This window comes from Ptychodera flava, chromosome 1 (genome assembly GCF_041260155.1).
Source record: "Ptychodera flava strain L36383 chromosome 1, AS_Pfla_20210202, whole genome shotgun sequence".
In the NCBI taxonomy this organism is placed as follows: Eukaryota; Metazoa; Hemichordata; class Enteropneusta; family Ptychoderidae; genus Ptychodera; species Ptychodera flava.
This window is the reverse complement of record NC_091928.1, coordinates 46,779,212-47,024,894: the sequence shown is the minus strand read 5'-3', so window position 1 is coordinate 47,024,894 and position 245,683 is coordinate 46,779,212. Positions and strand designations below refer to the sequence as shown.

Sequence of the window (245,683 nt, the reverse complement as noted above, 5' to 3'; positions counted from 1 at the left end):
ATTTACGCGTTCAATGAACGGTGGTCTTTTCACCATTTCGACGTCCTCCGTCCACTGTTGAAGGTCACTAACATTAAGTAGAACGCACCTCGGGGACAGAAATTCGGGCCTTGAAATTTTATCAATTTTCTTCTGACCTACCACTTGTGGGGGCTCATTTTGAAGCTCTTGACGAAAGAAAAGTTTTCACCGTCTTAGTTTTTCAAAAATCAAAATTTTATTTTTTTCCATAGAGTTAACACAGGGATGGCGGCCATTTTGTATTTCAAATATCGAGAAATCGCAAGTTATTTGTCTCTCTGGTACCAAAGTTTGCACGGTGACCCCTGATTTTTATTCTTGCTTTGGTAAGAGAATGGTCGAAAGTTTCATTTAGGAAAGTTTGAGCAAAAGTTTAAGTCTTTCACTTTCGAGGTGCATATTACCTTAAGGTAAAATGGTGTCCTAAAGTCAATGCTTCGTCTGGGTGTTTCTGTGATTTTCTTGTAAAATACGAAATTTGAATACGTCATAGACACAGGCGCTTGGCATATTGCTGGGATAATAATCTTATTTAATATGTAGAATGACTATATACGACTTGATTATTCAATAAAAGAATCACCGTACGTGATATTAGTGTAGGCCTATCGGCCTACATGTTTTCTGGCATTATACCGAGTGGCTATTGCTGCGCGCCTGGCTCGGGCCCGGCGAACGCACTGCATAATCATCAATGTGTAGAATGTCTATATGACTTGATTATTTAATAAAGAATAACGGTATGTGATATTACTGTACATGTCGGCTAGCTTAATTGAGCGGCTGTATCACTTCTTGATATTATTCCGCTGTTGGGCCACTCCACTCCAAAGGAGGGTTTGTGGCACACTTTTAAAGCGAACAATTTAAATATTAAGATGTCGAAACAGCATTTCACACTTTGAAGAAGATTAATTTTAGCTTAAAATGGCGGTGGATGTAAAATGAGTGTGTCCGTGTTTTGAAACATATACTCATCCCTTCGCGAAAGTTATAAAGCCGGCCAAAATCGGGTCAAAATACTCGCGCCGCGCCAACGTTCGATTTGAACCTCGATCGAGCAGCTGAGAGCATAAAGGAAGCAGCTCTGCGACATCTATGAATGCACAGTGCAGTGACAGTGGATATAATAGCCATACCAAGAATTATACTTGTCCTCAGTCGTCAAATATGCCGAATTTACCATCTTAGATAGAAATTTGTGAGCGGATTAGGGAAAACGTGAAGTGATTACACTGTAAGCTGTAGGCTACGTCGTAACTCGTTCGGGATTTGTTGCTGTACAAATAAAACATTTCAATGGTATTTTCATCGTCTGCTCGTATATTTTCGTTACTGGCTTGCCTAAATAGAACTAAATTTCTTTCACAACAACCTAAACGAAAGTTTTACTTTCCCTATAAATAGTATCTTACATCGTCTCCGAAACCCGCACCGGTGCCACGTACCGGACAACTATCATGACCAATCTCACTGACAGGTACAAATCGGAAATATAATATGTGCACCTTGTCTGCCGCGAGTATTTTCAGTGCGGTTGGATTTTTGTGGCTCATTTATGGCTGTAAACGCTGTAATTCACTACTCACAAACTTAAACTCGTCAACAGGGAACTTTTCATATAGCGGTTCTGTCAACCGAGATCGTAATCTTCGGCAGCGCAGAGGACGACATGAAAACACCACCGTATGGACTGGCCGTGAACGATGACAGATGTCGGATCGGCAAAACATACACATTTTCAATGTTTTTGGTACAACTGTACTTGTACCTAAGTGCAATGCCAATGAACTGACTGCAAAGAAACAAATTTGGACCATAATAACATTCACAATGACATTTCGGAGTGTCACAAGTCTATTCGCTCAGCAGTTTCACATGTACATGATGTATGTGAACATCCCATCGAAGCTTGTCATGCGTACGCGTAGCAGTAAGTAGTTCGGTTACAGTGAAAATATAATTCGTATTTTCACTAGTTAAAATACAGATTCATATTAGTACCGTCTAACCAATAGGAGAATGGAAATACAGGCATAGCATGTATGATATATATATATATATATATATATATATATATATATATATATATATATATATATATATATATATATATATATATATATAAATAAATTGACAGAGAGATAGACAAAGATGGCTAAACAGGGAATGGTTAAGCTGAATCCTCTTACACCAGTCCTTTGTTACGCCGATGGTTAAAGGGATACAATCGTCGGAACTGCGCCTGTGCAAGTTTCTTGTTTACAAACAATGTATTTTGTGCACGATATCAAGATGCACCTCATCATTATAGCTGCAACATTTAAATTATACTATGACAGATTATGACAGACATGTTTTAACTGTCATCAATCACAATTGTGCCTTGGATACATTGTTGCCATGGGTCGTATGGATCCCATACGACCTTTGAGCGCACTTCCGACGACTATATCCCTTAAGAAATACAAAAAGCCACTCATACAAATACACCATTGATTTCATGTTGTAAAGTATGTGAATACTGGAGCCATCGTCTTTGCTGTATGTTGACATTTTATTATTTTCTCATTATAGTAAATATTAGCTACACATTACACCTTATCCCTGCCTATCTATCAACTATTCCTTTTCTGTATCAATATGATTCCACTATAATCATCTATATGTCATGTAGTTTTACTGACTTTAGGGGGCGCTGCACAAAAACTAGTGCATTTTGCTCAAAAATCACTTTTTGAGGCAAATATTCATTAAACTAAAATTAATTTTTTAACCAAAGATTAAAATATTGGTTGGGTTCACCTTTTAGCTTGTCAAACAGTCATAAGTTGTGTGATAAAGAAGTGTTAATTTATGCAAATGTATGCAAATCGCCCGATTTGCTGGCTTCTCATTTCTCTCAATTTCAAAATTTCCAAAGATTTAACTCCACTCTGGCTTGGTCAAATTTTCTGATATTTTCACATTATGTTCTATAAATGCTTTTTTTCAAAACGTCTATTTCGTTTGCAATAGTGTTCTTACATTTTGAATAACAGGCATTTCAATTTTGCTTATCATATGATTTAATCAATTTTTTAAGTGTCAGTCTTTCAACCCTTGTCATATTAGAATGAGGATAAATAATGCAAAACAAAATAGTCGTTTTATATACATATACTCTTCTTTTAAGTGAAATTTCAGAATTTAGTGTCAAATATTTTACTTAAATTAATTTTATCATTTATACCAAAACTGAGGTTTTTACCCCAGATATACACCCTTCATGCTTCGAGTAAACTGTTGCTATTATAATAAACTTTCGATTTTCTACTTTTTGAAAATGTATAGTATGAGGGGGTTGCCTTGTCATCTTTGATGAGAAATATAGCTTTGAAAAAACTGTGTTGGCAACATGCAAGTCCCACTTCATTCAAATAAGAAAAAGCATTGGTCAACGAGTGCGTGGTATCTATCGCCGTCTACTCCATCTTGAAATCATTTCAATGTTTGACGGGTCATTATCAACTGGTGGGTTTTCAGCATCTGCAGAGAAAATAGGAAATTCAACTATAGAACGTGCACTCATGAGATGGAATCATTTTGTACTTAGCAAACTGTGACATGTATATGGCGAAGTACAGCGATATATATGTAACCCTTTGAGAGCTGTAATTTTCTCCCGCAAAAATTTTAATGCAAATTTTACCAATTTTTATGAATTTTACTGTATTTGTTTTTGATAATTTTGAACCAAATGGAAATCACACTTTATTTACTACAGTTGTTTCTCAAAATTTTGGCAAAAATCCGAGAAAAATTGTGTGGGGTTTATTTTATAAAGGGGACAAAAATAGACTTTGGCGCTCACAGGATTAATGAAAATCATGTTATCAGTGAACGACAGTTCGTAAAGCATAAACAAACAATACCACTGTGTTATTACTATTTTGTAGTTTAGCAGCAGAAAAAAGTCAAGTAGTGTAGTGCTCATTACGATACTAAAAACAGAAACGCGTTTGTCATTTTGTGTCGATTGTAGCCTTGCAACAGAATTTCCCTGTTCTGTTCCCACTGTACCAAGACAGGAATGCTATAAGAAGCTAGACCATGCAGACATTATTCGAAAACGACAAAACAAAATGACGTCTCAATATTATTTTCTGCTGGCATTTATTCTCGCCTATTCAATCAAACGCTACCACTGCACCAACGCATTAGCCATTAGTTTATTTAAATGAACTTAGGAAAAAATGCCGTATGAATGTCCGTATGATTTTCGTCAGATCGCTATGGGATTGAGGAAGCTACAGGAGGCAGGGCTAATAGTAATAAATGTTAACTTTAATTTGATTTATTGATTTATTGATTTATTGATTTTTTAATTTTGTTTATTTTTAATCACTCGTCCAATAGGCGAAACCAATTACAAGATGAGGTACTCATAACCCACTACCCAATAGAGCAATGAGGAGTAAAGTACCTTGCGCAGTTGAACAGACCGTGCTGGAGTCTCGAACTCACAATCATCTGATAGTGAGTCAGGTACCTTAACCACTGCCACCTTTAACAATCCAATATAAATACAAGCAAATTAAAACTGACATTGCAGAGGACATTTAGGACAGAACTTACTCAGTCTTCCATGCTTTCACGAACTCTTCAACTTCAATATCTATATCGGATTGGCCGTTTCCAGACACCGTCTATCAAGTACATCAGTCGTCGTCGACTATGTCGTTGAAATTGCCAAGAAGACCGCACAAGTTGCTGCTTAGACTTTCATCTAGAATCCCGACGACCAGGTTACCTTTTCCATTGTAGAAGATGGTCAACACGTCACCAACGTCTACCCTGATGCGTCTTTGAGAAATATTGAGCAAGTCCCATCTTAATCTAAAGGCGCCGTTAGCAAAGTCCTTGAATATGCCGAGCTGTATCAGGTCTGTTACATCTCTATTGCCAACCTATAGAAAATTGAGATGCATAATTATGGCCAGGATTGAAACATTAAATCTTAGGAGCGGTAATCAACAATCTAGATTTCAATTGACAGCGTTCTAATACTTGACGCTCTATTGGACAATGCCTGCTTACTGCCACTTGAATCCGCTCTTTAATGTTCGGTTAATTAATGTTGGTGTTTATTTTGGGAAAGGAGGCAGGACGATTCGAATCATTTGCTTTAACATTTGTCTTCTCGCAGATTTTTATAAACCTTTTGACAACCTGATCTCGTCAGATTTGATAAAGATCAGGAGAGGAAGAGAAAAATGTCATATAATGGATTGTTTACTTTCGTAATGACGCATCGACTGAGACAATGAACAAATCCTGTATCTCCGCTGTCACCAAGTAAGGTATATGAAGCAGAGTTTCTTGAAAACTTAGAATGACAAACCTTAATTATGCCGTCTTCCAGGAGGGATAAATGAGAGCCCTTGTAAACATATCAAGAGATCCTAAAGTTGCTTTGATTTTTGCATTCTCGCTCCCAAGAACAACCTTCGCGGTAATGGAGAAATCGGAGTTGCCATCGCATATCTTTGACAGCATGTAGGTGCAGGCTTCGCCCTCAAATTGAACTTGAGGCCGTCAAATGTTTGAAGGTCACCTATTTGTCCCAGCGCTGAAGAGGAAGTTAACGAATACTAATTTATTATTTTCCCGTAAGGAAGTGTTGGTATTATTTACCTACAAAAAACAGTTGTACAGTCAATGCATTGAATTGAACTTATAAGAATGTTGTTCTAATGTCGAGACAGATTTTCTCTGTGATCTACAGATGAATTTTCGAATGACCTTGGTAGCGGTTAAGCTAGACTGGCCCCTGTCGCTTGGCTTTTCACTGCAACAGCAGTTACTGGCTTGCTGGTGGCTGTCACGCTCATCCCACACGATCTATACAACACCTTACCACTAACGCGACTGTCTACTGAAGTTTACTCTGCAAATTTACGGATAGTTTGATATTTCCACGCCCACTGACTTGAAATGACCTTGGTAGCGGTTAGGCTAGACGCCAAACTCATTCTGATAATGCAAAAGGCAAAGAAAACAACGCATCTCATATTCCGTAGGGAAAGGAAAACTTACCGGGAAGAATAGCTGGGGAGTGAAAGAGAAAGAAATCTCGTTAGTTATTGTTTATTCACGTATTTCCGCAGCAACTGAACAGAACAGAAGATATTGCTCACAGGATTTGATGAATTTCCAATAAAATCAAGGCAAAGCATGAATATTGATTTGGAGGAATGACGAAATGAAAAGAAAACTGTACCAGAGACCGTAGTTTAAATGTATAATTTTGACGCAATACGTACCAGATGTTATTGGGCTGATGGTTTCGTCCAGATCCAAGATGTTTAGTCCTGGTAGTGCTCTACGTTGATTTCCATATGGGTTGAACTGCGACAAAATATAAAACCTCAACATGGTAACCGTTAAGTTAATCTTATCGATTTACAGCGTTGCGAGATATTCACATACTGTAAGTCCAAAGCTCATGATTGCATCCTTGTAAGTGAACAGTCATTCTTACTACCAATATTCATAGTATCGATGTCTAATACTAACCACTACTTTGGTACTAGCTATCACATATATCATCTGGAGCGCCGAGTTAATACATGCAATGGGTAGTTTTAGCAATCGCACCCAGCTTTTCACATTTATAACGTTAATTGGGTTTAAAATAAATATTACAGTGTAAAATTCTGCATATCCAGCTGACATAAGACACTCGAGGCAGTATATTAATATACTACAAGGTGAGGTGATAAGAAAAGCTACCTTGTAGATTATCTGGCAAACTTAATTCTAACCATTCTGTGCCGAAATGTACATTGATAAATCTTAATTGTCAATGAAGTATACGTTCGAAAAGTTGCTCGTTTGAGAAGAGACCTTGGTCGTTGCTACTACTTTGTTCTTAGTGGGGGGGAGGGGGACATTATATCATTACTTCAGATGAAATCCATCAGTAATATTAAACGAGTTACGATCACAAGATTGAGAAGGTTTATATTCAATCATTTCCTCCAAATATGAGTCTAGGCATATTGCATTTTACATGTATCCCATTCGTAAGAGGCTCTTTAGTAACACGAGGATTCAGTTCCCTATGTTTGTCCGTGCGTGCGTGCGTTCGTCCGGAGTCATTTCTCAGCCATTGACATCAACTGATTTCTTTGAAACCTGACGCATCAATAATGAGTTATGCCATGCATATGAAGGTGAATTCGTTTCGCGCAACAGTCAATAATGGTCGCCTTGCTGTCACTTTTACAGAATTTCTCATGTCAGGAACGATTAAACAGACTCACCACATCTGAGACTCACTATATGGTATATCTTCAATGTATTATTCTACGGGGAAAGTCGATGGCTATTTTGTAACTATTCATTCATGTCTTTCGCCCAGTTTAAGCGATGTATTCATTACTTCGATAAAGTTTGTGAATGTACGAGCGTAAGAGCTTCTAAACTCTACAACGTGTGGAGTGGCCGCAGTCAGACAATGTAATAATTTAGCTCAGTTAACGAACCACTCTTTTTGAGAGTAGGGATTTGGCTGATCGGTACTGTCTGTTGCTTGTCCGCTAGGTGACTTGACACCGTAGATTGTGACACAGAGAAACAACGGGTATTGTTTAAGGCGTGAAGCGGTTACGTAACCCATCCATGTTCGCCTCGCCTCAGGTTGCTCTCGCCTCCCTTTTCCGAAGAGTGCCGACCATGCATCCTTCGGTAACTTTCGGATTTTCGCGGACTGTTAAGCGAAAGTATGTTCGGCAAAGTTTGTGTTGTTGTTGTTGTCGTGTGGTGCTGAGCGGAATTGACGTGCTGGCGAAAACGGGAGTGTTTTGAGCTTCAGGAAAGTGAGTTTTACCGTTTTAAAAATTCCTCTCATGTTTTTATGAATATATAATGAGTGTGTTTGAACCAAATTTGAAAGTCTTATATCGATACTGTCTGGTTTTACTCAATGGTTTACGGTCAGTTATACCGTCTTGTACACGTGCGTCAAGGAAGGACATGTTTATGAAACTGCTGGCGTGTTATGTTTTGATAAGCGTGAAGCAGTGTTTCTGGCCTGAGAGCTCACAAAGTAACTATGGTTGCTACGCGACTGGAAGTACGATGCCATCTTGTCGTATTTTTCGCATAATGTCGCGCAATTATCAACATCAAACAAAACCTCCAAAAAGTTTAACACCTTTGAAGCTCATTTTAATATGAAAAGCCAATAGTCTACCGAGACGCCCATGGAACAAAAGGCATGCCGCGTTTCAAGTCTGTCTATACTATTTGTCTGTGAGTTCGAATCCTATTGCAAGCACCGTATTTATCTCATCTTGATATGCTTGTAACTTTCTATAACAACCCTTTCATGATTAGACAGGCTTGGTTCAAATATGGCTTAAGAAAACTGACCGTGCGACACATCTGCAATTCAGTTTGTTTCGCGATGTAATTCCATACGGCCAAATAGTTGTCATTTTATCAAGAACATCAAATAGATATACCTATTTGTTCGCACTTTGCGGCAAATAGAATGTATAAAACTCACTCGGCAAATAGTTTCGCGATGCTCTCCGATGTAGGAACGTATCTGTCATTATTCTATCCAGAAATGTTCCATGGCAAAAACCACTACATACCACATCTAATTTAGTTCAAACTATCAAAAGGAATAATACATTTTTTCGGAATACAATCGATTATTGCTACACGACAACCATTTTGTTTCAATGTATTTTTAGGACCAGCCAAACTTTATTAGATCTCTGCTAATGGATAATAACTGTGTACTTGATGTTGATTTGTTTTATCCTCTCAGTGTAAACGAACTGTTTTTTACTCGTCACAGACAGGGCATTGCCTACACAAATGTTGACACTTTGATCTTGACTAATGTTCCTCAGTCAATGCCAGTATGGGTAGAATGTAACTGCACCCGTTTATCCAATATGAAACTGCTTTGCATTTTAGCCAATATCTCTCGTCATCAACCGCAGGGGGCGCAAAATTGCAAAATACGGAAAGCCATAATCACCTGAACTTTTGAAGAGACACCTCTGAATTTCGTTCTTGTATGGCAGAGAAGGATACAGACGTGACGCCCTATTAATTAGTTGTACTGATCACATGCTGCTATAGCATAAAGCTTAAGAATGATTCTTAAAATTTTAGAGATTGAATGTAACATGAAGTTTAGATTTATTTGCACCATATAAACTAGCTGAAAGTTCTTTTGTCATTAGTAATCATTGCCGTAAAAAATACTGCCGTTTATTGTTAAAGTGTTCTACCTGCTCAGTGTGTGACAACAGGTCCCGGGACGACCTGACTCAGATTTGTTCAAACTGTGTTGAAATGTGCAAGTTTGTCAACCACTGAATTAATGAAATGGCAAAAGTGGAGATTTGTGGAAACGGTGTTACTCATTAATTTCCAGCGGCTGAGGCAAGGGTCAGTTTTATGACAGAGTACTGAGCTAGAGACTCCCAAGGAAACCGTTACAGGTCATACTCGTAGATTTTTCAGCTCATGCATCTCCGTTTGTGTCTGTGATGTTGATAAAGATACTTCAAGAGTCACAATATACAATCCTACACGATCAACTTACCCCGGCATCGGTAAAGCTAATTGCCACCACCAACAGCACAACAGCTACTGTTTTCAGCCACATTTTGAACTCTCAACTGTTAGAAAAATAAAAATAAGAGAACATTGAACAAGGACAGAAATACTGTTAATTATTGGGTGAAGCATTCGGAAGCACTGTGATTTGGTACAAGATTAAGTTTGGAGACAGATTCTGCTTCTCTGAAATAAAAGTGACAATTCCTAGAAACGAAGTGTCTTTCGTAAGTCTGATAAGCTTGATAATTCCTTTCTTTTTCCAACTTTGTTTATTTTTAATATCAACTACATATATATCCTACTCCTAAAAACTGTTACATTAGAAAGCGCTCAGGTCGTCAACTCAGGCAGAACAATGTGTAAACTGCATTAGTATGTTGTCAAGTGAATCATCTGTAACAAGAGATAGTAACCGGCATTAAAAGCAACAGTAATGGAAAAAATCAAGAAATCTTTCAGCTATTGGCCTTTTAAAATACGGACAATACAAAATTATTTTATCCTGCTAATGTGTTGTCCCTACCAGTGATTGTAAATAAAAACAAACAAACAAACAAACAAGAAAACAACCAAAAAACACAAATTAACTGCCAGTGTTTTTTTCTTTGTGTTGGAGAATTTTACGCCAGTTATGGCTGCTTCTATGTTGTCTTGGATGTTGAAGCATACTGCACTGATTGCAACAGACCGACTACTAAATATACTACTCGATAGGGTCCTCTCTGTGTCTTTTAATCATTCGTCGGTCTGCCTGACAACCATGAAGTGGGGGAGATGGCTAAGTCTTTGGCAACTGTGTTCAGCTTCATGACATTTGTATACTCTATGCAAACATATGCATCCCAATATAAAATACATAATAATAAATATAAAATAAGACATGTTAAATATAACCGAGAACAACTGTCAGCTCCCTTGAACACGATGGGAACTAATTTTGGACAATTGGATTTTCATGTTTTTCAAATTTCTCAAAAGTGTTAGGTGCCGTATAATTGAATGTTGCGATATTGCAAAATACTCATAAAAACTAGTGTGTAGCTGAAAAAGAATAGTAGTTGAGGTTACATTTGAAGATGGAATCGATATTACTCCATCATCCAATTATCCCAAATTCGTTCAAATCGTGTTCTTTACACAATTCAAATCAAGGCAGTGTAAGTTTTGCTATACTAACTGCAACTTGACATAGTGAGAAAGTGAAATTATTTCATACAGCAGCATAGAAATTGGAAGGTTGAACAGCAAATGCGTCGCATTTGTAACGGGAAATCTAGAGTAAAATGCGCCTTGGCATAGATGTCGAATCGCTCGATTTTTTACAATTCTCTGATGATCCATCATTAGTTTCGGGCTCATTTCAAAGCTCTTTGAGTGAGAAAAATTCACCGTCTTACTTTTTCCAAAATCAAAAATTCTATTCCCCAATAAAGCTACACAGTGATGGTGGCGAGTTTGAATTGCAAACATCAGTAAGTGTCAAATATTGTATCGTTATATTCTGAATTCGATAAGAGAATAGATCTACGTTCCGTATACAGGACGTTTGAGTTTAAGTCTTTCACTTTCGAGGCGCATACTATCTTAAATTGCCAAGTCAAACGATGCTTTCAAACATAACACATGCATCATCACAATCGCTGGGAAAAGTAACGAATATACCACAAAGAAAGACAGAATCCATTCTCTGACGGTCTCATCGACCGTTTTTTAATCTTGGGAGGGTATGTTCTCTTACTATTTGCACATCGAACAAAGACAAAATTCTAACAACAAGCATAATAGGCTTCTTCACCACAACTCAGTTTCAGGGCTAATATTTTCTCTCTTTAACCCTTTGAGCGCCAAAGTCAGTTTTTGTCCCTGTATAAAATAAACCCCGGTCAATTTTTCTCAGACTTGTGCCAAAATGTTGAGAAAAACTTTAGCCAATGAAATGTGATATCCATTTGGTCCAAAATTATCAAAACATTACAGAAAATTCATAAAAATTGGTAACATTAAAATTTTGGTGGGAGAAAATTACAGCGCTAAAAGGGTTCAAGTTATCAGGGTAAATTCACCTCTCGTTAGAAACTGTGAAGTTTGCAATTAATCATCAGGAAAAAATATCAACCTAGACGCAAAATATGGTTAGTTTTTAAAAAAGCAGTTAGTTCTAGGAAGTGTGAAATTAGTACCACTTACCTCTTGTCAACCAGCTGTATTCTGTAGCTAGACGATAACTGACTGCTCTATATATTTAGGACTAATTTGCCTATATTTGCATAAAGCTTAAACGGCGTCAACGCGAAACAGCGATTGGCTCAAGCGAAAGCGAGGCTTTATGATTTGGATCAACGGCTTCGTCACAGAATACAGACGTGAATAAACATACTTTTAGCGCAGAATCCACGAACTATTGCTCTTTTACTCCACCAATTGCAGGGTAGGAATTGTTACGAATGTCCATGAAAGTATTATGAATACGAAGGCAGCCAGTAAAAAGTAACGTCATCCACGATTTCGAGTTAAATGGTTGGGCCATTCTATCGTGCGCATGCAAGCATCGACTCTTTGTCTCCGGGTCCCAATAAACATTGTTCATTTCTAGAAATGGCAAAATATGGCTGGAAAAAATGAAGTCTTACTGTAGACAAGAAAAACAGTCCATTAAAATCTGTCTTCAAGTCTGAAAACATTTTTCGTCCCGAGCAGAAAGGAAAAGGATAGCGCATTACTTTTTTCTTTCTTTCTTTCTTTCTTTCTATTTATTTTTTCGAACTCTAAAACAGATATGATACAGTGTAATACATATTCATCAGAAGGAGTTTAGTAAAAATATAACATGTGGTTACAGACAAGAAAACTAATTACAATAAAGGACCCAAAACGAAGACAAAGAAGGTTGGTGGGTATTATTTTACCAAAATGTTACTGGAGAAATGGCCACCGCGACCACAAGTCTAGGAGATAGTTTTACTATCGTTCAACTTGAGCTACGAGTGCCCGAGCTGAAGCTGCTGAAAAGGATATCGCTGCAGTACAATTGAAAATCGCAAATGACTTCAACCTGAACTGCAATTTTTCGGGAGAGAGCAATCAGCATTCCGGTATCCAATTGTGCCTCCAAAATTCTCCACATTTTGATACTTTACCTCCGAACTAGTCATGATTACCTGAAATTTTCGGGCTCCGAAGAAAACTTCATGGAGTATGAAAAAGTGTTTGCAAAATGCACGTACTCTTAAAATCATCGTTTTAGCAAATTCACGACATGACAGGGTTTTCACATGTTTGTGGAGTAGTATAAACCTTCAAAGTCGTTGCTTATCCGAGGTCAGGAGCCTCCTGTGGAACAATGTGCGACCAGAACTAATCAAAAAAGTCACACTTTTCGTCCCTGTGGGCAAGGTTACCATTAATAAGAAAGGTGCAATGCCAACTATGACTATCAAAAACTTCCAAGGTTGAAAAATAAAATTTAGGGAGCACCTGTTTGTGATTTTGCTTATTCTGTTGGCGTTTCATCAATTGTTGTCATCTCGGATGAACACTTCCTACACAAAAGTCGTCTACTGATGGTAACCCTGGCCGACGTGCAGCTGCTGGTTGCTCATGATCCAAGCATTAATTTCATGAAAATCCTCTTATACTTAAAGTATAAGCATGGATTATTGCCGGTATTTTAACTGGATAGTGCATAAACAGATGAATATAGCATAGAATTCATTGCTTGTATACAGCACACCCGTATTCATGTGAATTCATGTGAATTCACATGTATTTTTCTATAATATTGACAACATATTAGTGTAAATTTATATTTTGATGCAGTGGTGACATTTACTTTCATAAGAGAGTGGCGTTGAACTAGTCGTATAAACGTGACTCCTTGCCGAAGTCAATTAATGTTCATTCGTAACAGGGACCACGTTAAAGGCATTTTAGTTCATTTGGATGAAGACAAGCTGGCGGGGAAACAGAATATGCGAAGGTACTATTTTAACATGTCTTGTATTCGCGATAAGTAGAGGCGATGAAGAATGCAAAGCACCATTTTGAAAGGAGATGATTGTGATCAAAATTTGTGATTTGCTCGTAAAAGAGGAAACTTTCGGAAGCTCTTTCTTGCAATGTCATGTACATGCGATATCATGAGTTTGAATTGTTGACAAGGCAACAAATTTTTGACGATGTAGTCATTTTTAGCTCACATTTGGTGTACCAATTGTGAGGTTATCGTATAAGCTGAATAAGTTCATTTGCATCTGATTTGCATGTCTGTATGTCTGTATATTTGTTTGTATGTGCGGATGTATGTCCGTCACACACAAAGGCTCCCATACCGCCAAAGCTACCATCTCAGTATTTGGTGTACAGGTAGATGCAGGGGTTGAGATGTGAATGTGTTCAAATGAACACATCAGTGTCAAAATGTGCAAATGAGGTAAGAAAAAGTGAAATCCTGCAAATGTGCAGGAGGCATACCTGCCAGTGAGAAGCAGGCAAACTCCACTGATCTTGACTCATTTCCTGTCATTGTTTATGAACTGTTACATATTAACAGACCAGCTGCAACCATAGACAGTAGATGGGGGAAGACCGTTTATACTAAACTAAGAGGGGCGTGTTTCTGCTATGCATGTTGCTAAAGTTGACCTCCAGTACCTAAAGTTAGACCTTAATTACTTTTGTCATTCTTGTTTTTCTGGTTTAAATATTTCTTGTTGTTTTTCTGGTTGTACTGTGCAGAAATCATTGCCATAACATCAACGTAGAATTTTCCTCCACTGAACAGATAGAAACAACATTTATTGTTGATCATTGGTAACCCATACTGGTATATACCAATTCTGATCAAATTTGAGCGACACCGTATAATTGCGGTATTTTTATTATTCAGAATTCAACATTCACCCATACTTTCGAAATGTAATACGAAGCTAAGGAAACAAAAAGTTAGGAAGATGAATGAATATACCAAGAGAAACGTTAGTACATTCTGATCTGTCTGACATCCATGTTAAAATTTACCAAAAGCACAAAAAATAATACCATAAACATAACGGTCTATTCGGTCAAACAATGAATAAACCAGTATCTCTCTCTCTCTCTCTCTCTCTCTCTCTCTCTCTCTCTCTCTCTCTCTCTCTCCTCTCTCTCTCTCTCTCTCTCTCTCTCTCTCTCTCTCTCTCTCTCTCAGTTTTTTTCAACACCAACAATTTTAAAATAAGCCCCCATCAGAGGTGGATCAGAAAAGAATGGTAAAAGATTGACAGCCCGAAAAATCGGTTCATCAGGCGCAATCTACCTTGAGCAATTACAAGAGAATAGTTTTTATGAGTTTATAGCAAAATAAACAGTTCTTACAGAGTATGTATGTATGTATGTATGTATGTATATATGTATGTATGTATGTATGTATGTATGTATGTATGTATGTATGTATGTATGTATGTATGTATGTATGTATGTATGTATGTATGTATGTATGTATGTATGTATGTATGTATGTATGTATGTATGTACGTATGAATGTATGTATGTATGTATGTATGTATGTATGCATGTATGTATCTGTGTATGTATCTATGTATGTATCTATGTATCTATGTACGTGTGTCATGATATCTGTTTTGTTAAGTGAGAGAAAAAACGGTGTACTGAGCAATTTCTTTAAAACAATTTTTTTTTGAAAAAAAACTAATCACTATGTCAAGGGATAAATTACAAACTGTACAAGTTTACAGGCTACTTATCTCAGCTTGGAAGCCACAAAGCTCCAGAGTCAGACACTGAGACAAAGAGCACAGCCCTTTGGCTTGCTTGCAGGCTTGAGGTTGCGCAAAGTTCACAAAATAAATCAAACTTTGCTGTGAAGGTCTTGAAAAGTCTTTGAATTGACACTGTTTGAGTTCCAAAGTCTTGAAGTAACTCTTCAGAGACACAATCTCAAAATGTGAGAATTTTGAGGTCAATAAATCTGACTTTGTATTGGTATACATGTATGATTAGTTTTTTAAGCGTTCCTCTCTATAAGGTTTATTTTGATTTGTGTAGATGCGGTTACACATCTGTCAGTTGATGTGATCGGCTGTTCCCATCACCCACTGTCACTTCCTAATTTATATCTTGGGTTCATGTTTGAACCTTTCAAATGATTTGTGTTTTGCTTTCACCTGTCCACAAGGCTTGGTCAAGTCAGCTTAATTTAGTGTTTCCTCAAACCAACATTACCATGTTGTGAATGGTGTGAACACTTTAAGATTTTGATGTCAGTGATTTCACAAAAGGCTTCAAATTGTACAGAACAATCGCAGCCTTGTTCCAATTTTGTAAAAATACCCAAAATCCAATATTGGGACGTCCAGTTGCAATGTCATCCTTGCCCAATCCTTCCAAAAGAGCACGTACAGATCACATTTAAAGATGTTTTTAGGGGCAAACTAAAATGAGTGTTGGCTTGAGGTATCTCTGAAGGCCACCTGCTCCTCAAAAATGGAGAGTTTTAAATTGGAAATTCAGTAAATTGAATGCAGGATTGAGAAGTCAGAGGTCATTTCTAACTCCGTAATGGCACGGAGAATAGTATTATTTCATCAAGCCTGATATGGGTGGGACACTTCAAGATTGAACCGAAGGCAAGCTTCATCTGAGGTATGAACCATATCTTCAAAGACAAGCCGGAAGCTACATGATACTGTCTGAATGTGAGCCTGTTTGCATTTCAGTTTACAGATTTATGATACAGGGTTGTACAAACACTCAATTGTTTAAATTATATTGCAATTATTTTGATAGACAATTCGTGCAAGCCAGAGCTGTACGTGTTTATGTAGACTGAAAGGTCCGTCGCTCGAGGGCGCTCTCTACGCTCCGTAGAGAGCGCCCTCGAGCGAGGGATTTTTCAGTCTGGTGTGTATAGTATAGAGAAGAAAACCGTCAATATCAGCAAAATGCCCATCTGATTTTCTTAGATTATACAGATTACCACATTATTGCCTCAACTCAATTCCTTGATGCTCATAAGTGTTATCAGTCATGCTGTCTGTGAGTGGTAGCAACAACTTATAGGGATAGGAGTTGTCCTGTTGCTTTAAAATGCTTTACATAGATTGCAAATGAGGTAATAGACACAGAGTAACAATTCAGGCACTTGTCATAAACAATATGTATAATACCTGTTTACCATAATTAATAATCAAATAGGCTTGACACTCTGCATAGTCTTCATAGTCTGCTCGGACGGGCCCCGTTGAGCATCCAGCTGTCCGGACAAGAGACCTTTGCACGCGAAGATTTTTGGAATAGGGAAACCTCATGCATATGACATATAATTCAATAAGTGCATGTGTATGCGTAATTTATAGATGAATACGATACGTGTAAAATAAATTTGTGTCGATATGCTTATACGAACTCGCCTATAATGATCGAAATGTCGAGTGCGTCATTTATGTGTTGTATACGAATTCAATTAAATGCCTTTAAGAATTAAAGCGAAGTTCAACAATAATCGAAGTTCTCAATGAAGTGTTGAAGCGCTGAATTTTTTCTTGTATGCCGACTAGACGTAATTCCTGGTTTGATCAGAATTTTGTACTATAGTGAAACCTATCAAGGACCCCCAAGAAGATTTATTCTAAAGATGAAACTGAGAGGCTAGGGTGTAAGGGAAGGCCAACGGGGCTATTGAAAATGTCATCGCAAAACTGCCATTACTTTCTTCACTTTCAAAAGAGTAAACTTTTCGTACAATTATTAATTCTTCCATCTGTCCATAATCCCAATTTCAGCAAGCGAATTAAAACTGTCCATCAGCCAGAACACTTGGCCTTAAATATCCCTTCATATTACGGCTATATGGACACTTGCTAAGGAGGTCAAAAGTTTGTGACCGGCCCAAGCATGATGGTATTTCAGATCGCTGATGTATTACAGAAATTCTGATGTATTAATAGTGAGCTGTATTAAGGAAACCAAGCATTAGTGTCCTATCTTTAAGTTTATTTTGAAATCGTCCGAGGCCAATTAAACGGTAAGAAGCTGTAATTTTAGATGTTATTTTTTTGCTTTGTCTTGTCTTAATGTCAATCTACTGGCATGCACTATACTGTATCACTTTGACACTTTCAGCGTTTTGTGGCGCAGTACCGTTTGGTGACGAACATATACGCCCAAAAGAGTTTAAAAATACTAGATAAGATTTCCTACTTCGGTCCAATCATAGACGCACGACAATTTTTGAGTGTCCTTTCATCGCATCTGCCAGTGTAAAATCTTCAAAATATGACCTGTCACACCACTCATGATTACGTTCTTCATTTACGCGTCCAGTGAACCATTGTCTTTTCACCGTTTCTGCGTTCTCGTCCACGGTTAAGGGTCACCAACATTGAGGTAAAATAGTGTCCAAAGGTCAAAGCATCGTCTTGGCGTTTGTGTGATTTTCTTGTAAAATACGAAATATGAATACGTCGGCGTGCTTCATTTCAAATGACAAGAGGTTTTCTTTCATTAGAAAAGTATCCTTTCAGAGAAAATGCTGACTTAGGTGCTTTAGAGTGTGTTTACATAGATACATACATAGATACATCAACAGATACATAATTTCATGGATATATATACATACATATAGATAGATAGATACATTGATAGATAGAGATAGATAGAGACACATACACCCATACATACGTACATACATACATACATCATACATACAAATAGACAGACAGATAGACAGACAGACATACATGCATACATACATGCATACATACATACCTACGTACATACATACACACACAACACACACACATTATATATATATATATATATATATATATATATATATATATATATATATATATATATATATATACTGCTAGTTATATTGCTAGAAAAATATATAAATAAATTGACAGAGAGATAGAGAAAGATGGCTAAACAGGGAATGGTTAAGCTGAATCCTCTTACACCAGTCTTTTGTTACGCGGATGGTTAAGAAATACCACAAGCCACTCAAAGACGTACTTTACAAGATAGCAATTGCAATACACCATTGAGCTGATTTTGTTAAGTACGTGAATACCAGAGCCATCGTCTTTGCTGTGTATGAACATTTTATTGTTTTCTCAATCTAACTAAATATAAGCTACACATTTACTGACTCAGGGGGCGCTCAAAAATCACTTTGTGTTTTCAAATATTCATTAAACTTTAATTTATTTGTTAACCAAAGATTAAAATACTGGTCTGGTTTAGCTTGTCAAGCAGTTGATCGTAAGTTGCGTGATGAAACAGTGTTAATTTATGCAGATCTATGCAAATCATCCGAATTTTCTGGCTTCTCATTTCTGCCAATTTCAAGAGTTCCAGATAATTTAGCTCCATTTTGGGTGGGTCAAATGTTCTGAAATTTTCACATTATGTTCTTTAAGTACTAAATACAAAACGGCTGTTTTGTTATTTACCACTGTTTTTGTCGTTTTGTTTTGTTTTGCAATAAAAATCTTACATTTTGATTAAGAGGCATTTTTCAATAGTACTTATCTTGATTTTAATCACATTTTTAGTGTCAGTCTTTCAAGTCATGCCATTTTCGAATGGGATAGATAATGCAAATCAAAATAGTCGTTTTTTTCCACACAGTGAAATATTGCATTTCAGAAAAAAGTGTTCATTTGTTTACTTAAATTAATAGTTATCATTTCTACCAAAACTGAGGATTTTACCCCAAATATACACCCCTTCATGCATGCTTCGAGTAAACTGTTGCTACCATAGCAAACTTTCGATATTCTACTTTCTGAATTTATGTAATATGAGGGGGTTTCCTTGTCATCTTTGATGAGAAATATAGCTTTGAATAAACTCTATTGGCAACATGCAACTCCATCTTAATTCCCATGAAAATAAAGTATTGTTCAACGAGTTCGTGGTGTCTATCGCCGTCTACTCCATCTTGAATCATTTCAATGTTTGACGGGTCATTATCAACTGGTGGGTTTTCAGCATCTGCAGAGAAAATAGGAAATTCAACTATAGAACGTGCACTCATTAGATACAACCATTTTGTACTTAGCATACTGTGACATGTATATGGCGAAGTACAGCGATATGTAACCCTTTGAGCGCTGTAAATTTCTCCCGCAAAAAATTTTAGTGCAAAATTTTACCAATTTTTATGAATTTTATTGTAATTTTTTTTGGTAATTTTGAACCAAATGGAAATCACATTTTATTTGCTACAGTTGTTTCTCAAAATTTTGACAAAAATCCGAGAAAAATTATGTGGGGTTTATTTTAGAATAAGGACAAAAATAGACTTTGGCGCTCACAGGGTTAGTGAACATCAATTTTATTAGTGAACGAGAGTTCGTAAAAGCATAAACAAACAATATCACTGTGTTATTTTGTGTTTTGTAGTTTAGCAGCAGAAAAAAATCAAGGAGTGTACGTGCTCATTACGATACTAAAAACAGAAACGCGATTGTTATTTTGTGTCGATTGTAGCCTTGCAACAGAATTTCCCCGTTCTGTTCCCACTGTACCAAGACAGGAATGCTATAAGAAGCTAAACCATGCAGACATTATTGGAAAACGACAAAACAAAATGACGTCTCAATATTATTTTCTGCTGGCATTTATTCTCGCTTATTCAATCAAACGCTACCACTGCACCTACGCATTAGCCATTATTTTATTTAAATGGATTTAGGAAAAAATGCCGTATGAATGCCCGTATGATTTTCGTCAGATCGCTATGGCAGCGAGGAAGCTACAGGAGGCAGGGCTAATAGTAATAATACTAACTTTAAATTTATTAATTGATTAATTGATTTTTTTATTTTGTTTATTATTAATCACTCGTCCAATAGATGAAACCAATTACAAGATGAGGTACTCATAACCCACTACCCAATAGAGCAATGAGGAGTAAAGTACCTTGCGCAGTTGAACAGACCGTGCTGGAGTCTCGAACTCACCATCATCCGATAGTGAGTCAGGTACCCTAACCACTGCTACCTTTAACAAATCCAATATTAATACAAGCAAATTAAAACTGACAATGCAGAGGACATCTAGGACAGAAACTTACTCAGTCTTCCATGCTTTCACGAACTCTTCAACTTCAATATCTATATCAGGATTGGCCGTTTTCCAGACACCGTCTATCAAGTACATCAGGTCGTCGTCGACTTTGCCGTTGAAATTGCCAAGAAGACCGCACAAGTTGCTGCGGAGACTTTCGTCTAGAATCCCGACGACCAGATTACCATTTCCATTGTAGAAGATGCTCAATACGTCACCAACGTCTACCCTGATGCGTCTTTGAGAAATGTTGAGCAAGTCCCATCTTAATCTAAAGGCGCCGTTAGCAAAGTCCTTGAATATGCCGAGCTGTATCAGGTCTGTTACATCTCTATTGCCAACCTATAGAAATTGAGATGCATAATTATGGCCAGCATTGAAACACTAAATCTTAGGAGCGGTAATCAACAATCTAAATTTCAATTGACAGCGTTCTAATAGTTGACACTCTATTGGACAATGCCTGCTTACTGCCACTTGAATTCGCTCTTTAATGTTCGGTTAATTAATGTTGGTGTTTATTTTGGGAAAGAAGGCAGGACGATTCGAATCATTTGCTTCAACATTTGTCTTCTCGCAGATTTCTATTTACCTTTTGACAACCTCATCTCGTCAGATTTGATAAAGATCCGGAGAGGAAGAGAAAAATGTCATATAATGGATTGTTTACTTTCGTAATGACGCATCGACTGAGACAATGAACAAATCCTGTATCTCCGCTGTCACCAAGTAAGGTATATGAAGCAGAGTTTCTTGAAAACTTAGAATGACAAACCTTTATTATGCCGTCTTCCAGGAGGGATAAATGAGAGCCCTTGTAAACAATATTAAGAGATCCTAAAGTTGCTTTGATTTTTGCATTCTTGCTCCCAAGAACAACCTTCGCGGTAATGGAGAAATCGGAGTTGCCATCGCATATCTTTGACAGCATGTAGGTGCAGGCTTCGCCTTCAATTTGAATTTGAGGCCATCAAATGTTTGAAGGTCACCTATTTGTCCCAGCGCTGAAGAGGAAGTTAACGAATACTAAGTTATTATTTTCCCGTAAGGAAGTGTTGGTATTGTTTACCTACAAAAAACTGTTGTAGTGTATGCATTGAATTGAACTTATAAGAATGTTGTTCTAATGTCGAGACAGATATTCTCTGTGATCTACAGATGAATTTTCGAATGACCTTGGTAGCGGTTAAGCTAGACTGGCCCCTGTCGCTTTGCTTTTCACGGCAACAGCAGTTACTGGCTTGCTTGTGGCTGTCATGCTCATCCCACGCGATCTATGCAACACGTGACCATTAACACGACTGTCTGCTGAAGTTTACTCTGCAAATTTACGGATAGTTTGATATTTCCACGCCCACTGACTTGGAATGACCTTGGTAGCGGTTAGGCTAGACGCCACACTCATTCTGATAATGTAAAAGGCAAAGAAAACAACGCATCTCATATTCCTTAGGTAAAGGAAAACTTACCGGGAAGGATAGCTGGGGAGTGAAAGAGAAAGAAATCTGGTTAGTTATTGTTTATTCATGTATTTCCCCAGCAACTGAAGAGAACAGAAGATATTGCTCACAGGATTTGATGAATTTCCAATAAAATCAAGGCAAAGTATGAATATTGATTTGGAGGAACGGCGAAATGAAAAAAAACTGTACCAGGGACCGTAGTTTAAATGTATAATTTTGACGCAATACGTACCAGATGTTATTGGGCTGATGGCTTCGTCCAGATCCAAGATGTTTAGTCCAGGTAGTGCTCTTCGTTGATTTCCATATCGCTTGAACTGAGACAAAATATAAAAACCTCAACATGGTAATCGTTAAGTTAATCTTATCGATTTACAGCGTTGCGAGATATTCACATACTGTAAAGTACAAAGCTCATGATTGCATCCTTGTAAGTGAACAGTCATTCTTACTACCAATATTCATAGTATCGCTATCAAATGTCTAATACTCACCACTACTTTGGTAATAGTTATCATACATATCATCTGGAGCGCCGAGTTAATACATGCAATGGGTAGTTTTAGCAATCGCACCCCGCTTATCACATTTATAACGTGGATTTGGTTTTAAATAAATATTACAGTGTAAAATTCTGCATATCCAGCTGACATAAGACACTTGAGGCAGTATATTAATATACTACAAGGTGAGGTGATAAGAAAGCTACCTTGTAGATTATCTGGCAAACTTAATTCTAACCATTCTGTGCCGAAATTTACATTGATAAATCTTAATTTTTCAATGAAAGTATACGTTCGAAAAGTTGCTCGTTTGAGAAGAGACCTTGGTCGTTCCTACTACTTTGTTCTTAGTGGGGGGAGGGGGACATTATGTTATTACTTTAGATGAACTCCATCAGTAATATAAACGAGTTACGATCACAAGATTGAGAAGGTTTATATTCAATCATTTCCTCCAAATATGAGTCTAGGCATATTGCATTTACATGTATCCCATTCGTAAGAGGCTCTTTAGTAACACGAGGATTCAGTTCCCTATGTTTGTCCGTGCGTGCGTGCGTGCGTGCGTTCGTCCGGAGTCATTTCTCAGCCATTGCCACAAACTGATTTCTTTCAAACCTGACGCATCAATAATGAGTTATGCCATGCATATGAAGGTGAATTCGTTTCGCGCAACAGTCAAATATGGTCGCCTTGCTGTCACTTTTACAGGAATTTCTCATGTCAGGAACGATTAAACAGACTCATCACATCTGAGACTAACTATATAGTATATCTTCAATGTATTATTCTACGGGGAAAGTCGATGGCTATTTTGTAACAATTCATTCATGTCGTTCGCCCAGTTTAAGCGATAACGTTTGTGAATGTACGAGCGTAAGAGCTTCTAAACTCTACAACGTGTTGAGTGGCCTCAGTCAGAAAATGTAATAATTTAGCTCAGTTAACGAACCACTCTTTTTGAGAGTAGGGATTTGGCTGATCGGTACTGTCTGTTGCTTGTCCGCTAGGTGACTTGACACCGTAGGTTGTGACACAGAGAAACATATAGAGAGGCGCAACGGGTATTGTTTAAGGCGTGAAGCGGTTACGTAACCCATCCATGTTCGCCTCGCCTCATGTTGCTCTCGCCTCTCTTTTCCGAAGAGTGCCGACCATGCACCCATTTTCGGATTTTCGCCGACTGTTAAGCGAAAGTATGTTCGGCAAAGTTTGTGTTGTTGTTGTTATCGTGTGGTGCTGAGCGAAATTGACGTGCTGGCGAAAACGGGAGTGTTTTGAGCTCCAGGAAAGTGAGTTTTACCTTTTAAAAATTCCTCTCATATTTTTATAAATATATAATGAGTGTGTTTGGACCAAATTTGAAAGTCTTTTATCGATACTGTCTGGTTTTACTCAATGGTTTACGGTCAGTCATACCGTCTTGTACACTTGCGTCAAGGAAGGACATGTTTATGAAACTGCTGGCGTGTTATGTTTTGATAAGCGTGAAGCAGTGTTTCTGGCCTGGGAGCTCACAAAGTAACTATGGTTTCTACGCGCCTGGAAGGACGATGCCATCTTGTCGTATTTTTCGCATAATCTCGTGCAATTATCAACAACAAACAAAACCTCCAAAAAGTTTAACACCTTTGAAGCTCATTTTAATATGTAAAGCCAAAAGTCTACCGAGACGACCATGGAACAAAAGGCATGCCGCGTTTCCAGTCTGTCTGTGGTTGTGAGTTCGAATCCTATTGCAAGCACCGTCTTTATCTCATCTTGATATACTTGTAACTTTCTATAACACCCTTTCATGATAGACAGGCTTGGTTCAAATATGGCTTAAGAAAACTGACCGTGCGACACATCTGCAATTCAGTTTGTTTCGCGATGTAATTCCATACGGCCAAATAGTTGTCATTTTATCAAGAACATCAAATAGACATACCTATTTGTTCGCACTTTGCGGCAAATAGATATAAACTCACTCGATGAGTGATGCTCTCCGATGTAGGAACGTATCTGTCATTATTCTATCCAGAAATGTTCCATGGCAAAAACCACTACATACCACATCTAATTTGGTTCAAACTATCAAAAGAATAATACATTTTTTCGGAATACAATCGATTATTGCTACACGACAACCATTTTGTTTCAATGTATTTTTAGGACCAGCCAAACTTTATTAGATCTCTGCTAATGGATAATAACTGTGTACTTGATGTTGATTTGTTTTATCCTCTCAGTGTAAACGAACTGTTTTCGACTTGTCACAGACAGGGCATTGCCTACACAAATGTTGACACTTTGATCTTGATTCACGTTCCGCAGTCAATGCCAGTATGGCTAGAATGTAACTGCATCCTTTATCCAATATGAAACTGCTTTGCATTTTAGCCAATATCTCTCGTCATCAACCGCAGGGGGCGCAAAATTGCAAAATACGGAAAGCCATAATCACCTGAACTTTTGAAGAGACACCTCTGAATTTCGTTCTTGTATGGCAGAGAAGGATACAGACGTGACGCCCTATTAATTAGTTGTAATGATCACATGCTGCTATAGCATGAATGATTCTTAAAATTTTAGAGATTGAATGTAACATGAAGTTTAGATTTATTTGCACCATATAAACTCGCTGAAAAATCTTTTGTCATTAGTAATCATTGCTGTAAAAGATTCTACCGTTTATTATTAAAGTGTCTACCTGCTCAGTGTGTGACCACATGTCCCGGGGACCACCTGATTCAGATTTGTTCAAACTGTGTTGAAATACTCAAGTTTGTCAACCACTAAATCAGTGAAATGGCAAAAGTGGAGATTTGTGAAGACGGTGTTACTCATTAATTTCCAGCGGCTGGGGCAAGGGTCAGTTTTATGACAGAGTACTGAGCTAGAGACTCCCAAGGAAACTGTTAAAGGTCATATTCGTAGATTTTTCAGCTCATGCATCTCCGTTTGTGTCTGTGATGTAGATAAAGATACTTCAAGAGTCACAATATACAATCCTACACGATCAACTTACCCCGGCGTCGGCAAAGCTAATTGCCACCACCAACAGCACAACAGCTACTGTTTTCATCCACATTTTGAAGTCTCAACTGTTAGAAAATATAGAAATAAGAGGATGTTGAACAAGGGACTGAAAAAGTACTTTTTATTATTGAGTGAAGGACTCGGAAGCATCATAATTTGGTACAAGATTAAGTTTTGAGACATATTCTGCTTCTCTAAAAAAGTGACAATTCCTAGAAACGAAGTGTCTTTCGTAAGTCTGATAAGCTTGATAGTTCCTTTCTTTTCCATACTTTGTTTGTTTTAATGATAACTACATAATTATATGTCCTACTCCAAAACATATAACATTACAAAGTGCCCAGCTCGTCAACTCAGGCAGAACAATGTGTAAACTGCATTGGTATTGTTGACAAATGAATTATCTGTAACAAGAAACAGTAACCGGCATTAAAAGCAGCAGTAATGGAAAAAATCAAGAAATCTTTCAGCTATTGGCCTTTTAAAATACGGACAATACAAATTTATTTTATCCTGCTAATGTTCTGTCCCTATCAGTGATTGTAAAAATAAAAACAAACAAACAAACCAAAAAAACCCTCAAAAACACAAATTAACTGTCAGTGTTTTTTTCTTTGTGTTGGAGAATTTTACGCCAGTTATGGCTGCTTCTATGTTGTCTTGGATGTTGAAGCATACTACGGGTCCTCTCTGAGTCTTTTAATCATTCGTCGGTCTACTTGACAACCATGAAGTGGGGAGATGGCTAAGTCTTTGCCAACTGTGTTCAGCTTCATGACATTTGTATAATCTATGCAAACATATGCATCCCAACGGTATTATAATAATAAATATAAAATAAGACATGTTAAATATAACCAAGAACAACTGTCAGCTCCCTTGAACACGATGGGAACTAATTTGGGACAATTGGATTTTCATATTTTGCAAATTTCTCAAAAGTGTTAGGTGCCGTATAATTGAATGTTGCGATATTACAAAATACTCATAAAAACAAGTGTGTAGCTGAAAAAGAATAGTAGTTATGGTTACATTTGAAGATGGAATCGATATTACTCAGTCATCCAATTATCCCAAATTCGTTCCAATCGTGTTCTTTAAACAATTCAAATCAAGGCAGTGTAAGTTTTGCTATACTAACTACAACTTGACATAGTGAGAAAGTGAAATTATTTCATACAGCAGCATAGAAATAGGAAGGTTGACAGCAAATGCCTCGCATTTGTAACGGGAAATCTAGGGTAAAATGCGCCTTGGCATAGATGTCGGATCGCTCGATTTTTTATAATTCTTTGATGATCCATCATTAGTTTCATTTCTCATTCTCATTTTAAAGCTACACAGGGATGGTGGTGAGTTTAAATTGCAAACATCAGTAAATGTCAAATATTGCATCTTTATATTCTTAATTTGATAAGAGAATAGATATACGTTCCGTAGACAGGAAATTTGAGTTTAAGTCTTTCACTTTCGAGGCGCATACTACCTTAAATTGCCAAGTCAAACGATGCTTTCAAACATAACACATGCATCATCACAGTCGCAGGGAAAAATAACCAACATACCACAAAGAAAGACAAACTCCATCCTCTGACGGTCTCATCGACAGGTTTTTAATCTTGGAGGGTATGTTCTCTTACTATTTGCACATCGAGGCAAAGATAACTTTCTAACAACAAACATGATAGGCTTCTTCACCAAAACTCAGTTTCAGGGCTAATTTTTTCTCACTTTAACCCTTCGAGCGCCAAAGTCAGTTTTTGTTCCTTTATAAAATAAACCCCAGTCAATTTGTCTCAGCTTTGTTCCAAAATGTTGAGAAAAAACTGTACCTTATGAAATGTGATATCCATTTGGTCCAAAATTATCAAAACATTACAGAAAATTCAAAAAAATTGGTAACATTTTGCACTAAAATTTTGGTGGGAGAAAATTACAGCCCTCAAAGGGTTAAAGTTATCAGGGGTAAAAAGACCTCGCGCTAGAACTGTGAAGTTTGCAATTAATCATCAGGAAAAAATATCAACCTTGACACAAAGTATGATTAGTTTAAAAAAGCAATTAGTTCTAGGAAGGGTGAAATAAGTACTACTTACCTCTTATCAACCAGCTGTATTCTGTAGCTAGACGATAACTGACTGCTCTATATATTTAGGACTAATTTGCCTATATTTGCATAAAGCTTAAACGGCGTCAACGCGAAAGAGCGATTGGCTCAAGCGAAAGCGAGGCTTTATGATTTGGATCAACGGCTTCGTCACAGAATACAGACGTGAATAAAACATACTTTTAGCGCAGAATCCACGAACTATTGCTCTTTTACTCCACCAATTGCAGGGTAGGAATTGTTACGAATGTCCATGAAAGTATTATGAATACGTTGGCAGCCGGTAAAAAGTAACGTCATCCACGATTTCGAGTTAAATGGTGGGGCCATGCTATCGTGCGCATGCAAGCATCGACTCTTTGTCTCCGGGTCCCATAAACATTGTTCATTTCTAGAAATGGCAAAATATGGCTGGAAAAAATGAAGTCTTACTGTAGACAAGAAAAACAGTCCATTAAAATCTGTCTTCAAGTCTGAAAACATTTTTCGTCCCGAGCAGAAAGGAAAAGGATAGCGCATTACTTTTTTCTTTCTTTCTTTCTTTCTTTCTATTTATTTATTTCGAACTCTAAAACAGATATGATACAGTGTAATACATATTCATCAGAAGGAGTTTAGTAAAAATATAACATGTTGTTACAGACAAGAAAACTAATTACAATAAAGGACCCAAAACGAGGACAAAGAAGGTTGGTGTGTATTATTTTACCAAATGTTACTGGAGAAATGGCCACCGCGACCACAAGTCTAGGAGATAGTTTTACTATCGTTCAACTTGAGCTACGAGTGCCCGAGCTGAAGCTGCTGAAAAGGATGTCGCTGCAGTACAATTTGAAAATCGCAAATGACTTCAACCTGAACTGCAATTTTTCGGGAGAGAGCAATCAGCATTCAGGTATCCAAATTGTGCCTCCAAAATTCTCCACATTTTGATACTTTACCTCCGAACTAGTCATGATTACCTGAAATTTTCGGGCTCCGAAGAAAACTTCATGGAGTATGAAAAGTGTTTGCAAAATGCACGTACTCTTAAAATCATCGTTTTAGCAAATTCACGACATGACAGGGTTTTCATATGTTTGTGGAGTAGTATAAACCTTCAAAGTCGTTGCTTATCCGAGGTCAGGAGCCTCCTGTGGGACAATGTGCGACCAGAACTAATCTAAAAAAGTCACACTTTTCGTCCCTGTGGGCAAGGTTACTATTAATAAGAAAGGTGCAATGCCCTTTATGACTTCAAAACTTCCAAGGTTGAAAAATAAAATTTAGGGAGCACCTGTTTGTGATTTTGCTTATTCTGTCGGCGTTTCATCAATTGCTGTCATCTCAGATGAAAATTTCCTACACAAAAGTCATCTACTGATAGTGACCCTGGTCGACGTGCAGCTGCTGGTTCCCCCTGATCCAGGCATTAACTGCATGAAAATCCTCTTATACTTAAAGTATAAATAAACATGGATTATTGCCGGTATTTTAACTTGATAGTGCATAAACAGATGAACATAGCATAGAATTCATTGCTTGTATTCAGCACGCCTGTATTCATGGGGACTTATGTGAATTCACATGTATTATTCTATAATATAGACAACACATTAGTGTAAATTTATATTTTGATGCAGTGGTGACATTTACTTTCATAAGAGAGTGGTGTTGAACTAGTCGTATAAAGGTGACTCCTTGCCGAAGTCAATTAATGTTCATTCGTAACAGGGACCACGTTAAAGGCATTTTAGTTCATTTGGATGAAGACAAGCTGGCGGTGAAACAGAATATGCGAAGGTACTATTTTAACATTGTCTTGTATTCGCGATTAGAAGAGGCGATGAAGAATGCAAAGCACCATTTTGAAAGGAGATGATTGTGATCAAAATTTGTGATTTGCTCGTAAAAGAGGAAACTTTCGGAAGCCCTTTCTTGCAATGGCATGTACATGCGATATCATGAGTTTGAATTGTTGACAAGGCAACAAATTTTTGACGATGTAGTCATTTTTAGCTCACATTTGGTGTACCAATTGTAAGGTTATCGTATAAGCTGAATCAGTTCATTTGCATCTGATTTGCATGTCTGTATGTCTGTATATTTGTGGGTACCGTATGTGCGGATGTATGTCCGTCACACACAAAGGCTCCCATACCGCCAAAGCTACCATCTCAGTATTTGGTGTACAGGTAGATGCAGGGGTTGAGATGTGAATTTGTTCAAATGAACACATCAGTGTCAAAAATGTGCAAATGAGGTAAGAAAAAGTGAAATCCTGCAAATGTGCAGGAGGCATACCTGCCAGTGAGAAACAGGCAAACTCCACTGATCTTGACTCATTTCCTGTCATTGTTTATGAACTGTTACATATTAACAGACCAGCTGCAACCATAGACAGTAGATGGGAAGACCGTTTATACTAAACTAAGAGGGGCGTACGCGTGTTTCTGCTATGCATGTTGCTAAAGTTGACCTCCAGTACCTAAAGTTAGACCTTAATTACTTTTGTCATTCTTGTTTTTCTGGTTTAAATATTTCTTGTTGTTTTTCTGGTTGTACTGTGCAGAAATCATTGCCAAAACATCAACGTAGAATTTTCCTCCACTGAACAGATAGAAACAACATTTATTGTTGATCATTGGTAACCCATACTGGTATATACCAATTCTGATCAAATTTGAGCGACACCGTATAATTGCGGTATTTTTATTATTCAGAATTCAACATTCACCCATACTTTCGAAATCTAATACAAAGCTAAGGAAACAAAAAGTTAGGAAGATGAATAAATATACCAAGAGAAACGTTAGTACATTCTGATCTGTCTGACATCCATGTTAAAATTTACCAAAAGCACAATAAAATAATACCATAAATATAACGGTCTATTCGGTCCAAACAATGAATAAACCAGTATCTCTCTCTCTCTCTCTCTCTCTCTCTCTCTCTCTCTCTCTCTCTCTCTCTCTCTCTCTCTCTCTCTCTCTCTCAGGTTTTTTCAACACCAACAATTTTAAAATAAGCCCCCATCAGAGGTGGATCAGAAAAGAATGGTAAAAGATTGACAGCCCGAAAAATCGGTTCATCAGGCGCAATCTACCTTGAGCAATTACAAGAGAATAGTTTTTATGAGTTTATAGCAAAATAAACAGTTCTTACAGAGTATGTATGTATGTATGTATGTATGTATGTATGTATGTATGTATGTATGTATGTATGTATGTATGTATGTATGTATGTATGTATGTATGTATGTATGTATGCATGTATTTATGTATGTATGTATGTACGTATGAATGTATGTATGTATGTATGTATGCATGTATGTATCTGTGTATGTATCTATGTATGTATCTATGTATCTATGTACGTGTGTCATGAAATCTGTTTTGTTAAGTGAGAGAAAAAACGGTGTACTGAGCAATTTCTTTTAAAACAATTTTTTTTGAAAAAATAACTAATCAGAATGTCTAGGGATAAATTACAAACTGTACAAGTTTACAGGCTACTTATCTCAGCTTGGAAGGCACAAAGCTCCAGAGTCAGACACTGAGACAAAGAGAACAGCCCTTTGGCTTGCTTGCAGGCTTGAGGTTGCGCAAAGTTCACAGAATAAATCAAACTTTGCTGTGAAGGTCTTGAAAAGTCTTTGAATTGACACTGTTTGAGTTCCAAAGTCTTGAAGTAACACTTCAGCGACACAATCTCAAAATGTGAGAATTTTGAGGTCAATAAATCTGACTTTGTATTGGTATACATGTATGATTAGTTTTTTTAAGCGTTCCTCTCTATAAGGTTTATTTTGATTTGTGTAGATGCGGTTACACATCTGTCAGTTGATGTGATTGGCTGTTCCCATCACCCACTGTCACCTTCCTAATTTACATCTGGGTTCATGTTTGAACCTTTCAAATGTTTTGTGTTATGCTTTCACCTGTCCACAAGGCTTGGTCAAGTCAGCTTAATTTAGTGTTTCCTCAAACCAACATTACCATGTTGTGAATGATGTGAACACTTTAAGATTTTGATGTCAGTGATTTCACAAATGGCTTCAAATTGTACAGAACAATAGCAGCCTTGTTCCAATTTTGTAAAAATACCCCAAAATCCAATATTGGGACGTCCAGTTGCAATGTCATCCTTGCCCAATCCTTCCAAAAGAGCACGTACAGATCACATTTAAAGATGTTTTTAGGGGCAAACTAAATGAGTGTTGGCTTGAGGTATCTCTGAAGGCCACCTGCTCCTCAAAAATGGAGGGTTTTAAATTGGAAATTCAGTAAATTGAATGCAGGATTGAGAAGTCAGAGGTCATTTCTAACTCCGTAATGGCACGGAGAATGGTATTATTTCATCAAGCCCGATATGGGTGGGACACTTCAAGATTGAACCGAAGGCAAGCTTCATATGGCTTCCATATCTTCAAAGACAAGCCGGAAGCTACATGATACTGTCTGAATGTGAGCCTGTTTGCATTTCAGTTTACAGATTTATGATACAGGGTTGTACAAAACACTCAATTGTTTAAATTATATTGCAATTATTTTGATAGACAATTCGTGCAAGCCAGAGCTGTACGTGTTTATGTAGACTGAAAGGTCCGTCGCTCGAGGGCGCTCTCTACGCTCCGTAGAGAGCGCCCTCGAGCGAGGGATTTTTCAGTCTGGTGTGTATAGTATAGAGAAGAAAACCGTCAATATCAGCAAAATGCCCATCTGACTTTCTTAGATTATACAGATTACCACATTAACTCAACTCAACTCCTTGATGCTCATAAGTGTTATCAGTCATGCAATAATACTGTGTCTGTGAGTGGGTAGCAACAACTTATAGAGATAGGAGTTGTCCTTTTGCTTTAAAATGCTTTACATAGATTGCAAATGAGGTAATAGACACAGAGTAACAATTCAGGCACTTGTCATAAAACAATATGTATAATACCTGTTTACCATAATCAATAATCAAATATGCTTGACACTCTGCATAGTCTTCATAGTCTGCTCGGACGGCCCCGTTGAGCATCCAGCTGCCCGGACAAGAGACCTTTGCACGCGAAGATTTTTGGAATAGGGAAACCTCATGCATATGACATATAATTCAATGAGTGCATGTGTATGCGTAATTTATAGATCAATACGATACGTGTAAAATAAATTTGTGTCGATATGCTTATACGAACTCGCCTATAATTATCGAAATGTCGAGTGCGTCATTTATGTGTTGTAAACGAATTCAATTAAATGCCTTTAAGAATTGAAGCGGAGTCCAACAATCGAAGTTCTCAATGAAGTGTTGAAGCGCTGAATTTTTCCTTGTATGCCGTCTAGACGTAATTCCTGGTTTGATCATAATGTTTTACTATAGTGAAACCTATCAAGGACCTCCAAGAAGATTTATACTAAAGATGAAACTGAGAGGCTAGGGTGTAAGGGAAGGCCAACGGGCTATTGAAAATGTCATCGCAAAACTGCCATTACTTTCTTCACTTTCAAAAGAGTAAACTTTTCGTACAATTATAATTCTTCCACCTGTCCAAATCCCAATTTCAGCAAGCGAAATTAAAACTGTTCATCAGCCAGAACACTTGGCCTTAAATATCCCTTCATCTTACGGCTATATGAAACTTGCTAAGGAGGTCAAAAGTTTGTGACCGGTCCAAGACATGATGGTATTTCAGATCGCTAATGTATTACTGAAATTCTGATGTATTGATAGTGAGCTGTATTAAGGAAACCAAGCATTAGTGTCCTATCTTTAAGTTTATTTTGAAATCGTCCGAGGCCAATTAAACGGTCAGAAGCTGTAATTTTAGATGTTATTTCTTTTGCTTTGTCTTGTCTTAATGTCAACCTACTGGCATGCACTATACTATCACTTTGAAACTTTCAGCGTTGGTGGCGCGGTACCGTCTGGTGACGAACATATACACCCAAATGAGCGTAAAAATACTAGATAAGATTTCCTACTTCGGTCCAATCATAGACGCACGACAATTTTTGAGTGTCTTTTAATCGCATCTGCCAGGTTAAATCTTCAAAATATGACCTGTCAAAACACTAATGATAACGTTCTTCATGGGGCGTTCAATGAACGGTTGTCTTTTCACCATTTCGACGTCCTCGTCCACGGTTGAAAGTCACAAACATAAAGAAAATGGTGTCCAAAAGTCAATGGTCGTCTAGGCGTTTCTGATTTTCTTGTAAAATACGGAATATGAATAGGTCAGCGTGCTTAATTTCAAACGACCAGAGGTTTTCTTTCATTAGAAAAGTATCCTTTCAGAGAAAATGCTGACTTAGGTGCTTTAGAGTGTGTTTACATAGATACATACATAGATACATATACAGATACATAATTTCATAGATATATATGTACATATAGATAGATAGATACATTGATAGATAGAGATAGATAGAGACACATACATACATGCAAATATGCATACATACATACATACATACATACATACATACATACATACATACATACAACATACATACATACATACATACATACATACAAACATGCATACATACATACATACATACAGACATACATACATACACACATACCTACATACATACATACATACATACATACATGCATGCATGCATGCATGCATATATACATACATATAATCATACATACATACATACATGTATATATATTATATATATGTATACATACATATATATATATATATATATATATATATATATATATATATATTATATATATATATATATACTGCTAGAAAATATATATTGCTAGAAAAATATATAAATAAATCGACAGAGAGATAGACAAAGATGGCTAAACAAGGAATGGTTAAGCTGAATCCTCTTACACCAGTCCCTTGTTACGCGGATGGTTTAGAAATACCACAAGCCACTCAAAGAAGTACTTGACAAGATAGCAATACATCATTGAGCTCATTTTGTAAAGTACGTAAATAATGGAGCCATCGTCTTTGCTGTGTATGAACATTTTATTGTTTTCTCAATCTAACTAAATATAAGCTACACATTTACTGACTTAAGGGGCGCTCAAAAATCACTTTGTTTTTTCAAATATTCATTAAACTTATATAATTTCACCTTTTAGCTTGTCAAGCAGTTGATCGTAAGTTGCGTGATAAAGAAGTATTAATTTATGCAGATCTATGCAAATCATTCCAATTTTCTGGTTTCTCATTTCTGCCAATTTCAAGAGTTCCAGATAATTTAACTCCATTTTGGTGGGTCAAATGTTCTGAAATTTTCACATTATGTTCTTTAAGTGCTGTTTTGTTTTGCAATAAAAATCTTACATTTTGATTAAGAGGCATTTCAATGTTACTTATCTTGATTTTAAAGAGGCTCTCCCACTTTCTAACATTTTTAAAACACATTTTTTAATGCAAACGGTCGATATTTGACTTGGCGACTGCGCGCGGATCGCGAGATATCGATAAAAACATGTCATTTCCCGAGCGTATTTTTCACATCCCGAAGTTTTACGATCGTTCTAATTTTGACTCGAAATCCCCCGAAGGTTTGTTGTTGTGCTGATTGACGATATTCTAGGGAGTCTACAATAAGTTCGAACGACGCAATTAATTTACTTCCCACTGCAAAGACTTTATATACAGCATTATGCCTTTACCTCAGGTAAGTTTTTAAAAACTTCTCCATAGTTTTTGTCGTCTTCATTATTCTAAATCGGTTGTATTATATTTTTAAACAATACTACATAAAAATCAGTTTTTACATGTCAAATATTAGCCGCCTCCGATGACTACATTTTGTCGTCTGCCACACAGTACGCCGCGCGCGTGGTATGCGCGCGTGGCATGCGTCTATGCATATCACGCGGCGGCCGCTATGTATCAACCGCACGTAACTGTGCTAGTCACCTTTGCCAATTCTGTTGGAATCAGCAAAAATTGTTTTTCGTTTGTACGCCAAGTCAGTAAGACTCAGCTTTCTCCCACAGGCCATGACCGATCACCGACGCCAGTGGTACTGTGGCGTACAGCAGCGTCAGCGTAGACTCGTACTCCATAGCTTAGTTGACAATGGCCCCAGTGCCGAACGTTCGATGTTCGGAAGCTGAATTTAGGTGGGCCGCCGGAATTCAAACTTTTACTTTTTTGAAGACATGTTTTTATCGATATCTCGCGATCCGCGCGCAGTCGCCTCGTCAAATATCGACCGTTGGCATTAAAAAAATGTGCTTTAAAAATGTTACCAAGTGTGAGTGCCACTTTAATGACATTGTTAGTGTCAGTCTTTCAAGTCATGCCATTTTAGAATGGGATAGATAATGCAAAACAAAATAGTCGTTTTTTCCACACATAATCTTCTTTAAGTGAAATATTACATTTCAGTAAATAGTGTCAATTTTTGTACTTAAATTAATAGTTATCATTTCTACCAAAACTGAGGATTTTACCCCAAATATACACCCCTTCATGCATGCTTGAGTAAACTGTCGCTAACATAGTAAACTATGTAATATGAGGGTTTCCTTGTCATCTTTGATGAGAAATATAGCTATGAATAAACTGTATTGGCAACATGCAACTCCACCTTAATTCACATGAGAATAAAGTATTGTTCAACGAGTTCGTGGTATCTATCGCCGTCTACTCCATCTTGAAATCATTTCAATGTTTGACGGGTCATTATCAACTCGAAGATTTTCAGCATCTGCAGAGAAAATAGGAAATTTAACTATAGAACGTGTATATGGCGAAGAACAGCGATATTTAACCCTTTGAGCGCTATTATTTTCTCCCACAAATATTTTAGTGCAAAATTTAACCAATTTTTATGAATTTCACTGTAATTTTTTTTGATAATTTTGAACCAAATGGAAATCACATTTTATTTGCTACAGTTGTTTCTCAAAATTTTGGCAAAAAAATCCGAGAAAACTTGTGTGGGGTTTATTTTATAAAGGGAGAAAATAGACTTTGGCGCTCACAGGGTTAATAAACATCAATTTTATTAGTGAACGACAGTTCCTAAGAGCATAAACAAACAATATCACTGTGTTATTTTGTGTTTTGTAGTTTAGCAGCAGAAAAAAAATCAAGGAGTGTACGTGCTCATTACGATACTAAAAACAGAAACGCGTTTGTCATTTTTGTCGATTGTAGCCTTGCAACAGAATTTCCCTGTTCTGTTCCCACTGTACCAAGACAGCAATACTATAAGAAGCTAGACCATGCAGACATTATTCGAAACGAACAAAACAAAATGACGTCTCAATATTATTTTCTGCTGGCATTTATTCTCGCTTATTCAATCAAACACTACCACTGCACCAACGCATTAGCCATTAGTTTATTTAAATGAACTTAGGAAAAAATGCCGTATGAATGTCCGTATGATTTTCGTCAGATCGCTATGGGAGCGAGGAAGCTACAGGAGGCAGGGTTAATAGTAATAAATGCTAACTTTAAATTTATTAATTGATTTATTGATTTCTTTGATTCTTTTAATTTTGTTTATTTTTAATCACTCGTCCAATAGGCGAAACCACAGAGTAACATATAGACAGAGTCGCAACACTTGCATGTCTTTTGTTCCATGGTCGTCTCGGTAGACTATTGGCTTTTCATATTAAAATGAGCTCCAAAGTTGTTAAACTTTTTGGAGGCTTTGTTTGTGGTTGATAATTACACGAGATTATGCGAAAAATACGACGAGATGGCATCGTACTGCCAGTCGCGTAGCAACCATAGTTACTTCGTGAGCTCTCAGGCCAGAAACACTGCTTCACGCCAATCAAAACATAACACGCCAGCAGTTTCATAAACATGTCCTTCCTTGACGCACGTGTAAAAGAGGGTATGACTGACCGTAAACCATTGAGTAAAACCAGTCAGTATCGATAAAAGACTTTCAAATTTGGTTCAAACACACTCATTATATATTCATAAAAATATGAGAGGAATTTTTAAAACGGTAAAACTCATTTTCCTGAAGCTCAAAACACTCCCGTTTTCGCCAGCACGTCAATTCTGCTCAGCACCACACGACAACAACAACACAAACTTTGCCGAACATACTTTCGCTTAACAATTGGCGAAAATCCGAAAATTACCGAAGGATTCATGGTCGGCACTCTTCGGAAAAGAGAGGCGAGAGCAACCTGAGGCGAGGCGAACATAGATGGGTTACGTAACCGCTTCACGCCTTAAACAATACCCGTTGCCACTCTATCTATCTTTCTCTATGGCGAAACCAATTACAAGATGAGGTACTCATAACTCACTACCCAATAGAGCAATGAGGAATAAAGTACCTTGCGCAGTTGAACAGACCGTGCTGGAGTCTCGAACTCACCATCATCCGATAGTGAGTCAGGTACCCTAACCACTGCTACCTTTAACAAATCCAATATAAATACAAGCAAATTAAAACTGACATTGCAGAGGACATCTAGGACAGAAACTTACTCAGTCTTCCATGCTTTCACGAACTCTTCAACTTCAATATCTATATCAGGATTGGCCGTTTTCCAGACACCGTCTATCAAGTACATCAGGTCGTCGTCGACTTTGCCGTTGAAATTGCCAAGAAGACCGCACAAGTTGCTGCGGAGACTTTCGTCTAGAATCCCGATGACCAGATTACCATTTCCATTGTAGAAGATGGTCAACACGTCACCAACGTCTACCCTGATGCGTCTTTGAGAAATGTTGAGCAAGTCCCATCTTAATCTAAAGGCGCCGTTAGCAAAGTCCTTGAATATGCCGAGCTGTATCAGGTCTGTTACATCTCTATTACCAACCTATAGAAAATTGAGATGCATAGTTATGGCCAGGATTGAAACATTAAATCTTAGGAGCGGTAATCAACAATCTAGATTTCAATTGACACCGTTCTAATACTTGACGCTCTATTGGACAGTGCCTGCTTACTGCCACTTGAATCCGCTCTTTAATGTTCGGTTAATTAATGTTGGTGTTTATTTTGGGAAAGGAGGCAGGACGATTCAAATCATTCGCTTCAACGTTTGTCTTCTCGCAGATTTTTATAAACCTTTTGACAACCTGATCTAGTCAGATTTGATAAAGATCCTTAGAGGAAGAGAAAAATGTCATATAATGGATTGTTTACTTTCGTAATGACGCATCGACGGAGACAATGAACAAATCCTGTATCTCCGCTGTCACCAAGTAAGGTATATGAAGCAGAGTTTCTTGAAAACTTAGAATGACAAACCTTAATTATGCCGTCTTCCAGGAGGGATAAATGAGAGCCCTTGTAAACAATATTAAGAGATCCTAAAGTTGCTTTGATTTTTGCATTCTTGCTCCCAAGAACAACCTTCGCGGTAATGGAGAAATCGGAGTTGCCATCGCATATCTTTGACAGCATGTAGGTGCAGGCTTCGCCCTCAAATTTGAATTTGAGGCCGTCAAATGTTTGAAGGTCACCTAATTGTCCCAGTGCTGAAGAGGAAGTTAACGAATACTAAGTTATCATTTTCCCGTAAGGAAGTGTTGGTATTGTTTATCTACAAAAAACAGTTGTAGTCTATGCATTGAATTGAACTTACAAGAATGTTGTTCTTTGTCGAGACAAATTTTCTCTGTGATCTACAGATAAATTTTCGAATGACCTTGGTAGCGGTTAAGCTAGACTGGTCCCTGTCGCTTGGCTTTTCACGGCAACAGCAGTTACTGGCTTGCTGGTGGCTGTCACGCTCATCCCACACGATCTATGCAACACCTTACCACTAACGCGACTGTCTACTGAAGTTAACTCAGGTGCAGCCAACGAACAATGCACTTTTAAAGGGGTCCTTACTATGATAAGATATATTGTACATGACAAGTAATGTGAACTGACTAATTTCAAGTCAAGAGGGTAATTAATTAGCTGTTCATAATTTGCCCTCCCACAGAAAATTTTTCGACTTACCCTGCCGCACTCAAACTTCATTTTTACCCGCTCCCCACATATTTTTGCCTGTTTCCCCTCCCCACTGTGAATGTTTGAAGCTCCCCTGCCCTGTGGCGAAAAAAACTTGCCGATTTCCCCTGCCCTGGAAAAAATTCCCCTCAAAATTTTGTCATTCCATTTCCCCTGCAGACACGAAGCTACCCTACCCTGTGATGAAAAAACATGTCGATTTTCCCCTGCCCTGTGAAAAAATTTCCCCTGAAAATTAACATTCCCATGCAGACACATACTGCAGTGGCCTTGTATTTGGTTTCCATCTCACAGAATATAGAGTGAATGTGGGGTCAATCGATAGGCTAAGTAGTCTGGGTAGCCTTTAAAAGGTATAAGTACTTGCACTGTGTCCCCATCCCCGGAACCACCACCAAGGCTGAAATTCCCCTGTCCCCGTTTTAAAAGAAGCTTCCCCTCTCCTCGCTTTTTGCCAAGCCCTGTCCCCAGGACAATCAACCGATATCTGCCCTGCCCGACAAAAACACTAAAATTTGCTCCCCTGCCACCTAAAAATATGTCCCCTGCCCGAGCAAAATTAAAATTTCCCCTGCCCTCAAAAATTGCTTCCGGAATAGCTTTTTCGATGAATAGCTCCGTTGGCTGCACCTGTTAACTCTCCAAATTTATGGATATAGTTTGATATTTCCACGCCCACTGACTTGGAATGACCTTGGTAGCGGTTAGGCTAGACGCCACACTCATTCTGATAATGCAAAAGGCAAAGAAAACAACGCATCTCATATTCCGTAGGTAAAGGAAAACTTACCGGGAAGAATGCTGGGGAGTGAAAGAGAAAGAAATCTCGTTAGTTATTGTTTATTCATGTATTTCCGCAGCAACTGAACAGAACAGAAGATATTGCTCACAGGATTTGATGAATTTCCAATAAAATCAAGGCAAAGTATGAATATTGATTTGGACATAGACCCTCGAGTTTTTCTCGAGGGTCTATGATTTGGAGGAATGACGAAATGAAAAAAAACACTATACCAGACACCGTAGTTTGAATGTATAATTTTGACGCAATACGTACCAGATGTTATTGGGCTGATGGTTTCGTCCAGATCCAAGATGTTTAGTCCCGGTAGTGCTCTACGTTGATTTCCATATGGGTTGAACTGAGACGAAATATAAAACCTCAACATGTTAATCGTTAAGGTAATCATATCGATTTACAGCGTTGCGAGATATTCACATACTGTAAAATACAAAGCTCATGTTGCATCCTTGTAAGTGAACAGTCATTCTTACTCCCAATTTATAGTATCGTCGCTAAATGTCTGATACTCACCACTACTTTGGTAATAGCTATCATACATATCATCTGGAGCGCCGAGTTAATACATGCAATGGGTAGTTTTAGCAATCGCACCCCGCTTTTCACATTTATAACGTTAATTGGGTTTAAAACTAATATCACAGTGTAAAATTCTGCATATCCAGCTAACATAAGACACTCGAGGCAGTATATTAATATACTAAAAGGTGAGGTGATAAGAAAAGCTACCTTGTAGATTATCTGGCAAACTTAAATCTTACCATTCTCTGCCAATATTTACATTGATATATCTTAATTGTCAATGAAAGTATACGTTCGAAAAGTTGCTCGTTTGAGAAGAGAGCTTTGTCGTTTCTACTACTTTGTTCTTATGGGGGGACATTATGTCATTACTTCAGATGAAATTCATCAGTAATATTAAACGAGTTATGATCACAAGATTGAGAAGGTTTACATCCAATCATTTCCTCCAAATATGAGTCTAAGCATGTTGCATTTTACATGTATCCAATTCGTAAGAGGCTCTTTAGTCACACGAGGATTCAGCTCCCGTTGTGTGTTCGTGCGTGCGCGCGTCCGAAGTCATTTCTCAGCCATTGACATAAATTGATGTCTTTCAAACTTGACGCATTAATAATGAGTTATGCCATGCATATGAAGGTGAATTTGTTTCGCGCAAAAGTCAAATGTGGTCGCCTTGCTGTCAGTTTTACAGGAATTTTTCATGTCAGGAACGATTAAACAGGCTGACCATATCTGAGACTCACTGTATAGAATATTTTCAATGTCTTATTTTACGTTGAAAGTCGATGACAATTCTTTCATGTCTTTCGCCCAGTTGAAGTGATCGATACATTACTTTCATAAAGTTTGTGAATGTACGAGCGCAAGTGCTTCTGAACTCTACAGCGAGTGGAGGGGTCGCAGTCACAAAAATGTAACACCTTAGCTGGGTTAACGAACCACTCTTTTGAGAGGAGGGATTTGGCTGATCGGTACTGTCCGTTGCTTGACCCCTAGGTGACTTGATACGTAGGTTGTGAGTTCGAATCCTATTGCAAATACCGTAATTATCTCATCTTGATATACTGGGTAAGTTTCTATAACAACTCTTTCAAGATTAGACAGACTTGGTTCAAATATGGCTCAAGAAAACTAAAAATAATCGTGCGACACATATGCAATTCAGTTGTTTCGCGATGTAATTCCATACTGCCAAATAGCGGTCATTTTATCAAGAACATCAAATAGACATACCTGTTTGATTAAATTTGTTCGAACTTCGCGGCACAATAGAATACATAAAACTTACTCATCAAATATTTTCACGATGCTCTCCAATGTAGGAACTTATCTGTCATTACTCTATCCAGAAATGTTCCATGGCAAAAAAACTACGTGCCACATCTAATTCGGTTCAAACTCTCAAAAGGTATAATACATTTTTTCGGAATACAATCAATTATGGCTACACTACAACCATTTTGTAGCATTGTATTTTTATGACTAGCCAAACTTCATTAGATCTCTGCTAATGGATAATAATTTTGTATTTGATTTTGATTTGTTTATCCTCCCAGTGTGAATAAACTCTTTTCGAATCGTCATAGACATGGCATGGCCTACGGAAATGTTGACACTTTGATCTTGATTGACGTTCCGCAGTCAATGCCAGAATGCCTAGTATGTAACTGCATCCGTTTACCCTACATGAAACTGCTGTGCATTTTAGTCAATATCCGCCGTCATTACGTGTTGCCAGATTTCAACGTGAATTTTGCCTTTAACAACTGCAGAGGGCGCATAATTGCAAATACGGAAAGCCCTAATCACTGAACTTATCCAGAGACACCTCTAAATTTCGATCTTGTAAGGCACAAAATTTGCCATATTGTTCATGAAAACGGCGAAATCAATGCCCCTGGTTTTAATGGGTGTAATGTGGGAGTACGGAATAGATTATCAGTGCGCTAAACAGACAATTTGACTTCATTATTCGAAAGAGTAACCTCCTATTTATTAACAACGGTTTTAGCAGACATAAGAAACACTAACTAGCGTCTCGATAGAGTTTGGATCAAATTTCTTGCAGTGATAAAATGCCACACACGCGCAGGACTCCTCGAGGTATTTTGAATAAAAGCTATTGGTTTGCAAAGTTGTTCCCCACCAGGTAAAAAGGATACAGACGTGATGCCCTATTAATTAGTTTTTACTGATCACGTGCTGCTATAGTATAAAGCTAAAGAATGATTCTTAAATTTTAGAGCGTGAATAACATAAAATTTAGATTTATTTGCACCATATAAACTAGCTGAAAACTCTTTTGTCATTAGTAATCATTGCCGTAAAAGAATCTGCCATTTTATATTAACGTTTTCTACCTGCTCAGTGTGTGACAACAGGTCCCGGGACGACCTGACTCAGATTTGCTCAAACTGTGTTAAAATGTGCAAGTTTGTCAACCACTGAATTAGTGAAATGGCAAAAAAGGAGATTTGTGGAAACGGTGTTAATAATTAATTCCCAGTATCTTACGCACACAAAGATCAGTTTAATGAAAGAGTACTGAGCTAGAGACTCCAAGAAAACCGTTATAGGCACATTCGTAGATTTTTCTACACATCTCCGTTTGTGTCTGTGATGTAGATAAAGATACTTAAAAAGTCACAATATACAATCCTATACGATCAACTTACCCCGGGTTTGGCAAAGCTAATTGCCACCACCAACAGCACAACAGCTACGGTTTTCAGCCACATTTTGAAGTCTCAACTGTTAGAAAATATAAAAATAAGAGAACATTGAACAAGGGGGACAGAAGAAAAGTAATTAATTTTATTTTTGGGTGAAGGATTCGGAAGCATCGTGATTTGGTACCAGATTAAGTTTGGAGACATATTCTGCTTCCTTGAAAAAGTGACAATTCCCAGAAAGCGACAGTTCCTTTCTTTTTCCACTTTTTTGTTTTTAATATCAACTACATATATGTCCTACTCCTAAAACATGTTGCGTTACAAAGTACTAAATTCGTCAACTCAGCGAGAACAATATGTAAACTGCATTGGTATTGTTGACAAGTGAATTCTGTGTAACAAGAAACAGTAACCGGCATTAGAAGCAAACGTAACGGGAAAAAAATCAAGAAAATGCTTCAACTATTGGCCTTGTGAAATACGGACAATACAAAATTATTTCAGTCTGCTAATGTCCTGTCCCTGCCAGTGATTGTGAAAACAAACAAAAACCACACTAACTGCTAGACACATGGTTGCTTCTATGTCGCCTTGAACGTTGAAGCATACTACGCTGACAACGTGGTTGCAACAGGCCGACTACTAAATATAAACACGATTTGAACTACTTTGCGATAACTGGATGGTGAAGTTATGTCTTTAAAATCTACAAATGTAAGCTCATCTGCTTTTCTTTTTACATTACACACTTGTTTTTATGAGTAATTTGTAATATTGCAACATCCAGCTATAGGGCGCCTAACATTTTTGAGAAATTATGAAATTATGAAGATCCAATTATCCCAAATTAGTTCCAATCGTGTTTACACTGCTCGATACGGGTCCGCTCTGTTTCTTTTAATCCTTTGTCTGTCTGCTTGACCACTATGAAGCGGGGACATGGCCAAGTCGTTGTTTTTAATATTTATTTAATTAAAATAATGACACAAGACAAAACAACAAGTGACGTCAGTAAAAAATTATATCGTACAATAATAGAAAAAATCAGTCGGTTACAACTCACAATGCAAAGGTTTTGACTCATTTTGTTTCATATTTGTTTATAGTTTTCCTGTATTTTGCAATTTTACACTTAACAGAACGGTTTTCTGCTATCTTATCTGTGAATAAACGAAAGTTTAAAGGATGAGAATTAAATCTAGCTGTATAAATGATGTAATTTCCCAATGAAAGTAAATGACTCAAAAGATTTTTTGAATTGTCCAAATCTTAGCCAAGGACTACTGTTTGTTAATCCAAATGCAGTGTTTTTTTAGAATTGTTTGATCAAAATATCTTGGATAACTTCCAAAACTTGTTTACTTTTGTACCCTCCCAGAGTAAGTGCTCCAGCATTTCAGTAATCTTATAACGATCACATAGATCATCAGGGCGTAATTTTATGGTATGGAGGAATTTATTAGTTGAAATAATTCTATGCAAAATTTTATACCGAAAATTACGTAATTTCTCATCTATTGTTGAAGTATTAATCCTGCTCCAAATTACTTTCCAGTCAGGAGATACCTTGTACAATCTTTCAATGTAAAGCTGACTTGTGGGAGGTACAAGTTTGTTTCTGACTATCTTTTCATAAATCCTTTTAACAGATCCATCGCCAAGTGGGCAAGTTTGATCCTGCACAGATACACGTCTGGTTCTATAGTAATTTTTACATGATTCTGGTAAAGCATGGATGAGACTATGGTATTTAGGAAACTGATTCTTGCCAAAGTCATATTTTGTCCAAGGTGTCCCAGGTAAGATATTTTCCATCCTGAGAAAGTAGATCTCAAATGTATATAATACCATCGTCATACCAATACTTAAAAAATACAGAATGTCCATCAAATAAAATATTCTTATCAGTCCAATAATTTCATTTTCATAATAGCTAATATCATCAGTTACAGTTCTCGAATCTTAATAATATTTCAACATATCGATGTAATATTAAGACATAGTGAAGGGAAAACGTTGACATCATAATTACACTGTAGTATTAAATCTAACCCTCCAGTTTTCCTAAAGAAATATTTCGGAATCTTTGTCATTTGACGATTACAATTTTTCAACGTGAAAGCATAGACGACGTAAACGCTTTATCAAGTAGCTCAAAGTAAACTATTCCAAAGCCACCTTCATTAGGCTTTCCAATCAAAGTACTGCGTTTTGTCTTATGGGGTTTTCTATTCCAGATAAACTCAACCAAAAATGTTTGGCTTGTAATTAAACATTCCTCGGGACGGAAACTGCACTCTGTAAGTAAGCTTTGAGGCTCCGTGATATCTTGCAACAGAGCCTTCCCTCGCAGAGTAAAGTTACGAGAATTCCAAACATTCAAATTGCTCTTCATTTTCTGAAGCTCATGAGGGACGTTTATTTCTTCCATATAATTTTTGTTGTGGCCTAAATAGATCCCTAAAAATCTGACAGGAAAGCTTGTTGGCTTGACACCGTAGCCCCGGAAAGAATCTGACTTGTATTTTCTAAGGAATATAATTTCTGTCTTATCACGACTTATACTCAAACCTGAACAATTTTTAAATGTATCTACTATAGTTGCATGGCGTTATCAAGATGACTAAGTACGGTGGTTTCAATCGGGTTCGAACTCACAACGTACGGTACCCAGTCACCTAGCGGAGAAGCCACAGACAAAACCGCTCGGCCAAATCCCCAATCTCAAAAAGATTGGTTCAATAATCGAGCTAAAGTTGTTACAATTTCTGACTGCCACCTCTCCTCACGCTCGTACGCTTACTTTCACACATCGCACACAAACTTTATCGAAGCGAAGCAATGAATACATCGCTTAAACTGGGCGAAAGACAGCCTCGGGGACAAATCTGTCCACCAGCAGAGCTATCAACCAAGGGTAGAAAATACGGTGGTTTCAATCGGGTTCACTTTAGGGGTCGCGAAGTACTAACGCTCGTACGCTCACTTTCACACATCGCACATAAAAAATGAAATAAAAAAATAAAAATAAAAATAAATAAAATAAGACATAAGTAAAATATAAGCGAGAACAACTGTCAGCTCCCTTCATATAATTCAAATCAAGGCAGTGTAAGTTTTACTATACTGACTGAAACTTGAAATGGCGAGAAAGTGAAATTATTTCATAGAGTAGCATAGAAATTGAAAGGTTGACAGCAAGTGCCTCAAATTTGTAACATTAAATCTAGGGTAGAATGCATAGATGACGACTTTTTACAATTATTTGATGATCTATCATTAGTTTGGGGCTCATTTTAAAGCCCTTTGAGTAAAAAAAAATTACCGTCCTACTTTTTCCAAAATCAAAAATTCTATTCCCCCATAAAGCTACACTGGGATGGTGGTGACTTCGAATTGCAAATATCAGTAAATGTTAAATTGTTTATATATTATTAATTTGATAAGAGAATGGTTCAAAGTTCCGTATACAGAGCAGTTTGAGTTTAAGTCTTTCACTTTTGATGCGCGTACTACCTTAAATTGCCAAGTCAAACGGTGCTTTCAAACATAACACATGCATCGTCACAGTCGCTGGGACAAATAACCAATATACCACAAAGAAAGACAAACTCCATCCTCTGACGGTCTCATCGACCGTTTTTTAATCTTCGGCGGGTATGTGCTCTTACTCTTTGCACGGCGAAAAACAGATAACTTTCTAACAACAAACAAGATAGGCTGTTTCACCAAAACTCAGTTTCAGGGCTAATTGTTTCTCACTTTAACTCTTTGAATAAACCCCTTTCAATTTTTCTCAGATTTGTGCCAAAATTTTGAGAAAAAACTGTAGCCAATGAAATGTGATATCTATTTGGTCAAAAATTATCAAAACATTACAGAAAATTAAATTGGTAACATTTTGCACTAAAATTTTGGTGGGAGAAAATTATAACGCTAAAATGGTTAAAGTTTTCAGGGGTAAAAAGACCTCGCGCTAGAAACTGTATAGTTTGCAATTAATCATCAGGAAAAATATCAACCTAGACACAAAATAAGGTTAGTTTTAAAAAGGCAAAAAGTTCTAGGAAGGGTGAATTTAGTACCACTTACCTCTTGTCAACCAGCTGTATTCTGTAGCTAGACGATAACTGACTGCTCTATATATTTAGGACTAATTTGCCTATATTTGCATAAAGCTTAAACGGCGTCAACGCTAAAGAGCGATTGGCTCAAGCGAAAGCGAGGCTTTTTTTATTTGGATCAACGGTTTCTCCACATAATACAGACGTGAATAAAACATACTTTTAGCGCAGAATCCACGAACTATTGCTCTTTTACTCCACCAATTTCACAGTAGTAATTGTTTAGGAATGTCCATGAAAGTATTATGAATACGTTGGCAGCCAGTAAAAAGTAACGTCATCCACTATTTCGAGTTAAATGGTTGGGCCATTCTATCGTTTGCATACAAGGAGCGACTTTTTGTCTCCGGGTCCCAATGAACACTGTTCATTTCTAGAAATGGCAACATATGGCTGGAAAAAATGAAGTCTTACTGTTGGGGAGAAAAACAGCCCATTAACATTTGTCTTTAAGTCTGAAAACGTTTTTCGTCCTGAGCAGAAAGGAAATAGCTAGCGCATTAGTTTTGTTTCTTTCTTTCTTTCTTTCTTTCTATTTATTTATTTCGAACTCTAACACAGATATGATGCAGTTTAAAACCATATTCATCGGCGCTTACAGTTGGGTTTTATTAAAAACTTATAACATGTTGTTACAGACAAGAAAACTAATTACAATAAAGGACCCACAAAGAGGACAAAGAATAAAATCAAACACACGCTCTTTCCTTTCTTTTGTTCACGTTATCAACGTGTAAACTAAGTAAAATTGAGGAGCCATCGAAAGTTGGTGTGTATTATTTTAACAAACTCTATTACCGGAGAAATGGCAGCCGCGACAACAAGTCGAGGAGGTAGTTTGACTATCGTTAACTACTATTAGTACTAATGACCGAGCTGAAGCTGCTGAAAAGAATGTCACTGCAGTACAATTTGCAATCGCAAGTAACTTCAACATGAACTGCAATTCTTCTGGAGAGAGCAATCAGCATTCCAGTATCCTAATTGTGCCTCCAAAGTTCTCCACATTTTGATACTTTATCTCTGAACTGGTCATGATTACCTGAAATTTTCGGGCTCCGACGAAAACTTCATTGAGTATGAAAAGTGTTCGCAGAACAGAGATAAAAGGTTAATGTGTTTTGATTAGCAAACATGCACGTACTCTTAAAGCCATTGTTTTAGCAAATTCATGACATGGTGAGGTTTTCACATGTTTGGGGAGTCGTATAAACCTTCAAATAGTTGCTTATCCGAGGTCAGGAGCCCCCTGTGGAACAATGGGCGACCAGAACTAATCCAAAAAATCACACTTTTCGTCCCTGTTGGCAAGGTTACCATTAATAAGAAAGGTGCAATGCCATCTATGACTATCAAAAACTTCCAAGGTTGAAAAATAAAATTTGGGGAGCACCTGTTTGTGATTTTGCTTATTCTGTCGGCGTTTCATCAATTGTTGTCATCACGGATGAAAATTTCCTACACAAAAGTCATCTACTGATGGTAACCCTGGTCGACGTGCAGCTGCTGGTTGCTCATGATCCTGGCATTAACTACATGACAATCCTCTTATACTTAAAGTATAAGCATGGATTATTGTCAGTATTTTAACTTGATAGTGCATAAACAGATGAATATAGCATAGAATTTATTGCTTGTATTCAGCACGCCCGTATTCATGTGAATTCATGTGAATTCACATGTATTTTTCTATTATATTGACAACACATTAGTGTAAATTTATATTTTGATGCAGTGGTGACATTAACCTTCATAAGAGACTGGCATTGAACTAGTCGTATAAACGTGACTCCTTGCCGAAGTCAATTAATGTTCATTCATAACAGCACCACGTTAAAGGCATTTTAGTTCATTTGGATGAAGACAAGCTGGCGGTGAAACAGAATATGCGAAGGTACTCTTTCAACATTGCCTTGTATTTGCGATAAGTAGAGGCGATGAAGAACATTAAAGTGCCATTTTGAAAGGAGATGATTGCGATCAAAATTTGTGATTTGCTCGTAAAAGAGAAAACTTTCGGAAGCCCTTTCTTGCAATGGAACGTACATGCGATATGGTGAGTTTAAATTGTTGACAAGGCAACAAATTTTGACGATGTAGTCATTTTTATTATTCAGAATTCAACAGTTAGCAAAGAGCGCGGATTCGGAATGTAATACGAAGCTAAGGAAACAAAACTTGAGAAAATAAATAAATCTAACAAGAAAAAATAGTACATTCAGATCGGGCTGACATCTATATTATATACCAACAACACAATAAAATAATACCATATAATTATATAACTGTTAATGCTATCCAAACAATTAATACGCAATCTCTCTCTCTCTCTCTCTCTCTCTCTCTCTCTCTCTCTCTCTCTCTCTCTCGCTTGCTCGCTCTCTCTCAGTTTTTTCAACACCATGAGCTTAAAAAAACACCCCGCTAGTTGTGGATCAGAAGACAATGGTAAAAGTTTGAGAGCCCGAATATCGGTCAACCAGGCGCACTCTATACCTTCATCAATTAAAAGAGAATGTTTTTTATTATGGCAAAATAAATAATTCTCAGAGCGTATGTATGTATGTATGTATGTATGTATGTATGTAGTATGTATGTATGTATGTATGTATGTAGGTAGGTAGGTAGGTAGGTAGGTAGGTAGGTAGGTAGGTAGGTAGGTAGGTAGGTAGGTAGGTATGCATGTATGTATTGTATGTATGTTTGTCAAGAGCCTCGAGTGAAACAAAGTGCGGGCGGGAATAATTTCAAAGAAGCCACTTTTCGGCCCATAAGGCAAGGTTACCATTTATAAGAAAGGTGCAATGCCCTCTATGACTGTCAAAAACTTCCAAGGTTGAAAAACAAAATTTAGGGAGCACCTGTTTGTGATTTTGCTTATTCTGTCGACGTTTCATCAATTGTAATCATGTCGGATGAAATTTTCAACACAAAGTCATATACTGATGGTAACCCTGGTCGATTTGCAGCTGCTGGTTCCTCATGGATCAGAGATTAATGTTTTGACAAGTTGACATTTACTTTCATAAGAGACTGGCACTGAACTAGTGTAAACGTGACTCCTTGTCGCAGTCAATCGATGTTCGTTCGTACCAGGGACCGAGGTAAACGCATTTTAGTTAATTTGGATGAAGACATGCTGGCGGTGAAATGGAATATCCGAAGGTTCCATTTCAACATTTTCTTGGATGTGAGACTAGTTGAGGCGCTGAAGAATATTAAAGCACCAGTTTGAAAGGAGATGATAGAGATGAAAAGTTTTGATTTGAGATAATTTAATGTGGCCTTTTTTTGCAATGGCAGGTACGCGCAATATGGTGAGTTTAAAATGTCGACCAGGCAACATATTTTTGACGATGTAATCATTTTTATTATTCGGAATTTAACATTTTAGCAAAAAGTGAGGCTTCGGAAAGTAATACCTGGGTTAGGAAACAAAAGTAATAAAGATAATGAAATTCACAATCAGCAATAATGCATTAAGACCAGTCTGACATCAATAATAAAATCTACTATCAACGCAGTAAATATTCACATAAATGTCACGGTTTATTCCAAACCAGCAACAAACCAATCATTTAATCAAACAAACAATCAAACAAACAAACAACAAAAAAACAAACAACAAACAACAAACAAACAATCAATCAATATCTCTACTTCTGACTGTCTGTCAGTCGGTCTGTCTGCCTGTATCTGACTCTATCTATTTATCTGTCTATCTATATCTATCTATCTATCTATCTATCTATCTATCTATCTATCTATCTATCTATCTATCTATCATCTATCTATCTATCTATCTATCTATCTATCTATCTATCTATCTATCTATCTATCTATCTATCTATCATCTATCTATCTATCTATCTACCTTTAGTGCAGCAATGCATATTTTTGACAGCTGAATATAACAGTGACATATATGTTTACAGTTCTGAATGGTATGTTAGTGTCCTCTTTTGTTTACAGTTCTGTTCTATACAGCACTGTGTTTCATTTTATTTCCTCATGAGCACGAAAAAAGTTGACGAGCATGAGAAACAAACTTTTTATTTTGCTTGACCTTATCGTATCTTTGTACAAGCGCATATCAGGCAAGTAACGTTGTCAGCACAATTTTATCAACCACACCAAAACTTTGCCAGTATGCTTATTTCCTGATGTATACACAGAGGATGATAAACGTATTCCGCACAATCTGAAGGTAGACCATGTCAGATGCATTGACGTTGCACATGTGCTCTTTTTGCTTGCCTGTACCATTACATTTTTTAAAATTTTGCACTTCAAAATGGACAACACTGCACTCTCTTCAGCTTATTCTTTCAAGTGTTGACAATTGTGTCAAGAGCTTTACTACCCTGCGGGACGATTCAATTGCAAACTTATTGATCAAAATACGTTTTGATGCGGTAATCGACGTGTATTGGTACATGTATGATATTTGTTTCATGTATGCACCTACATACGTTATAAATATATACATGTTTCATAAACTTGAACTGTAATGTCTTCGCTAGATGACTCATTTGTTCGATGATAATCGACAATGAAATAAAATATCGAATGAAAACTGCGACGGTTTTCTATGGGAAACTTACAAGTAGTCACGTCGCGCGTCGATGAAAGCATACAAATGAGCATGCGGTGTTTGCACCGTGTTAACTTGGTGCATTCGAGCTATATCTTTCACCGATTGCAGCAGTTTGTCGCTTAGTGCCGGACAGTGTCCGAGACCTACATGTGCCACTCTAATACCACTACAAACTGATATATCGGTTTGCAAAAACACGATCCACATCCGCACTGATCGAATCTGACACATTCTTTGAAATATTATCCAGTATATTTATTCAATTTTGAATCATCTATATTGAAATAACATGAAGTTGGAAAAAGTTCTTAGAAAAACAACACCGGATATTGTGTATTTATTTTCCGATTCGTGTTGCGAGACTTTATTCGGTTTAAAAAAAGAAGTGGAAACGTCAGATGCATTGCCAAAACCCATACTAGATATTGCGTAAATTGCTGCTGTAATCTGTGGCAGACATGCAGTTGTTTATGCAGTTGTTGATTACGTACGTAAGTTCTACCCATGGAAGAGACTTGCGCTGTGTTGGAAAAAAGAGTTCCATCGCTTATACGATTGTAATTCCAGAATGTATCGGGTGAATTTTCCGTAGAAAGAGATCGAATGGCACAATTAGTACAAACAGGAAGATAGTGACTTTTTGTGACAATGATGCAAATGACTGGTCTACTTAGTTAAAAGCTACCATTTGACAGGTCATTACACACAGATAATTATATTACAGCAGTGTGCCGAGTCAGAAACATTAACCACTACAGATAGCGACCAGGCTGCCAAGGTGTTCGTCAGACTACGATTCCCTCACTATGCAGAAAGGTAGAGGACTGTGACAAAATAAAATGCGATGCCAAACGTATCGATTTTGCGTCTATCTACCAACAGACAGATTTAGTGGTAGTGGCAACTCATACAGGCCGATGAAGTAGTTGTTGCAACAAGAAGAGAAGTGCTGCCATTATGCGTGACTTCTCTCGTCCGATCATTGTATCCAAATTTGCAAGGCGTACCATCGTCGTTGATCATTGTTATGTATGTCGGGTAGGATTTACTAAAAAAACCAAACAGCCAATTTCAGGGCAACCAAATTTTCCAAAAATACTAGTAGAATACCACTAATAATACATGTTATTCTTCAAAGTTGCCGACATCTTATCATCTTGAATGTAGTCTGATTGCTTTTTTATCCTAGAAATGCGACGTGTAGGTACAAATATTGGTGTATCGATTGATTACAAACAAACTATTGCGCACGCCTTCCGACACAAGATATCGTGATACATATTTCACCGTTAGCTGATAAACAGTAATGGACACTAGGTACACATCGAGCTGACTGATGTCTTACTTTGCACGAGGTTTGATTGAAAACTGACTTGATATTCAAATTACCATCGGTGTCCCCCTTGGTCGACCTACTCAATGTGAGGGGGCAAAGTGAAAAACCCAGGGCTAGTCGGGCCTAGTCGGCCCTCTAGGTTGGCGATCTAAAATTTAAAGCGAATTCAAACACGTTGGAAATTCCCGCAGAGACTGAGTTTCGCGAAGCTACATTGTGCCTCAGCTGGCCCTGTCGCGACGCCAGGGATCGCTGCCAAAATCAAGCATTTTGCGTACCCTCGATTGATGATTACTTTTTTGCCACCGAACACAGAATATAGTTTGTGCAGGTTCGATTTTGCTTTTTGCTATTATTTGTTTTATTGAAATTCGTGCGGCGAAATAGCCACTTGCAATTTGCATCGATCGCAGCCTGCCATGCCTCCGCGAGCGCGGGGTTGATTAATTCTCTTCCGGGTACAAGCAGACTTCGCATCGCGACGATTCACGTGTGCTCGACATGCTCTATGTCCCGGGACCGTTTTCTCGAACGTACGTAGCGTGGGGCCGTTCTCACTTGTTACCGTCTTCATATCGTGTTGTGTGCCGAACATGGAAGTATTTACGCATACAAACTAGTTTTCTGTCAAAAAAAAAGATATTTCTGAGAATTAACCGCACATGTTGGGTTAATGTCTTTCCCTGCCATTCTCCGCCCATTTTTAGACAGTACAACTGTAAACTCGGACATGCCTAAAAGCATATGGGATACGTTCAGATAGGCGCATTCATATGTATACATGATTGTGTAACTGTGTAGCCGGGCGATCTACTAGCGAGGGCGCACACATGAATTCGCTTTAAATTTTAGATCGCCAGCCTAGAGGGCCCGACTAGGCCCAACTAGGCCTGGGTTTTTCACTTGACATGTGCGGGCGTGTGTCAATTGCAAGTATGCAAAATGGCCTGCCAATGTACGTACATGTACATAACACAGGCCAATGTAGCTTGAAGATATATTTTGACTGTATGAGGAAAGGACGGATTTATAACTTACTGTCATTATCCTTACTCGGAGAAATAAATCTTGATTTCAAATTATCCAAGTGTTCCTTTGATTTTTTTTAATGTCCACATATGATATATACAGCCGGAGAAAAGATAATATTGCAGTATACCTGTAGTCCCTATTTAACGTTACAAAGAACAGACGTCAGTATCTTCGATAACTCTGTTGTTGAAATTTTGAAGACCCTGCGATAAACCTAGCTTTGTATGGTGTTTTGTGGATTTTGGGTGTCCAGGATAAGCTAGGCAACTTATTTGGGTCATCCTTGGTTGCAATATTAAAATTATCCATGAATGCTTACGGTTAGCTAAATTTCATTTTTGTTGAACATTAATTGCCTATAAGTGGAGTTGGTTGAGGGCTTACTTACACTAAGTTCGTCTATAAGACGTTCAAAATAATACTTCTTACAGACAGCTTTATCAACAGGGACGACATCATATTTGTCATGGATATCACTCAAACACTTAATAGCATCCAGATCTTAAATACAGAATAGCGACTTTTTAAAATATGTGATTTAAAGTCAACCGACAGAGTCCGAAATGATCTTAAAATTAAAGTTCCAGGTGATCCTGAGAGTTTCTCTGAACTTGGGTAGACAAGATAATATCTTACCATGGTGGTGATGTTCATCAGAGTTCATCTCGACATGCACATTTGAAACTTGTACTTTCTTCATATTTCGCCGGCCGTACGCGTGTTTGAGCTTTGAGGGCATTTTAGAATATGTCTATATTCCGTATCTTTTATTCTTTCATGCAGGTTTGCCCACTCCAAAACACCATGTCGAAACGGTCTGGTTTTAACTTTTCGATATAGCTTTGATGTGTATACTGTTCAATGTTATTATGGACATCAGACTTGATTGTTTCCTTGCTTGCATGTATGCAGTATATTTTGCTGCGTACAGATGAGACTTCAAATTGTTAGATTTTTGGTATTTTCATTTTGCAATCATGAAAGTTCCCGCATGAAACCAGAAAACATCTGCAGGGTCTTTTAGTCCTTTTATAGTACGCCATAAAGGCCTGAATGTAGCTGTCGGCGTCAGCTCTCAGGGAACGATACCAATCGGCACTGTCCATTTCTCGACTTCAAGTTAGCAGCACAAGGTGATACTGTGAGCAGGGATGGAGCTAAGGACTTGGGCGATGAAAGAAACGACGACAAACTGAAAGAAACACAAAAAATGAGTATAGTCAGTTTTTAGATTAATTATTGTTTTCAATTAGTCTTCTTATTGAAGTCATTTCTACATGTCATCAGGCATCAGCTTATTTTGCGGCCTGCGATAATCAGAAATCCACTGAACAGGTTAGACTGAATTTGATAGAATCGTCGTTGTCGTGTTAAGTCGCGGTCCCTCCCTCAAGTATATGCGTATAGAAAAGTAAGGTGGCCCACTCCCATTGCTTGTCCTCCTTACATATATTTGAAAACCTGTTTCCATCACTTTAACAATCTTTTTCGTAGTATCTCCTCTTCCTGATTGGTGATCAATAAACGTCAAATCTGTCTTGTTTTGCCCCTTTCGAATGTCCCACTGTGAAGCTCTATTAGCCTAATACAGTACCATGTCACCGTGATGACTCTTATTGACCTTATCGTCCATCTGCTTTCTGCATTTGTCGCTATCATCGTCCATCTATAATTATACATGCTGTGCAGAGTACACAGACAACAAACTATAAAAGTAGTTTGAAATGTCGAAGCTACATATTAGTAAATGGATTTTATGAGTAGAATGAAGTGCAATGTAACGGACTTGGTTTCAGTTAAATAAGTGAAACGTGCTCACATCTTGAGTTTTATATCAGCGTACACTAGAGATACGTTTCATCTTATCTTAGGCTTGTCGCATTTGTTTGCTTTAATTGTTTTGTCTTCGCGAACACGTAATGTGTAGAATGGATATGCAATGCAGGACATGCCATTTTTTGCCTCATTTTGATTTTAATTAGTCACTTTTGAAGCGACATTTCTTCTAGAAAAGCGAAGATGCAGTGAAAGACAATGATAGTGAAGTTGGTGAAAATTATTTGTCACAATATTAGACTTGTTTGTTTGCTTTAATTTGTCTTAGCGCACACGGTAATGTGTAAAGCGGATATGTCCTGCAGGACATACCATATTTGTACGTCATGTTGATTTTCATTAGTTCAGCCACTTTTGAAGCAACAGTGCTGCTATAAAAGCGAAGATAAAGTGAAAAAAATAGACAGTGAAGTTAGTTAAAATATTCTTTTCTCATTTAACATATATCGGCTCTTGTAAAGTGTTTCTCATTACTGTGACGAACAAAAGAAGAATTTGTATTCATCCTAAAATAAGCAACTGCGACATATTACCCTCCCAAAGGACAGTTTTTAAATATCCCTCATTATGAATGTAAGCTTCCTTACCCTTATAATTAGTGAAAACGAAACTCATCCCTGATGCAATACCAAAAAGACTATATTAATAATATTCCTATTTCATAATCATGATATTCATTAATGTCATTTTTAATAGGACCGTGTACATACCTAATGAGCCTTCGATGGATGGTTGGCTATAACTTATGACCTGCAACATTTTTATAAGGGCAAGGCTACCATGTTGTTCAAGCAAGTAAAGGGCAATGTATCTGTGAGATACGCTGCTGCGGAGTTCTGAACTTGACAGTGGCAGTTCTAGATCAGTGACTGCAGTGGATCCAATGAAGAAGAAGGGCTTAGTCCCCGCGAAATATCTGGGATATATAAGCTCAGAGTGGAACATTGATTTACACTGGTACATTATTGATGATTGAGACTACATTTTTCATTGTATAAGAAAGGTCATTTGAACGGACGCACAAGCAGAATGTGCCCAGCCAAGGGTAGAAAGACTGAATATATCTATAGTCATTCTTCCGTCTAAAATCTGTGTAATTCTTTCTGCGTTTGATCAAGGAAGTCATTTGAACAGATAGAAGGTCTGAAAATGCGTGTGAAACATACACAGGAACCAGGAAAAGGACATGAGAGGCTGAATGCGAAAGTTATAAGATTTATTTCCGTCGAGAAAAAGGGTCCTGGGTTTGGTCCAAGACCGACCATTAGAAACCAGTGGAATTCAAGCTGAAATATGAAGCAGGAAAAGAAACTGTGTATACCCGTTTGTTCATTGATTGGTATTTGTTGGTGCCTTTGAATACTAGATCAGGAACGCCAGGGGCATCATTTTACAAGTGGTATAGCCACAACCTGATGACGTCAAATCGCCGTACGCAATACACAATGCCATAATTACAAGGCGTTTGTGTTTTGTGTACGGTGATTTGACGTCGTCAGTATGTGGCTATACCACTTGTAAAATGTTGCCTGCCAGGGTTTCTGTTTATGAAGCCTCATTTTTGAAGACCAACGGCTGCCGTTTCTAATTATGTCTTGTAAGCTCTTACACGTCCTTTTAACGTGTTCAAAGCCGAGTGTGTGCAAAACGTTCTTTCCAAAGACTACATTAATTAAAGGATGACAATTGTTTTGCCAAATTGAAGAACAACCGCAATGGTATAACTTAAAATGCAAGACGTTAGTAAAATGGTCCTCTTGTCTAAAGTGCGAGACTTTTCGAAATAGCCCTACCGTGTTTCTTGAAAGTGACAGTGACCTTGCCGAACTAACCCGTGGGTACTCAATATAAAGAGCTTGCTCGAACGACAAACCTTCAAGTGTATACTCTATACTATAGATACCGTTCAACGAAACGAGAAAATTCTCTCCTCTCTTGGGTAACAAAGTCTTGATCGACCTCTTTATGTTGACAAAGTGAAAAACAGACTAATGCATACTTCGCCTTTTCACAGCTCCTAGTATGGTAGTTGTTACATAGATAGACGGACCAAGGTCCGAGGTTAAATAAGGTCAAATTACTTCGGGTTGCTTATTGTAATTTAAAGATAATACCTGTGTAGAGCATATTACCTACAGTTTAGCTAGATGAGCTTGTGTAGTCTCTGCATGAAATAGTACGGAAGAAGGTCAATCCGGGGAACAGTGCAAATGTCCTCCTCTATTTTTGTTCAGCTGTGACGGTATTTCCAACCCGTCCCTGTTATTCAAGTCCGTGTCAGTCACCAGCGGCTTTTTCGTATGGTTTTGTAAGGGCGCAGCAAAGTGTTGACGCTCGTATCTTCGACTCTCGGCAAAAAGCATATTATGATTCTTACCTGATCTACGACACTTGCAACACTGGCTACGTCGGTATTTTGGGCAATGAAGACATGAAGAACTGTCGACAGTATATCAACACACCGATCTCACTTGTATGTCCTTTCTGGACTACGCATGCTCACAAAAGCGCACTGCACTGAATTGGACTCAAATAAAAACAGAGTTTGCCAATAGACACGTGATGGCTTTACGAACATTGTCAATGTGAGTGACCCACTACACCTATATTCAACACTACTTTTCCTTGGTTAGGGAGAAGAACTTTGAATCAGGGGTTAAGAAAGACACAAGGAACTGTCGACAGTATATCAGCACACCGGTCTCACTTTTATGTCCTGTTTCGGATACGCATGCTCACAATAGTACTGCACTAAATAGGACTGAAATAAACACTGGGTTTCCCAATGGACACGTGATCGCTTTATGAACATTGTCAATGTGAGTGACGCATTACACCTGTATTCAACACTACTTTTCCTTGATTAGGGAGAAGAACTTTGGACCATGTACACTTTCTCTCACGGGGCTTATGCTGAAGATAGTCCTTCTACGAGTATGTTACCTGCAGGCAGGCGCGTCGTATCTATATGTTGGCTTGTAAGATTGCTCTATGTTGGTAAGTACATAGACACACTGGAAAGTCTCTCTGTATTGCTATAACGATTTATCTGAAGTCCTGAACTACGTTGACGTGCTAAGGTGTAAATTTGTCATGCTTATATCCTAGTGGAAGCCGTCGAATATTTTCAGCTATGCAACAAAAGACGTTGTGCGCAAATTCTGTCGTTATTTAAAACTAATCAAGGACGATGTCATCATCGAAGAAAAAGGAGACAAATTCTTATACTCTTAAAGTTCGGCATCTGAGCAGCTTGCTATATTTGCGTTCATTTGCGGCATTTGAACTTGTCCCCCTTCCTGATGTCAATCAGTTTCCCAGGCAAGGTGTGCAGTTGTGATGAGGGTGGTCAACAACGTTACGAAAGATGCAATGCCCTTGACTGTAAGAATAGCAACGGCTGAAAAAAACTCACAAATTGGTTAAATAAAATACAATTAACCACAAACAACCTATCACGACCGCTTCGGTCAGGTCTCGTAATACTGAATTATGATAAATATGTGATCAGTAGGTTTATATACAGTTATAATAAAAACACGATTGGAATTATATGAAAGAATTAGATCGTTTTATATCAGTCCATTATCCAACATGCGTTAGCTCAATTACAGGATGAGGTATGCATAACCCACTAACCCCGATGGAACACTGTTTAAAATTGTTTAAAATTAGTAAAAAGTGTTAGGTGCCCTGTTGCTGAAAGTTGCAATATTACAAATTACTCAAGTTAATTTCACAAAAGGATAAAATAGATGAGTTTACATTTGCAGATTAAATCGACATTACTGCACTATCTAATTGTCCAAAAATAGTTCCAATGGTGTTAAAAGCAAACAATGAAAACATATTTATCGTTACTTTGATATAGTAACTTAATATAGTAATATATTATATGTTATCTATTAATGGAATTTCGATTTAGTCTCTTCACGTCCAGTTGAACTCCAAGACAAACTCAACTTTACGATTAGCATATCGGAGGTAAGTAAAACTTCAATAAGGAATCTGCGTTCTTTTATTATAAGTATCCTGTACCATACTTTAACGAGAGATATTCTGTAATTACGGTTTACGTGCACGAAACGGCTAACCGTACAGGGAAAGCAGACTGCTGCTTCAAAGCCATCGAGCGGGTGCGATTTTCGGGAGAATGTAAATTTCCCCGATGCGATTTTCCTGCCAGTTAATTCTAATTCTAAAGCTATATATCAGCTAATTTTCCATGGAAACATTTCAGTGCCCTTGCAGACACATTTGTATCAAATGTACATCAGTTTCGTATCGCTGTCCTTTGTGATACCCTTTATCTACCCCGTTTGATAGTGTGAACCATTTTCGCAACCAACTGAAAAACTATGGGCGAACTCACTGATTCTGTGCTGGTTTTATTGCTCCGGTCACTTTGAGCAAATATAGGATAACATACGAATTGAACAAACTAAAAATCAACCTATCCTATCATTTGGAACTATGTCGCAAGAAACGAGCCATTTGTACAGTAGCACGATTTTAAAGTCTAAGTATTTCCGGCATACAGGGAACGTTGATGGTTATACGCATTTCCTCGTGTAATGCCTGAATTCCCCTCTGACTCAAAGACACGAGTAAGATTGTTCACATAAATCAGAACGTTGCCGTCTTTTCCTCTTAAGACAATTGTTTCGTCTTTTGCTGTTTCAATCAAATTAACGCTTCAGGATAAAGTTCCCAGCTTGAAGGTAAACAAGTGTTTATCGGGGCATTACATGTGCTGAACTATTTTCTTCCGCTTGACTTGTAGAGCCTGAAGCCTGACACAAAGGTGTTCAATCTACATGATTATATTGCAAGTACAGTAACCTCGTTCCAGATTCGGTCAGGAAACAAGGTAAGTAACTGTAAACAGGCGCAATTGCTGGAAAATGTCGTAGATATTTGGCATATTATGATTATGTCACCTTGGAGTCACTGAAATAGATTAGCGGGGGTCATTGGAAAGTACATGTATAATGACTTAGGCCCATACGGTCATAATGCCATAAGTTAGACAAAGCTTAGCAGGAAAAAGCGGATCGTACACCATGCTTCAGATACTCACACATTTTAAATATTGAACTTGGCATTATTGAAATAATAAACGAATAATTTTAGGAAAGACCAGACACAGCGACTTGGTAATAAAAACCCAGACGCAAAAGTAGAGTCGTCAATCATGCCAAAGCTCCTATGGGCAAAAGGGAAGGAGCGCCCGTTAGCATAAGACCATGTGAGCATCTTCTTTGATAAATGGCACTGGAGGGATTATGATATTGTACCTAAGGGACCGAGCACAATTAACGGCAGGGGGGGGCCGGAAGAGAAAATGGGGGGGGGGGCCACGAAAAAAATGAGTGTTCTTGGGGTGGGCCATGAAAATTCCAGGGAAGGTAAGGGGTGGGCCACCAAAATTTTTACACCATGACAGACAGAGAATATTTTTCAGCATTTTTGTTCCTTGTTGAAGCTGGAGTTCCTTGTTAAACTTCTTGTAGCATGATGAAATACCAAGTCTTAAACCTCACAATGCAGTTGTTATGTGTAAAATGAGCAATATTATTATTGAAAATTGACTTCATTTGTCAACAGTAATAATGGTTGGTAATGATACAGAGGCTCGGTTGAAACTGGTTATTTCATCATGCTATAGGAATCCCTTATAGAACAGGAATGCCTGTCAGTACCATGTGAAATTAGCATTCACATGGCTAGTTGGCATGGCTTAATGCATGTGCATAGGGAATAGGCAGTCAGGCAGTCCACATTCATTTCAGAAGCACGTGGGTAACATGTGTATAGGCCAAAATATTTAAATGAGCTAGCCATTCACATACATGTGAACGAATGGTTATTCTGAATCCACTCACACGTATGTGAACGAATGGTTATTTTGAATGCACATATGAATGACAGGGTCATCCTGGCAGAAAAAGAGCACCATGAAAAGTACTGATTTGACACCCGATTTTACTTATTTTGATGTTGCCGTTATGAATTTGGTAAACATTGTTACATTTGCAGGTTTGCAAGGTGTAAGCAAACATCAAATAAGTGAAATCAAATTCCAGTAAAATCAAGTACTTTTTACACAGCCTCTTTCGGTGAATTATATGATACAATTGGTTGGAGATGTAATTTAACCATATTTGGCCTAAAACTAAGACAGGCCAAACAGAGTTAAAAGCAACTCTGACTCACCTGAACACAGCAAACACAAGCAGACTCATGCACCTTTCCAAACGTTCAAAATAAAAAGCACATAACATATCTGTAAGTCTGATGACCAATTTAATAAATTTTTGGCTTCAACAAATTTCATAGACACAGTGAAAAGTGATTTAGTCAAAGATTAGTTTTTAAAAGAGTTCATTTAACTCTGGCCAAGTCTCGTCTTTCATGTCCTATTTTGTTTTGAAATTTGACATTGAAGACTTCTTTACGTAAGTCATGATTATTCTTGCCAAATTTCTCTTGGGCCTTGGCTGACATGCACACTGAAATGAAACAGAAAGAAGAGAATATATGAACTTAGCAACATTTATTAAGACAACAACTTTACAATAAAGTTTCAGAACATGTGTATGATTTGTTACATACACATAGAGGAATTTTTACATACATCTTTGCGAGTGCAAAATTAATACATTGAAAGTGTATCATATATATGTCTAGAAATGTATTGGGTTTGTGTATGTTGTATTGACTTGACTGGTTGCCACAGCCACTATACCGATTAATTTATGTACATGTTTACAAAGTGAGGGTATCACAATTCATAATTTGAATCAATACAAGAAAGTATGTTTATACATGAGGCAAACAAATTATTGAACTCATTAAAAATTACAGCTGCTGTCCCTTGAAAATTAAGATGTATCACATTTCTAAATATTTTCACCGTCTTTCAATACAAGGCTTCTTACCTGGCAATATCATATTAACAATGGATTTTAAAACTAACCATGTATAAAATAAGTAAAAATGCAAGTAAGACCGGGTGGTACAAACAATAATAAGTTTACATAGCCATGTTCATCCTACGATCTACCGGTAGTTTTGTTTTTTTTTAACATTTTCATTTCGCCTATTTTTTTTATAGCAGTGTTTTTGCACTGGGTGAGACCATGGACGCAAACTAAGCTTAGGCGTTGTTCAAGCCCAGCTTTGTTTTGCGTTAATGGCCACACTGTACACCTCCCTCCGCCCTGTCCAGGTATACAGATACGTACTTTCTTTTCACCCCTGAAGCTCAGGTTAAAAATGCCGGGCCATATACAAAACCAAGCTTCCCAGGAAAAGATCAATGTGCAGAGAAAAGCCTCTCTATAAGGCATACTAATTTCGTAATTGCCCTTTATAAACATGCATTTCAAATACTTACCGGATGAATGGAAATTATCGTCCACGACGACTTGCTATATCGGTCACTGCATCCAACACTGTCGCGGGGAAATACACTTTACCTTCATGCCAACTGAAACATTACCACTTAGACCTAACTCACTTGCTGTCTTGACTAAAAATGTGTCGTCACTGGGGGAAGAAATGACCGAGAAATCAGCCATAATTCGTAAGATTCAGCTGGTCTGAACAGCCATTACTTCAAAAAAAATCTGCGCAATCTCATTTGAGAGATGCAATGTTATATCCGATAACGATCGTGTGGGAACACAAAGCATTGGTCAAATTCGAAAGGTCAAGGGTCGTGATCGTCGCAAAATTTTGACATTTCAAGTACGCGTAAACTGTTCTTTTAGATTTTTCTAATAAGCAAAAATTGACTTTATATGAAGAGATCAGTTAAAATACGAACGTCCAACACACTAAGTGAACCCTGTTGCAATTCTGATCAGCCTCGTTAAATCCCAGCTTACTCATTTACGGGACCCTTACGTTCATACCCTGTTGCGTCCCGTCCACTCTTCCAACACAACTCTTTCCAAAGTCACGACATCATACATCGTCAGAACCGTTAGTCCATCCGGCTCGACTTTTGAACGGTTTGGGGATGAACAGTACCTGTACTGCGTTTCCATTAAGTTTTATGTAAGTTGTAATCGCGAAAGTTTTACAATGGCAGATGCAGAACCGTCGCAAGTGTGTTCGTCGTTGTGTGATCTCTACTACCTCCATGATCTGACGTACATGTACATGACTGCATAGCCAGTTGCTGACAGACGTACGCGAAAACGTGGACCGTATGAGAAAAATTTAATGACAGATCCAACCATATTACGTCTGGAAATGTGAGTACCTTTCAATAGATTGCAGGTTCCGATCATATGGAATATTTAGCGGTGAACATGTGTTTATTATTGCACATTTTGAAAATAAAAATAAACGATGTTTAAAATTTGATCTGTGCTGATTTAATTTAGAGGCTGCTCACAGACGTTTGCAGCCATCTGCATGACTTCCCTCTTGTCATATTCATTGGTTTATACTGAAAATCCCTGGTCTCGATTTTTTGAATGGAGATGAATGAAACCAATGCTAATTATATTTAAGGGATAGGCTGTAACTTCATAATTTGGCAGAAATTGTGTTCTTCGTACATCGACTACAGGTTTTTCTCTCTTTTTAAAATCATGTTAGCCAGTATTGCTAATGTTATTCTATTTTCTAAAACACGTTCAAATGTCCAGTCTTCACGACCTGTATTATGTACAGTCAGCATTGTTATTGTTGGTAAACACACTTTGGTCTGGATTAAACTTCAATTGAACACAAAAACAGTGAACTTTTATAATATACATGCACACAAAGTGTATGTTGGTTGTATTGATAATATCAACGAGCTAATTCAACTTAAATTTGTGAACCAATGAAGTAAGTGCAGTTGATACATAACAAAAATATTAACAAATCAAAAACTTACAGCTTTATACTGTCACTTTAAAATGGCAAACCGTTGCTTCTGTAGCCACTAAATATTTAAGTCTGATAACAATTTAACTGGTAAATGTGACCCATGTGCCATTTCTATAGTGCAAACATGAGTAATTTCACCTGAAAAACTTAACCCAAGTAAAATCAACTCTACACTTGAGTGCCGCCTAATTTATTTAAATTAAATAGACAATGGGGATGTGAAAACATGAGAATTGACAACAAGTCAGTCCTTGGAGTTTATTAATAAATGCATGTCTAAATTTTTACCGCCACATGTGTAAGCTACCATTCAATCCATTGACAATCTTCCCTTCTATCATGAATTCAATAGGACTGCTAATGAATGGTTACTTCACATGGCTGAGTCTGATTTCACATTCATAGCCAGTGATGAATGTTCAAATTTTAACATGTCATATTTCCAATACTGGCATGTGGCAGGTTGGACTGCTATGGACTGCCTATTTTTCCTCAAAATAACCATTCAACCTGTTCCACACAGGAATGTGGACTGGCGGACTGGCTAATAGGCAGTTCAGAAAACTAGAATACGTAGTGGACACACAGGAAAAAAATACTGAAAAAAAGGAGGAAAAATGGCATTAATGGGTCTTTTATAGTTAGCCCATGAAGGACTATTCCAATGGCAGACTGTCATTACAGTGGAGTAACATTGAATATCTTGGGTAGTCATAGAAAGGCAGACACTGGGTTGTGGAAAGTGCATTGAAATCACAATGGTCATGTTATACATTTTCCCCCAACATCTGAAAACATCATACAGATACTCAGTTGAAGTAAACTTATTTATTTGTTTATTATTTATATATTTATTTGTTTATTATTTATTTCAAGAATGCAAGAATGTTGTTTTCACTAAAGCATATATTAAACGTTATAAGGATTATATATATGTGTACAACTTTGTACCTATGTAATCTTTCTTTTTTGGGGAGGGGGGGGGCACAAAAATTTTGTCGCCGGTGATGGGGGGGGGGCACTAAAATTTTTGCTGGTGTTAGGGGGGGGCTGTAAAAAATATACGCACCACATATTTTCTCTTCCGGCCCCCCCTGCCGTTAATTGTGCTCGTTCCCTAAGCACAAGTAGAGAGAAACAAAGAGGTATGAAGTTTAGCAGGTAAGGTAAACAGTGTGAATCCACACGCTGTTAGACTAACAGCTTCGTTGTATCATAAGCTCGTCAGTAAAGGCAGTATGCAAACCCATTTACAGAGAATAATACACAACATCCTTAAAGGTATGGCGGGAATATAGGAATATGACATTAAACTGGTCCAATAATCATTTTCATTCAAGGTAATACATTACCAGATCCATGGGACATTTGAGATTTACAAATTTAAGTAGGACCATCCTGAACCACTGATAGTTAGTGGTGGTACCAGGTGTCCGGAATGGGTAAGCGTACCCTGCTAGCATGCTACACCCGTCAGGATTGGTCCCAAAATTGTCTAAATATTGTATGAAGTGATACAGTATATGAATCACTGTAATAAGTCAAAGCCGGGAATGCTGTCGCTAATCATTTGAGTGACCGAGGTGTCATATTTGGCCACAATGTCGTCATATCGACCGTAGAACTTTTTGAAAGTCCTCACGAGTCTTTTGGATGTGTATCCCTGTCTCACTAGTTTTGATACAAATAAGCTGTCTCATTTGAAAATAAGCGTAGGAATCACAAGCGCTTAAGCCCTACAATATCTGAGAAGTTGAGACACGTACACACCATAAGCAGGTGCAGATGGAATATTATTTGATAAGTGGGGATAATTTATGATTTCAAAATCGAAATCATCCCTTTTGTCATACAGCTTAGTGTGTAGCCCATTAGTACCCACTTGTAGGAACAGATCAAGATATGAAGCTGAGTTCTTACTCTCAGTTGTTTCTTTGATATCCAACTCATAAGGGTAGATATGATGTAAGTAATTTGATATGTCTGGATTGTCTAGACTAATCAGATCATCAATATATCTGTGCGTTTTGTTAAAACGCCTTGCAAGTTTTTTAGACCCTGCTTTGTAGAGAGATTGTAGGAACTCTGACTTCTATGAATACAGAAATAAGTCAGCAAGAAGTGGTGCACAATTTGTACCCATTGGTATGCCGATAGATTATTGAAAAGTCATACCACCAAACTTAACAAATATGTTGTCGATTGAGAAATTAAGCATGTTAATAATTTCTTCATCTGTGTATTTGTGCTGGGCATCCATGTTGAAGAAAACACATTGAAATATTCGATCGATGAAAATCATGCAATTTCTTCAAAGCCAACGAGCCTTTTTTTGTAAGCGTCCATATCGATTTTTACATATTGAACTTCGATAGCAAAGCTTTTGATCCCGTATCAATGGTTAATTATGTATATAACGTTTGATTCTGAAAGGAATGCCTGCACGTACCTTGATGTCTGTTCAACAACGTTGTTTCCCAATACAATTATTCTTGGGAATTGTGAACAGCTATCTATATCTACTCAGAGTTTCACTCGAATTTCGAAGTGTTTGGCATACTACGTTTTTCTTTCTCTTGTAGGATAATAGGTTCAAGATGTGGCGTAATGGTACTCTTATGACCAATGGCTTCTTAGACTCGGATATCGACGATCGCTACAATCTAATCATTTCATTCACAGTAAGTTTCAAGTTATTTTTGTGCATTACCAATAGTAAGTAAGGGGTAGGTAGGGGTCTAGCTATAGTGTATACATACTATTAGGTAATTAATATTAGGTAGGTGGATATGATGGATGGATCAATAAGTAGGTAAGGGAAGGTAGTAATTGCTTCTATGAATGCAAAATGTTTGGACTAAGGACATTGGAGGGACACGTATACAACGGGACACTAATCTATAGAGGCTGATAGCTTGTACACCAAAATACTCTAGTTTCCATCTCCTGGATTGATCTTCGCTACATCAAATATAAATATACTAAAGCATCGCAAATAGCTTCATTCACATCGGTTGGGTGGATATATCAACGCCACGAATCACGGCAATGAATCTGTCACCATGTTTAATGAAGAATGGGTCAGGCATTAATGGGCTCTTACAGTGCCAGTGGACCTGGGTGTGTGAGGAGAATTACGAATCTCGTTACTTTCTATTGTCTTTAATAGCACAGTTCACAGGAAAATGACGCGATACTGCTAGTTAATATTCTAGATGACAGCGACTGGCCACCGTTTTACAACTCAACGTGCGAAACACCAGTTTACACAGGCCCTCCAACTTACCTTGTAAGTGAATACTTTATTGTGTATCACTCGAACTGGCTAGAAGAACACCAACTTCGCCCTCCTCTTGTCAAAAGGATAACGTTTGCTTGAACAGAGTCTGAGCAGCACAAATGTTAACTTCAGATTGTGTCTAGAGTGCTGCAATGCTAGCAGATCCTAAGGTTGCAAAACTAAACCGTGCAGACTTTGGTGTGAGCACCTTTTATCGCACATGGTTTAACTTTAAGTAGTTGCACAACAAACCACCTTAAATGGTAAAAGGCCACAAATACATGTATTTCGGCCTAAGCGAACACCACGAGTGACATACGTGACCGGTGGACGGAAGTAAGTCTCGCTTTTCTAAATGAAATCATCGTTTCCTGGTACTCATCTTCCATTTTAGTATTTAATCAGAGAAAGTAAATTGACGATTTATTACTACCTTGCTTTTGTAGAACGATTATCTCATGGCAGACATTTTCCTTGGCGAAGAACAGGTAATTGGATCCAACATCGTATCTCGAAACCTGGTCTTGAAAGCCGACACTGAAAATTCGCCATGTAAGTGTTCGTACTGAAAACTGAACCTCCTTCGATAAGGATCTCGAATACTCTTTTCCTCCACTAACTATTCATAGTTTTCAACAATTGATCTGTTAGAGTCCAGGAAGCCCGTCTATTATAACAGGGAGATTATATATCTTACAACCTCTCTGCTATAAATATTTGTCAGCAAGTTTGTTTAGGTATTTGTTTACCCCTTTGTTTATTTACATATTTCCTCGTTGTCTTTTCTCTTTTGTTTTGTTGATATGTTGTTTTTCAGCTTGATATACCTGTGGTTAAAAGTGATTATTTGTAAGTGAAATGACGTATAGTTACGTGTGAGAGAATGTCCATGTGACTTAGATTTCTGTTTTCGATTAACTTAGCCACACAATTCTAGGATCACAAGACATCATGTCGATGAATATTTATGATTTTGTTTGATTTACCATGACCTTAGAGCTTTAGGCGGTTTTAATAATATTCCAGCAATAGTGAACGAGGAAAATTGCAAAAATTTTCTCTCCTTTCAATCAAAATTGCATTTCTATCTGTTCTCGGGAATTTACATACTTAATTTGGGGAACTATTTTCAGTATAATTGCCTTGTCTCGCTTCTGTGTTCTGTTTGGGTTGGTCTTGAATGGATGATAATGTTTTCGCTGATGTGCTTGAAAAAGGGATTTAACTAATATTCACCTGCTAAGTGGCCTCATGATGTTGATCTGCAAAATCCTATGTAACCTACTTCCTCAAATATTTAGGTAGCATCGACATAGTCATTCAGATATTTGACTCACACACGAGCGTTCACGATTACGTCGTGAAATTTGATCAGCTAGCAGGACCAGCAGTTCCGGTACCAAAAATAAGTCTCTTCGAAGACGGAGTGAGTACATTTTGCAAAAGCAAAATTTCCTTGATAAAATGTTTATCCCAAATAATTTTATGCCCAGTTTTCTTTTGGGACAACAGTGCCCTTTACTTCAGTAGGAAAATTACTTTGTTTCAGAAAAAGTTCACATATCCTGAAGTTTCAAGATAGTATAAAGTGTAATGAGATTGCCCAGTGCTATACATTATGGGCCTCGCCAAATGAATCTGTTTTTGGTGCATTGCAGCCCCAGTATGATTTGAGGTATAGTGCCACCTGTTCCAATTTTGCCACAGTTACCATGGAAAGAGAAAATCTAACCAATCACAGATTTTAAGCGGGTGGCCGCTTTTTAAAAAACAGCGCCCTCACATTGACATTTTGAATACCAAGGAACGCCCCTCTGACAGATACATGGGCATATTTAGATTACAGGTGACTGTATACCTTTAATGGACATTTGGAATAAATTCATTACAATCTCGATTTGCTCCAGGACACCTTTCCAAAGAAGCTTTCGAAGTATTCGAAACTGTCAGATCCTATAGCTGAGTTCATCTTCGATCGGCTTTCCACTGTCGCCCCCCTCGTTTGGCTAATATCTGTCACTCGTTTATCTGAGGACAAAATCGTTTACAAATTGAGGTCAGAGTTTGTCATTCAAGGTAAGCTAATGAATATGGATTTAACAAAGAAAAGACTCACTCAGTTCATTACTCTTGTAATACAAATGACTTTGCTTACCCTTTTCTATCGTGCTTTTCCTTTTTCGTAAACGTTTGGGCATGGGTTTACAGTTAATCGATATATATATATATATATTCGATATATATATATATATATATATATATATATATATATATGTGTGTGTGTGTGTGTGTGTGTGTGTGTGTGTGTGTGTGTGTGTGTGTTTGTATATATGGACATTTGGAATAAATTCATTACCAACTGGATTTGTTCCATGACACCTTTCCAAAAAATCTTTAGAAGTATTCGAAACTGTCGGATCCTTTAGTAAAGATGGAATATGAAAAACGTCAATTTGGATTCCGAGTTGGTAATTAATTTATTCCAAATTAACTGGATGATTTATGATAATAATGGATGATTCACGCCACAACTTTAAGATACTGTTCTGATATATAGCAATATAACCACCTCAACAACGGGTATACCACTCGGTTTTGACCAGTTCACTGCATAACACAATGAAGTGGTCAAAATGTCTCGCTATACCGTCGCTTAAATGGTGAGTCTCACTGCCTGTTGCTGAAAAATCATTGCGTCATGAGGTATATTAAAATGGCCCTCATTTACAAACCTGCACGGCATCCCAACTATAGTACCCCTTTCCATACGTAAACCATGCTCTGTGTAATTTTACAATTTAGCTGAAGCGCGTGCCAAAAATTACAAGAAATTCAGCAAAATTAACATAAGAAAGTAATCAAATATTTGCAACACCATCAAAGAATCAAGACATCCCAAACAGCTAGATTCTTCATTCGCTTCCTAATTTCCATGCATGTTGGCGACATCATAGGTAAACAGTGGACTTTGCAAGTCGCAAGTGTAGTTCCGCAACAGCCGAAAACTGATGAGGTTTCACCCGTACATATCCCAGCGTTTACCATTAAATATCAATGCTGATATTTTACGGTAATTTAACGTTACCATGATTGAGCAATACGGGAATGGATTATGACAATGACTTGTAACCTGTAATAAAGGGCCGGGAAGTTCTGGATGCTTGCTATCTTTCAAGCTTGGTCACTTTACGTTGATCATACATCAACATTGCAGTCTGTGCACTGCAATGTTTGTGCCCAAAGAAATTAAATGTCCCATATGAAACGTATGTTTGTATATTTAGGAATGAATCCTACTTTCCGTACACTTTTGTGCTCAATACAGTTAGGTGTTATCAGTTCAATATGGCATGACACTTTCCTTTTTAAATCATAAGCCCCGAAAGAGAGCTCAGATTCGGACTGCCTTTAATCACAGAGACAATGTTTCAAAGAAACGTTACAGGTTTCCTTAATGACACCTCAGGAATTAGGAAATACGTAGAATAGACAAACAAAACAACTGCCATCTCGCCATTGGGGGCCTGGGTGTAAGTATTGGTAACTTTTCCATGTCAAAACATTGTAATGAAGAATACAATCAATATACTTGGTGATGATAGATATCTCGAAAAAAAAAACTTTCATAGAAACCATTCTATGGGTTCGTGTATTTACGTCTGTAGAATGGAACTGATCCTGGCACCATCCTAAAGCCATCAAACTGTTGGAAGGCTATACAAACTCCTTCACCTGTTGGGCCAAGGGTATTTTTCATACTTTGCACATGCTTAGTAAATCTGTTTGTCAACAATTTTGGACGTTGTGTTCTGCAGGCTGCCCATCTGGTCGGTATGGATTTTTATGTGATAAAGACTGCATATGCCAGAATGGCGGAATCTGCCATGGGTTCAATGGAGCATGTAAATGTTCTAAAGGATGGACGGGACCTGCCTGCGATATAGGTAGGAGTATTTGATAAATCTAGTTTGGTGTAATCGCGTTTTGGCTTTTACTTTACATTTAGGAGTATTTGAAGAGTGCACATTGCAACATTATATTAGGGAGTCCTGTACACAAATATAGGGGCAATATACAAACTGCAGGTAGCAAACACAAACAGGAATATCGTCGTTTACAGGCCAACCGGTGTTCATAGTATTAAGTGGAAAGTGACAGGCTTTCATGCAACTGTATATTTACAATTTTATGGTAAAGTGTGGTATTACGTTCCTGGTTAGCACCGATGCTTGGGCAAGCGTCTACCCCATCCTCCCATTCCAATGCAAGTTACAAATCGTGGTATTTTCGGGCAAGCGCCTCCTACGACTTAATTTTCACGTGTTTCAGGGAAAATTGCAAATAAACGTTTCGAAATTATTGAGTGTGGATCTCATTCAGTGTGCATTGTTGCTGAGTTGAAAAGGGCTTCACGGTGACACTTTACTGAATGTAGTTCAAAGGATGTAAAATAAGGCATGGCTTCACTTCACAGGCGTTCGGCTCACGTAGTGTATGGCCCCATGATTGCATTCCCGTTTGTTATAGAAATATGTCTTATTGATACATAGTGGCTGAATATTTTAAAGTCGTTCATTTTTCATAATGTTCAAAAAGAAAAATACATAAAACACGATTGGAACTAATTTGGGATAATTGGATATTCATATTTTTCAAATTTCTCAAAAGTGTTAGGGGCCATATAGCCGATTGTTGCGATATTACAAATTACTCATCAAAACAAGCGTATAACTTAAAAAGGAAAGCAGATGAGCTTGCATTTGCAGGTGAAAACGACCTTACTTCACCATCCAATTATCCCAAATTACATCCAATCGTGTTATAAAAGGAAGATGCGGAAAGGAACTTGCTAGTCCGTTAGTGTCAATAGACTAAGACCACAGTTTATTCGCATAAATAGTAAAAGATAGCTGCGGTCAACTCTGCACATTTTGAGGTTTCACGTGGATAAAGCCCACCACAATTTCTAAAGAAATTACATGCTAGAGACCGTGGGCCAGAAAACACGGCAAGCGTATTAATGGACTACTTCTTACCAAATGCTAGCGTGAAAAAGTTATGAATTTGAGTGGCTAACATAAGTTGTGTCATAACCATTATGCAATGTCGCGGACCCTTTAGTGCACACTTTTTCGTGATTGAACTATTAATGTAGAACACGCCTCGGGAACAGATATTCGAACTGTGTTACTTTTACAAATCTTTTCTGATCTACCACATGTGAGGGCTCATTTAAAAGCTTTTGCAGTATGAAAAAACTTTCACCGTCTTAGTTTTTCGCAAATCCAAAATTTAATTTTTCTTCCATAGAGTTGACAAAGGAATGGCAGCCATTATGAATTTCAAATGTCGCAAAATTTTGGGTAATTCGTTTCGCTAGTTCCAAACTTTGCACGGTGACCCCGATTTCTATTTTTGATTTGGTAAGAGAATGGTTGAATGTTTCATTCAAAAAAGCTGAGCAAAACTTTAAGTCTTTCACTTTCGAGGTGCATACTACCTAAAAAGGCCTGCTTTATTGCAGTTTCTAAAGTTATATCGGTGGTACCACGAAACATCGACGCTAATTATGGTCAAGTGGTCTATCTTTTCTGTACGTACAACAACGTCAAAATAAACTCTATATATGGGGTGACATGGACTTTTACCAATGGTTCGTCTGCTACAACATCGCAGAATCCAACGTTTGGTATTACATATGAAGAGGACAACAGGTCAGAGTCTTTTCTTTAATGTGTGTTGGTTGAGCGAGCAGAACAGTTCCCAATTGGATAAGCCCTGTATAGCATTCATCGCTTTGATTGAGTTTGTGTGTTAACATGGGTGTATGAGTGCTTCACTGTTACACCTATCTGAAGGGGTCAGGCCTATTGACAACATCATAATTCGGCTATTAAACCGTCTTTTCAGAAGTTGGGGTGTATCGGTCGGTTATGATGGCCGGCATCTTTAATATGTGAAATTGTATCTCACGTTGCAAATTCGAATTTTACAAAACACGTACAGATCAGTTTGAACATTCCAGGCAACCTACACAGCAGGAAAACTATATGCAGATTTCAATATATGCCTGTAACAGGGTCTGATCGGTACCTGTAACAGTCCTTAAGAAATACCCTCTGTTACAGAACCTATAAAATTGGTCAGATATCAGGGGTTTATGAATAGGTCTGTATCAGGCCTGGTATTAAAGGAATGTATACAGTGATGTAATTTCTGAGTGTATCCAGTGCTGTGACCACATGACTGAAATACTGGTATACAAACAGTGATGTGTCAGTGTTGAATTTACAGGGTCTGTTACAGGGTCTGAAATTTGTCCGTTTTCAGGGGAGTATATTTTCAGAAGGGCTAATTTTGATGACAGAAATGAATACAGGCATTATTATGTGCACATTAAAAATATTGACCCTGTTACAGGTCTGTATTCACATTACTGTGTACAGTCCTTTTAATGCAATGCTTAGACAGGCAGAATTTTCAGACCCTGTCACAGGTCCATGTCCACAACACTGTATACAGTCCTGTCCCCACAGCCCTGGATACGGACGTGTACATCAGCCCCTGCCACAGCAATGGCACGTCTTTGCTGACACAGACCTGTACCACAAGGTTGTGTCAGGGTCTGTACAGTGCCTATCACAGGGGCATTTTTGTTGTGTAGAAAACAAACTACAAACAATTTGGAAAGTGATAATTATAGTTTCAATGTTCACTCAAGGGAGATGTTGCGGTGTCGATATCTGTCTGTATGTCTGTACATGTGTGTGTGTGCTGTGAATGTGTTCATGTCTGTCTTTTGGTTCGATATCTCATGGACGATTTATCAAACTGAAATGACAGGTAATAGGCAACTGTATTTTGTAATGACTACATGTGATTATAACTTTGCATCTTGCATCATTTTAAAGGCATGGAAGGCGAAAGTTTGTCTTGATAATGGTAGCCCGTGGGATCAGCATTGTGGACAATTTCAATTACAATTCTGCGAGCCTAATGCACAGGGCAAATCGGACTAGTCTTGCGTTCAAACACTAATACTACCAGAAGGCCAAAGCAATTATTAAGACGTGTCTGTACCAGCTTCATTCAAATTTGGCACAAGAGGTACACATGCAACGCATGCTTCGTTCTAAATTCTATGTTCAATTAAACGAAAGTACCAATACCTTGATTAAGGTGGAGCTGCATGTTGCCAACAGTTTTTTTCAAAGCAATATTTCTCATCAAAGATGACAAGGAAACCCCCTCATACTATATATTTTCAAAATGCAGAGACTCTAAAGTTTAGTATGGTAGCAGTAGTTTACTCGAAAGATGAAGTAGGTGTATAATTGGGGTTAAAAACTTCATTTTTGGTATTAATGATAAAAATTAATTTAAATAAAAAACTTGACATTATTTTTCTGAAATGTAATATTTTACTTGAAAGAAGAGTATATATAGGAAAAACGACTATTTTATTTTACATTATCTATCCTCATTCAAAAATGGCAAGGGTTGAAAGACTGACATTCAAAAAGTGAACAAAATCATGATTAGCAAAATTCAAATGCCTCTTATTCAAAATGTAATAATTTTATTGCCAAACAAAATTGTCGTTTTTATAGAGCATTGAAAGATCATAATGTGAAAATTTCAGAGAATTTGACCCAGCCAGAGTGGAGTTAAATTCTTGGAAATTTGGAAATTGGAAAGAAAAAGAACTCAGGAAATCGGGTGATTTGGATACATTTGCACAAATTAACACTTCTTTATCACGCAATTTATAACTGCTTGACAAGCTAAACGGTAAACCCAACCTAAACGGTAATAATTTGCAAAAACGTGATTTTTGAGCAAAATATGCTGTGTTGGGTGCAGCGCACCTTAAAGCAGCTCTATCTATGGATGTTGTAAGGAAAAGTGTCTTTTGGAGCAAGACTATTTCATACTGTTTTTTTAAATGTTTTAGAATGTGTTTTTCTTTCTTGTTTTGTGATGTCGACATTTGATTTTACTGTTTCATGTTTTTTAATTTGAGCAAGGTTTCAAAATAAAAATTATTATATATTATACATGCTTGTGAATTTCTTCAGCAGTATGATTTGTTATTGTTGAAAAGTGGTCATATTGTTACATTCTCTATGTTTTGACGTGGTTTACCAAACTTGTTACCAAGCATTATGCATATTAATTTTAGCGATAACATGTTTAATTATGGCTGCCCGACTGCCCTTGGTCACGTAATGTTTCAGGCGATCTAATATGGATAACAACCAATTTTTTGTTCGTAGTAGGTATTAAGACAATACGGTACGAATATGTCGAATTAAACTTAATTTGGTTTCCAATACGCTCTATTATTGCGTCAAGGCGGTCATGTTTCTTACAAATTTTTGAGCAAGACCATAGCTTCGACTTTTTTTTCTTTCAGTCGACTTGGAATTAACGACTTCAACGAAGGGCAAGTCGGTGTTTATGAATGTTCAATAACCGATAAAGAAGGGATCGAATACACCGCTACAGCTACAGTTACATTTGCAGGTAATTTGTGTCTCCTCGATCATCATGAGAAAAACCGCCTGTACATTTTATCTTGTCTTCTCGATTAAACAACATAATGCCACGTATTTGTTGTCAACAATACCCCCCGCCCCAGGGGACAAGGTGATCTGTTAAAGAAGACTTTTAACAGGGTATTAATGGGTATAAAACATTTGCAAAATGGTATATTACTTGTCACCAAACGAGCTTTATATCCAGATGTATTACCGGCCAAGCTTGGTATATGTATGTGTTTCCATCAAAATGTTACGATATTAGGAATTGAAATATGCGGTAATATTTACTCAATCTACTCACAATCGAGTAACACTCTGTACATATCGATGTTAGTAAAGGGAAAGCAACTCCACACATCGTTCATATATTGGTGATTTGCGTTTAATGTATAGTAGTGTGTATTTTTTTTTGTTTCACTGTATAGCGTCAAAGAATCGTAGTGTCTTACACAGTCTCTCCACTCTGGAGTACAGTATGCACTGACACGCAGATTACAGCCGCTGTGTCTCTCCGTGCCTAATCGGCTCTATACACAAGACAGTGAAACAGAAAATACACACTACTACACATTAAACGCAAAATCACCAATATATGAACGATGTGTGGAGTTGCTTTCCCTTTACTAACTATGACTCTTACTTATTCCTGCTCTGCAGGTTTAAGTCGAAAGCTTACATACACGAGAATACCTTTTTAGGTATCCATCGTCATATACATACAAGCGTAACACTAACTGTCCCAACAATCATGTACGGATTAGGCAATACACAGCTCGATCCACAGAAAATAATAACATCAATTTCTGCAGATCAAAACCCAATAACGCTAATCTAAAACACTAGATTCTGAAATCACAAAAAATACACTGATCAGAATACACAAATAACAGCCAATTACAGTGCTCATTTAACAGCCAATAAAATGCGACTCGAAAGAAAACTAACCAATCAACATGAAGGCGGAAACAAGAGCAAACAACACCCTCCATACAAACAAGATAACAAAAACGTAACGGTTAGTATTTCATGTTAAGATACACCAACGGTAACCCCAGTCTCCCTCCCACAACGAATAGAACATATGACTACACGAAGACGAACAGCAAAAGACCTGCACTGGAGATGGAAGACATCCTGAACATAGGTGAGTGCACGGTCACCGGTGGTCTGTTCCGCTCTGCCATGGACATGTGTACATGTGCCTGAGAAGAAGACGGACATATGTGCACACATCTATGAGGCGCATAGACGCGGAGCGGAGTAGACCTCATGTGACTGTAGTGAGCAGAAATCAGCAAGACAAGATCCTAGGCCGTACAATGAATCGACAAGAAACCACACAACATTCCAGCAACAGTAAACGTTGTGAACAACGTACATAACTGGATACAGCACGGGCCAAACAAGGATCGCAATACCAAACGACCTTTTTAAAGGCCAACACAAACTCAACAGGGAGAGTTACCGTATCAACACTGTGCCATGCCTCAACACCAAAAATGTACACTAAAATTACACATAAAATTACAAAATAAAGACGGGCAGTAACAGTATAAGCCGGCACAGAAACAGAGAACAAAATAGTGCACATAACATCAACAAATATGTCGCATTACATGGGCACAAACCAAAATGAACATCGATACACATAGCAGCCTCGAATTCATCTCAATATTCCCTTCCGAAACACAGAATAGAACACATCTCATGTCGAAGGCATGTCATGAAGAACACTATCAGAAAACGGTGAGATACCAATCAAACCGTTAGATAGAGGAAGCGGATTGACATTGTATACACTAATGATTACATAATAAGGAAGCGTCAAAAATAACTCGTCAACCAACGATTTCAAACAAAGTTTACAACTGACAACTTATAACGCAGAAAATATACAACATTTTGACAGCACAACATTAAACATGTTGACGACCACATATATCTATCTATTTCTCAATCTGGTAAACACGATACGAACACGACCTTGAACACAACTGAACAAAATGAGATATCCTAGCTTCCAGAATAAAAAGAACATACTTCCAGTGGGACAATATAGGAATACATACAATCTTCCAATATACCACACATTTTATCCACTGAAGATGAACTTGAGGCGACTGATGAAGAAAGTCTGGCAAACTTTCGAAACATAGCGTTAAAGGATCGCAGTGTCGTACGCAGTCTCTCCACTCTGGAGTACATTCTGCACTGACACGCAGATTACAGCTGTGTCTCGCCGTGCCTAATCGGTTCTATACACAAGACAGTGAAACAAAAAAATACACACTACTATACATTAAACGCAAATCACCAATATATGAACGATGTGTGGAGTTGCTTTCCCTTAAGTTACTAACTATGACTCTTACTTATTCCTGCTCTGCAGGTTTAAGTCGAAAGCTTACATACACGAGAATACCTTTTTAGGTATCCATCGTCATATACATAAGCGTAACACTAGCTGTCCCAACAATCATGCACGGATTAGGCAATACACAGCTCAATCCACAGAAAATACAAACATCAATTTCTGCAGAACAAAACTCAATAACGCTATTCTAAAACACAAGATTCTGAAATCACAAAAATTGCACTTATCAGAATACACAAAAACAGCCAATTACAGTGCTCAGTTAACAGCCATTCAAATGCGACTTGAAAGAAAACTAACCAATCAACATTAAGGCGGGAACAAGAGCCAACACCACCCTCCATACAAACAAGATAACGGTTAGTATTTCGTGTTAAGAGACAACAATGGTAACCCAACTCTCTCCGACAACGAATATAACATAAGCTTACACGAAGACGAACAGAAAAAGACCTGCACTATAGATGGAAGACGTCCCTGAACATAGGTGAGTGAAAAACAGCAAGACAAGATCCTAGGCCGTACAATGAATCGACAAGAAACCACACAACATTCCAGCAACAGTAAACGTTGTGAACAACGTACATAACTGGATACAGCACGGGCCAAAATAAGGATCACAATACTAAACGGCCTTTTTAAGGCCAACACATGTTCAAAAGGGAGAGTTACCATATCAATACTGTGCCATGCCTCGACACTAAAAATGTACACTAAAATTACACATAAAATTACAAAATAAATAGAAGGGGGTCAACATCATAAGAGGGCACAGAAATAGAGAACAAAATAAACATATTACGCCAACAAAAATGTCGCATTACAAGAGCACAAACCAAAATGAAAATCAATACACATAGCAGCCTCAAATTCATCTGAATTTCACCTTCCAAAACACAGGATAAAATACATTCTATGTCTAAGGCATGTCAAGAACACTATCAGAAAACGGTGAGATACCAATCAAACCGTTAGATAAAGGAAGTTTAATGAAATTCTACACACTAATAAGGAAGCGTCAAAAATAACTCGTCAACCACCGACTTCATACAAAGATTACAACAGACAACATATAAACACAGAAACAATTCCTGCATCTTGACAGAAACGAACAACATTAAACATGTTGACGATCACATATATCTTTCTCTCAATCTAGTAAACACAAACGAACACGACCTTGAACACAGTAGAACAAAATGAGATATCCTAGCTTCCAGAATGAAAGAACAAACTTCCAGTGGGACAACATAGGAAAACATACAATCTGCAAATATACCACACAAGTTATCCACTGAAGTTGAACTTGAGGCAATTGACGAAGAAAGTCTGGCAAACTTCCAAAATATAGCGTTAAAGAATCGTAGTGTCTTACACAGTCTTTCCACTCTGGAGTACAGTATGCACTGACACCCAGATTACAGCCGCTGTGTCTCTCCGTGCCTAATCGGCTCTATACACAAGACAGTGAAACAGAAAATACACACTACTACACATTAAACGCAAAATCACCAATATATGAACGATGTGTGGAGTTGCTTTCCCTTTACTAAGTAATATTTACTAAATATTCTCACTATCGAGAAACACTTTGTACATATCGAGAGCATCTTATCGGTGCACTTTATTTTCATGATAGGTTGCGTGGACAATTTGTACGGTGCTTTCTGCAACAAGACGTGCGATTGCAAGCAGTCAAGTGAATGCGATCGATTAAATGGCTGTATTTGCCTGGCAGGGTGGACTGGAGAAACGTGCGAACTCGGTGAGCATTTTCATTTTTTTCTTTACATTGCGGTTATCATCATCATCATCAACATCATTATCATTATCATCATTATCATTGAATACTAATTTCATTTTAAGAATGATTTATTGAGGTAAGTGCTAAGTAATTTTTTTCGTCTGTGTTGTATTTTAACTGTACAATGATATTCATACCAGCCCTGAACAATTTTTCGCAGTTGTGCTTGAAGACGTACGCCAGCTGATTCTTTCCTTTTCCCTTAGATGTCCAAGCACCGAATATCACTGACTGTCCAGTGGATCAAACTGTGCTTGCAGAAGGTGATGGTGGCTCCGCCACAATCAGTTGGATGAATCCGACAATAACTGACAACTCCGGTCAGCCAGTTATTTTTGGATCAAGTCGAGAATCGGGGGAGAGATTTAGTGTTGGAAAGCACGACATCATCATGTGGGCTTCGGACCAATCAAATAATACTGCATTTTGCAATTTTTCTGTAATGGTTATAAGGCAGCCAGAACATGGTAGGTTCTATATTGTTAACTTTTTCGCATAGCGCCAAATTATTGTTCTATATCTCTTCTAATTAATCAGGATAGCAGGTCTGGTTGATGAAACTGACAATTTAACACGAACGACCAACCGCTCCTACTTTGTGGTGTCCAAAACCTTTTTCTTTTAAGCTTTCAATATAGGAGGTTTCTTCTGTATACCACCGCAGCCGTCTTCATGTTCTATCTTAATCATGCACTTCGCGTTAAACATAAAATGACAAGCAACAGGTGGACGTTTACATAATGTATTGAAATGAAATTAGCAAAATATTACACGAAGGTACCAATAGCATAATTATATTTGTGATGAACAAATAAACTCATGTTTTCCCGTCTTATTATCGACAGTTGGCATCGAAGTTATACCAGTCTACATGTGGGTCATAATAGCGGCAGCAGTTGTCACTATTCTGACCCTGAGTATTTTAATCTCAAAGAAAGAAAGGCGTTACAAACTTCTGGATGGAAAAGACCGAGAATTTGATGATTTCCTGCAGGCAAGAACCAGACTTTTAATTGCACAAAACTTATATTGATATACCTAGTTTGTGTATATAAGGTTTTGACCGAATATTCCCTGACATATGCGTATTGTTCTGTCCACGTTTCATCGGAGATTTCAGCTATAAGAGGGCGCAAGGAGTTAAACGCAGTGATGGTTTCTGTAGTTTAATTAGACCTTCTGAAGTGGATTAGTTAAATTGCATTTTTTACGACATGGCAACAACGACTTTCAGAGCCAAAATAAAGTGGGTCTGTTATTGCGTATGATTTTGTAAGTCTCTTGCCTACATTCAACAGGAACATTTGCCGAAAGCAGCATTTGCCTGGAACGTTGACAGGAAAGCATTGAAGATTCTAAACGAAGAACCAATCGGTGTTGGCGAATATGGTAGAGTATACAAAGCTAGATTGAGCGTTCGTGGAAACGAAGATATAGTTGCTGCTAAAACGCTCTGTGAAAGTGAGTACTGAAGGAACCATCAGCAATACAGCTTTCTTCTTCTCGCATGCATTGTGATTTTGCAAAGTTTTTAAAAAAATATTAATTTTATCAAGGTAACTGTAAGGAATTACAAATTTGCATGGACTCCAAAGTATCTGTAACTTCTAGAGGACTGATCCAGTAGCTACCGAGTTAAGAGTAACACAAGTTGAAAATTACGCATGTTCCTGTTCGAAAATGCCAGTTCTCTTTTGACCAAACTCAGGCTATTACAGCTCTATAGCAGATACAAAATACTGTAAGTATACAGCTGTGTAGAAGAAAACATAGAGGGAAATCCGTTTAATTTAAACACGTTTTGTTAAACTGTGAAATACAAGTTCATTCTTGACGGACCTCTATTACAGGGATTACTGTTTCCCGCCACAAACAACTGAGACGGAATTCGTTGTTTTCGCTTGAGTAAAGATATCACCAACTCTTTAGCAAAAGTTCGTCGCTGTTTTTTTAAACCATGCGTAATCACAATAATAGAATCATATCAAATGTGAATTCTCGAGCTGGAATTTCCATCGCATAGCACACAGATTTATGCCATCATTCGATGAGAGACGCGTATTTTTACAACAACCCACTTCCTGATACTATCCGGGTGAAGCAACAAAGTCATTATGAAAGGCAAATTGAGACACGAGGAGTTCGATTAACACTGGGAAGGAATCAAACAATTTTGCAAATCAAAGCACTCCTATGGGTCCCCTTGTTTCACAGACTTATGGGAGGACCATTCGAAAACCCTTTTGCCTCCATGTGTAATTTCCAACTTGTGTTGCTATTGTATCAGTGTTCTTCTGGTGTTCCTAGGAGATGTTATGTATAACCTTGAGAAAAAACCTGATTCAAAGTGTGCTTTGTTGAACCATATTCGAACTCTTGAATTGTAATGTTGTAATTGTAATGTAACTTGTATGGCCTGGCTTACTGACCAAGATGTTCTCATTCAGCTCGTTCAGACGCCTTAAGCCAGAAGAATTTTGTGCGTGAGGTTCAGTGTCTTCTGGAACTGGCATGCCATCCAAATATCATTCCCTTTCTTGGCATTGTGATCAGTGGAGGTAAGAGTTCCTACATAATCATCAATCAAGTTGACAGGAATTTTGTACGGCGAAAATAAGGTTAAACTTCCAATAAAAAATTGCTGAGATAATTAAGTTATCGTTATGTGCATATTATCTGAGGGTGCTTCGTAATTTCGTTGTTTTATAAATTTTCGTTGACCTATTTACTTTCAAATAGTAATCTATATCCAGCTGCGTTTATGTGTAATTTCAGACAAGTGTTTCTGATATTTGTGTTGGATGGTATTTAGCGCGTGATACATCACCCATGTCATCCGCCAAGACTCCACTTCTCTGTTGCGACTATCAATATGTTTCCTTTACCCCAAAGAGCCAAAGTATATATTGACAGAATACGCGTGCCAAGGTGATCTGAAGAACTACCTCATATCATTGAGATTACTCCGCACAGAAACAGAAACACTGTTGATAAAAGTTGCCAGAGACATCGCCAATGCACTGTCATTCATGTCCATGAAAGGTGTGATGCACAAAGACATTGCTGCTCGCAATGTGTTCCTAACTTCAGATTTCACAGCCAAGATCGGAGATTTTGGACTTGGACGAGACGTTTACGAAAGACTTGGGAGTGATTATCATTCGCCCACATGGGTAAGTTCTTTATGTATGAATAACTGATTCCTGCGTTAAGTCACTGAGAGTTATAATTATTGTACTCTGTGAAGAAGTGATTTTGAACGTCGATCAAAAGTTCAGAATACGCTGTATACTTGGGCGATTTGTGCATGTTTAACTATTAAGGTAGTGTGCGCCTCGAAACTTTTGAAATATTGATTTTTGCTTAAACTTTTCTCAAGGAAACTTAAACAATTCTCAGGGTTGACCATGCAAAATTTGGTACAAAATTACCCAACATCACCAGACGTATGAAATTCAAAATAGCCACCATTCAAATGTTAAGTCAGTGAGGAAAATTAAATTTTCGAAACTAAGCCGGTGAAAATCTTCCCGACGAGCTTCAAAATGAGCCCCCACAAGTGATTGATAAGAAATATTTCGGCAAATATTGAGAGCTCAAACATCTGCGTCTACAAGGCGCATTCTAACTTAAAAGCCTTTTTAAAATTTTTTGGTTTTGTCTTCTCTAAACATCTGTAAGTCTTCTTTACACACTTTTCCCGCTTTCTATCCACTTCATCGCGTCAAATACTTCGTCTGGTAAACCATGATTATTTGTTTTTTTCGTGAACGTATCTCTCTATTTGACTCATCATATTAAATGTGGAACACACATAATCGTAAGGACCCATTGTTTTGGAACATCCATCCCAGTCTTGTTTTTTACTGTGCTTAAGGCTGCTTATTCGCGGCTGACCTCGCGATACATCTCTTCCCAGGCAAATATTCAGTATCGATTCCCATTAAGATGGATGCCTCTGGAGTATCTAATGGATGGAACCTTCACACTTGAAAGCGACACGTAAGTTGACAGGTCGAGGGATGAACGATTGGAAGTTTTGTGTTTCAGAATGTATGTGCAATAAACAATTATGCAGTGGGCGAAAGTCTCCGTGAAGAGATAAACATTCAGCAAGGCTTTGTTGAAATAACATATCTCTGTCTTGTCACACGAAATATGGTAACGAACAACATGTGTGCAATGACTTCATTTTAGATTATTTTCTGTCCTTAAAAAGTAAAAAAACTATTGTCGTGTGGTTAACATTCGTTGATATCTTACTAAAAAGGAATGTCGTAACTTGGTTTTCGGTTTTACAGATGGTCATATGGAATATTGTTGTGGGAAATAGGAACGCTTGGTAAGTACTGATAATAACATTTTGCCCTGGAATATAGTTTTCGTCCGAGAAAAAACGGCAATTTTTATATTACAAATGAATTATTCCTCTCTGTTTAATTGTGTTGCATTGGATGCTTGTCTTTTGTCAAGGTGGTTCTCCCATGATGGATGTTCCAATGGAAAATTTACTTGAGTATCTACGAAGTGGCAGAAGACCGGTTAAACCAGAAGGATGCACACCCAGGGCGTGAGTGATCATTTGGAATATCCTCTCCCTAAAGACTGGTATAACCAACATGACAAATTTTCCATAGGCTGATCATTTCATTTATCTATCAAGTCACAACATTGTTTTTACAATAAAATGTGTCTTGAGTTCATAAAAATGAGAATTTGGTCTTCTCTATTTAATTTACCGTATTATGATATTCCTTATCAGATTCTGTCATAAAGCGTAACTATACTTTGTCATAATATTGCTATGCAGTTATACCTGCTGCAAAAAAGTCTTCCGACCTCGCTTTGCTATTGATATTACCCAACTAAGGAAACCAAATAGCATAATACTTACCGTGAAAACTTGAACTTTGACCCTGATACATTGCGTTTCATTTTGATTCGATCGTTCTTCTAAATACATGCGTATACCAACACCATACTCACAGCACATCGTGTTTAAGCACTCTTAACTCTAATTGCCTGACGAGAACCAAGATATCGATTATGTCTCACTTAACAATCATAGACTTGTGCGTTTCACCTTGTTGTAGATACCGTATTATGCAGCGGTGTTGGAAATCAGACAAGTACAAGCGGCCATCTCCCGACCAACTCAACACTGACTTTGAACATATATTAAGAATGCCAGCTAACAGATCTGAGGTATGTATTCATTCTTTCCCATTGAGGTTGCGTAGTATAGCGCATCGAAAGTGAAAGACAATCATTTGCTCTGACTTTTCTCAGGGCAACTTTCAACAATAGGATTCAAAATTGACGATAACAATCAGTGGCTGCCGCGCAATGTTTGGTAAAGCAGAAGAAATTACAGTAAATTTGCCTAAGTCTGAAATTCTAAGTGATCTGAAATTTGAAAAACCAAATTTCCTCCCGGTGATGACTTAAAGGGAAAAAAACTTCAATTTTCGATCTTTCACAAAATAAGACATTAGAACCCTTATTCTCTCCAGGGCCTAGAGGCTTCAAAGAGCCCAATACCAAATGAGGCTAGGAATCGTTAATGTTGGGAAGTTCGAGGTTCTTTTTCAGGGGTACATTCTACCTAGAAGGCACAAAGTTGCACTTTTTAACCTTTTTGTGATATCAGAAAACATGAAATACTTACATAAAGTTACTCAGTGTACAGAACGATGACAAGATATAACTGCAGAAGTGTCAAACATTACCCCTTTCCTGAATGCAAATAGATGATTTCGTTTGTATAACGTAAGGGAAAGCTGCTCTACTTATCTATATGAAATGCACCATCAATTAAGATATCATTACGAACGCTAGAATGAGGTCCACGCTCTATGGAACAATGCATCTTAAGCCAATCATGGTGAAATGTGTGCAAAGAACGTGATTTTTAGGTACATAACATAGAATGCTTCACCGAAATTTAATCTTGTTTGGTTGTAAGCCGAGCTGAGACACTGCACAGTTGACCAGTATGCCAGTATGTTTATAAGGTCGAACAACACAAATACTTATGTATCAATCACAATTAATGAAAAAAGCTAAAAAGAGAGACTTTATGCCTCTAAGAATGTAAATTCACTCATATAGTTTTATCAACCGTACTTCAGTTGTATATACAAGAAACACAATTGCTCAACTATTTTATTTTAATAAGTCCTCCTTATATCTATTTTTGTTAAAATGGATTCCCCTCTACATTATTAGCATTCAAACTTCAAATATGTCATACATTTGCAGAGATTTTTCACTGCAGCATTCAAAGAGAGACACAACAACAGACACGATCACGAACTGACAGGATGACCTCTTTCATCGAAGTATCGGAAAGGACTCTGAAAATCGAAGGCAGCTTGGTCAATCTACACCGGATGAAATAATGAAATTACTCAGATGCACGGCCAATTTAATCTTCATGGCATCCAAAAATATTTTGTATAGTATTGTCGTGTACAGTATCAATTTGAATTCAAGTTCTATCGGAAGACAAGTCTGCACTTTTTTCCTAAGTTTTTGCTACCTCTGGAATATTTTTTGAAAGATGCATGTCAGACATCGTCTACATTCAAGGAAAACTATGTTAACTAGACTCATAAGGAAGCATGGAAAACTATTCTGTATATATTTGTCTATGACACTTGCCGTGAAACAATTAAAGGTGGTCTCCATTGCTCATCTATGTATTATTAAGTAGATGTCAACACATTAATAAAACACACATATTTAAATGACATTTGGAATTGGTGCTTTCCGACATTCACTCAAATATTTTGCATATATACATCATTGCCGTCATGTGCATGAGCTTTGACAACCTTGTTATAATTTAGTGGCGTCTCTGCGTAACATGTCGCAAAAACCGTCTTATTATGCAATGATGCAGACTCATCTGTGCAGACATACTATATTCTTGTAGCTAAATACTTTGTACTGCACGGGAGAATTATTTCTCTATCCAGAGCTTTCGACAACTATCCAGCCGTCTTTATCAATGGTGTTGATTAGCACCACTGCGCATGCGTGATCTTAAAATACCAGAAAGAAGGCCCACACTAACTCAGTACAGAGGAATGGAAATCAAAAGAAGGTGCACGTAACTGCTCCATACATCAAAAACCTAACAGAAATATTGCAGCACACTTTCAGAACATATGGTGTGCAGTTACACGCTAGGCCCTTTAACACCATCAGACAACTACTGGTATGCCCGAAGGATCCCACACCATCGAAAGACGTATGTGGTCCTATTTATCACATCCAATGTGAGGGTTGTGGAGATAATGAATGCAAAATGGACTATATCGGAGAAACAGAACGATCCTTGCAAGCCCGAGTGAAAGAACATCGGCGTCCAAGCTGCGTCACTTCAGAGGTTTCTAAACATATTCACAATGATTCCCCGGGTCATAATTTCATGACATTATTACATGCCTCGTATATGGAACGTCACGAGCCCCATAGGATTCAATGGTAACTGGTTTGTGACGTGGCGGGCCGCATAGTCATCACCCGACCGAAAGTGAACCGGAACTATTTTTAGCACAGACGACAAGCCAGGGATTGAAATGATCAAAACACACAAATTTTTCATGAAAGATTAAATCAATTCTTTAATAAATACGCAAGTTTCAAATATTTAAACACCGCTTAATACTGGAAAAATGAAATAAACGGTGAAAATGCGAATAACACTCAACTTTCATGTGCACGTATTCGTTGCTCGAACTATAGGAACCAGGCTCAAGCGAACGCATAGAAACGAGAACAACTTCCATGTCCGTTTAGCTCAGATACGTCGAACAATTCAATCAATCGGTGAAGTTAACACGAGAAAAATAGGCAACTATAAATGTCAAAAACGAAGATACAAATTGTCCAATATTTTGATTTAATTGTCTTCATCGCTGGAATCTGATTCGATGACACGAATTCGGCGACGTTTAGACTTGCAATCGCACACTGCCGGTGTTGACGTGATATTGAAAATGCAGTTTGTCATGACCGCGCCTGCAAACAGTTGTTTGAACTTGTCCGTATTTCCAGAAAGAGACGGGATGGCCGAAATTTGCGGCTGACAAAGCGAATTACTTGTAGTGACATTCGTATTTTCTGAGTTGGTTTCGCTGAGTATATGTGACATTCGTCTTTGCTCACTCAGTTCAAGTTCGTCGTAATGTTGCAGGCTGCCCGCGTTCTTATGGCCGGTTATTTTGATGATTTTGTGTGGGGGCACTCCGGCTGAAGACAGTCGCCGAACGCAGGTTTTCCGTAGAGAATGGTTGGTAATCTTACCCTGGATATTAGCTTTCAAGGCCGCTTTCTTCATGAGTTGGCCGAGTTGATTTTTACCGAGCGGGCGATCGTAAAACCAAACAGCGTCGGACTTCAAGTGATCGATGAATTTAGGCTGTAGCGGCTGTAGGTAAAATGGCGAGTCTGGGTCACACGCTGATCGCGGACGATGTTTTATGTACTCGCGATACAAATCAAGCGGATTTCTGGAATCATCAGTAGCAGTGGCATACATTCTCGGTGAGAATGCTCGGGTGTCAAGTCCGGTACCATCACGAGTCTTAGTCTGCCGTTCGTGGAACTCGCCGTCGGAGTCTCTGCCGGTCACAATATCGCCAAATTTCAATTGTCGATGTTCATCCCGTCCGCGAAGACCGAAATGTTTACCAAACAGGTAAAACATCGTAAAATTCGCCGACTCGGCATCAAAAATGCCAAGAATACGCTCTTTCCACATCTTCTCTTCTTCTTCAACAGTAACTGCATCAGATTTCTTTTCTTTTCGTCCCTTTCCCTGTCTCTTCAGATCGACTTGCTTCGCACGTAGTGCCTGGTTCATTTTGTGGAACTGCCGATCATTTAAGCTTACTTCATATCCCTTGTCGCGAAGATACCGCTCGAGACTACACTTGATATTAGTAAGAGTGGATGGCTCATACTCTTCGCCGTCGATTTTTCGAACACCGATGAAAAATTTGCTGAGAAGAATACTCAGTTCGGCTGGCGGTATTACTTCGATTGGTCGAACTTCGCCGGTGTTCGTCGCTAACCATTCGGTACATTTTCGTATGTCGCGCGATGTTGTTTTCACGGTATTTTCTTTCTGGTGGCTTTGTATGAAGTCATCTACTTCATCTTGATAATTTTCTTCTGGCGGTGCACCTAGTAACTGGTCGATCTCTTCCTCCTTCAATGACAACAGCCATTGCGTAATGTCATCCGCCATGATTGACAAGGGAATTCCGTGTTTACAAAATTATGCAAGAAAAATCGATAAACCGCATAACAGTGATTCTAATATATTCATGCGCCGTCAAACGATGAAACATTATCGTTTTTTTCGACGAATGTAATTATTTCGTGGAAATTAAACAATGAATGTCATTTAAAGATCAAAACAAAACTTCAGTAGGAAAATTATGAGGGGGAGGCATGTAATAAAATATTATAGCCCCAACATGGGACTATGTGCCCTCGAGGCAGGAGACCATTTGCCCTCCTCACGTCGGGCAAATGGTCACCTACCCTCGGGCACATAGTCCCATGTTGGGGCTATAATATATAGTAGAAAATGTGAAAATCTTGGATCGGGAGCCAGATTGGTTCAAGAGAGGTATTAAGGAAGCGATATACATAAGAACACATAAACCAACGCTGAATCGGGATGGCGGACGGTATCAACTTCCCCGAATCTGGGATAATATTTTAAGATCACGCATGCGCAGTGGTGCTAATCAACACCATTGATAAAGACGGCTGGATAGTTGTCGAAAGCTCTGGATAGAGAAATAATTCTCCCGTGGTGTACAAAGTATTTAGCTACAAGAATACGTCTAATTATGGTTTATTTTGACAGTCTGGATGGTTTAGCTTATACCCCTTAAAGACAATTATAATTCCGAACGACTGGACTTAATTATAGGTATCCTTTAAGGTCCATTTAGGTTCCTCTTTTAAGTATGATAATGATAATTTGGTTATAATAAATGTTGTTGAGAAGTGATCAGAAACTACACTTTATCTGTTACTTTTTCTGCTCTACATGCGTACGCAGATGACCAAACTCTGCTGTCAAAAATTGGAACAAATGTTATTAAATGCTTCAAAGGTTGGCATTCCACCAATGTCTAATGAGATCACGTTAAATTCAATACAAATGCTCATAAGACAAGTGTTTATAACTGCTACACATAGTTTAAATAATATGTGATTTGTTCTCAGCCACTATTTTTGATACTGTAATTTACTATGCACTTACTATTTTCGACACCGGACATCACTTCTTAGTCTTTGCAAGAGGTCCATATATCTTTCACGAATTTGAATTTGTTGTGAGTGGCAGTGGTTTGCTGTCTGTTCTGTGTTACCGTGTTTAAACAATTGACTAAGTATTACTGACTTTGACATAGTATTATTTGATTGTATACGTGATTATTTTTCTTAAGTTAGAGTGGCAGTATACAAGGTAGTTCTTCTGATGAAACCTATGTTGAAACAATTATGGTGGTCCGTATGTTGAAACAATTATGTTGGTCGGTTTTGCAAGACTTTTAGGTTCAATGGCTGTTCTTATTAGCAAACTTCCTCAGTTTATCCCAGGGATATTACGCAATATCATGTCTTCGCTCATTTTAGATTTTTAGCACTGTTTAGAGTAATAAGACTTAAAAACGATCTTTATAAAACTCTAATTTATTTTGTAAAAGGAGGTTACAACTTTCACACATACTTTACGACATGCCATATAACCCAATATGTAATAATACTTAACCAAAGATATACGTTAGAATTAGGGTCCATACACAGCTTGCTAGAATGTGTAACGTTGATACTATCGCATTTATAGTGAGACACGTCTTGCCTCTCTTCAAACTCGGGCTAAGGCTGATAGGATAGCATCGACGGCTATATGTATATGCCTCCTAGTATACTCGTTTCAGTCCGTTTCGCCCAGGCTCCATCATCAATTCAGATGCCTTCAATATCGGTGTTTTTTCACAGCTACAACGGGTTCTTAAAAGTCTCCTGGTTGGACCCAATCATTATTAATTACTCCGTTGCTCATTACCGAACCAATGACTGTTAGTTTCACAAATCGCTTAGAAAGGTAAGGAGTAATACACACAGTCTGTTCTGTCGTCCCAGTTATCCCATTACAAACCATATCATCGATGATGCAGACGCGATGCAGACACGTGTCACGGTTTCGGAAGCTAGTAAATGTTAAAGAGTCTATGTTAACTATTCTTCAGTTTGCTGTCACTGTGTCCTATATCTTGTCAGAAAGAGCGCCAAAATCCGCGATATCTATTGTTTGTTGAGTTTGAGGAAATTGACCATATGCTTGTTACTCCCGAGATCTCTATCACTTTTGAAAGTTGTGTCCAATCTATCCATTTGTTCTCAGACTTGGCTCATATCTAATAATGAGAAGGGTTTCAACTGACTACATTCACCTCATAAAGTAGAGAGAAGTAATTCTTATCAACAAAGGTGTAAAACATTAATATATCATGAAATTCTGTATGTCTTCTAGACATTCAATGAAAAACAATTATGTCCTCAACAGTAAATTGGAAAACAAAAGCAAATGTTTCAAAAACTCAGCAAAGTTGATATCTTTATAGGTAAGGCAAAATGCATTACAGCCTTAATAACAATTTGGTGTTTTACATAATTTAGGAAAAACTCGATTTTACAATTAGTGAAACCAGATTGATCTTTGCTCCCCTACTGTCTATAGTAAAGCTGACGTATGCAAGGTACAACAAGCGACCTAGCGACTGATATAGCTCGCTGTGTTATTAGAGAATAACGTTTTTTGACATATGTGTTGATGAAAAAGGGGCTGTTAGCTCATCTCAGTGGCCAGACAAAAATGGCAAAAAAGCTGCAAAAATACAAAAATACACAATTGGAGATTTTATCATAATTTGAACATATCATATCAAGATCATCCTCAAGAACATGTCAACCATAGCTATATCAGATGAGTAGTTTTTGAGAATCAAATTTTTTGACCAAATTGGAAAATACTGTGTCAAAATACAAAATTTCATAGAACATTTTAGCCTTAGGGTATACAGGCAGGGTATGTTACTCATAGAACTGTATGGCAGATTATACCCTGACCTATATTTTTGTCGCTGGTGGTTAGAAAATACACGGCGCATTATGTGGCATTGCAAATTTGTGTCATTCTTCTATAACAATCCGTTGTGCAACACAAATCAGTGTGTTTTCGGTGATTATATAGCTAATGAATTGCATTTTTGGATAACCGCGAAAATTCTAATACAGCCTAATGCTGAGAAGTCATCTAATAGAATAAGCTGTTCAAACTGTTAAAGATAGACCTTTTGATTGTGTGAAGTCCATTTTTGGTCCAGATTATTTGGTTATAACGTTGGTTTGTCTCACTCCAAAAATTGTAAAAATTTGGTTGACTGATTCTTAAAGATTCCAGGCAAAGGTGACGAGATATATGTGTGCTATCAACTGCTAGTAAAAAAGCAAGAATATCTTCCATGGGTCGATATAATCATCATTAACACAACGCTATATCAATGAGACCTTGAGCTCTTTCTATAAAATGTCAATCATACCTAATCTACCTCTCTGATATCACCGATTAATGAAATTCTGCTAAATCCAATCAGGGTCATTTAATACAAAAGAATGAATGATACCGTATTTATTAGCTATCTTGAAATTTACCCGTTGTTCTCTTTTAACTAACACATTAAAACACCTTCAGCGCCGAAAGTCTGAGAACTCGATCTTCCTAGCTGGTTTATCTGACTGCAGAGCATAGATAGCGCCGTTCTCCTTGTCACATTCTCTGATTAGGTTGATAACCGTGTCGATGATCTTGTCCATCCTTTGTAAAACAAGCAAGAAGGTGAAGACTAAGATTTGTTGTTCTGCCATTGTGAAGGCATAATGTGCCTTGGGGACAGATTGTCGTGGTCAAAAAATTCTCACATCGTGTTTCTTGTCGTCTACACGAGCTGAGTTATTTAACTTTTTAACGACAAAGATATACGAACTAGTTTGCTTTTGGATTATCAAAACTGTAGTTTTTACAGGCTTATTTTTGTGAAAATCAATTAATTTCAATGCCCTTATTGAATTAACACAATGATGACGGCATTTTCACTTTAAAATATCGGTAAATATTTTAGGTAATTTGTTCGTCTTGTACCAAATATTGCACTGTGATTCTTACTTTTTAATCTCAATTTCGAAGGGGTCTGGTTTCAAGTTATTTTACAATAAGCTTGAACTAAAGTTTAAGCCAAGTCCCTGCAACTGTGGTTTAAGTACTTCAATTTCGAGGCGCGAAGTACCTTATAGTATGGAGTATCATTAGCCTCGCAAGCACAGTGCAATTTGTAAAATATGATGCACTGTATTTTTGGCAAACAAAACGAATTCTAGTCCTGAATAACTTAGTTGTCAACAATTGCTCTGTTAATATAATACAGGCTGTCTTTCCCAATTGGACAATTGGCACTGCAATGTAATTTTGTGAGTACAACAGAAGACGTACAAAATATCAAAAATAATGGAAAATGTATCAAAACTTACAAATAACGGAGCTTTAGGATAAACCTTTTTACCATATTATTGAAAATGTTTGCCAACGCAACTCCGTATGCTGTTTGCAACTCTGATGTCTGGAAAGAGCTTATTATAAAAAAATATACGTACGGCATAAATTCCAGTGAGGCTTTAGAGGCGTTCAAGTGTTCCATATATCGACAGTTCATTTTCTGATGAATCGGTGTGTCAACTAAATCTGGACAAAATGCCATGACACGCACTTTGTTCTCCCGAAATCTAGGCTCGTTCTAGTAAAAAAATATTAAGACTTCTAGTCAGAGGGCGTCAATGAAGCTTGATTTAACAATGCTTTCTATAGAAGATTGATTAGGTTATGACAAGACATTTTGTAAACATTAACAATTAGAGCTCAATAATTAATGAGCAGCTGAACCTCAATTCGACATCAAGAAACTTTTTTTTCAAAACAACAACTCGGAATACATTAAGATTTAATGCAAAATGGCAATACTTCCTTGTTGTCTCAAGATTCCAATTCTAGCCGTCGTTTACTGAACTACGTTTTGTAGAATTTGTGAGAAAAATGCACGGTCCTCAATCCATGTTCACACTTCGAACAAATGTATCCACCGAGAGATGAAGATGGGGCATTCAATTTGCAAGTTTGTCCGATAAAGGCATAATATCATGGAAAAAAAACACGGTTACATAAAATGGCTCCTTACCGCTACAGTCCTTGAAAAATGGACAATGCTGGCTTTCGTTGTAGAGTAGACAGGCATGAACGGGAAGGCACTCAATCCTATCAGAAAGAGTTCGTAAGGAAACAATAATAAACTTTAGAGATCGATGAATGACTTCATTTTGACACAGTAGACACCTTTTTCTGCCAGTATGAAGTACATATATACAGGATATTTCTGATCTCTACCTTTGCCTCTGAATGACTGTATGATTCTATGACACTATGAATCTACATTATATGTACATAGAGTGTGTATATTTATATGTATGTATGTATGTATGTATGTATGTATGTATGTATGTATGTATGTATGTATGTATGTATGTATGTATGTATGTATGTATGTATGTATGTATGTATGTATGTATGTATGTATGTATGTATGTATGTTTGTATGTATGTATGTATGTATGTATGTATGTATGTGTGTGTGTATGTATGTTTGTTTGTATGTATGTATGTATGTATGTATGTATGTATGTATGTATGTATGTATGTATGTATGTATGTATGTATGTATGTATGTATGTATGTATGTATGTATGTATGTATGTATGTATGTATGTATGTATGTATGTATGTATGTATGTATGTATGTATGTATGTATGTATGTATGTATGTATGTATGTATGTATGTATGTATGTATGCATGCCAATCTGTCGTCTGTCCATCCCTCTCTTTGTCTATCTGTCTTCTGTCTGTCTATCGTTCTGTCTGTCTGTTTGTAATCTAAACATGAGGTATAATGATTCTGCTAAGAACATAATATTGTCCTAGAAAGATGACGAAGAAAGCATTATCACCTGTTAGTGAGGATGTATTTACAACGACTCCACCAGTGCCGCCAGTTTTAGCTCCAATAAAATCCAACGCCAAGGTCGTACCCATAATGACTCCTTTCTGAGGGGGGCAGAGATAACATATTTGACACAGCATCACATCACCGATAGGTGTCCCGTGTCAAAGAATATCTAAGCTACAAGATTTGATTTATTTACCATTTATTTTGTAACATACATGTAAAAAAATAGGTTCTTGTTATTCTCGTTAATATTTAGAATCGGCTAGTATTCAACGTGCCAACACAGTCTGCGTTCATTATGCTAAATGTTAATGTCAACAAAGGAATTTTGTAGTCCTGATGAGAATTTACATTTATCAAGATGAGCATTTGCATACTGCAATGCGCCTCGGGGACAGATATTTTGACACTAGAATTTTTTCAATACATTTCGGGTTTACCACTTTTGGAGGTCCATTTTTAAGCCTATAGAGTAGGAAAAAATTAAAAAAATTCACCGTCTTATTTTTTCGAAATTCGAAAATGTTGTTTTCCCCAAGGACTTAATACAGGGATCACGGCCATTTTGAATTTCAAATATCTGTAAATGTTGGGTTATTTGGTCCTGTAGTTCCAAAATTTGCTCGGTGACCCCTGACTTTTATTCTTGGTTTGGTGAGAGAATAGTTAAAAGTTTCATTGAAGAAAGTCTGAGCAACATTTAAATCTTACGCTTTCGAGGCGCATACCAGACTAATTTTGATATATCGTTGTCTATAAAATGTTCAAAGTGATGTGATGGGTTTATATGTGTAGTTTCAAATTTGACGGGATGACATTCGTATCTCACGACTGCGACACAGGATACGCAGTGCCGATCTCTATAACGTACTACCGATAATTGAACCGTGAAATGATCCTCAACGTTGTAGGATATAAGGTAGCTTTACTTATGAAAGAAAGTTATGTAGGTCATTTCCCCCCACACTCATCATGACCTGAGTTCAATTAGTCTAGAACATTCTCAAGGTCACGCCCTTAATGACCTCACAACCTTGAATTCAATTAGTCATGTTCAGAATGTTCTGGAAATTTAGTTAGCTGTGTAAGAGAGATAATTTAGAACAGTAATTAGCATGTCAATAAAAGTTCTAGATTGTTCTTATATGCTTATGTAAACACATGAGTATAAATACTGGGACAGCAGGCTTGCAGTCAGACTTTTGGGATCGTGTCTCTTGTGTGTTACTAAACTCCAGCCGTAGTAATTTTCAAGACTTCTCAAGACCTTCACTGCCAACGCTGGATTTACACTGTGGACTTTGTGCAACTGCAAGCCTGCAAGCCAAAGGACTGTTCATTCGTCCGACAGACTGTTACAACTCTGAGACTGGAGCTTTGCCGTCCCAGCTGAGATAAGTAATCTGTACACTTTTAAAGCTTGTACTCTATCCCTGACTTAGCAATTAGTTTTATTTTTGTAATAAATTTTGTTTAAACATTAACTGCTGAGTTCACCCTTTTGTTCGTTTTCTCTGCACGTAACAAAATTGGGGGCTCGTCCGGGAGACGAATATTTTGAGCCGTTTGACAACATTTTGCCAGCCTTTTCAAAACTACTGTACACCGTGAACTCAGCGAAATCCAATCATGGCGGAATTTAAACCAGACGAATTTATGGATGACCTTGATCAGGACACATTTAATTCCTCAGAAAAGACAACCTCATTACACTGGCAAATTTCCTTAAAGTAGAAGTTAAAAGATCTATCCGCAAGAGGGAAATACAGTACTGTATTGCCAAACATCTAGTTGATTTAGGCCAATTTGAGGAATCCACCCTGAAAGATTATGAGCCCGAGTCTACCTCTGAACTCAGAAAATTAGAATTAGAAATGCAGACAAATTTGGAGATCAAGAAACTAGAATTACAAATGACAGAGAAAGAATTACAAATGGAAAAAGAGAGACAGGCAGATTTGGAGCTTAAGAAATTGAATTAGAAAAGGAAAAATTACAAATGGAAAAAGAGAGACAGGCATTAGAAAAGGAAAGATTGTAAATGGAAGAAAGACAGAAAGAAAAGGAAGGCAGGAAAGATTAGAAATGGAAGAAAGACAGAGAGAAAAAGAATTGCGATTAGAAGAACAGCGATTACAGGTAGAAATAAAACGTTTAGAGCTTGGACAGTCAGGAAAATTCTTCCCTTCAGACAAGTTTGACATCACTAAGCATTTCAGGTTAGTTCCCCCTTTCCAAGAAAAGGATGTTGACAAATATTTCCTCCATTTTGAGAAAATTGCTCAGAGCCTGAATTGGCCTAAGGAGTCCTGGTCTATGCTCTTGCAGAGTGCTTTGGTGGGTAAAGCCAGAGAAATTACATTCAGTTGTCAGTAGAGCAGGCTTCAGATTATGATTCTGTGAAGGAATTAATTCTCAAGGGCAATGAGTTGGTGCCTGAAGCTTACCGTCAGAAATTTAGGGATTGTGAGAAGGCGAAAGATCAAACTTATGTTGAATTTGCTCGAACAAAAGAACAACTGTTTGACCGTTGGTGCTCTTCTGAAAAGGTCAGTCAGAATTATGACAAATTACGACAGCTTGTTTTGATTGAAGAATTTAAGAGGTGCATTCGGAGTGACATCAAGACGTTTATCAATGAACAAAAGGCAGATACATTGGAGGTTGCTGCACGTTTGGCCGATGATTATTCATTGACCCACAAATCTTCATTTCTCAGCAAACCATCCCAGTCCTTTTCCTACAGAAACAATGCAGGTAAATTTAACTCCTCCTTTTCATCCAAGAATTTTTCAAAGGACAGTAGGAAATCAAATGACAACAGTTCACAGAGTTCAAGTAACACTCCCACATCATCAGATCCCAAGTCTCAATCTCCTTCTGACAAACAGTTCGGTACACTTTCTTGTAATTATTGTAAGAAAGACGGCCATTTAATGTCAGATTGTTTCAAATTGAAAAGAAAACGTGAAGGTCAAAGTGGTCAAAGTGGATCTAAGCCCACCTGCTTTATTTCTTCATCAACTCAATTAGAGTCTAATAATGTGTGCAACACATTTTCTGAGGTTAAACCCCTCTTATCCCCAATTAATGAGGTCAAGGTCAATTCTTCTCAAGATAGCATTATGGGTATTTTCGAACCATTTATTCATGATGGTTTTATATCACTTTCTAGTGATTTTTCTTCCGCTACCCCTGTCAAAATTTTAAGAGATACCGGGGCTTCCCAGTCTCTTTTGTTGGCAGATATCCTGCCGTTTTCTGAAAAGTCATTTTCAGGTTCTAAAGTTCTTATTAAGGGGGTAGATTGCAATGACTACATTCCTGTTCCTCTCCATAATGTCTATTTGTCTTCGGACTTTGTTTCTGGACCTGTGACTTTAGGTATTAGGCCTTTTTTGTCTTTTGAAGGGATTCACCTTCTTCTTGGAAACGACCTTGCTGGGGACAAGGTCATTACTAATCCACTTGTGACTGATAATCCTAGTTTAGATCAGGATCCAGAGCCAATTGAACAAGAGATACCTGATTTATTTCCTTCATGTGCTATTACTCGAGCCATGTCAAAGAAAACTTCTGAGAATCAAAATACTCTCAAAAATAATGTCACAGGTGTTGACTTAAATGACACCTTTCTCAGTCAGGTGTTTGACACGGATCATTCCGTTATCCCTCGTGGATTTGAAACTTCCAGTAAAACTTCTGCTGACCAAAGTCAGACATTTTCTAGATCAAATCTCATTGCAGAACAACACAAAGACCCAGATATTTTGTCTTTGTTGACAGGGTAGATGATGAAGGTAAAAATTCAGATAGCTCTGTTTCCTATTATACAAAATCTGGTATTCTCATGCGTAAATGAAGACCTCCAGATGTTTGGTTGATGACGATTGGGCTATAAAACATCAAATTGTGGTTCCAAAGCCCTACCGTGCTGAAATATTGCGCCTAGCCCATGAAACCCCCTGGGCTGGTCACTTAGGAGTCAGGAAAACTTATCATAAAATTCTCAGTCACTTTTATTGGCCTAATCTCAGGCAGGATGTAGCACATTTCTGTAAAACTTGTCACACATGTCAAATGGTAGGAAAGCCAAATCAGACCATTCCAACGGCCCCTTTACAGCCAATTCCTGCATTTCAAGAACCATTTAGTAGGATACTAATAGACTGTGTTGGGCCCCTACCAAAAACAAGATCAGGAAATGAGTACATATTGACAATTATGTGTACATCAACTCGGTTCCCAGAAGCCATACCACTGAGAAATATAAAGACAAAGACTATAGTGAGAGCTTTAGTCAAATTTTTCACTTTATTTGGCCTCCCTAAATGTGTCCAGTCCGATCAAGGCTCCAACTTTATGTCTGGTATTTTTAAACAAGTAATGGATCAGCTAGGCATTAAACAGTATACATCATCCGCCTATCATTCAGAAAGTCAGGGTGCTCTTGAGCGATTTCATCAAACTTTGAAAACCATGATTAGGACCTACTTTTCGATACAGAGAAGCAGTGGGATGAAGGAATTCATTTTTTGCTCTTTGCTGTTAGAGAGTCAATTCAGGAGTCTCTTGGCTTTAGCCCATTTGAGCTTGTATTTGGACATACAGTCCGTGGCCCACTTAAGCTCGTTAAAGAGAAATTCCTATCAGACGATGATGATTGTCTGAATATTTTGCAATATGTGTCAGATTTTCGTACAAAACTCTCTAAAGCATGTGAATTAGCCAGAGAAAATCTTGAGTCATCTCAGCAGTCAATGAAAATCAAATATGATAAAAGCACCTCAAAACGGAAGTTTGAACCAGGTCAAAAGTTCTTGTTCTACTTCCAATTCCTGGCAAACCACTCCATGCTCGTTACTTTGGGCCATATCTAATTGATAAGAAATTGAGTGATTTAAATTACATCATAATAACACCTGACAGGCGAAAACAAAAACAGCTATGTCACATAAATATGCTTAAGCCATATTTGGATAGGGATAATCCTACTAAAACAAAGCCTGTCAGTACAGTCCGTTCTGGCCATTATGAAGATAGTGATACTGAAACTGACTTGAGTGAAAATACTCTAAACTCAAAGCTGGGCTCGGTCAAGCTTCAGAACTCAGAAATCCTGGAGAAGCTGGAGTCTACAAAGTTGGCACACCTCCAGCCAGAACAACAACAACAGGTGAAATAACTGCTCCATGAATATAAACACCTGTTTCAAGATGTTCCAACGAGGACAAACGTCATCTATCACGACGTTGATGTTGGGGACAGTAAGCCTGTAAAACAACATCCATACAGCCTGAATCCAACAAAAGCGAAATATCTCCAGGAAGAAGTCAAATACCTGCTGGACAATGACTTTATTGAACCCAGTAAAAGTAACTGGAGTTCGCTGTGCATACTTGTTCCCAAATCAGATCACAGTTATCGTATGTGCACGGACTTTAGGAAGGTCAACACTTTAACAAAGACAGACACTTTCCCAATCCCGAGGATTGATGACTGCATCGACCGAGTGGGAAAAGCCAAGTATGTGACGAAATTTGACCTACTGAAAGGATTTTGGCAAGTCCCTCTGACGGATCGTGCTCGTGAAATATCCGCCTTTGTTACACCAGACGGATTATTCCAGTACAAGGTGATGCCATTCAGAATGAAGAACTCTCCGGCAACGTTCCAACGGATGATCAACGACGTCATATCCGGGCTAGACGGATGTGCAGCTTACATTGACGACGTCGTCCTGTATACTGACACCTGGGAGGAACACATCAAGCTCATGCAGAAGTTCTTTGAGAGACTGAGCAAAGCAATGTTGACTGTCAACCTTGCCAAATCTGAGTTTGGTTGGGCTAGGGTAACTTACCTCGGACATACTGTAGGACAGGGTGAGGTAAAACCTGTTGATGCCAAAATCAGTGCCATTTCAAGTTTTCCCATACCAAACTGCAAACGACAACTGATGCGCTTTCTCGGTATGGCTGGTTACTACAGAAAATTCTGTCCAAATTTCTCCACAATTACTGAGCCTTTGACTAACTTACTTAAAAAGAAAGTAAAGTTTGTTTGGTCAGAGCAATGCCAACAGGCATTTGATACACTTAAAGCCATACTGCAAAGTGCCCCAGTGTTGTCTGCACCAGATTTCACTTTGCCATTCAAATTAGCTGTAGATGCTAGTGATACGGCTGCTGGTGCTGTTTTATTGCAAGAGGATAGTCATGGTATAGATCATCCTGTTTGCTATTTTTCACGCAAATTTAACAAATCCCAGAGAAACTACTCTACAATGAAAAAGAGGTGTTTGTCTTTGATATTAGCTTTACAGCATTTTGAAGTTTATGTTACTTCTTCAAATCAGCCAATAGTGGTTTATATTGATCACAACCCTCTTGTATTTCTACAGAAATTTAAAGGCAAAAATCAGAGATTGCTAAGATGGAGTTTAATGTTACAGGAGTTTAATCTTGATATTAGACATATCAAAGGCAGAGACAATTTAATTGCAGACTGTCTTTCTCGTATTTAGAGTTTATTGTTGTTCACTTTCAAGAAGTTTTACTTTAGAAAAAAAAAATTGAGTACTTAAATCTTTTTCAAGATAACATTTCCAAAAGAAAGATTTTTCTTTGAAAAATTTTCTTTTTTGAAGAGGGGGTGTGTTATGTAGGTCATTTCCCCCCACACTCATCATGACCTGAGTTCAATTAGTCTAGAACATTCTCAAGGTCACTGCCCTTAATGACCTCACAACCTTGAATTCAATTAGTCATGTTCAGAATGTTCTGGAAATTTAGTTAGCTGTGTAAGAGAGATAATTTTAGAACAGTAATTAGCATGTCAATAAAAGTTCTAGATTGTTCTTATATACTTATGTAAGCACACAAGTATAAATACTGGGACAGCAGGCTCGCAGTCAGACTTTTGGGATCGTGTCTCTTGTGTGTTATTAAACTCCAGCCATAGTAATTTTCAAGACTTCTCAAGACCTTCACTGCCAACGCTGGATTTACACTGTGGACTTTGTGCAACTGCAAGCCTGCAAGCCAAAGGACTGTTCATTCGTCCGACAGACTGTTACAACTCTGAGACTGGAGCTTTGCCGTCCCAGCTGAGATAAGTAATCTGTACACTTTTAAAGCTTGTACTCTATCCCTGACTTAGCAATTAGTTTTTTTTGTAATAAATTTTGTTTAAACGTTAACTGCTGAGTTCACCCTTTTGTTCGTTTTCTCTGCATGTAACAAAAGAAAGATAATTCATCCCGCTTGGTTTCTACGGAATGTCACATTAACTTCAGGTTTGTAATAGATAAAGCATCGGGCAAGCAGTTCCGTTGCTATCGCTGTAATTTTGGGGAAATTTAACTTTTATCATACAGTTGTTTTCTTCTCTGTCGACCATAGGCAATTTAAAGAAAATTCTTTGTTTGCCGTTCTTGGATTTTTGAAAAAATCTACCGGCAAGCCAAGTAAAAAAACAAACACAGAAAAAACCCCACAAGTGTATTAACATATAGGCTCATTTTTTATTGGGTTTCTTTTGGGAAAATAATATTTCTATTTTTAATAGAGTAAACATTGTGTTTTTTTTCTTCATTTTCTCTGAAAAGCTACTAGCACGCGGACGGCAAACAAAGAATTTTATTACTTAAGGCGCATTATTTTGGAGTATGATACCGTTAAGAGAGAGAGAGAGAGAGAGAGAGAGAGAGAGAGAGAGAGAGAGAGAGAGAGAGAGAGAGAGAGAGAGAGAGAGAGAGAGAGAGAGAGAGAGAGAGAGAGAGAGAGAGAGACTCCCTTACCACGTTAATGTCTAAGGTACTTTCCCAGTTCAACTCATCCAGGATACCAGCGTTATTGCATAAAATGTCCACGTGACCGAAGTTAGCCTTTGTCGTCTTGAATGCATCTGTAAAGGAGAATAATTGCTCATTCATCAAATTTGTATTTATACAATTTTCAGCCTCGGTGTGCAAATTTAGCGGTATATACAGCGACTAGCGACACCATTCAAGGTACATGTGTATACTCAAAGTGTCAGATTGACACAGTTTGAGTGAACAATGGTCAGGACACTGTCACGTGACGTGTGTTGTCATGCGTAACTGATTTGCGAGGCTGCCAATGAATAAGCTCACTGTGCCTTCTACACATATGCCGTCTGATGATCCGTCAGATCTGTCAGGTGCCGCCAACTGGTAAATTTCATCAATTTCGCAAAATCATCACAAAACATGTTTTGAAGGCTGATATACTGATTTTACTTATTTTTGACCTTGACCTAAAATCTGGAGGGGAAAGTAGAGCTGTTCGTAACTGCCCTCCCACTGGCATACACAAAAAATGTGCCCTCCCACTGAATTTTGATGCCCACTGCCCTCCAGTATCCATGGTCTGCCCGATCCCTCTTCCCACAACAATGCAAGCTCCCCACTGCCCTCTCGAGCTCCCCACTACTTTAATTTCTCCATGGCCCATTAGGCAACCAAGATCAACGCAAAACCGTGCGAGCAGCTAGCAGTGTACCTTGGAACATTTCTCCCCTCTAAGTTAGGCGCTCAATTTACCCTCCAACCACGGCTTTCCCCTCCCTCTACGTATTTTCAGGTATCCGCTGTCAAAAATTTTCTCCCCGCCCACTGAAAATAATGAAATTTCTCTTCCCCAACCACAGTAAATATCGATTTTTTCTCCCCGCCCGCTGATTAGTTTTTAAATTTGCCCGCCCGCTGAAAAACTGCGCAGTAAAACACCTTTTTGCACGAACAGCTCGATTGGCGGCACCTGATCTGTCCCTCATATGGAAGTCATGACATGTTCTTCCACTGTCTATGGTTCTATGTACACTGAGTTGAGAGCCGTGCTTACTTTGGAAGTCCGTGTTTGAAGTGACGTCACAGTGCACGTAGATAGCTTTGTCCTCGCCATAACTGCGTAGCAACCGCTTGCAGACGTCTCTGCCGCCGCTGTCGTCTATGTCCAACACAGAGACACCCTGACATGTGTGGGCAATAAAAGATTAATGTGGAAGATTGCACAATTTACCCGGATCAAGTGGCCCTATGTCTGAGAAATGTTACAAAATACCCTATACTTCTACGCTATATAGGTCAAAACAAGGTTCACATACGGTGCGGGGTCACAAGGTAAATTCTTCGCGATTTCGTAAGATTTCTACACACCTTCGCCCCCTCCTTCAGGAACGCTTCCACAAGGGCCGCACCAATACCGCTAGCGGCACCAGTTACCATGGCAACTTTGTCCTGTATATCCATGATAATTTCAGAATTTTCCTCTACAGAGTGTACTCATTGAATAACAGACTTAATCTGCATATGAGAGCGCCTTTCAGTCAGGGGGTGCCACACCCAGAGCAACTTAATATTTTTCGGTAATTTCGGCAAAGTTAGCGAGATCTTAAGAGCGAGATCTTTAGATATTTAGAGTTCTATAGCCAATACCTGTGACTTTTTATTCACATTTTGTTTTACTTTCGTTCTCTTTGTAAAACGCGGGTTCGTGTTCTATTCCCAAAGTCACGTCTAAATCCATAGAGTTCAACTCAGCAATGCAGGTCCTCTCCCGACAACAACTTGAAATTTACCCTCCGAAACAAGAAAATCCCGTTTACAACTAAATCGTCTAAAATATCTGCCATCGACGCTCCGGTAAAGTTGCCCGCTGAACAAAAGATGGACACCCTTTCATGAAGTACACCCAATTCCCGCCCTCTACCACAGAAAAAACTATCCGCACTTCAAGATCCCCCTAAGAAATTTTTCACAAACAGCAGACATTGTAACTGCCACTTACTTAGCATGTTCGTGGTTTACAGATCTTTCTCGACCTTTCCCGAAATATTCAGTCCTATTCGATTGCCCCATGACTTTCTTTACAGCTGTAGCAGCCAAAAACTCTGGGTTTATCAAACAGGGCTGGAAGGTAAGCATGACACTGAATGCCCAGAACTCCCATTTATAGCCGGCGAGCAACATCAAATCAATGACGATATATCATGGCGAAGCATATACTCGTCAGGATTTGCAAAGTTTGCAAATGCAGGACATTCTATTGGTCATTAATCAAGAAGTTTTGCTGCCACTAAGTCGGTTATCTTGACACAGCGAATGGCAGAGTAGACGAAGCTTACCTTGTTTATTTGTTTTACTGAAAAATACTTTGTCACGTGCCCAGTGAGAGTAAATAGAAGACGTTCTAAGACCTATGTCGTCATTATAACGTACAAGAAGGAGTGATACAATAATATCAGCAAATTCTGTCAGTTTTGTGACGTTTACTGGATAACAACAATCTCCTCTTCAGGTTTCATGCGGGAACTTTTATGAGTGGAAAAAGAAAATACCACAAATCTAACAAAGTCTTATCTAGATAAGTATGTGGCAAAATGTACTGCATACATGCATACAGTGAAACAAGAAGTCTGATGTCCACGATATCATGGGATAGTATACACATCCAAACTGCATTGACAAGTTGAAAACCAGACGTTTCAGTATGATATTAGGGAGTAGTACAGAACCTGCATTTTACAAAAATAGGCAAAAACCGATGAAAACAGATAGCAAAGCTGTAAGAATAAAAGATACGGAATATCGACACATTCTAAAAAGCCCTTACAGAAGAAAGGGCAAGATTAAAGTAACACGATCGGGACTAATTCGGGGTATTTAATTGGTTATTAATGTTAATCAAATTTCTCAGAAGTGTTAGGTGTCATTTAGCTGAATGTTGCAATATTACAAATTCATCACAAAAGCAAATTTGCACGGTGATCCCCAAAAACAATTTTTATTCGTGATTTTGAAAGAGGATCGTTGAGTATTCCTGCAGGAAAAATTGAGAAAAAGTTTAAGTCTTTTATTGAGGCGCATACTACCTTAAAGTTTACCTACCTTTTGAGGACTTTTACCCAATAATTGACCTGATGGGATGCTGTATGTTGAGAAAAGGTCAATAACTTGCTTGCATTAAAGCTCGAACTCCTAAGCAAGTTTACTTATTTGAATTTAAAGACTGAGGAAAAAACGGGACTTTTCGGCGAATTTTCGAAACTTTTTGCGCTCTGGCGGATTATTTTCAGTGGTCGGGGTGCCCCAAAATGCCCCCACACGGCCGAGTACTCAAATCTACTTCCTTTACGGGACATCCTTTTCTGAAGCATACTCCTCACCTCGCTTTACACTTAGCTAGCATAAAAAACTAGTTTTATAACGTATCTTTCACGTCTTAATCTAAAGTGAAACAAGCATGGCTACATGTAGCGAAAATGAAACTCTATGCTCCTTTCCATACTTACTATCTTCGTGGGTAACCAAAGCATCCTGCCTAACAGTGAACTAATTTCCACAAGGTTTCAACTGACATTAAGTAAAAGATTATACGTCACGAAAAAAAAATTAAAAACCCGACAAGCAAACAATTTACATCACACTGAAGGAAACATGGTGTACACTGAAGAAATGAAGTCGTCCACCGATCTCTAAAGTTTGTAATTGTATCCTTACGTTCTCTTTTAGGATAGGATTGAGTGTCAGCCCAAACATACCTGTCTACCCAACAACAAAAGCCAGCATTATCCATTTTTCAAGGACTGTAGCCGGTAAAGAGCCATTTAATGTAATCGTGTCTTTTTTTGCATGATATTTATGCCTTTTTCGGACAAACTAGCAAATTGAATGCCTCATCTTCATTTCTCGGTGCAGTCGTTTGTTCTAAATGTGAGCATGGATCAAGGAGCGTATGTTTTGCTTAAAAGTCCTAAAACTTCGTTCTGTAAAGGACGGCCAAAATTGGAACTTGAGACGAGAAGGAAGTATCGCCAGTCCGCATTTAATTTTAATGTATTCAGAGTTGTTTTGAAAAAAGTGTCATGATATTGACGAATGGAGGCGCAATTGCTCACTAATTATTGAGTAAAACATTATTTGGTACAAAGAATCAAGACCTTTTTATATGCTTCGATAAAAGACTTAAACCTTAGCTCAAACTTTCCTCAAAGAATATTCAACCATTCTCTTTTGAAATCAAGAATAAAAGTAAGGGGTCACAGTGGAAAGTTTGGCACTAGAGAAACATATTATCCATGATTTACTGATATTTTAAATTCAAACTGGCCGACAAGTCTTTGTTAACTCTATACAGAAAAATACAATTTCGATTTTCGAAAAAAAACAAAGACGGAGTCTTTATACGCCAAGGGCTTCAAAATGAACTCCGACAAGTGGTAGATGAGAAAATAATTGAAAAGGTTTGAGAGTCGTAATAACTGTCCCCGAGGCAAATTCCACTTTAATGCAATCAGAAAGCCAAGAGTGTTACATGCTTTCTAGAAGATATTTCGTTGCAAAACTGTCGGGCGGCGGCTCAATATTTTATGGGGGCCGAAAGCAGGAAACATGGCCTGCGTTGAGCTCTTTCACTGCAGTGAACTTGTCAGGACAATGACACTAAGTGACCCCATGTCGATTCCAACAGCAGACAATTGTTTGATCGTCATTGTTTTTGATTTGTTTAGTTTTATCGCTTATTTGCGATGTCTAAACTTGGTTTTAATGTCATTTGAAACTTTGTAGAGATTACTTCATTATTACACGGGGTGCTTTGGATACCCTCGAAGATAGTCCTGTTACGAAAGTATTACCCGCGTTTGATTTTTCCTACATGCAGCAATGCTTGTTTAACTTTAGATTAAGATGTGAAAGATACGTGAAAAAACAGTTTTTTACGCCAAGGGATGTGTAAATCGAGGGGAGGAGTTAGCTTCAGAATATGCTGTCCTCTAAATCAGAATCGAGTACTTGGCCGTGTGGGGGCGTTTGGGGAAACCACGACTATTCAGAAAAACAATATATCAAACCACTTCAAGAATTGTAACGTAACATCAACTTTTCTCACCAATATTGCTGAAGAACAAGGGATGAGCTTTGTTTATCGCAGTTCATTTGGGAGGCTCGACAGCTTTACTGTTCCAACAAGAATAGATATTCACACGGCCAAAGGCAAAATACTTGTTTCTGAATAGACTCATTGGCGCTCCCTGTACTTATGAACTTGCCGTTGAAAAAAACAACAGTATCTCAAGCGATAACTATGTAAATGTGTGACGAGTCACCGTGATGACGAAAGGTTGGATCCGAGAATAGAGTTTTCATTACTGACACTGACGTATCATAGAGGGACTTACATCAAACCCTTCAGCCAATCTAGTATAAGTGTTACCACACGTGTCTTCCCTGCATCAATACAATAGTTTGGAAGTCTTTCTATTTTGCACGGGATCGTTTCGAATCTTAGCTATTTAATCTAGACATTTGGCGGGCCATCTTTTATGGGTTTTTAGAATATGTCTATATTCGTATCTTTCATTCTCTAGAAACTTGACTTGGTGTAACTTTTCAGCGGCCTTGGTTCTGTTTGTAAAATGCAGGTTCTGTCCTACTCCCAAATATCATATCCAACCATCTGGTTTTCAACTTTTCAATACAGATCGGGTGTGTATACAGTCTGTTCAATGCTTTTGTGGACATTAGACTTGTTTGTTTCCTTGTTTGCATGGTGGCAGTATATTTTGTTGCGCACAGATAAGCAAAACTTCTTCATTATTGGCTCATTGAATTTTCCATATTTTCAACCTTTCCAAATCGTGTCAGACGTGCGTATGCTTCGCCATGATATTTCGTCATTGATGTTTGATGTTTGGAGTTCCGGGCATTCAGTGTCATGTTTCTGCCTTCCAGTCCCATTTGATAAACCCAGAGTTATTTGTTCGATTGTGCCAACTTAAAATCCGGAGTATTGTTAGACTCCAGCTGTAAAGAAAGTCATTGGGCAACCGCATAGGACCGAATCTTTCAGGAAAGGTCGGGAAAGTTCAGTAAACCACTAACATACTATAGTTAGGGGCAGTCACAATGTCCGTTGTTCGTGAAGAATTTCTTGTCTGGATCCGGGAGGACGGAAAGCTTTATTCAGAGTTAGAGAGCCGGAAACGGGGTGTTCTTCATGAGAGAGTGCCATTCTTTCTCTTCAGCGAGCAACTTGACATTAGCTTCGGTGGCAGACAGGGTGTACGATTTAGTTGGTATCGGGGTTTTCCTTGTTTGGTGAGGGGAAATTCCTAGTTGTTACCGGGAGAGGACCTGCATTGCCGAGTTGAATTCTCTGCCTTTAGACTTGACTTTGGGAATATAACACGAACCTATGTGTTACATGTACGAAGAGAACGGAAGTAAAAAAATGTAAATAAAACGCCACATGTATTGGCTACAGAACTCCAAAGTTCTAAATATCTCGCTGTATTCCGTAAAAAATAAGTTGCGCTGGTTGTGGCACCCCCTGACTGACAGGCGCTTTCATATGCAGAGCACACGCACACGACCAAGTCTGTTACTCCAGGAGGTCTGTCGAAAATTCTGAAATAATCATGGATATACAGGACAAAGTTGCCATGGTAACTGGTGCCGCTAGCGGTATTGGTGCGGCCCTTGTGGAAGCGTTCCTGAAGGAGGGAGCGAAGGTGTGTATAATTCTTACAAAAACGCGAAGAATTTATCTGGTGACCCCCACAGCGTATGTGAGCATAGTTAAACTTCTTGACCTATCTTGCGTATAGTAGACGAACGGTGTTGTTACATTTCTTACACACAGGGCCTCTTGATCTGGGTTAATTGTGCAATCTTCCATACTTATCTTTAATTCCTCACACATGTCAGGGTGTCTCTGTGTTGGACATAGACGACGGTAGCGGCAAAGACGTCTGCGATAGATTGAAAGGCAGTTACGGCGAGGACAAAGCTATCTACGTGCACTGTGACGTTACTTCAAAAACGGACTTCAAAAGTAAGCACGGCTCTCAACTCAGATAGACAGAAGAAGAACGTGTCATGACTCCCGAATGAGGGGCGGATCTGACGGATCATCAGACAGCATATGTGTAGAAGGCACAGTAAACCTATCATTTATAGCCTCACAAGTCAGATACTCATGACAACAAATGTCACAGTGTCCTGACCTTTGGTCACTTAGATTGTGTCAATCTGACTTTCTAGGTACACTTGTAGCTAGATTGGTTTCGCTAGTCGCTGTACAATAGATAAGTTTGCACACCGAAAATCTGAAAATATAAATTTGATAAAAGAATTATTAATGTTCTTTTTATAGATGCATTCGAGACGACAAAGGCGAACTTTGGTCACGTGGACATTTTATGCAATAATGCTGGTATTATGGATGAGTTGAACTGGGAAAGTACCTTAGATATTAATGTGGTAAGGGATTCTCTGTCTGTCTGTCTGTATGTCTGTCTGTCTGTCTGTCTGTCTGCCTCTCTCTCACTCTCTCTGACCTATATGAGAAATATGACCAAAATTAAAGCAATAGCGACGGAAGTGCCTGCCCGATGCCGATCTATTACCAACCTGAAGTTATATGACATTCCCTATAAATCCAAAGCGGAATGAATTATCTTACTTTTATAAGTAAGGCTCCTCCACATCCTACAACGTTTAGAATCATTACACTGTTCAGTTATTGATAGTAGCTTGTTAGAAACCGGCAATGCGAATCTTGTGTCGCAGTCGTGACAGACTCCTCATGGATTCAGTGAAGGAACAGGTTTCGATTGTTTTTTACCCTGATATAAACTACGCATGTCATTCCGTCCAATTTGAAACTACACATATCAAGCAATCATATCACCAAGCCTTGAAAATTTTTATCAGCCACGACATATTAAACTAGTATGAGCCTAGAAAGCGTAAGTTTTAAACTTTTTCGTTTAGACTTCTTCATTTTCAAACTATTCTCTCACCAAATCAAGAATAAAAATCAGGGGTCACTGAGCAAAGTTTAGAACAAGAGGAACAAATCCAACATTTACAGATATTTGATATTCGCAATAGCCGTCAACCATGTATTAACTCTTTGGGTAAAAAAATATTTCGATTTGCAAAAGGCTAAGACGGTGAAATACTTTTTCTAATTTTAGGGGCTTTAAAATGGAGCTCCAAAAGAGGTAGACCCGAAAAGTATTGGATACAAATTCGGAGTCAAAACATGTGTCCCCTAGGCGCGTTCTATTTTAAGAGGATGCAGTTGACAATTTTCGATAAATACCACCTAACTCCATGATTGCCTATCACCTCATCAAACCAACTAGTATGCAATCGATTTTTATGAACTTAAAAGTGGTGCACAGACAATAAATAAATGTACAATAGTTGAAACCTCCAGAAAACTGGTACAGTTTTATCTTCTCCGTAAAGACGAGTTGAAATGCAAACCATTAGTCTTGCAAGAACAACGCACCGTGTACAGTATGCAAATACTATTAATTCTCGTCAGGAATAAAATACCCTTGTCGACATTAACATTTTTAATGGAGACGAAGTTGGAAAGTTGACCAACAGCCATTTCTAAATGTTCATTTGAATATCAAGGGCCAATGTTTTACATGTAAATGACAACAGAAATGGTAAACATATCCAATGTTGCAACTTAGCTAGTTTTTTGAGACGGGACACCTATCAGCAATGTGATTCATTGTCATATATTGTATCTCTGCTCTCATAGAAAGGAGTCATTATGGGTACAACTTTGGCGTTGGATTTTATGGGAGCTAATACTGGCGGCACTGGAGGAGTTGTTGTAAATACATCCTCAATTGCAGGTAATAATGCTCTCTTTTGCATGTTTCTATGACAGTACGAACGCTTACAGGCAAGCCTTGCCACTTCGATGCCTGGTATGCATGTGTTTTTACACACACTAAACCGTTTTCATATAATTAAGAGGAAGAAACCTAATGACTGGCTTGTTTGTACAAAATAAACAACAGAAAACCGACACCGAAATATATCTAACATGTAAGCCTTGAGACAGATTACTATCACCAGTCTGGGGTGCAAATTAATGTCTTTACGACCAGATGGCTATTGACTCACACATCCAAATTAAAGTCAGGCACACTATTACAAACAATCCCGTCATTGGGTTCCTTCCTGTTAGTGATATGAAAACGTTCAGTGTGTGTAAAAAAACATGCATACCAGGCATCGAAGTGACAAGGCTTGCCTGTAAGCGCTGTAGTAGGAACTTGGAAGATTCCTGTATACTCCATGTTTAGGTGACAAATATACAGACAGATAGACAGACACACACAAACCGAGACAAAGAGAGGGGCAGACAGACGACAGATAGACAAACATACATCCATCCGTCCATACATACATACATACATACATACATACATACATACATACATACATACATACATACATACATACATACATACATACATACATACATACATACATACATACATACATACATACATACTGTATTTACATATACTGTACGTACATATACAGTACGTACATATACAGTACATATACCGTACCTACAATTACTGTAGATTCATAGTGTCTTAGAGGCGTACAGGCATTCATTTATCAATGCAAGATTTGCAAAGGTTTGAGGAACTTTGAATAACCACATACAACCCTTTCTTATGTCTGTAGGTATCATAATTTGTAATCATATGTATATCACTCTGACAGGAAACATGGCCTACAGTAAAGAAATAAAATTATCCATCGATCTCTAGAGTTTGTTATTGTATCCTTACGTTCTCTTTTGATAGGATTGAGTGCCCATCCAATCATACCTGTCTACTCAACAGCGAAAGCCAGCATTATACACTTTTCGAGGACTGTAGCGGTAACGAGCCATTTTATGTAATCGTGTTTTCAAATTATATTTATGCGTTTATCGGAAACACTTGCAAATTGAATTCCTCATCTTCATTTCTCGATGGATACATTTGTTCGAAGGAGCGTACGTTTTATTAAAAAACTTTGTAAAGACGGCCAGAATCGGAATTCTGAGACAAGGACGTATTGCCATTTCGCATTCAATGTTAATGTATTTACAATTTTTATTTTTTAAAAAACGTTTCATGATATCGACGAATGAAAGCGCAGGTTGTCTTTAATTATTGAGCTCTAATTATTTAATGTTTACAAAATGTCTTTTCATATTTTAACTAATCTTCTATAGAAGGCAGTATTAAGTCAAGCTTTATTGACGCCCTCTAAGTAGAAGTCTTAACAATTTTTTCTCTAGAGCGAGCCTAGATTTCTGCAGAACAAAGTGCGTGTCATGGCAATTTGTCCGGAGTCGGTTGACACACCGCTTCAACAGAAAATGATGTGTCGATATGTGGAACAGTCGAACGCCCTGAAAGCCTCACTGGAGTTTATACCGTACGTACATTTTTATTATTAGCTATTTCTAGGCCTGAGAGTTGAAAACAGCGTACGTAGTTGCGTGGGTAATTATTTCCAGTGATAATGTAACAACATTTACCCTAAAGCCGCGTTATCTGTTAGTTTTGATACATTTATTTTCCATTATTTCTGTTTTTTTGCAGAGTCTCCAGTTCTCCTCACAACATTATATTGAAATGCCAAATTTCAAATTCGGAGTGCAATGTTTGATATCAGAAAAACAAATTAACCAAAATATTTACCGATATTTTAAGCTGAAAATGGCCGCCATCGGTGTATTAATTCACCAAGGAAGCATTAAAATTAATAGCCGGTAAAAGCTAATACAGTCTGGATGTTCCAAAAGCAAACTGGTTTATATAACTTCGTCGTTAGAAAATTAAATATATGTGCTCATAAAAACTACAACGAACACATTGTGAGCATTTTTGATCACGAAAATCTGTCCCCAAGACATGTAGTGCTTTCAAAATGACAGAATACTATATCGTACTCTTCACTAAGTTATTTACTCTTGCTTGCTTTACAAAGGATGACAAAGATCATCGACACGGTTATCAACCTAATCAGAGAATGTGACAAGGAGAACGGCGCCATCTATGTTTTGGTTCCAGATAAACCAGCCAAGAAGATCGAGTTCTCAGACTTTCAACGCTGATGGCATTTAATGCGATGGTTACTTTATAACTAAAGGAGAAGAACTTAGAAATTTCAAGATAGCTAAGAAATGCAGTATCATTCATCCTTTCGTATTAAATGGTCCTGATTGGGTAGCAGAATTTCATTAATTAGTGATATTAAAGAGGGAGGTTAGGTATAATTGACATTTTTGCCTTATATAAAAGCCCAAGGTATCATTGATAAAGCATTGTACAAATAATGATTATATTTACCCATGGAAGATATTCTTGTTTTTTTTTACTACAAGTTGATGGCACAGGTATATCTCAACACCTTTGCTTGAAATCTTTAAGAATCCGTGACCAAAACGTTTACAATTTTTTGGAGTAAGATAAACCCATGTAAACTATTTGGTGTTGTAAACAAATAATCTGGATAAACAATGGACTTCACACAAGCAAAGGTCTATCTTCAACTGTTTTCCTTTTACAAAAGACATGGTGTATGATTCAAACATTTTCGATTCAGATGTAAGCTAAATCAATTGAATGACTTACCAGCATTAGATTGTAATTCAAACCATTCCCTGTTGTAACAATGTATTTTGCAATCAGTGCTTTTTAAATGTTTGTTGAAATTTTGTAGAGACAAGTATAGTACTAGACGGAATGCTTTGGTTACCCTCGAAGATAGTCGGTAAGGCAAGTAGTTTTTTCCTACATGTAGCCATGCTTGTTTTTACTTTAGATTAAATTGTGAAAGAAAAGTGACAAGAAGAGTTTTTCACTCCTAGGATGTGTAAGGCAAGGGGAGGAATTAGCTTCAGAATAAGATGTCTTCTGAAGGAAGCAAAGTCGAGTACTCGGCCGCATGGTGGCGTTTTTTGGTACCAGACCTCGGACAAAAGTTCCGTCGGAGCGCCAAATGTTTGCGAAATTGGTCGCATTGTCCCATTTTCCTCCTGGAATTCCAATAAATAAATTTGCATTTAAATTCAAGCTTAAATTTAAGCATGTCATTGACAATTTTCCAAAATATAGCCTCTTAGCAGGTCAATTATTTATACAGAGGCAGGTAAACTTTAAGTTAGTATATGCCTCAATGAAAGACTTAAACTTTTGCTCAAACTTTCCTGAAAAAATATTTCAACCATTCTCTTTGGAAATCAAGAATAAAAGTTGGGGGTCATCATGTTAAGTTTGGCATTAGAGAAATATATTACCACTGATTTACCGATATTTTTAATTCAAACTCTCTGACAACACTGTGTTAAATCTATACAGAAAATACAATTTTCGATAATGAGAAACAAAGACCGTGAAAAGTTTTTGTAAAAAGTTTACAGAAGCAGGTAAAGTTTAAGAAAGTATGTGCCTCAATGTGCCTTTTCCAAGAGCTTCAAAATGTTACATGCTTTCTAGAAGATATTTCCTTGCAAAACTGTCGGGCATCAGCTCAATATTTTATGGGGTCGAAAGCAGGAAAGCATGGCCTGCGTTGAGCTCTTTCACTGCAGTAAACTTGTCAGGACAATGACCCTGTGTGACCCCATGTCGATTCCAACAGCAGATAATTGTTTGATTGTTGTTTTTATTTTTCTTATTTGTTTCGCTTATTTGCGATGTCTAAACTTGATTTTAATGTCAGTTGAAACTTTGTAGAGATTACTATACTGTTAGACGGGGTGCTTTGGTTACACTTGAAGAAAGGTAAGGAAAGTATTACCTGCGTTTGATTTTTCCTACATGCAGCAATGCTTTTACAAGTTTAACTTTAGATTAAGATGTGAAAGATACGTGATAAAAACAGTTTTTACTCAAAGGGATGCGTAAATCGAGGCGAGGAGTTAGCTTCAGAATATGCTGTCCTCTGAATCAGAATCGAATACTTGGCCGTGTGAGGTTGTTTGGGGAAACCGCGGCTATTCAGAAAAACAATACATCAAACCACTTCGAGAATTGTACCGTAATATCAATTTTTCTCACGAATATTGCTGAAGAACAGGGGATCAGAGTTCTTTATCGCAGTTCATTTGAGAGGCTCGACAGCTTTACTGTTCCAACAAGAATAGATATTCACACGGCCAAAGGCAAGAGTATTTGTTTCTGAATAGACTCATTGGCGCTCCCTGTACTTATGAACTTGCCGTTGAAAAAAACAACAGTATCTCAAGCGATAACTATGTAAATGTGTGACGAGTCACCGTGATGACGAAAGGTTGGATCCGAGAATAGAGTTTTCATTACTGACACTGACGTATCATAGAGGGACTTACATCAAACCCTTCAGCCAATCTAGTATAAGTGTTACCACACGTGTCTTCCCTGCATCAATACAATAGTTTGGAAGTCTTTCTATTTTGCACGGGATCGTTTCGAATCTTAGCTACTTAATCTAGACATGAATATTTGAAACTTGTAGTTTCAAATATTTGGCTGGCCATCTTTTAGGAGTTTTTAGCATATGTCTATATTCGTATCTTTCATTCTCTAGAAACTTGGCTTATTGTAACTTTTCAGCGGCTTTGGTTCTGTTTGTAAAATGCAGGTTCTGTCCTACTTCCAAATATCATATCAAACCATCTGGTTCTCAACTTGTCAATACAGCTGGGATGTGTATACAGTCTGTTCAATGTTATTGTGGACTTCAGACTTTTTTGTTTCCTTGTTTGCATGGTGGCAGTATATTTTGCTCCGCACAGATAAGCAAACCTTCTTCATTATTGGCTCATAGAATTTTCCACATTTGCAACCTTTCCAAATCGTGTCAGACGTGCGTATGTTTCGCCATGATATATCGTCAGTGATGTTTGATGTTTGGAGTTCGGGGCATTCAATGTCATGTTTCTGCCTTCCAGTCCCATTTGATAAACCCAGAGTTGTTTGTTCGATGGTGCCAACTTAAAATGAGGAGTAGTGTTAGATTCCAGCTATAAAGAAAGTCATTGGGCAACCGCATTTCAGGAAAGGTCGGGAAAGTTCAGTAAACCACCAACGTACTAAAGTTAGGGGCAGTCACAATGTCTAGTATTAGAAACGGGAAACGGGGTGAGAGTGCCATTCTTTTTCTTCAGCGAGCAACTTGACAGAAGCGTCGGTGGCAGACAGGGCGTACGATTTAGTTGATATCGGGGTTTTCCTTGTTGGGTGAGGGGAAATTTCAAGTTGTTATTGGGAGAGGACCTGCATGCCGAGTTGAACTGTCTGCATTTAGACTTGACTTTGCGAATAGAACGCGAACCTATGTGTTACATGTACAAAGAGAACGAAAGTAAAAGAAAATGTAAATAAAACGCCAAAGGTATCGGTTATAAAGCTCCAAAGTTCTAAAGATCTCGCTTGTTCCGCAGAAAAAGTTTCTCTGGTTGTGGCACCCCCTGACTGACAGGCCCTTTCATATGCAGAGCACACGTACACTACCGTGACCAAGTCTGTTACTCCGGGAGGTCTGTCGGGGAAAATTCTGAAATAATCATGGATATACAGGACAAAGTTGCCATGGTAACTGGTGCCGCTAGCGGTATTGGTGCGGCCCTTGTGGAAGCGTTCCTGAAGGAGGGAGCGAAGGTGTGTATAATTCTACAAAAACGCGAAGAATTTATCAGGTGACCCTGCAGCGTATGTGAACATAGTTCTTGACCTATGTAGCATATAGTAGACGTAGGGTGTTTTGTAACAGTTCTTACACACAGGACCTCTTTATCTGGGTAAATTGTGCAATCTTCCATATTTATCTTTTATTTTTCACACATGTCAGGGTGTCTCTGTGTTAGACATAGACGACGGTGGCGGCAAAGACGTCTGCGAGAGATTGAAAGCCAGTTACGGCGAGGACAAAGCCATCTACGTGCACTGTGACGTCACTTCAAAAACGGACTTCAAAAGTAAGCACGGCTCTCAACTCAGATAGACAGAAGAAGAATGTGCCATGACTCCCGAATGAGGGACGGTCTGACCGATCATCAGACAGCATATGTGTAGAAGGCACAGTAAAACTTGTCATTTTCAGCCTCGCAAGTCAGATACGCATGACAACAAATGTCACAGTGTCCTGACCTTTGGTCTCTAAAACTGTCAATCTGACTTTCTAGGTACACTTGTAGCTAGATTGGTGTCGCTAGTCGCTGTACAACCGATAAGTTTGCTCACCGAAAGCTGAAAATTGTATAAATGTAAATTTAATGAATGAACTATTAATGTTCTTTTTATAGATGCATTCGAGATGACAAAGGCGAACTTCGGTAACGTGGACATTTTATGCAATAACGCTGGTATTCTAGATGAGTTTAACTGGGAAAGTACCTTAGACATTAACGTGGTAAGGGAATCTTGTCTGTCTGTCTGTCTGTCTGTCTGTCTGTCTGTCTGTCTGTCTGTCTGTCTCTCTCTCTCTCTCTCTCTCTCTCTCTCTCTCTCTCTCTCTCTCTCTCTCTCTCTCTCTCTCTCTCTCTCTCTCTGACCGGTGTCATACTCCGAACAGAGAAGACAATTGTATGAGAAATGTTAAATTTCCAAACTTACAGTGATAGCAGCCGAACTGCTTGCTCGATGCTCTATCTATTACCAAGCTGAAGTTAGATGACATTCCCTATAAACCCAAAGCGGAATGAATTATCTTACTTTTATGAGTAAGGCTCTCCTACACCCTACAACGTTGAGGACCATTTCACTGTTCAATTATAGGTAGTAGCTTGTTAGAAGTCACCACTGCGCCTCTTGTGTTGCAGTCGTGACAGACTCCTCATGGATTCAGTGAAGGAACAAGTTTCGATTTTATAGCCCGATATAAATACGCATGCCATCCCGTATAAATTTAAACTACATATATCAACCAATCACATCACCTTGAACATTTTTATAGACAACGACATATTAAACTACTATGTGCCTCGAAAGCGTACGGTTAAAACTTTTTGCTTAGACTTCGATTTCAACAATTCTCACACCAAATCCAGAGTAAAAATCAGGGGTCACTGAGCAAAGCTTGGAACAAGCGGAACAAATTGCCCAACATTTACCGATGTTTGAAATTCGAAATGACCGTCATCCTTGTATTAACTCTTTGGGAAAATAACATTTTCGAATTTCGAAAAGTTAAGATGGTGAAACTTTTTCCTACTCTAAGGGCTTTAAAATGGAGCTCCAAAAGCGGTACAACAGAAAAGTATTGAAAAAAATCCGGAGTCAAAATATCTGTCCCAGAGGCACGTTCTACCATAAGCGGATGCAGTTGACAACTTCCGATAAATACCACCTAATTCCATGATTGCCTATCACCTCATCAAACGAACTAATATACAATCAGAGTTTATGAATTTAAAAGTGGTGCACAGAAAATAAATAAATGTGCAATAGTTGTAACCTCCAGAAAACTGTTACATTTTTATTTTCTCCATAAAGACAAGTTGAAATGCAAATCACAAGAACAACGTACCCTGTACAGCATACAAGCAATAATACTAACATAAGAATTCTAGTCAGGACTAAAATACCCTTGTTGGCAACATTTTTAATGCAGACTGTGTTGGCAAGTTGACCACAAGCCATTTCTAAATGTTCATGGGAATAACAAGGACCAATGTTTTTCATTTACAAAACAAAAGAAATTGTAAACAAATCAAATGTTGCAGCTTAGCTATTCTTAAGATGATGCGATTCAGTGTAAAACATTGTATCTCTGCTTTCCAAGAAAGGAGTCATTATGGGTACGACTTTGGCGGTGGATTTTATGGGAGCGAAAACTGGCGGCACTGGTGGAGTTGTTGTAAATATATCCTCATTGACAGGTAATAATACTCTCTTCGGCATGTTTTTAGGACAGTGTACTTGGCAGAATCATATACTTCATATTTAGATGGCAAAGAGATCGATTGACATACATACATACATACATACATACATACATACATACATACATACATACATACATACATACGTACATATACTGTAGATTCATAGTGTCATATTGTCATAGAGGCATACAGTCATTCGTTAAAGAAAGTTTTGCAAGGGTTTGAAGAACTTTGAGTTATCATATACAACCCTTTCTAGGGTCTGTAAGTATCATGATTTTAGAGAGGCAAATGCAGAGATCAGAAATATTGTTGTCATGCGTACATCATACTGGTAGGAAACAGGGTCTACTATGAAGAAATCGATCTCTAAAGTTTGTTATTTTCTTCTTACGAACTCTTTTGATAGGATTGATTGTTTACCCGTTCATGCCTGTCTACTCAACAACCAAAGCCAGCATTATCCACTTTTCAAGGACTGTAGCGGTAAGGAGCCATTTTATGCAATCATGTTTTTACATGATAATTATGCGTTTATCGGACAAACTTGCAAATTGAATTCCTAATCTTCATCTCTCGGTTGAGACATTTGTTCGAAGTGTGAGCATGGATCGAGGAGCCTACGTTTTGTTCACAAATTCTACAAAACGTAGTTCTGTAAAGGACGGCCAGAAGTGGAACTTGAGACGACAGGAAGTATCGCCATTTAGCATTTAATCTTAATGCATTCAGAGTTGTTGTTTTGAGAAAAAAACATAGTTTCTTGATATCGAATGGAGGCGCAGCTGCTCATTAATTATTGAGCTCTAATTGTTAAATGTTTACAAAATGTCTTGTCATAACTTAATCAATCTTCTATAGAAGGCATTATTAAATCAAGCTTTATTGACACCCTCTAAGTAGAAGTCCTAACATTTTATCTCTAGAACGAGCCTAGATTTCTGCAGAACAAAGTGCGTGTCGTGGCGATTTGTCCGGACTTAGTTGACACCCCGATTCATCAGAAAATGACATTACGATATATGGAACAGTTGAACGCCGTTAAAGCCTCACTGGAGTTTATACCGTGCGTATATCTTTATTATTAGCTATTTCTAGGCCTCATAGTTGCAAACAGCGTACATATAGTTGCATGGGTAATCATTTTCAGTGATGTTGTAACATTGAACGTTTACCCTAAAGCTCCGTTATCTCTAAGTTTTGATACATTTTTTATAATTTCAGATTCTTTTGTAGAGTCTCCTGTTCTACTCACAACATTATATTGAAATGCCTTTTTTCCAATCGGAAGCGCAATGTTTGGTACCAGAAAAACAAATTAACCGAAATATTTACCGATATTGTCAACTAAAATGGCCGCCATCGTGTATTAATTTCATAAAGAAGCGTTAAAATTCATTGATTTTCACAAAATTAGGCCGGTGAAAACCAATACAATTTTGATGTTCCTTAAGCAAACGTGTTTATATAACTTCGTCGTTAGAAAGTTAAAAAAGTCAGCTCGTCGACGTGTAGACGACAAGAAACATGTTGTGAGAATTTTTGAACAAGAAAATCTGTCCCCATGGCACATTGTTCCTTCACAATGACAAAATTCTATATCGTAGTCTTTACTCTCCTTTCCTTTACAAAGGATGGCCAAGGTCATCGACACGGTTATCAACATAATCAAAGACTGTGACAAGGAGAACGGCGCCATCTATGCTCTGGTGTCAGATAAACCAGCCAGGAAAATCGAGTTCTCAGACTTTCAGCGCTAACGGCGTTTTAATGCGATGGTTACTACATACATGAAAGAGAACAACCGATAAATTTCAAGAAAGCTAAGAAATGCAGTATAATTCATTCTTTTGTATTAAATGGTCCTGATTAGATCGAGCAGAATTTCATGAATTAGTGGTATCACAGAGGTAGATTAGGTATGATTGACATTTTTGCCTTATAGAAAGAGCTCAAGGTGTCATTGACAAAGCGTTGTGCTAATAATGATCATCTTCACCCATGAAAGATATTTTTTGAACCGGTAAAAGAACTATTCAAACCACTCTTGCTGTAACAATGTATTTTACAGTCAGTTTTTATCAGACCTATAGCTACGCTTGCATTAGCCATCAGTCTTGTCATCAATTGAAATATTACGTCACTTAAAGGCAGGGGGAGCCTATAAATACCCCCTATCTCCCTGAGCATTCATAATCCAACATGAGTGGCAAATGGTAGCAGCGTCAACGAATGCTCCCGAAAATCTGGAGCTTTCAAGAACCATGGTGTAAATTAAAGCACTGTTCCAACATATTACGTTTTGTGAATACTCGTGGCATCACCTTGTTGGCTAAATTCTCTCATTTTTTCCATTTTAAGTTGCATTTTGATGCCAAAACTGCTTCGATCCTGTGTTCGAAGCGTCCAACAAACAATAGATGAAAGCATTCAAACAGCTGTCAATCACGAGGGGACGCGCAAAGGTGCAAAAGGATCAAACATTTGTTGTGTACATCGGATCGATTATGATGTCAACAATGAATAAACGATTCTTACAACCGAGCAAAATACTTGACCAACGGTTACTGAACACGAGTCTCAGATGAGTTCAGACACAAACGGACTATCTCATGGTTTCAAGCAGATTGCCTCTCCCTGTTTGTTTGTTGATCTGTGTACCTGTAGGCCTATGAATGGGTGATGTGTATATTGACCTGCAGTACGATATTTTACGATAGATCTCTTTTGGAAGTATGTTGTGGCTTAGCCCTGCGTACGATGCCGTGCTGTCCCGGCGTTATACGGCCTCCCACCACAGCTCTGTTGATTGCCATAAATAAAACCGGCAACATGCGGATCCAATTTGGACGGAGCACGGAAAACTACTAACTGTTTTTGGCCGAAATCAACTCGATTCCGATCTATGCAGCCTACCCAAATCACTCAACCGCTCACAGACTGCGAAAAAATGCTCTCGTGACGCCCAAAACCGTTGTTTGCTGGCGATGCACGGTCAATGGCCCATGCAGTGGACGGCCATTGGATACGTTCACGCCACGATTATACAGGTGCCCATGAGCTGCATTATTTCCTGTCGGGTCGGGGCGATGAAACTAAATCGCGATTCGTCTCTGTCAGATTTGACCAAAAAGGGACACTTGACATAGATTATAGCACCAAATGTTGACCGTTCAGACTGAAACATGATGAAAGGTCTGAAGATCGCCGTGATGTCGTTCTTCTCTATACGTTTTTCTGGGCTTGTTTTTTACTATCTGACGGTTTTTTTGGTTTTTTTTAAATTTTAATCAACTTTTCTTTCCCAACCAGGGCACAACATTACCTTTTTTACTTTCATAGTAACTTAGGATTCATTTAATTCGCAGATTTATAGACTCTTATGTTCTTCCTCGATTGTCTGTGACTGATTTTGCTATCCCGATATCGACATTGCGTTTGCACTCAGGTGTCTCGAAACTTACGTCATTCACTAACATAGTTTTCGGACAAACTCAAGAAATTCCACAACTACTAACGAATAGTCGGCAAAATTTACAGAGACTAGCAATAATAATTATGGTCATTTCACCGTCTTTCGCTAAGCGGACTGGCTTGGCGGAAGCAGTATATAACGATCTGAGTTCCCATTTTTACCCTACCGTGTGAGTGTAGTATTCAAACGAGTAAGATCAAAATCTTACGCTGTTCCGAGTGGCCTGGAGATTTTTTATAATATACAATAAATTGACCTTATCAAAATTACTCTGTTTTACAATGCTTGGATATTGATATGTTTTCTATACTTTTTGATTTAAAGTCTTTTGATTCTCCACTGGCGGCAGCACATGTACGGTTACAACCGTCATGTGATGACCGGAGTGTGATTGTAAAGTTGTCAGGAAGTTGTTCAGAAGAAAAAGCATTTTGTATTTAGAGGCTGCAGTTCGGGATTTTTCAAGATGAACAACAACACATTATACATTTCCTACATCTTTGAAACGGGGATTACGGTAATCTTTCATGATGAAAATTTTTTGAACGGCTTTTCCATGTGTTCCCACGATGAGCGTGAACTGATTCTTTGTTAGTGAAAATCGTCAGAAATGGTCCAGTGGCCGCGATAAAATAGACACAGATGTAAAACCATTGCGAGGAAAATAGTAAGAAATTCACATTGCAATATTTGCTGTCGTATTTCTCAGCAGGAATAATCAATTTTTATACGTTGTGTATAAGATCAGCAAGCAGGTGTTCGGCGGTCAATTGCTTCTATCATAATGATCTTGATCGCAGCGATTTGGCGAGAAGACAGCGGGTACTTATAATCTCGCAATATTATTGACATCATGTCTTTGTGTTGAAAATTTTCGATCGGAGGCAGCTCAAATCAACAGCCGTAGTATATCGGGAATAGTGTTCTCACTGGACACCGAACTACCTGCTATCAACAGTACGTTATGTACCATCGGCGGTAACACATTGGTCGTAATCTTGTCTAATTCTGCCCCGCCTTTTGTACCGTCCAGAAATTTCAAAGCTATAATTTTTTTACCCTGACATATAATACAGCGACCTTGCACACTAATGATCATTCCACTGTTTCTGTTTGGATTTGTTGGGTTTTTTTTAATTTGTTCCGAGGCCCCGGTAAAATTTTTTCAATACGATACACAGTTTGAATTTTTTTCAAGGTAAATTTAGTATATTCCCAGTTTGTAGGGTAAAGTTGTCTGGAGTGAAAGTTTGAGTTGACGCTGATAGAGTAGACGTCGAGCCCGGCACAGTTGACTGAGATCCGGTCGGTTTGGGGTCGTTTAGTCCAGAAACCTGCAGAGTTCTGTATGATCACCGTTCGGCATTTGGGTGAATTTTTTTGGTCAAAGTAATTCAGTAACAATATACGCCAGATTCTATGTGTTGTTTTTGTCACCGTCATACGCGTATACGGACGGTTTTTGATTTAAAACGGTAAAAATATCCAGTGCTCGTAAATGCGTGCAAAGTTTATTCAGTGACTGTTTACGCAGCAGTCATAAATACGACTAGGATTTACCATCACGTAACAACTGTAAACACCGCATCAATAGTCCATACGAAAATTTTGTGCTGAATCGAGGGAGATAACAATTGCGGTAGGAAAGGTCAGTCCACCATCCGTCAAAGTTGTTGATCGGAAAAACCTGCACTGTGCACCAACTACATGAGTGGCTGTTATAGTTGTACACGTAGTTCCGTGGGCTTTCCACTGTCCCTTGTTACGAGCTATGTTCAAAGTGCGTCAAGCTACGAATATTTTCATGTATGGAGTTACAGACATCGGTGAAGTACCGGTACATTGATTTTGTTCAAAACCACTGCCTGTTTGCTCCTCATTGTTTTTTGTGTCCCTAACGTCGACTGGCTCTATGTACGTACAAACATAGCAGTCGGGATTAAGATTTCCTGGATAAATAGATACACTCATAGTTTATTCCGCCTCTGACGCAAAGATACACATTATTTTACATGTGCCACTCCTAGGCCCTGGGATCGATTTCCATACCTTTAAGGATGTACGATCGGAAAAATATAAGCGTACTGCGCCGATTTCCGCTCAGAAATGTATCCATAGTAACCACGCGCGCATAGTGACGTCCGAACGTTTTTGCGTTGTACAAAATGTCGTCTGCAGGTAAAGGAAAATCGCGCCGAGAAAATGTTCAGCGTGCCCTCAAAACACGCTGGAAGGTACGAGAATTCAGCAAAGAGATAAAAAAAATGCAACATGACCGTAGCCTGTACAGCGTAAGTCTGTAGTGTGACGTCTGATTCGCTATACAAGAGCAGGTCGTGCCCGTGGTTATAATTCCAATGATAGGCCTAGTGTCGCTAGTAGACCTACCGGAGAATGGCCGTCGCATTGTCGATTTGAGTGAACTAGCTGAAAATCTTGACACTTGTGTCAGTTGCGGGCTTGCCTTTACGATTGTCATCGTGTATTGGAGAAACGCCAAGTTCACGGCCTCGGCTCCTGGCTCCACGTAGTGTGTGACAACTTACTTAGCCTGCAGCGAAGTCAACCTAATCCCCACCGATAAGCGTCACGGCAATAAATATTACGTGATTTTTTGTATGCTGTATTAATATATAGACTCTAAAAAGTAGAAGAACCTAAAAGTCTTTGCTTTGTTCTGTCATTTCCCTCTCATTAAAGTTTACAGGTAGGCTTGAATCATGACCATGCCTGGACAAGGCCACTGCAGGTAGCCACTGCAGGTCAGCAGCATTTGAAGAGCGCCCTCGCGCGACGAACCCGGGAGAACATGGTTTCTCGCCAGAACCTGTAAATTCTAGTTAGATTTTGCACAATTGTGAAAAATCAAGCTCGGTGACCTACTAAACAAAATGTGGTTTTGAAAAATTCACAAAAAGAGCTACTATTTGGCAAAGTTTACGAAAATTGACATTAGTAGAAACTATCAATAATTGATAAATTACCCTCTCCCATTCCTAAAATTTGGGGCATATTTGTTGCAATTTTGGTTAAAAAATAAATATGATGACTTTTTTACTCAATTTTAATGTAAGTAAAATCTTCAAAGTAGCTTAGTTTATAATTTCTTTATTCTTTTACAGTGTAAACGTGAAAAATGCAATCATGATATAAATATGAAAATGATGACCTGTTTTATTGATTTTTAGTGATTTTGTGAAAAACCGTGAATTTTTAATGTCATTTTGTAAAAAAACGAGGACGGTGACCCCATCTTTTTTTCCCAGTTTTAGACTATTCACATATGTAGGTATTCAAAAATCCCCATTTGAAAAAATTGACATTACTTTTACTTTTTCCGATCGTACATCCTTAAATGTAGTTAAATAAAGATCACTGAAGAAGCTTCACTCAGGATTATTGCCCTTCAAAAGAAAATTGTAAATTTAACATTCTTTCTGTGTCGATTAAAATGAATGGGCTAGCATATAGAGCAGCTTTCTGTGATTATGGGCAGTCGCTCCTGATACTCTCCCTGCCAGCCTTTCAGATAAACAGATTTTATTTGTAGACACTTTTCAGGTCCTCTTGAACCATTTAATTCTTATCACCAAAAGGTCTATGTACGACTGTGAACAGACGAATTATACCATTCCATCCTTTTACCTTGAGAAATCAATGCTTGTCTTGAAAGAGATGAAATTATGTAAGTTGTATATTGCAAGAAGAAACAATTGTGTAGAAAAGATATCGCTGATCTGAAATGGCATATCTGTGGACCTTTTACTGACGTGGTGACTGGAAATGGGACACCTAATTAGCAAATTATCGCTATTTCCCTTTGTAATTAGCGAGGGATTTTGTTAATTTGTCAGCGATATCGTTTCTCATTTTTGTCAGCCGCAGACACTTCGTGCAGACAGGGGGCATATTGCCATAAAGCTTATCTGGGTTTGAGTAATTAAGTATAGGGATGGGTGCTTGTTACTTCATGGGGTTCAAAACGAATAAAGATAATTATAATATTCATGATAATAAAATACACTACACTGCTAAATAAATATATTTTTCGAGCTACACTTGTCTCATATACTGCTCTCTGAATTTCAATAAAATTCCGATTTTGTTCATGTCGTGTTGTAAATAAGTGGTTTCTTCCAAATAGTACAGCTTGTGCCTTTCTGAGTGGGCTGTAGTCATGTGGAGACTCTCAGACTGCTTGTAGAGAAACTTTGTCCTCTTGGAGTTGTCTTCTCCAATGATATAACTTAATTGTCGAAATCTTTCTTTGCTATGTTTCTTCCATATACTTTGTCGAACAAAATAAACATTGATCGTATGTAGTATTACTTTTCAGACAACAATTCAGAGAACTCGGTTATGCTCATGCTGATATATACAATATATATGTTGATATTATGCTGATACATGTTATATGCTGATTATATATACATATATATAATATATACATATATGTACATATATATATATATATATATATATATATATATATATATAATATATATATATTATATATATATATATATATATATTTACTCGGTAGATGAGTGGTCTGAACATCAACTACATTCTCTCAAGATCAAATTAATGTTATCCGGATACAAACAAGAGGACATTCAACCGATTATAAACAAAGTCAATAAACTAGATCGCCAGCGTTTACTGCAATACAAAACAAAAATAGCGGAATCCCGATTGACATACGTCACTGACTACAACCCATTGGGCCCCGATGTGAAAAAAATGGTGACACAACATCACAAGATACTAATGAAATCGGCTACAATGAAAAGAGTTATGCCTTCACCTCCGCTATTAGCATATCGTCGCTGCAGGAATTTGGGAGACATCCTTGTCCACAATAAATCACAGAACTTCGTACACCAAACTTTATCTCACCCTTGCAATGCTACCCGTTGCGTTAATTGTAAATATATGCTAACCACTGATACCTTTACTAGCAAAGTAACAGGAGAACGATTCAAAGTGAGAGGCAACCTATCGTGTACGTCATCATGGGTAATTTACTCGATCGTCTGCAGAAAATGTCAACTAATGTACATTGGACAAACACGGAATATGGTCAAACAAAGATTTTCCGGCCACCGAAGCTGTATCCGTAGACGACAGTATAACACTAGCCCACTTGTAGCACCACACTTCAATGAATCGGGACATTCGGACAGTGATCTCGCGGTTGTCGTCATCGAACAAATCACAAACAAAGACCCCGTCATGTTTGATTCTAAAGAGACATTTTGGATAAAGAAGTTGAAAACAATGTACCCAGATGGCTTGAACACCGAAACCCCTCTGTCCTTTTCACTGTCACCCTTCATTCACAAGTTCCTTTCCATTGTTGCATTTACACCTGTTTTTGCGTCGACTGTTCTGATAATCAATTTGCATAATTGATTTTGCATACTTTGCACTTTCAAACCCTAACAGTGACACATGTACTTGAGTTCTCCAGTTGGACCTGATGATGCCCTGTAAGCAGGGCGAAAGCTAGTCACCGTGAAAGCCTTTTTGTTGTGTCTTGTTGAGACCATCCTCACTTCCGATTTTATATATATATATATATATATATATATATATATATATATATATATATATATATATATATAATAATATATATATAACTATATAACTATATAACTATATATAACTATATATATCTATATATATCTATATATATATATATATATATATATATATATATATATATATAATATATACAATAGACAGACACACATGTGGTCATCAGGCTGCTCATCAGTTCCTCACTGCTAATTAAAAGGTCAGCGATAAAGATCTCAGGAATAACAAGTAAAAGGTCAGTTTCCTCAAACACTCAACAAACAATAGACATCGCGGATTTTGGCGCTCTTTCTGACAAGATATAGGACACAGTGACAGCAATCTGAAGAATAGTTAACATAGATTCTTCAACATTTACTAGCTTCCAAAACCGTGACATGTGTCTACCTCGCCTCACTGCATCATCGATGATATGGTTTGTAATGGGATAACTGGGACGACAGAACAGACTGTTTGTACTACTTCTTACCTTTCCAGGCGATTTATTAAACTAACAGTCATTGGCTCGGTAATGAGAACGGAGTAATTAATAACCATTGGCTCCAACCAGGAGACTTGTAAGAACCTGTTATAGCTGTGAAGAAACTCTGACAGCGACGGCATATTGAGCTGATGATGATGCGTGGGCGAAACGGACTGAAACGAGTATAGTATAATAGGAGGTATATCTCTGTATATACTTGTAACCTTCGATGCTGTCCCTTCACCCTTAGCCCGCCTTTGAAGAAAGGCAAGGCATGCCTCACTATAAATGCGTAGTACCAACTTTAAACCTTTTAGCAAGCTGTGTATGGACCCTAGTTCTAACGTACTACGACCCTAAAATAAAATATAGTATGTAGACGTAAAATACTTTTGGTTGACCCAAGGTAATAACACACATCAGCTACTGGGGGTATACTTACACTTTGACCTCGATGTATAGAGTGCATAATTCACGAGGTGTGTTATTTGGGTCACCACCCTGCTCCCCTTACAGGTTACCGCTTTAAGCCAGTAAAAAGAAAAAAAAAACCATTTTGTCAGTTGCGCACTGTCTGCCGATATGGATATATACACGACAAAGTCGCTATTGTAACAGGAGCTGGCGGCGGGATTGGTTCGGCCTTAGCGGAGGGCTTTTTAAAAGAGGACGCAAAGGTTAGTATTACCCGAAAAGCTACCATGACGTTACTGTACCATGATGGTTGTTACTACTCTTAACACACAACCGTATTGCTTATCTGTGAACCAAATAACTACCCAACTGTGATCATAAACGAAAAGGGACAGGTTCATAGGAACCTCGAATTATTTTTCAAGTCCCGTCCATTGAAGTATCGTTCGGAAATGTTAAAGTGAATTCAAGCTCCGTCCCTCGAGCCAACCTACGTTATTTTCATTGTTACTTTTTACTAGGCCTATAATTAGACATATGTTGCTATAAGCATAATTCTGTGTGGAATCAGTCTGTGTACATATTTATGCACAATGTATTTTAAGCTAGAATTAGTAAAAGCCTGTATAGACTTGCCAAGACAAGAGGTTAATTGGACAGAAAACACACGCACTTGTATCCAGGCCATTAGTGTACTATATCCTTAGAGAATGAAAACACTCGCAGAATCACCTGTACACTGAAAGAAAGCTTTTTGACAGGGTTAACAGTTTTCAAAATCATTAGAGCCCTTTTCTGTACTGCTTGAAAGAAAAGCATGACAGTTTTCCAATTTAAGATGACCTAGCTCCTCCTCAAGTTTGCTCAAAGTGACCAGAGCAATAATAAAAGCAGCACAGAAACAGTTAAATCGCCCATAGTTTTTCAGTGGGGCGCGAAAATGGTTCACAGTATCAAAAAAGGTAGGTAAAGGGTATCACAAAGGACAGCGATACGAGACTGGTGTACATTTGATGCAAATAATGTGTCTGCAAGGGAAACAAAATTTTGCCATTAAAAATTAGATGATATATAGCTTTTGAATGAGAATTAACTGCCAGGAAAATTGCATCGGGGAATATTTTACTTTCTCTCTTCAAAATCGCACCCAACCGATGGCTTTGAAGCAACACTCTGCATTTCCCGATTTCAGACGTTCCATGTACGTAAACAGTATTTACAGAATACGCATTGTACACTCTCATTAAAATACGATGAAGGATACTAAAATAATAAAAGAATTGAGATTTCTTATTGAAGCTTTACTTACCTCCGATATGCTAGTAGTAAAGTTGAGTTTGTCTTGGAGTTCAACTTGACATGAAGAGACTACACCGAAATTTCATTACTAGACATTATATAATATATTACTATATTATAAGGTTACTACATCAAAGTAACCATAATCATGTTTTTATTGTTTGCTTTTAGCACGACTGGAACTATTGATTAGATAGTGAAGTAATGTCGATTTAATCTGCAAATGTAAGCTCATCTACTTTTCCTTTTGTGAAAGTCACTGAGAAATTTGAAATATTGCAACTTTCAGCTTCAGGACACCTATACTTTTTATAAATTTTAACAATTAAAAGATCCAATTCTCTCAAATTAGTTCCATTCATGTTTTTATCATAACTGTATATAAATCTACTGATCACAGATTTATCATTTATCAGTATAGCGGGGGCTGACAGCAGCGGTCGCCATAGATTGTTCATGGTTTATTGTATTTTTGTTTCATCGATTTGTGAGATTTTTCAGCAGTTGCTATCTCTTACAATCAATTTCATCGCATCTTTCGAAACGTTGCGGGTCACTCTCATCACATCTACACACCTTGTCCGGGAAAGTGATTGACATCAGGAAGGGGATTCAAATGCCGAAAAGAACGCATATACAGCAATCAGCTCAGATGAAGAACTCTATGAGGATAAGGTTTAGTCTCCTTTTTCCTCAATGACATCTCTCCTTCATTAGTTTACTAACACGAGGACTTTTTAAATAATTTGCGCACAGTGTCTTTTACTGCAAAGATAAAAATATTCGATGGCATCCGCCAGGATAAAAGTATGAAAAATATACACTCTAGCATGTCAACTCAGTAAAGGACTTCAGTTAAATCCATATAGCACTGTACCGATATTTTCTAGTGTGTCTAGATACTTACCAACATAGAGTAATCTTACAAGCCAACATAAACATAAGACGTGCCTGTCTGCAGGTGAAATACTTGTAGAAAGACTATTCAGGATGAGCCCCGTAAGAGAAAGTGTGTATGGTCTTCTCCTTAATTGAAGAAAAGTAATGTTTGAATGAAGGTGCTGTGCGTCACTCACATTTACGATGTTTGTTATGACTTTTGTTGTAGTAAGGCTTTGTTTTTATTCTGTTTTCCTTTTGTTTTAACATGCTTTTATGTTCATTGATTCTGTGAACTCAAATAATTTGACCAATTTTAATGACGGTCACCATAATGTTTTAATAAACCATTATTATTATTATTATTATTATTATAAGCCATCACATGTCCGTTGGGAAACCCCAGCTGAGTTTATTTTAGTCCTATTCAGTGCAGTGCTTTTGTGAGCATGCGTAATCGAATCAGGACATAAAAGTGAGACCGGTGTGTTGATATACTGTTGACAGTTTCTTGTGTCCTCTATATGCCCATGGTTCAAAGTTCTTCTCCCGTAACAAGGAAAAGTAATGTTGAATGTAGTTGTAGTGTGTCACTCATGTCGATGATGTTTGTAAAGCCATCACGTGTCCATTGGGAAACCCTGAGTTTATTTAAGTCCTGTTCAGTGCAGTGCTTTAGTGAGCATTCGTAGTCGAAACAGGACATAAAAGTGAAAGCGGTGTGTTAATATGCTGTCGACAGTTTCTTGTGTCTTCTTTACCCAAATACCGACGTAGCCAGTGTTGCAAGTGTCGTAGAATACGTAAGAATCATGATACACTTTTTTGTTGAGAGCCGAAGATACGAGCGTCCACATTTTGCTGCGCTCTTACAAAACCGTACGAAAAAGCCTCCGGTGACTGACACGTTAGTGAATAAGAGGGAACGGCTTTGAAATATCGTCACAGCTAAACGCATGTAGGGGAGTATATGGGCATCCCCGGATTGGCCCTCTTCCGTACGTGACTATTGCATACAGAGAACAACACTAGCTCATCTAGCTAAACTTTAGGTAATATGTTTTACGCAGGTATTGTTTATATACCACAATAAGCGACCCGAAAGATAACTTGACCTCGGTTAACCTCAGACCATAGTCCGTCTATCTATGGAACAACTACCATACTAGGATCTGTAAAAAGGCTAAGTATGCATTAGTCTGTTTTTCACTTTGTCAACATGAAGAGGTCGATCAAGACTTTGTTACCCCAGAGATGAGAGAATTTTCTCGTTTCGTTGAACGGTATCCGTTTAAAAGCCTATTGTATAGAGTACACGAAGTTTTGTTGTTCAAGCAATCTCTTAGTACCACGAATGAGTTCGGCAAGGTCAAGGCCACTTTGAAGAAACATGGTAGGGTAATTTCAAGAAGCCTTGCACTTTTAGACAAGGCGACTACTTTTCACTGACGACTTGATTTTTAAGCAATACCATTGCCGGTTGCTCCCTTAATTAATGTAGTTTTCGGAAAGAATGTAGCTTAATAAGCAAACGTTTTAAACACACTTAGCTTTGAACACGTTACAAGTACTGTAACAGCTCACAAGACATAATATACGGCAGCCGTTCGTCTTCATGAATAAGACTTCGTAGATACCAACCCTGTCGTACGAAAATGACAGTTGACTCTGTTCTCGATCTATTCAAAGGCACTGAAGAATATAAATCAATGAACAAACGGGTATACATAGTTTCTTTCCCTTCTTCAGATTTTTGCTTCAATTCCACTGGCTTCGGATGGTCGGTCTTGGACCAATTCCAGGACCTTTTTCCTCGACGAATAAATCATATCACTTTTGCGTTAAATTCTCATGTGCTTTTCCTGGTTCCTGTGTAAGTTTCACACGCATTTTAGGCCTTCTATCTGTTTAAATTACTTCCTTGATCAAACGCAGAAAGAATAATATAGATTTTAGACGGAAGAGTGGCTACAGATACGGTAGCAGTGTCCTTATAAAAATAGGTCATGAGTCACATATGGCGCGTAATCAAGGCCAATATTCGAACTCCCAATTTTCAACTATCGAACTCCACATTTTCAACTTTTGAACTCCGAATTTTCAACTATCAAACTTCACATTTTAAACTTTCGATCTCCCAATTTTCAACTATCGAACTCCACATTTTCAACTTTCGAACTCCCAATTTTCAACTATCGAACTCTACATTTTCAACTTTCGAACTCCCAATTTTCAACTTTCGAACTCCACATTTTCAACTTTCGAACTCCACATTTTCAACTATGGAACTCAACATTTTGGATTCGTATTCCCCATTTTCAACTATCGAAGTCATAGGTCCCCCTAGACCACTAGCAAGCGAACACAAGCCAAAATGAGCATACATATAGTCAAATACGACTTTAAAAAATCGTCGGTGTCATTTTACACGAAACTACTTATCACTTTGTTAGGGAGTCCCAAACACATGGTGACCTCGCAGTTAATTTTGAACATGGACGACACCGAGTTCGTTCGTGACACGTCAGTGGTAGTTTGTGTAGGCTGCTACTTGACCTTGACCAGCCCGACAGACGGGGAGATGTGTCACGTAGGTGTGAGAGTCTTGTTAGACTTTTGTCACAGTTACGTGGCATTGGAATGTGTAGTGAGCGTATTGTCCAGCTAGTGCAAGCCACTCAACGTGAAATACATAATGTTGAACATAGTGGTTACGGTGTAATAAAGGAAAAGTGGCTTCACACATCAGCCATCTCGTCTTGTATGTTCTTTGGTGTATTTAGTGTCTGAGTTGTATTTTGGCTGTTAGTCTGTTTGGCTGCGAGTCGTTAATTATAAAATAAGCCGTGGCGAGCCACGCACGCATGCTCTTGTCATTAGACGACATGATAGCGACCGAATTAGGCCTAAGTGATGGCGGAGGTCGGCGGTAAATCTTGAAGTTATAGCATCACAAGTGTTTCCGGTTCATATTTTTGGACCCTCTAGAACATCACATCACTCCGAAACGTCATGTGACGTAATATGACGCGTTCTGACGTAGTATAGCCCAGAAGGAAAAACGTGGGTAACTACAATGAAGCAAGTTAGGGATGCCTAGGGAGAATACGAATCCCAAATGTTGAGTTCGAAAGTTGAAAATGTGGAGTTCGAAAGTTGAAAATGTGGAGTTCGAAAGTTGAAAATGTTGAGTTCGATAGTTGAAAATTGGGAGTTTCAATGTTAAATGTTGAGTTCGATAGTTGAAAATGGGGAGTTCGAAAGTTGAAAATGGGGAATAGGAAGCCCAAATGTTGAATTCGATAGTTGAAAATTGGGAGTTTGAATGTTGAATGTTGAGTTCGATAGTTGAAAATTGGGAGTTTGAATGTTGAATGTTGAGTTCGATAGTTGAAAATTGGGAGTTTGAATGTTGAATGTTGAGTTCGATATTTTAAAATTGGGAGTTCGAATATTGGCCTTGATTACGCGCCATAAGTCATAAGTCATAGCTAACCATCCATCGAAGGCTGATTAGGTATGTATACGGTCCTATTATATGAGGCGCCGAATATAAAATAATTACTCTCCACATTTAAAACGTATAAGCGCATATATTTACACGCACACACATCACATCATAGTCTCTGCATGGATACGTACACACACACACATACATAGCACTTAAACATATAATTGATACACACACATGTACATAAATACATACATAGATACATACATGTTTGTACATGTATATACATACGGACATACGTTTATATACACGGTCAAATCCACATGGTATCCGTGAGAATACACGAGCACATGTAATAAAAGGAAAGTGACTTCACACATCATCCATCTCGTCTTGAATGTGCTTTAATGTGTTTTGTGTCTAAATTGTGTTTTGGCTGTTAGTGTGAAAATCAACAAACGGATTGCTAATTTTAAGATAAGCCATGGCGAGATATGGGCGTAGCCGAGTGTCTTAGACAACCGTGATCCTTTAACCCCATGTTTCGAAACCAGTTCGGTCTCTTCCTCAGTCGCCTATGTATACCTCTTTCTTATTTTTATATATTGTGTCAATGATGTTTATCTCTTCTTTTTCTGGCAGGGAAACTAGAATATTATGTTTGGATCGTTTTGTGCATTTTTGTTTCGTGCCTTGTTCCAAATGCCGTTGACTTTGGCCTGTATCAGTATATCGCTAATGTTTGGATTTCTTTTGTAAGCGATGGTCGGTTGTTGTGGAAATAATTTCTTTCAGGCTAAGTATTTCGTCCTTGTGTATGTGTTTCCAGTTTTCACACATTGCTGTTTTTATAGCTTGTGTTCCTATATATATATTTCATTGTGAAGACTAGTGTTTTCTTTGTATGTCTTCGTGATGTGTGAAGCCACTTTCCCTTTATTACAATGTATGTTTGTATGTATGTATGTATGTATGTATGTATGTATGTATGTATGTATGTATGTATGTATGTATGTATGTATGTATGTATGTATGTATGTATGTATGTATGTATGTATGTATGTATGTATGTGTGTGTATGTATGTATGTATGTATGTTTGTATGTATGTATGTCCGTATATATGTATGTGTGTATCAAATGTATGTGTGCATGTTATGTATACATGTGTGTACGTATCCATGCAGAGACTATGATGTGATGTGTGTACGTGCAAATATATGCGCTTATATGTTTTAAATGTGTAAACTAATTATTTTATATTTGGCGCCCCATATATTAAAAATCGCATTAGTATCATAATTATGAAATAGGAATATTATAAATAAAGTCTTTTTGGTATTTTACCACCGTGAGACCCGTTTTCACTAATTATGAGGGTAAGGGAGCTTACATTTACTATGAGGGATATATATTAAAAAAATGCCTTTTTGGAGGGCATATGTTGCAGTTGCTTATTTTAGGATGAATATAAATAAATTCTCATTGTGTTCGTCACAACAATTACAAACACTTTACAACGATTTGGCTGAAAGGGCCGATGTATATTAAATTAGAAAAGTATATTTTCACTAACTTCACTGTCTATTTTTTTAACTTTATCTTCGCTTCTATAGAAGAACTGTTGCTTCAAAAGTGGCTAAACTAATGAAAATCAAAATGACGTAAAAGCATGGTATGTCCTGCACTACATATCCATGTTACACGTGTTCGCTAAGACAAAAAAAATAAAGCAAACAAACGACAAGCCTAATATAGTAAGATATGATGAAACATCTATCTCGTGTACGCTGATATAACACTCAAAATGAGCTGAGTACGTTTCACTCATTTCAGTGAAACCTAGTCTGTTACATTGCACCTTATTGTACTCACAAAATCAATTTACTTATATGTAGATTCGACATTTCCAACTAATTTTACTGTCTGTTGTCTGTGTACTCTGCACAGCATGTATAAAGCTGGATGATGATAGCGACAGGTGCAGAAAGCAGAAGGACGATAAGGTCAATAAGGGTCATCACTGTGATCTGGTTGAACTTCACAGTGTGACATTCACAATGGGCAAAGCAAGACAGATTTGACGTATGATCACAAATCAAGAAGAGGAGATACTACGAAATATATTGTTAAAGTGAGGAAAAGAGGTTTCCAAAGATATGTAACGAGGACACTTAAGCCATGGGAGTGGGCCAACGTACTTGTCTATTCGCATTTTCCTTTAGGGAGGGACTGCGACTCTATACGACACAAAGGATGATACTATCAAATCTAGTCTTACCTGTTCAGTGGGTTTATAATTATTGCAGACCGGAACATAAGCTTCCGCCTGACGACATGCAGAAATGATTTTAAAAAGCAAGCCAATTAGAAACAAAACTCATTTCATTACTAACTGCACTCATTCTTTGCGTTTCTTTCAGTTTGACGTCGTTTCTATCTGGTTCTGCATCGCTCCAGTCCTTAGCTCCATCCCTACTCACAGTATCATCTTGTGTTGCTAACTTGAAGTAGAGAAATGGACAGTGCCGATTGGTATCGTTCCCTGAAAGCTGACGCCGACAGCTACGCCCAGGCCTTTATGGCGTACTATAAAAGGACTGATCGACACAAAAAGACCCTGCAGATGTTTTCTGATGCTCTACCAAGTCTTATTATTGGCAACAAAGACGACAACGACGACAAAGTTGTCTTCGAATACCTTGGTATCGGATGCGGCGCTGGTACGTGTGAACTCGTATTATGGGCATGGTAGTAAACAGACTTGAATACCGAAAGAGAATTGAATTTTTGAATGAAAAAGTGAATGAATATGAATGTGAGATTACTAGGTGACGGGTCACAGAAGTAATATGTTGGCATTTCGTTCTTACACTACGAGAGTATTGCCTTGATCAATGTGACACTAGTTTATAGACAGTAGTCTTAACCTTGGCAGTCTATGATTTGTGGCCGATCACTGTGAGGAAGGGATAGTAGACAGAGAGCTTGTCAGTTTTTTTTCAATCTCTTCCCTTACACATCAGTATCGTGGTGTTACACCTCAATGACTTTGTACTGAACGTGTTTTCGTCAGTAGTGGGAACCAACATTGTTTGCGAATAAGAGTTTATATTTATAAAGCATTCGCATCGTTTGTTTGCCAATGATGGAAAAGACACAATGCAAAGCTGTAAATGCCACTTCGTTCAATCAAACATGTAATAACAGAGCCGTAGTCTCAATCTTTCAGCTGTACCGTTAGTTCTCTGTATTGTAAGTGGTCTGTTGTTTTATTTCGGTCGTTCCCTCGACAGCAATTGTGTATTTTGTACTTTAATACCCTAATGAAGTAATCTCACGTCTATTTTGTAGTAGGATACATTTGCTACTTACAATACATAGCATTGCCTTATCTTTAGCCATGAATCCACACACATCGTCCTGAATAACTTTTGCATACATAACCTGCCTACCTGGTGATTCCTTACTTTTTCAGTGAGACACTCAGATACACAATTAAAGGACAACAGCAACTTTGCGAGAAATAGCAAAAACATGGAATTGAAGTTCATAAAAAAGTAAAATTGATAAAAATGGTCTGAATGCTGTGAGAGAAAATAATAATGGAAGAACGTCGATTATAAAATTCATACAAATAATGATAATGATTTGATCCATAATGTATGCCGTTTCATTCTTTTTTCATCTTTCTATCATTCTTTCTATACTTTCACAATCCTTTATTATGGTCACTGAAAACTGATTGTGCCTTAATCCTTATGATTAGCCTCAAAATGTAACCCTTCTACGGGATATGTTTCGAACCGATTGTAAACTTTAAAGGCATAATATTCTATCTATATTGTCAGAGAGGTATACTTTTCCTTGTTATAGGTTTATCTGATTTGACACTCCTTCAAAAACTACGAAGGAGATTTTCATCGATAAAAGCCACAATGGTTGAGCCATCGTCCAAGTTTCTGGAAGAATTCAATCAAAATCGGGGCAAGACACCAAATGACCTCGACGACGTGACCTTTGACTGCCGGCAAGCCACCTTTGAAGAATATCAGCAGTCCGATGGGGGCGCTCGTTTTGACTGTGTATGTGTGATTAATGTGCTGGAGTATGTTGTAAACCTTGACGAGATGATAAGTTGGACGTATTCAGCACTGAAGGAAAATGGTACTTTGATTCTGTTCTTCACGTCTGGTAAGCTATCATAAATGCGGAAGTCTGTGCACATGAGTAAATTGTTTCCATAACTGTACATACACTGCCATTTCCATGTCTCCAAGAAGGAACAATAAGTTTCCGTCCTCGGCCGTGGCGACTTTTTGTGGTTGTGAATGAAGGAGAAATTGATTATGATGAAAAAACGCCTCATGTTACTTGACCCGTTGAGTGCTGTGTGCCGTAATTTTTCCTACCAACATTAAAGCGCAACATTTACCAATTTTTATAAAATTTTTCAGTAATTGTTTAATAATTTCGGACCAAATGGACATCACTTTTCATTGGATACAGTTACTGATCAAACTTTTGTAAAAACTTTAAAAAAACAAAATTTGTCTAAATCTGAAACAAATGCTGATTTATAAAGGCGACAAAATTGACTTGGCACTCAAAGGGTTAAATTTACAATGTACATTTCTGCCAGATACACAGAAGAACGAAACGTAATTATCAATGATAACATGATTTATTACAACTTTTGAAAAGGGAAGAGTCGAAGTTTATATGTTTTGAGTTCTCAAATTTCCTAGGGGCCAGACGTCTACGAGTCACTGACAGCTCCCCTAGCATCGTTAGCTTCTTTGTGATGAAAGTTTATCAATACTCGGTTTTTATAATAATACTTATGATGTTCATTTAAACCCTCATGTACATAAAACTCACCAACTCTATAACAAATGAAGTGAACGAAATATGGCTGGCTATTGTATGCCTTTGAGCTTCAAGGCGTAATAACTAATTCCTGTTACATTTTTTTACCTACTCGAAGAGACCAATATGTTTTTGAAGTTATGTAACCACATCGACCAGCGTGAAATTAACCTGATTGAACCTGCACTGGTTGAGAGATTGCTTGAGAAGCACAATGTGCGTAAAATCGACCGACTGGAGCTGGATGCCACAATAAACATCACCGAATGCTTTGACGAGACTTCAGAGGCTGGTAGCCATCTTTTGGACTTTTTAACCCACGCTGCTTCCTTCAGGAGTTCAGCTCCCGCGGAAATGCTCAGGAAAGTTGTGGATCACCTGTCGAGAAACAGCGTGAAGAACGACGATGGAATTTACGCTCCTAATAATTTCACTTGTCTCGTTGTGCATAAGTGATATAAAGTGACCGACTGCATGAAGGTGTAGAACTGTCAAACTCATAATGAAACGAGGGCTAACCTGTATCGCTGAAATAAGTCTTTAATATGATGACTATGTAACCTATGACTTATATTTAAACCACACAAATCGGCAGGTTTTTAGTGCTTGAACTAAACATTCTCATAATAATGCTCGCATTTTTGGTCGCATGGATTTCTCTATATATTCTTTATTAAAGACTGTGGCAATTTCTACGTAGCGATCTGTATATACGCAATGCGTTCACGGAGCAATTCAAAACTTTAGTTGATGTATATAGTTCGTTTGATGGTTTTTATGTTGCCGTTGATGTTATCATTTGCATGATGATACTGGTATCATAGTTTGTATTTAAATCTGAAAAGCAACCGAGATTTCGACGTAGAATATTAAAGGTATGATCGTTGTTGCTCTTGTGTATCAAACATTCACCTGTTTCAATAAAATACTATGTGTTGACTCTGCATATCACATGAATAACGATGAATTTCAGTCCATTCGTTGTATCCCATTCTTAAGCATTAACTACATTTCGTTGAATTTTCAAGTATTCGGATTGTGCTCGCAAATTATCGAATCTAGTTCTAGCTACCTTCAGTCAATCTTAAAAGACTGGTGGTGCCCTATGTGATTGTTGACGACGGAATTTAAGTCTCGTTTCATTTGTGAACAGTAACATCACACACTGCAAAATTTTATGTGTGTGCGTGTCTAATACCTTGTATTTGAAGAGACTAAACCGAAACTTCATTGGTAGACATCATATAATAATACATGTACACAGCATGGAAGATGATCCTCGGATATCCATAGCACACATACATGCAATGGAAGATGACTCAGGCCAATTAACAAACACATACATGCTCACGGTATGGAAGATGACTCGGGCCTTTCCAGAATACAAATACGTGTATACAATATGGAAGATGACCCAAGCCTATCATCAATACAAATATTGTGTACATATATGTGTATCGTTGATGGGCCAGGGTGATCTTCGATAGTTTGTACATGTATTTGCATTAAGGATAGGCTTGGGTCATCTTCCATGAAGGGTATACCTGTATTTGTATTGCGGATAGGCCAGGGCCATCTCCATAGCGTGTTCATATATTTGTGGATAGGCCGGGGTCAGCTTCGGCCGTTGAATGTACATGTACTGAATAATTGTTTTGTGGATGATGGGCTAGGGTCATCTTCCATAGTACTTTGTACCTGTATTTGCATCATTCCTGATAGGTCTGGGTCATCTTCCATAGTTTGTACATGTATTTGTTTTGAGAATAGGCCTGGATGTGTTTGTATTGTTGATAGGCCAGGGTCATCTCCATAGCGTGAATAAATATAAATAGATATAAATTTCTTGATTTTTGTTACTGAACAGTTACTAACTATTTCGTATTTCTAATTTTAAATACAACTCCAACAGCGTCATAGTCCATAGGCGATCGTGGTTTAAGTCAGAGAACCACTTCTCCCCTCGGTGGTTCTTGTTAAGAACCACCTCGGTGTCGGAGGTTCTCTATTCAGTGTTCGAAATAACACCTGTCCGGCAGTCCGAGACTGGTTGTTTTTCTGCCGGACTGGTAAAATAAAAAAGTTACCAGTCCGGCGGACAGGTTGACTTTAGCGTGGGGAGTCTTCTTTAAAACTATGTCTGCTATTTTTTCTCCGGGCTCCCATACAAATTTTATGGCAAGACAGTTTTCTTTCCCGTAAATTCATCCTACTCAACAGCGCATAACAAAATACTTAGGCACATAAATTAATCGCAGTATCAGGACTGGTAAGTTTTTGGCAGGACAGGCAACTTTTTGAAGTTACCAGTCGTGGTGACTGGTTGATATTTTCCACGAATTTCGAACACTGGTCTCTATTACTTACATACTGGGTTAACTGTTATTACATATTGGGGTTTATATTACAGTTTGGCCTAATTATTACATATTGGGGTGATAAAGCGCAGATTCAGAAGAAAAGTCAAGTTTTGGTTAAGAGTCAACACGTCTTTTTATGCTCAATAACTCAAAGAGATAACAAATTAAAATAAAAAAATCGTTATCTAATATAAACGACACTGGGCATAACAATGCGTTAGGCAGAGGACAAGTCGTAGTGCGGGTAGAAATGAGTGTGTGAAAGTTGTTACCTATTATAAAGTAGGCTGAAGTTTTACAAAGATCGTTTTTAAGTCTTATAACCCTAAACAAATCCAAAACAATTATATGATGATCTAGCGAAATTAGACGAAGCGATGATATGACGTGATGTCCCTTGGATAAACTGAGGAAGTCTGCTAATAATAGCAGACATCGAACCTAAAAGTACTGCATAACCGACCACCATAATTGTTTCATCATAGGACTGCATCAGAAGAACTACCTAGTATACTACCAGTTTCAAGTTAAGAAATTACAGTACCAGCAATGGTGGCTGATAACGAATCACAGTTTCTTCTTATATTATTTAAACTATGTGTAGAAGTTATGTTTTATAAGGATTTATATTGATTTTGAAGTGATCTCATTAGACATTTGTGGAGTTCCAACCTTTGAAGCATAAAATGATATTTTCATTTTGGCAGCAGTGTTTGGTCATCTGTGTACGTAATATAGAGCAGAAAAAGTAACAGATACATGAAGTGTCTGATCACTTCTCAAAGACATTTATTACAATCATTTATTCTAATCAAAATTACCGAACTTAAAAGAGGAAATTTATGGAACCTTTAAGGATACCTGTAATTAAGTACAGTCGCTTGGAATTACAATTGATATAATGTACAAATTACTTATTTAAGGGGTATATATAATCAATTCAAACCATCCAAACTGTCAAAATAAACCATGAATAGACGTATTCTTCCGACATGCTAAGCATGTAGAGAAGCCACTAATGTTATGACAAGTATGTCAACGCTCGTCACCTGACAGCAATGAAAACATCAATTCCGAATGTCATTGAAATACATTAATAAAATACAAATCTTTACATAGATACATAATACATAGACGACCGTGCCAGAGACAAATATATAGTATTACGTAATTATTCCATGTGTCCGTATGAGTCGACGTTAACATGGTTTTCCTTGTATTTGGACGATGTCTGACATACAAATTTCACAAATTATTACAGAGGTAGTAAAACAAAGGAAAAAAGTGCAGGCTTGTTCTTTCAACAGAACTTGAATTCAAATTGATACTGTACACCACAAAACTATACAAAGTATTTCTTGTATGTCATGAACATTAAATTAGTCGTACAATAAAGTAGGTAATTTCATTATTTCATCCGGTGTAGATTGACCAAGCTGCCTTCATTTTTAGAGTCCTTTCCGATGTTTCGATGAAAGAGGTCATCCTGTCAGTTCGTTATCGTGTCTGTTGTTGTGTCTCTCTTTGAATGCTGCAGTGAAAAATCTCTGCAAACATACATCACATCAGATTTGAAGTTTAAACGCTAATTATGTAGAGAAGGAATCCATTTTATGAAAAATAGGTATAAGAGAACTTATTAAAATACAATCGTTGAGCAATTTATTTCTTATATTCAAATAAAGTACGGTTGATAAAACTATATGAGTGAATTTACATTCTTAGAGGCATAAAGTCTCTCTTTTTTGAGCTTGTTTCATTAATTGTGATTGATACATAACGTATTTTGTGTAGTTTGACTTCCTTAAACATGCTGACATACTTGTAAACTGTGCACTACCTCAACTCGGCTTACAGCCAGACAAGATTAAAATTTGGTGAAGCATTCTATGGTATGTACCAAAAATCAAGTGCTGTGCACAGACTTCACCATAATTGGCTGAACATGCATTGTGCCATAGAGTGTGGACCTCATTCTAGCGTTCGTGATGAAATCTTAATTGATGGTGCATTTCATATAGACAAGAAGAGCAGCTTTCCCTTGCGTTATACAAATGCACTAATAAAGGGGTAATGTTTGACACTTCTGTAGTTATATCTTGTGATCGTTTTGTACACTGAGTAAGTGTATGTAAGTATTTCATGTTTTCTGATATCACAACAAGGTTAAAAAGTGCAACTTTGTGCCTTAAAGGTAGAATTCGTCCCTGGGAAAGAAACTCAGACTATCTAACATTTACAATTCCTGTTTTGGTATGGGGCTCATTTTAAAGCCTCTAGGCTCTGGAGAAAATAAGGGTTTCAATGTGTTATTTTTGTGAAAATCGAAAATTAACACGATTGGAACCAATTTGGGATAATTGGATCATCATATTTTTCAAACTTCTCAAAAGTGTTAGGTGCCCTATAGCTAAATGTTGCAATAGTGCAAATTACTCATAAAAACAAGTGTATAACTTAAAAAGAAAAGCAGATGAGCTTACATTTGCAGATTAAATAGACATTCTTCATCATCCAATTATCCTAAATCAGTTCCGATCGTGTTAATTATAGTTTTTTTCCTTTGAGCCAACACCGAGAGGATTTTTTGTATTTCAGATTTCAGATCACTTTGAATTTCAGACTTCGGCAAATTTACTGTAATTGTTTCTGTTTTACCAAATATTGCGTGGCGGCCCGTGATTGTCATTGTCGATTTTGGAAAGAGAATCACATGGTTGAAAGCTGCTCAGAGAAAAGTTACAGCAAAGGCTTGTTTTTCACTTTCGAGGCGCGATACAATGCCACCTCAGTGGGAACGAATGAATACATACCTCAGATCTGTTAGCTGGCGTTCTTAATATATTATCAAACTCAGCTCTGAGTTCGTCGGGGGATGGCCGCTCGTACCTGTCTGATTTCCAACAACGCTGCATAATCCGGTATCTACAACAAGGTGAAACGCAAAAGTCTATGATAGTTAAGTGAGACATAATCGATATCTTGGCACTCGTCAGGCAGTTAGAGTTAAGTGTGCTTAAACCACGATGTGCTTTGAGTATGATGTTGGTATACGCATGGATTTAGAAGAACGATCGACTCAAAATGAAACACAATGTATCAAGGGTCAAAGTTACAGTTTCCACTGTAAGTATTATGCTATTTGATTGCCTCAGTTGCGTAATATCAATAGTAAAGCGGGGGTCGGAAGACTTTTTGCAGCAGGTATAACTACATAGCAATATTATAACAAAGTATAGTTGCGCTTTATGACAGAATCTGATAAGGAATATCATAATACGGTAAATTAAATAGAGAAGACCAAATTCTCATTTTTATGAACTCAAGACACATTTCATTGTAAAAACAATGTTGTGACTTGATAGATAAAAGAAACGATCAGCCTATGGAAACTTTGTGATGTTGGTTATACCAGTCTTGGGGATATGATATAAAAAATGATCACTCACGCCCTGGGTGTGCATCCTTCTGGTTTAACCGGTCTTCTGCCACTTCGTAGATACTCAAGTAAATTTTCCATTGGAACATCCATCATGGGAGAACCACCTTGACAAAAGACAAGTATCCAATGCAACAAAATTAAACTGATAGGAATAATTCATATGTAATATAAAAATTGTCGTTTTTTCTCGGACGAAAACTATATTCCAGGGCAAAATGTTATTATCAGTACTTACCAAGCGTTCCTATTTCCCACAACAGTATTCCATATGACCATCTGTAAAACCGAAAACCAAGTTACGACATTCCTTTTTAGTAAGATATCAACGAATGTTAACCACACGACAATAGTTTTTTACTTTTTAAGGACAGAAAATAATCTGAAATGAAGTCATTGCATACATGTTGTTCGTTACCATATTTCGTGTGACAAGACAGAGAGATGTTATTTCAACGAAGCCCTGCTGAATGTTTATCTCTTCACGGAGACTGTTTATTGCACATACATTCTGAAACACAAAACTTCCAATCGTTCATCCCTCGACCTGTCAACTTACGTATCGCTTTCAAGTGTGAAGGTTCCATCCATTAGGTACTCCAGAGGCATCCATCTTAATGGGAGTCGATAATGAATATTTGCCTGGGAAGAGATGTATCGCGAGGTCAGCCGCGAATAAGCAGCCTTAAGCACAGTAAAAAACAAGAGAGGGCGAATGTTTTCAAACAATTGGTCCTTACGATGATGTGTGTTCACATTTAATATGAGGAGTCAAATAGAGAGATACGTGTACGAAGAAACAAATAGTCACGGTTTACCAGACAAAGTATTTGACGCGGTGAAGTGGATAGAAAGCGAGAAAGTGTGTTAAGAACACCTACAGATGTTTAGAGAAGACGAAACCAAAAAACAATTGAAAAAGTATTTTAAGTTAGTAGACGCAGATGTTGGGGCTCTCAAAATTTACCGAAACATTTCTTATCTGTCACTTGTTGGGGCTCATTTTGAAGCTCATCGCGAGAAAGTTTTCATCGTCTTAGTTTCGAAAATGTTATTATTCCTCACAGACTTAACATTTGAATGGCGGCTATTTTGAATTTCAGTCATCTGTTAATGCTGGTTAATTTAGTGCGAAATTTTGCATGGTCAACCCTATTTTTATTCTTGATTCGGAATGAGAATGGTTTAAAATTTCCTAAGGTAATATATAAGTTTGAGCAAACGTTTCAATACCTTAATAGTTAAACATGCAAAATGGCCCAAGTATACAGCGTAGTCTAAACTTTTGATCATCGCAATCGACATTCAAAAGAACCGCGGCCATCACTTCTTCACAGAGTACAATATTTATCACTCTCAGTGACTAAACATAAACAACCTACCCATGTGGGCGAATGATAATCACTCCCAAGTCTTTCGTAAACGTCTCGTCCAAGTCCAAAATCTCCGATCTTGGCTGTAAAATCTTTAGTCAAGAACACATTGCGAGCAGCGATGTCTTTGTGCATCACACCTTTCATTGACATGAATGACAGTGCATTGGCGATGTCTCTGGCAACTTTTATCAACAGTGTTTCTGTTTCTGTGCGGAGTAATCTCAGTTGTATGAGGTAGTTCTTCAGATCACCTTGGCATGCGTATTCTGTCAATATATACTTTGGCTCTTTAGGGAAAAGGAACAATTTGATAGTCACAACAGAGAAGAGGAACTTTGGCAGATGACATGGGTGATTTATCACGCGCTAAATACCATCTAACACAAATGTGAGAAACACTTATCTGAAATTACACATAAACGCAGCTTGATATAGATTACAATTTGAACTAAATAGGTCAACGAAAATTTATAAAACAACGAAATTACGAAACACGTTCAGATAATATGCACATAACGATAACATAATTACGTCTCTTATTTTCCATAGGAAGTTTTACCTGATTTTCGAAGTACAAAATTCCTGTCAACTTGATTGATGATTATGTAGGAACTCTTACCTCCAATGATCACAATGCCAAGAAAGGGAATAATATTTGGATGGCATGCCAGTTCCAGAAGACACTGAATCTCACGCACAAAATTCTTCCGGCTGATTGCGTCTGAACGAGCTGAATTTAATTGAGAACATCTTGGTCAGTAAGCCAGGCCACATAAGCTACCCTCTGGTATTAAGTAACATTACAGTTCAAGAGTTCACATATAGTTCAACGAAGCAGACTTTGAATAAGGTTTGCCTAAAGATTATACACAACATCTCCTAGGTGCACCAGAAAACACTGGGCCTAGTCTTCCACATGAAGGCTAAAGGCTTTTCGAAGGGCCCTTCCATAACTCAACTGGACCCCTAGCACTCCTTTGGTTTGCAAAATTATTCGATTCCTGTCCAGTATTAATCGGGCTCCTCGTCTCTAAAATTGCCTTTCATAATGACTTCACACACTGTAGGTCCACCCGTATAGTATCAGGAAGTGAGTTGTTGTAATAACACGCATTTCTATTCGAATGATGGCATGAATCCCATTGATATGAGATGAAAATTCCTACTTGAGTATTCACATTTTGTATGTTTTTATTATTGGAATTTCGCATGGTTTAATAAAAACAGCGACGAACCTTTGCTAAAGAGTAGATGATATCTTTACTCAAGCGAAAACAGCGAAGGGTTCTGTCTCAATTGTTAAGGGCGGAAAACCATAATCCCCGTATTTGAGCACAGGGTTATATTAAGGGACAATTAATACTAATATGATAAAAGCCAAATAAGTTTCGTTGTCTAAAAGTTTGGTTTTTTTTCTGTCTGCCTTTCTCTTACCTATACGCTCTGCTTGGTTGAGATGTGACGGACTGCGCACTGTGCATGTAGCGGCGTGCGTAGTAAGATGCGTCCTTTTCGGTGAACTCTTGCTTCCGCGCGTGACCTGAATATTTTGCAGGATTATCGAGTCTGATTCCCCCACAACGGATTGAGGTCACGCGCGGAAGCAAGAAAGAGGGCGCATTTTATTACTCATATCTGACATAGTGGGCAGTTCGTCACGTCTCAAGCGAACAGAGCATATAGGTAAGAGAAAGGTAGACAGAAAAAGTAACTTGCAGACAACAAAACGTATTTGGTTTCTATCATATTAGTATTTATTGTCCCCGAATATATCCCTGTGAATTGAGGTCGGTCAAGAACAAACTTGTGTTACACAGTTACACAAAACGAGTTTATAATAAACGGGTTTCCCTCTATGTTTTCGTCTACACAGCTGTATATTTGTGGTATTTTGTATCTGCTAAAGAGTTGTAATAGCCTGAGTTTTGGCCAAAGAGAACTGGCATTTTCGAACAGAAACGTGCGCAATTTCAACTTGTGTTGCTCTTGACTCATCAGCTACTGAATCAGTGTTCTACAAGTTACAGATACTTTGGAGTCCATGCAAAATTGTAATTCCATAAAGTTACCTTAATAAACAATGCATGCGAGAATAAGAGAGCTGTATTGCCGATGGTTCTTTCAGTACTCACTTTCACAGAGCGTTTTAGCAGCAACTATATCTTCCTTTCCACGGACGCTCAATCTAGCTTTGTACACTCTACCATATTCGCCAACACCAATTGGTTCTTCATTTAGAATCTTCAATGCTGCCCTGTCAACGTTCCAAGCAAGTGCTGCTTTCGGCAAATTTTCCTGTTTCATGTAAGCAAGAGACTTACAAAATCAAACGCAATCACGTAAAACCAAAACGAACTGAGAAAAACAGAGAGATCCACTTTAAGTTGGAGCCGAAAGCTGCTGTAACCATCATAGCAAACGCAATTAGACTAATCCACTTCGAACGATCTCATTAAACTACAGAAATCATCACTGCGTTTAACTAATTTAGCCTTCTCAAAGCGGAATTCTCGGATGAAACGGGAATAGAACGATACACATATGTCAGGGAACATTTCGTCAAAGCCTTATAACTAACAAGATACATCGATATAAGTTTGTTCAATTAGAATTCTGAATCTTGCCTGTAGGAAATCGTCAAATTCTCGGTCTTTTCCATCCAGAAGTTTGTAACGCCTTTCTTTCTTTGAGATACTCAGGGTCAGAATAATGACAACTGCTACCGCTATTATGACCCACATGTAGACTGGTATAACTTCGGTGCCAACTGTCGATAATAAGACGGGAAAACATAAGTTAATTTGTTCATCATAAATATAATTATGCTTTCGGTACCTTCGTGTATATTTTGCTAATTTCATTTCAATACATTATGTAGCGTCCATCTCTTGCTTGTCATTTTATATTTATTACAAAGTGCATGACTAAGATTGAATCTGAAGATGGCTGAAGTGGTATACAGGAAAAACCCTCCTACATTGAAAGCTTAAAATAAAAAAAGGTTTGGGACACCACAAACTTGGAGCGATTGGTCGTTCGTGTAAAATTGTCAGTGTCATCATATAGAACAATAACTTGGCGCTATGCGAAAAAATTAACATTATAGAACCTACCATGTTCTGGCGGCCTTATAACCATTACCGAAAAATTGCAAAATGCAGTATTATTTGATTGATCCGCAGCCCACATGATGATGTCGTGCTTTCCAACACTAAATCTCTCCCCCGATTCTCGACTTGATCCAAAAATAACTGGCTGACCGGAGTTGTCAGTTACTGTCGGATTCATCCAACTAATTGTGGCGGAGCCACCATCACCTTCTGCAAGCACAGTTTGATCCACTGGACAGTCAGTGATATTCGGTGCTTTGACATCTAAGGGAAAAGGAAAGAATCAGCTGGAGTACGTCTTAAAGCACAACTGCGATAAATTGTTCACGTACTACAATAAATCATTCTTAAATTCAGTTAGTATTTAATGATGATGATGATGATGATGATGATGATGATAACCGCAATGTAAAGAAAAAAATGAAAATGCTCACCGAGTTCGCACGTTTCTCCAGTCCATCCTGCCAGGCAAACACAGCCATTTAATCGATCGCATTCACTTGACTGCTTGCAATCGCATGTCTTGTTGCAGAAAGCACCGTACAAATTGTCCACGCAACCTATCATGAAAATAAAGTGCATCCTTAAGATACCATCGATATGTACAGAATGTTACTCGATAGTGAGTAGATTTAGTAAATATTACTTCACATATTTCAATACCTAATATCGTAATACTTATGATGGACATATTATATACCGAGCTTGCCGGTAAAATTTGTCAATCTGAATATATAAAACTCGTTCCGTGACAAGTAGTATACCATTGTGCAGATGTTTTATACCCATTAATACTCCGTTAAAAGTCTTCTTTAACGGGCGAACCTGTCCCCCGGGGGCGGGAGGTATTGTTGACAACAAATACGTGGCACTGTGTTGTTTAATTGTTTGCCTACAGCAAAGACAAGATAAAAAGCTACAATCAGTTTTTCTCCTGAATATATGCAGGGAAAATGTTTTGACATGGTTGTCTTTGTTTGCAATTTCGTTGATGCTATGATGATCGAGGAGACACAAATTACCTGCGAATGTAACTGTAGCTGTAGCGGCGTATTTTACCCCTTCTTGATCGTTTATTGAACATTCATAAACACCGACATCCCCTTCGTTGAAGTCGTCAATTTCAAGTCGACTGAAAGAAAAAAAAAGCCGAAGCGACTGTCTTGCTCAAAAATTTGGAAGAAACATAACCGCCTTGGGAGCGTATTGGAAGCCAAATTAAGTTTAATACTACATACTCGTACCATATTGTCTTAATACCTACTACGAACAACAATTGCTTGTTATACATAATGAGAAATCGCCTGAAACATTAAAAAATGTGACAAATGACCGTCGAGAGTCCATAATTGAACATGTGATCAATAAAACAAATATGCATAATGCGTTGGTAACAAGTTGGGTGAACCACGTCAAAACATAGAGAAATGTAACAAAATGGCCACATTTCAACAATAACAGAACATACTGCTGAAGAAATTTACAAGCATGTACAAAATATAATCATCCTTACTTCGAGAACTTGCTCAAATTAAAAACATGAAACAATAAAACGTCTGCGTCACAAGACAAGAAAGAAAAACACTAAAAATATTTAAAAATAAAAAAGTCTGAAATAGTCTTGCTCCAACAGACACTTTTCCTTACAATATCCATGGATAGAGCTGCTTTAATCAAGGTATTGGTATTTTGGTATTTATTGGTATTTAGAACGAACCATGCGTTGCACGTTTACCTGTTGTGCCAACTTTGAATGAAATCGGTACAGACATGTCTAAATAATTGCTTTGGCCTCGTGGCCATATTAACGTTTGAATGAGAGACTAGTCCGGTTTGCCCTGTGCATTGTCAACAATGGTGATCCCACGGGCTACCATTATCAGAACAAACTTTCGCCTTCCACGCCTTTATGATGATGCAAGATACAAGGTTCTAATCACATGTAGTCATTACACACCCCTTAAAACTTGACAAATTTTCAGACCCTGCAACAGGCCCTGTAAATTCAACACTGACACACCACTGTTGGTACACCAGTATTTCAGTCATGTGGTCACAGCACTGGATACGCTCAGAAATTGCATCACTGTATACATTCATGTAATACCAGGCCTGATACAGACCTGTTCATACACCCCTGATATCTGACCAATTTTACAGGCTCTGTAACAGAGGTTATTTCTTAGGTACTGTTACAGGTACTGATCAGACCCTGTTACAGGCATGTATTGAAATCTGCCTGTTGTTTTCTTTCTGTGTAGGTTGCCTGGAATGTTCAAACTGATATGTACGTGTTTGTAAAATTCGAATTTGCAACGTGAGATACCATCTCACCTATTAAAGATGCCAGCCATCAAAACCAACCGGTTACAACCCAACCTCTGAAAAGATGGTTCAATATCCGAATTACGATGTTGTCAATGGGCCTGACCCCTTCAGATATGTGAGGTTCAGTGAAGCACACACATGTACATCCTCGCTTACACACATACTCAATCAAAGCGATGAATGCTATACAGGGCTTATCCCATTAGGAACCTCGATTGTACGGTTCTGCTCGTTCAACCAACACACACCTAAAAATAAAAAAAACAACTCTGACCTGTTGTCCTCCTCATATACAATATCAAACGCAGGATTCTGCAATATTGTAATAGATGAACCATTGGTAAAAGTCCATGTCACTCCATATATAGAGTTGATTTTGACATTGTTGTACGTACAGAAAAGATAGACCATTTGACCATAACTAGCGTCCATGTTTCGTGGTACCACCGATATCACTTTTGAAACTGCAATAAAGCAGGCCTTTTAAGGTTATGCGCCTCGAAAGTGGAAAACTTAAAGTTTTGCTCAACTTTCCTGAAAGAAACTTTCAACCATTCTCATTTGAAATCAACAATAGAAATCGGGGGTCACTGTGCAAAGTTTGTAACTAGTGAAACAAATTACCGAATATTTTGCTATATTCGAAATTAAAAATGGCGGCCATTCCTGTGTTAACCCTATGCGGTAAAATTAAATTTTGAATTTTCGAAAAACTAAGACTGTGAAAGTTTTTCTTTCTCCAAGAGCTTTTAAATGAGCCCCTACAAGTGGTAGATCAGAAAAGAGTTGCAAAGGTTAGAGAGTCCGAATATCTGTTCCAGAGGAGCGTTCTACATTAATAGTTTAATAAAGAAAAAGTGCGTACTAAAGGGTCTGCGACATTGCATAGTGGTTATGACACCATTTTAGGCACTAATCAAATAACTTTTTTCAGGCGAGCATTTGGAAAGAAGTAGTCAATCTATACAGTTGCCCTTTTTTCCGGCGTAAGTGCCCAGGGTTCCTAGCATGTAATTTCTTTAGAATTTTTTTTGGCTTTTCTAGATGAAACCTAAAAATGTTCAAAAGTGACCGCAGCCATCTTTTTTATGCAAATAAAGTATGGTCTTAGTCGATTGACACAAACGGAACAGCAACTTCCGTTCCGCATCTTTCTGTTATTTATTTTCCTTTTGAACAACATGGAAAATGAAAGACTTTAACATGTACAGCTACTATGTATAAATAAGACTTAATTCTTTAACAAACGCGAATGCAATCATCGGGCTACATACAATGTGAAAAACGTGAAAAGTCGCAGAGGGCGCTTACTCGAATATACCACGATTTGAAATGGAGGACGGGGTGAGCGCTTGCCCCAGCATCGGTGCTAACGCGGATAGGAATACGAAACTTTACCATAAAAATGTAAATATACAGTTGCACGAAAGCGTGTCACATATTCCGGTTGGCCTTTATATTGCACCTATATTTGTGTAAAGGACTCCTGATTTAATGTTGCAATGTGCCTTCTCAAAATAATTATAAATCTAAAGTAAAGACAGAAACACATTTACGGCAAACTTAAGTTATCAAATACTCTTACCTATATCGCAGGCAGGTCCCGTCCATCCTTTAGAACATTTACACGCACCATTGAACCCATGGCAGATTCCGCCATTCTGGCATATGCAGTCTTTATCACATAAAAATCCATATCGACCAGATGGGCAGCCTGCAGAACACAATGTCCGATATTGTTGACAAAAGCGGGTGCAAATTATGAACAATACCTTTGCCCCAACAGGTGAAGGAGCTTGTATTCCGAGCGTAGCGCCTTCAATGCGATAGATGGCTTCATGATGCCGGGATCACTTCTATTCTAGAGACGTAGTACACGGATCCAGAGAATTGTTTCTAATTTTTTTCGAGGTATCTATCACTACCAAGTATATTGATCGTATCTACATTGCAATTTTTGGACATAGACAATTACCAATACTTACATCCAGGTCCCAAATGGCAATCGGATGACTGTTATTTTATTTGTCTATTCCATTAGGGAAACAGTCTCAATAGTTAATAATGTATTAGAGTAAATCAATGTTCCACTCTGAGCTTGTATATCCCAGATATTTCGAAGGGACTAAGCCCTTCTTCTTCATTGGGTCCACTACAGTCACTGATCTAGAACTGCCACTGTCAAGTTCAAAACTCCTTGCATGACAAAAGAGTAATTATGTAACAATTATGTAACAGTTTCTGGTGCCTGTCCATGCCCTCTGGTGGGGGTGGCAGCCTATTTTTTTCTGTTGATTCCGTTGTTTATTGTGTCCAGTTTTCTAATCCAAAATGATTCTCTTAATTGCCTGTAAATTTTGTTGTTTCGATGCTGTTTTTCTATACCCGTCACTCGGAAAGTATTTATTGTATGGTGCTTCTCATTAAAGTGTATTGGTACAGGTTCAGTTTGGTTGTTTCTGATAAGTGAAAGATGGTTTTGTATGCGATTGTACAGAGTGTCACCTGTTTCTCCTACGTAGACAATTTTTCTGCATAAGCTGCATGAAATTGCATATACCAGATCGGTGGATTTGCAGTTGATGTGGTGGCTTATGTTATAATTTGAGCTATCGTGATCTTTAAATGTACTAGTTTCTTCCATATACGGGCAGGTGGCGCATTTCTTGATGGTACACGGTGCTGATTCTGGGTTTGTCCCCGTGACTGTTTTCAATGCATGTGTGTTTGTCAGTCGTGATCTATGTCTCGTCCTTTTCTCTCCAGGCTATCATTGGCGGCTGTGGAAGCTTTTTTACATCTTTCTGATCTGTGGAGGATATGTAAATTTCTGGCGAGGATTTGGGGTACATCGGGTAGTGCTCTGTTGTACGTCATAAGAAATACCACCCTGATTTTGTATTTTTGCTTTCTTTTTTGGTTTTGCATATCTATTAAGTCTTATTTATCTTTTTTGTCAATCTTGCTGATTTGTTTCTGGACATTGGTCTCATCATATCCCCGGCGCATTAGTCTCTGGATGATTTTTTCTTGGTCTCTTTCATAGTTGGCTGCTTTTGAGCATATCGTCTTTGGTATTGAAGCTAATGCATATGGTATTCTCTTTAACACGCTTGGATGGTGGGCTGAATCTGCGTGCAGGTATTGGAATATGTCTGTTGGCTTGGTGTACGTATCAGTTTCAATGAATCCATCTTAAATGTGGAGAGTAACATTTAAAAAGTTCACCTCACTCGTTGAATATTCTATTGTGGTTTGTATATTAGGATGTATAGTATTGGCTAATTTGTGGTATGCTTCCGGATTTTCTGCTCCGTGTATCCATATTCCCCATATATTATCGAATAATCTCCATTGTATTAGCGGTTTATCTGCAAATCCACCGACCTGGATATTGCAATTTCATGCAGCTTATGCAGAAAAATTGTCTACGTAGGAGAAACAGGTGACACTCTGTACAACCGCATACAAAACCATCTTTCATTTATCAGAAACAACAACCAAACTGAACCTGTACCGATACACTTTAATGAGAAGCCCCATACAATAAATAATTTCCGAGTGACGATTGTAGAAAAACAGCATCGAAACAACAGCTGGTGCCATTGTAGTGCCATTATAGGAAAGGCTGGTCTGTCAAATTGATCCTCTGATAAATAAGTAGGGAAGTAGGATATTCCTAAGTTAATGGAGCTTTCCCGTAATGTTCTGCGTATTTACTAATCCCTAATGTACTTGTCATTTAGGAAACCTTTAATGTCTCTTTGAAACATTTTCTCTGTGATTATATGGCAGTTCGAATCTTAGCTCTCTTTTGGGGGCTTGAAATATAAAAAGGGCAATGTTTGTCATAACATATTAAACAAATTCATCAGCTTACTGTTTTGAGCATAAAGGTGTATGGGAAGTATGTTTCTTTCCTACATATACACACATACATTGGATATGGAACATTGAATTTCTTTTGGCCCTAACATTGCAGTGCACAGACAATAAGATGTTGATGTGTGATTTATTGTCTTTGTTCAACCTCATCGTATGTGTCACTGAATGTTTTGGCGTAGCCGTTATCGATCTGAAGTCGAAAAGTTTGTAGGCTCTACCGAGTACGAAAGTAATATAAGTGAAATGACAGTAATATGCAAGTGTCTGAGTACCTTCATTCGTAAATTCAAATTGAAATTGAAATTTTCATATGCCATCTTTTTCTATCAGACAACCGAATTCAGTCACAGAATATCAGTAAAGTGGCCATGCTTGAAAGATAACAAGCATCTAGAACTTCCCGTCCGTTTATTACAGGTTACAACCATTAGCATAATCAATTCCCGTATTGCTCAATCATGGTAACGTTTACCGTATAATATCAGCATTGATATTTAACGGTAAACGTTGGGATATGTACTGTAAAACCTCATCAGTTTTCGACTGTTGCAGAGCTACACTTGCCATTTGCAAAGTCCACTCTTTACCTATGATGTCGCCGACACGGATATTAGGAAGTGAATGAGGAATCTACTGTTTGGGTTGAGGGTCTGGATGCATTGATGGTTTCATCAAATCTCTGATTGCTTTTTAATATTAATTTTGTTGAACTTCTGGTAATTTTCAGTGAAAGCTTCAGAAAAATTGTAAAATTATAAGGAGCGTGGTTTTCGTATGAAAAGGCGTATTATAGTTGGGATGCCGTGCAGGTATGTAAATAAAGGCAATTTGTGTCTTTATTTCCAAATATTAATATACCACAAGGACACATTGATGTTTCAGCAACAGACGGTCAGACTCATCGAGCGACGGTATGGCTTGATATTTTGAAAAGTTCACTGTATTATACAGTGAACTGGTCAAAACCGAGTGGTATACCAGTTGCTGTGGTGGTTATTGCCATATATCATAACAGTATATTAAAATTGTGGCGTGAATCATCCAAAAAGGATTTTTCTCTAGCAGAGAGCTCGCGCATGGTCCAACCGCGGTATATCGCGAATATAGCACGGTTATTTTCACATCTCGACCAATACGATCCCTATATTTGTGCCATCACTATATTGGTAGCATGTAATAAGTATTATATCATACCAGTATATCAATGGTGCAAATACTGCGATCTGATTGGTCGAGACGTGAAAATAACCGTGCTATTTTCGCAATATAGATACGACCTTTCAGCTGGAGACAAATTAATTCCCTTTTTGACGTTTCACACCATAATTTAATTTTAATGTTATGACATAATAGCAATAAACCACAATTAGCATCGGGTATATCACGTGATTTTGACTAGTTCCCGACATATCTGCACAAGGGATTATTACATAAACAATCTGTTTACTGCAAACACATGCCCTAACGTTTACGAAAATAGAAAAGCACGTTAATATTAGGGTCTCTAGCGAGGAATAGGGAAAGCAAAATAATTTGTTTTACAGATAAATTAACTGAGTGACCAACTTTTGGTAAATTGACATTTATTAGCTTACCTTGAATGACAGCCTCTGACTTCAATGTGTAAACGATTTTGTCCTCTGATAAACGAGTGACAGATATTAGCCAAACGATGGGGGCGACAGTGGAAAACTGATCGAAGATTAACTCAGCTATGGGATCCGACAGCTTCGAATACTTCGAAAGCTTCTTTGGAAAAGTATCCTGGAGGAAAACGGGTTGTCAATGAAAATTGTCGCTGAAATCATGCAGGGGCGGCAATGCACCAAAACACATTTATGTCGCGAGGCCTATTCAGTATAGCACTGGGCAATCTTATTACACTATACACGATCTTTTAAATTTAAGAAATGTGAACTTTTTGTGAAACAAAGGAATTTCATATTTGTCCCAAAAGAAAAGCTGAGAATAACATTATTTGGGATAAACGTTTCGTAAAGAAAATTTAGCTCTTGCAAAATGTACGCACCCCGTTTTCAAAGGTATTTATTTTTGGTACCGGAACTGCTGGTCCTGCTAGCTGGTCAAATTTCACGGAATAATCGTGAACGCCCGAGTATGACTCTAGTTGGACGACGCTGTAGAAGCTACCTAAATATTTGAGGAAGTGTTTAGGTTATGTAAGATATAGCAAATCAACACCATAAGGCCACCTAGCAGGTGAATATAAGCAAGATATCTTTATCAATTACATCAACGAAAACACTATCATCCAAGTGATACCAAACCAAACATAACACAGAAGCGAGACAAGGCAATTATACTGAAAATAATTGACCAAATTACGCAAAGTCACTTCCCGAGAAAACATAACAGGTGATTTGAAAGCGAGAAAATTCTTCGAATTTTTCTCATTCACATCTGCTTGGTTATCATATCAAAACTGAGATAAGTACCATTGCCACGGTAAAAGAAGCCAAATCATAAACAATCATCGACATGATTTCTTGTGATCTTATATTTACGAAATGCGTGAAGAAGATAAATTCTGTCGAAAACAGAAATCGAAAAAATCAGACATTCTTTATTCCGTCACATGTTATCTGAACTTAACCGTACGTCATCGCACTTACAACGACCACTTTAGGCCACAGGTACATCAGGCTGAATAATGAAAAAAGTGAAAAAACAAACAAGCAAAAAACAAATAAGAATCAATAAAATAAACGAGAAAGAAAAAGACAACAAGCAAATATGTAAATAAACAAATTAAAAAGCAAGCTGGTTTACAAATCTTTATAGAGGAGGTTGTGAGATATACGATCACCCTGCTACTAAAGAGACGGGATTCCAGGACAAAGTTCAATTGTTGTAAATTATGACTAGAAGAGTATTCAAGATCCTATAAACAAAGGGGGCTCGGTTTACAGTACGAACACTTACATCGCCCATTATCAGAGTCGGTCTTTAAGATCAGATTTCGAAATCGGATGTCGGATCCAGATACCCGTTCTTTGCCAAGGAAAACATCTGCCATGAGATAACCGTTCTACAAAAGCAAGGTATGGAGGCATTGGCGTTGTTGAATTGTCAGTTTACTTTCTCTGACTAAATACTAAAATAGAAGTTCAGTACCAGTAAACGATCATTGAGAAAAGCGAGAATATCACTTCTGTCGACTACGTTCTTTATGGATTGTTTAGATAAATGTACTGATGGTCACGCATTACAGTAAGTGAGGCTACCCACAATCCTCCATGATCTGTACACACGGAGTTCACTCACTGAACTGAAGCAAATTTCTTCTGTACACAGAACAACTCAGTCCATATTTCAAAATTTTGGCAACATTGTTCTGATCATCATAATTTTCTGATTTCTCACTGTGAATAATGAGAAGATCAATTCTTTTCCGTGGAGGAGATAGCAATTTTGTAATTTTGTCGACATAGATTTTTGACAGCCATACACAATATTTTCAAGGAAACTAAGGGAATAAGTTGCATCTGTGTTGGCAAAAGAAAGGGTATTGATTTTTTTAATGTTCGTAACAAAGGAAATTTGCATGTCTGACAGGTGGTATGATGAGACCATCTTAGTTGCTGATAACTTTATCTTGACAAGTGTGCAATTTTTAGCACCTCCAAACATCAACTTCTCATTCAATTTACTCTCGAATTTTAAACATTATCAATAATTTTGGAAAATTATCTTCAAAAATAATCCTGAACTTAAATTTTAAGTTAAAAATTGTTAAGAAATTGATAAAAATGAAAAAGAATTTCGCAAAAAATTTCTGAGTGAACAAATCAAGGGGAATGGTGGGTAGCCTCACTTACTGTGCGCATGTCACTCTCATTGTTTCGCTGAGGACGAAATACATGCATTTGTTGCCGTATACCATTCCAAGGTGATTTGATTTGCAACTACTTAAAGTTAATCCATGTGCAATAAACGTTGCTTACATCAAATTCTGCATGGTCATGTTTTGTAACATTTGGATCTGCCGGCATTACAGCACTTCATACACAATCTGAAACTAACATATTTTATGCAACTCAATCTCTGTTCAAACAATCGTATTTCTTTTGACAAAGGGAAGTTGAAGTTGGTATTCTCCCGGCCGGATCGATTGATACACATGATTTACTTACAAGGTAAGTTGGAGCGCCTGTGTAAACTGGCGTTTCGCACGTTGAGTTGTAAAACGGTGGCCAGTCGCTGTCATCGAGAATATTAACTTCCAGCATCGCGTCATTTTCCTGTGAATTGCGCTATTAAAGAAAAAAGTAATGGGATTCACATTTCTTCTCGCACAGCCAGGTCCCCGTGCACAGTAAGAGCCCATTAATGCCAGATCCATTCTTCATTAAAAACGGTGACAGATTCATTGCCGTGATTCGTAGTGTAGATTTAACGACCCAACCGAAATGAATGAAGCTATTTGCGATACGTTAGTATATACATATTTGATGTAGCAAAGATCCATCCAGGAGATGGAAACTAGAGCATTAGGATGTACAAGTTGTCAGTCTCTAGGTTAGTATTCCGTTGTAAACGCGATCCTCCAATGTCCTTGGTCCAAACATTCTACACTCATAGAAGTAGTCACTAACTTGCCATGCCTTCATACTGATCCATCCATCTAATCCACGTACCTGATATGTACTTACCTCTGTGTACACTACCTAAGCTCCCAATTACTAACTTCATATAATACCTACTTATTGATCCATCCTGTCTACATTCCTAATATTTCCTTACCTATGTATACACTATAGCTAGACTACGGCAACCGAGGAGGCTCATGGAATCACTTGTCATACTTTTTTTCAACTTTGATTTTGACTTTGGATTTCCTTTGCATTTTGATTTTCATTTTTATTTCGAGTTTGGTTTTGATTTTGACTTGTTCTCTCGAATGAAAATTGACTTTCGATTCACTTTATATTTTGATTTTCGTTATAAAGTTAGAATCATATTCATTCTTGAAAAAGAAATTAATTTTCATTTCCATTTTGATTTTGCTTTTGATTTTATCTCGTTAATGAAAATTGAATTTAGATTTCCTTTACGTTTTCATTTTCATTTTCATTTTGAGTTTGGTTTTGATTTTGATTTGTTCTCTCGAATGAAAATTGACTTTAGATTTCCTTCACGTTTTGATTTTTGTTTATAAAGAATCATTTTCATTCTTCAAAATGAAATTGATTTCATTTCGAGTTTTAGTTTTGCTTTTGATTATATCTCAAATGAAAAGTGACTTAAGATTTCACTTACGTTTTGATATTTGTTTTAAAGTAAGAATCATTTTCATTCTTGAAAATGAAATTAATTTTCATTTCGAGTTTGATTTTGCTTTTGATTTTATCTCTCGAATGAAAATTGACTTTAGATTTCCTTTTTGTTTTTGTTTTTCCTTTTCATTCTTTAATATTGATATTAGTTTTAGAGTAAGAATCATTTTCATGATTGAAAATACAATTAATTGTCATTTCGAGATTGATTTTGACTTCGATTTTTCTTTTCTGATGAAAGTTGACTTTGAATTTCCATTTCACTTTGATTTTTCATTTTCATTCTTGGAAACGAAATTTATTTTCATTTCGAGTTTGATTTTGATTTTGATTTTGGCTCTTGAATAAAAACTGAATTTGGGATTTCCTTTACGTTTCGATTTTCTTTCTAAAGACAGAATCATTTTCATTCAGCAAAATTAAATTCATTTTTATTTTTAGTTTAATTTCAATTGTTTTCCTCTTAATTAAATTTCGCTTTATATTTCTGTGTGATTTTGATTTTACGTTGCGAAATGAAATGCATTTCTGATTTAGTTTTCGTTTTTTTTGCTAAACTCAAAGAGTAAAGTTCGATCTGACTTAATTATGTGATTAATAAAAGTTAAAACAATTTCCGTTTTTGACTTTCATTTTGATCTTTACTGAGATTTAACTTTCATCTGTTCTGAATTGATTTTGATGATTGTTTCAAAAATTTCCGCCCTTTTTCCCGACCCCTAAGGTCGCTAAAAACCCGGAAGGAGTACTCTTTATATTTTACTACGGGGGAATGCCTCCCAAGTCGAAACATCTAGCCATGTATATTCCCATAATATAACCCGTCATTAGGGATTTGCTCGACAAATATGTTGAATTTAACTTTTATTCTGTTGCGTGTGAATGTTTTCCTATAGTATGGGACATTTGCTTTATGATCGACCATAATTTTGGTTTCTTCCGATAAAAAACCGACCGTGAAAAAGTGACCCATTCGGGCGGCACATATGGTCCACTTATTGATAGGAGTAAGACCCCGGGCGGTAAAACTGCAGAGGTCATGGCCAAAAGTAGCCGATTTTCACATATTATGAGTCCTTTTCTGCTGCATTTTTCTCAATATGAATGTATATACAGCTCTGTTTTTATTTTGAAATAAATTTTTTACCTTCACTTTAAAAATGATTTTCATTTTGATTTAGATTTCGATTTTGCAACTCAAAATCGTTTTTCGTTTTACTTTTGATTTTCATTTTTCAACCTTTGACTCTTAACCTTTAACATTTAACCTTTCGATTGTCACATGATGTCTTTGGACCAATCAAAAGTGTTACTTATCTATGTACGTGTAAACAAATTTAGGTACCATTGGTGCACTTGTATATGGCTGCGCGGACGAACCTGCCGATCCCGACCCTAAGAAAGACGTAGAGACACATGAACGAGAGCAGGGCTGTGTGTTACCGTCGTTATACGGCCTCTCACAACAGCACAGCCCTGCCACGCAGAGCTAGATTATTACCTCTTCATTTGTGGCCTGCTAATCTTGTCCGTGATTTTAAGATGCAATATTAAAGGGTGACGTGAATTAAGCATAAAAGCGCGAATTCAGATGGGCTTGGCGCGGTTTGGCGACAGCCCACTTTATTTTGTGTGGCACATTCAATGGTTGCGTGTGGTTCGATACACCGCGGCTGCCTTTTGTGTATCCGTTAGAAACAAATTGCTTACGAAAGTGGGGCACAGACTAGTGGCCTCCGGGTATCGAACCACACACAACTGTGGCACGTTCGACACCGTTCAATTTGCTCACAAGCCCAAATAAGTGTCAATTGAGTGAGTAGAGAGGTACGTTGGCCGAAGGCAGTGTTCAGTTGTACAGTACGTAGCGCCAGAACCCGGTCCTGCTCCTAAGAGAGCCATAGCGCTGGCCGGGCGTATTATACGTACGGTACATGTCACTTCAGGGCTCTACCGATTCAAAGGACAATGGAAGCTTGCTTTCGGCCAACGTACCTCTCTACTCACTCTGTTGACGGAAAATTAATTTCATTTCCAAGAATGAAAATGAAAAATCTAAATGTAAAAAAAAAATCTAAAATAAATTTTCATTCGAGAGATGAAATCAAAAGCAAAATCAAATTCGTAATGAAAATTAATTTCATTTTCAATCATGAAAATAATTCTTCACTTTTCATTCGAGAGATAAAAAAAAACAAAGTCAAACTCGAAACGAAAATTAATTTCATTTTTAAGAACTAAAAACGTTAAGGAAAGCTAAGGTCAATTTTAATTCGAGAGATAATCAAAAGCAAAATCAAACCCGAAATGAAAATTAATTTCGTATTTTAGAATGGAAATGACAAACCAAAACGTAAAGGAAATCTAAAGTCACTTTTTTATTTGAGAGATAAAATCAAAAGCAAAATTAAAACTCGAAATGAAAATTTATTTCATTTAAAGGAATGAAAATAATTCTTCTTTTAAAGACGAAAATCAAAAAGGAAATCTTAATTCAATTTTCTTTCGAGAGATAAAATAAAAAAAACCTGAAAATCTAAATGAAAATTCATTTCATTTAAAGGAATGAAAATGATTCTTATTTTAAAAACGAAAATCAAAACGTAAAGGAAATCTAAATTCAATGTTCCTTCGAGAGATAAAATCAAAAGCAAAATTAAAATCTAAATGAAAATCAAGAATGAATATGATTCTAACTTTAAAACGAAAACAAAAATGTAAAATGAATCGAAAGTCAATTTCATTCGAAAGAACAAATCACAAAATCAAAACGAAGTTCGAAATGAAAATGAAAATGAAAACGTAAAGGAAATCTAAATTCAATTTTCATTAACGAGATAAAATCAAAAGCAAAATCAAAATGGAAATGAAAATTACTTTCATTTTCAAGAATGAATATGATTTTAACTTTAAAAGGAAAATCAAAATGTAAAGTGAATCGAAAGTCAATTTTCATTCGAGAGAACCAATCAAAATGAAAACCAAACTCGAAATGAAAATGAAAATGCAAAGGAAATCCAAAGTCAAAATTAAAGTTGAAATAAAAGTATGAAAAGTGATTTCATGAGCCTCCTCGGTTGCCGTACTGGACCCCTACCTATATCCCTTACTTACTATTGGTAATGCCCAAAAATAACTTAAAACTTACAATGAATGAAATGATTAGATTGTAGCGATCGTCTACATCCGAGTCTAAGAAGCCATTTGTCGCAAGAGTACCATTGCGCCACATCTTGAACCTATTGTCCTACAACAGAAAGAAAAACGTAGTAAGCCCAACACTTCAAAATTTGAGCGACACTCTGAGAAGATATTGACAGCTGTTCACAGCTCCCAAGAATAATTGTATTGGGAAACAATGTTTGTGAACAGACACCAAGGTACGTGCACTCCTTCCGCTAAGAACCAAACGTTCTATACACAATAAGCCATTTATACGGGATCAAAAGCTTTGCTATCGACGTTCAATGTAAAACTGCATATGAGTGCTTACCAAAAAGGCTCATTGGCTTCGAATTTTTCAATGTGTTTTCTTCTCATATTTGCGTCACACCTTTAGAGATGTTGTATATTACTCCCTGTAAATGGGTTTGCATACTGCCTGTACTGACGAGCTGATTATACGCCGAACCAATAGATCTGACAGCGTGTGGATTAACAACGTGTTTACCTTCCCTACAATACTTCATACCTCTATGTTTCTCTCTACTTGTGCTTTTATTCTGCCCATGGCTAGGTACAATATTATTATCTTTCCAACGAAGATGCTCACATGGTCTTATGGACGCTCTTTTCCTTTGCTAATAGGAGCTAATAGTGTACGATTTAATTGACGCTAATTTTTGCATCTGGGTGTCTATTTCCTTGTCACTTCGTCTTGTGTTACCTAAAATTACGCGTTTATTGTTTCAATAATAAAAGGATTTAAAATGTTTTTGTACGTGAATATAGATGTACGTTCCGTTGACTCCCCGCTAATCTATTTCAGTGACTCTGCGATGACGTAATTATAACATAAAAAACGTCTACGACATTGTCTAGCAACTGCGCCTGTTTACAGACAGTCGCTTACCTTGTTTCCAGACCGAATCTGGAACGAAGTTACTGTGCTTCCAATATAATCATGTAGATTGAACACTTTTGTACCAGGCTTCAGGCTCTACAAGTCAAGCGGAAGAAAATAGTTTCACTTACGTTATGACCCATAAACACTTGTTTACCTATTGTATACATTCAAACTGGTAACTTTATCCTTTTTCTTTTTTTAAATTGATTGAAACCGCAAAAGACGATGCATTCATTATACATGGAACATTGGCAAAAGACAACAAGGTTCTGATTCATGTGAACAATCTCACTCGTGCCTTGAGTCAGAGGGGAATTCAGGCATTACATGACGAAATGCGTATAACCATCAACGTTCGCTGTATGCCGGAAATACTTATAACGTTAAACTTGTGCTACATAAAGGTGAAGGTTCATTTCCTGCAACACAGTTCCAAACGAAAGGATAGGTTGCTTGTGAGGTTGTTCAATTAGTATGTTATCCTATAGCTTGCTCATCGTGACCAGAGCAATAAAACAGTACAGAAACAGTGAATTCGCCCAAATTTTTCAGCAAGGCGCAAAAATGGTTCACACTATCAAAAGAGGTAGGTAAAGGCTATCACAAAGGACAACGACTCAGGTACAATTGATAATAATAATGTGTCTGCAAGAGCGTTGAAATATTGCCGTTGAATATTAGCTGATATGTAACTTTAGACTTAGAATTAACTGCCCGGAAAATTGCATCGGGTAAAAATGTACGTTCTCTCCTCAAAATCTGATGGCTTTGAAGCAGCACTCTGCACTTCCTGGTTTAGCCGTTTCCTGTACATAAACCGTAATTGCATAATATCCATAATGGTGAAGGACACTTACATATTAATGGAATGGAGATTCCTTATTGAAGCTTTACTTACCTCCGATATGCTAATGGTAAAGTTGAGTTTATCTTGGACTTCGGCTGGACGTGAAGAGACTAAATCGAAATTCCATTAATACTATGTTATAATGTAACTATATCAAAGTAACGACACGATTGGAACTAATTTGGGATAATTCGATAGAGTATCAATGTCGAAATGCAACTGTCGGCTCATCTACTGTCCCTCTTGTGCAATACACTTATTATTATGTCATTGAGTAATTTGTAATATAGCAACCTTCAGCTACAAGACACCTGACACTTTTTATAAATTTTAACAATTGAAAGAATTAGATTCAATTCTCTTAAATTAGTTCCAATCGTTTTTTAATCATAACTGTATATAAGTCTACTGATCACAGATTTATGATTATTCAGTATTACGAGGTCTGACCTCAGTGGTCGCGATAGGTTGTTTGTTGTTTATTGCATTTTTGTTGAACCGATTTGTGAGGTTTTTTCAGCAGTTGCTATCTCTAACAGTCAATAGCATCGCATCTTTCGAAACGTTGCGACTCACTCTCATCACAACTACAGGCCTTGTCTTGGAAACTGATTGACACCAGGAAGGAGTTCAAATGCCGCAGATGAACACATATACAGCAAGCTGCTCAGATGACGAACTTCAAGAGTATAAAAATCAGTCTCCTTTTTTCCTCGATGACACGTTCCTTGATTAGTTTACTAACACGAGGACTTTTTAAATAACGAAAGAATTTACGCACTGCGATATTCGATTGCATCCACCAGGATGTGAGTATGCAAAAATTACACTCGAGCACGTCAACTTAGTGAAGGACTTCAGATACATTCGTATAGCAAGATCCAGAGACTTTCCAGTGTGTCTATATACTTACCAATATAGAGCAATCTTACAAGCCAACATAAACATAAGACGTGTTTGTCTGCAGGTGACATACTTGTAGAAGGACTATCTTCAGCATAAGCCCCGTGAGAGAAAGTGTACATGGTCCAAAGTTCTTCTCCCTAATCGAGGAAAAGTAATCTGGAATATAGGTCTAGTGCGCCACGCACATTGACAATGTTCGTAAAGCCGTCATGTGCCCGTTTGGAAACCCCACTGGGTTTATTTTAGTCCTATTCAGTTCAGTGCTTTTGTGAGCGTGCGTAGTCGAAACAGGACATAAAGGTTATAGACCTGTGTGTTGATATACTGTCGACAGTTCCTCGTGTCCTCTATGCCCATGGTTCAAAGTTCATTTCCGTAAATAAGGAAAAGCAATGTTGAATATAGGTAGTGCGTCTCGCACATTGACAATGTTCGTAAAGCCATCACGTGTCCATTGGCAAACCCTGTGTTTATTTGAGTCCGATTCAGTGCAGTGCTTTTGAGAGCATGCGTAGTCGAGATAGGACATACAAGTGAGACCGGTGTGTTGATATACTGTCGACAGTTCCTCGTGTCGTCTATGCCCATGGTTCAAAGTTCACTTCCGTAAATAAGGAAAAGCAATGTTGAATATAGGTGTAGTGCGTCTCGCACATTGACAATGTTCGTAAAGCCATCACGTGTCCATTGGCAAACCCTGTGTTTATTTGAGTCCGATTCAGTGCAGTGCTTTTGAGAGCATGCGTAGTCGAGATAGGACATACAAGTGAGACCGGTGTGTTGATATACTGTCGACAGTTCTTCTTTGCCCAAAATACCGACGTAGCCAGTGTTGCAAGTGTCATAGAATACGTAAGAATCATAGTATGCTTTTTTGACGAGAGTCGAAGATACGAGCGTCAGCACTTTGCTGCGCCCTTACAAAACCATACGAAAAAGCACCCGGTGACTGACACGTGAGTGAATAAAAGGAACGGGTTGGAAATACCGCCACAGGTAAACACACGAAGAGGAGTACATTGGCATCCCCGGATTTGACTCCTTCTGTACTATATCAAACAGAGAACAACACCAGCTCATCTAGCTAAACTTTTGGTAATATGTTTTACGCAGGTATTGTTTATATACCACAATAAGCGACTCGAAAGATAACTTGACCTCATTTAACCTCGGACCTTAGTCCGTCTATCTATGGAACGACTACTGTAGTTATATATATGGACCACAGACATGCTTCTGATCACTAGCAGCAGCATCCAAACAGCAAAGGACTTGAAGGTTGGCCCCATCTCAATGGTACTGAATTGCCAGAATAGGACGACAAAGAGGTAGCTATCCTTATTGGTAATGGTGAACCTGAGGCACACTGGGCACTGGGGAGGTGGCAAGGTGGAAGAAAGCAACCCTATGCATTCCGTACACTTCTGGGCTAGACTGTGATTGGAGCAATGAAAGGAAAGAAAGCCAAGATGCCACCATCAACATTATCAACATGGATCAGGTGATCGATTGTGAATCTCCAATCAAGTATCCACAGCCTATTTAATCACAGTTACATCGGATGTATAACGCCGACTTGAATGAATGAATTGAATGAATTATTTTTTGAATGAATTATTTATTACCCAGAAAAGTTACATACAATATCAAAGACAGCAACAAGTTTGAATTAGTCAAAATGATCTGGGCAAAGGGGAAACAGGATATAGCTGGTAGCTAGTCGAGCCTGAACCCCGACATGTGAAAATTGAGGTGTAAAAAATACTTAACGAGGGCTCACAGAATGAATACATTTAAGAAATAAAAAATAATTTACAAACAACAAACCAAAACAAAAACTTATGGAAAACATGTAAGGTGCCTATCAAACAAAAGCTACAAAGCTGTCACAGAACCAATCAAAGTCCATACAAAAGATGGCGTTTGAAATATTGCCTAAATTTGTACAGTGAGACAATTTGTCTAATATGAACTGGAATATTATTCCATACATTTGCACCTGAAAAAGAAATGGCAAATTGACCTGAATTTGACTTAGCATGATATGGTCGAAGGTGCGTCTGAAGGCTCATTCTAGTATTATGTTCATGCTTATAATCACTGAAATAGTCTGCTATAGTGTGTGGTGAGAGTTTTGATGAATAAGACTATGAATAAAAGTGCCAAGGGACAATTTGTGAAGCTTGAAAATGTTTGGGATGTTGAGCTGGATAAATAATGGTGCTGAGTGGTCCGTCTGTTTTTTAAAAAGTATTGTTCGAACAATCATCTTCTGAGCTGTCAAAATACAATGCAAGTGCGTTGGGTAGGTATTACCCCAAATCTCGATACCATAACTTATGTGAGGAAGTATAAATGCATTATAAAATAACAACTGAATGTGTAGTGGTAGGATGTGTCTCAGCCTAAACAAAATACCACATTTCTTCCTAATGATCTTATTTACTTTATCAATATGGTCAGACCAAGAAAGATGTTTATTTATCAAAATACCAACAAATGAAACTACGTCAGCCTCCACAATGTGCTCACCACTGATTGAGACAGAGCCACACACATTTAATTTCGTCTGACGTCCTCTACATACACTAAAATTGGTCTTTCCCCTATTTATAGTTAATTTGTTTGCGTGACACCATAACTGGACATCGTCTAAATGATGTGAAACATTTGTGAGGTCTATGCATTAAGCAGCTGAATAAGTGTGAAACAGGTTTGAATCATCTGCAAACAAACGAAAATCAAAAAACGTGGATGAATTTGGAAGATCATTTATGTAAATTAAGAAAGAGTGGGTCCTAAAACGACCCCTGAGGGACACCATGACGGATAGGGGACCTTTCTGATGACTGGCCATTTGAATAAACAAATTGGGAACGGTCCATAAGATAGCTTTTTATCCACTGCTGGCAGATACCCCTAAAACCATAATGTTCAAGTTTCGACAACAAAATAGAATGATTTATGGTATCAAATGCTTTGCTAAAGTCAATAAACACCCCTAAAGTCGAATTTCCTTTATCAATTTCTTGCAAAAGATAATTAACTAAATTTATCATTGTAAGCTTAGTACTGTGTTTCTTTCTGAATCCATATTGATGATTGTACAGAGTGTAAAACTTATCAAGATACAATATAATTTGCCGATTGATAATCTTTTCAATTACTTTGCTAGAAATGGGCAAGATTGATACAGGTCTATAATTTCCAACAAAATCGCTATCTCCTTTCTTAAAAATGGGTGTAACTTTTGCAATCTTTAAATGACTGGGGAATACACCAGTTGAAAAAGAAACGTTGACAATATGGGCCAAAGGTTGAGAAATAATACTGGCTGCGTCAATAAGCAGCCGCGGAGGTAAATTATCCCACCCACAAGCTTTCTTACTGTCCAGTGTAGCTAAAATCTTATAAATATCAGCAGCTATGACGGGTTTAAGAAAGAAAGAATGCTTGAGGGGTTTGCCAAGATAATCATGAAAATTTTTTGAGGTTTGTGGAATATTGCGCGCTAAATCTTCACCAATGCTAACGAAAAAATCATTAAAATTCTGAACCACATCAGCTGGGTCTGTTACGTGTTTTACATTACCATTAGCAAATACCTTCAAGTCATCTGGCAGTTTATCAGGACTACGTTTCTTACCCAGCAGATCATTCACAACATTCCACATTTTGTTGCCCTGATTTACAGTGAGTAAATTTGCATATAATTCTGCTTTGCTTTTCTTAGAACACTGGTGAGGATATTCTGTAAGCATTGTAATGTGAAACTGTGCATGGTTTGTGCTGACTAAGAATAACTTTCTTGTACAGTTTGTGCTTAGTGTGAATGGACTTCTTTATAGACCTTGTGATCCAAGGTTTCTTATTACTCATAGACTTCACCAATTTGTTCTTCAAAGGGCATGACGATCACAAACATAAGTAAATAAATCATTAAAATACCAAATGCAGTTTCAACATCACTATTGTTATTCAAAATATCATCCCAGTTTACATTTTGTAAGTCAGACACAAAGCTGTCCTTGTTATAACATCTAAAATCTCGTACACGTACAGATCTTACCACAGGGGTATTAATTTAAAATCTTCGAAAATAGAAAACACCGGAAAATGATCAGAGATATCTGAAATGATAGTGCCAGCAAAGATTCGACAAGAATTGATGTTAGTATAAATGTGATCGATTATTGAGCTCGATATACTTGTCACCCGAGTTGGAGTTGAAATTAACTGTTCGAGATGAAAGCACTGTAATTTAGAAACAAAATTTTTGGCACTTTTATCTAACTTGGCAACATCAATGTTAAAATCCCCCATAAGTATACAATGATTCTTATCAAGTTTCAGTTTATGCAAAACATTAACTAGACTATTTTCAAACTCTGCTATATCAGTACCTGGCTTACGGTACAGAACACCAACAATAATTGAATTTTTAGCAGTACAAATTTCCAACCACAATGACTCTGAATGTATGACACTGAAATCTAACAATTTGTATTTCACCGTAGAATGAATATAAGCACCTACACCACCACCTCGGCCATTTGTTCTACAGTTTAATTCAAAAGAATAATTAGGCATATCAAGAAGGGATGGATGGATTGTCAATCCTCCATGTTTCTGAGACACCTATAATCTGAAAATTACCGGTAATGCACTGATTGTACAAAAGACGGGCATCATCTATACTTTTTACAGAGAGAACGGGCATTGAAATGGGAAATAGAAAACCAATTTTCGTTTAATACAGAAATAAACTTTTGGTTGAAAATGGACGGCTCCAACTCATAATTTACAACAGTAAACAAGTCATCAAAAGAATTGGGATCAACCTGCATCGCAAGTGTAAAAATATTGCTTCAATTTCATTTTGCACAGTATTTAGCAATGTCATCTTCTCTTGTGATCGCGATAGATCTCGCTTGCTGGTCTTTCTTAATATATATTTTACCGTTGTGTGTCCATAGATAGCGATAGCCAGACTTCTTTCTTGATATGTTGACTTTACCAAGTAGCTGACGAGTAGCAGGGCATAAGTTCTCATTGACGAAGATACTGTTCGCGGTAGAATAACCAAGATTTTTCGTTGAAAATCCCTTCAGTTTGCGGCGTTGGTCGTAGATGGAATTCCGAATTCTACGGTTGGTGAAAGCCACGATTATCGGCCTATGTTGATTGCTTCTGCTTGGATCGCGATCATTGTCGGGAACTCTGCCGATGCGGTGCGTGATATCGATATCCGTAATCTCGACACTAGGGTGAATTTTTTGTAGAACTGAAAGTACTATGTCATCAGTGTTTTCATCAGCACGTTCGGGTATTCCGCTGATTTCTAAATTGCTGCGACGCGAGTATTGATTTTGTTGACTCACGTCAGATTCCAGAATGTCAATCCGATTACGTAACTCTGAGTTCGCTTGCTTCAGCTCTTTGTTCGCTTTTTCCAGTTCAGATGTGCGGGAGAGTAGATTTTCAAATTTATCGCTCATAAAATCAAGGGATCTCGAGAAACTGTTTTGATTTTGCTTCAAGGTGGAAATATCGTGACTGATATCTTCCAATTTGGACATCACTGTTATTAGTGTAATATCACTTTTGTTACCTTTGGTCGTGTCAGTCTGTGGCGCCATGTTTGAAGCATTGTCCTCCGGTGCTGGTTGCGTACTTGCAGTTCTGTTCAAGTTACAGGTACGGCACAGCCGAATATCGCAGAATTTCTGATGGAGTCCAAATACTGAATGTCATTTGAGAATCTAAAGGCAAATGCAATTGTGGACCGTTCAATTTGCTTACAGAATGACATTATCACTTAATCTACCCTGGAAATTTGACAAGCACAACTTACCTTGTAAAAGACACATAGTGGAGAAGCGACTTAATGTACTTCAAAGATGTTTCCTTAAAGATCCTGCTCTTCATGGAAAGTACAGCGCAACTATAGATAATTACATAAAACAAAGCCTTGCAAGACAAGTATCTGATGAAACTTGTATGAAGAATTTCACATTGTTACGGTACTTACCCAATCATCAAGTGACCCATCCGAATAAACCAGAAAGGTGAGGGCAATCTTTGATTGTGCTGCTAAGTGTAGTGGTACATCATTGAACAATCAACTCTTACAAGGTCCGGACTTAACAAATTCCATGGTTGGAGTCTTGCTACGATTCCCTCAATATCCAATTGCATCGGTAGCAGATATCAAACAAATGTTCCATCAAGTTCGTGTTACCCTCCAAGAAAGCAATACAGTGAGATTCCTTTGGTGGCCTAAGGGAGGCCTCACCAAGAAGTCATTGGACCATCAAATGCAAGTTAATTTGAATGAAACTAAATATCATCACTATGCTGTTCAGCTTGTGATAACAGAAGTGACTTTGACTCACATGTTGCTGATTCTGTCTACCCCAATTTCTATGTGATGATTACTTGAAATCTGTGCTCACTACAGACATAGCAAAACGATTCAACACTCAAGATTCAGGGCTTTTATCCGGAGGAGGCTTTCACCTCACAAAATGGATTTCAACCAGCAAGGAAGTGTTATATTTAATTCAATCAGAAGAACGAGCGCCATCAGTTACGAATTTAGATCTAGAGGACCTGCCTATTGACAGAGCTCTTAGTGTTCACTGGGATGTAAATGAGGATACATTGCACTTGAGAACTGGCAATAAAACAAAGAAGAAAACCTGCAGCAAAGCGTATCTTCCAAGAATTAAGCAGACTAGAATGTGACTTCGATGAAGAGTTACCAATGACATATCTTGATGCACAGCATGAATGGTGCCAAGGATTACCATTATTGAAAAACATAGTAATTCCGTGATGTTACTCCCCTTCCGGCTTTGGCAAAATACAAGCTGTTGAACAGCATCATTTCGCTGATACCTCATAAGAAGGATATAGAGTTCTGTCTTATCTACGGTTCACCGACGATGAGGGTAAAATTCCTGTATTCTTGTAATTGCTTAATTTAGAGATTCTCCATTAAAAACGATAACCGTTCTAACGTTAGAGTTAACTTCTATGAAGGTTAGTAGTGGCCGTGAAGGTTAGTAAATAACTACAAGAGGAATTACAACTACCAATCCACGGTTAACGTTTCTGGACAGACTCCAACATATTTCTCCAATACATTCATAACTCAACAAGGAGGTTCAAAACCTTTGTAGCCAAATTTTCCTAGTAATATACGATGCGACATCACTCGACCAGTGGCACGTTCCATCTCAACTTAACCCGGCGAAATTTGCATCACGTAGTATTAATTTCGATACAACTGGACATCAATCAAAACTGTAGTTTAATGGTCCTGAATGTCTGTGGAAATCCGATGAAAACTGGCCAATTAAGCCGGATGGCTTGCTAGCGATATCGGTAAAAGACAAAGAGTTAAAAATTGCAAAAGTATGCACTGCTATAAAAGGGATTCAAAAGACCTTTGATGACGTCGTCAACCTGTAGATGCAAAGATTTTCTTCGTGGTACATGCTTTGCAAGTCTTTTGCATGGATTCTGTGATTTAAAAAGTTTCTACGAGCTCGCCATGGTTTATGCAAAGGTGATCGGGTTCCAACTGGTCCAAAAACTGTGCGAGAAATATCGGAGGCTACAGGGGAGATAGTCAAAGAAGTTAAACAAGTAGCCTTCCCGGCTCTAAGGTACTGTTTCGAAGTTAAGTTCACAAAGTACAAGGCCTTACACTGAAAGATACACAGTCCCTTGTGCCAACTTAGTCCAATTTGCATAAACTGCGTCCTTCATGTATGAGACTAAACTTCACTCCAATAAGTAAGGAAGCAAGACACCCCATTATTCTGCCACACAACCATTACGACACATCTTTAATCATAAAATTTTACCATGACATAGAAGGCCACGTTGGAAGCGCCATTTTCTTCAGTAAGTGTTGATTTCTTTGGTCTTCCTATATTAGTGTAAGTGGATAAGAGGAACTGCAAAAGGATGGATATATATTTACACAGCTGTTATTAAAATGTAATGGAACATGCACTGTTTAAGCTAAGTAATAGTGTTGGCGCCAAGATAAAGAGTTATTATAGCGCCATTTTAAAATCGCACACAAGTGTCAAGAGAGTGTCAATCAGGGGCCCGAGCTACGTATGGGTTGGATCCTAAAAGCTCGATGATGAGGTACAAAATAATTATTAATGGTTGGGTCCAACCAGGAGAGTTGCATAGTAGTGAAGAATCATGGAGCCTGGGTGAAATGGACATGTAAACTTCGATGCTATCCTCTCACCTGGCAGCCCGTCTTTGAAGAAGGGCAACACGTGTCTCGAATCACCATAAATTTAATAGTACCAACTTTAAACGCTATATCGAGCTGTGTATGGACCCTTATTCTAACCATAATCCTGAATAAAACACGCCACATGCTCATTCCGTGTCGCGATTCGCCAGAATACGTCACGTGACGAGAAAATAGATACGTCTAGTCTCAACCGGATTGAAAAAAGTGACGTCAGAGGGTATTTTTTGAAAAGCTATTTCCCTAGGGAAATAGTTCTGACCCAATTTGAAAAAGTGCCCGGTCACGTGACCGTGTCGTCTGCAGCTTTGCAACAATGGCAGGTGACTGGAACGTGATCATCTTCGCTTGCCAAGGTCTCCGCTCCGGGCAGCTGGATGCTTCCCGAAATCAGACCTTGGCTGATAGACCCCCGGCCCGAGATCGAGTTTTTTAAAGCGCCACCACACGACTGTATGTGACCAATAAAGAGCCAATCAGATAATCGGTTACTACGAATGTAGTAGTATAGGTCTTTTCCCACTTTTTTCTTGGTGTTACATTTACAAGTATTCGTGGTCGCTGTTTACATTTCATGCTACTGAAATCTACTGCTGAAATCATTGATGTGTTCAAAACGTCAAAACAAAGGCCCAGCCGCCAGCGCGTCTTACCGCAAGATATTCCCAGCTGTCTCTCAACTTGTCAGGTGAAAACATCAACCCGCCAAACTCAAATGATCGTGGCGCGAAATAGAAAAGTTCTACCCGCCGAAGCAAATCTGAGCTCAAAATTTCACGATCAACCCATTCCTCAGACGTTGTTCAGACATTGTGGTCCTGTCAACTGGCGCGGCCGGCGGCTATTCTGTTGTTCATATCTTTGGAAATTCTTGTCAGACAATGAACATGTTTTACCCGAACAGAACATCGACATGCCGCGAGAGAAACAACTAGAAGCATGGCTCGAAAATATGGACTAGGACTTTGTGAAATATGCAAGAACTGGAAATCAAAGAACCGGATTTTGTTTGGGTGCTGTTCAGAAAAAAAAATCACATATTCATCACAGTAAGCAATATACTCATCGGTGAATTTTTCATAGACTACAAGCGTCAGCTTTTTTTCAAAGTCAATTCCTCAACTGACCATCGGCTTCTCACACCTCGTGCGACGGCACTGGTTGAGACATCTTCTGCACTATCGCCATATTCGTCGATTTTTTTTCTTTGAGAGATATCTAACGCTTCACACGATACAAAGCGTTGCCATACATTTCGTAACCAACGATCACTGAACTTTTCGCCACCTCTCTGAATGACGAGAAAATCGCCCGTAACTTTATCCCCACCACGCAGTAAGATTTCCATGCATGACAATCAAATCCTGTAACTCGGGCAAGATTGCCTTCCCACTCCTAAATCTCCGTTTGAGCCATTAGGGTTTCACAGGACGAAGGTAAACCAGAGACTTGGTTCAAGTCGGTGAATTTTCAAAAAAACAAAATGATTTGTAAAAGTTCCTCGTGTAAAATTTGGTAGCGATCGAACGCGTTTCGTTAGTCTGTGCAGCTATAGCAGTAGTGAGTTAGTTTGTGCCGGGTAAAACTCCCCTGTATATCGCGTTCACCCCACTCAACGCGTTCATATAATGCTACTCACACATTTCACATGAAAACAGAACACAAATCATTGCATTCCAAGCGTTCACCCAACTCACATGTTCACAAATCACGCACTTGAACCAAGTCTAGTAAACAAGTAAGTAAATCGAGAGAAAAGCTGTGCACAAACACGCTTCAAACACAGTGCGGTAGTCGGTGTTTGGAAGGTAGGTGTGGTTTAATCTTTGAGTGTAACGCGTGCTTTGATTGGTCCGCCTGATTTTCTAATTCCATCCAACTCCCTTAACGCAATATAGTGGTGGTATCCCGCACGGCGTGGTTAGTGGAAGACTCCTGTCTGGCTAACGAGCCGTGCGAGCGGACAATGGAACGTGATGTGCGTCCAGGATAGGTGACGACACATTCTCTAAAACAGATTTTCCAACATTTTCCAACATTCCAACAGTGTAGGAGCTTGAACAGTTCATCGACGGAAAAGATTAAAGTGCAACTAAGGATGTCGCTAGGTATGCTTAGAATATTTTTTTAAGAGAGTGGTACGACGTACAACTGAAACCGCTGTACATCGTCCAGTAATCTTGTCACAATGGATTGTTGCGGTGCAAAATATCAAAACACATTAACACCTGTATAACAATACAACATGAGCATGTGGTGTGTTATAAAATACCTATAGTCTGGTCTTTATCTGGGCTATAGCGCTCGTCTATTACCCCTCGTGGTCGTGAGTTACCAGAAACACATCGCTATACCCCTCGGCCTACGGCCTCGGGGATAGCGATGTGTTTCTGGTAACACACGGCCCCTCGGATTAATAGACGGGCGCTATAGCCCTCATGACCAGGCAATAGGTGTTTAATAAAACATAGCATGCAGACGTAAAGTACGTTTGTTTGACCCAAGATACTGACACACCAGTTTCCCTGGGTACGTGCACTTTAACCTCGACGTACGTCGCTCAGAGATCACGAGTTGTGTTATTTAGGACACCATCTTGCTCTCCTTGCAGGCTACCACCGTCAACCAGCAAAAAAATACAAGCCATTTTGTCAGTTTGCACTGTCTGCCATAATCATGAATATACACGACAAAGTCGCTATTGTAACAGGAGCTGCTAGCGGGATCGGTTCGGCCTTAGCGGAGGAGTTTTTAAAAGAGGACGCAAAGGTCAGTATTACCCGAAAAGCTACCATGAAGTTACTGTATCAAGGTTGTGACTACTGAAAACACACCCTTATTGCTTATCTTGGAGCCGAACAAGTACCCGGATGTGATTATAAACGAAAAGGGACATGGCCATAGGAACCTCGAATTATCTTTCCAGTCCCAAAACATCCATTGAAGTATCGCTCGGATATTTTACATATAAATTCAAGCACCATCCCTCGAGTCTACCTATACTATTTTCATCGCTGTCAAATATTGGTCAATGTGGATGTGTTCTACAAAGACAATAAAAATACTGGAAAATGCATAAAGAGTAATTTATAGGTCCCTTTTTTCCCATAGATTTGATGACCTTCCCTTAGAAGATGTTACACATTAGATGACCCCATCCCCCCCCCCACGACAATGCTAGACAATTTTCATATTTTATATTTCATTATTTTTGTTCATTATGTAAAAGCTATCTGTACTCTAACTCTAACTTTTGACAATATTCCCGGTATTTTGTTCCATGTATCTTGGTCTTCATAGCTTCCAATAGCATTTTGAAATACCCTGTATTTTTTTCATTGATGCATCTTGTCGGCGTATAATGTGCATTGTCACTTTGAAAAACTAGACTTCAAGTCTGGACCTAAATTTGATTGTCAACACAAAAAGAAGGACCCAGAAATAGTCGATGCCAACAATCTGAGTACTTGGTACATTTGCTGAAACATGTAACAAATAACTAAAAAAACCACAATTGTCGAAAGATACAACAACTAGGTCAATAATTACAAGTGTGTTGAAATGGGCATTATTAATCCTATATTTGTACACAGTTCTTTTTCAATGTAGCAGTACATTCAATTGATAAAAATATAATGGCAGCTACATCTACATATACTTTGTATTGAAAAGATTATCATATATTTTGCCTGGTGTGGGCTAAAATGTTATTTATTGGTTCTCAAAATATTTAATATTGAAACTGTTGATATTGACCTTAACATAACATATTTAATAGATGTACCTGAAATAGGTCGTACTTTAAGACACATACTCTATTTTGGTAAAATTTATTTGAGTCATGTTTCAAACGTTTCTTTGCAATAATGGTTCATTTGTAGGTTTATCGCCAAGGCATTAGAAGGCTGCTGATATCGAAATTCAAATAAATTTTGACCAAAATGTATTTTCCTAAAGAGATTTCATTTTGTTGCAAAGTGTAGTAAATTGTTAAATATTTAGTGTAAAATATAATGTTTTTATCACATTTTCCTAAACGTGAACAAGGTAACTACATGCTGGGGCATATTTCGTAGCTTTCTCTTATTGTTTGCACTTATTGTTTGCCAAACTTCAGCTACATCATGGCGAGAACCTGCTATTCATAGTCTGTTAATGAGACGGAAAACACACGTACTTGTATCCACGCCATAAGTTAGCGTATTGTCTTCGAAGAATGTAAACATTCGCAGCACGATCGCGACCTATACACTGAAACATGGATATGAGGTCAGTTTTCAAAATCAAGTAGCCCCCATCTGTACCGTTTGAAAAAATCATTACCCCTTGCAGTTTTACATTTTAAGATGGAACCTCCCTCCTTCCTGGATTTTTTGCCAGACTCCCCTCGGCCGTAAGAACTTAACGCTCCCGAAACATTGACGAAAAAAGCGACATACTTTAGTTTTTTTAGGGAGGATATACGGATGGTTAGACCAATCAGTGATGCACGGGAAAGCGTTTTAAGAAGGCAAACTTTTAAATCAGAAATGTTACATTAATTTTTATCACCATATTTAGGGCGTTTCCATTTTGGACGTTGACGACGACGAAGGAAAGATTGTGTGCCAACGATTAAAAGATAAATATGGCGACGATAAGGTTGTCTTTATCCACTGTGACGTCACCTCGAGGACAGAAATCAAAGGTGAGGTCACTCGTCATTCATCAAATTATCGCTGGAGACAGCCACAGACTAAAATAAGATTTGTCGGTACATGCATTCGGATTTATGTCACAAATTATGGCGCTCACTGTGTCACAACTATGACCGTAGGGAATTATTAACTCATTAATTATGACGACGGTGGGTAGTTGGCGAGGAAATTACAGCAAGCGTGCTTTTTCACGACAGTCATCAACGAAAATGCCACCTCTTCTTCCTTCTCCTTCGAGAAGGATATTCTGGCCTCACTGTGCACGATGTATCTTGATGTTGAAATACGAGGGTTTCATACAGCAGCATTTTTCATGACCGAGACGTGACCCCATGACCTGGTATTGTTCAACAGCACGAACCAACCCATTTTGTACGCTCTGCATATGTTGTTCGATATATTTAACTGCATTCTCCGATAAATTAGCTATTGCAACTTATCTTAAATATAAAAGTTGTGATAGCCATTCAACAAAGTGTTAAATCCGAAAACAGCACTCCACCAAATATACCGAAAATAAATGTCACTAGCTTATGTAGGTCTTGTGTGTTTTCATAGGTTGCGAATTGCATGATAAATGACATGTTCACAAAAGGTGTTCAGTACGCATTCAAGCCTACGATAAGTGCTGTCCATAAACACTCAAGCCTATAATACACTTATCTTCAATATTAGGGAAAATCTTTGTTAATTATATTTTCAGTAGAGGTGTACGTAGAAGGGTGTTTAATTTATATTTCAAGCTGCAAGTCAATATGTTATCCATTTAGTTAGTCATTGCATATGCAAATCTATGCATTAATTACAATTGAGTCACGTGGTCCATGATTGGAGTGTTCATAAACAGTAAACAAGGACAAAGAAATGTAATATAATCCAGTGTACAGTAATTTTTGTTTATTAGTTTCTTTGAATGGCTTTGATAACATGACTCAGTGAAGGAACTCCCGGTCCATACATCAGCTTATAATGTTTCGAGTCACGATCCTGGGACAATGAATATTCACAATTGATAACAATGATCTTTAGATTTGCAGAGTTGTCGATAACATTTGCATCAAGAAATACTACAATACCGGCTCTAAATTATAACATGCCTTCATATTTGCGATTGTCACAGTGTTGCGATGAAAAAGAAAGGTCGCCTCATCTCAAAATTCCTACAGATTGATATTGATCCTTTACAGATGCGTTTGAAAAGACCAAGACCGCCTTTGGGCGGGTGGACATTCTATGTAACAATGCTGGTGTCATGAACGAGGTGAATTGGGAACATACGATAGATATAAATGTGGTAAGTCATAATTGTTTACTATTTCTCTGGAGAATACTGTTAAATGGGATACTTTCTGTGACTTTGCTTATACTACAGAAAAAATCCATGTTCTTTTGCCCCTTTGTGTTGCGGTATTTATGGTATTAAACTTGAAAACTCCATGCATTTATTCACATTATGCGGTGTTGCTGTTGATAAATAATTTCTAGTCCGAACTAGAGATCAGTCAACAATGGTATTCAACATCAGACGAATAAGGGATGTTACCACATGCTTTGGGAGTTGAACAAGAATCTGTATATTGTGGTCATGACAAAAAGTGAAAACAGCCCAAAATTTACATCTGATGACGCTTCAAAAACCACAATGCATACTCGATGGAAAAATGCACCTCGGGGACGGATAGTGGACTCTCACCCATTTACAAAGTTTGAAGTTTTGTTTTACACATTTGAGCAAAAGTTTGTTATTCTCGATTTCAAGGTAAGGCACTTGTTTTACCTCATACATTTATTACATGAACCATAATCCTGCGAGACCGAAGTATCCCTGAATTTCAATAGACCGCTCTGACGTTTGACTTGCGTAGATAAAAATAATTGATCTTCAACATGACACCTTGGTCATACAGTAAGGTCATCTTAAGAAAGCGGTGTAAATTTTCTTTTAGTTGTCTTTACGTGAGCATATCCTGCCAAACGTCAGTATAACCGTTAGACCATTTTCAAACAACACATCCTCCCGGGTCCCAGGTAAAAAGCTCGCCGTATGATACGGATTCTGCGCAGTAAAATGGAGTGGGGGTAGTTGAAACTGTACCTATACGACATTCTTGTTTAACAACAATGTTCTTCATGCACGACATTTAGATGCATCTCTTCAACATAGCCGCAACATTTAAGTCTCACAATGACAAACATGTTATAAATTTCATCAACCGCCTACGTACCTTTGATACATGGGTTTACGATAATTGTATGGGTCCCATACGACCTTTAGCGCAGTTCCGACGACCCCTATCTTTAAGTGAGACTCATTATCTTTCAGACTTTAAGAGAAAGACGTACAAAATATCAAAGAAAAAAGAGTTCCATTTCTTACCTCTCTGGAGTTTGTCGTCACACTACTAACATGTTTATGCCTTTTTCTGTTTTGTTTTTTGATGTCGAACTCTTCAGAAAGGGGTCATAATGGGCACAATCGTCGCTTTGGATTACATGGGAGTCAAGAACGGAGGAACTGGTGGCGTGATTGTCAACACTGCATCAACATTAGGTAATGTCCATCCCTTGAACATTAGAACAGGTAAACGCATGCAACAAAATTTAAGTCACACACGACACATGCAAGTCTACTCTGGATACAGGTTTGTGTGTAGTCCCCCGAATAGATTTTAGCAAATACCAGCAAGACGTTAGTGAATATAATAACTCACACACACTTTTCTCTTTTTTTTCTCTCTCCACTCCCTCTCCACACCTCCATCCCCTCTCTCCTCCCAATTCCCACTTCTTCTCATCTCTCTCTGCTGTCTGTCTGTCGTCTGTCTGTCTGTCTGTCTGTCTGTCTGTCTGTCTGTCTGTCTCTCTCTCTCTCCTCTCTCTCTCTCTCTCTCTCTCTCTCTCTCTCTCTCTCTCTTCTCTCTCTCTCTCTCTCTCTCTCTCTCTCTCTCTCTCTCTCCTCTTCTCTCTCTCTCTCTCCCAGGTATTCAATCTTACCCAATTGTCCCTGTATATGGAACAAGTAAGGCCAGTGTCGTATATTTTCAAGGACAGTCGCTGTGAGTATTATTACATGCCTAATGTGGTCACTCAGTCAGTGCATTCAATTGAAAAGGGACATTGGGAATTTTTCCAACCCAGTTAGTCTTGTTGCTCATCGTTACCAGGGCCATTGAAATCATATTTACCATCAATTTTACTGATGAACACATAGGCGAAAAGAGAGTAATAATGGATTATGAACTTGAATATCGTTATTGAATTGTTTCGAAATTTCATCATCGGAAAAAACTTGAGAATAACTTGGCGGATGTAAAGTTTCAGTGTCGTTGCCTTTCTTAAGAATGAGCCAAGATTTCTGGAGAACAAAATCAAGGTTATGGCAATATGTCCATCAATGGTGGACACGCTGCTGGTGAGCCAAAGGAACGTGACCCTGTATCCAGAGTTGGCAGAGGCGGCCAAGAACACCAATGCGTTTACACCGTGAGTACATCCAATGTGAGCTCTTACAAGGTCGATTATTGGCCATATTATGCAGCTTTGCCACACTTCGCCAGAAATTCATTATACTGCGTAGTTAGTAGAAAACTATTTGGACGAGGTAGCCGAAATATCAAAACAAGCAAACCAAAAATTACACTAATACTACTATAGTTTGTGGCCACACTGATTTTTTCCAAAATAAATATTCATTTAGAGGTCACTCACTGTGGCCACACTGATTTTTCTAAAACAAATATTCACTTTGAGGTCACTCCCTGGTGTTAAAATTGAGAAGGGAAGAGTTGGTACTCATACATTCGAAAATTAAACTGGCTCACTGAGAAGAGTGGTCACCTGACTTCAAATCAACAAAAGAAAAAGGTTGTTACAAAATTACAACACCAATACTTTGATAAAATAAGCATAAGAGACAGAGCGAGAGACAGAAACACAGACAGACAGACAGACAGACAGGCATAGAGACGGAGAGAGACAGAAAAGTACTAAATATGAGACAGAAACAGTAAGTTGTCTCGCACACGGAGACATAGACCAAACATGGACATTCAGACAGAGAAAGAGACAGAGAAGTGGGTTTGATATTTCAGAGCCACACCACATGATGATGAGATTAAGGTTGCTAGGTACAAAACAAAAAGTTGTAATTTTTTCATTTTTTCCTCAGGTGTACAAGTCCCGATTCCCAATAAAGTATATACTTTCTGAAAGCCCTGATATTGGGAATCCAACCGTGCACAGTACACAGTTATCATTTCTTTAATAGTCATGTGAAAAGCGTCACTCTGCTTAATCTTTCAGAAATCATCGGTTTTCTCTTTCTCTCCCTTTAGCGAACGTGCTGCAAGGTTTCAGGTTGAAATTAATGCATTGAAATTTCTTAATCATATCCATTAAATCCATGTCTGCGATTTTTCTCTCGACTTTCCATTCAAATTATATGTCGTGACAATACAATTCCTTGAAAATCATCGAAGTCTAACACCTTCAATAGTGCATAACAAAAACACAAAGGGCCTATAAAGAAAATCCCAGACATGGTGTTGAAGGATATGGCTTGACAAGGCACAAATTTCAAACGAAAATCTTCCGTATTCACTAAGGGAAGAATAAACCCATGTTTAGAAGGTTCAGAAAAACGTTTGTCACGTGACTATGCTGTGCACTGTTCTTGATGGGATTTCCATATATCAGTGCTTCCAGAAAATTTATACTATATTGGGGTTATGGATTCTTCAAGTGAGAAAAATGTAATAAATATGAAAGTGTCTATTTTGTACGGTTTGAGGTAAATTTTCGAAACTTCGTAAGAACATCGCATAATGACATGATAGCAAGATATATGTGAACATCCTTGCTTTTGATAACTTTGTGATTATTCGTGTTATAATAATTAAATTAATTATTTTATCAATGATTTGAGCTAAATAAATTCTATTGTACTTTCGATATCTGCTCTTGTAAACGAAGCTTTGGATTGAAAAAATGAGAAAGTATCTGAAATATGTTTGCTCTGACACGGTGTAGTAGAAAATATTCTTTGTATCTCGTCAACCTATGATAATGCCGACAATGTGTACACTCTGTCTCTGTCTCTGTCTCTCTGTCTCTGTCTCTCTCTTCTCTGTCTCTGTCTCTGTCTGTCTGTCTGTCTGTCTGTCTCTCTCTCTCTCTCTCTCTCTCTCTCTCTCTCTCTCTCTCTCTCTCTCTCTCTCTCTCTCTCTCTCTCTCTCTCTCTCTCTCCAGAATGTCGTATGTCGTCGAAACTGTTTTTAAGTTAGTCAAAGACTGTGAGAATCAGAATGGTGCTGTTTATACTGTCACGCCGAAAAAACCCGATGAAGAAGGTCGACTTCCCTGAACTCGAAGTTTAAGCAAGCGAGAAGGCAACCGTGCAAGCATCGAAGAAAATTTTAATATTAGAATCCAACTGAGAGCAGCTTATATCCTCTTGAAGATACAATCGGCGGACCATAACTTTCGGCATTAAGAATTAATCAGTACATAAAAGTACCATTTTAAAGCGTTTTCATTTCATATAGCATGGATCATCATTGAGGATATGTCCAATTTCTTTCAATGTAAAACCATAGCAATGAGCGTTTACAGCCAGTATGATAAAAAAAATAAAACTTTAACGTATAAAGGCTCAATTGAAGTGGCTTTTGAAGTCTCACCTTGATAATGAGTGTGAACTATAACTTTTGTATCCTGGAGCACTTGTACCGAACTTGTCATAAACTGATGCGACACATAAAAGTCGTAAACAGGAGTCATTGCTAACAAAGGATTTCAACCTACAAAAACTTGAAGCTATGTTTTCCGTGTCTGGGTCTCAAAACAAAATAATTACATCATAGATATGTTGCCTTCAGTGCATCGCTGTTGTCGTATCGCGCTATCTTTCTGAGTTGAATTTGTCCATACCGTGTGGGGGCGGTCGGATGAGAGCCCCGAAGAGCAGTGTTGGTAACTGAGACTAGCATGTGCCAGGTGACTGGCTCAAAGGGTAACTCGTTGGCAGAGCGAACGTTTGAAAGCATCATTGAAAACATTTAAAAATGTCCAGTTTTGCAAAATGAAGTGTTGATATGAACGCCCTATTATACAAATGAAGGGGTGGAACTCTGAGCGAGTGACGAACAGCGGCCTTTAAAGGGAGGCGGCCGTCAGAACTGCGCATGTGCGAATTTCTTGTCTACAAACAATGTTTTTCATACATGATATCTAGATGCATCACCTCAACATAGCTGCTGCGTTCAAATTTTACGATTTCATCAAATTTCATCAATCGTCAACTTAACCTTAAACTTTCAACGAATCGATATTCCATTCTGGTATGAGTATCTATTGCAGTGATGATGGAGAATGCTACAGATTATTTCGGTCATCTGAAAACAAAAGGCAGAATAAAATTGAATTATCAGGATTTTTCGGGCCTTTTCGGTTTCTGTTTGAGTTTAACCATTAAAGCCAATCGCTCTGACATAGCATGGCGGCAACAGGGCGTCTACCAACATGCATTCCATTGATAATATCGAACGCATTATCGAGTGGGAGGACTCAACCTGAGGGTCATTTTAACGATTGTTACCTTGACACGTGCTCCATGCATCTAGTCACTAGAATCAAATTCTCTATCTCACATTAGCTGGCGGAATAAAACAACGCTTCCCCGAGGGGTGAGGGCAACTTGAAAATAGCACAACTAGCGGGAAGGTCGTGGATTTCCTTTGCTTTTCGGGGAACTTGTCGATGAGGAAACGCAACATGTTATAACAGAAGGAAGACAGCAGGAATTATTTATACAATTTTCAGCATGACCTCCAACAGACATGCTATAGCCACCTCTCGGCTTGACATAACAGCTATACGTGCAGGCTGACAGTTGGGTCAGCTTACTTCTCTCAACTGGAAAAAGTATCTAGGTCATGCCAAATACCTTATTGACACTTTCAGATTCTTATTTTTCTCAGTAAAAGAAGCCGCGATCCCGAATAAAGTATACATTTTCTGAAAGCCCTGATATAGGTAAATCCGACCGTGCATGGTACACAGTCATTAATTGAACAATAGCCACGTGACAAGCGATTTGCTTAACCTTCCAAAAATCGGGTTTGCGGTCGGGACTTCTATTACTGAGAAAAAATAAAATCTGAAAGTGTCTATACGTTATACATCTACCTTAAGCAGGTACACACCTTAAGTATCTGTTTCTATAATAGATCTGCGTGGCAGGGCTGTGTGGTGCAAGGGAGGCCTTTAGCAGGTACTGTGGATCTTTAAGCATCAAGGGTTAAAACTTGATTCAATAGTGTCAAATATATAACACTGGCATCGTTATATAAGATATTTCTCAGTCTTGACAATACAAGGAACGATAGATATCGCGTGAATATCGTCGTATACATACATTTGCTGCAAAGACGTGACACTCGTACGTTTGAGGTCAAAAGTTCATATTCGAGTTAGAAACTGTCCAAGGTGCACGGCAAAATGCAGAAAATAGTTGAATATACGTTTTAATCGTCGAGGTAGTACGCATAAGTACAGAATGAATAGCCAATCATACAGTGGGTAAAAGGTCGATTTTAATCGTTGTGATATACTACTGAAGAAGTCTATGGGTTGGTTAGAATCGCTTCTGGGGCTCTGACCCCTGACCCAAGCGCGACTGATCTCCACGGCACCTACGCCTATTCACAGCTAAGGCACTGCATAGTTTCTTCGGCCCGGGGGTTGATTTTTTTTTTGGCACCAAAAAGTGCTTGACCCTCATTCCACCTTTTCATGACAACATTTTGAAATCAACTCAGATTATTTGTTTAATAGCGTAGACTTGTCAGCATTGATTATGTAACTATAGCTTTCGAACAGACAAGGACCCCCCCCCGTCTCTCTCTCTCTCTCTCTCTCTCTCTCTCTCTCTCTCTCTCTTATATATATATATATATATATATATATATATATATATATATATATATATATATATATATATATATATATATATATATATATATATATATATAATCAACTCAGATTATTTGTTTAATAGCGTAGACTTGTCAGCATTGATTATGTAACTATAGCTTTCGAACAGACAAGGACCCCCCCCCCGTCTCTCTCTCTCTCTCTTCTCTCTCTCTCTCTCTCTCTCTCTTTATATATATATATATAATATATATATATATATATATATATATATATATATATATATATATATATATATATATATATATATATATATATATATATATATACATACACACACAGTGGTGAATGAAAAGTGACCATGCGGGACTCGAACCCACCCCCCCCGTATACATTACGGATGCTCTACCAACTGAGCTAATGGATCAGTCGGCTCAATGTGGGCGGTCCTGACTCTTAGATGGGGCTTTTCATTCGTTGTGCGTTGATGGTGAGTAAGGCGGCTAAACTCATCACCTAACCTTTCAACCTAAGGATCCCGCAGGATTCTACAGGGCCTCGCACACAAGTCACCAACTTAGGAATCGGTTAATGGTAATGAGGATCAATCAAATGAATGATGCAAAGCCAAACAGGGGTAAATTTGAAAGTGACTCACCATACCAATGTTTTTATGAAATACAGTGGTGAATGAAAAGTGACCCATGCGGGACTCGAATATATAATAGCCACATAGGTGCAAATATTAGTATCATTTAAGGAGATAAATTGCCGAATACAAAGAATAAAAATAACCCCTGTAGGCTATTTCAACAACCTTAGCGAATCACTGTATTGTAAATACCACATGTCACATACTTCTCATGCTTAGTTCTCATAGAGAAAATAGTAAAGGATTAGGTTGTCATCATGCTTCGTGCATGACCTGTATATTTCATAATGATTAGTATGCTTTCCAAAATACACTTTCAATTTGCAAACATCCAGATATCTCTGATGTATATATCAGATGTATTGCAGTTACGCGCCAAAAGGGCTTGCCGACAACTGCAACTATATTTTGCAATCGTGGCAGGATGATGCATCTATGAATGTTTGAACCTTATCTTCATTAAAAACACACTTACCTCTCCGCTGTTGAGCATTTAACCCCATCACCAAAGTCAAAATAGGGTGACCTCCCCTGAATCTCCCGGCTGAAGAAACTGACAGGCCCCCTAAGGTTGACATGAATGCTTAGTTTGACTACTACTGACGACGACATGGATGGTAAGTTGCGATGATAACTGATGGCTATGGCGGGAATTGGAAGGGCACTGGCCGAAAGATTTCTCGAGCAAGGGGCAAAGGTGAGGCATGCAGAGATACACATTGCCAAACAATATTCTGGAGAAATAACCCATGTGATCTCTTTGCATGCTTTATAACAATTGCGTAGTGGAAGAAGGTAAAGGCGTCTACCGAGCTCTGCCTTTCAATGACCTGACAGTGCAATGCCGGTCGCCGAAGCAGATTTTTGGCGCTCTACTTTTGTCTATTCTATCTATCTTCTCTCTCACACTTCTAAATGTTCAGTTGAGACACAGGCAAGGTGGTGCAGGAACCAACGTTAAAACTCTTGAATTTGAATCACAAATCATGCAAATGAAAGTTGGTCGCGTTATCTGACAGTGATTTATGTCCCCGAATCTACCCTTACTGCATGGAGTACCTTTCTATGTAAAACCATTGTGATGAGTCATTAAATGATATGTTTTATTTTCTCTTAACGATCCGTAAAATGTTATGAACGTTGTATTGTACAGTTACTGTACACTACGGTCTTTAAATAATGTCTACTTTGTTTAACTTTGGACGAAAAATAAATGTTCAGCCTGCCAATATAATTATATTGACGATGGCCATTTTGGTCATCATTGCTAGATATGATGATAAGATAACGTCTGGTTCACATTGTGAACTTGTTAATGCTGTTTTCTCACGCCCTGTGTCATTTCTTGCGTGATTTGTTACGGTGTTTTTTGTTAGTAACGTTTTACTGTGTCTCTTTTAATGTTTGATTGTATTTGTGTTTTATGTCTTTTTGTGTCTCGACCTCCATGAAAAGAGGTTTTTCGTAACTATGGAGTTATCGAAATTAATAAATAAACTTTAAATAAATAAATATATATATATATATATATATATATATATATTATATATATATATATATATATATATATATATATATATATATATATATATATATATATATATATATATATATATATATATATAAATGCCGGCCAGGTGTTGTCGGTCCAACCGCAATTTTCAAACAATTGTCACCTAGCCGAGCACGCAAGCAAATAACCTTCGGTGTAGATACACGCAAGGATTTCTTGCCCAGAACGTTGTGTTTGCCCTTGATGTTTTGCCCACTCTTTTCTCTCCTTTCCCGTCCACAGGTCCATCTCTTTATTACAACTTTCTAAAGTTTGAAGCTTGAAAATTGGCCAGTTTAGAATCGAATAGCGGGTGGAGCTAGATTTCACTGAGTTAGGTGACTTTAGAATTTGGACAAAGTATACAACAAAGTAGGAAACTCTAGAATGTTTTAGACCTGAAATACAAACAACTGAAATTTGATGGAATTGGCAGGTTGAGAAAGAGAACATCATGAGCATCGTAACCTTCGCCTCCGAGTGCACCGTATTCGTCGGAAGAACCACACATGACAGTCGATTGCAAGAAAAGGTTTGAAGAAATAGTTTGCTCCTAGGGAAACCTTAAGTTATTATCAGGGAGTTGGCCGGAGGAAATCGGGGTGGTTCAACACGTAAAATGTGACCCTGATGCAAGTTTCTAAACATAACCCTCATCCTGACACACCTTTCTCAAATGTGACCCTCCCTCACACTCCAAAATGTGAGTGTATCCTTGAATGAACTGCTGACTTTGTTGTATTATAAGCAAAGATCAAAGGGAAATTTGCTTTAACTTTTTGTCATACTTTTAGTTTTCTTGGTCTGTGTTTCAAATGATGTTTCTTGCCCAACTCCCAACAGCTTTTAGAATTTCAAGTATTCTGTCTGTCAACAGAGACCATGCACGCGAAATGACTATAGCTATTGTTGACAAACGAATTCTTTTTCTGACTTGAATTCAATTTTCAACAATAACAATGCTGACTCCACAAATATGGGATGTGCTAATAAGCTACAGCACGACAGAAATGACAGGGAGGAGAGGCCAGCGATTTTCCAAGACAAATTAGCAATATTTGTACATTTATAGAGTGATGTTCTATAATTGATTTAAATAAACTTGTCAGAATAGGATGGTTACAAGTGCGTATGTGTACAAGGAACTTGATATTGGAATTTAACCAAAAATGACAGTATATGAGAAAACTCTGAACATTTTTTCGAATATAAACTGACTATACCTTTGCATTTATAGAAACTGGATAATTGAAACAAATGTACTTGATTAGAGTAGGGTGATTACAAGTCTTTATGTGAACAAGAAATATGATTTTGGAATTTTACCCAAAAATATGGAACAACTATGGGAGTCTGTGAAAAAACTATGAACAATGTTTTTTGTCAATGTTAAACTCATAGTATATGTGCATTTATAGACATAGGATGACAGAACAGGAAATGTTAAGCCCTATAAGAAAGCTTTCAACACTTTTTATAAGATAAAACTGGCAACATATGTGCATTTGTAGATGTTGGATAATTGACATAAATGTGCTTGGATGAATAGGATGGTTATGCATATGTCTACAAGAAATTTAATTTAAAAATTGGAACTTAACCGAAAGTTTACAAGTTTGATCCATTATACACACAAGTTTATGGGAAAACTTTGATTATGTTTTTAGAAGTAAAACTAGCAATATCTATGAATTTTTAGACGTTCGATAATGGGCATAAATGTACATGTGGGTAGAATAATTAGGTTATGAGTGCATAGTGTGTATAAGGAATTTGATTTTGGATTTTCACCAAAATGTTGCAACATGGCAGTTTTGTTGTGAAGTATCTCACCCAGCTCATTAATTTGCAATTATCATAAACTTGGCAATGTAGATTGTGACCCTCTGCCTTGGTAAGTTTTGAAAATTTGCCCGTTACGATCAAATACTCTGGCCCATTTCCTAATAAATACTGAAGGCCCTTAACGTCCAATTAGGGCATGAGCGATATGATTTGTTTATCGTGCGTTATGAAAAGACACCAATAAGCCCCCCTTGGCTTGCGATAACTCTTTTTAAAAAATATATATATAGCATGTTATTACTCAAGAGACCGAAACAGATTCCATTATCTCTCTCTCTCTCTCTCTCTCTCTCTCTCTCTCTCTCTCTCTCTCTCTCTCTCTCTCTCTCTCTCATTATATCCCGATAATTATTTAATTACATGTAGGGCGTGTCCATCTTAGATATCAATGATGAATGTGTTAATGGCGTAATGAAGCAGATAACCCAAAGCCATGGTACAGACAGAGTATGCTATATTCACTGTGACGTCACGTCTAAAACGGAATTTAGAGGTGGGCATATGCTTTACACAACAATTAGATATCTATTGGATCAGTATCTGCAGCAGATTTCATCACATTTGGTGCAGTTATTTCGGAGTTATATGACTAATTACAAACTTCATAAAATATTCAAATAATCTATTTTTTAACTTGAAACTGCGAAGTATCATCAAATTTGGTGCAGGAATTCAGAGTTATGTCGCTAATTACAAACGTTCATTAAATATGCAAATGGGCAGATAATTGACATGACACTCACAGCATCATGATAATGTTCTGAGATTGTTATCTGTGAAGAGTTTCATGAAATTTTGTGCAGTGTTTCTTGATATATATCTACACTGTCATTACCGTCTCCATAGTGAATCCATTGTATCGAAAGAAATATTGCATAACTTCATTTATATTCAAGCCACATTAACTTAAATCTAATCAGTTCTTGAAAGTAGCATATGGTACCTGTGTACCAAATCTGACTTGAATCTGTTCACGCGTTTTTGAGTTATCGTGTGAACAGACGGACAGACAGACAGACAGACATCGCTACTACATTAGCCCACGTGTTTCACACACGTGAGCAAAAAAGGAGATTCAAAATCTTCGTAGCCAAAAGTTTTCAAGTAATACACGATGCGACATCATCCGACATCTCTTCCATCTTAACGTAACCAAGCGAATTGTACATCATGTGATATTAATTTCGATACAACTAAACAAAATCAAAACTGTGGTTATATGGTCCTCCATTTCTGTGGAAATCCCATGAAAACAGGCCAAGTAGTCTTATGACTTGCCAACGATATTGGTAGAAGACAAGGACTCTAAAATTGCAAAAGTATGCGCAGGTATGAGAGGGATCCCAAAGACCAGTGATGACGTCGTCAACCTGTTGATGCAAAGATTTCTTCGAGACACATGTTTTGCAAGTCTTTTGCATGGATTCCGTGTTTTAAAATATATACGAGCTCGCCAGGGTAAGTGCACAGGTGATCGGGTTCCAAATGGTCCGAAAACTGTGCGAGAAATATCGGAGGCTACAGGGGAGATAGTCAAAGAAGTTAAACAAGTAGCCTTCCCGAAGGTAATGCTTCAAAGTTAAGTTCACAAAGTACAAGGCCTTACACTGAAGGATACACAGCCCTTATGCAAACGTAGTTCAGTTTGCATAAACTGCGTTCTTCATGTAAGAGACTAAACAACGCTCCAAAAAGTAAGGAAGCAAGACACCAAATTATCCTGCCACACAACCATCATGGCACATCTTCAATCATAAAATTTTACCATGACATAGAAGGCTATGTTTGAAGGCCATTTTCTTCAGAAGGTGTGGATGTCTTTGGTCTTCCTAATGTAAGTGGAGAAAAGGAACTGCCACAATATGTGGATGTATTCACACTGCTATTATTGAAATGTAACGGAATATACACTGTTTAAGCTAAGTAATAGTGTTGGCGCCAAGATAAAGAGTTATTATAGCGCCATTTTAAAATCGCACACAAGTGTCAAGAGAGTGTCAATCAGGGGCCTAAGCTACGTATGGGTTGGATCCTACAAGCTCGATGATGAGTAAAGGAATAATTATTAACGGTTGGGTCCAACCAGGAGAGTTGCATAGTAGTGAAGAATCATGGAGCCTGGGTGAAATGGACATGTAAACTTCGATGCTATCCTTCCACCCGGCAGCCCGTCTTTGGAGAAGGGCAACACGTGTCTCACTCAAAATTTAATAGTGCTAACTTTGAACGTTCTATCGAGCTGCGTACGGACCCTTATTCTAACCATAATCCTGAATAAAACATAGTATACAGACGTAAGGTATGTTTGTTTGACTCAACGTACTGACACGCATGAGTTTCCCCGGGTATGTGCACTTTAACCTCGACGTATAAAGCCCACAATTCACGAGTTGTGTTGTTTGGGTCACCATCTTGCTCCCCTTACAGGTTACCACCCCAAACCAGCAAAAAAAGATACAAGCTATTTTGTCAGTTGCGCACTGTCTGCCGACATGGATATACACGACAAAGTCGCTATTGTAACAGGAGCTGCGGCGGGATCGGTTCGGCCTTAGCGGAGGAGTTTTTAAAAGAGGACGCAAAGGTCAGTATTACCCGAAAAGCTACCATGACGTTACTGTACCATGGTTGTTACTACTCTTAACACACACCCTTATTGCTTATCTTGGAGCCGAACAAGTACCCGGATGTGATTATAAACGAAAAGGGACATGGCCATAGGAACCTCGAATTATCTTTCCAGTCCCAAAACATCCATTGAAGTATCGCTCGGATATTTTACATATAAATTCAAGCACCATCCCTCGAGTCTACCTATACTATTTTCATCGCTGTCAAATATTGGTCAATGTGGATGTGTTCTACAAAGACAATAAAAATACTGGAAAATGCATAAAGAATAATTTATAGGACCCTTTCTCCCCCACGATTTTATTATATTCCCTTAGAAGATATTACAAATAAGACAAATTAGATGATCCCTTCCCATACACACACGACAATGCCTGACAATTGTTGTATTTTGATTTTTCATTATTTTTGTTCATCATGTAAAAGCCATCTGTACCGTAATCTAATTTTTAACAATATTCCCGGCGTTTTTGTTCCATGTATCTTGGTCTACTTCCTAGAGCATTTTGAAATGCCCTGTATTTTGTTCATTGATAAATCTTGTCGGCGTATCATGTGCATTGTCACTTTGAAAAACAAGACTTCAAGTCTTGACCTGAAATTGATTATCAACACAAACAATGAAGGACCAAGAAATAGTCGATGCCAGCAAGCTGAGTACTTGGTATCACACCGAGAAACTTTTGCTGACACATGTAAAAAAAAATAAAAAACAATTGTCAAAAGATACAGCAACTAGGTCAATAATTATACGTATTTTGCAATGGGCATTATTAATCATATATTGTACACAGTTCTTTTCATTGTACATACAATTGATAAAAATATAATGGCTGCCACTTCTACATATACTTTGTATTGAAAAGGTGATCATATATTTTGCCTGGTATTTGCACAAATCTTATTGGTTCTCAAAAATTTAGTGAAACTGTTGATATTGAGCTTAACATAACATATTTAATAGATGTACCTGAAATAGGTCGTACTTTAAGACACATCCTCCACGGTGTCACAATTATTTGAGTCAAGTTTCAAACGTTTCTTTGCAATAATGGTCCATGTGTAGGTTTAACGCTAAGCCATTTTGTTTATTAGAAGGCTGCTGATATTGAAACTTCTAAAAATTTTGACCAAAAATGTAATTTCCTAAGTAGATCTCACTTTGTTGCAAAGCCAGAGTGAAGGAAAAACAATTTGTTTAAAATATCACGTTTTATCACATTTTCTCTAAAGTGTACAAGGTCACATTTTGGGTCATATTTCGTAGCTTGCACTTATTGTTTGCCAAACTTTAGCTACGTCGTGCCGAGAACCTGCTATTCACAGTCTGTTGGTAAAATCTGTTGTAAGATAGGCATGTAGACTGGTCAAGACAAGAAATTAATAAGACGGAAAACACACGTACTTGTATCCACGCCATAAGTTAGCGTATTGTCTTCGAAGAATGTAAACATTCGCAGCACGATCGCGACCTATACACTGAAACATGGATATGAGGTCAGTTTTCAAAATCAAGTAGCCCCCATCTGTACCGTTTGAAAAAATCATTACCCCTTGCAGTTTTACATTTTAAGATGGAACCTCCTCCTTCCTTGATTTTTGCCAGACTCACCGCGGCCGTAAGAACTTACGCTCCCTAAACATGGACAAAAGAAGCGACATACTTTAGTCTTTAGAGAGGTCATACGGATGGCGAGACCAATCAGTGATGCACGGGAAAGCATTTTTAGGAAGACAAACTTTAAGTGTAAACCAGAAATGTTACATTAATTTTTCTCACCCATGTTTAGGGCGTTTCCATTTTGGACGTTGACGACGACGAAGGAAAGATTGTGTGCCAACGATTAAAAGATAAATATGGCGACGATAAGGTTGTCTTTATCCACTGTGACGTCACCTCGAGGACAGAAATCAAAGGTGAGGTCACTCGTCATTCATTAAATATCGGTGGAGAGAGCGCTGTAGACTAAAAGAAGATTTGACGGTTCATGCATTCGGATTTATGTCACAAATTATGGCGCTCACTGTGTCACAACTATGACCGTAGGGAATTATTAACTCATTCATTATGACAAGGTGGGTAGAGGGCGGGGGAATTGCAACAAGCGTACCTTTCCACTATGAATTATATCGACAGCCATCCACGAAAATGCCACCTCTTCTTTCCTTCCCCTTCGAGCCGGATATTCTGGGCCTCACTGTGCACAATGTATCGTGATATTGAAATATGAGGGTTTCATACAGCAGCGTTTTTCATGACCCTGACATGACCCCATGACATGGCATTGTTCAACAGCACGAACCAACCCATATGTTGTTCGATACATTTAAATGCATTCTCCGATTAATTAGCTATTGCTACTTATCTTAAATATAAAAGTTTCGATAGCCATTCAACAAAGTGATAAATTCGACAACAGCGCTCCGCCAAATATACTGAAAATAAATGAGACTAGCTTATGTAGGTCATGTGTTTTCATAGGTTTCGGATTGCATAATGACATGTCACAGAAGGTGTTCAGTACGCATTCAAGCCTATGATAAGTGTTGTCCATAAATACTGAAGCCTATAATACACTTATCGTCAATGTCAGGGAAAATCTTTGTCAACTGTATTTTTAGTATAGGTGTACGTAGACGGGTGTTTAGTTTATCTTTCAAGCTGCAAGTCAATGTTATCCATTTGCTTATTCAATGTATATGCAAATTATGCATTAATTACAACAGAGTCAGGTGGTCCATGATTGGAGTGTTCATAAACAGTAAACAAGGACAAAGTAATGCAATATAATCCAATTGACAATAATTTTGTCTCATAGAATCATTGCATGGCTTTGATAACATGACTTAGTGAAGGAGCTCTCGCTCAATACATCTCCTTCCAACGTTTCGAGCTCACGATCCCGGGACAATGAACATTCTCAATTGATAACAATGATCATTAGATTTGCAGAGTTATCGATAACATTTGCATCAAGAAATACTACAATACCGGCTCTCAGTTCTAGGGCGCCTCCATATTTGTGATTGTCACAGTGTTGCCATGACAAAGAAGGTCGCCTCGTCGCAAAATTCCTACAGATTGATATTGATCTTTCACAGATGCGTTTGAAAAGACCAAGACCGTGTTTGGGCGGATGGATATTCTATGTAACAATGCTGGTGTCAAGGACGAGGTGAATTGGGGACGTACGATTAATATAAATGTGGTAAGACATAGCTACCTTATCTGCAGAATACCGTTAAAGGGGACACTTCCTGTGACTTTGTTTATACTACAGAAAAAGTCCATGTTCTTTTGCCCCTTTGTGTTGCGCCATTTATGGTATTAAACTTGAAAACTCCATGCATTTGTTCACATTATGCGATGTTCCTGTTGATAAATAACTTCTAGTCCGAAATAGAGATCAGTCAACAACAGAATTCAACATCAGGCGAATAAAGGACATTACCACATGATTTGGGAGTTGAACAATAATCTGTATATTGTGATCATGACAAAAAATTCTGTCAAACAGCCCGAAATTTACAGCTTATGAAGCTTCAAAAACCATAATGCCTACTCCATGGAAAAATGCACCTCGGGGACGGATAGTTGGACTCTCACCCATTTACAAACATTATGGTGAATCACTTGTGGTACCTTATTGTTGAGCTCATGGGGTAACTTAAGTAGTGTAACTTAGGTTTATCGATTTATTTTTGTGAAATCATAAAATGTAATTTTGCTATGTAGAGTTCTAACAGGGATGGCGGCCATTTTAGCGACATACATACTAGTCTTAGTAAATTTGTTAAGGTACTTCGTTTCCATGGCACCACAAATTATACAGTGACCTCCAATTTTTATTCTTGATTAAAAAAAAAAAGAATGCTATATGAGCAAAAGTTTGTTACTTTTCATTTCGAGGACTGGTGTGTCATACCTTAAGGCATTTGTTTTACCGCATACATTTCTCACATGAACGATAATCCTGTGAGAGCGAAGTATCCCTGGATTTCAACAGACATCTCTGACATTTGACTTGCGTAGACAAAAACAATTGATCTTCAACATGACACCTTGTTCATACAGTACGGTCATCTTAAGAAAGCGCTGTATATGTATAAGAAGGTTTCTTTAAGTTGTCTTTTCGTGAGCATATCCCGCCAAGGATTAGTATAACCGTTAGACCATTTTCAAACAACACGACCTCCTGATAATGATCCCAAGTGAAGAGTTCACCGTGTGCTACGGATTTGGCGCCGTAAAATGGAGTGGAGGGGGGGGGAGTTGAAATTGTACCTATACGACTTTCTTGTTGAAAAACAATGTACTTCATGCATGACATCTAGATGCATCTCTTCAACATAGCTGCAACATTAAATCTTACTGTATATATTATGACAAACGTGTTTTAAATTTCATCAACCGCCTACGTACCTTGGATACATGGGTTTACGATAATTGTATGGGTCCCATACGACTTTTAGCGCAGCTCCGACGACCCCCATCTTTAAGTGAAACTCATTATCTTTCACACTTTAAGAGTAGGACCTACAAAATCTCAAAGAAAAAAGTGTTCCATTTCTTACCTCTCTGGAGTTTGTCGTCACACTACTAACATGTTTATGCCTTTTTCTGTTTTGTTTTTTGATGTCGAACTCTTCAGAAAGGGGTCATAATGGGCACAATCGTCGCTTTGGATTACATGGGAGTCAAAAATGGAGGAACTGGTGGTGTGATTGTCAACACTGCATCAGCATTAGGTAATGTCCATCCCTTGAACATCAGAACAGGAAAACGCGTACAAACATTTAAGTCCGATACACATGCAAGACTACTCTGGATAGAGGTTTGTGTGTAGTCCCTGAACAGAGTTTAGCAAATACCAAATACCAGCGAGACGTTACCGAATATAATAACTCACACACACTTTGTCTCTCTCCACTCCCTCTCCATACCTCCTCCATCCCCTCTCTCCTCTCAATTTCCACTTCTTCCCATCTCTCTCTCTCTCTCTCTCTCTCTCTCTCTCTCTCTCTCTCTCTCTCTCTCTCTCTCTCTCTCCAGGTGTTCTATCTAACCCTTTGATCCCTGTATATGGAACAAGTAAGGCCAGTGTCGTATATTTTTCAAGGACAGTCGCTGTAAGTATTATTACATGTCTAAATGGGGACAATCAGTCAGTGCATTCAATTGAAAAGGGACATTGGAATTTTTCCAACCCAGTTAGTCTTGTTGCTCATCGTTACCAGGGCCGTTGAAATCATAATTCCCAAAATTTTCCTGACGAAAATATAGGCGAAGAGAGTAAAAATGGATTGTGAACTCTAACACCGTTATTGAATCATTTCGGTATTTCATCATCTTTGAACTTCTGCTCGAAAAAAAAAAACTTGAGAATAGCTTGGCAGATGTAAAGTTTCACTGTTGTTCTCTTTCTGAAGAATGAGCCAAGATTTCTGGAGAACAAAATCAAGGTTATGGCAATATGTCCATCAATGGTGGACACGCTGCTGATGGCCAAAGAAAAGTGACCCTGTATCAAGAGAAGGTAGATGCGGCCAAAAACACCCGTACGTTTACCCCGTAAGTACAACTAATGTGAGCTCTTACAAGTCGATTTTGGCCATATTATGCAGCTTTGATACACTTCGTAAGATATTCCCTATACTGCGCATGCGTAGTTAGTAGAAAGCTATTCGCTCGAGGTGGCCAAAATATCAAAACAAGCAGACCAAAAATTACACTAACACTATTATAGTTTGTGGTCACGCTGATTTTTCCAAAACAAATATTCATTTAGAGGTCACTCACTGTGGCCACGCTGATTTTTCCAAAAAAATATTCATTTAGAGGTCACTAACTGTGGCCACGCTGATTCTTTCCAAAACAAATATTCATTTAGAGGTCACTCACAGATATTAAAATTGAGAAGGGAAGAGTTGGTACTCATACATTCGAAAATTAAACTGGCTCACAAAGAGAAAATTGGTCACCTGACTTCAAGTCAACAAAAGAAAAAGAAAAGGGTTGTAACAAAATGGCAACACCAATACTTTGATAAAATTCGCATCAGAGACAGAGCGAGAGACAGAAAGACAGACAGACAGACAGACATAGGGACGGACAGAGACAGAAAAGTAATAAATATGAGACAGAAACAGTAAGCGGAATCGCACACACAGATATAGACCGACACATAAACGTACAGACAGAGAAAGAGACAGAGAAAGTGGGTTTGATATTTCAGATCAACACCCCATGATGATGAGATTAAGGTAGCTAGATAAACCTTGCAAATATTTTCATTTTTTGCTCAGGTATAAGTCCCAATTCACAATAAAGTATATATTTTCTGAAAGCCCTGATATTGGGAAATCCAACCGTGCACGGTACAAAGTTATCATTTGTTTAATATTCGTGTGAAAAGCGTGTGCTGAATCTTTTAAAAATCATCGGTTTTCTCTTTCTCTCCCTGTAGCGAACGTGCTGCAAGGTTTCCGGTTGAAATTTATATATTGACAAGCCTTAATCATATCCTCTAAATCCATGTCTGCGATTTTACTCCGAGTTTCCATTCAAATTATATGTCGTGACAATTACAATTCCTTGAAAAGCACCTAAGTCTAACACCTTCTATAGTGCATAAGAAACAAACAAAACAAAGGGCGTATAAAGAAAATCCCAGACACGGTGTTGAAGGATATTACCAAGGCTTGTAAATGAACAAATTTCAAACGGATTACCTTCCGTATTCGCTAATGGGAGGATCAACCAATTTTAGAAGGTTCAGAAAAACGCTTGTCACGTGACTGTTATGTAAATAATGACTGTGTACTGTACTTGATGGGGTTTCCATATGTATACTTTATTGGGGTTTAGGGATTTTTCAAGTGAGAAAAAATGTGAAAAATCTGAAAGTGTCTATTTTGTACCGTGTATTGTAAATTATCTAAACTTCGTAAGAACATCGTATAATGACATGATAGCAAGATATATGTGAACATCCTCGCTATTGATATCTTTGCAATTCTCCTTGCTTTAATTAATTTAATTAATGATTTAATTAATGATTTGAGCTAAATAAACTCTGCCTTTAATATCTGCTAATGTAAGTGAAGCTTTGGATAGAAAAAATGAGAAAGTATCTGAAATATGTTTGTTGTGACAGGGTGTAGTAGAAAATATTCATTGTGTCTCGTCAACCTATATCTCTGTCTGTCTGTCTGTCTGTCTGTCTGTCTGTCTGTCTGTCTCTCTCTGTCTCTCTGTCTCTCTGTCTCTCTCTCTCTCTCTCTCTCTCTCTCTCTCTCTCTCTCTCTCTCTCTCTCTCTCTCTCTCTCTCTCTCTCTCCAGAATGCCGTATGTCGTCGAAACTGTTTTAAAGTTAGTCAAAGACTGTGAGAATCAGAATGGTGCTGTTTACGCTGTCACGCCTAAAAACCCGATGAAGAAGGTCGACTTCCCTGAACTCGAAATTTAACCCGGGGAGAAGGCAATCGTACAAGCATCGAAGAAAATTTTAATATCAGAGTCCAGCTGAGAACAGTTTATATCCTCTTGAAGATGCAATCGGCCAATTAAAATTTTCGGCATAACGAATTAATCAGTACATAAAAAGCACAATTTTTAAAGCGTTTTCATTTCGTATAGCATGGATCATCATTGTGGATGTCCAATTTCTTTCAACGTAAAACCATAGCAATTAGCGTTCACAGCCAGTATGATATTAAATATAACTTTGATGTGTAAAAGGTTATATATTGAAGTGGCTTTCGAAATCCCACCTTGATAATAAGAACTATGACTTTTTTATCCTGGAGCAAATGTACCGAACCTGTCAATAAACTGATGCGATACATAAAAGTCGTACTTCAAAGTCATTACTAAGGAAGGACTTCGAAAGCCACTTCTACAAAACCTTGAAGCTATGTTTTCCGTGTCATCATAGATATGTTACCTTTGCTGCATCGCTCTTGTCCGTATCGAGCCATCTTGCTCAGGGATTTCTGAATGGGATTTGCCCAGACTGTGTAGGTGCCGTCGGATGAGAGCTCCCATAGCTGTCTGGGTAACTGAAACTAACATGTACCAGGTGTCCAGTTCAAAGGGTAACTCTTCAGCACAGCGAACGGTTCAAACATCATTGAAAACATTTTTCAAAATGTCAAATTTGGAAAATGAAGTGTAGTTATGAACGCCCTATTATGCAAATGACGGGGTTAGACTATTAGACCTGATCATACACTGCATACACTGCATGCGCCAGTGACGAACAGCGACCGTTAAAGGGAGGCGGCCGTCGGAACTGCGCGTGAGCGACTTTCTTGTTTACAAACAATGTATTTCATGCATGATATGTAGATGCATCACTTCAACATAGCTGCCGCTTTTAAATTCTACGATTTCATTGTTAACAAATATGTTTCAAATTTCACCAATCGTCAACGTACCCTAAACCTTCAACGACTCTATATCCATACTTGCTATATATGAATATCGATGGCAGTAATGTTGGCGTATGATTCAGATTATTTCGGTTATTTGAAAACAAAAGACAGAGTAAAATTGAATTATCAGGATTTTCCGGGGCCTATCCGGTTTTTGTTCGACTTAAACCATTAAAGCCACGCGCTCAGACACAGCACAGTGGCAACTTGGCGTCCGCCAACATGCATTTCATTGATACTATCTAACGCATTATCGAGAGGGGGCGCAACCTGAGAGTCATTTTAATAATTGTTACCTTGACACGTGCTCCCTGCATCTATTTTACTAGATTCAAATTCTCTATCTCACATTGGCTGGCAAAATAATACAACGCTTCCCCAAGGAGGGAGGGCAACTTGAAAAGAGCACAACTAGCGAGAAGGACGTGGGATTCCTTTGTTTTTCGGGGAACTTATCGATGAGGAAACTCAACATCTTATAACAGAAGAAAGACAGTAGGAAATGTTTCTGAGAGGGAAGTTGGGATTTCGTTAGCGGTCAAATGAGATCTCTGAGCAGATTATCCGGTACTAGAGAGGAAAAGTAGCGGATACTCACGGAAGATGACAACTTGAAATACCTGTAAAAAGCCTGGCTTACGTAAAGGAAGCAAACTGTCATAGACATTTTCATCACCACAGCGTCAAAATAAATTGTGTAGGCTTCATTCACGAACACCTCTGGAGTGGGCGGGAGAATTGGCAGGGGAAGTCGAAAATATCAAGGGTATGTTGGCGAGCACTTGTAAGAATTTGGGAACTTATAAGGGAGGGGCTCGAAACAAAACTTTCTCTGATTGATATGAAATATGTGTTTGGGATGTTAACCTAAGTTATAACGTTTGGCTAATTGTTGGGTGGTTTTGTTTCGTTTATCCGCTGCAGTTTCTTGTTCTTCTTCCTTAAGCGTGATGAAAAGTCCAGCACAGCCCTATGTGTACAGTCAGCATTTGATTGACAATGTTTAAAATTGAATTCAAGTCCGGACTAGAATTAATTTGTCATCAATAACAACGAATACGGTCTTCACACATATTAAAGATATAGCAAGTTTTGTCAGGGAAAATTAAAAAAACTAGAGAGGTACCGTGAAGCGGCAGTTGTTTGGATCCTTGTCTCACTATCGGTGGATGATGAATTAGAGACCCGGTAATTCCAGAGTAATGGACTCACTATCGGAGGATGGTGAGTTCGAGACTCCAAAATGTTGGTTGTGAACACCGCTTTAGATCTTTATTACAAGATGGCAAACGAACTTTCCTTTAAAAAGGCGTCATATATTTTCAACGTATATCGAGATGCAAAATGTACATCAATTGTGTTCTATAGAACTGCATATCGTAATTCCTTCAATTATGTAATTTTCTAGATTTTATAAGTGTTTCTATTATATGCCTATGATTTAACGTTTTATTTCAATATGAATATTCATGCGCAACGCACCCATGGAGAATACGGGAATTGGTATATGGTACAGAGGTCATTCACTTTGACGTTAACTTTATTATAATTACGTAATACGTAGACTCGTTTTCGTTCGCCGTCTACACTTGTTGCAGCCTGGTGAACAATATAAAGCAAAGAAAATATAAACAAAACCATAATATGATAATGATATAGTCGCAGTTGCGTGAAAGGGTCCGATCACGCATGATGTCCGCAGGCGATTATATGATGAGCTTACATTTTTTATTGCACCTTATATAAGAGGTATGTTCACAAATACCAGGGAAGAAGGGACAACACCAGAAAAATATGTAACATCCATGTACTTGAAAAGAAATAAACGCTGTTATCACTGATGAAGACTTATATCCACTTCTCTGTTACTGTATACCGACGTCCTGTCGCTAGCTGTTCCCGAAAGAGAGAAGGTGAGCATTCAATTTTAATTAATATGTTAACTTAAGATTAAAATGTTGGTGGGGTGCGCAACCAGCAGTTGCAAGGGGGATAGAAAAACCTTAGGTTTGCGCTATCATATAATCTCGTATACAGGTATAAACAGCGTACTAAGAGGTGACATCAAAAGTTCAATGTCTGATAAAAAGTTTAATTCTTTAAGGTTTTGCACACCCCACCCCCATGAAATTTAATTGTTGCATGTTGATCAGAGGTTCCCATTATTTCCTTACTGTGATACATCCTCAGGACGGGTGATATTGGAAAAGACAACATCATTCAAATGAAAGCACCTGTATTTCATTCAAAATCTTCTTGGTCTGTCACTGTAATATAAAACCATTATCAAAGTATCATAGGGTCTCGATCGACGTTGCCACAACAGGAGCGAAAATTCGTACTTACCACTCAATTTTATTCAATCGGAAATTATGCAGCGTGTTTGCTAAAGGGAGGAAACCCCGATTTTTGGAAGGTTCAGCAAAACGCACGTCACGTGACTATTATGCAAATAATGACTGTGTACCGTGCACGGTCAGATTTGCCAATATCAGGGCTTTCAGAAAATATATACTTTATTGGGGATCGGGACTTCTATAACTTAGAAAAAAATAAAAATCTGAAAGTGTCTATACGGTATGCATACCTTTAGTACCTGTTTCTATAATAGTTCTGCGTGGCAGGACTGTGTGGTGCAAGGGAGGCCTATAGCAGGTAACGTGGATCTATAAGCATCAAGGGTTACAGCTTGATTCAATATGTAACATATATGATACTTACAAGGTTATATAAGATATTTCTGAGCCTTGACAATACGAGGAACGCTAGCTATCACGTGGATATCATCGTATACAAACATTTGTGGGAAAGACGTGACACTCGTACGTTGGAGGTCAAAAGTTCATATTCGAGCAGAAACCGTCCATGGTGTGCGGCAAAATGCAGAAAATGGTAGAAAATACGTTGTAATCGTGGAGGTAGTACGCATGAGTACAGAATGAGTCGTTTATAGCCAATCATACAGTGGGTAAAAGGTCGATTTCAATCGTTGTGATATACTACTGATGAAGCCTATGGGTCGGCTAGAATTGGTTCTGGGGCTCTGACCCCTGACGAAAGCGCGATTGATTTCCACGGCACCTATGCCTATTCAAAGCTAAGGGACTGCATAGTTTCTTCGGCCGGGGGCTTGATTTTCTTGTTGGCACCAAAAAGTGCTTGACCCCTTCCAACCTTTTGATGACGACGTTTTGGAACCAATTTAGATTATTTGTTTTAATAGCGTAGAATTGTCAGCGTTGATTATGTGACTGCAGCTTTCAAACAGACAAGGAATACACCTCTCTCTCTCTCTCTCTCTCTCTCTCTCTCTCTCTCTCTCTCTCTCTCTCTCTCTCTATATATATATATATATATATATATATATATTATATATATATATATATATATATATTTAAACATTCTATCATTCTGTTTTGCTGACATTGTTGACATGTCGTAGTAAAGGAATTAATTTTTTTTAATTTTAAAAGTGTGACTGCAGTATTTTGAATGACCTGTGTGTTTAATGCATACTTCGTATGCATAACCAGATGTCCAGAGGTTTTGCTGTTGTATCCGCGATGTCAATCACTAATATAAAAGAGAGAACAGCAGTAACAGGAGTAAATCAAGAACTTCAGTGGGTAATAGGGCAATTCCCTGCCATTATGTTAGTTTTAACCAAGGATTGGCTCACTGATAGTCTGATTTTCTTTATTTGTGGGTAAAGCTTAGCTAGCTGTATCTTTTTGACAAATTTTTCATAATTTTTGTAATGGAAATGTCAAGACTTAAGTGTGTCTCATAGCATTATGCATATGTATCAAATAAACACATAGGTCCAATAATCAGTATCATTAAAGGTAAGTAAATTGCAGAATCTGAATTGCTCAAGAATAAAACCCTCTGTAGGCTATTTCAACAAGCTTAACGATCACTGTAGACCTCTAAAGAGGAAACATGGAGTGAAATGGTTCAGAATGTACACGACAACATGATTATGTTTAATAAATAACCTAAAATGACAAGAGAGTTGAACTGTCATTAATTTTAGCTACTCCACCCTCAAATGACAACTAAGTTTATCTCTGTGTTTTCGTGATAATTTAGGGGTAACCGTTTATTTTCAGTGACAATGTATGAATTATTTTGCTTCTCTGAAACTGTAGTTCTATAATTGTCCTTGTTCCAGCTTCAAAGATATTGAATATGAATTTTAATGTTCCTATATACCTTTTGAATGACTGACTAAGAAACTATCACGAAGGAAACAATCACTACTAGTAGTATTAACAAAATACTATCACACCATACCAAAACAATGGACAGGAGCAAAGAAAAATGTTTTTACTCGGTTTTAAATACATCTGACAAGCTCCAGAGAGTTATTTTCACTAGGGTTGCAAAATCTGATGTGAACAGTATCTTGTACTTTTTTATCGTTCAAACCATAAAAGCACAGTTAATAATAACTATCATTTTACTCATGGAGTAAACGGTGAGAATTAAAAATATCTCGCCATTTTTCTTTTTCTTAAATATTTCGCCGAATCACTGTATTGTGAAAAATTACTGCATGTCATTTGCTTGTCTTGATGAGTTCTCATAGAAAAAATACCAGAGGATCAGGTTGTTATCATGCTTTGTGCATGACCTGTAGATTTCATAATGATTAGTACGCTTTTCAAAACACACTTTCAATTTTGCAAACATCCAGATATTTCTGATGTATAACTCAGATGTATTGCAGTTACGCGCTAAAAGGGCGCGCCGATAACTGCAACTATATGTTGCAATTCATGACAGGTATGATGCACGTATGAAAGTTTGAGCCTTGCTTTCATTAAAAGACACGGACCTCGCCGCTATTGAGCATTTTACCTCATCTCCGAAGTCAAAATAGGGTGACCTCCCCTGAATCCTCGCGCCCCCGGCAAAAGCAATTGACAAACCCTTAAGGTTGACATATATGCTTAATTTGAATACTATTGACGGCAACATGGACGGTAAAGTTGCAATGATAACTGGTGGCTGTGGCGGAATTGGAAGGGCGCTGGCTGAAAGATTTCTCCAGGAAGGGGCAAAGGTGAGGCATGTAGAAATACACATTGCCGCAAAATATTCTGGAGAAATAACCCTTCTTGGGATCTCTTAGCATGCTACAGTATAACAATTGCAGGTCACGCTTCTACCGACCTCTACTTTGTACAACGACCTGATAGTGCGATGCGGGTCGTCGAAGCAGATTTTTCGGCGCTCCACTTTGGTCGATTCCATATGACTCCTCTCTCACACTTGTAAATGTTCAGTTGAGACACTGGCAAGCTGCATGAATCGACGTTTATGCTCATGAATCACAAATCATGCAAATGGAAGTTGGTCGCGTTATCTGACTTTGATTTATTGCCCGAAATCTACCTTTACTGCACGGAGTACCTTTCTACGTACAACCATTGTAATGAATTGTAAAATGATATGCTCTGTTCTCTCTTAACACTCTGTAAAATGTTATGAATGTAGTGTTGTACAGTTACTGTACAGTACGGTCTTGAAATAATGTGTGAATTCTTGAACTTTGGACGGAAACTTGATGTTCAGCCTGCCAACATAATTATATTGACCGCGGCCATTTTGGTCATCCTCGCTAGATATGATGATAAGATAATGCCTGGTTCACATGCCGGCCAGATGGTGTCGGTCCCGCCGTAAATTTCAAAAAAATTTCACATAATTTTACGATAGCCACGCGCTTTTAACCGAGCACGCAAGCAAATAATTTTCGGTATAGATGTTGGCGGTCCAGCGCCCTCTATCGGACTTGTTGAACATTTGCTTACTACTGGCTTCTCCCAGCATGCTTGAAGGTTGTATACCTGTAATGGCAGTTTACCCGCGTGGTTGATGTTGGCTGAATAAAGCAATTGGAACGAACACACTTTATGTGACACATCATCGTTACTTTGCTGCAGGCAGGAAACTTTGATATACTCAAGGATTTCTGGTGCAGAACGTTGTGTTTGCCCTTGATGTTTTGCCCACTCTTTTCTCTCCCTCTTCACGACCACAGGTCCATCGCATTATGCGTGTGGGACGGCTGTGGTGTTGACTCAATCACTTAATCCGCTGATACGGACAGCGGATTAGCAAGTTGGCAATGTTTTCGGAGCAATTACAGTGGTGTATACACAAGTTGGAGAGGAGATAAGGACTTGTCCGTAATAATAAGGCAGTCAGACGGTGTAGAGTTGAACTCTTTATTTGAAATATCAATGTCAAAATTAATAAAATCAAATAAGGTAAACCGTTACACAAAAAACACCTTTCTCCCCACCCCAGGGGACTTTCCCCTGTACCCTGTTTCCGTATCCGAGTTTCTCGTTTAGGTTTACAACCACAGGGTTTGAAGAAACACTTTGCTCCTAAGGTCACCTCAAGTTATTATGAGGGAGTTGGCCGGAGGAAATTAAGGATAGTTCATCACGTAAAATGTTACCCTAATGCAAGTTTCTAAAACATAACCTCCCCCTGACGCCCTTTTCTGAAATGTGATCCTCTCTCTCCCTCCAAAATGTGAGTGTAACCTTGAATAAACTGCTGACTTTGTTATATTATAAGCAGAGATATTAAAGGGACATTTGCTAAAAGTATAACTTTTTTTCATGCTTTTACTTTTCTTGTTCTCCGTATCAAATGCTGTTTCTTGTCCAACTCCCTACAGCATGTTAGAATGCCAAGTATTCTGCTTGTCAACAAAGCCCGTATACGCTAAATGACTAATGTTATTGTTGACAAATGAATTCTTTTCCGGACTTGAATTGAATTATCAACAATAATAATGCTGATCCACAAATGTGGGATGTGTTAATAAGCTACAGCATTGGACAGAAATGACAAAGTTGAGAGGCCAGCGTTTTTTGGAGGTTCACTTTTTACGCAGGTATTTCTGAAAAGTCATGAAATTTCACACATGCCTAGGAGAGGATTACCTTTTTCGAGAAAAGATGTAGGCTTTGTCGATACAAATTAATTAATATATGGACGTCAATTGAGTGAAATATTAACAAGTTTCCTCTTTTGATAATTTATGTAAAATGTACTTTACTTAAGTTGGAGGTAAAAAGCAAATGCGAGTGCAAGACATTTGATTTAAGGATTTCATCGAAATATTATAATTAATTCACACTTAATTCACTTGATTTTGGAATTCCGCTGAAAACATTTATACATGGCAGTTTTGTTTTGAAGTTTCTTAAACAATTCATTTATTTGCATATATCATAAACTTGGAAATGTAGATTGTGACCCTCTGCTACCTTTGTGACCCTCCAGGCTACGTTTTGAAAATGTGACCGTCCCGACCAAATACCCTGGCCCACCCCCTCACAAATACTGAAGGCCCCTAAAGTCCAATTAGGGCATGTGCCATGATGATTTTATCGTACGTGATAAAAAGACACCAGTAAAGGTCCCCCAGGTGCATAAATACTTTTTAAAAATTACATATATAGCATGTTATTATTGACCCAAGAGACCGCTACATGGCTCTTAAATCTCCTTAAATATCTTTGTCTCTTTGTCTCTCTGTCTCTGTCTGTCTGTGTCTCTGTCTGTCTGTCTGTCTGTCTGTCTGTCTGTCTGTCTGTCTGTCTCTCTCTCTCTCTCTCTCTCTCTCTCTCTCTCCTCTCTCTCTCTCTCTCTCTCTCTCTCTCTCTCTCTCTCTCTCTCTCTCTCTCTCTCTCTCTCTCTCTCTCTCTCTCTCTCTCTCTCTCATTACATCCCAATAATTATTTAATTTACATTGCAGGGCGTGTCCATCTTAGATATCAACGATGAACGTGGTAATGACGTCGTTAAGGAGCTAACCCAAAGCTATGGAACAGACAGAGTATCGTATATTCACTGTGACGTCTCGTCTGAAACGGAATTTAGAGGTTGGCAAGCTCAGATTTAATTATGTCAACGTTGCTTTCCACCTAACGCTATCGAGAAAATATTTTATATTCTTACGATGTTCTGTTGCCAAGATGTCTCATTAGAGAAAATATGTCTTCTTTTTGAAATAGATACATGTGTTCCAACAAAAAATGACAAAATTACAAAACGAAACTACATATCTGTGAATGTGTCAAGAGAACGCCCAAACACGAATGCAACTTTTCTGAAAAAAATAAGGCATTTAAGTAGATTATGAATTATTTTTCCCCTCTCCTTCAAGTTTTACAAGGTTTGTAAACATCACGATAAAATTATCAGCATTTTCCATCATCTTATGAGTGAATTACAATTTATTCATGTGTGAAGAATAAAAGCATATGAGTTAATGCATAACATAAAAATTGTACAAAGTATGCCATGAATGGATCAGCAGTGCAGTGCGCAGCCAGCAATTGCAAGGAGAATAGAAAAACCAATGCTTAGGTTTGCGCTATCATATGTATAGAATCTCAAATACAGGTATATACTGTATACAAGCGGTGACATCAAAAGTTCAATGTCTGATGAAAAGATTAATTCTCTAAGTTTTGCATAACCCCATGAAACTTAATCGTTGAATGTTGATCAGGACGGGTGATATTTTAAAAGACAACGTCATTCAAATGAAAGCACCTGTATTTCATTCAAAACCTTCTCGGTCGGTCACTGTAAATTTAACACCAATATCAAAGTATTAAAGGGTCTCGGTCGACTTCGCCAGAACAGGAGCGAAAAGTCGTAATTAATTACTATGCAATTTTATAGAATTCTTAACGAAATAAAAGTAGGGTATTGTCATATTGATAGAAAACGTTTCAGTTTATCCTCGCCCCCCCCCCCCCCTCCGTAAACCTAAAGACTTAACATTTTTATATGACATCGGTCTTTTGACGTTGTCACTAACGATATCATGTATAGACAGTATTAAGTTTGATAATGGGCATTTCATGAATTAACCGTTTAGTATATTGTTAGTATTTTTCTGTTAAGATTCGGCCTTGTGACGGCAGGTTATTTTAATGCTTACCTTTATACCGCACATTCGTTTCTTATCGTTATAGCGGCATTCGAGGAAACGAAGAGAAAATACGGCGCCATCAACCTCCTGTGTAATAACGCTGGGATACTGAACGAGATCGAATTGGAGAAAACCTTGGACATAAACTTGGTAGTTACATTACCGTTCAAGTTGTATGTTCATTTACTTAGAGTGTAAAGGACCATTCACCAGCATAGCTATGGTATTCTCTCTTAAAAAACGGAGTCATTATTCACACAGCCAAAACATCAATGGCGCCGCCATCGTCGCAAGTGATGGGCATAGTGTATCCAGGGAATTAACACATTTTCGGAGTCTGCAAACGTATAGTAGTTCCATTGACGCTTTTCAAAATGAAATTGTTAAAGAAACAAGAAAAAACCTTCTTAGTATTTTTCCAGGAACAAATTCAACTAGTGACATGAAATGATAGTGGTCCGCACGCAGCAAGTATAATCACCATATGCTCGCCTCAAAGCATTGAAACATTCAAACATTAAAGCATTTTATTCTCCCATTTTCATGTATATTTTGAAAACAAAGACGTCCGTCATCAGGGGTACTTATCTTGCTTTGGAATATATGGGCGTAAAACATGGAGGAACTGGTGGGACTGTCGTCCATACATCATCATGCGTTGGTACAGACATATATTTACTTGTATATTTGTTTATTTCTGTAATTATTTGTTTATTTATTTGTTTATCTTTTTTCCGCTCTTTAATCACTGCTTGAGTCATAGTGTAGTTTGTTTACAGTTTTTATTCATTTAATTTTTCCTTTTTTTTAGTTGTTATGTCTTCTTTTTTTCTTTGCTTTTATTTTCTGCAAGATTTTGCCGACGATCCTAAAAGGTTGGCGAAAGTTATTTCTATAATAATGCAAGCATACCTTTCTTCAAGATGCACGTGACCACGCTATTAAGTAAGAGGCATTTCCGTAGAAGTCACAGGAATGAAAACTAACGTATTGTACGTCGTTGATAACAGACAGGTTAGATGGACGAACAGACAGACGAGTTGACAGACAAGTAGTGAGCAAGAGAGAGACAAGGAGAGCGATTACACATATGTCACGATTCATGTAATCTATTAAAATCCCACAATCTATTACGTTCTAGCACTGATACCAGTATTCTTTCAACCAGTTTACAACGTTACAAAAGCTGGAATCGTAACGTTGGTGCGCTCCGTCTGTGTAAGTATTTTTGCGATCAATATATTATTAATTTTATATTAATAGTCTTCATAGTAAACTTTTCTTCTACTATCCATATTCTCAACAGTTAAAATTATCCATCTTTCTTCGTACGTTTAATTATTCATGATCATACCATTCTAGCTATGTCATATCATTTTTTTCTCTGTGTCACTTGAGTCAGTCTCAGCCAAACAAAATAATTGAATGATACGTGAGGTGTGATAATGTATATCGAAATGCATCTTTTGCTAGTTTACCGAGTATCTCTATATCACTGTTTAAAAAGCCGGATAGTCTGACAGGTTGATCAGATCTAACAGCATTACTGGTTTTGATTTCTCTTACCAAGGCTACAGCCTGAACAACTTGCTTTATTTGGGTAATATACATATATTTACATAATGGTGATGTGGAAAATTCTGCAGACGGGTGACTCCCCACCTCGCAGGCTACGGCCTGGTTAACCTACTATAGCTACAAACATGGATACTGCCTACAGCTTACATATAAGATAGCTATTTAAAGACGGCAAGATTTTAACAATTGATGTCCTGCGTCTTATGAGTAAGATCACCAGAAGTATTTTTTTATTTATTATCTCATTACGGTTTAATTATCTATTCATGTTTTAATTACTCGTTTCCATAGTACTTAAATATCTAATATAAAAATAATGACATAATAATGAAAAACAATCACATAATTGTCTTTTGGCGGTAATATCTCCCCCCCCCACACACACACACACACACATACTACAATTTGTTATCAACATGATCACCATCTCAGTGCCAACGCAACCCCGTGGATAGAAATTCAGACTTTCAAATTTTATCAATCCTCTTCTGACCTACCACTTGTGGGAGCTCATTATAAAGCTCTTGATGAAAGAAAAGTTCTTACCGGCTTAGTTTTCCGAAAGTCGAAAATTTTATTTTTCCCAATATACTTACATGTAACACAGGGATGTCGGCCATTTTGAATTTCAGATATAGGGAAATTTTGGGTAATTTGTTTCTCTCTTACAAAAGTTTGCACGGTGATTCTTGATTTTTATTCTTCCTTGGGCAAGAGAAAGGTCGAACGTTTCAATGAGGAAAGTTTGAGCGAATTTTAAGTCTTTCACTTTCGAGGCGCATTCTACCTTAAACCACAGTGGTGCGCGTTTGGCGTTGCCGTGGAGTGCACGTTGACCTGACCAGGACGACGCCCTGTACTGCAGTTATACGTCACTGATATGATTTCTCATCAACAATATAATGGACTGACCATTAGCAAATCGTAGAGGGCAGTGACCTTGAATATTTGAGAAATAAACAGAATCTGCAGAACAAAAATCGCTCAAAAAATTATATTGCACTACAAGCTAATATTGAAAAACATTGTCACGAAATATGATTATAAGAGTTTGAGAGTGTCTAAAATTTTGAAGACATAGTTTGTAGTTTCTAAAGGTGAAATATATTCTTCATCCGCATGCTGACCACCTCATGCAAGGATCTAACCATCCATCCAAGACTATCCAGGACTATGTCCGCAGCTTCATCTTTCTTTATTATAGATGGTATAGTTAAATTTAATGATACAGCCAGGAACAGTTCCCATCTTCGTAGGTAATCTGCCGCTGTGATTGATTCGTTTTCTCCGACAGAAGGAGCCGAGGTTTCTGGAAAATGATATCTGTGTGTCAGCAATTTGTCCTGGCAAAATAGACACCGAGCTGCACGAAAACCGTCTTCACGCGCTATCCAGAACTCTTTGCCAATGGCAGTAAGAAGATAACAAGTACGCCGTGAGTATTGCAACCTGTGGCAAACTTTTACTTATTTAGCGTTAGAGGTATACTGTCGCCTGTTCTAATTTTGCCACAGTTTCCATGGAAAGATAAAAACTGACCAATCACAGATTTTAAGCGGGTGGCCGCTTTTTAAAACAGCGCCGTCGCATGGGCATTTTAATTACCAAAGAACGCCTCTTTTACTAAATATGGGCATATTTAGATTACAGGTGACATTATACCTTTCATCCAGTAATGTATTTGAACCGCTAAGAGTGTGAACGTTTTTGCATGGTCCATAATAGAAATACAGTCAATCGAATGGCTTTGATGCTCGGCTGTCTTTATATACATAAGATATATCATATAATGAAATTATTTGCAGTTTTACATCGAGCCAAACAGCTGTTGAGAAAGCGTAGTAAATAACCGGGCTAAGTTGCTGCAGTTTTCTGACCCAACCCCTGCAGACGATTTAGACTCATGCAGCACTCACACGTACACCACTCACTATTATACGGAGCAAACAAACGTGATAATTCAATAATATGACAGCAGTGAAAGAAATTTAACATTTTATACTTCAGCTAATTAATAATTTTAATACTTTACAATGTTTGCGGCTGAAGTACATCATAAATATCGCTAATATTGTTGATTATAACAAAATTAATGACGTTTCCCATATTTTTCCATATGTTATTCCATCTTTTCCATAGAATGTCCTATGTCACCGATGCAGTCTGTAAGCTAATTACCAATGCCAATGAAATGAACGGTGCCGTTTGCTTGGTCCTACCTAACAAACCGATGGAAGTAGTTAAATTCCCGGAATACGACTTGGTGTAGAAGGAGAAGAAAGATAAGAAGACGACGATTTGATTATTCAAATGAGTTTTCCTGTACAGAAGATTAGATATCAAATCAATTCAATTCAGTAATATTTAAAGACAAAAAAGGAAAAAGAAAATCAGACAAAAAGATAGAAACATATGATGATTAATCACTGAAGAATGAAATGGGAAACTAGAAAAAATGAACAGCAATAACTGAAAAAAGCATGCGCCTTGGTATCACCATTCTGAACGTTTCCGCCATTTTGTAGAATTGTTTGTTCCTCACAAATGCTCTTACATGCCGGAAAATGCCAAGAGAGTTTGACCGGTTAAGAAGGGCTTGACTACGCAGTTTCTGCGTAGTGAAGCTTCATTACGTATTCATGGTGACCCCTGGCCAGCTGTCAATAACTTTGGGGGCTTTTGTCTTTTGGCCTGCTTTGCATATGCGTCGTTGGACACGACCTGCCAATCACCCAGGTAGTCAATTAAACTATTAATTGACTGTTTACCGACCCAATTAACACTATCCAGCAGTATCAGTCATATTTTAATCGCGTGGCCCAGGTGGGCACAACGTAGGAACGCGTGTATTTCGGCGAAAAGAAGCATAAAAAAGCTAGGCTCATCGCCAAAACAAACGCGCCAAGCGCTAACAAAAACCCATACCAAGCGGCCCTTTTCAGGGCCACCAAATACTCCAAAAAGGGAACTACCAAAAAATACGATAAAATGACATAGAACACACAAACACTTAAAAGAAATAACAAAAATCGTACACATATCAAACAACTGAAACACAACATTAAATACAAAATAAACAATCACAGTAACGTAACAGAAAACATGGCCGTGGAAATAAATCAGCTATTTCCGAAGAAAAGCCGACAACAACATGAAATTCAACAACAACCTATCATCGCTCAAACTATGAAACTCCGAAAATAGTACTAGGCAAAAGCCTTAAAATTCATTCGGACACCAACAAAACCAAACAGAATAAAACCACCTCAGGATTTCAACAATAAAGTCGTATAATGTGACTACGCTACATCGTGAGACACAAACAATCGCAACAACACCAATTCAAAGAAAGTCAAATTGGACTCCACGAACAACAAAAAAACAAAAACTTGAAAGCTATCTGAAGCTTCTAAACTCGCACTTCTAGAGATACCCTTTCAAACAAGGAAACAAAACATGTCGCGTGCCAAAAGAATCGCGATAAACCAGCTTGCAAACATTGGACAAATTTTGGGAAAATAACCCTTCGACAAGGGTCGGTTTTTCGTTATTGTCAACACAAACGATTACGTACTCGAATGCGAAAGGCAATTACGTAACACTCAGTATTATACACAACAAGCCAGAACAAACAGTAAACAAAGTAAACGAACTATTAATTAAAATGTACGAGAACAAGCACATCAACCAGGATACTTGTAAGTATCTTGATCCAATAAACATAAAATCCGTACCCCGCAGTGGTACTTATTGCCTAAAAATTCACAAACCTCCGCAAAAATCTAAAAGACACACCAGTCAAAACAAAATTTACCGAAGTAAAGAAATATAGAACAAACAAACCAAACCACCAAACGGACTCACAACGTGACCAAAATTAATATACTTGCCTCGCTAATCGGAAAGCAAGACCACTAAAATGCATTAAAATAAATTTTCACAAACACAAACTAAGGAAAGAATCTACACTGCGACTGATGAGAAACCACACTCGGGTTTCGAAACGCAAGCGTCAAAGGGCGACTCTATCAACTTTTGTAACAACATAGGTCCGGCTGCGTCTCACCATAAGCTTTCCCCACACAAACAAAACATTACCGTACACACTAATCCAAACTTCTCTACAAATATCCAAAGCGAAACAAACATTTCATTAACACAAACAATCGGATAAGAATGTAGGAACACATTTTCGAAACGAATCAAACACAAACTCGACACAAAAACATTTAGGATAGTTAGGTGGGGAGCCTGTTTCACATTTTTTACATCTCGCTATACTGTCTATGATTCTAAAAATAAAGTCATCTGCCACTTTTTCTGTATACGCGGTTTGGCAAAACTCATCTCTTCAATCGAAAGTCGGGCGATTTCATGGTTCTTTGGGGCACTTAAGTGTACGTCGAGCTTAAGGAATGTAGTTACATTCGCGATGTTTTATTCGAAAATTATTTATTCCTTCAAGGGCAAATGCACATAATTTATGCTGTTGGAAATACTGGCCGCTCATAAACAAGACAATAAACTCAATATATGTGCATCTTTACTTATAATGTCAAAGTACCACCGACACCCACAAAAAACCAAATGGTTCAGTCCAGGTATTTGCAACTCTGCCATCCGACTGGTCAACAGGAAATCAACCATAGGTGTCTTTTGGCACGCGTATACGCCAGTCACCTAGGCGACGGTAATCTGCACCACTTATCACCATCGGGAAGGTACTCCTCCCCATATACCACTGGTGATCCCACCCTCAAGGCACTGCGTCATTCGACCAAGCATTGTTATTGTAATTTCCTGCATAAAATTAACAGCGAGGTCAACCGGTCAAACTCTCTTGGCATTTTCTCTCATGCTCTTAAATTTTATTCTTATGTTTGATAATCATTTATTGCCATGCGTCGTAATTTTTTCGCCAATGCGTTAACATAGTATTATATTTCTAAATATAATTACATCATACCAGTATATTGATGGTGCAAATGCAGCGATCTGATTGGTCGAGACGCGAAAAGAACCTTGGTATATTGGCGATATACCACGGCTGGCAAACGCGCGAGCTCTCAGCTTGAGCAAAAATCCGTTTATGACGTTCCAAGCCAGAATTTCAATACACTGTTATGATATAATAGCAATAAATCACACCAAGCGACGGTATACCACGAGATTTTGACCAGTTCAATTCATATATGCAAGCGATAGCGAGTGCATATATGTCGTGAACTGGTCAAAATCTCGTGGTATACCATCGCTGGGTGTGCTTTATTGCTTAAATGAAAAGATGTTCAGTGCGAAAATGACAAGCTACAAGTTGACGAATAATGTAAAGATAATATGCTCTGTCTTTGTCGGTTGTACTGTATGACTTTCCTCAGGACTAAATTATGAAAAAAGTCTAGACAAAGAACAGAGCAAACAGAAAGCGACCAATCCAGTTTCTATATCATAACTTATTCTAACTAATCAGATTAGTACAAACAATAGACATGTCTCAAAATCAGGGAGCAAGAAAAACATTGACTGTACCATACTAATGAACCTAAACCTCATTATTTAATCGCTATATACTGAACATAATTGTCGCTGTATTTTAGGTCTAATATTACCGCTGTAATATTGTGATCGATTTACTTTAAAAGTCAACACAGTAATCGCTTAATCTGCTGACCTGTCGACTTTAAGAAAGCACAGACGTTTACACATGTTATGCGTTTAATATATGTATCGAGCGCCTTGCACGATGTCCGCCGAATTCACTTCAGATCGATCAACTTTTCGGAAAGCGTTTTGTTATGAGTCTGCATTCGGTACTCGGGGAAAGGAGGGTGAGGGCGGTCCGAGAAATTCCTGTATGATTCGTGTTTGACAATAATCTGAATCGATCGAGCCTCAATTTACGCCACGAGAGCAAAAAGTGAAGGCACTCCCTCCACGTGCACACGCTGTGTATTACGAAAATGCAAAATTTTACGTAAGTTGCAAGTGGTAATGTCAGATGGGTCTTATTCTCTTACCGAGTATCAGTGTGTATCATACAGGCAACGGCGTAAAATGTCCGCCAATGCAGCCATGGTTTTTGGCGGACTCTGTTCTTGTCCCACTGTGTGGACGAAATATTAGGAGAACTCGCATAACTGTAGTAGCTCGTATTGTCAATCATCCCTGGAGATGACAGGTGTCTCTGATTTTACTATGAACGTCAACGCTATATGGATCAAAGCAGCAAAACGCACGCAAAGCAGTAATGCAAAAAACTTAATGATTTCAAGATGCGATAGAAATGTACTATGATTTATCATTATTTGTTTTGGCATACATTTTGGTAGATTTGTTCATTGAACACTCAAATTTAAGAATCATCAAACGTTGCAACTTTTGCCACGAGACCTACTTGCTGTTTTGTCTCAGGAAAATTCAATGGCGTTCATACATTTTTAGATTTTTTCCAAATGAAAGTCATGAAATGCGACGAAATGGTTCCAGATTATAATTATTACAAACGTTAGAACCATTATATGACATTAAAATTTTATATAAGTTTCCATGGAATCTACAAATAATGTAAACATTAATAGGGTACCAAAATATTTTCAGATCCCCCTCATACGCGTAGCAACGCTTTCAAGTCCCCCATTAACACAAGAATTTCCACACCCCTATTCCTCAACCCCCTCCCCAACCAGTGTTTGTGAATGCAGTCTTACAGACGATGTTCCTTTACAGACGATTGCATATACTAGGGGAGAACGATTTGATTTCGGGGGAGGGGGCTTGAAGAAATTGGTATGGAAGCAATTTTTCCCGCCACTGTGGCAGCAATATTCTTTCTGTTTTCTGTCATTACTGGACATTAAGACATTACTGAAATATTTTTTTCAATAATCCTCTAACCCGTCCCTAGCAATCAAATGATTCTCGCCTTATATACTAGTATCTGACTTCGGTTCCGTCAATTACATCAATTCATTGGCTATATTGAGACTTCAATCGGTAATACCAATCCTTTGTTTATTTTGTAAAATTTTCAGCATGACCTCCAACAGACATACTTTAGCCACCTCTCAACTTGGCATAACATCTACATGCATGCTGACAGCTTGGGTCAGCTTAGCTATCACGTGGATATCATCGTAAACAAACATTTGTGGGAACGTGACACTCGTACGTTGGGGGTCAAAGTTCATATTCGAGCAGAAACCGCCCATGGTGCACGGCAAAATGCAGAAAATGGTAGAAAATACGTTGTAATCGTGGAGGTAGTACGCATGAGTACAGAATGAGTCGTATATAGCCAATCATACAGTGGGTAAAAGGTCGATTTCAATCGTTGTGATATACTACTGATGAAGCCTATGGGTTGGTTAGAATCGGTTCTGGGGCTCTGACCCCTGACCAAAGCGCGATTAATCTCCACGGCAGCCATGTCTATATATGACAGTTAAGGGGCTGCATAGTTTCTTCGACCCGGAGGTGGATTTTCTTGCGGACACCCAAAAGTGCGTGATCCCATTCCAACCTTTTGATGACGACATTTTGAAACAAATTTAGATTATTAACTTAGCATTATGCTTGCATATATATATATATATATATATATATATATATATATATATATATATATATATATATATATATATATATATATATATATATATATATATATATAATAGACCCATAGGTCCAATAATCAGTATAATTCAAAGGAAATAAATTGCCTAACATGAATTGGTCAAGAATAAAAACTCCCTGTAGGCTATTTCAAAAAAGTTAACGATCACTGGAGACCTCTACAGAGGAAAATAAGAGTGAAATGGTTCAGAGAGTACACGACAATGTTATTAATGTTTAGTACAGAACAAAAAATGACAAGACAGTTGTATTGTCATCAATTTTAGCTACTCCCCCCTCAAATGACAACTAAGTCTATCTCTATGTTTTCATGATAATTTAGGTATAAACGTTTATTTTCAGTGACACTAATGCATTATTTCACTTCTCTGAAACTGTACTTCAATAGTTGTCATTGTTCTAGCTTCCAAGGTATTGAATATGAATTTCAGTGTTCCTATATTATACCTTTTTAATGACAGGCTAAGAAACTATCAAGGAAACTCTCACCAGCAGTAGTATTAACAAAGTAGTATACACTATTTACAAAATACAATGGACAGGAGCCAAGAAAAATGTTTTGCTCGGTTCTAATCAAATCCGACAAGCCCTAGAGAGTTATTTTCATAATTGGCAAATCTGATGTGAACAGTGTCTTATAGGACCTTTTTATCGTTGAAACCATAAAAGCACATTTTATAATAACAAAAGCTGCCTTTTGATAACTATCATTTTACTCATTGAGTAAACGGTAAGAATTAAAAATATGTCGTTATTTTCTTTTTCTATAATATCTTGCTGAATCACTGTATTGTGAAAAATTACCGCATGTCACTTGCTTCTCATTCTTAGTTCTCATAGAGAAATTAGTAAAGGATCGGGCTGTTATCATGCTTTGTGCATGCCCTGTAGATTCCATAATGATTAGTACGCTTTGCAGAACGGACTTTCAGTTTTACAAACATCCAGATATCTCTGACGTATATCTCAGATGCATTGCAGTTACGTGCCCAAAGGGCGCGCTGATAACTGAAACCATTTGTTGCAATTCTTGGCAGGTATGATACACCTATGAAAGTTTGAGCCTTGCCTTCATTAAAACACACTGACCTCCCCACTATTGAGCATTTTACCCCATCTCCAAAGTCAAAATAGGGTGACCTCCCCTGAATCCCCCCGACTGAAGAAACTGACAAGACCCTAAACTTGACATACATGCTTAATTTGACTTCTATTGAAAGCAACATGGAAGGTAAAGTTGCGATGATAACTGGTGGCTGTGGCGGAATTGGAAGGGCACTGGCTGAAAGATTTCTCCAGGAAGGGGCAAAGGTGAGGCATGTAGAAATAAACATTGCTGAACAATATTCTGGAGAAATAACCCTTGTGATCTCTTAGCATGTTTTATACAAATTACGTAGTGGAAGTAGGTCGAGTCGTCTACCGACCTCTGCCTTTGCACATCGACCTCACAGTGCGATGCTATCGCGATGCGGGTTGTCAAAGCAGATTTTTCGGCGCTCTGCTTTGGTCGATTCCATCAGTCTCCTCCTCTCTCTCACTTGTAAATGTTCAGTTGAGACACTGGCAAGGTGCAGGAATTGACGTTAATACTCATGAATCACAAATCTTGCAAATGGAAGTTGGTCGCGTTATTTGACAGTGATCTATTGCTTCAAATATACTGACACTGCACGGGGTACCTTTCTACCTTTCCATTGTAATGAGTCATAAAATGACATGCTCTGTTCTCTCTTAGGCAAAAAAAAGAATGTTTCTGGTCAGCGCGCGCGTCACTTGAACAACAGCGCGTCACCCTTTTTTTCGTGTTTTGTGGCCGGCTGCCGCGGCAAATTACGTACTGCTTCAGCTATCTATAAATCAAGTTTAAGGGCCACTGGACACCGGTGGCGGGCGTCATACATCTACCTCATGCATGTACCTCTATTTTCAAATATTTACCCACAATTCAGCGTTTATCTATTAATAATACACACATTGCGAAGGGTGCTTGGGAAGGATATTTCAAGGTATAAGGTCCACCCAGCATGGCCGACCTCTTAATCCGTCAACAAGGAGCACTTACGTTTTGTGTATTGACATGTTAATCTCAGTTCAAATTACGTTCGGGTCAAAGATCTTAAGACCCTTTGCCTTTGTCGATGTATCGGCAGAGACGACCTTACTAAGACTCTTCCATGATTTGAGCAGGGGTGTTCTGAATACTGGCGATAGATTTGTCCTGGAGCCGGAGTATTCTGATTTTCCCGTAGAGAGTAGCGTGAGTACTTCCATGATGGGCAACTTTCAGTCAATACCAATATCAGTGACAATTTCAGCACTCGTCAAGTTTGGAAAATATGTCACATTTAATTTAACTGGTGGTGCAGCCTTTCAGTTATTGATGGGCGGTGCAAGAAAGAAAACGTGGCCGAAACAGCGACAGCTTGACAGACCTAACGCTCGTTACAAGCTGCACAATGACATTGTACAGTGGTTGCAAGGGCAGTGTGACTATATATGTGACTATATTGATTAAACTAAAACTGACCCTCCTCTCTCCCTTGAGGGAAAAAAAAAAATAACAAAAATCGCGTCGCCACGCCATTTTTTAAGAAAGACCTGACCAGAAACATTTCTTGGGGGGGGGGGGGGGGGCTTTAACGATCTGTAAAACTTTATGAACGTTGTGTTGTACAGTTACTGTACAGTATGGTCTTTAAATAATGTCTGCTCTCTTGAACTTTGGACGAAAACTAAATGTTCAGCTTGCCAACATAATTATATTGACCGCGGCCATTTTGGTCATCCTCGCTAAATATGATGATGAGATAACGCCTGGTTAACATGCAGGCAAGGTGGTGTCGGTCCCGGCGCAAATTTCAAACAATTTTCACATAATGTTACAATAGCCACGCGCTTTTAACCGAGCACGCAGGCAAATAACTTTTTTTTTTGAAAATTAAAGATAAATTTATTGCAACATAGTCACAAATAAAACAAATCTACATAACTGTGAATGCGTTAAAATTACAATGCGTCTCGTCTGAAAAAAAACCAAATAATTAGCTGTTTAATTACAAAGATCATCATATGAATGCATTCAGGATGCATTATTATCCTTCCAGTCTTACAAGGCTTGAAAACTTTGTGATAAATCCTCAGTTTTGTTCATCATCTTATAAATGAAATACATTGTATTCATCCATGAGGAGAGATGACATTTCAATTGCATGACATAGGATTGAAGGGAAACTTTAATCCCATCAAGAGTAACCGAATTTCGAATATTCCAAACTGTATATTTACAAAGGAAGTAATACAGTAAATAATGTCAGATGTTGCATTATTATCATTTTCGATTCCTGCAATTGCTAATCTTTTGATATTGATATTATTATCAAAGTTGTGTTTTCTGACAAAGAAAGAAATACATTTCTGCAAGATTTCTTTAACATGTTTACACTCAAATAAGATGTGTTCCAGACTGTTTCTTCTTGGCCACATGTATGGCATTTCCCATCACTTAAATTGAAAATTTTGGCCAAGCTTCCTGTGACTAGGCCTCGATGGAAAATCTTCTAATTTAAATCATTTACTGAATTGCTGACAATTTCTGTTGAATTTAGACGGATGAATTGAGTAGCTTTGTAACTGTCAGTAAGACTTAGATTCTCAGCCCATTTTTGACCAATCTGACCTCTGACTGCATGCCATTTCTTATCAACTAATTTCCAATAAAGTGACTTGGTTTTGACCTCACTTTTTGTCAGACCATAATTCTCTAAGTCTAAAATATCATAGTTTTCTCCATTTTGGATGTTTGAAGAGATGATTTGTTTCCAGGAATCTGGAATAGCATTGATGAGTGTTTCATACTCTGTTTTGATTTCCTCTTGCACATGTCTATTTGTACCTCCTCTATTTTTGGCAATTATTTCCCATTGTTGAAGCCAGTCATTTCTGTCATCATTCCAGATGTCCCTAAGCCTTAAAATTCCACTCTTTGACCATTATTTTTCATAAAAGAGGACACATCCTTCATTCTTAATATTGTCGTTATACCACAGAATTTCTCTCAGAAGATTCTGTTTTGATGTTGGCAGATTCACTCTTGTAAGTCTAAGTGACTTCCAGGTATTTAACATATCCCCATACACCATTGGGGTTCGTTTGTTGTTGACTTTACGATATAGATGTTGTCGGTCCAGCGCCTTCTATTGGAATTGTTGAACATTTGCTTACTTCTGGGTTCTCCCAGCATGCTTTGAGGTGAGTATAGCTGTAATCGCGATTAGCCCGCGTGGTTGATGTTGGCTGAATAAAGCGATTGAAACAAACACAATTTATGTGACACGTCATCGTTACTTTGCTGCAGCCAGGAAACTCACACACTCAAGGATTTCTGGCTCAGAACGTTGTTGTTTGCCCTTGATGTTTTGCCCTCTCTTTTCTCTCTCTTTTTTGCCCACAGGTCCATCTCTTTATAACAACTTTCTCAAGTTCGTAGATAGAACATTTGCCAGTTTAGAATCGGATAGCGGGTGGGGCCAGATATCACTGAGTTAGATGGCTTAAGAAGTCAGGCAAAGTTCACGACAAAGTAGGAAACTCTATAATGTTTTAGCCCTGAAAGACAAACAGCTGAAATTTTATGGACTCGGAAGGTTGAGAAAGAGAACATCATGAGCATCGTAACCTTCACCTCCGAGTGCACCGTAATCGTCTGAAGAACCACCACATGACATGTTGATTGCAAGAAACCCAAAATTAGGATATGTGCAATCCGTCTCCCAGTTTCTCGTTTAGGTTTACAACCACAGGGTTTGAAGAAACAGCTTGCTCCTAAGGGAACCTTAAGTTATTATGAGGGAGTTGGCCTCAGGAAATTGAGAGTGGTTCATCACGTAAAATGTGACCCTGATGCAAGTTTCTAAACATAACCCTCCCCCTGACGCCCCTTTCTTTAATGTGATCCTCCCTCTCCCTCCATAACGTGAGCGTAATTTTGAATGATCTGCTGACGTTGTTATATTATAAGCAAAGATATTAAAGGGAGATCTGCTATAATTTTTTGTCATACTTTCAGTTTTCTTGTTCTGTGTAGCAAATGCTGTTTCTTGTCCAACTCCCTACAGCATTTCACAATGCTAAGCCCATACAGGCGTAATGACTATTGCTATTGTTGACAAATGAATTCTTTCCCGGACATGAATTCAATGTTCAACAATAACCAGATATGAACTGAAAATGCTCACGTGTTTCATTATATATTGCATTTATGTGCAAGTTTGAACCTTTGCTACATGTTTGCAACTTCATTGAAAGTGTTATGATCAACATAATGAATTTCACCACAGATCAATTCTAAAGGTCATTAAGTATTCAAATATGTAATTAGCTGAAATAAAAATAATTAATTTCTTTGAGTACTGTCATTGTATCACAATATAGCATGTGTAATTGCCTTTGGTCAAGTCCTTCAAGCTCTATATGCCAAACCGTGAAAGCTTATTAGCTATGCAAATTATGAATTAGCTGACATGAAAATGCAAAATGACTTTCAATACTGTTATAACCTGGTATAATGATCAATGTACACAGCATGTTTCGCCAACTTTTATCAAGTAAATGCCAGTATATATCCCTAATTAGGAAGGTTCATTAAATATGCAAATTGGGAATTGGCTGAAATAAAAATGTCAAATGACTTTCAATAATCTTGTATCATAGTATCTTTAATGTACATGGCAAGTTTTGTCGACTTTGGTCAAGTCAATACAGATAAATATCCCTAATTAAGAAAGTTCATCAAATATGTAAATTAGAAATTGGCTGAAGCAAAAATTCTTAACGAATTTCAATAACATGTATTATAGTATCTGAAATATATGTAGCAAGATTCATCAACTTTGGTTGAGTCAATTCAGACATATATATCCCCATGCCGGAAAATGCCAAGAGAGTTTGACCGGTTAAGAAGGGCTTGACTACGCAGTTTCTGCGTAGTGAAGCTTCATTACGTATTCATGGTGACCCCTGGCCAGCTGTCAATAACTTTGGGGGCTTTTGTCTTTTGGCCTGCTTTGCATATGCGTCGTTAGACACGACCTGCCAATCACCCAGGTAGTCAATTAAACTATTAATTGACTGTTTACCGACCCAATTAACACTATCCAGCAGTATCAGTCATATTTTAATCGCGTGGCCCGGTGGCGTGGGCACAACGTAGGAACGCGTGTATTTCTATGTGTACGTTTCACTTGTGGTGTCGTTTGTACCATCGTGTGTTTGAAGTCCTTGTTTCACCTACAGCATTACCTTCAAGGTGACAGGCTTACTATTAATGTTCAGTATCATTGCACCGAGTTCTGCCCACGGTGAAAACCACCTGTTTTGCCTACTAATTACTGCCCGTCGCTGCCCGTCCTGAATGTAGCCTATCTATAGCTACAGTAATCACATAAATCATTTATCAGTTTTGATATATACTCCTAAATTGTAAGTTTGATAAAAATCGAGACCACATTCAAGGGCTATGCAGACTGTCCATGTACGCACACACAGTGACAAGAAGGCGGCAAACACCTACTCACCAAGCACATCGAATCGGCGAAAAGAAGCATAAAAAAGCTAGGCTCATCGCCAAAACAAACGCGCCAAGCGTTAACAAAAACCCATACCAAGCGGCCCTTTTCAGGGCCACCAAATACTCCAAAAAGGGAACTACCAAAAAATACGATAAAATGACATAGAACACACAAACACTTAAAAGAAATAACAAAAATCGTACACATAACAAACAACTGAAACACAACATTAAATACAAAATAAACAATCACAGTAACGTAACAGAAAACATGGCCGTGGAAATAAATCAGCTATTTCCAAAGAAAAGCCGACAACAACATGAAATTCATCAACAACCTATCATCGCTCAAACTATGAAACTCCGAAAAATAGTACTAGGCAAAAGCCTTAAAATTCATTCGGACACCAACAAAACCAAACAGAATAAAACCACCTCAGGATTTCAACAAATAAAGTCGTATAATGTGACTACGCTACATCGTGAGACACAAACAATCGCAACAACACCAATTCAAAGAAAAGTCAAATTGGACTCCACGAACAACAAAAAAACAAAACTTGAAAGCTATCTGAAGCTTCTAAACTCGCACTTCTAGAGATACCCTTTCAAACAAGGAAACAAAACATGTCGCGTGCCAAAAGAATCGCGATAAACCAGCTTGCAAACATTGGACAAATTTTGGGAAAATAACCCTTCGACAAGGGTCGGTTTTTCGTTATTGTCAACACAAACGATTACGTACTCGAATGCGAAAGGCAATTACGTAACACTCAGTATTATACACAACAAGCCAGAACAAACAGTAAACAAAGTAAACGAATGTACGAGAACAAGCACATCAACCAGGATACTTGTAAGTATCTTGATCCAATAAACATAAAATCCGTACCTCGCAGTGATACTTATTGCCTAAAAATTCACAACCTCCGCAAAAATCTAAAAGACACACCAGTCAAAACAAATTTACCGAAGTAAAGAATATAGAACAAACAAACCGAACCACCAAACGGACTCACAACGTGACCAAATTAAAATACTTGCCTCGCTAATCGGAAAGCAAGACCACTAAAATGCATTAAAATAAATTTTCACAAACACAAACTAAGGAAAGAATCTACACTGCGATTGATGAGAAACCACACTCGGGTTTCGAAACGCAAGCGTCAAAGGGCGACTCTATCAACTTTTGTAACAACATAGGTCCGGCTGCGTCTCGCCATAAGCTTTCCCCACACAAACAAAACATTACCGTACACACTAATCCAAACTTCTCTACAAATATCCAAAGCGAAACAAACATTTCATTAACACAAACAATCGGATAAGAATGTAGGAACACATTTTCGAAACGAATCAAACACAAACTCGACACAAAAACATTTAGGATAGTTAGGTGGGGAGCCTGTTTCACATTTTTTACATCTCGCTATACTGTCTATGATTCTAAAAATAAAGTCATCTGCCACTTTTTCTGTATACGCGGTTTGGCAAAACTCATCTCTTCAATCGAAAGTCGGGCGATTTCATGGTTCTTTGGGGCACTTAAGTGTACGTCGAGCTTAAGGAATGTAGTTACATTCGCGATGTTTTATTCGAAAATTATTTATTCCTTCAAGGGCAAATGCACATAATTTATGCTGTTGGAAATACTGGCCGCTCATAAACAAGACAATAAACTCAATATATGTGTATCTTTACTTATACTGTCAAAGTACCACCGACACCCACAAAAAACCAAATGGTTCAGTCCAGGTATTTGCAACTCTGCCATCCGACTGGTCAACAGGAAATCAACCATTGGTGTCTTTTGGCACGCGTATACGCCAGTCACCTAGGCGACGGTAATCTGCACCACTTATCACCATCGGGAAGGTACTCCTCCCCATATACCACTGGTGATCCCACCCTCAAGGCACTGCGTCATTCGACCAAGCATTGTTATTGTAATTTCCTGCTAAAATTAACAGCGAGGTCAACCGGTCAAACTCTCTTGGCATTTTCTCTCATGCCCAATTAGAAATGTTCATTATATATGCAAATAAGGAATTGACTGAAATAAATTAGTTAATGACTTTCATAACGTTATATCATAGTATCTTCAACGTACACTATGCCATCGTTTGGGCCAATCAGACAGCCCACTTTTAGGTCCTTGGCAAACAAAAAGGCTTCCAGCAACATAGATTTCGCATACACAACTTTAACGCTTTGAGACAAAAATTTTCATCGGTGGCTAAATTTTCCCGCATGCGGAAAATGATCTTTGAACTCTTTGCTTGCAAATGGACCGCATGGTTTTGATTTCTACCGTTGTTTTCATGTCAGTTAGAGGCGATCTATAAGGGCGCAGTACAGAGAAATATATTTACATTCCCACGGCTTCCAATCCTGGAAGAACCTCTACGATAAGCAGTGAAGGCAACTAAAAATGAAACAGAGTTGAAATACGGTTTTTTTTGCAATCTTTCTAGTGGTCTTATGCCTTATGCGGGACATCGGACCGCAGGCGGGCGAAGATTGCATTATAAGCGCGCCAACCCAAACTCACTGCATGGACATCACATTTACGAAATCGAAGTCCAAAGTCAACAACGTCATTTTTAGAATAAGAGAGGGTTTCCATCACACGGGAGCATATCACCACAAATTTTGCACAGATAGCGTTGCACTGGCATCGAAAAAAGGTACTTGGGAACGCGAGCAGTTTCCCTCGCTATGAGTAGGAAATGCATTGAGCAAAACACACTTCCGGGTTCGCAAAGAAACGAGGATCCCATTTACGGGGCGCTCAAATATTACTATTTGCTGTGATACATAGCAGAGGCGTATATGTTTGTGATGCTGAGAATAACATCAGTAAATAAATGACGGGTTTTAAAAGTTGATGTTTTTTGCGACGAAACAGACTTCTGAAGATAGCTCGCTTGGGGAACACGTCATCCCGACCGCTGTCCGCTTCGACCGCAGTAATTCACACTGGTTTTGGTCGACACGGTACCCAAGTCACTTCGACCGTGTCACACTTTTAACGTTATGTGACATTTTACTGAATATTTAACGCAACTTTGCTAGAGAGAATTGATGGTGTTTCTGTGTTAGAACTGTTTGCTTCGAAACGATAATTTGGCCGCTGAATGTTTGCACCACGGCCTAGTGCCTACATGTCCGCGGAGACGATTCAACATGTTCCACAACAAAGCCAAGACAAAAATTGAAAATATCAATAAAATGGCTTCACAAAGGCTGAAATACGCGATACACGATGAAGTATGAAGTTTGTGAAATGAAATCAAATTAAATTGACAACACAAGTGTTTGTCTCGGGTAGTACTACTTGAACTATTCTACAGACTGTTTTTTCCGTACAGTGCAGTATTTGTCAGTGACAAATTAATCTTTGCAATACATTTTTTTGCAATGAGCTGAAAATTTGATTAATATCGAGTTAATATACATAAATATTCCGTTATTTACTGGGACACATTTATTTTCTCAATCCGCAATCTGCGGACTACGTGCTGAAGTACATTGACTGTTCATGTCAACGATCGTTTCTCCCTCTGCAGAGTTTCTGTATCCCGTTCAACAACGCTGTAGGCCTACCTCGATCACGCGATAGTGACGCTATGTAGCTTTGCAGTATTGCAAGCTTAACATAAAATGGCCACCACGTCTAACCGTAACAAGAATAGTCGGGATTACCATACGGAAAAAAGACTGCAAAAGTAAGACTTATGAATCTTCATCGGAATTGAACACATCATGATTGTACATGAGTACCAACCGTGAATGCAGGTTGAGCTCGGCAGTTACACAAGCATGGTACGCTACATGCACTGCCGCGATGCCGATCGTATGCATACCAAAGCCTATCCCGGAATTTGTTTCACGAACAACCTCGCCTTTTTAATCTGACACAGTCAGAATTTTAAAATGTTTACAAAGGAGAGCAAACATACTTTTATGGACAATGGCGAGCACGTTTCTTGGCGAAGCAAAATCAAAACACGGCAGAAGTACATGAAGTAGGTCACGGCCTTGGACTCTGTGCACGAACCTGATTGGACACTTCAATACCTTTGACCCAAAGTTATTATTCATCAGCACTTCCATATTTAGGGATCGGGGCGAGTGATAATGCCATGCCATGAGGCTAGGTAGAGAACGTATGTAGTCATTTCTGGCGATCGAGCAGCGAGAGAAACAATCAATCACCAAGGGTAAAGCTAATTTGCTAAACGATATTTTATCTTGAATAGTGAGTTGAATTCGAATGAGTAATAAAATATCATATTTTTAACGTTCAATACGAGGTTGAAACATGGAGGGACCGTGGTTGAAACCAGAGCTATCCAGCTGTAGCCAACCTGGACCAGCTCATTTCACAGCGCCCTCAAACAGTCGATCGTTTTCACTTGTCATACGCGGCGTATCAGAAAAATTAAAACTTTCATAACTTCATTAATATCCAAGCCACGCCCACCAAAACCTTTTCAGTTCTTGCCATTTAGATCCTGAAGCTGTGCACCAAATTTGGTTGACATCCCTTCAGCAGTTCTTGAGATATCGGGTATACAGACAGACATACATACACACATACACACACACACACACACACACACATACAGACAGCGGTAAACCATATGCTCACGTGTGTGAACATGTGAGCAAAAATGCTGACTCCACAAATATGGGATGTGTTAATAAGCTACAGGACTAGACTTCGGAATTTCACAAAAAATGTGGATTCACTATACATGACAGTACATGACTAAACTCTCAACATTTTTTTCGAATACAAAACTGACTATATCTGTGCATTTATAGACATTGGATAATGGAAATAAATGAACTTGATTAGAGTAGGGCGATTACAAGTGTGTATGTGTACAAGAAATTTGATTTTGGAATTTTACCAAAAAATGTGGATAAACTATGGGAGTCTATGAGAAACTATGAATGATGTTTTGCGTCGATGTTAAACTGACAGTATCTGTGCATTTATAGACATAGGATGACAGAATAGGGATTACAAATGTATGTATGTACAAGAAACTTCATTTTGGCATTTCTCTGAAAATGTTCAGCCCCTATACATGACATTCTATGAGAAAATTTTGAACACTTTTTACAATATGAAAATGGCAATATCTGTGCATTTTTAGACGATCGATAATTGGCATAAATGTACTTTTGATTGGGATAATTAGGCTACAATGCATAGTGTGTATAATACATTTTATTTTGGAATTTCACCGAAAATGCTGATACATGGGAGTTTTGTTTTGATGTTTCTCACACAAATCATTCATTTGCATCTATCATAAACTTGGCAATTTAGACTGTGACCTTCTGCCAGGCTAAGTTTTCAAAATGTGACCGTCCCGACCAAATACTCTGGCCCATCCCCTCATAATTACTGAAGGCCCCCTAACGTCCAATTATGGCATGTACCACATAATGAATTATTGTACGTGATAAAAAGACAGTAGTAAGGACCCCTAGGTTGAGTAAACACTTTTTTAAACAATAACATATAGACACGTTATGAGTAACTCAAGAGACCGCTACATGACTCCTTAACTCTGCCTTTGCCTCTCTCTCTCTCTCTCTCTCTCTCTCTCTCTCTCTCTCTCTCTCTCTCTCTCTCTCTCTCTCATATTACATCCTGATATTGTTTAATTTACAATGCAGAGCGTGTCCATCATAGATATCAATGATGAACGTGCTAATGACGTCGTTAAGGAGCTAACCCAAAGCCATGGTACAGACAGAGTATCCTACATTCACTGTGACGTCACGTCTGAAACGGAATTTAGAGGTGGGCAAGTTCAGATTTAATCAAGACGTTGCTTTCCACCTAACGCAATGGAGAAAATATTTTTTATACTTACGATTTTCTGTTTCTAAGATGTTTCATTGGAGAAAATATGAAAAAATACATATGTTTCAAAAATAAATGATGAAATTGCAAAATAGAACTACATAATTGTGAATGTATCAAGAGAAAGCCCAAATAACGAACGCCACTTTTCTGAAAAAGGGGGCATTTAACTAGAAATAAGATTATATGAATTATTTCATCCCTCTCCTTCACAAGGTTTGTAAACATCGCGATAAAATTATCAGCATTTTTCATCATCTTATAAATGAAATACAATGTATTCATCAATGAAGAAACATAGCATTTGAGTTAATGCATAACATATTCATTGTACAAAATATGCCATGCGTGGATCAGCAGTGCAGTGCGCAACCAGCAGTTGCAAGGGGGAAAGAAAACCTTATTTAGGTATGCGCTATCATACGTATATAATCTCGTATACAGGTATATACAGCGTACTAAGAGGTGACATCAAAAGTTCAATGTCTGATAAAAAGTTTAATTCTTTAAGGTTTTGCACACCCCGCCATGAAACTTAATTGTTGAATGTTGATCAGAGGTTACCATTTTTTCCTTACTGTGATACATCTTCAGGACGTGTGATATTGGAAAAGACAACATCATTCCAATGAAAACAGCTGTATTTCATTCATAACATTCTTGGTCTGTTACAGTAAATATAACACCAATATCAAGGTATCAAAGGGGCTCAATAAACTTTGCAATAACAGGAGCGAAAATGCGTAATTACCATGCAATTTTATAGAATTCTTAATGAATCAAAAGTAGGATTTTGTTATATTGTTTTGTCGGATAGAAAACGTTTGAGGTTACCCCCTCGCTAAATCTAAAGAATTAACATTTTTATCAGACATCGATCTTTTGACGTTGTCCCTAACGATATCACGTGTGGACAGTATTAAATTTGATACTGGGCACTTCTCTGTTAAGATTTAGTCATGTGCCGGCATATTAATTTAATTGCTTACCTTTATACCACATAATCATTTCTTATCGTTATAGCGGCGTTCGACGAAACAAAGAGAAAATACGGCGCCATCAACGTCCTGTGTAATAATGCTGGGATACTTAACGAGATCGAATGGGAGAAAACTTTGGACATAAACTTGGTAGTTGCATTACCATTCAAGTTGTATGTTCATTTAATTAGAATGTATAGGGTCTTCTCCAGTATAGCTATGGTATTCTCTCCTGAAATACTGAGTCATTATTCACACGGCCAAAACACCAAGGGAGCCGCCATCGTCGCCAGACTGGTCGGCATAGTCTATCCAGGGAATTATAACATTTTTGGAGTCTGCAAACGTACACTAGTTCCGTTGACGCTTTCCAAAATGAAATTTGTTAAAGAGACATGAAAAACCTACTTAGTATATTTTTAAGGAAAAATTTCAAATAGTGACATGATATAATAGTGGTCCGTGTGAACAAGTATAATCAAAATATGATCGCCTCCAAGCATTGCAACATTCAAACATTAAATCATTTTATTTTCCCATTTTCATGTATATTTTGAAAACAAAGACGTCCGTCATCAGGGGTACTTATCTTGCTTTGGAATATATGGGCGTAAAACATGGAGGAACTGGTGGGACTGTCGTCCATACATCATCATGCGTTGGTACAGACATTTGTTTATTTGTATATTTGTTTATTTATGTCATTATTTGTTTATTCATTTGTTATGTATTTGTTTATCTTTTTCGGTCATCTATCACTCTTGAGTCATAGTGTAGTTTGCTTACAGTTTTATTCATTTAAATTTTCCTTATCATTAGTTATTATTTATTCCTTAAGTTTCCTTAGGTTTTTTACTTAAGTTTTTTTCCATGCCTTTCTACGAGATTTTGACGACAGTCCTAAAAGGTTCTTGGCGAAAGTCATTTCTATAATAATACAAGCATACATTTCTGCAAGATGCACGTGAACACGATATAGGAAAGAGGTATTTCCGTAGAACTCACAGGAATAAAACTAACGTATTGTACGTCGTTGATGACAGACAGGTTAGAAGGACGATCAGACAGACGAGTTGGCAGAAACGCAGTGAGCGAGAGAGAGGCAAGGAGAGGGGAAATATGGCGCGATTCATGTAATCTAATAAAATCCAACATTCTATTACTTTCTAGCACTGATACCAATATTCTTGCAACCAGTTTACAACGTTACAAAAGCTGGAATTGTAACGTTGGTGCGCTCCGTCTGTGTAAGTCTTTTTGCGATCAATATATTATTAATTTGATATTAATAGTCGCCATAGTAAACTTTTCTTCTACTATCCATCTTCTCAACAGATAAAATCATCCATCTCCTCACCCTTTATTTATTCTTCATACGTTTAATTATTCAGGATCATACCATTCAAAATTTCTAGCTATGTTATATCATGTTTCCTCTGTGTCACTTGAGTTAGTCTCAGCTAATCACTGTGAATGAATGATACGTGAGGTGTGACAATGTATATCGAACTGCATCTTCCTAATTTACCGAGTATCTCTACCTCAAACTTTAAAAAGCCAGATAGCCTGACAGGTTGATCAGATTTAAAAGAATTACTGGTTTCGATTTATCTTACATCAACACGCAGTTACCAAGGCCATAGCCTGAACAACTTACCAAGGAGTACTTAGGCTTAGCTTTAATTTGGGTAATTTACATCAATTTGCATAATGGGAATGTAGAAAATTCAGTGGGCGGGCGACTCCCCTCCCTGCGGGCTACGGCTCTGATTACCCTGACTCTGGCAAGAAACATGGTAACTGCTTACCGCGCTTACCGCTATGATGCATAAGATAGCTGTTTAAAGACAGCAAGATTGCAACAATGGATTTCCTGCGTTTTATGAGTAAGATTACCCAAAATATTTGTATTTATTATGTCATTATCGCTTTATTATTTATTCCTTTTTTCAATGACTTGTTTTCATATTATTACATTTATTAAATGTTATTATACAAAAGGTTTAAATAATGACATGATAATAAAAAAATTAATTAAATCATTGTCTTTTTTTGCTGTAACTTTTCTCCCCTTACATACTGCATTTTGTTATCAATATGATCATAATCATTGCCAATGTAGCCGCGATCATCGATGCATGCAAAAATTTAAACGGTTCAGTGGTGCTGCGTAATGCGTTGAGTGCACGCTGACCTGAACAGGGCGACGCCCTGTACTGCAGTCATACGTCACTGATATGATTTCTCACAAACGAGTATAACGGACTGACCATTAGCACATTGTAGCGGGCAGTGACCTTGAACATTTGAAAAAAGCAGAATCTGCAGAAATCATACTCACTACAAGCTAGTTATTCAAAAAAATATTCACACTTGAGAGTGTCTAAAAGTTAGATAATATAGCTTGCAATGTCGGAAGGTGAAAAATATTTGTATATCCCCATGCTCAGTGACCACCTTCTGCAAGGATCTAACAATCCATTCGAGACAATCTAGCAATAGATGGAATAGCTAAATTAATCTGGCTCTATGATTTATTTGCTTTTTGACAGAAGGAGCCCAGATTTCTGGAAAATGATATCTCTGTGTCAGCAATTTGTCCCGGCAAAATAGACACCGAGCTTCAAACAACCCTAGTCACGCGCTATCCAGATCTGTATATCAGTAACAGTAAGAAGATAACAAGTACACCGTGAGTATTGCTTGTTTCTTGGAAGAAACCTGAAAACCTTAAGTAACGGCAGCCTGTGGCAAATTTTTAATTACTTAGCATTAATCAAGTAATGTTTTTGAACCTCTAAGAGTGTAAACGTTTTTGCATGGCCCTACTAGCAATACAGTCGATCGAATGGCGTACTCGGCTGTCTTTATATACATAAGATATATGATATATAATAAAATTATTTGCATTTTTGCATCGAGCCAAACCACTGTTGTGAAAGCCTTGAAAAATAACCGAGCTAAGATGTTGCAGTTTTCTGACCCCAACCCTTGCTCACGATTTCGACTCATGCAGCATTCGCACATATCCCACTCACTATCATAAAGAGCAATAAACTTGATAATTCAATAATATGACAGCAGTGAAGAAATTTAGCATTGAATACTTTACGATATTTACGGTTGAAGATACACATCATGAGTATCGCTCGTGTTGTTGATTATAACAAATTAATGAAGTTTTCCATATTTTTCAATATGTTATTCCATCATTTGTATAGAATGTCCTATGTCACCGATGCAGTCTGTAAGCTAATTACCAATGCCAAGGAAATGAACGGTGCGGTTTGCTTGGTCCTACCTAACAAACCGATGGAAGTAGTAGAATTCCCAGAATACGACTTGGTGTAGAAGAAGAAGAAGAAAAAGAAGAAGATGATGATTTGGTTATTAAAATGAACGTTCCTGTACAGAAGAGTAGATATCAAATCAATTCAATTCAATTCAATTCAATTCAATTCAATTCAATTCAATTCAATTCAATTCAGTAATGTTAAAAGACAAAAAAGCAAAAGGGAAATCAGACAAAAAGATGGAAACATATGATGATTAATCACTGAAGAATTGAAACAAAATGGGAAACTATATAAAATGGACAGCAATAACTGAAAAAGCATGCGCCTTGGTATCACCATTCTGAGCGTTTCCACCATTTTGTCGAATTGTTTGTTCCTCACAAATACTCTTAAATTTGATTCTTAGGTTTGAAAATCATTGCCATGCGTCGTAATTGTTTCGCCAATGTTTTAACGTAATATTATATTTCTAAATATAAATGAAGAGATGTTCAGTGCGAAAATGACAAGCTACAAGTTGACGAATAAAGTAAAGATAATATGCTCTGTCTTTGTCGGTTGTACTGTCTGACTTTCCTCAGGACTAAAATATGAAAATAGTCCAAGCAAAGGACAAAGCAAAAACAGAAAGCGACCTAGCCAGTTTCTATATCATAACTTATTCTAACTAATCAGATTAGTACAAACAATAGACATGTCTCCAAATCAGGGAGCAAGAAAAACATTGACTGTACCATACTAATGAACCTAAACCTCATTATTTAATCGCTATATACTGAACATAATTGTCGCTGTATTTTAGGTCTAATATTACCGCTGTAATATTGTGATCGGTTTTCTTTAAAAGTCAACACACACAAACTAATAGCCATTCGCGAGGTATTTGCTTGATCTGCTAACCTGTCGACTTTAAGAACGCACAGACGTTTACGCATATGCTATGCGTTCATATGTATCGAGCACCTTGCACGATGTCCGTCGAATTCACTTCAGGTCGATCGATTTTTTTTGGAAAGCATTGTGTTATGAAATCTGCATTCGGTACTCGGGGAAGAAGGGTGAGCGCGGTCCGAGAAATTCCTGTATGATTTGTGTTTGACAACAGTATGAATCGATCAAGTCTCAATTTACGCAACGAGAGCAAAAATGAAGGCACACCCTCCACGTGCACACGCCGTGCATTACGAAAATGCAAAATTTACGTAAGTCGAAAGTGGTAATGTCAGATGGGTCTTATTCTCTTACCGAGTATCAGTGTGTATCATACAGGCAACGGCGTAGAATGTTCGCCAATGCCACCATGGTTTTTGGCGGACTCTGTTATTGTCCCACTGTGTGGACGAAATATTAGGAGAACTCGCATAACTGTAGCAGCTCGTCTTTGTCAATCATCCCTGGAGATGACAGGTGTCTCTGATTTTAATTATCGACGTCAATGCTATATGGATCGAAGCAGCAAAACGCACGCAAAGCAGTAATGCAAAAAACTTAATGGTTTCAAGATGCGATAGAAATGTACTATGATTTATCATTATTCGTTTTGGCATACATTTTGGTATATATGTTTATTGAACACTCAAATTTAAGAATTATCAACGTTGCAACTTTTGCCACGAGACCTACTTGCTGTTTTGTCTCAGGAAAATTCAATGGCGTTCATACATTTTTTAGATTTTTTCGAAATAAAAGTCATGAAATGCGACGAAATGGTTCCAGATTATAATTATTACAAACGTTAGAACCATTATATGACAGTAAAATTTTAATAAGTTTCCATGGAATCTACAAATAATGTAAACATTAATAGGGAACCAAAATATTTTCAGATCCCCCTCATACGCATAGCAACGCTTTCAAGTCCCCCATTAACACAAGAATTTTCACACCCCTATTCCTCAACCCCCTCCCCAACCAGTGTTTGTGAATGCAGTCTTACAGACGATGTTCCTTTACAGACGATTGCATATACTAGGGGAGAACGATTTGATTTCGGGGGAGGGGGCTTGAAGAAATTGGTATGGAAGCAATTTTTCCCGCCGCTGTGGCAGCAACATTCTTTCTGTTTTCTGTCATTACTGGACATTAAGACATTAATTACTGAAACATTTTTTTCAATAATCCTCTAATCCGTCCCTAGCAATCAAATGATTCTCGCCTTATATACTAGTATCTGACTTCGGTTCCGTCAATTACATCAATTCATTGGCTATATTGAGACTTCAATCGGTAATACCAATCCTTTGTTTATTTTGTAAAATTTTCAGCATGACCTCCAACAGACATCAGACCTCAGCCATACTTTAGCCACCTCTCGGCTTGGCATAACACCTACATGCATGCTGGCAGCTTGGGTCAGCTTAGCTATCACGTGGATATCATCGTAAACAAACATTTGTGGGAACGTGACACTCGTACGTTGGGGGTCAAAGTTCATATTCGAGCAGAAACCGCCCATGGTGCACGGCAAAATGCAGAAAATGGTAGAAAATACGTTGTAATCGTGGAGGTAGTACGCATGAGTACAGAATGAGTCGTATAAAGCCAACCATACAGTGGGTAATAGGTCAATTTCAATCATTGTGATATGCTACTGATGAAGCCTATGGGTTGGTTACAATCGGTTCTGGGGCTCTGACCCCTGACCAAAGCGCGATTAATCTCCACGGCACCTATGCCTTTTCATGACAGCTAAGGGACAGCATAGTTTCTTCGACCCGGGGGGGGGGGGATATTCTTACGGACACCAAAAAAGTGCTTGACCCCATTCCAACCTTGAATTGGTCAAGAATAAAAACTCCCTGTAGGCTATTTCAAAAAAGTTAACGATCACTGGAGACCTCTACAGAGGAAAATAAGAGTGAAATGGTTCAGAGAGTACACGACAATGTTATTAATGTTTAGTATCACATGAACTGGCCCGAATTCCCACCTGTGTGAAGTAGAACAGGACGGATAAAAAATCCGAATTACCCCTGTTGTACGTCATCAACCGGAACTTTTTTCTTGCATGGTACCGTTCGTACATGCAGGCGTCGCGACACGAACATATTTGTTGTGATCGATGCCGTGCTAGCTCGCACGTTATTTTTACAAAAAGGTGACCCGATAATCCAGACATGGAAACATAAAGGCATATTTGTCCAACGAAATTTCAAGTCGCTAAAACAGTAGCTTTTCCCGAGAATCGAATGGAGATACCGACGATCGTTATTTTAATGGCTCAGTAACGTCTCGGCTCCAGTCGAGTCGTGTGGACGTCGTACCTGGCGACCCCGTTTGGCGATAAAACCGAAACCTACAACTCAAACTGAATAAATGAGTATAGTATAATCTTCGGGAAAGCGACATTGGAGGCACAAGCCTAAAGTCATTCGACTAACATCGATCAATGTCCTTAATCACACAAAAACTCCGTAAAGTCTCGCTGGGAATCAAACTTGCAGCGCGGCATAATGCTGTAGCGAAGACATAAGCTGTCGAGCTGTGTGCAGCGCTGTGGAATCCCATGTACTTCGAAAGTTGACTCAGACAACACTCAAAACAGGGTTTCCGCCAACAAAATTAGGATGTATCCATGGACGAGATATGTGTCAATGCAAACATCAAAGTTCGTAAGACGAAAACATTGATGACCGAGATCGGGATTGACGAGTTGACACCGGCAGAGACCGGTGACGGCAACGTTGTGGGCACAGACATGCAATGAGTGTGTCATCGAACGGAATCTTTCGCGCTCGCAAAGGTCGTAAACTTGTGTGATATTTTGAAAGCCACGGCATCTCTGAGAATGAGAATTACTGTTTCGATCGTGTCGTCTCATTTACTTCATAAATATAATTGTAAATATTCTAAGTAACTCTGAGTACTATGGTTATCCGTCGCTAGCACGGTGAAAGCTATGTCCGCCGATGGCCAACTTGCCTTGGCATCGGTACAGCGCGAGACAATGATTGACACGTTCACGTGACCGAATCCGTACGTCTGGTTGGTGGAAATACCCTTTAATGTAGCAAATTTCAGCTTGATGGGATTTATGAATGAAAGTATCTCCTGGGTGACGGGCCGCTTTACTCTTTAAATGAAAGTAATCCGCGTAGGTAAAACACAAATCGCGACGAAATTCATGCAATTTGTTACGATAATTTTGATCCATCCACGTTAAAAGAAAAATAAGAAGACTGTTCATGTGATAAATATATAATCCCATGGTATTTTTCTCTGTTTGACGTCATCGTATACTCGTGTTTTTCGCGGAGCCGCACAACTTCTCGCCTTCGGCTCGAAGTTGTACGGCTTCGCGAACAGCACTCGTATACGATGACGTCAAACAGAGAAAATACCATGGGATTATATATATGTACAGAACAAAAATGACAAGACAGTTGTATTGTCATCAATTTTAGCTACTCCCCCCCTCAAATGACAACTAAGTCTATCTCTATGTTTTCATGATAATTTAGGTATAAACGTTTATTTTCAGTGACACTAATGCATTATTTCACTTCTCTGAAACTGTACTTCAATAGTTGTCATTGTTCTAGCTTCCAAGGTATTGAATATGAATTTCAGTGTTCCTATATTATACCTTTTTAAAGACAGGCTAAGAAACTATCAAGTAAACTCTCACTACCAGTAGTATTAACAAAGTTCTATCAAACCTTACCAAAACAATGGACAGGAGCAAAGTAAAATATTTTTTGCTCGGTTCTAATTACATCTGATAAGCCCTATAGAGTTATTTTCATAATGGTTACCAAATCTGATGTGAACAGTGTTTTATAGGATCATTTTTCGTTTAAACCATAAAAGCACAGTTAATAAAAAACAAAAAGTGCATTTTGATAACTATCATTTTACTCCTGGAATAAACGATGAGAATAACAATATTTCGTCATTTTTCTTTTTCTAAAATATCTCGCCGAATCACTGTATTATGAAAAATTACTGCATTTCACTTGCTTTTTATGCTGAGTCCTCATAGAGAAAATAGTAAAGGATCAGGTTGTTATCATGCTTTGTGCATGACCCGGAGATTCCACACTGATTAGTACGCTTTGCAAAACAGACTTTCAATTTTGCAAACAGCCAGATATCTCTGACAGATATCTCAGATGTATTGCAGTTACGCACCCAAAGGGTGCGCCGATAACTGCAATTAAATCTTACCAGTATATGGATGGCGCAAATACAGCGATCTGATTGGTCGAGATGCGAAAAGAACCGTGGTATATTGGCGATATACCACGGCTGGCATACGCATGAGC

General features: G+C 38.0%; 12 protein-coding genes and 4 long non-coding RNA genes across 20 annotated transcripts; 8 read left to right on the top strand and 8 right to left on the bottom strand.

Moving 5' to 3' along the window:
• Positions 1-4,701: 4,701 nt before the first annotated feature.
• On the bottom strand, positions 4,702-6,112 carry LOC139139496 (uncharacterized). Its single transcript, XR_011553808.1, has 3 exons — positions 6,100-6,112; positions 5,405-5,632; positions 4,702-4,970 (listed from the first exon to the last, which is right to left on the bottom strand). It is a non-coding gene; the product is annotated as an uncharacterized lncRNA (long non-coding RNA).
• Positions 6,113-18,744: 12,632 nt separating this feature from the next.
• On the bottom strand, positions 18,745-27,846 carry LOC139139478 (uncharacterized). The gene is made up of 7 exons (XM_070708395.1): positions 27,808-27,846; positions 25,701-25,776; positions 22,420-22,504; positions 22,194-22,205; positions 21,500-21,728; positions 20,732-21,066; positions 18,745-19,647 (listed from the first exon to the last, which is right to left on the bottom strand). Exons 2-5 carry the CDS (start codon positions 25,761-25,763, stop codon positions 21,562-21,564), a joined length of 327 nt encoding a protein of 108 aa, XP_070564496.1. The 5' UTR covers positions 25,764-25,776; positions 27,808-27,846; the 3' UTR covers positions 18,745-19,647; positions 20,732-21,066; positions 21,500-21,561.
• Positions 27,847-34,772: 6,926 nt separating this feature from the next.
• On the bottom strand, positions 34,773-39,246 carry LOC139139470 (uncharacterized). Its single transcript, XM_070708386.1, has 3 exons — positions 39,020-39,246; positions 38,251-38,585; positions 34,773-36,493 (listed from the first exon to the last, which is right to left on the bottom strand). Exons 1-3 carry the CDS (start codon positions 39,173-39,175, stop codon positions 36,487-36,489), a joined length of 498 nt encoding a protein of 165 aa, XP_070564487.1. The 5' UTR covers positions 39,176-39,246; the 3' UTR covers positions 34,773-36,486.
• A 1,507-nt stretch (positions 39,247-40,753) lies between these two features.
• LOC139139489 (uncharacterized) lies at positions 40,754-47,885 on the bottom strand. The gene is made up of 3 exons (XR_011553807.1): positions 47,825-47,885; positions 43,736-43,811; positions 40,754-40,875 (listed from the first exon to the last, which is right to left on the bottom strand). It is a non-coding gene; the product is annotated as an uncharacterized lncRNA (long non-coding RNA).
• Positions 47,886-59,525: 11,640 nt separating this feature from the next.
• LOC139141304 (uncharacterized) lies at positions 59,526-88,258 on the top strand. Its single transcript, XM_070710962.1, has 22 exons — positions 59,526-59,654; positions 60,583-60,641; positions 61,441-61,527; positions 68,129-68,227; positions 68,716-68,835; positions 69,273-69,378; positions 70,128-70,252; positions 70,734-70,902; positions 72,642-72,770; positions 74,351-74,540; positions 77,243-77,352; positions 81,383-81,508; positions 81,754-82,014; positions 82,393-82,541; positions 82,846-83,008; positions 83,995-84,105; positions 84,440-84,720; positions 85,467-85,549; positions 85,849-85,889; positions 86,021-86,117; positions 86,641-86,752; positions 87,809-88,258. The coding sequence occupies exons 1-22, from the start codon at positions 59,543-59,545 to the stop codon at positions 87,872-87,874; spliced, it is 2,796 nt and encodes a 931-aa protein (XP_070567063.1). The 5' UTR covers positions 59,526-59,542; the 3' UTR covers positions 87,875-88,258.
• Positions 62,945-64,117, bottom strand: LOC139141237 (uncharacterized). The gene is made up of 2 exons (XR_011554146.1): positions 64,057-64,117; positions 62,945-63,169 (listed from the first exon to the last, which is right to left on the bottom strand). It is a non-coding gene; the product is annotated as an uncharacterized lncRNA (long non-coding RNA).
• A 5,691-nt stretch (positions 88,259-93,949) lies between the features above and the next one.
• On the bottom strand, positions 93,950-106,025 carry LOC139139459 (15-hydroxyprostaglandin dehydrogenase [NAD(+)]-like). The gene is made up of 7 exons (XM_070708376.1): positions 105,877-106,025; positions 105,563-105,689; positions 104,497-104,603; positions 96,697-96,793; positions 95,872-95,948; positions 95,294-95,433; positions 93,950-94,460 (listed from the first exon to the last, which is right to left on the bottom strand). Exons 1-7 carry the CDS (start codon positions 105,967-105,969, stop codon positions 94,334-94,336), a joined length of 768 nt encoding a protein of 255 aa, XP_070564477.1. The 5' UTR covers positions 105,970-106,025; the 3' UTR covers positions 93,950-94,333.
• A 5,024-nt stretch (positions 106,026-111,049) lies between these two features.
• LOC139139430 (15-hydroxyprostaglandin dehydrogenase [NAD(+)]-like) lies at positions 111,050-116,616 on the top strand. Of its 2 annotated transcripts, none has more exons than XM_070708347.1 (7): positions 111,050-111,230; positions 111,427-111,553; positions 111,875-111,981; positions 113,285-113,381; positions 114,354-114,430; positions 114,836-114,975; positions 115,531-116,616. In XM_070708347.1, exons 1-7 carry the CDS (start codon positions 111,138-111,140, stop codon positions 115,655-115,657), a joined length of 768 nt encoding a protein of 255 aa, XP_070564448.1. In that variant the 5' UTR covers positions 111,050-111,137; the 3' UTR covers positions 115,658-116,616. The 2 variants fall into 2 exon arrangements, with proteins under 2 accessions (XP_070564448.1, XP_070564455.1); XM_070708354.1 differs by having other exon boundaries at positions 115,614-115,720.
• Positions 116,617-118,996: 2,380 nt separating this feature from the next.
• On the top strand, positions 118,997-129,209 carry LOC139139447 (15-hydroxyprostaglandin dehydrogenase [NAD(+)]-like). The gene is made up of 8 exons (XM_070708365.1): positions 118,997-119,186; positions 119,377-119,503; positions 119,831-119,937; positions 121,309-121,405; positions 121,821-121,897; positions 122,338-122,477; positions 123,045-123,561; positions 128,248-129,209. The coding sequence occupies exons 1-7, from the start codon at positions 119,094-119,096 to the stop codon at positions 123,169-123,171; spliced, it is 768 nt and encodes a 255-aa protein (XP_070564466.1). The 5' UTR covers positions 118,997-119,093; the 3' UTR covers positions 123,172-123,561; positions 128,248-129,209.
• A 9,417-nt stretch (positions 129,210-138,626) lies between these two features.
• LOC139139417 (histamine N-methyltransferase B-like) lies at positions 138,627-142,821 on the top strand. 2 transcript variants are annotated; one of them, XM_070708335.1, is made up of 4 exons: positions 138,627-138,998; positions 139,416-139,715; positions 140,869-141,186; positions 141,980-142,821. In XM_070708335.1, exons 2-4 carry the CDS (start codon positions 139,511-139,513, stop codon positions 142,315-142,317), a joined length of 861 nt encoding a protein of 286 aa, XP_070564436.1. In that variant the 5' UTR covers positions 138,627-138,998; positions 139,416-139,510; the 3' UTR covers positions 142,318-142,821. The 2 variants fall into 2 exon arrangements, with proteins under 2 accessions (XP_070564436.1, XP_070564428.1); XM_070708327.1 differs by having other exon boundaries at positions 138,627-139,126.
• A 2,166-nt stretch (positions 142,822-144,987) lies between these two features.
• On the bottom strand, positions 144,988-169,696 carry LOC139139408 (uncharacterized). The gene is made up of 22 exons (XM_070708316.1): positions 169,483-169,696; positions 168,621-168,679; positions 167,729-167,815; positions 166,805-166,903; positions 162,514-162,633; positions 161,303-161,408; positions 160,389-160,510; positions 159,955-160,123; positions 156,060-156,188; positions 154,749-154,938; positions 153,169-153,278; positions 152,581-152,706; positions 152,150-152,410; positions 151,661-151,803; positions 151,169-151,331; positions 149,656-149,766; positions 149,043-149,323; positions 148,220-148,302; positions 147,899-147,939; positions 147,671-147,767; positions 147,035-147,146; positions 144,988-145,768 (listed from the first exon to the last, which is right to left on the bottom strand). Exons 1-22 carry the CDS (start codon positions 169,592-169,594, stop codon positions 145,703-145,705), a joined length of 2,787 nt encoding a protein of 928 aa, XP_070564417.1. The 5' UTR covers positions 169,595-169,696; the 3' UTR covers positions 144,988-145,702.
• Positions 169,697-174,349: 4,653 nt separating this feature from the next.
• LOC139145198 (uncharacterized) lies at positions 174,350-175,114 on the bottom strand. Its single transcript, XM_070716198.1, has one exon. The coding sequence runs from the start codon at positions 175,112-175,114 to the stop codon at positions 174,350-174,352; it is 765 nt and encodes a 254-aa protein (XP_070572299.1).
• A 5,224-nt stretch (positions 175,115-180,338) lies between these two features.
• On the top strand, positions 180,339-207,355 carry LOC139139387 (15-hydroxyprostaglandin dehydrogenase [NAD(+)]-like). Of its 3 annotated transcripts, none has more exons than XM_070708292.1 (7): positions 180,339-180,528; positions 182,320-182,446; positions 183,644-183,750; positions 184,911-185,007; positions 202,122-202,198; positions 202,499-202,640; positions 204,411-207,355. In XM_070708292.1, exons 1-6 carry the CDS (start codon positions 180,436-180,438, stop codon positions 202,586-202,588), a joined length of 591 nt encoding a protein of 196 aa, XP_070564393.1. In that variant the 5' UTR covers positions 180,339-180,435; the 3' UTR covers positions 202,589-202,640; positions 204,411-207,355. The 3 variants fall into 3 exon arrangements, with proteins under 3 accessions (XP_070564393.1, XP_070564403.1, XP_070564410.1); XM_070708302.1 differs by lacking the exons at positions 202,122-202,198; positions 202,499-202,640; positions 204,411-207,355 and adding exons at positions 185,437-185,512; positions 185,797-185,939; positions 187,704-188,283; XM_070708309.1 differs by lacking the exons at positions 202,122-202,198; positions 202,499-202,640; positions 204,411-207,355 and adding exons at positions 185,437-185,512; positions 185,797-185,939; positions 186,625-186,730.
• Positions 207,356-210,476: 3,121 nt separating this feature from the next.
• On the top strand, positions 210,477-215,131 carry LOC139141141 (uncharacterized). Its single transcript, XM_070710785.1, has 3 exons — positions 210,477-210,572; positions 213,291-213,417; positions 214,522-215,131. Exons 1-3 carry the CDS (start codon positions 210,486-210,488, stop codon positions 214,674-214,676), a joined length of 369 nt encoding a protein of 122 aa, XP_070566886.1. The 5' UTR covers positions 210,477-210,485; the 3' UTR covers positions 214,677-215,131.
• Positions 215,132-215,618: 487 nt separating this feature from the next.
• Positions 215,619-219,246, top strand: LOC139141089 (uncharacterized). Its single transcript, XR_011554137.1, has 3 exons — positions 215,619-215,696; positions 217,351-217,491; positions 218,196-219,246. It is a non-coding gene; the product is annotated as an uncharacterized lncRNA (long non-coding RNA).
• Positions 219,247-224,901: 5,655 nt separating this feature from the next.
• Positions 224,902-237,522, top strand: LOC139145190 (uncharacterized). The gene is made up of 3 exons (XM_070716185.1): positions 224,902-224,999; positions 235,954-236,080; positions 237,167-237,522. The coding sequence occupies exons 1-3, from the start codon at positions 224,913-224,915 to the stop codon at positions 237,520-237,522; spliced, it is 570 nt and encodes a 189-aa protein (XP_070572286.1). The 5' UTR covers positions 224,902-224,912.
• The last annotated feature ends 8,161 nt before the right edge of the window (positions 237,523-245,683 follow it).

Coding starts and splice junctions, on each gene's coding strand:
- LOC139139478 (XM_070708395.1), bottom strand. CDS start 25,763: ATGTGGATGAAAACAGTAGCTGTTGTGCTGTTGGTGGTGGCAATTAGC. Junction 22,505..25,700: donor TTAGCTTTGCCGACGCCGGG/GTAAGTTGATCG, acceptor ATTTTGTCTCAG/TTCAAGCGATATGGAAATCA.
- LOC139139470 (XM_070708386.1), bottom strand. CDS start 39,175: ATGCTGTCAAAGATATGCGATGGCAACTCCGATTTCTCCATTACCGCG. Junction 38,586..39,019: donor TGGAAGACGGCATAATTAAG/GTTTGTCATTCT, acceptor AATTTTCTATAG/GTTGGTAATAGAGATGTAAC.
- LOC139141304 (XM_070710962.1), top strand. CDS start 59,543: ATGTACACTTTCTCTCACGGGGCTTATGCTGAAGATAGTCCTTCTACG. Junction 60,642..61,440: donor TTACGATTAGCATATCGGAG/GTAAGTAAAACT, acceptor CTTGACTTGTAG/AGCCTGAAGCCTGACACAAA. Junction 84,106..84,439: donor TGGCATTGTGATCAGTGGAG/GTAAGAGTTCCT, acceptor TTTACCCCAAAG/AGCCAAAGTATATATTGACA.
- LOC139139459 (XM_070708376.1), bottom strand. CDS start 105,969: ATGGATATACAGGACAAAGTTGCCATGGTAACTGGTGCCGCTAGCGGT. Junction 104,604..105,562: donor TTCAAACACGGACTTCCAAA/GTAAGCACGGCT, acceptor TCTCCTTTACAG/ATGCATTCAAGACGACAAAG. Junction 95,949..96,696: donor AAATACATCCTCACTAACAG/GTGATAATGCTT, acceptor TCTTTCTGATAG/GATTGAGTGCCTTCCCGTTC.
- LOC139139430 (XM_070708347.1), top strand. CDS start 111,138: ATGGATATACAGGACAAAGTTGCCATGGTAACTGGTGCCGCTAGCGGT. Junction 111,554..111,874: donor TTCAAAAACGGACTTCAAAA/GTAAGCACGGCT, acceptor TTCTTTTTATAG/ATGCATTCGAGACGACAAAG. Junction 113,382..114,353: donor AAATACATCCTCAATTGCAG/GTAATAATGCTC, acceptor CTCTTTTGATAG/GATTGAGTGCCCATCCAATC.
- LOC139139447 (XM_070708365.1), top strand. CDS start 119,094: ATGGATATACAGGACAAAGTTGCCATGGTAACTGGTGCCGCTAGCGGT. Junction 119,938..121,308: donor GTACCTTAGACATTAACGTG/GTAAGGGAATCT, acceptor CTGCTTTCCAAG/AAAGGAGTCATTATGGGTAC. Junction 121,406..121,820: donor AAATATATCCTCATTGACAG/GTAATAATACTC, acceptor CTCTTTTGATAG/GATTGATTGTTTACCCGTTC.
- LOC139139417 (XM_070708335.1), top strand. CDS start 139,511: ATGGACAGTGCCGATTGGTATCGTTCCCTGAAAGCTGACGCCGACAGC. Junction 139,716..140,868: donor TGGTATCGGATGCGGCGCTG/GTACGTGTGAAC, acceptor TCCTTGTTATAG/GTTTATCTGATTTGACACTC. Junction 141,187..141,979: donor GATTCTGTTCTTCACGTCTG/GTAAGCTATCAT, acceptor ACCTACTCGAAG/AGACCAATATGTTTTTGAAG.
- LOC139139408 (XM_070708316.1), bottom strand. CDS start 169,594: ATGTACACTTTCTCTCACGGGGCTTATGCTGAAGATAGTCCTTCTACA. Junction 154,939..156,059: donor GGGACCTGCCTGCGATATAG/GTAAGAGTATTT, acceptor GCTTTATTGCAG/TTTCAAAAGTGATATCGGTG. Junction 147,940..148,219: donor TTCACACTTGAAAGCGATAC/GTAAGTTGACAG, acceptor TCGGTTTTACAG/ATGGTCATATGGAATACTGT.
- LOC139145198 (XM_070716198.1), bottom strand. CDS start 175,114: ATGGCGCCACAGACTGACACGACCAAAGGTAACAAAAGTGATATTACA.
- LOC139139387 (XM_070708292.1), top strand. CDS start 180,436: ATGAATATACACGACAAAGTCGCTATTGTAACAGGAGCTGCTAGCGGG. Junction 185,008..202,121: donor CAACACTGCATCAACATTAG/GTAATGTCCATC, acceptor CTCTCTCTCCAG/GTGTTCTATCTAACCCTTTG. Junction 202,199..202,498: donor ATTTTTCAAGGACAGTCGCT/GTAAGTATTATT, acceptor CTCTTTCTGAAG/AATGAGCCAAGATTTCTGGA.
- LOC139141141 (XM_070710785.1), top strand. CDS start 210,486: ATGGACGGTAAAGTTGCAATGATAACTGGTGGCTGTGGCGGAATTGGA. Junction 210,573..213,290: donor TTCTCCAGGAAGGGGCAAAG/GTGAGGCATGTA, acceptor TTTACATTGCAG/GGCGTGTCCATCTTAGATAT. Junction 213,418..214,521: donor GTCTGAAACGGAATTTAGAG/GTTGGCAAGCTC, acceptor TTATCGTTATAG/CGGCATTCGAGGAAACGAAG.
- LOC139145190 (XM_070716185.1), top strand. CDS start 224,913: ATGGAAGGTAAAGTTGCGATGATAACTGGTGGCTGTGGCGGAATTGGA. Junction 225,000..235,953: donor TTCTCCAGGAAGGGGCAAAG/GTGAGGCATGTA, acceptor TTTACAATGCAG/AGCGTGTCCATCATAGATAT. Junction 236,081..237,166: donor GTCTGAAACGGAATTTAGAG/GTGGGCAAGTTC, acceptor TTATCGTTATAG/CGGCGTTCGACGAAACAAAG.